Below are 278,355 nucleotides of genomic sequence, written 5' to 3'. Positions count from 1 at the left end.
CGTATCGTTGATTGAAATGAGATATTTCACTTATTTTTAAAATCTTAATCTCCCTTTCCCCCTGAATTATTCAAAGAATGCATTCTGTGCCTCCATGCTTATTCTTGCCTTCCTTCTTGTCTCATCTCTTTCTCATAGGGCAAAGGCCAAGATAACTATTGTGCCATTTTGAGTTCCTTGGACATATCATAGGCTTTCAAAACCTCATGCTTTTGCATATGATTTGGCCTCGGCTTGGATGGAATTTGCCACCCCCACCCCTTTCTTGTTGTTTGCTAAATTCTTATCCATCCCAGAAGGTTAGGTCAAATGCAGCATCCACTGTTAAACTTGCCCCGGTCTCCCAAGGCACAGGGAGAGGCAGCATCCATGGTGTTCCCACAATAGTATAGTCAGAGCTCTGAGTTGCCCTCATAACACCCTGAGTTCCTTGAAGGCAGCGACTATCCACTATGGATCCTTTACTTTCTGCCTCTAAACCTCTAACATGTGGATGCCATATAATAGATACTCAATAAATATATTTTGAATGCATGAGAGTCTTCTATCTTCTACAGAAAGAGGCAAAATTACTCATAAATGTACCTAAAATATGGCACTTACAGATTATAAAATGCATAGAAAGGTTGAAAGAAGAAAAAGAAAAAAGAAAAGCAAAGTAAATGATCCAGGGAAGTGCACTACACAGAGGGACTTTTCAACTTTTCCGCATTAGCTGATTTATTTTGACAAAAAGTGCTAGAGCCAGAATTCCATAAAAGCCTTCCCTTTGAGCACTACCATGTTTCATTAACAAACATAATGTGTTATGATATAAAGTTACTTTCTTCCTGCCAGGCAACTCTTCACCATCACTTAGAATCTTAATCACTGGCAAGATTAAGATTCTAAGATTAAAACTTAGAAAACTATATTCCAACCAATCACGGTTCTCAAATTTGTTATATCAACGAAGCTTTAAGAATTCCACCATAACATGAAGTAAAAGATCACTTTTCTCATAAAACACCTATATTTTCATAGACATATGTGTATTTTCCTTACTGTAAAACATAAAGGTATAAAAATTGTCACAGGTTATTAAAACTACTATAAATTGTTTTGCTATGTGTATAAAAATTCTCACGCAATTAATTACATTAAAATTATGCTATTAGGTATAAATTACTTCTGGAGTAACTTAAAATATGAGATAATAAAATTTACAGTATTAGTACTGGAGAAAATTTGATAGCTATGACTAAACTGCAGACGGACTAACTCAAGCTTTACTATCAGCAGTTATTATATTATGATATAATGCCACAGGTGGGTGTCATTGGCTATTTCAGGAGGTGAGAAGAGCTTCGACAGGCTTCTTCCCAGCTCACAGTTGCTAGGAAATAGGTCTTATTCTGAGGTCTGATATTTGATTTATCCCCAAATGTCTGAGTTTAATCCTCTAAATCCCTTCTCCAAAGCATATGAGCTAACTTCTCATTCTTTCACCATTGTGGAAGTCTTTATTTTAAGAAAGTAAATTTATATCACAGAAGTGATTCAATGCAATAAAGATATGACATATAGAGGAGAGATTTCCAAAGGTCCAGCTATATTAAGATCAGAAAATTAGATAAGGGATGAAAAGGTCCCCTTAAATAATTAGCTTATTCCTATCGTGGCATAAGCAGTGATTCTCAAACTTCAGTTGTGTCCTGAAAAATTTTAAAGAAAAAATTCTCAGGAATAACTTATATTTTCTTTTAATAAATATAAGGAAAACTGTGGAATTATTGAAATTGGCATGAAATGTGAACCCAATCCAATTATTGTTCGAATCTACCAAAAAAAACCAATTATCTGAAATTAGTTTTCAATTTTTGCAGACATTGAAAAGGATTTCAACACAAACTTTACCACCAAACCACTGATGGAAGCAAATAAATGCTATATATATCACTCATCCAATATCACTCCGAAGATCATTTGAGCTTGAGTCAAGTTTTCTTACCATTGCTTACGCTTCGTCTTCAATTTGGAAAACCTCGTGTAATAGCATCTTTTGCATATTTAGTCAACTTCTATTTTCATATTAGCCCATTAAGAATGAAAATACTTCCAACTGCCAATTTTAATCCCAAAGAGAAGTTACTTTTGTCTCTTCAACTGAAAGAAAAGAATCCTCCATAAACACAATGGTGGACCACGTGGTCGTTGTCATTTTGTGCTGCTTCTGAAGCAGCTGGCACCCAGCCCAACAAAACAAAAATTAGATGCTCTCATTTTAGGCACCAAATCTGGTTCTAAACACAAGCCCAGAAGCAGGGATGGAGATCAGATTCAGATATAACGTGGCCAGGCATATAATGCAGCATATAATTCTGTTAATTTTTTTAGGTTATCATCAAAGCCAAAAACATTATTTTAAAATGCTGATACAGAACTTACCCATCTCAAAGATCACATCCAAAAAAGATCCAAAAATCCCATTTTGAGAAACACTGAATCCAGTTCCTACAGACTTGCTTATTATGGATTGAACTGTGTTTCCCCAAAACTCATATGTTGGAGTCCTAATCCCCACTACCTCAGAATGTGACCTTATTTGGGGATAAGGTCTTTAGAGAGGCCATCGAGTTAAGATGAGATCATTCAGGTGGGCCCTAATCCAGTATGACTGATGTCCTTATTAAAAGGGGAAATTCAGACACAGAGACAGACACTCCTAGAAGGAAGATGATGTGAATAGATTCAGGGAGGAGACGTTTAGCTACAAGCCACAGAGAGAGATCTGGAACAGATCCTTTCCTCACAGCCCACAGAAGAAACCAACACCTTGATCTTGGAGTTTTAGACTCTAAAACTGTGAGATAATAAAATTCTGTTGTTTAAGCCACCCAGGCTGTGGTTCTTTGTTATAATAGCCCTAGCAAACAAATATGCAAATCCATAAGCAGGCATGGAAATAAAATTCAGTTATAATGAAGTCATCAAGATTACACAGAACATGTTGTAGTTGATTGATTTTTTAGGTTATCATAAAAACAAAACAAAAAAACCCCACTATTTAAATATGCTTGTAGAGACCACACAAATCCCAAACAACACATCTGAGAAAGATCCAAAAATCCCATTTTAAGAACCCCTCAATTAAAGGACTGGATACTCTTTCTCTAGTTCCTATAGATCTACTTAAATCACTCCTAGACACTCTTTAAATCAAGGGGCAGGTGTTCTCAACAGGGTCATTGCCATAAGTACAGGAACTAAATAAAAGTGCCAGAATTTCCTGACTGAATATAGCAAGCAAGACAGATCAAAGTCACCTGGAACAAAAGGTCATGTAACAATGAAGTGCAAGTGGCGTTTACTGACAATGACCAGAGATGTGAGCACAGGGCAGAAATACACTAGTTCCCGTCCAGTAAGGTCCAGCTCAAAGACTCTTCTAGCAATCAATAAGACAAATTAAATACCAGTTTCTACTAGCAGAATTAAAGGCAGCAGATGAATAATCTATGGCAGGTAGGCTCAGCATATGCAGGAGGAGAAAATCCTAGTAACATGTCCCACCTACCAAGAGAACCTCAGATTGCCTCACCCTGACGGTGTGAATATAACTAGCTGCAAAATACCACCCTTTAGCTCTCCAAAAACAAGGTGTCTAACTTTCCAACAACTTCCCAAATACTTCCAATGTCAGGGAAATCTGCCTGAAAAGCCAACTGAGTTAATTTAGAGGGCTTAATAGTTAGAAATAGTTATTTTAAAAATAGCTGTCCTTTAGGAAGTATAAACTATCACCAGCTTTATTAGATGTTTGTCTTGTATCCCATTAATTTCTCGCCATGATGCTATGAAGCCACTGTTGTTATTCCCAGTTTGTGATGAATAAATTGAGAGGTTAAGTCTTAGAGAGATTCAATCAATCATGTCAATTTCCACTATAGATACTAGTGGAAATTAACTACTATGACATATATATGGTGTACTATGCGTTATAGAACAGACACCTTCTTAATTTATAACCACAGCTCTATCTTGTGCCCATTAAATTCAAACCCTTCAGATCAACCCTTGGTCCACTTCCTAGCATTTGATATATGATACATATAAAGTACAACCTCCGTGTCCTGAACTTCCTACTTTTGTCTTATTTTTCTGTACTCATGTGTTTTCCTTTACTCACAGGAAAGGAAAAACACTCCAGCATCTCTAGTTTGTGAAAACACATGCCAACATATTTAGGATCTATATTATGGAAAAGCTAACTTAACAAAAAACTTTTAAAGAAACACTTTATCAGCACTTTTACAAAAGATGAAAATGGACTTTCTTAGGAAGCACATGTGATAACACAGGACTATTGTTTGAAGAACATCACTTGATGAAAACAATAATCCAGAAACAGCAGTGGAAAAGTAGACAATGTGACATGTGAGGGTCATTCTGTGGCCATAACATATATTTCATCTCACATCAAACACCCAAACTATTCCCTTTCACGTTGATGTTCTTTGTATAAGGTCTTAAGCAGAGCACATGAACTTGATAACTGATGAAGTTTTCCAGGATATTTTTTTGAAAGAAAATACTTTGGCTTATGAATATTTCTGCTAAAAATTGGTTCTGTGATCTGAATTGCAGATAATCACTTTAGTTCTCTCATCCTTTTTCCATAGATGAACACAAACAATTTTATCATTTATTTTTCTTAAATTTAGAAGAAAACATCAGATGAGTAATTTGGTGATATTTGGATGGAGATATTTGTTTGGGCAAATCCAGCTGATAAAAACTTAGTATTCCACGTCCTGCAGTGCATGAAATCATTTTTTGAAATAAATTTATATCTTGTCCTTGATTGCCTTAATCTCATAGATAAGGACTCTACAAGCTTTTTGTAGCACTGCTATTTCTAACCCTCCTTAGGTATCTATTCCTAAAGTCATACAGCATTTAGGATACAAGCAATGAATAATTCATTTCAAAGGGTATCATATGCCTTTTTCTGGGTTGAGTATTATACAGAAAATCACTTGTAAATTGCTTTTAGTCTTCCTAACCATGCTCTAAACTATGCAGAAATCTGAATGGTAAAATAGAGCATCGAAGACATACTTCTGGTTTTATTTATTAGCTAAGAGAAAAGTCTTTAACATTTTCATTCTTATACAGAATGCATTTATTGTCTACAAACCTCTTACTAATGTGAAAATGCTCTTTTACTGGCTACAATAATTTTGTCATGAAATTGAACAAAGACAGTAAAGAAAAACCACTGAATTTTTTTCAGCACAGTGTTTTTACAACTTTGTACATTTCCCTTTAAACTCACTAATCATCAGGATCTTGGCAATAAACTTTCGTACTCACACATCAAGAAGAAAATACCTACAACATTGTTTTCCTTTCGGCCTACCTCCCACGTTTATCAGCCCAAGTTACCACCCATGTCAATATGAGTCACATTTCCCTGGACATATATTTTACAATCATTCACCTCAGGATATAATCAGCTTAGATAAGGCCATAAGTTCTTTAGAAAACCAGCCACCACCCATTGTCAGTGGTCAAGTAAATATATTATGTCATAGAATTTTTAAAAAGCATAAGATACAAAAAGCATAAAAGAATAAAATATTCTGTGCATTTTATGGTTATGGCTTGAGGGAAAAAAAAACATGGATTAAGTTGTGATACAGGAAAAAATAAGCAAATAGCTAAGTATATAGTTTCATTCTCTTCAATAATATCTTATCCAATTCCTAATGGAAATATTTAGGTAACAGTCAAACACCTGATAAACATTTAAGGAGTAAAAAAGATGAACAGATGTCTTACATTGCCTTCCTAAGTTAAAAAATTATCTTTGGCTGCTTATTTATTATTTATTTGATGTTCATTTAAAAAACAATGTGCAGCTCCTACTAGTTTTAAATGCTATACTGGACCCTACAGAATTAAAAGTGGAAAAGGCAGACACAAACATTGTATGGGCTACACAGACAAGAAAAGAGGCAATTTCAGCATCATGAAATAGACCTCATTTGGAGGGAGCATGTAGGAAGGGCTGCCACCCGGTAATCCTGACATGAAGTACCGGGGAACCCCCATCCAGAGGTATGAACTTCTAAACGTAAACTGAATGATGACTAGCAGTTAACCCCGTGAGAGGATGAAGGGGTTCATGGGTGGGCTGGGTGGCAAAGAGTGTTGCAGAAAGAGGGAAGGAAAGGAAGGAAGGAAGGAGGGAGGGAAGGAAAGGAAAGAGGGGGATGGGGGGAGGAGGAAGAACACCACTCTGGGACCACTTAGCTCTAAAGCAGTAAAACAGAGTCTGTATTTTACTGCTTTGTTTTCCTGCAACCACAGATTTATATCTGTTCAATGAAGTCCTGATAATCTATATAGGCTTAGAATGCCTTGGTGTTCCCATTTATTCTTCCTTAATTGATCAAGGTTTTCTTGTAATATTTATTACTCTTCCAAAGATGATTTTTAATCTTTGAAATATCCAGACTTTTTTCTTAAGTGTTAAAATATCTAACACAAAGATTTTAAATCTTAATTCTTTAATTATTTTGCTGAAACTTCCATAAGATGAACTACCCATCAAAATATACTTGGAAAAGCTTTGCCTTATCCTAGAATAATTTTAAACTTAAATAATACCCTTTTTTAGAAAATTCTGCCTTTTTACATAATCACTGCATAATATGTAAAGAATTAGAAACAAATTTTACTTCTTAACACTGAAACCAGCCTTCCAATAAGGTTAGTTGTGTTATAGGTGTTATCTAGATTCACTGAGTAAGCTATATATATGGCTTTGGATACATTTTTAAAAGTCTGTTTAAAATAATTTGTTAAAATAATTTCTAACAATAATTGTTAAAATAATTTCTAACAATAAATGGCAATATGGTCTACTATCAGTATTACTATTTAACCTCAAAGGATACTCTCCATTTTAATATATATAAAACTATACTGGGCATTTTATGCTATTAGTGCCTGCATAAGTTTTACAGAAAAAAAAATTCAAAAATACTCAAAAAAAGGGGCTTCCCTGTTGGCACAGTGGTTAAGAATCTGCCTGCCATTGCAGGGGACACAGGTTTGAGCCCTGGCCCAGGAAGATCCCACGTGCCGCGGAGCAGCTAAGTCCGTGTGCCACAACTACTGAGCCTGTGCCCTAGAGCCCTTGAGCCACAACTATTGAGCCCACATGCCACAACTACTGAAGCTTGTGGGCCTAAAGGCTGTGCTCCACAACAAGAGATGCCAGCCCAAAAGAAGCCAGAGCAACACAACCAAGAGTAGCCCCCGCTGGCTGCAACTAGAGAAAGCCTTCGTGCAGCAATGAAGACCCAATGCAGCCAATAAATTAATTAATTAATTTAAAAAAATACTCAAGGGCTTCCTAGGTGGCGCAGTGGTTAAGAATCCGCCTGCCAATGCAGAGGTCACGGGTTCGATCCCAGCTCCAGGAAGATCCCACATGCCGCGGAGCAACTAAGCCCGTGTGCCACAAAAAATAAAAATAAAAAAAAAATAAATAAAAGCAATTTAAAAAAAAAAAAAAAAAGGAGAAGAATGCTAAAAAAAAAAAAAAATACTCAAAAACATTAAAAACACTACATAAAATTTGAAAAATATAGGAGGTAACTCACTCAAAAGCCTTCCACCTTAGTGGAAGAGCTACTGGCATTTTACCTATTGTGAGGTATTAACAAACTGGGTGGAAATGAGGTGTGTAGTATAATCAGGCAAATGCATTGCTGACTGTCTTATTCCTCCCTCTAGCGCTGACACCTTCATCTCTCTTTGGAACCCTCTCTCTGGCTTCCATCCAGGGCTTAATGCCAGGACAGGCAAATTTCTACATGGAACAATTTACCAAATAAGTCCCAGAGTCCCTTACAACCCTTTCATTTGTAGGATGCGTCCTCCTAACACCAGGGACATCTGGGTTAAGTTTCCTTGGAGATAGCACACTTTATACCAGCCTCCCCCTCACCAGCACCACCAAAAAGAAAAAATAAAGAAGATAAGAATCTGCCCTTGTGAAATACAACGTTGAATGACTCTTTTTTTTTTTTTTCTTTTCCGCTGCGCAGCTTGCGGGATCTTAGTTCCCCAACCAGGGGCTGAACCTGGGCCCTCAGCAGTGAAAGTGTGGAGTCCTAACAGCTAGACTGCCAGGGAATTCCTGAATGACTGAGTCTTACTTCAAATATTTCTATCAAATAATTTCACAATGTTGAATGGTCATTGGCTCATCGAGAAATAAAAATTTGCAAAAAAAACACATTTATATAATACTGTAAGATTTAACTCTGTTAAATCTAGCATTTGCTTATACTGAATACTATTATCATCGAAACACACTGGAAAAAACATTTCACCTTTGACATTGAAAGAAGTGGGAGTTTTTTCCTTTGGTATATTTATCATTATTATTTTAATTGCTAGTTATTCTTTTTTTTCAGATACCCAAAACCCCACAGTTATGGGGAAAAAATTAAAAGATTTTAACAGATAGTAATTATGTGAGTGTTTTTTTAGAAAAGTTCTCCCTCAGTAAATATTGTAAGTATTTTCTCAGTGCTCACTGAATGACTCCAAAACAGGTTCTATGGAGAGGCATAGTTAAATCAGTTATTTTTCTCTTGCCTAGTCTACCTTCGGTCCCAACACCATTTTTACTTTTTTGTACAATCTGCTGAAAAGCTACAATTTTAACCCATCTCCTTCTCAGCTCTGCTCTTTGTTTTTATAGGTTTTTGACCCTCTTTTTGCATCCCTCTGCACCCTAAAAATTTCCAGGACATTGAAGAACTAAGTGAGCTCCTGCTCACTTCTCTACCAAATACAAATTAACTTTTTTGGAGTACAATTTGGAAATATCTGTCACAATTTAAAATGTTACCACACAACCTTATTTCTAGGAATTTATCCTATAGAAATACAACACAAAAAGATATATAAAAGAAAAACTTTGAGTATTCATGGTAATAGTTAATGCTTCCAATAAAAAATTGAATTAAGAAATGAAGACATAGCCATACGATGATGTATTCAGTTAAAAACATATGGTGTATTGACTTGAAAACTACCCATAATAAATTGTTGAGTGAAAAGTTACAGATCAGGATATGACTCCATTTACATTATATATATTGTGTGAAGAAATTCCAGAATACGCACCAAACTGAGTGAAAGTAGAAGACTCACTTTCTGCTTTGTTCACTTTTATATCAATTTTTTTTATAAATTAGCAAGTATTTTCTGATACTGAAAACTACCATTAAACTATAGTAATTATGAAATTTGATACTAGCTCAGGAATAGAAAAATAACGTTGTAAGTTATACCTGATCATATATGGAATTAATTATATGATAATGATGGCCTTGAAAAATAAGAAGAAACATGGATTATTCAGTAAATAGCATATTTGATTATCCACAAGAAAAGAAAGTAAACTAAATCACCATTTATTTCTTTATTCTAAAGCAAAACAAGTGATTTCCCAAGTCACCAGAATTTTAAACCTAAAAAATAAATTCATAAAAGTTCTAGATTAAAAGAAAGAAAAATATTCTATGACATTACAAGCATGTCACAAAATCCAGACACACAAAGATGTTAGTATTCATTTTCTAAGATAGGTGAAAAATCAGAGGGCTTTACCTTTATTTGTTAGGTATTTCAATTTTGTCTCATTTTTAACAATAAACATCATGCAAATAATAAATAAATTTTTAAAAAATAAATGGGCTCAGAATGGATACTAGAAGTTTTGCAACATAGTTGTAAGTTTCTATACTTCATGGCACAACTGAATCATGGGAAAGAATACATTGTATATAAATATAAAATATACATTTTTTCCTAAATTGATTTCTTTGCAAGTCTTGTCTTTGGGACAAAATTGTAAATTCCCAGAAGGCAGACATGTGATCTTATTTCTTTCATATAATGGTTCAGATGTGTTCGGTGATATATAGATATAGATATAGATATAGATATAGATATAGATATAGATATATTCATTTCACTTCACTGGTCATTAGGTTATCAACCCTCCATGGTACAACCTGCTATGTTCATGTTTCTCTTTTTTCACTAAATTCAGTTCTATTCACTTGAAGGCGGAAGACCCCTTAACATTCCAATCAGGAGGTTTTTGAGATTTGTAAACACATGATCACATTCTATTTATCTCTCTCACAACCAAAAACAAAAAAACAAAAAAACCCTTTTATTTCCTGACCCAAACCAGCACTTTTTCAGACATCTTTATTTTTCTTTCCATTGCTATCATCAGCACCAGCATTGTCTTCTTTTCTGAGAAGGTCTACTCAGAGTTAAACAAATGCATACTATATGGTGGTAATTGTAAAGAATCACAAGCCTCATGGAGGTGTGGAAGCTGAGCTGCTTCTTTTCTTTGGTTAAGTGGCTCATCTCTGCATACCAACCTTACAGCCTTTAAAAATTCAAAATCTTAACTCTCACAAACTTTTCAATGGATAATTTGGCAATACTTATTTAAAAAAAAACTTTTGAATGCACATAAATTTCTGTGTTTATTTTAAAGAGACAATGTGCTTGTGTTTGTAAAGGAAATTCCTCAAAGAATATACATGAAATCCTTAATTTTGGTAAAACTGAAGTCAAGTGAGATTAGAAAATGCACTAGTTCAGGGAACTTTATTTTTCAACAGCTTATAAAATGTTTATAATTGAAAAAGTTCTGCTTCAGCAAAATTACCAATGTTTGCAAGTCATGTCCTACCCAGTTGTTCATAAATAGGAAAAACTAAATGTCTGTTGTGCCCATTAAACACCTCTAAACCATTATATACTGAAGAAATAAGACCATACATCTACCTTCTGGGAGTCTACAATTGTCTTGGGAAAACAAGGCTTCAAAATAAATCAATTTAGGGAAAAAACTGAGACAGCCTACTGTCAAGTTCTAAGTTGACCGCCATCAAGTGCATATGGTCAAAATGCAAAAACTGGTCATTGCAATTGTCTGAAAGGGAGGGTCAGCATTTGGGGAGCAGTAGATGATGTGATAACACATGATTTATAGGTCCAAAGAAGAGAGAAGAGCGTTCTAGAGGAAGGGTTCCAAAGAGTAGACACCTGGAAGTGGGAGGAATCAGGGTGTATGTGAAGATGGGGGCCGTGGATGGAGGCAATGGCAGGAACAGAACACGGACCTTCAGAAATGAGTCTTAAACATATTTCTAGACAAGATCTTCCTTGGAGAAGGTTTCAAAGGGTAGCTTCATGATTCTAAAATCACTGGTAATTCCTATAGAAAATTGTTCATGATAATTAAATAATGTTATATGAAGAAAATATAACAGTGATACTAATTGGCTGGGAATCTTAACAGTGATGACAGACTTAGAGATGTTTGGCTTGAAAGAAAGGTATGGGGGTGAAGTTTGAGGAGGGGAGAGAGCATGATAAACATTTTGGGAGGGAAGCATGGTGAAGACAAAGTGCCCTAGAGCAGGATTCAGGACTCCTCCTGCCACCTCTGACCTGTGTCCACAAGTGCTCCCTTGGCCATGCTGATGCTCAGTGCAACATCTATAAAATGCCAGGACAAAGAACACAATTTTTAGGATCCACTTGGTTCCTGGACTATATGAACTCTTTTAAGGGTTTTCCATGCAGAAGAATGTAGGTATATTCTGTACAGCTTCAGTGGCATAATTCAGATATTTAGGTGATCAAAACATGGAAAGAGATTTTCACATGATGTGAGTATATTAGGGTTCTTGACTGTAAACACAAAATAATTCTGTTAATGTACATGGGAAAAAAAGATGTATTTAAAAGGAGAACTTACAGCACCTATGGGAAGACCAGAAAACCAAGCTTGTGTGGGAAAACAGAGGAAAGATCTAGAAAAAATTCTTGTCACAGACATAATTCTAAGAAATCTACCAAGGGCACCATTTCCATTGGACTCGGACAAAGATCATACTGGAAACGTACAACAGCAGCCACAAATAGTCTCCAACTTTTTTTGCTACAGTCCTTCAAAAGTCCCAGGCCCAGTGGTGGCATCTGATTGGCTCTGCTCATGCCATGTGCTAATGCTATGGAGTCCAGAGTCTAACAAGAGAGAAACATCCCGTTTCAGCTCAATAGTAGGAGTGAAAGTCTTACCTCTCACCTGCCATGAAATTACTTCCGAACAGTGAGGATGTGTAGCTACTGTTCAGAACAGTGAACGTCCACCCTAATAAGATCTGTCCAAACATTAACGATTGCTTTTGGAGGTTATGGGATGAATGATGGTCCCCCAAAAGATATGCAAATGCCCTACTCCCCAGAACCTATGCGTGTTACCTTATTTGGAAAAGGGTCTTTGAAGATGTTAAGTTAAAGACCTTGAAATGAGGTGTTCATTCTGGATTATCTGGTTGATTCCTGAATCTAATGACAAGTATTCTTTTAAGAAACACACAGGGGAAAAGATCATGTGAAAACAGAGGCAGAGATTGGAAACCAACAGCCCCCAGAAACTACAAGAGGCAAGGAATGATCCTTCCGTATAGTCTCTATAGAAAGTGCAGCCCTGCTGAACACCTTCACCGGCCTCCAGAATCACGTGATGATGAATTACGGTTTTTTTTTAAGCCACTACATTTGTGTAATTTGTTACAGCAGCCCTAGGAAACTAGACAGAGGGAGTGAGCCTCCCATCGCTGTAAATATTTAACAGGTCAGATTCTGTTTCTGAGATCAATATTTTGTAAGCAATTCTTGCTCATAGTAGGAGGCTTCGCTCACTGACATCTCATGTTCTTTTCAACTCTAGGGTTCTGCCCTTCTGGCTTTGACATAGCTATCTCACCAAGATTATAGCCTCATCCTGTTATTTATTGTATCATTTCTGTGCAATTAAGCTTAATGACTAGAATATTAATATTTGTTTATTGATAGAATATTCGAGATTTTATTTCCAAAGTTGTTTATATAACAATTTGATCTATTCCTTCCACTCTCTCTTGCTTTTCTTTTTATGTCTTTTTTTGACACAAAAGGTTGAATCAACTAACATGAAAAAATTAACTGTGCCGATTATGCAGCTGTCATTTTTCATGCTCCTTGGGAATATTTGTTGGAAAAATAAACGGAGTTGGGCCACTACATTTGTTACCAAATCGTTGGAAATTCCCTTATTGCACTTTGAATCACCCTGAGACACACTTATTTTTAGCCATTTTCTTGATGTTGTCATAAATCAGGGTTCATCTCTACACCCGTGTGCTGTGACTCATGTCTCATCTGCATAAATAAATATTGAGAAGTGGTGAGTACACATTTCTCTTGTGTTTTAACAAAAGAACTTAAGTGGGTGACAAGGCATTCTGCACATCTGGAAGTTAAAGTCCATCATACTAAATTTGACCTGATTTTATGTTCTTCTGTTCTTTTTCTAAACTTTTCAAGCTACTGATTACACAGAATTCTTTGGTGGGTTTTCTGGGTATTTTTAATGAATTTAATTTTTTGTATCTCTCTTTAGGATAGTATCTGATAATATTTCATGGATGTACTTTATTTATAGCTGAGCATTACATATTTACACGTTATGGAACATTTGATTGCAGATGTAACCTTATTTGAGTAAATATATTTAAGCCATACAAATATTGGATTTTCTATGTAAAATGAATTGTAATCACCTCTAGGACCAAAGTGGTGCTGTGTGAGAGACCCCTTCGCTTCATTGCAATCTTGTCCCTTCCTGTGCTTAACCCAGCCATTCTCCCGTTATCCTCTCATAATATCCTTCCCTCTCTGACCTATTCAAGGTGCTCACAGTGCAGAGGGAGGGTGAGAGATGTACACAAATAAGTACAACACAGAAAGTGCTGTAGTGACGTTATTAACATGGTATGTGGGAGAACAGGGGAGGGAGAGGCTCATTACGTGTTGAGGGATAAGAGAAGTCCTTCTGGAAAAGACTAGAGGGGCTCTTAACAAACCATGTGGTGGTAAAGCGAGTCTCATAAATCAGAAGTAGAAGAAGCAAAGGCCCAGCCAAGAGAGTGTGTTGAAACAGACTCTGAAAACACCAGCGCAAGGAGGTGATAGGCAACGGGGCTATCAGAGGCTGGATCAGATTTGGATTTTATTATTCAAATAAAGAAGAGTCACTGAAGGCTTTTAAATACAGAAAAGACGTGCTCTCTAGAAAGCTTTGACCATGTGGATATTAAATTGGAGGGAAAAGAACTGAACCCAGGTCATTCTTCTTTTCTTGCAGCAAGTTTGGGAAGTGGTATTCTGGCACGGTGATGGTGAAGGAGAAATTAAGTGGGAGTCACCACGAGGAAAACCAAGGGGCCTTTATTAAACCTGAAAGGTGGGGGAGAAGGACAGCGGGTAAGGCCAACAGATGTCACTTCAGAGTCTTTGTTGCTTCGTAATTTCAGACGTGATCATTCCAAGGAACTGAAGAGCTGCCTATCCTGTTGCTAAAATAATGGGGGAAACCCAAGTTGTTCAAACCAAAACTCCTAAAAATCAAATGACAGCTCTGCTGCCTTTGCTGTGGTATGTAAGCAGGATAAGCAAACCTTCAACCATCTGTTGTTTTCCTAGACTGCTAGAGCAAACTCTAGAACTTACCCTGCTATGCAATCACGTATTGCTTTATTAATTTTTAGTCCAAAGTAAAGAAACTTTATATCATATATATATGTGTGTGTGTGTGTGTGTGTGTGTATGCGCACGTGTGTGTCTGTGAATATGTTGGGGTTGGGGAAGTGTTTAGTGTGAAGTTTAAATTCTGCTTTCCTCAGTAATGACATAAAATGCAGTTGCTGTCTTCCAGCCTAGCCCGGCCCACCCTCCCTATTTACTCTAGAGTTGCCTGTTATTTGCAGCACTTGACGTAACCAGTCCTAAGTGCCTTTTTTTCCAAGGCTGAATGCAGTCTGACCGCTTGGCTTTCACATGTGTGCTCTTCCCAGCACATTTCTCTGCAGTTGTGTGCCTCTTGCTTCCCGTGGAGATGAAGCCTGAGCAGTCTATAATCCTTCATCATATTCACCACTCCCCTGTCGGGTTCTGAAATGTTTGAGTGAGTTTTCTGGTTTGGTTTGGTTTTCCTCTTGTAGCCAGAACCTTTGTGAGACAGCTATTCTTCCTTACTTGTGACAGGGTTTGAAAGAAAAGGAGAGAGAGGTGCATCTGGCATATTTGGAAAGTTCTAGGCCTGTTCCCTGCCAAAAGGAAAATATAAGCTCAAGATGCTTCCTTTGCGAGCAAGACTACTGTGTGGCACAATTATGCTCATAGTGCAACATACTCCCTTCTTTCCCACAAGGAACCTGTGCCTTCCAGAACAATGCAGCATCCCTGCTTGGCAATGTCAGGTCTCAGAATCACAGTTTATATTCTCTATTGCCTTGTGGCAAACAGTAATTTGCAGTCTAGAGGTCGCTTAGTTGGCAGGGAGGACCACTCAGCTAATTCTCAAACTGCATTTGGACAAACAGAACTGTATATTCCTTTGAAGATGGATTTACCCCTTCTTTGAAGGCCTCCCTAGGCTCAAAAGTATAATGGAAAATAACAATTACTTCAGCTCCTTTTCTTGCCCTTGCTCTCATAGATAGGGTCCTACTTTGGGGAAATAATTATCTTAAGCTTTCATCAGCTGTTTAATATCCTGGGAGCCTTTTGGAAACAGAGTGAGGGTAGGAGATGCAGGATTATTGTCTCAGCAGAATGATGTTGTGGGAGTTTTTAGAGCTGCTTGGTCCTAAGAGTCAGGCTAAGGAATCCTCCAGATTCTTCAGAGCTGAAGAGGTAGTTTTGAGAGTAGAACAGGAAAGCAGCACAAGTAGCAGAAGTGCTTTACCAGTAGCAGGAGATAGAAGTTCTAAGCTTGGCTCTGTCAGTAACCAGCTCCAGGACTCAGGACAAACCACAAACATCTGAAAGTACTGACCTTCAGTTTCCTTAAAAAGAAAAACTACACTAAATCAGTAGTTCTCACCTAAGAGAGGTAGAGCATATTATGATCGCCTAGAAGAGAGAGAGAGTGTGTGTGTGTGTATTTGGCACTCATGCTACACCAAGATTATAAGAATGTCAGAGTTCAGGAGGGAGAAAATCAAGAGGCCAGGGATAGATGTCTCCAAAAAGTTTCTGAGATGCTTTTGATACACATCATTCCACCTTCATCCCCACCACTTCCCGACAGAGAATCTCTGGATTAGGTGATATCTAAGATCCTTTTTGTCTTTCACATTATATGACTTTACCTGAAAAAGAAAAAAGAGCTAGAGAAATGTAAATCAAGACAACAAGGTGATACCCATTCACACCTATTAGGCCAAGATCTGGGATACTGACAACACCAAATGCAGGTGAGGATATAAAGTAATGGGAACTCTCATTCATTGCTGGTGGGAATGCAAAATGATACAGCCCTTGGAATAGAGTTTGGCAATTTCTTGCAAAACTAACATACTCTTATCATACACTCCAGCAATAGTGTTCCCTTGGTATTTTCCCAAAGGAATTAAAAACTTATGTTCACACAAAAACCTGCACGTGGATGTTTATGGCAGCCTTATTCATAATTTCCAAAACTTGGAAGCAGCCAAGATGTCCTTCAGTAAATTAATGGATAAACAAATTGGTACATGCAGACAATGGAATATTATTCAGCACTGAAAGGAAATGAGCTACCAAGTCATGAAAAGACGTGTAGGGATCTTAAACACGTATTACTAAGTAAAAGACACCAATCTAAAAAAGCTATATACTGCATGATTCCAATATATATAACATTCTGGAAAAGGCAAAACCATGGAGACAGTAAAAGAGCAATGGTTGCCAGGAGTTGGGAAGGGAGGGATGAACAGGTGGAACACAAAGGATTTTTAGGTCAGTGAAAATACTCCATGTGATACTATAATGAGCAACACATGTCACCATATGTACATTTGTTTAAACACATAGAATGTACAATATAAACTATGGCCTTTGGGTGATGACGATGTGTCAATATAGGTTCATCAATTGTAACAAATGTACCATCTGATGGAGGATGTTGATAATGAGGGAGGCTATGCACGTGTGGGGGCAGGGAACATATGGAAATATCTGTACCTTTCTCTCGAATTTTTTGTGGACCTAAAACTGCTCTAAAAAATAAAGTCAATAAAATAAATAGGGTATCGTGATTAGAACCCACCGAACTACTAAGAAGCATAGGTGATGACTTGTTTCTAAAGCCAGGTAACCTTCATCTTCAGGTAATGCAATTGAGGAAATTATAGGTCTCAATATGAAATACTTTATTATCTAAATGAACTGAGAGAAACTCCACGGGGGCCGGGGAGAGCGGGGGGATGGGGAGAATGAGCCTTACCTTGTAAAAAAAAAAAGCTTTGTATATAAACACAGAGAGATAACTTTTAAGTGGAAAATTAATGACAGCTCAACTGTTAGTAGGACAAGTTGTATATGAGTTTTAGCATTCAATATTTGAAGTGTGTAATTTTATTTTATTTATAAAAATTATTCCATTTATTTATTTATTTATTTATTTATTTATGCTGCACTGCACAGCTTACAGGATCTTAGTTCCCTGACCAGGGATTGAACCTGGGCCCATGACAGTGAAAGCACGGAATTCTAACCACTGGACTGCCACAGAAATCCCTAAAGTGTGTAATTTTAAATAATAGGGGTTTTCTTATTATCATATCAGGTAATTTGGCAAAATGTACACACAAAGACAAACAATTATCTATTAAAGTACTTTAATGATAGTTCTCTGCAGTGATTTCCCTTTAAAAACATCCAATGCATTGTATTAGACCTTCAAATAAGGTAACTTCCCATCTCTTCCTGCTTCCACACTTTCGTTCAGTTCTAGCCCTATTCTAAAAACAAGGATGAGAGACCAGTAAGGATAATATGGAATAATTCTTTGTGATGAACTATGTGATCTTCTAGATTCCTTTTTCTCTTCCCTCACACCAACACAATCTCTCTTCACATATTCATAAAAGAATTGTAAAGTCAAAAAGGGCTCCATTTGAAAACAGAACATCCATATACAAATCCGAACGGGAAACTATTCTTTTAATAAACATTGAGAGCCTGTCTTTTGTCAAGCACTGGACTAGGCATTAGGAATACAGAATTAAGTAATATGTAGCCTTGACACAGAAGATGTATATGTTTTAATAGAAGAAACTGTAAAGTAAATCATCATTTCAGCCATAGGATAAGTGTCTTCAGAGGGTAATATGGAAGTACCTACGAGAGGCTTCTAAATTAGATTTGGACATAAAGAAGAGCTTCGCTGAAGAAGTTATGCTCATACTTTTGAAGAATGTGTAGAAATTAACTAGAGAAGAAAGGAAAAAAGAGAAGAGAATGAAGATAGTTTTAAAGGAAAGAAACAGTATGACCCATTTTTTCCATACTAAATAGATGTGGGAAAAAGGAACAAATAGAGTCAGAGAAAGAGGCCAGTCCCTTCTGAAAGACATATGAAAGCTTTGAGTCTTAGGCTAAGGAATTTGAACTTTATTCATCAAACTATGGAGAGATGCTGAAGGATGTTTGAATAAGTTAATGACATGATTGGGCAAGTATTTTGTAGCAGTTGTTCTAAGAGCATTCTGAATAACAGTTTAAAAGAGAGGCAAGAATTTTAATTGGGTGGTTAATGCAATAACTCCGGAAAAATGGTGAAATGCTAACCTAAAGGGATGATGCTAAGGTAGAAATAAAGCAGCTAAATGAAAACTGTTAAAGAGGTAGAATTCAAAGGACTCCATGACTCATAATGCAAGAGGTGAGGGAGAGGGACAAAGTGGGGATGTCACCCAGGTGTGTTACTTCATCAATGGCTGAGTAGTGGTGCTACTCATTGATTGAGATAGGAAATTAACCAATTTTCTGAAAAAAATTATTGGAGAATATTAGATTTCAGGCTTCTGTAAGGCATCTGAATAGAGAGTCTCAAAACAATTGAATATAGAGATGTGGAGCTTTTTAGAAGATCAGAATTTGCAATTTCATGTGAATATGTATTTTATACTTAGCAAAAAGTTGGGAAGAAAATACATCCTAAGTTTAAAGGAATTACCTCTGTTTGACAGATTTAAAGATGGAGTTTCCTTTTTCCTTAATATATATATTTTTTCAAATTTGTGTTAAGAATATATATTACTTTTATTGTGGATAAACTTCCTTTTAATAATAAAATAGAAACTAATAAGAAAAGGAGAAATGTCAATGTGCTCAAGAGTACCACAGAGCAGTAGAGTAAACTGCTGAGGAAAGTGTCTACTCATTTGATGATATGGAAATCATTTGGGTATTTTACTAGAAGTTCCTTTCCATGGGTAGAGTTGTAAATGAGCTCAGAGGAAGTAGAGATAGTAAGGACAAGTGATGCTTTCAAAAAGCTTGACGTAAAAAGGAAGCGGAAACATGGACAGCAGCTTAAAAAAGAGATGGGTAAGCATGAGAAAGATACTAGTTCAAAGGAATGTCTAAAGTTGGAATTATCTCAGTGTGTTTAAAGCTAACAGGAAAAAGCTAATACAGAATCAAAGTACAAAACAGAGAACGGATGACTACTGGAGCAATACTTCTGAAGAGACAGGAGGACACTGAATTTGAATATCAGGTGAAGGAATAGCCTTAGACCTGAAATAAGAGGAAAGGAGGAAAAGATGGGTAGAAACAGAAATAAAGAAACAAAAATTAAACACATGTGTTAGCATCAATTCTTTTGCAAATCTCATGTGGATAACAGTAAAGCTAATACATAAAAGTATAAAAATCTAAAAGGAATGTAAATATCAGGGATATAATTTTGAAAATTGAAAAGCAGATGGATACGTGGTAGCTGACTTAGCAGACTTGAAAAAATTGGCAGTGGAAAAGCTAAAAAGCAATCCTATGTACATCTCCCCATCTGCAGGAGACTCAGGGATTGGGGGAATCCTCTCGCAGAATGCTAACAGTGTGGGGTATCCCTCTAGGCAAGAGTTTGGAAGGCCCTTCCCAGGGGAATCTGGCCCACCTACAAGAAATAAAAACAAAGATACTGACAGTGGAGATTCTGCAAGAAAATAGGCAGCCAACCTTGTTCTACAGTGAAGCCCGTTATCAAATGCCGCCAAGAGCATAGAATTACCCAGAAAAGACCACTGGGAAACAATCTTGAAATTTAAAATATATCAATAGAAATTGAAAACCCAATAGAAAGATTAGAAGACAAGGTGAAGAAATCTAGAAAAACAGAGACAATTGGAAACAAAAGAAAAAAATAAGAAAATTAGAGAACTATTTAAGCGAGCCAATATCCATATAATGAGTTCCAGAAAGAGAGAATAGGAAAGGAAAACGGAATGAAGAAAATCATTGAATAAGACAAGAAATTTTCCCCAGAGCTGAAAGATGTTTCCAGATCAGAAAAACCCACCAAGTGCCAAATTCAATGAATGAAAATAGAACCACACCAGTAAATTTCATTGGTAAATTAAAAGAAGTGGGAAGGGGGGTGGGTAGGGAGGGGGGATTTTTTTTTTTTCCACAGAGCAAAGGAAAAACAGGTTGCATATGAAGGATTAGGGACTTTAATGGTTTTGGACTTTTCAACAGCAATGTTGGAAACAAAAAGACGTGGAAAACGGCTTCAAAATTCTGAGGAAAAATAATTTCCAGCCAAGAATTCTAAACCTGGCCAAACAATCAACTAAGTGTAAGAATAACAACATTTTCAGACATGCAAGATCTCAAAAAGGTGACAGCTGCAGGGCAGGCGTAATCATCAACAAGCCAGCCTGGAGCAGGTCAGAGGCTCTAAGAAGAGACTTTTCCAAGAAGAGGAAATTAATATTAAGGGTTGCAGGAATCAAGAGGCGATTTACACAACTGGGAAGAGGATCGGGAAAACTGCTGTAGATTATAATTAATCCAAAAAAACACAAAAAAAATATGTGTTTTAATTGCCTCCTATCATCCCTGTGGCGAGGGAGGAATTCCCCGCCTAGGGTTATGGGGTAGCTGAACACATGACACCTAACACAGGGCAGATGAGATCACAGCAGTTTATTAATAACAAATATAGCCTGGGGGAGGAGGACACCACAGCAGGACCACACAGAGGTTGCTCTCGGGAATAGAGGGAACCAGCAGGGGCTTTGGGAGGCAGGCTTTGTAGCATCAAGAGGTTGAGGTGACGCCTGCTTCCTGGGGGAGGATGTGATTGGATTGTGTGAATAATGCCACGTGCTAGCAGGGAACTGACATTCATTACTCAGAGATAGGCAGGAATGCACCTGGTCCTCTTGAAAAGGAGGGTTGCTTGGCTGGGGGATGTTATCCATGGGAGCAGAGTAGGAAAGGGAGACTTATAGACACATCGTTTGGGGCCTTCCTGGTTTCTCCAGATGTCACGGCAGCACATCGTACTGGGTCTTAATTTTAGGCCTTACCCAACAGTGTTCAGGAAAGAAAAAGTAATTATAACACACCTATGGCTTAGCTGTGAATAGTGTTTACATTTTATAATATACAAATAAATATAATCTATAGGAAATGGGGGAAAAAAGAGAAAGCATGGTGTATGTGTTGCAAAGGAGGAGGTCTTGCTGTGTAAAATAGCTAATCCACACCCTGCATTGTAGGAAGTCAACAGAAAGTAGCTAAAACGGACAGATCAGTAAGCGGCAACATATGCATGATATTTAGAAATATGGCTGTAATTGCCCACAGAGTCCACTAAAAGTGGTTGATTCTGGAAAAGAGGAAATTAAGGATAAGAAAGTCAAGAACTGCTGTTTTTTCATACCCATTAGTCTCTTTAAATTACATGCATGAATAACTGAAAAAAATGTAAACATAATTTTTAAAAATTAATGAAGATCAGTCTGTTGTTTACAAGAGAGAAACCTGAAGAATTTATTTGATGCTGAAATGCTGGCTCGAGATAATCCACAGGGATTTGAAGCACGGCTGTCATCCCCCGCTGAGCCCTCTTGGGTAGATTACCCTACCCCTCTTAACATCTGCAGCCTCAACTCTAAAATGGAGCAACAGGGGCTTCCGAGGTGGCGCAGTGGTTAAGAATCTGCCTGCCAATGCAGGGGACACGGGTTCGATCCCTGCTCCAGGAAGATCACACACGCGGCGGAGCAACTAAGCTGGTGCGCCACAACTATTGAGCCTGAGCTTTAGAGCCTGTGAGCCACAACTATTGAGCCCACGTGCTGCAACTACTGAAACCCACGCACCTAGAGCCTGTGCTCCACAACAAGAGAAGCCATGGCAATGAGGAGCCTGCACATCACAACAAAGAGTAGCCCCCATTCACCGCAACTAAAAAGAAAGCCCGCGCACAGCAAAAAAAAGACCCAACACAGCCAATAAAGTAATAAATAAATTAATTAATTTAAAAAAAGATTTTAAAATGGAGCAACAGTAACCTTATCTACCTGATGAAGCTCTGGTGAAGATTAGTTGAGGTGATGCAAATAAAGGATTTGGCACGGTGCCTGGCATATACTAAGCACTAAGCTGATGTCAGCAATTATTCGAAATGATGACTGATTTTCTCAGCTACGTAGAAAACAAAGTCTTCTGCTGAAAAGGATGGGTGAGGTAGTGAGATCGGGAGTCTGAGGAACGAAACGAAAACAGTGAAGAGCTGTTGAGGGAACGGGACTAAAACTGAAAACAATTGCTGTGTGAAAGGAGGGCCCAGCTGAGGTGAGATCAAGAATGTGCAGGGACTGGAAACACAGCCCTGTCGTCCGAGGCAGCCGTGCTAAAGTAGGCACAGAGAAATCAAGGGCTTGGATGGATTAGAGCCTGGAGCTTTGCCGAGCAAAGAGGGTAGGAGACAACAAATAGTGGCAAGAGAGTGATTGAAATGATGGACGGTAGAGTTTAGGCTGGAAATGGAACCTGGCGAAAGTAGAAGAGGCTTGATTGATGGAGCCTGGAGGGTTTTCTGCAGCCAAAGAGGATGATGGGGAGTAAAAAAGGTGGTGTGAACTAGAGGAAAAGACGATCTCCTACTTCAGAAACAAGATCGGAGGGGAAGTTATGGGGCTTTTCCGTTTCATAGCTCCATGATATGGAATATAATATAAGACATGGAAAAAAATGTTTATCTTGTTATATCCTCGCAATAACCTTAGAAAGGAAGGAGGGAAGACAGAGGAGGGATAACTGACATCTGGTGAATACTCCGCAGGTCTGGATTGTCTTAGGCCTGTTACATATTAGTTTTATTTATCTTTCACAACAGTCTTATGAGGTAAATAATAATATTCCCATTTTGTAAATGAGTAAACTGTAGTTCAGAAAAACTGGTTCCAAAGTCAATATAACTTTCATAGCACCCAGATGTGAAGTCAGGCTATTAGTACAGCAACTAGCTGTGGGAATTAGGGAAAGATTTATTTTTCCTCAAATGAACAGGTTGGACAAGATATTCTTTAATACATTTCCAGAAATAACACCCTAAATAACAACGCCTGTGAACATCATTTTTCTCATTGGTCAAGTGGAAGCAACAAACTCTACCTTACCCACCTCAGAGAGTTGTTAGGAAGATCAAATAAGACCAAGTATGTGAAAGTGATTTATAAATTAAGACATAATGTATGATTGACAGTTTAAAATATTGAGAAATACAGGGAGAAAAAGTCATGAAGAAGAAAAATAGGGAGACATTGAAATAATATCTAGTGAACACTGACTCTCCTACTTACAAGCCAGAGAACTTGGGAAGATTATCTAATTGCCCTGTCCTTCAGTTTCCTTATCTGGAAAATAGGGATTAAAAATTGGACTACCTCATAGAGTCCTGAGAGTTAAATGAAGTGATTTATAAAAAGCATTTTTAAGAAGAGTGAAGTGAGTCAGAAAGAGAAAAACAAATATCGTATATTAACACATATATGCGGAATATAGAAAAATGGTACAAATCAACTGGTCTGCAAGGCAGAAAAAGAGACACAGATGTAGAGAACAAACATATGGACACCAAGTGGGGAAAGCTGGGAGGGTTGGGGGGGAAAGAATTGGGAGACTTGGATTGCCATATATACATTACTAATTAAGAAAAAAAATCAAATTGTACACTTTAGATATATGAAGTTTATTGTTTGTTAACTATATCTCAATAAAAGTTCTTAAAAAAAGAAAAAAAAAAGTCCCAGGCATAACGGAAGTGCTAAAAATATTAACTCATCATCATTATTGCTACTACTATTTTCCAGGTGTGGCGTTTATGTATAATAATATATATCATATATATACTAATATATAATATATACATACAATGATTATATAATATATACTAAGAAATATAAATATATATTATACCAAAAATCATACCAGGAAAATATATAATATACTAAATTATAATATATAATATATGTAAATATCATAAAATTATATTATATATATTAATATTTCTTTATATATATTTTATATGGGGGGAGGGAGGGAGGGGCTCTCCAAGGATTAGGAAAAAATTCAAAGGGGAAGTATCAGGAGTCTGAAATTGGAATAAAGACTGAGATTAGGAAAAAATATGAGAAATAAAGACACTCGGTCTGTTGCCAACAGGACTAACAAGTAGAAATAACGAGCAGTCCCCTGTACGTGTGATCTGTGGAGCTCCAGGAAGTCTGTCCGCTCTGCTGCCCACAGTACATCAGTCCTACAGACACATCACTGTGTTATTCATTCTAGAGCCAACCATGTGCTAGCAGTTGTGTTAGGTGCTGCAGAATATGATAGGTTCCTGCCCTTAGGCACTTATTCAACAGTGAAAGAATCAGCTATTTAGACTAATTGCTCCAATACAACATGGAAATTGTAATTTTTTAAAAGGGAGATAGAAATAATTGCTAACATATATTGAATGCTTACTATGGGCAAGGTACTATGCAAGCGCTTTATGTATATTATCTTATTTAACCTACCCAGGAAAGCCAGGATTCCAGCACCAGAGCTGTTCTTGTTAATTACCCTGTGCTGACTTAAAGGATAGAGTCGGGGGTCGTTGCCATCATGGAACTGGGAAGGGCCTGAACTAGGGGAGTTGTGGCAGGAATGAAGAGGAGGAGATGGAGTCAAGTTACATTCATGGAATTAAAACTTACGGGACTTGGCAACTCACTGGGTGTAGTGGGTGAGGAGATACTAGAATCAAAGAAAACTTCCAGACAACTCTGGAGGGACTCTGCCCAGTAACATGATTCTAGAGGGCACAAATATTTAAATGTCTTTAAAAGCTTAAACTTATTTTCAGAATCCCTCGTATACCAGAGACTGCTAGTTTCCTGCTTAATGGCCTTTAAGCTATCTTCTTAACTAAGAGAAACTGTACATTAGTAGGAGCAAAAAATTTTTTCCAGCCTCCCTTCCCAGTAGGGATAGCCAATGAGATGTCAGCAGAATGTATAGGATGTAGCTATGGGGACGGTTTCCTTTGTTCCTCTTCCTTCTTTCCTAGACAAAACATGGGTATGGTGGCTGAAGCTTCAGCAGCCTTTTCTGTGGATGACCTTGAGGATGAGTACTAAGAGCTAAGGATGGAAGAATTAAAAATAGAACAGCCTGGGGCACTAAAGTCATCATGCTACCACCACACCAGCCCTTGGCCACATATATTTGGCTCTGCCTGGAGAGAAAATGTAACCTCTTTCTTGTCTAAGCTATCATTATTTCAGATTTCATTACTAGCAACTAACTGCTATTCTTAACTGATATACCTCCCTTCACCACAAAAGCTAAACACCCATTCTTTCTACCACTGAGCATCTCTAGTCATTTTAGGGAGCTACTTGGACTCAGAGCCACCACCCGTAGTAGTCAAGCAGAAACTGAAACCAGAAACCCAAACTCAAAGACAAAGAGCTCTGCCTACTTCCTCTTTGCTCCTCCCATGTCTGACTTTGCCCAAAAGCCCTCTCTTCTGAAAATCGAATCGAAGCCCTGCTCTCAGTCAGTTTTCTTTCATGTGACCATGTAGATGCCACCAGCTGCTTCTGGAAAGGAAGCAGGGTTGTGCAGAAGATGAAGACTTCAGTTTGGATAAAGTTGAGTTTAAGACGATTTGAGGGACTTCCCTGGTGGCGCAGTGGTTGGGAATCCACCTGCCAATGCAGGGGACACGGGTTCGACTCCTGGTCCTGGACGATCCCGCATGCCACGGAGCAGCTAGGCCCATGAATCATGGCTCCTGAGCCTGCGCTCTGGAGCCTGCAGGCCACAGCTACTGGGTCCACGTGCCACAACTACTGAGACCCGCGTGCCTGGAGCCAGTGCTCCGCAGTGAGAGGCCAGCGCTGCGACAAGGAGTGGCCCCCAGCTCGCCGCAAGTAGAGGAAGCCTGTGTGTAGCAACGAAGACCCAGCACAGCCAATAAATAAATAAATTTAATTAAATAAATAAAATTAAATTTAAAAAAATACTCTTAAAAAAAGGTGATTTGAGGATAGCTAGGTGAAGTGTCTTAATCTGTTTGGGCTTCTGTAACAAAATACCATAAACTGGCTGGCTTATAAACAAGAGAAATTTATTTCTCACTGTTCTGGAGCCTGGGAAGTCCAAAATCAAGATGTCAGATTCAGTGTCTGGTGAGAATCCATTTCCTGGTTCACAGGCAGTGCCTTTTCACTGTAATCTCGCATGGCAGAAGGGAGGGGATCTCTGTAGGGCATCTTTTACAGAGGCAGTAATCCCATTCGTGAAGGTTATGCGCTTAGAACCTAATCACCTCCCAAAGCCCCCACCTCCAAATATCATCATTTTGGGATTAGGATTTCAACATCTGAATTTTAAGAAAACGTAAACATTCAACCCATTGCATGAAGATCTCCCCAATGGAGATGGATGTGAATCTCAATGCCAGGAGAAAGGTGTTGGCTGGAGGTTAGGTGGGTATTTGGAACCACAAACATGGACGGGGTCACTAGGGAGAGTGTTGGAAGGCGAACAGTAGGGGGTGAAAAGAACCCTTGCAGGCACAACCTATAACATGTGGGCAGTGGAGTCCTAAAAGGTGACAGAAAGAGCCCAATTCAGTCAATGAATGAGAACGAGGGAAGAAATGTGCTATGAAGTGCTCGGGAGTAAGAACTGTCAAGAAAGATAGAGTGATTCCCTTGGTGAAGACTTCCTTAGCAGCTATTCCCTGCCTACAATCTTATTTAAATGCAAGCTCTCCTCCCTGAGGGCTGATCTGTGATGCTACCTAGCTTGTTCTGACTGGTAGGCTTTCCTCAAGTAGAGGGAAGGGAGGTGAGGAGCAGCAGAAATCTAAAGACAAGGGTAGTGGAGAAGGAGTGACAGGAAGGTGAGGAGGAAGCAATGAGGTAAGAAGCATCCTCTGCTTCCAACTTCCCACCATAATACTGCAAGGTGACAGAAGCCTCACTCTCTGAGCACAGTGGCCCTGTTTGCCATCTTCCAGCAGCCTGTTGCGTCAACCAGAAAGCCTGCAGCCTTTGCCACCTCTAAAGCCAAGTATTCATTCATCACAGTTACAGTGGAAAAGGTGAGAAAAGCAGATTATAACACAAGACAGAGAGTCTCTGAGGCCACAGCTGGCTATCAAAAAAGTCATATGTCTCTGGTTCTTAAATTTGTAACAGAATGAATATTTAACTTAAATGGATATTTGTCAAAGATTATACATTTTGATACAACTATGACCTGCTAGTCCCATAAGTTAATTTTAGAAGTCTGTTTCAGTAAAAAATTTGGACTATTTAAAAATATATCCTTTAAAGTGGCTAGGAATATTTTCATATCTTTTACTAAAACCACTTTAATAATTACAGAGGAAGCATATCCATGTGTAAAACATGTGACTTTGCCCATTTTTCTTATATAATATGCGTTATAAACACTAAATCTGTCAGGTGCTTGCTGTTTAATGCTGTATCCAGGTATTTGTTCTGTTGACAATTATTTTGATGGCTAAGATCCTTTGTTTTGAATCAGATGGAATATCTGTTTATTACTCCAGAGTCTCATTTGTTTATGTTTTCAATTTCTTTTCCTAAGAGAACTATAGCTATTTCTGTGAGATGCTCAACGTTGAATGACTCTAAGATAAGAAATCAGATAAACTATCCATCTGATAACAGATATCCATCTGTCACATGGGGCTTTTTAAATATATAGTACTGTGTGCAAGAAGGTCGCTGTAAATTCAACTACTTCCTAGAGATGCAAGGAATATTTATGGAAGGCCTTGCAATTATGTTTTAACAACTATGTCTAGTTTTAAAGATTCATTTTCCAACACTCAGATCCTTGATCATTATAATTGCATTCCATATCTCTGAAGAGTGCCAGATTCATAATAGAAGAGGGAGTGTGTCTAGAGGCAGATTCTAACAAACAATGGAAGAGAGCCCAGAAACAATGTCCCTTTCATGCTGCTCACTGAGCCCCACTGCACTGTAATCAGAAGCACCGCAGACCGGTAAGAGGAACTAAAAAGGCCATGAAGGAAGGTTGGCTTGTCAAATGGGATTTTCCTTTTCCATCTAGAGGACATTTATAATTTCTCTTTGTCCAGATTACACAAAGGCCCTCTGCTCTTCTTCCTACATATATTCTACATTTAGAAGAAAATTACTTCACCCTTTAGAATTGCACCCTTGATGTTATAAATCACAGTGACTGAAGAGGAGTCCTGATCCTCTTTGCAAGCTGGGACTAGATTGTATCAGGAAATGTTTCATCACATTCTTTTCCTGTCATTAGAGTCAATTATCATGTATATTTATGCATTCCTTTGCATGAAAGTGCAGTTTGGGTCTGAAAAGAGCCTGTACAAAAGGGCATTTTTAATTAGACAGCCTATGTGTCTCCTGACTCAAAAATGGCTGAGTAAAATTATATGTACCTATACTGGACAAGCTCACAAAAGCAAGTTTCTACCGCTCAGCAGTGCTTACCTAATAGAGCTGATGAGTAGTCAGCTGCATTCCCCGCAACCTCACACATCACCCGCCAAACATCCAGCTGAGCTCAGATCCCACAGATTATTATTGGTAATGATGTTTAAAACAAAAATTGTTTGAGCACAGCACCCTGAGCTTCTAATTTGGCAGTTAGAGCAATCTTGTTGTGACTTGTAAACTTTGCACTTAATTTGCAGGCTATTTAATACATAAATTAGGTGTAGGGCTGAATGCCATGTTGCAGATTTAATGCCTTAAATTGCATCCGGTCTATGATCCAAAATGAGCATTCCTAAATGTCCAGCCAAAAGAAAAGAAAAAATGCTCTTCTCTTGAATTCAGGTGATGAACTCTTTGGCAGATTTCAAAGCTTATGTAGTGTTTAGGGAGAGTTGTTTTATTTTTGTAGGCAAAAATAAATAAGTAAACTCTTCCTTTAAGAAATCTCCAGAACCTTTGGAGAGAGAGCTCAGATACTAATACTGAAACTGAAAATGCCCAGCTCTTGCCAGCCCAACTCTTGCCCTGGCAGCTAGGGCAGAGGCACACAACGGTCCATCCACACAATGGAGCCTCCACCAATTAGATAGACCCACTTCCTTTGAACCAGCAGCTGATGACAAGAAGGGGAAGGAGGCACACAGAAGTGGACGAGGTGGTGAGGGGGCCAGCAGTTGCTGCAGCTACATCTGTTTTCAGAGGCAGCAGTTTTGTACAGGGTCATGTGATGGAGGTAACAGCAATGCAAGCCACAGTATGTGTCCAGCGGTGGCAGTTGTGGGTTTTCACTCTTGGGCAGAAAAACTTCTCTACCAATTTAGATCCAGCCAGGGAGACTTGTGACTTAAGTGACAATAGAGAGATTAACAGAAGAAAAATTTATTACCTGTGGATGTGGGAGTACCCTTTAGAGAGAGTAGCTCTGGGAACAGCTATGGGTAAAAGTTTATGTATAGACTTAATACTAAAGGGGCAGAGGACTTTAGGACATCAATTAAAAATGTCATAGACATTTCGGACTATGTAGAATAGTAAGTGAAGTGTCTCTGTTGATTCACACAAATGCCAAATTTTGTGTAATTTTATGAGCAAAAAACATTTAGCCTGTTACTTAGTTTCTCTCTTATGGATTGCTTCACAATTCTTTCTCAAAAGTTCTTATTATCATACAGCCTGTTGGTTCATCTGCTATTATTTCTTTGCATTTCACAAACTATACTCATTGATGCTGCATGGGAATGTATTTAATTTCCTGCCTGAGTGTCAGCCTGCTGCTCAGGAGCTACTTAGAAAATTTTCTTTCATCTATCTTGTTACTTTCCAGACCAAGAGAGTTGAACCACAGGAATCCGATTTCAATATTGACCACTTACCCCAGTCTAGGATCTCATTATTGGTTAGTTTGTCTTTCTATTTCATCTTGAGAGTGGCTTGTTGGTCTTATTAATAGGATGGTTTTGAATTTTTGGACCCTCATTTGTAATGGCTTTGACTTCTTGTTGTCAGTTTTAGGTCGCATATTTGTAGATTTTGTTTTGTAGACTTAGCCGCAAGTTGACTTACTGTATTGCTATTCAATGTCTGAGAGAACCTTGATAGTTCTGATGGATTATTATTAATATTATTGTAATTTTTTTAGTGGACTCTCTGAGAGTTTGTTGTTTGGCAGCAGAATTGAGACAAGTGTATTAACAACAAAAATCATAAAAGTGGTTCTCCTAGTGTGATCTTCATGCCTCAATACTGTGTCGACTTTCCAAAATGGCAGTCTCTCTGGCATTGTTTTCTAAGTGCGTTTCCATAGTGTCTGCATGTGGCCCACACTGCCATCTGAATGACTGTGTTGAGAACATCTGAGAATGCTATTTTTTGTGAGAAGAGCTTCTTGTAGCGGTAGTAGGAATACAGTCTGAAATCAGCTACCAGGTTTCTAGTTGCATCCTTGCATAATGTTGGCTGAATACACTGAAAATGCTTTTAAGATGTTTTTTAAAATACCTAAAACATCACTAAAGTTCAGACCTGCAGGATTTGTGCTCAGTCTTGCAGCCAGTTGCTTTCTGCTGTGTGTATTTTTGAAATCCATCCAAGAGCATCCCTTCAGGCCGTTCAAATAGTCTACTTTCCCCTGTGTGCAGGGAGGATAGAAGTCAGGCTGATTACATCTCATCTGTCATGCCATCAGCTTATTGACCAAATCAAGCGAACTGCCTAGAATTCCAGCAGAAACTGGAAATGTGCATCTAACGGGAATTAGCTTGAGCAAAGAGACATCTTGGTAAAATGCCTGGAATTGTTAGTGCCATGATATTTGCCTTTTTTGTTGAAAGCAGATGTTCACCACAGCACCCTTCACAGTGAACAGCCAAGCCAGCTTGCCTGACACTACTTTATAGCATAATCTTTGTGGTTTCACTCTCTTGGCATATTCGTCCTGATTTCTATAACAAATAAGTTTTCCCATCTACTCACTATTATTCCTTTGTCTCTTCCTAAGAAATGCAATTATCTTTTTTATTTTCCAAGTTGGATGTATTCTTTCCTCACACACCTTTCCTTAGTCACATAAACTATGCAATTGATTGTGATAATTATTGTGAGCCTAGTTTACACTCCTCAAGCAATTTATATTTTCTTGGCCTATCTACTATAATTTAAAAGAGTTACTTCTTATAGAAAAATAAGAGTCTTCAATGTTCTCTTTGATTTATAGTTGAATATATCATGCACATGAATATCAAAAACTGCCTAATGTCATGGTACTTGAGAAATCACAATGGCTAGTTTTTAGAAAAATATTTTAGGCAACTCTAGATTTACGTTAACTCTGTACAAATACCAGAGTGCCTTCTTTAACTAAGAATTCATAAAGTAATAGACACTTAGAGCTAGATTTTAGAAATTCTCTAAATAATGATTTTCAGATTAAAGTACAAGGAATTCTGCAGAGGTTTCACTGGGTGGGAGGGGAAAGGAGTTAGAAGAACAAAGCTCAGACTCTCTACCACTCCCCAAAATACACACACACACACCACTCAGAGACACAAACGCTCCCACTTCAAATAGAGCAGATCTGCTGTATTGGACTTCTGTGTTTAACACCTATATAAAAGGGTCACCTGCTATGTAAACATCAGCATAAAAGTTCTGATTATTGGGGTGCAATCTCCTCATTGTTTTGAAAAGATAAAAAAGGCCCAAATGGCTTAAGTAGTTTAACCAAGGCATTGGTTCTTGTCTCCTGGCAAGTAACTTCTCTACTCACCTTACTTTCATTTTGTCTTCTTCTTGTTTGTTTATAAAATATATGCTTAAGGTTTTTAAACTTACAGTTATTTTGATTTTTATATTTAAATTTTATGTTTAATATATAAAAGTAATATATTTAAGTATTTAATTTACAATTATAGCTATAAACAGAGGCAGTTTGAGTTTTATGACATAACTGGAAATCTCTTCATCACTTCCCTTGAGCACCTAAAACTATTACTGTGAACTATGCTCAAAAGGCATATTTATGTATCCTAGTGCTGACCTCACCAAAATTACAGTGTATTTTTCTCATTTTACATACAGATCATAGAACTGTAAAATACAGGACAAAGAAAAATGATATGCAAAAGTAACAGAGTTTCATTCTGCTTTTCAAAGCAATTTACTGTGCTTCTTTGGCCATTATGCAGAGTATATCCACATGCTGCTCAAGTCTGCTAATAAAATATATTTGACAGTCCTAAAAAAGGTTAAGAATTTCAGAAGTATTTATGGTATGCACTTAAGAAGGTTTTCTGGAGCTGTTAAGGATAGCACCAAAAAGGATTAGAAATCTCACTATTCTATCTAAAAGGATAGGTTTACCTTACATAAATAATTTCAAAACTGTTTTTTTCTTGACAATTTAGTGGAAAATACTTGCCGGTAGAAGTAAAGATGGCCTTGAAGTTCCCCAGGAGGTGATTAGGACCTTGAGACTATCAATTTAGCCAGGTATCTATTGTGACTTCAGACAAACTATTCTCTCTGTTTTCTTCATTTAGAAAGCAATGTTAGCTAATCTCATAAGATTTCTGTGAAAAAAATATTATAAATGATAGTAGAAACCTTTATAAAATGAGAAGCAAAGGAGTCCTGTTGACTATGAAATTTTAATCATGACCACTATAATGACATTCATGGGTGATTATGACCAAATAAAGAAAGAGACAGTATTTAACTAAGAAAAAGGAAGAAAGAAATATATATCCTCTACATTTTGAAAATGCATTTTCCAGAATAAGCAGTATGTATATGTACACACTCATACACATTTGTATACATATAAATTTATACATACACGTACACACAAGCTTTGTAACCCGACAGACATTAGTTTCAAACTTAGTTCTATCACTTACAAGCTACAAGACCCTAATCAAGTTACTGAAGCTCTTTCAGCCTCTCTTTTATAAATGAAGTTTATAAAAATCACTCAATTGTTGTATAGGTTAGGTAAAACTGGATGGGAAATTTTATATAATGCATCTGGCACATAGTAAACACCCTGCTTTCCTAAACACACCAAAATAAATGTAACATTATATGTTAGTAAGTTTTCAGATCTTGCAGAAGTCCTCAGTTCTAAAATTGCAGCCAGTTCCTCTGAAGGTCTTGTGCAAGCTTAGCTTTTAGAGACATGATGATATTTTGATACAAATCTTGACTTTGATATAATTGTTTTTTCTGCATATGTTTTGCCTTAATGCAGACTCATATAAATGGGCTACATGAAAATCAGGGATAACAATTTACCTATAAGCAGATCTGCTCCAAGAAGACCATGTTTGCACAAACTGCAATTCATAATACATATTTGTAATATCATGAATAAATGAATCTGATGGCATGAATAGTTTCCTATGAACCAAAGTTAAATGAAGAAGTATCACAGTTTATTCATTTTTTCTTGTTATAATTGTCACTAATGTCTCTTAAAATAGCAGTCTTTCACATAAAAAACTCTACCCTCTACTCATCAATCCTCTCTCCCATCTTCCATTGAAGTGTGGTCTCTCTTGTGCGGCAGTGACTTCTATCTTCCCTTGCTGAATTTTTTTTGCTCTCGTTTCTGTGTGTTTACACTATTTTAACATTAAAAAAAATCTATACTTGTAAAAGGCCATTAAATCAAAACATAGAACTTTTGGGGTGGAGTAGAATGGATACATTTAATTGGGAATAATGAATCATTCATTTGATTTGAAAAAATGTTTAGGATTTTGAACCTCTCTATCATTAAATCTTATATGCAGACCACGCTGAAAAATGCTATGTAAAGTAAGGCTAACAGGCCCGGAGTCTTATCTCTCTGTTCCTACCTCATCTGTCTACTTCACCATCAACACCACCACTGCCACAATCAAAGTGGCTCCGTGGAGCATTCTTCAAAACCTGTGAAAATTATCTCTTTACAATCTGTCTGGGAAAAGGATGACTTCTGCTTCTGGAAGCAAGAAGCATTCTGCATGAGGGATTGCTGAGCTCACAATGAAGAGATGTGAACAGGTAATATATAAAAATGAATATCCAAATGACTAATAAGAAAACAAAAGATGTTCATTAATCTTCAGTTATTAGGAGAATGCAAATTTTAAAAGTACACAGGGATTTCACTACATCCACATCAGAATGGCCAAAATAAAGTAAGAGAAACCTCCGAAAAGCTCCCCAAACTCCCCAAAGCAAAAGGAAATTGGAACAGTCAGTGGTAGACAAAAAGAGAGCCAATGGTAATCTGAGAGCAGGTCAGGAGCTGAGTCCTGGGCTTGCAGCAAGGTAGGAAAGCTGAAAACATGACTGATGAGACCATGGAAATTGACAGGGGTCTAGATAATATTTAACTAGAAAAAAGAGAGACAGAAATATATATCTTGTACATTCTGAGACCGTTTTCTAGAAAAGTCAAAATGCATAGTGCTCACTGAATCTTAGCAAAAACAAACAAAAGTCCTTTCTGGAGAAAACCATCCTCTCTATATAGACTCCCAAGTTACCCTGGATTAAAATCAACCAACAGGAGTTTACAATCAAAGATCAACAAATACATGTGGGGAAAAAATCACCTTGAAGACAGCAGAAACAGCAAATTTAAAGTCTTCAGAATCATTTTTATTGTTTTGATCCAGAAGAATGAGCAAGACAAAAACTACTAGACATACTGGAAAAGGACTCCAAAAGGAATATTAAAAATAAAAAAATAAAATGTCAAATTCAAAGCTCAATGGATGGATTGAAGAGCAGACAGATGAACTGAGATCAGTGGACTGGGGGTGAAAAAAGCTTATGAAATAACAAGAATGAAAACAAGTGAGTCACAGAGACAGATGATATGAAAAAAGGTTAACACATAAAAAGGATAGAATGAGAACGTCTACATACATCTAACTGGATGGATTGAATGAAGGACTAAAGAGAATGAAAGAGAACAATATTTAATATAAATAGTATGGAAATCTCCAATTCACAAGACACAGTGTTTGCCTGTTACAATAAATTAAAAAATAAGCCAACATCTAAAGATTATGGAGCACCAAGAATAAACAGATGAGCTTAAAAGCAATAAAAAAAAATACTGATTTTCCACATAGGAATAATTAGATCCACAACTAACTTCTCATCAGAATACAATGACTTAAGGTCATCAGTATACAGAGAGAAAAAAATTTCAATTGAGAATTGTGTACCCAACAAAATGTCTTTTTAAGAACAAAGGTGATATAGAAAGAACATCTACAAATTAATAATACAACAGCAAACAACCCAATTAAAAATGAAGAGATGTGAAAAGGCAATTCATAAAAGCAAATATCCAAATGACTAATAAGAATACAAAAGATATTCATTAATCTTCAGTTATTAGGAGAATGCAAATTTTAAAACTACACAGGGATTCTACTACATCCATATCAGAATGGCCAAAATTAAAATTAATAAGATAAATAATGCCAAGTGTTGGCAAGAATGGGAAGGCAACTTAAACTCACATCTGTTGCTACTAGCATGTGAATTAGTATAACCACTTTGAAACACTATTTGGCAATGTCTACTAAAACTAAACATATATATAGATATAAACCTATATGTGTAAACATACATATATATATACACACACACATATATACATCCTATTAACCAGCAAGTCCACTACTGAATATATATGCAAAAGAAATGAGAGTTTATGTCCTCTAGAAGATATATAAAAAAGGTTTTAGGAACTTTATTCATAATAGCCAAAAAACTGCAAACTACTCAAATATTTTCTGCCATGGAATCATCTGAGAAATTTATGAAAAGCATTTCATGACTTTTCTCTCTTGTGAATAAAGGCAGTTGCATTTATCTATTGATTCCCATTTCCTAATGATCAAGGGTTGCTACCCTGATATATCAAAGGGTATTAACTACCCTGCCTTCCAGCATGTGCCATGAGTGGTTCCCCACAAACATCCTATAATAAAGAAGACCGAGCCTAGAAAGCAAAAGACCTGTCATGAGATTTAGGAGAGGCACTCTCAGATTACACATATGTGAAGCCAGTGAAAGTTTGCATGGAATTGGTCACCTTGGCTGTGGCTAGAATGAGAAGTGAGACTGAGAGGATCTGCAATGATATACAAGAAGCATCCAATTCAGACACATACCATGTTCATGGACAGAAAGACTCAATATTGTAAATATGTCAATTCTTTCCACACTCAATTCCAATCAAAATCTGAAATTTTCTTTTTGGACTTTGCAAGTCCGTTCTAAAATTATATGGAAAACCAAAGGGTCAACAATAGACTAGACATTTCTAAAGAGGAATAACATATGGGTTACTTGCCTCACCAGTTATCCAGATTTATAAAGCTGACATAATAATGTGGCACTGGCACACAACCAATTGACCACTGGAAGGAAAACCAGTTGCCAGAAATACATCATGCACGTGGATACTTGATATTGACAGATATCAGATATACTGGAGGCTACTGGGGGAAAATGTGAATAAAGTACATTTGGATAATTGGTTATCGCCTTAAAAAAAAAGAAAGAAACTGGATTTCTACCTCAGACCATGTATAAAAATCAATTCTCATTGTATTAAAAACTTAAATGCAAAAGGCTTATTTCCAAATCTTTTAGCAGAAAATAAAGGGGAATATTGTTAGTATCTCAGGATAGAGAAGAGTTTCTTAAAGCAATTAAAGTAATTGATAAAAATCAACTAAATTAATGTTAAGAATGGCTATTAATCAAAATATAACACAAATAAACTGAAAAAAAAATAAGACGCAAATATTTTCAGAGAATTTTTTTAACATGTTAAAACCCTATTAACGTTATACAGCCTTGATTGGAATTAGAGCCAGATAGTAATCCAAAGGCAGTAAAGAAACAGCTCATTACCCAAGAGCAGAACTAGCTGTGTCCTCAGTGTTTCTCAGCACAGGCACTGTTGGCATTCAGGGCCAGACCATTCATTGCTGTATAAGAATATACCATGTGTTGCTAGAGGTTTATCATACTGACTTTCACCTCCTAAATGCAAATAGCTACTATCAGTTACCATGACAACAAAAATGTCTCAATACATTTTAAGTATTGTCAGGAATTGAGCAGTGCCTCCCCTGGTTGAAAATCAATTTGATTCTACCTAGAAAATACATTAAAAAAAAAAAAAAAAAAAAGAACATGAGAGAGAACTGAACCACAGCTGAGGGCTAAGCTTCCAAGTCATGGATAAAATCAGATGTTTTTGCAAAGAGTGAAGGAGTTAACTTCCACAGCTTGCAGGCCTGTCTGAAGATTCGGGAAGAAATTTGAGGGAAGGCCCAATAAAGAATTTTTATTTTCTTTCCTGGGGGCCTTGGAGTACAACCTGGAGATCTCTATCCAGAGGAAAGGATAAGAAACAGATTTTGAGGGAACTGAATCTCCCGTTGGATGATTTCCCCAGACAAAAATCAAGAAAACTTCCACAACCATCTTATAAAGACCATACAGTTTTAAAAGAACTAGGTTTCTTGGCTTATTTATTGGGCCATCAAGGAAGGGATTACTGAGGGGGGAAAATGTTCCATTTCATGGTCAATCAGGGCAGAAAGAAATATAGGAAGAAATAATAAAGTGCCAACTCCCAAAGATGAAATCATGGCAAATCCCTGGGGCTTGAGAAAAATGAAAAGGGCATATAAAATTACAGAGCAGCCAAATGTCTGTCTCAGATAATGGACATAGGGATATCCCTTAATGTGCCCAGACTCTATTCTACTTATCTACGATTTATAGATTAACTTGTGTAATTATTATTTGTTGTACAATAATACTGGGTTCATGTACACTCAGTTTTCAAAGTCTGTAACTCATGTAGGATGATTGTAGGATGATTATATATTCACTTAATAATAAAGGAAACATGAACTAAAAGCATTTAGCTATAAACATTAAATTTACAGGAACATTGGAGATGGCTTTTGCTTACAAAAAGGGCCTATATAGTAACATAAAATAAAATTAATTAAATAATATATTTATCATGTATAATATAATAAATTATTGTTATAATAATATAATAAATTATTGTACATTATATATTATGATAATGTGAACATTAAAAATAACATATAGTATATATAGTAAACATAAATAAGATGAAAAGAATTTGTGTAAGCTAATAGCATTGGTATTCAGCTATATTGCTTTTTAAACCACTGATGATTATCCACGGTTATAATAGTAAAGGTCATCATCAGTCTACTACATCACATGACTGGAGTTTCCAGAGACCCATTCACCTGCATAAAGCCATGTCCATTCATTCATTCATTTATTTATTCAACACCAGCTCTGTCCCTGCCATCTGCCAAGCACTGAAGAAGTAGTTAGGAATCTCTGCCCTCAAAAGGTTATAGCTTAAGAAAGGTAGAGAAACAAAACAACCGTTATAGTTAAAGAAGATCAATTTTTTCATGGGGAACATTGGACAGCTAAATAATGTATATATTATGGGGGTCATGTGGACAGAACAGAAGGCAGTTTAAAAGATCTTCCTAAGGTGACACTGATTTGAATTTTGAAAGATATATGGTGGCTAACTAGGGGGGAGGCATTTGAGAAAACAGAATAGCATATGCAAAGGGCCAAAGATTTAAAATAGTGTAAACCTCAGTAACAGGATAGGGCTGAAGCACTGGATCAGTGTGGGACTAGGGCAGGTTTAGAGTGTCAGGCACCAGCCCCAACAAGAACTTTGATAAGCCTAGACCTCCAATTTAGAACCATTACTGGAAGGCATAGTGATCCACTAAAGGAATTTAAATAAGAAGCTGAAATGCTCTGATTTACACTTTGAAAGATCTTTCTGATGGGGGGATGGAGGGTGGCCTGACTCAGGACAGGGATAACAGAGGGTTTTGTGGTGATCTAGGTGAGAGGTAATGAGGGTTTAAAAGCAGGCAGAGGCAGAGGATCTGAGAGGAAGAGGACTGATTAAAAAGGTATTTAGGAGGCTGACTTCACAGAATTGGTGGCTGATAGAACTGGTGGAGATGGAAGAGAGGCAGGTGTTCTGGATAATTCTACAGGTTCTGGCCTGAGTATCATTTGCCATATTGTTGGGGAACTTTAGGAATGAGAGTAGGGAGTAGAGAAGGTAGTGAGTTCAGCTGGGGAAATGTTGACTTTGAGGAATCCAGGAGACACCCAAATAAGAAGAACATTTCATAGGCAATTAAGTATATGATATCTACACTCAAACATAAGGTCTGTGTTTAGGAGTTGGATGTGTTTCCCTTCAGAAGTAGTAGCTGATGCTAAGTTGAAGAAGAGGGAAAACAGAGAGTGAGAAGAACCTAAGCACAGCATCATGGAGATGACATTTCAAGGACTGAGAGAGGAAGAGCAACTAAAGGAGACTAACAAGAGCATCCAGAGAAGACCAAAAGCAACAAAGAGCCATGTCATAGAGGCCAAGGACAAAAGAACGGCCACAGAGGAGGATAAAGGAGATTACAAAATTGTTCATACGTTGTTCATTGGGCTTATGGATCAGGAGGCCATTGGCCATGCTGGGGACAGCAGTTTAGGTGGAGTGATGGGTTGTAATGTTGAGAAACAGGGGAGAAAGAGTGAGGAGGGGAGAAAATGCAGATTTTGATGAACATAACTCTTCCCAGAAGCTTAGCTATGGAGTCAAGAAGAGACAGTGGCTCCAGGGGCTCAAGAGACGGAAGGAGGGTTCTTGGCCCTATGTTTCTGTACACAACTCACAAATGCACAAGTATGGCACGTGGACACACAAAGAAATATGCCTTCTTTATTTTGTGTTTATTCCACTCAACAGGGTAGAGTGGAATACACTTAATTATCACAAACGTTCTCATTCTCTTACGGCTTAACAGAGTCTCTCCTAATGAGTCCGTCTCTTTCAAGTAAGTGCCCTGTTCTTCACCCAAGAACACCTACGTTAATGACACCATTGGGGGTGTTTAATATGTGTAAGGAACCTTTTCAGACATTTTAGAAAAATTATTTAAACTGTCACAATTACCCATTCTTACTTCAGAAATGAGGAAAATGAGTCATTGGACCAAGGTCAGGCAGCTAATATGTGTTGAAACCACGATTCAAGCTTGTGCACCCTGACTTCAGAGCCTGTGCTTGCAGCCACACTTGCTAACACCATAAAGTTGTCTTGGCATGTGGAGGACTGAGAGAACTGAGCTCCCGGGATCCTTACGGTCTCTGCTCACCCAGTGGTTGGATCTGCTCCCTAGACTGGTGAATGCTGAGGAGCAACGGGTCCCCTCTAATCCTCAAGCTGGCAAGCACTACTAGGTTCTTTTTTTTTTTTTAATTTTGTTTTATTTATTTTTTGGCTGCGTTGGGTCTTCATTTCTGTGTTCCGGCTTTCTCCAATTGTGGCGGGTGGGAGCTGCTCTTCATTGCGGTGCATGGGCTTCTCAGTGCAGTGGCTTCTCTTGTTGCAGAGCACAGGCTCGGGGCGTGCGGGTTTCAGCAGTTGTGGCGCATGGCCTCAGTAGTTGTGGCTCACGGGCTCTAGAGCGCAGGCTTAATAGTTGTGGCACAAGGGCTTTGTTGCTCTGCGGTATGTGGGGTCTTCCTGGGCCAGGGATTGAACCCGCGTCCCCTGCATTGGCAGGCAGATTCTTAACCACTGTGCCACCAGGGAAGTCCCCCTACTAGTTTCTAATGATGGCCTTTGGACATTAAAATTCCCACACACTGTGGTCCATTTCTCCTCTGTTTAGGCTCTCTCAGCATCTCTTTGTCCCTCTCCACAGCATCTAAGAACATCTGAAAGTCCCATGCGTCCCCTACAGGCCTGGGAACTAGGAACTCTGCCTTAGGCACATCCTCCTTCAATTCCTGGGCACTATTTCTTTTACAGCACATGAGCACGGCTGCTAGCTGCCCCCTCCTGCATAATGCCTGCCGTCATTGCCCTGCATTTTCCTCTCATTTTGCTGCTTCAGGCCTCAGATCTAAAGAGAAACAGTCCTCATTTCTCTCTGTCTCCAATTCTGAGTTCCAGCTACACTTTGCGTATAATAATCAGCCAAATTTGTATGTTAATGGGAGCTAAAGGAATTTAGAAAAAGCATATCCTTCTCACCAAAAATGATTGCCTCACTGCACACTCAAGAAATTCAGTCGATCAGTCCTATCTTTGTCCCTGTTCTCTTTTCCTGTGGGGTGAGAGGCCTCATGGCCCAGCTGTACAGGTAGGAGGCTGGAAGGGAACATGATATTAAAGGGGAAATTAAAGTGCATTGGTTTAATATCTTCAAAATATTATCAACAGATATGTGCCTAAAAACCTCCCTTAGGATTATAAACAAGTGTACCTGAACTCCTCCTACTCCCTTCTCCCTAATGCTGTTCTCCCTTTTAGTCTGGGAATTTAATCCTGTATTTGGTCACACACTTGCCTTCTATAATTTTATCATAGCCCTTTTTAATTTTTGCAGTCAGAGTGGGAGAGACTCAAGCTTGTCAACATTTTGAATCTTGAGAAAAAAGATTATTGTAACAAGATTCTTTTATTTAGGGCCGGAGCTGAGCTGGGTGTCTACCTTAATGAGTCATACACAAATGAGAAATTTAATACTACATAAGCAAATATTTTCATTACATAAAGAAGACATATTTTCCTTACAGGAGTTCAGCTTACAGATTTAGAGAGTAATAAAAGAACTACTGGTATTATTTACATCAGCAACACATATTCTAGCTTTAAAAGGTGGCATTGATAATTATTATAAGCCTGACTTCTCTACCTGCTTTAATGATGCTTGCACGAATTATATGCATCTGAGTGCAGTAAGCCCTCAACCAACACGTCTTATTGCTGGTTCTTTTCTTGTAAGTCAGAAAAGCATCGACAAGCCCATACAAATTAACAAGTGAAGCAATAAGACTCTAATAGATGAGCATATAAGAAACATGATAAGACATTTCATACAAGAGGAAAAAACAACTAATACATATATAGGGCAATAGCTTTTTCATACTCAAGAAGAACAAACAGGGAGATCAATGATGTTTGATTAGTGATCATTCAATTAAGAAAAATGTAAGTGATAAAACCTAATTATTATAAAGTTGAATGAAAGTAGGACCCTTATATGTTGTTGGTAGCATTATAAGTCAATATAACAGCTTTAGAAAACAATTTGGAAATAGTCTCTGAGACTATATTAGAGTCAAACACTTGCACCAAGTAATCTCAATCCTGGGAATTTATCTTAACGAAATGATCCAAAATATGAAAAACAATTTGGTCAGATGAATGGATAAAGAAGATGTGGTACATATATACAATGGAATATTAGCCATAAAATGGAATGAAATTGGGACATTTGTAGAGACATGGATGGACCTAGAGACTGTCCTACAGAGTGAAGTGAGTCAGAAAGAAAAAAATAAATATTGTATATTAACACATATATGCAGAATACAGAAAATGGTACAAATCAACCAGTTTGCAAGGCAGAAATAGAGACACAGATAGAGAACAAACATATGGACACCAAGTGGGGAAAGTGGGGAGGGGTTGGGGGGGAATGAACTGGGAGATTGGGATTGTCATTATACATTACTAATAAGAAAAAAAATACCAAATTGTACAATTTAAATATATGCAGTTTATTGTAAGTCAATTGTATCTCAATAAAAGTTCTTAAAGAAAAAAAAAGAAAAACAATTTGGATTATACAATAATAATTTGGAGTTGGCAAACTTTTTCTGTAAAGGTCCAGTTAATAAATATTTTAGGATTTGGAGGCCATACAGTTTCTGTCTTAACTACTCAACACTGCCTTTACAGTGAAAAAACAGCCATAGGTGTTATGTAAATAAGTATGTTTGGCTGTGTTCCAATGAAACTTTATTTACAAAAATGAGTAGTGGACAGGATTTGGCATTTGGCCCAAACCCAGCTTCACAGTGTTGTTTATTAATGGCAAATGAGTGGAAAAATCTAAATAATCTTAACAATTAGAACATAGTTTCATAAAATATGATAACCCCCTTAACGGTTGATTATGTGGCCATTAAGACAACAACAATCATAAAAATTGTAGCAGCACAGGAAATGTTAAGTAAGAAACAGGATCCACAATGATATACACAGCAAGAGTATAAACATAAAATTCTATCCATACAAGGACAAAGGCTGAAAGGGAATACATAGAAATTGCAAATTGTTTGCTATGATGGATGAGATTTGGAGCTTATTATTTTCATCATCGGTATTAAAAATTTACTTGAGGGGTAACACAAGCTTTAAACACTCAGAGCAACACTGCCTTGCTGTCATCACACAGCATCTGCCTTTTGGTGAGAAAAAGTGCTAGGAAAACAAGGCAGAGGCTTTAGACACTTCAGTAGATCTAGGGTGATCATGTGTAGTTTCATAACCGCAGATGAATTCCTAACTCTGGTCCATCATCTTGCAAATTGGCTACAACAGCCGCAAATAATCAGATGAAAAATTTGCATGACTTAAACAAATCCCTTTGCACTACTGGGACCAACTCAAACGGCCTATCAAGCTAACGGTCGATTAAAAGCATGTCATCATAGAGGATGGTGGCCCATATATTTTAGATCTTGTCTTTGTTGTAGCATGCCAGAGGCCTTCCTTAAACAAAATGTCATATTTATCAGCAATTGAGCATAGCTTGAAGGCATAATAAAATCTTTATATGGCTGTATACTACTTAATACTGCTTACTGTGTTTATGCTATCTCCTTTGGTCTACAGAACTCACTGTAAAAGAATATTGGAAAATTTTTACAATTCTTGACTTCTATGGATGCATTAAAAACATATATAACCACTCTATAGTTTGATAGTTAAGAGCAAGAATCTGGATCCAGACAGCCTGGATTCAAATTCCATCTCCTTAACTTACTAGATATATGAACTTAGGCAAATTGATTAACTTCCCTATGCCTCAATTTCCTCATCTATAAAAAGATATAATAGCAAAACCTAGCTCCTAGGGTTGTTGTAAAGATTAAATAAATTACTGATGCAAATTGCTTAGACTATAGTTTAGCATACTCAAGAATACTGAGAACGCTGTATTTGTGAATACTCAGTAATTGTCTACTATTGTTTTGAAAAACTTTATTCCACTAATGTTTTACTTCAAGTCACTACTGTTCATGGAATTTTGTCTTACCACTCTATTCATATTATTTTCTTCTTGGGCAACACATAAAAAATTATGTCAATTTCCTAAACAGACAATGGTTCAATACCACGTCTCACAAATCTTTAGCATTATAAAAAGTGCAATGAAAAAATATCAGATTTACTCTGGTAATAATCTTAATTTCACTCTTCCTCCACAAACACTGCTTTCTATCTAAAAGAAATACTGACAGTCACTTTCCCCCACCCCCAATCTGTCTCCAAGAAACACTGCTAATAAAATTCATCTTAGACTCAGTGGGAGCTACATGGGAGATGGGGTGGGTCCTCTAGGAAGCAGGTGGAAAATGTGCCCTGGGGTTTGTGCTGTCAGACAGAAGCAAGACTCCAACTAAGCAACACAGTGAATGCTGTATTTTTTATTATGTCATAATCAGCATTCATAGGATTTTCAATAGTTGCTGTCAACACCCTGCATCTGCTATCCAAGTGCTGCCAATTGAGCAAGTTCTTAAGGTATCAATCACATTCAGAAAACGACATAGAAGAGTTGAAAAGTAAATAATATACATAAGTGGGTAATAGCATGCTTTATTTGCTGCCATTTTAAATAACAAATATACTTATATTTTCCTACTTATACTAGCATCACCATTTTTACACTTGCCAATATTCCTTTTGTAGTGTAGCACAAAATTGCTTTTCCAACTTTGCCCATCAGTCTTCTAGAGATTTTCCTGCTCACCTGTTAAGTTTAGCCACTCCTCACAAGCCTCCTAACCGAGTTGATGACCAGATTACAGTTTAGAAGTTGTTATAATCTCAGCTGGAAAGTCAATATAAAGAAATTTTATAGAAATTACTTCCAAATATAGTCCAAGATGCAGACATGGTGAAAAAAAAAAAGTTTTGGAATGTTTGTTAACCAAAACATTTGTGGCTTACATAAGAATGTATGCATTGTATGTCTTATTATGTAAGACACGTTCCAAGGAAACATACTCAGGATGCAAATTCCTGAGTCCCGCCCCCACAGATCCTGATTCAGCAAAGGCAGAATGGGGACCAGTAATGTGCATTCTTCTTGAGTATCCCACTGTCTTTTATTGAATGTATCTCTTGCTTCTCTGCCTTTTGGCTAAGATCAAGTGTATTGAATGTATCTCAGACCACACAATGATAAAGACTGTGCTAGACAATCACAGTCTTTCCATACCTCTACCATCACAGAATATTGAGAGTATGAACTTACGTAGTAGTTTGTGTACCTTTGTTGACAGACAAACGATTTTGAATTAGGTTCTAAATGAGGCTTTGCTGGTTAGTGTGTGACCACCAGGTCAAGATACTTGGATTCTCTCATATGTTTTCATCATAGTTTGTTGGTTACTTCCTCAGCATCTCTTGCCCAAGACAGCAACCTGAATTTCCCAGCAATGCAGTTGATGTGGGATTTAATTCTGCCTTTAGCTCCAGGGTTGGAAGTTGGTTGCCTTAAGCCATTTAGCAAATCTGATCCCATTTATCACAGACATTAATTCAAAAGGAGTGACACAAGACTCAAGTCAGGCCAGTTAGGGCCAGGAAAACTCACCTCAGGGATTTTATATGAAATATCAGGAAGAGAGACACTGTTTCCTGGTGGAAATGCCAGGAAGCATGTGGTTAGGAGCTCCAGCTCCTGATTTGGGCCCCAAGCTGGGAAAACAGAACTGAGAACTACAGCCAGGAACCTGAGCCTGATCTTGAGATCTGAGCCCTGGATAAAGTCTCTCTGTCATTTGGAACACTCAGTTCTGTGAGCACCCATATTTCAATTTTCACTTAAGGTTGTTTGAATCAGTTTTGTGTTACATGCAACCCAAAGCATCCTAACTGATGTAACTGTTGCTAAATGTCTTCCTTTCAAAAAATATCTATGATCTTTAAAATTCTTTTAAGTTAAAGATTATATTGATTAAATAAACCAATAATGTCCAGACAATGCTCTACACACAAATTGAACAGAGACCTTACCTTCTGTTAACTTGTAAACTGATTGGGAAATTGGCTACTCTTTGGCACATATTTTGGGAGTAGCTCTTAATTGGCCCAAGTACTGAAAAGATGTGAAATGGGATATAATTTATTATCCTATTGGACACACTAAGAGCCACCAGTAACTGAACTCTTATATTGATATCAACCAAAGGGAGAGTATGATCTAGGTGACGGGTAGATTGGGTAAGATGAAAAGAGGAAGAACTTTAGCAGAGATTAGTCCACTGAACCAGGTGTCACAATGGATCTTAAGGTATTAAAGATGGTCATTTTACTGAAAGGAAATGAGTTATTAGCAGTATATCAAAGGGTTCTTGCAAGAACATAAAATTATTTTTTTCCCAATTCCAAAATATATTTCAGTTCAATTCAACCAAATTCATTGTCATCTCAAAAATACAACATTTAGAAATTATTTTCCTATATCCTAAATCTTCAGATCATGTTCCACATAATATAGGTTTAACATCATGTTTTGGGAAATAATTAAATATATTAAAAATAACATCTGTGTTACCGTATTGCTTTCCAAATTAATATGTTGTTATATGTGGTTATGTGATATATTCTGGCCATCTCTTTTGAATTAATTGGGATTACAAGCCTTCAGCTTTACACTCATCACTACAAAAGAATCTGTCAGATGATATAAAGAGACGGAGTCAGGCATACAGCTAGATCTTACAAAGCTTACATTTTTCACCTCTGTAAATCATAATTTCAGTGTTTGCAACATTTTGAGTTCAGACACCACAGGCAGTAATAACTGGCTTAAATGCCTTCACGGTACAGCTGTTTGCAACAATACCTCCATTCATAACGCTCAAAAAATAAAATGACAGCTACAAGTGCCTTGAAAGAATATATGCTCCTCTTTACATTGTCCTACAGGTTAACCCCCAGGATGCTCTCAGCTGCACACAACAGTAACTGTAAATGAAAGCATTAAGCCCAACGTTATTACACAAGGCTGTGGATAACTACACACATCTCTGTGTGTTCTCAGTGGGGAATCTATGTTTGAATTGCACTGTGAAATCATTCTTTGTGTTCTGGTGAATTTGTTCATATTAGCATTAAAAATTTCAAAATATCTTATCTGGTTGTTGGGCTGACTATAGCCGAAAAGAAAGAAAGCAAGAGAAAGAGAGCTGAAGCAGAATCACACTCAAGTCTCGACAGAAGTGCTGCAGTAGGGACTGCATTAGTAGAGTTGGACATTGACGAAACCCAACTCAAATGGAAAGGGGGAAGGTAGTGACTTTGCAACTGGAAATTGGAAATGGATATATCTTTAAGCAAGAGATGGATCCACAGGTAAAATGTGCTTAGAGAGCTCTGCCTCTCTCCTTCCCCATCCTTCAGAGATGCTTATCTGTACTTATTATATCATAGGCAGGCTCTTCCTGTGTGTGTGTCAGCCAAGATGACATCCCTCGGCCCCAGATGCACATGTGCCCTGCTTAGCAATCACAGTGGAATTAGACATCCTCCACCCATCAAAGCAGTATATCAGTCTCTTTAGAAAAGACACGAATTTATTTTTCTTGAGTAACATGCACATTCCTGAATCAATCCTTGGCACTCCAATAGCTGGGCTTGGCCACACATTTATCCATGAAGTCGGGACAGGCCATTCTGATTGACATCACCACCTGGATCACTAAGAATGGGGGAGGAGTAGAAAGAGGAGGACAGGAAATAATGCTAAGCAGACAAAATCTACAGCTTCCACCAGTCCCTGCAAGTCTTCTGTCCTCCTGATAAAAGTACAGGTCCTAGAGAAAAGATTTTCACAATATGGGAAAGACTGTCCGCAAAAAGGGGATAGATCCTATAGGTTTTTGTAAGTTTTCATTTGTGAAAATTTTTAAACCAATCAGTCAGCAGAGAAAGATTATTTATACCTGAAGCAATGTATGAGTGGTCGTTTATATATAATATTTCCTATGTGGTTGGGGGACATTTGATATTTTAGGAAAATTCTAAAATCATGTGAATAACATGAAGTCTCAAATCTGGAGAATATAATGGGTAAATAGAAAACAAATCAGGTGAATGCTTTACACCCAAAGCTTGGGGGAGAAGGGGAGCTTCAATTAGATTATAATGTGGGAAATAAATTACTTCCCAATGAAATTTTATCACCTGCATTTAGATTCAAAATGAGGAATTTCACATTATATTATTTCTTCAAGTTAAAATAGTCTTTGGATTTAACCGTGAAATTTACAGAACATGGCTTTTCAGTAACAATAGTCACATCTATATCCACCCTGAAAATAGCATAAACATTTAAGTTCAAAACTAAAAGCCATCCCTACCCTTAAAGTGGGTGATTATTCTTATATCCTAGTTTAAAGCTTCTTTGGATAAACAAATATTTCTTAATGTGCTTTCCAAATTCACATGAAGATGGTCAGTGGGAAACCAGTGTGATGTTATTGGGACTAACTCAGTTCCAACTGAGTAGAGTTTAAAAGGGAAATGGTTATTCTTCAAGTGCTTTCTCTAAAGTTTGACAAAACTGTAGATTCAAGAATTTACCCACAGGTTTGAACTTTCCCACTGGACTCTGGTCCTTAGGAAAAGAGCTTTTCTAGCTGGCAAAACAGGTTCTTATTTTTGAGGGGAGAAAAAAAGAAATTCCTGAACCTAAGAACAGTAATTTCCTGCTTACAAAGCAAAGTTTGGATCTATATGTCCTGCCTGCTTTGCAGCCTTTATATCATTGTGGAGAACTTGTCTAGGAGGGGAAGAAATGGTTAGAAATCATAAAAATAACTATGGAAACTGTAAAAGTAAAAAAAAAAAAAAAAGACAACTATAAATTCTATAAACTTAAAGTTGCTATTATCACTCATGCTTATATGAGATAGAAAACAATAGCTGGGTTAAAAATTAAGACCAAAAATATAATTTAGTAAGTTTACTGATCCCAACAGTTTCAGAAACACAAAAATAAAGAGTTTTTGCCAGAATCACCAATCTGGCTATTTCTTCAGTAGGTATCAACCATTAAGATATGGTTTATTGCACAGTCTTTCATATTCACTTCATGAAATCCTTACAGTACTTTTTATTATTTCTAAGATATAACAGAAAACTCTAAGAATATTAGTTCTGTTTCACTATGCATACAAGATAAGGGGACTCACACAATTGCTTTCAACCCTTTGTTTCTTTACTAAAATCCAACTGAAATTGCATGTCATTTCTCTTTTGACTGAAGTTTGTCCCCAATCCATAAATCCCTTCTTGGTAGTTGGTATTATTAATTCATTGAACTTTTCTTACTTTATAACAAAGTTTTTCCTTCTCTCAATTCTCCCAGGTATAGAAGCTTTAAATAACCATGTTTTTAATGCTGTTCTCAGAATGAAATTTACCTAGCATTGCTTTGCAAATAGGCCTTTTTAAATTACTATTTCACATATTTTTATTTAAGTTGAAACAAATCTAGGATTTCATTTGCCATATAATCTCTTCACTATTCTAGAAAACAAGCTGGAAGCCAAGTATCATTCAAAACTCTCAATTTTTTATATGTAATCAATCATTGTTAACTTCTTTAATCTTAGAAGTCTCATCTAACCAAGTATTATTTTAGTTTATATACATTGTTTGCTAGCAAACTATATTAAAATATAACTAGAACAAGATATAAAATTTGTAATGGTTAACAATTACAAATGATATTCCTGAATTACGAAACATTTTGATCTTTGATTTCAACTTATCTGAAGTTTTTAGAGTGGTTAGACCAGGCCATAAAAAGGGTGTAAAAGATGCTATGACTCAGTTTTACTGTGTGAGAGTGGACCCATTCCACCCATGTCATTTAGAGGCCAACTCTATGCTGCCTCAGTAAAAAATTACCTTCTGTGCCTGGGCTATAAGAGATTCCAATCTGTCTGAGCATGTCTAAAAAACTGACAGTATAGGCACAATGATTCAGAAACCTCTTGGGAAAGCTACATCACTTTAGGCCCCATCTTATGGAGTACAAAACAAAGTAGAAAGAGCAATTTGTCTTCCTGGATCCTCTTCACTATCGAACACCACCCAGCTCTGGCACTCTAAAGGATGTCAGTTCTGAAGCCTGGTGGAACAGCTGCCTGGACCTACTGTGCCATCCAAGTAACAGGAAAGACTATGGAGCCTGCTGGAATGGCTGCTAAGAGAAATCCCATCTGGTCTCAATGCCAAAAATCGTTGTATCTCTCCAAAGCAACAGAGAATCATTTTTCTCCTGGCCCCTGTGACCATATAATTGATTAGATTTCCCTACTCTTGTTGGCTGCTAGAAAGCTTAGAGCCAACTTCTGTTTCTGGCACTATTATAGACCAGATATCCTGAAAGACCTTGGCAATAAAGATGACTAAAATGTTGAATTAAGAAAAAAATAGATCTTTAGTTGCATTTCAGAGATGGCACAAAAGAAGACCACAGAGGCCAAAATTAAAGTGAAAGCAGACACCCAGAAGTTAGACAAAGTACCAGTGCCAGCTTTCCCTCTGAGCACTTGTGCTAAGATCTGAAGACCTTGAGTTTCCACCATGACAACTGCATAGGTTGTGGATGGCAGGAGAGAAATACATGGCCAGAATGGGAAAATAAATAGGAAAATATGTCCACATAGTGCTAAGATATCAAAGAGCTACATACTCTCAGTCTTAGGACAAATGGAAAGTAAACCTACCTCAGAAAAATGGACAGCACAGTAATTTGCCTGTCTCAACCTCAGAGCAAAGCAAAAAAAAAAAAGATACCTTGAGAATTTACACCACTGAAGTTCAAATTCACCTGCCTATGTAATATAGAACACTTGGCAGAGAATTTTATTTGAAGTGGTCCAACTGAAGAGTATGTATGCCTGAGATGACTAAAAAAGCAAATGCAAACTCTCTTTGGAGTAACATTATTTCAATCCAGACATTAATGAATTCCCATAGTTAGAAAGAATACAAGCTCCCAGTAAAAACAGTCACAAACAATAAAGGAAACAGTAGAACATAAAATAAAGTCAACCAAGACAACAACAGAAAATAACTACGAAGACCTCAAATATTAGAATTCTTAGATTCATAGTATAACACAGTTATGTTAGTAATCATAAAGAAATAAAAGAGGAACCTGAAAATGAGCCAGAAACATGAAACTATAAAAAACACAAAGTATATTTTTAAAAGAATCAAACAGCAGTTTTAGAAGTTAAAAACTCAATGAACAGAGTAAAGAAAATAGATGCAACTGAAGAGAGAATTGGTAAACTAAAAGATAAATCCAAAGAAATTAACCTGAATTCAGCTAATGGACTGAAAAAGAAAAATATCAAAAAAGAGTTTGAAAGACATGAAGAATAAAGCAAGAAGGTCTACCTTCTTCTATATTTTCAACCAGAGTTCCAAAAAAGAGAGACTAGCTAAAGAAGAAATATTAAAGATAATGACAGAGCACCTTCTAAATGGTGAAACCCATAGACAGAGTGCGCTGTGGCATTTTAGCCCTTGAATCCTTCAGATAGCGCCAAGATGATAAAGGCTAGACTAATTAGAAGTTACCTGTGATAAAGAAGGGGTGGATACTTAACCAGTTGTTGGACTGACCTCAGAGGACCTCCAGGAATTCCAGCAGGGCAGCAGGTATAGATACCATGAGGCAGAAAAGGTTAAGTCTAGTGGCTTCAGAGGAGATGGAATAAAATTATCACAGGAGGTTATTGATTATTACTCTTTAAATACAAATGATGCCTGTTACAGTATATGAAAACTCCATAAAGGTAGCAAACCAAGGTGACATTAGCTGAGTTAATACTTTGTGGATTATGACCTTTACTAATGGAAAGGAAGGAACTGTTATATCTGTATTTCTATATACAGATATAGCAATCCAAAATCCCTTGATTATACCTTCCAAGAAGTCATAAAAATGGAAAGTGGAGAAATGCTTCACATCCTCGCTCTCACTTCTTGGTCTTCTCTTTATGTCTCCCTGAGCCTAAAACTCTCCTTGGAGTTTTCCCTAATAACCACTCCTTCCCAAATGCCCTTCTATTTTTTCCCAGAGCTTTGCATGCCTATCACAGCACTTACTCTACTCTACAGAATTTTAATCTTCTCATAATCTGTTTAACAGTTTGTTCCCTACACTCCTAACTTCAAACTGTACATTCCTACAAAATCAGACCTTAGATTATTAGTCTTTGTATCCTTCAAGTCTGTTAGGATCTAGTTTAATGCCTTGTATATAGTTCAGTATGTTCAACTATATATGAATTGCATACATGTATTCCTAGTTATCACACCCTAATGTGTCAAGACAATGAATCTTTTCTCTTTGGATCATAAATGAAATGTAAAGAGAATTGCATTTAATTGAAAATGAAAGAAAGGGCTAAAGAATAGCATAACACACTGCAGCCAAAAAAATTAAATATGTTTTAACGTTTCCTTATACTTCTCTTTGTATTCTGATTTCAGTGATTCTGCTAAGAATTAATTTTGCTTCCAAAATTGTTGACAAATGTTGAGCAGTCCTTATTTTCCAGACTGCATAAATTTTATAAAACTTTTTCTTTTCAAACTTTCCTCCCCCCGGGACATCCCAGGCCTCCACAGCTGGATATGTTCTCCCTGCATGGAATCAAAGAGCATTAATGCCTCCCTGTCAGCTGGTGCTATCATTCAACACACATATTTTTTATTCCAGATTAACACTACACCAGATTCCTCATTAATTGTAGCGGAAGGTTTTGGAAAACTAGTGCTCTTCTGGTATGTGATGTGGACCCCAAGAACAGAGTTAGAAAAATAGAATAACATGAACATAAAAATTATGATTTCTCCCAAGAGTAAGTCCTAAATTATGCCCTAAGAAAGATGAATAATATAATAAAATGAGGGGTATATTTATTATTTTTAGTAAGTTTTCATTTTGACATCATTTCAAACTTTGAAAAGTTGCGAATAATTTATTAAGTCCAGTGTACACTTTATACAGTTTTACTATGTGTTGTCTTTTCTCTCTCATATATATACACACACTTTCTCTCATATGATTTAGAAAAAATATATATATATTATATAACTTTACTTACAACGAAGAATTTATAAAAATTATATATATATAATTTTTTCTAAATCATAAGAGAGGAAGCTACAGGTATCATGCCCCTTTACCCTTAAATATGTCAGTATGTATTTCTTAAGAACAGAGACATTCTCTTATATAACCATGTGCAATTATTAAAATCAGAAAAATTAACATTTACATTATTATCTAACCTATGATCCAGTTAATCCCAGTAATATCCTTTACAGCTTTTTCCCCCCAAGTCCAGGACCTAAGCCGGGATCATTCGTTGCTTGTGATGGTCATGTCACTTCAGCGTCCTTTAGTCTGGAATAGTTATTCAACCTTTTTTTGTGTTTCACCCTGTTACTTTTTAAGTCTATGGGCTAGTTATTTTGTAAAACATCCTTCAAATTGGGTATGTTTGATGTGTCTTCATGATTATATTCAGGATATGCACTTTCGGCAGATTTGGGAAATAGATCGTATCAGGAGGCATTGGATAGTTTGGCCCATTATTGGCAACATTAACTTTGAAAAGTGTTAATGTTTTCAAACTCTCCTTGGAGTTTTCCCTAATAACCACTCCTTTCCAAATAACTCTTGTATCCTTAGAGTCTGTTAGGATATAGTTAAATAACTACATCAGTAAATCAAGTAGTAATATAACCATAGATTCTTATGAAAGCTTACAAAAAATGAACCAAATATTAAAAATGTGTGACATTCAGAGAGCTAGTATATACTCACACTAACCCCTTTTGATAAATAGGCAGGAAAATAAGTGAGCTATTAAAAACAGAACAAAAGAGAAATTGTTGTGGGAAAATCTGAGCGACAAGGACATTTTACATATTAAGCAAAAGCAAGTTACTAATAGTTTCAGGGATTATGTAGTAAATTGGGAGTCACTTTTTAAAAACTAATTTGAAATCCCCTAGATTCCCTTTCTAGAACATGACTGGTAAATAGATTTATAAATCATAACTGGTTCATGACAATGGAAAATTTGGTATGTCTGGGAAATAAAAGGCATTTCTTTTTAACTTCTCCTTGGTTTAAAAGCTTTTAATTTTAAAACGGTTGCAGGAATATGTCCTTTTGACCATCTTTTACAAAATTATAAAAATGCAAGTAAATATAAAAATATAGGGCTTCCCTGGTGGTGCAGTGGTTAAGAATCTGCCTGCCAATTCAGAGGACACGGGTTCTATCCCTGGGCCGGGAAGATCCCACATGCCGCAGCGCATCTAAGCCTGTGTGCCACAACTACTAAAGCCCGTGCGCCTAGAGCCCGTGCTCCAGACAAGAGAAGCCACTGCCATGAGAAGCTCGCACACCACAACAAAGAGTAGCCTCCGCTCACCACAACTAGAGAAAGCCCATGCACAGCAATGAAGACTCAACCAGTCAATAAATAAATAAATTAAAAAAAAATAACACAGATTTTTGTGTGTATATGTAATATATACACACATATTTCTAATATATACATATATATAAATAGAAAATGTGTTTCTTTGCATTAGTAAAGGTCATAATCCACAAAGCATTAATTCACCTAATGTCACCTTGGTTTGCTACCTTTCCCGACTGATCGAGTTTTCATGTGTAACAGACAGCATTTGGGTTTAAGAGTAATACTCAGAAATCTCCCATGGTAGTTTTATTCCATCCCCGCAACTGGATATAGTACAATGCTATTTAGAGTAAAGTAGATGGGAATTTCAATGCATTACAATGTGCAAACTATAATTTCAGTTCCAATTTTCAGAAATTGTTCTGTTAGAAAAAATAACTTCACTGGAAGCTTCAGCCCTGTACTATTTTTATGCAACTCTCTGAGCATGTAAACTTAAAGACCCAGATTGCACAGATAAGTTATTTTGTATTTGTTTTGTTAAGAACTCAGTTCACTTAGCACTCAAGTGGAGAATGAAGAGTCCTTTTTTTTTTAAGATGATGCTATGATGTCAAGAAGCAAGGCAAGCAGTTAAACTTTTTGCTTTTAGTCTTTATGATTCTCCAAGACTTAAAGACATTAATTTTAATGAGGTTATCTCATGTGTAAGGCATCATTTTAAACTATGGTACAGAATTTTAAGAAAAGGACACACCATCATTTGAACTATTTAATATCACCTCAGGGTTGTGAAATATATTAAATACAGATAATTTTTGGATAATGTCATGCAATATTATAATTCACAAATGACTCAGAGAGAAGACATCTAAAAAACGATTTGTAAAAACAGCATGGGCAAGAAGCTGAGGTGGGGTATAGCTGTCTGAGCTTTGTGTGTGTCCGTAGTTGAGAATCTTCCTAGACTTTAAAATCCCTAGGGAAAGGGATTAAAAAAAAAGCTCTTTTTAGATATTATTGAACAATCTTCCTATCCATTTAAACTTCTGCCATAGGGCCTAAAATATGAAGTTGTTCAAAGGTAAGTAAAGTTTATGACCAAATGAAGAAAACTTCTAATATATTCCTCTTCTTTTCTAACAAGCCTTTTTTGTGTTAACTCCCTTTTGCCCCATTCACTCTGCCGCCTGCACAATTAGGCACTTTCTCTTTTGGTCATCTTTCAACAGCTGAGCTTTCATAAGTGTTTCTTCACAAAGGATTTACAGAGAAACAGTTGAAAGCAGACTTGGCCACAGCCCTGTCTTTATAGCTTCTGGCTCCTGAGAAGATAAGAAAACTTTGCCACTTCTCCTTCATGTCAAATAACTTTATCAGAAGGAAGAAATGAGTGAATTATTCAAAGTCACTTAGTGAATCATTGGCAGAGGAAGCAATATCACTGACTTCTGAACCCTGCGGACCCTCCTCCTGTGGTCCTTCACTTCGCATCCACGAGAGAGACTGTATGGAATGCACAGCAAAAATCATTAACCAGGAGCCAATGATTCCAGTACGAGCTCCTCACAACCTACAATTACGGACAGAAGGTTCTACGGGAGCCCGTAAAAATAATACTGGTTATACTTGAGACCTTCCAAGAGAGTTGGCCATTGTTACTCTTTTATTTTTATCTCTATGGAAAATTCGGGAAGCTGTTTATATGGGGATTGCTGCTAGTTGCCATGTTAACAAATATTGCAACTCCTATGGGTAGGAAGCAAGAGTTTTTTAAAGCAGTTATTTTTTTTTATAAACCGTTCCTTCCGAAATTGAGTTATTTGTAGTGAGGTGGATGGACCTAGAGTCTGTCATACAGAGTGAAGGAAGTCAGAAAGAGAAAAACAACTACTGAATGCTAACGCATATATATGGAATCTAGAAAAATGGTACTGATGAATACCTTGTGGCAGGACAGGACTAGGGACGCAGACACAGAAAAGACTTGAGGACACGAGGCGGGGGGCGGGGAGGCTGGGACGTAGTGAGAGAGTAGCATTGACATATACACACTACCAAATATAAAACAGCTAGCTAGGAGGAAGCTGCTACAGAGCACAGGGAGATCAGCTCAGTGCTTTGTGACGACCTAGAAGGGTGGGATAGGGAGGGTGGAAGGGAGGCTCAAGAGGGAGGGGGATGTGCGGGTATATGTGTACATATATCTGATTCACTTTGTTGTACAGCAGAAACTAAAACAACACTGTAAAGATATTATACTCCAATAAAAAGGTATTTTAAAAAAAACCAGTTCCTCCAGTTATGAACGTTGACCTTTTTCACACAAGTAGCAGAGGCTAATTTGAAAGAAAACGAAATTCCATGCTGCTTGAAGTGAGATGAACTAAATAAGTCTACATCGTTGATGAATGAAAATGTACTATTCTTGGGGTCAGTTATGTTCTTGCGAAGTGTAAATCACTGTGTAGTATTTTCCGTGGGACAGTCCCTCTTTGGGGTGGGGAAAATAACATTGACCTTAAGTGAGCAATGTGGTCCTCACCATCCAATCAATGGCAACACTGTGTGGCTTTGAATCACAGTTTTTTTTAATAACCAGTGTATAGTGTATGTACAAGCCTCACTTTTCTCATCCAAAATGAAAGCAGACATAGAAAAGTAGCAGAAGATGTCAACTGACTACACTCACACAGAGGAAAAAAAGAAAAAAACCCTGAAACCATGAGGGGTTGGCTTTGAAGTGGCTGTTTCTTTTTTTCTTTTTCTTTTTAAGAACTTTTATTGAAATACAGTTAACATACAATAAAAAGCATATATTTAGAGTGTACAATTTGGTATCCCAATCTCCCAGTTCATTCCCCCCCAACCCTCCCCGCTTTCCCCACTTGGTGTCCATGTGTTTGTTCTCTACATCTGTGTCTCTATTCTGCCTTGCAAACCGGTTGATTTGTAACATTTTTCTATATTCCGCATGTATGTGTTAATATACGATATTTGTTTTTCTCTTTCTGACTCATGAAGTGGTTGTTTCTTTTTTTTAATAAATTTATTTGTTTATTTCATTTATGTATTGGCTGCGTTGGGTCCTCGTTGCTGCACACGGGCTTTCTCTAGTTGCTGCGAGCAGGGGCTACTCTTCATTGTGGTGCGCAGGCTCCTCATTGTAGTGGCTTCTCTTGTTGTGGAGCACAGGCCCTAGGCGCGTGGGCTTCAATAGTTGTGGCACATGGGCTCAATAGTTGTGGCTCACGGGCTCTAGAGCACAGGCTCAATAGTTGTGGCATACGGGCTTAGTTGCTCCATGGCATGTGGAATCTTCCCAGAGCAGGGCTCGAACCCATGTCTCCTGCATTGCCAGGCGGATTCTTTACCACTGCACCACCTAGGAAGTCCCAGTGGTTGTTTCTTTATTAACCTATGGGACAACCTGAATCTCTAGCATATCTTAACTAATCCAGGTTCTTGAAAAAAGTGTTGGACGAGATTCAGATACAGCAAGCCCCCTAAGCAGAACATTTCCACAGATGACTTGATTTGCTGGCTTGTGAACCAGACATGAAAAACGTCTCCTGGATAAGCTCCACTGTGGCCTGGTACAAAACACAGTCGCGCTTCTTTCCTCCACCCACGCTCCTGGGTGATACAGCTGAGAAAGAACTGGGATGTGTAAGAAAGAGACTGATTCAACCTCCCGTTGTGAATTTAACCTCTAAGTCAGATTTTGAGAGTGAGGAAAGCAAGGCAGAAGCAAAAGTACCGGGGCAGAATCCAGCCCTTTGCATCGTTTCTCGTCCAGTAACCCCTTCCTAGCAGGTTTGTTTACAACAAAGAAAAATGAGAGGCAACAAAATTATCTACCCTTGAGAGTTGGTTAAAAATGATAGAATGAGCCCACTGACCACTATTCATCAGTTAACAAGAAGAGGTAAGTCATATCAATATGGAAAAATAATCAAGACATTGTTAAGTGGAAAAAGTAAGTTGCAGATTAGGGAGGAAGTATTGAGTCCATTTGTGAAAAATGGACTCAATATATATATATTTTTTTTTTACTCTCTGAAAGAATATGCAGACATAGCTAATTGTTGTCACTCTAGTCCAGAACACTCTCGTCCAGAACCAGAGGCACTGTGGACACTTTGTGCTGGATGATTCTTTGCCGTGAGGGCTGTCCCGTGCATTGCAGAATGTTTTGCAGCAAAACCCTCTGCCCCCTGCCCAAGTTGTGACAACCAATCTGTTTCTGGACATTGCTAAATGTCCCCTGGGAGGCAAAACTGTCCCCCGTTGAGGACCACTGCTCTGAGGAATGAAGCTGGAGGGGAGATTTACTTTTCATCCCTCCTCCTCTGAACCACTGGATTTACTTTTGGTTTTTTGTTTGATTTTACCATGAACATATATTACTTTTATAAGAAAAAAACTAGGGTTTTTGTTTTTGTTTCGGGGATGGGGGGAAGGCAGAAAGTTTCCAGATTCACCTCAGAGCTCATATATAACCTGGACCAAAAAAAAATGAACTATATAACTAATAAAAATACTCCACAAAGTTGTGTTGCCATTTTGATTGATTTAGAAGCTTCATGTCGTACATTTACTCCAAAGACCTTAAGGCTCTGTACAAAAAAATTTTCAGAAAATATATTCTAAACTTTTTAGAGCCAAAAAAAAGAAAAAAAGACAGCAACAGAAACAGCACAGAAAGTGGCAGCCAAAATCAAGCTATTTAATGAATGCAGTCGGCATGGGCATACACGGTTAGGAATTTGTTTTCGGCGGAGTAGAGCCAGCCCTTGGCAAAAGTGTGAGGAATGCGCAACGTCTTCAATATCTTTCCCTCCTCTCCTGACACTGTCCTCAATTATCAATTCATTTATTTATGCAAATATGCAGGAGGATTATACTAGACTCTGAATTCTTTGGGATTTGAGAAGCACCGACAGCTTCAGGATAAATTAATTTATGGTTTTATCTCTACCGGTGACCTATGCACTTGAACATACTACTCAGAGACAGGAACGTTCCCATGGGGCAACTTCAGAGACCAGTGTCTCCTGGCAGGATCTACAGGGGGCACAGAGCTGCTGCCAAGTTATACTACAAAGGCAGCCGCTGGTGAGACGGGGCAAGGCCAGGCTGCTCCTCAGGAAGGGTTGAGGGAAATCCAAGAGGAGAGGGCTGCCATGCTGTTTACTCAGGGAAGAGAAATCCTGAAGGAGAATGTGGAACCTAAAAACTTTTGAAAGAGAAGAGTGACAATGTTTGGTCCAAACTGAGGGGAAAGCAAGCAACACACCAAAGAAGGTGGGGGGAGGGGATGGAGAGGGGATGGGGAGGGGATGGAGGGGGGATGGGGAGGGGATGGAGAGGGGATGGGATGGAGGGGGGATGGAGAGGAGATGGGATGGAGGGGGGATGGGGAGGGGAGGGGATGGAGAGGGGATGGGGAGGGGATGGAGGGGGATGGGATGGAGGGGGGATGGGGAGGGGATGGAGGGGGGATGGGGAGGGGATGGAGGGGGGATGGGGAGGGGAGGGGATGGGGGATGGGATGGAGAGAGGATGGGGAGGGGAGGGGATGGAGGGGGGATGGGGAGGGGAGGGGATGGAGGGGGGATGGGGAGGGGAGGGGATGGTGGGAGGATGGGGAGGGGAGGGGATGGAGAGGGGAGGGGATGGAGAGGGGATGGGATGGAGGGGGGATGGGATGGAGGGGGGATGGGGAGGGGATGGGATGGAGGGGGGATGGGGAGGGGAGGGGATGGAGGGGGAGGGGATGGAGGGGGGATGGGGGAGGGGATGGAGGGGGGATGGGATGGAGGGGGGTTGGGGAGGGGAGGGGCGGGGGAAGAAGCTAGTCAATGACAATACTGAAGATAGTGGGATGACGGGGAAGGGTCTCAGGAAAAGGAAGATGGGGGAAAAAGTGAAAAAGTGCCTGCCCGGTGGTAGACCAGCTAGTAGAAGTTTAGAAAGTGGACTTGGTTAAACCCGGAAACTGTTCCTTAAAGCAAAGGCTATTTGCCTAAAGCACAGAACCAGTGGGAGTTGTAAGGGCGCGGCTGATAAAGTACCATGCCTGAAAGTCAGAGACATGAATAAGTAGGTTCTACTTTTTAAAAAAAAAATAGTATTCGTCTTCTTCAAGTCACCATATTTTAACTTGATGGTGCTTACCCATTATTCAGCCTTTCCTTTCACCAGCCTTCAGCCAAGACTGGAATTGCCATTTCCTGGTCCGTGGGTGGTTAAGATAATGAGGGGTATTCTACGGCTTTGCTTCATTGCTGGCCTCCCTCCCTTTCTGAGGGTGTGGACTCCCTTTGCTCTGCTCCATGAAAGATACTGTCACATAGAACGCTGCCTGTGTGTGGCCCTGGCGCCCCTCCAGTCTGAGCCTTCATAATAACAGCAGCCAGAAAAGGCAGAAAATGGATTATAAACCTCAATGTTAACGTTAGGACTAGCAGTGGCCATGGCGCTGGCACTCTTTTCTTCTGAAACAGAAACAGAAAGAATGAACGTTTGGGACTTCATATGAAATGAGTCATCATTTGCAAAAATTTTTCTTCGTTGTACCTCAAGGCAGTTGCAATGTGGACTTTTGAAAACGCCAGGGTTCTTAATATTTGAAAAATCACAAAATCAAGAACTCTCCATTAAAAAAGTAAACAAGACTCTTTATTTCCTCTCTCATAATCTTATTTACAGCAGTGTTTAAATGGTTTACCTAAAATTGAAGTGTTAAGAATTATGAATTTAGAAACTGGAAGCTTTTATATAAACTACTTATAACAGTGGTGCCTGATCTGAAAGAAATGGAGTTCCTTAAGGCATTTTCAGTATTTCTAAGAGTGAAACAGAAATTGCAAGCTAACTTTCAATAAAGGCTAATTGAAATGTCAGACACCTTTGATTCAGTGTGGAATTATATTAATGTAATGTGGCAATACTGGTTATCTCTTGCTGATCAGAATTTCTGTTACAGAGACAAGGAAGGAGAATGGAGAAAGCAGAGAGGGAGGGAGATGGGAGAGAGATGAGAGGAACAGAACAGGATTTCGTTCTAGACCTGAATCAGTCCTTGTTAAACTGGATGATTTTTAATCTCAACAGGCCTCAGTTTTCTCATCTGTAAATTGGGCATAATGCTATCTTGTGTTCCTGTTAATATTAGGAACAATCCATGTAAGCATTCAGGTTATATAGAGTGGAATCCCCGATATTTCTTGGGTTCCTACAATGTCCTCAACCCTATCCTAGGTGCTTTCTGTGGATTTATTCAAAACAACATCCTGAAGTAGCCACAATTATTATCCCCCTTTTGGGGATGAGGAAGATGAGACACAGAACAGTGTTTAAAAACTTATCTAAGGCCACACAGCTAATGAACTGGTGTCTTAACCAAAGCAATCTGGTTAAGAGTCCATGGCTCTTCATTATAAATCCGTACTCTTAACCACTCTGTATTATTACCTTCCTACGTATTTTGAACCTAATGTGTGATCACTTCTGTTAATACCATTATTCTATGTCATTGTTATTAAAAATGAGAAAAAGAAACTGCTACAAAAACAAAAAAATGTATTGTGTTTAGACAAAATTCTTCAGACCCCAAGATCCATGGTGGTAATAATGATTGGTAATCATTGCTCCATAATGAGGAATTTGACATTTTATGGCCGGTCATTAATTTAGTCACTAGAATGACTCTGATATAAAGCAAACCTTCCATCATTCACTCTTTTTTCCAATCATTCATTCATTCACCAGCTGCATGCCAGGCACTCTATAGTATGCTACTGTTATAACAGATTCAAGTATAGTGTTATTCTGGAGCCACAGTGCACTTATAATACATGATTTTATGCTCATTAAATACAAAATATATTTTTAGATTCCTAAGTGTATGCTCTGATATCACAAATTCTTTTCTTGATCTACTTTGCTCTTTTTTTCTGTGTTACTAATTTGTAATTTATGTTCAACTACATACAAAAAAATGCATTTCTCAAACATATAAAAAGTCACATGCTTCTTCTGAGAAAATTTAATCCAAACTGCATAACTGTAAAACAGAGGAAAAATAACCCCAAGTAATCCTTACATACTATGCATCTTAGTACAAAAAAATATGTAAGGCACATAATAATCCCTCTCCCATGTCCTGATATGCAGTACTTACAAAACCAACTTGTAAAAATAAAAAGCTTCGTCTAACTGCAACCAATGAGAATGCAATTAGCTAAAGTGCATTGTCTGTTCCTGACTGCCCAACAGCAGGTTATTCAGTTTATGGATTAACCATACTCCTGTTCTACCATTTTCTCATCTTATGCTTCCTTGCTTCTCTTCTTTAGTTTTCTACCTGTTCATTAACATGTGAAGATAAGAGGCTCAAAGAACAGAGTTTTGAGTTAGAGCTCAATGAGGCACTTGGATCCCTCATTAGTAGCTCTCGTGGGGCTTTAACCAGGGAAGAGAGACAGTACAATGAGCTACGTTAGGTTTCATGTATCAAAGTAAAATATCCTCCTTCCATAGTTAGGTTGACTGTATATGACATCTTTACCTGGAAACGTTCTTAGAGATCATGAATTCCTACATCCAAACCTTTCAGGTGATAAAACTAGAGCTGAGACAAGGTAGGTGACCTGCTCCAGGCCACCCAGTTAAATAACATCACAGTCAGCATAAGAAACTAGGATTTGCCAGTGCCTCAACCTCTTCTTTTCAATCCTCTCTTCTACTTTTCACGCAGACTCACGTATTCCCAGTGCATTGTATTTTCTTCAGCATTTCATAGTAGTAAGGAATTGGGTGAAATTCAACTACAACAATTCCATTAATAATGACCATACAATTAGCTTATTTGAAAACAGTTTTGATGTGTTCCCACTGGTGGAATAAACCTGTGTTTATCAATCTGCTGTATATCAAGTCCTTCCAAATCACTTTAACAAAGAATATGGATTGAACAGAATGGAAAGCAAAAGTTCACTTTTTCCAAGAGCATTTAGTAAAGAGGTAAACAACTTGAATGTTTTTGAAATGAGATACGCAAAAGAAGAAGGAAGATAGGAAAGAAAAAAGGGAAACAGTGAGAGAGGGAGCAAGAAGATGTCAATGTTATTACTTCAAGGACCTAATAGTTTAATAGTTATCATTGAAAATGATTTTTATTACAGACTCTTGGTGATTGTCAGAAAATCTTACAATGTATACCTATGACCTCTCTGTTTGTAATTTATCTAAAACATATTTTTTAATAAACTGCAAGAGCAAATACCCTAAATTGATACATTTATCAACTACTGTATACACAAATCATCAGCCCCAGAACAAAACTGCTTTCCCAAAGTTTGCCCATTGATTTATTTCTACTTTAAGGGGTAGAGTGTAAATAATTCAATGTTAAAAAATTGTCTGCAAAATTCAAGGAAGTTAAATGATTATAATTTAATGCAATTAGTGTTTAGAACTACATTATCAAACACACTACATTCATGTATTATCTAGGGCTTTGATGGTAATACTTTTCTAAACATTTTGCTTCTTTCATCCTCAGTCTGCCTTTATTTGTTCATTTTAAAATTGGATTATTCAATTCACTTAGATCTATAATTTCTCTAAATTTTTACTTATAAAATCTCTAAACTTGTCTTTAGTTGTCAATTTAACAAACATTTCTTCAAACTTTGTATCACTAAGAATTAAAAGCAATTCTTTTTACATATCTTAAAAATATGAATAAAAATTGGAACAAAAGCTATTTCTTATGGATAATGGTAAATTAATTGTATTTTCTAAAATTAAGTAAATTTGTTTTTTGTTATTTATTAAGCTATGTGAAAACATGCATATAAGCTAGCTAGTCATTTTTAATAAAAAGAAAAATAAGTGGAGAAATGATTATGATAATACTGTAAGTGTTATGATTTTTTTAAATAGAATAAGTGTCTAAATATTTGAATTTAGTCTCTGTAGGCAAAATTTCAAAGAGTGGTATTATTATTATTTTTTGCATTCAATTGTGGTATGCATAAAGGGGGCCAAAAAAAAAAAAAAAGATAAAGTAAGTACTTACCAATCCCCAACCACTCCATAGGGTTTTTACTTGTTTATTTTCACAGTTCTATGAGGTAGCTGTTTTTATTATCGTCATGTTACAGAAGAAGAAACAGGTTTACAAGTTAAACAACTTGCCCCACAGCTCATATTTAATAAGTGGCTGAGGTGAAATTTGAAGCAAGTTCTGGCTCTGAGCTCCTTCCGCAGATAACAGGCACTTTGCCACTTGGCAACACAATACATAAGTTTACTTACAGAGTAACTTTATATAAAATCTATCTAAAAGTTAAAATTCTTCAGACTTGTGTACCCATGCAAGAAAACAGAAAAGGTCATTCTCTGGATAAAGGAAGAAAAAGCTTCTTTTAACTTAAATTGACTAGGTTAGTTGATAAGAATTTCCATATTATTAACTCAGGTGTCCTCTTTGCAACATAGTCTTTAAAATGAAGAACTGGATTGGGGAATGGGATTTTCTGTGCATAATGACTGAAAAATAGTTTGAACTGATCGATTTAATGAAGTAATTTTTTAATTAATTAAATTGAATATTTGGAGTTGTGGTCAAAAATAAATTTGTAATCAATATTTTTCTGATTCTCATAAATAGCTTTCAACTCCACACTCATACTACTGCTGGGTATCCTTCACAATTTTCACCTTTACCAATCATCAAAAATCTCTCCCTCTCTCTCAAAACCTCCATCTTCTTCTGCATTTCTCTATGTTAATTTGTAATCACTTTTTGTAAGTTAGGGGAAACAGCCAATTCTCTATCAAATGCTCTACATATTCGATAACCAACTGTTCTGTACTAAAATAATTAGAAGTCGAGTGGTAAGAGAGAGGAGAGAAGAGGTTACACGTTATGGGGACACAGAGCAGATAACATCAATTTGGCATATAAAGACCGACAAGGAACTTCCAGGGGAATGCCTATCATAGAATTTTTACTGTTTCATGGCTGCAGCAGGATTCCCAACCTTCAGTAAAATCTTCTACACACAAACACACTGTCAAAGAAAAGGGTTTTGATGTAAATTGTTTTAAATGCTGGTGTAAATTGTTTTAAATGGTGGAGGGACCCTGAATGAAACCACTCGTGGAGAGAAGAGCCAGAGAGGAGACGAGAACGGAAATCCAAAGGAATTCTACAAAATCTAAGGGATAGCCTTGCCCTTTCTATCTTCTCTGGGAAAAAAAAGAGTAAACAAATTTCATCTAGATCTTAAGGAGCAAGATGCCCCAAGAGCACTTTGGGGCTACCATTTCTTTCGAGAATAATTCATCCTACAATAAATGAATTACCGAGTCTTTAGAAAAAGCCAAAATAGAACACTAAGAGCTTTGTGTTTTGAGAAGCAAAGATCGTCAAATAATAACAAAAAGGCAAAAGGAGTTATTCTAAATATGTGCGTCACTGGCAACTCCCATTAACAATTCCCGGGAAATAAAAATAGAGTCTGGGTAATAAAATAAAATCGAACCTTTTTTTTTTAGTCCTTCGGGCTTCGTGTAGCGTCACTTTCTCATAGGGGGCCGCGTGCAGAGGCCTGAAAGCGGCCCTTCAGGCCAGCGTTCCGGGTGGGAAACAGCTGCAGCAACACCTCAGCACAGCAGGCCGCGTGCAGAAGCTCCAAGAACAACGCCTGGATTCAAGATGGCGACGCCAGGCGACAGGCCGGAGACGCTGCGCGCGGCACTGCGACCTGGAGCGCGAGCAGTGCGCGCGCGCCTGCGGGAAGAACTCCGCCCTCTCCCAGTTGACCGTGGAGGACCCTATAAAGCAGCCCCGCCCACCACCTTTGGGGGAGAGCGCGGTCTCTCTGGGGAGCCCACACGTCTCCATTCTCTGATCAGAGAATAGAGCTTTCCTTTGCTTCTGAACCAAACTCGGTCTCGTTCTGTGGGCTCAAAGGACACATGAGCAGAAGGACCTTTGCTGGGGACCAGCTCTGGAGGATCGATTAACATATGCTCTGTGTCAAATTGAACCCCTAACAAGACAAACAAAATAATCTTTAGAAAACCGTTTCAGGCTATTTCTTCCTGCTAACCGTTTGGACAAACATTTTTCTCTTTTTTATTTAATACATTTCAAAGTAAAGATTCATTCATAGGACCCGGCTTATTATTTCGAATTTTTCATGTCGATCAGGAAGCTTCATGCTTCATGGTGAATATTCATCTCTTTGCTTTATCTCCACAGCCATTTACTGGCTGTCTTCCTATCACAGACACATATACCTGTTAATTTTTCATCAGAAACTACCTCAGGGCACAAAGTGTAACTGAGACCAGGAGCTGTTAGATTCTCTCTACAAATGACGAGTGAACTGTGGGCCAAGAGGATGGGAAGTGGGGCACAAGAAGGGTCAAATATAACCCACCTCTGTATCACTTAGGTCCACTCAGACTTTGCATTAAAACTACTCTGTCACAGGCTCTTTAAGGTGTAACGTGACCACGATCCCTCCCACAGACCTCATAGAGCAAAAATACAGGAGGGATAGTGAAACAAGTTTCAGTGGCCACCACTTCACCTGATCCCTCTGCCAGCACTCATCCTATATTTCCATCACTCTCGGCTATCACTTCATTAGTTCTCGACTGCTTGCCTGGTGGAGCCACCCAGATCTTCATCTCTAGCAGAGCTGAGTATCTAGTTGCCTTACACTTGTCAGGCATTTATAATTATTGCTGGTCATGCAAACATCAAGACATCTCATAGAGTTCCCTGGGCTTCAGACATACTTCTTCCTGCCTCTGTCATGTAGCGGCAACCCTAACATCTCACGGTAACAAATATGTAACTCTCTTCTTTGCCTGATGATAGTCTATCATAAAATATCCAAAGTGACCAGGCAGTGGTCATAATTTTAAGTTCTGTGGTGTCCTTATTGCATCACCCAGGATAAATGCAACCCTACACCTGCTCCTGGGAACCAAGACCTCTAATCCAATAGAGCTATAAACTGGCAAGGACAGGAACACTAATTCTGCACGTGGGTCTCTGGGAGTGATTCCTGAACCTGTATATTCTGTTAGAAACAAAGTACCGCATACTTTATCCCAAGGACAGCAATCCTGTAAAATGTGTTCTCAAACTGGTGTATTAGATAATTCTTTAATGATCATTTTTTCCCTCTATTAAGCCAACTGCTTCTAGATTATGTTTGTACATGATCCAGGGAATCCCAAGTTCATTTACCCATTGTTGCATTTCCTTGCCAAAAAAAAAATGGGCTCTTTGATCTGAAGCGCTGTTGTGAAAAACCAGTGCTGGCAGATTAAGATTCTGAAAACCCTCAGATGGTGGATCTGGAAGAGGCATTGCCGGCAAAGAAGGCAAACCCATATCCAGAGTTTACATCAATTCTAGTAAAGAAGAAAAATGGTCCCTGACAAAGTAGAGGGTTCAATGTAATCAAACTGCAACAAGTGGCTGGCTGGCATCTTCACAGTCGTCCCAGCATCAGTCACTGCTATCAGCAGTTTGGACACTGAATGGTTGGGCTTTGAGTAGCCAGGTCAGTTTGGGCCAACGCACAGCCTCATGCCAGCCCCTACGGCCTCGCTACCCATAGGCCCACTGCATAACTGGGTGGCCAAGGACAGAGGCTGGTTTACCTACCCTGGATGAGTCACCAGATCCAACTGGTTATGCAAAGCTCTTTATGTTGATGCGCTCTTGTGGGCGTTACATTAAGACACAAAGATCTACACATTTTGTGCCCATCCATCAATATGCCTTTCTCCCAGATGCCCTTATCTACAGTTTTCCAGTTTTTATCCTTTCAGATCCCTGACCAATTAGCCAAGCTATTTACCACTGCCCAGGAGTCCATACACACCCCACAGTTTCATGAAATTTGCATGATCCAGGGCACTGCCTGCGGTCCTGTCCACTGGGAGGAGTTCCCTCCATGACTGCCCTTCGAGGCCCTCCTAGTGGTCCTGTAGGATGGCAGCAGTCCATCTACAGCTAGCACCAAGACACTGAGCCAGGAGGCTCTCTCAGCTCAGGGTCATCCGCTTTCCGTGTCACCGTGCTCTCTCCGTGTTAGCCAGCAACAGCACATGGAGTCCTTCTCGGCATGGAATTTCACCAGCTGCTTCTTCTGCCACCTCTCTCAGGTAGAGGAAATTTGCTGCATGCACAGCATGGCCAGAATAAAAAATTTTTTTTTTAATTTTTGAAACAAATAAATAAAATAATTAGAAGTCAGAGGTGTAAGAGGGAGGAGAGAGGAAGGTCACACACTATGGGGACACAGACCAGGTAACATCAACTTGGCCTATAAAGACCAACAAGGAATTTCCAGGCGAATGCCTTACCATTGAATTTTTGCTCTTTCATTGCTGTAGCAGGATTCCCAAACTTCAGTAAAATCTTCTACACACAAACACATGGTAAAAGAATTTTACAATTCCTGTTTTCAGGTAGAGAAAATTCTCTCCTTTTAAGGGCTCGTGTGATCAGAATAAACCCACCTGGGTGGTCCAGGATAATCTTCCTATTTTAAGGTCTGTAACCTTAATTTCATCTGTAAAATCACTTTTTGCCATGTAACACAACATAGTCACAGGTTCTAGGTACTGGGGAATAGATACCTTGGGCAGGGAGGCCCACACTACCTACCACAGGAACCACTCTAGTGGCTTTGGCTGAGAAGCAGAGTGGGATATGAGGGTGTACTGTAGAGACGGTAAGCGCAGTAACAGAGGCTGGAAGCTCGGGAGTCCCCTGTGATGGCCTGCTTTCCCAATGGGGTGGGAAGCAGGAGCTAGGTTTAGAGGTGCCGGAGGTTTGAATACGTGAAATTAGAGTGGGGAAATGAGTATACTATATGTGTCATTTCCAGGCAAAATGAAGGACGTAGCTGGTGTTTGTGGCCAAGAATTTAAAAAGAGACTAGTCAGCCCAGTGGTTGTTGAGCCTGAGAACAGTCAAATTGAAAAGAGAGGACAAAATGGAAAGAGAGATCGTAAGTTCAATGACTTAATGAAAATGTAGGGAAAGGAAAAGGAAGAAATCCTACTTAGGGAGTAGGTAGCATTTGATAAAAATGAAACACATTTGATAGAAATAAGGAAGTTGCAGGCTCAGGAGAACTAATTTGGTGGTGGGGGTCGGAGACAAGGGGAGTTAATAAATTCAATATTTGCCGGTTTGTGTTTGATGGAGCGGTGGGGCATCTGACAGTCAAGAAGAAATGTAGACTTGAAGATTGAGGGAGTGATGGGGCCCAGACACAGCAAGCGGGAAATCTTTGAGGTCCTGAAAGTTGTAGCTCTGAGAACAGCTACATTTTTTAATCATCTAATCATAGGATTCCTATAGTGGTTATAGAGAATGTTCTATAGATAACATAATTATAAAACATAATGCACTATCCATAGCATCCTGCACACAGTAAGTATTCAGTAAATATTAACTCAATGTTATTTTCATTATTATTATATAATGGCAGTGCTAGAATGCAAACCCAGTTCTTTCTGACTCCAAATGTTTCTCACCTAAATGCTACGTTTAGGTGAAGGATAAACGAGCTATAGAATCCATTTCACATGTATTATCCCTCTTCTGTTTGTCTTTTATTTTATTTTTAACAAAATCTTTGTTTGAAGGGCAACAGACATTCAAGATGTTACTGATAATACCAAAGGGACTAATTAAAATTCCGTAAACTCAATCAATACTCATTATTTATGGATATGTAGATATATTCGTGTAGATGTATGTAATGACATACGCTAACAAGTTGAAATAATCAAATACCATTTCTATTTTGTGCTCTCGTTATAGGCTTTGTTTGGCATGGAAATATTAGCAATGTCTATTTGACATATTCAAGAGTCTCAGATCTCCGTTCCAAAAGGCATTTGAATTTTTTCTCAGGAACCACATGAGGTGCATTAGCAGGCAATGCATTGACTGGAGGGTACATAAAATTGTGCTTTCTGTGGTCTTCTTAAGAAGTGTCATGGGGAGAAAAACATTTTTTTATTTTGCATGTCTCTGGCTAGGTACTAACCACTGAGCAATTATTCATAAAAAGGCATGAAATTGCAAATTTGTGATGCCCAAGCCAGCTGTGACATCACAATTCAAACCACCCTGAGTTTGAGCAGCTTTGGCTCCTTCCCCACAGAGCGCGCCAGCTGGCTCCTATCAAGTCAGCCAGCACCCTTCTCCACGGTCTGCTGCCATTCCACTCGCCAGCCCTTCTCTGCTTCTGCAGAAATGCCTGCCCATCCAGGACTTCATAAACAATCCCGTCAGCTTCTGTGCTCATGTGTCTATTCCCCCAGGCCTGCTAGAGGCAGATGCTTGCCTAATTTCCCTGACATACATCTTTTGGTTTAAAATGGAGGTATTGTTTCAAACTTGCTAATGTATGTGAAACACATGGAGTTCTATACATTTGACAAACAGATTATGGATTGCTTCATCTTGGTAAATTTAAAAACAAATCGTGCTGTGTGTAAGCGCATATGTCTAATTTTTTTTTCCAAATACTAACCTACCTAATGTAATGAATTTCCACTTTTGCCTTAGTTTTTTCTTATAATAATATTAAAAATATCTTACTACACATCCAGCATTTCAGAGCCTGTGTGTGCATAGTTTTCCATAGAGTGTTACCAGGTGATGGGTGGACCTGGGCAGAAGGAAAGCAAGGCCTCTGAGGCAACTCCCTTCTTAAGTGAGTTCTAGAAGATGCTGTCACTCTTTTGTTCACATTTTAGAAACTTCCTTCATTTCACCAGGTCAAGAATTTACACCGTTACACTGTTAACAAGGGAGTCTGTTTCACTGTTTTTATCTGTGAATGATGATGAGGATGGAGGATGTGCTGATATGACAATGAGGAGAGGAAGTTGTCTAAATAAGCAGCCCCATCACTTCGATATTTTAAAATCTCACAATACTAATTTTTTTCTTTCTTAAGAAGTAACATTTCCATTTCCCTGGAGAGTGTGTGTGTGTGTGTGTGTGTGTGTGTGTGTGTGTGTGTGTATGATCCTAACCTCTACTCTTCCAATACTCTCACATTTCTTTATCTCCCAACCCATACAAATATACTTTCCAGATAAAACTAGTCATAAGGATTAAAGTGAAAATGCAAGTTAGAATCCACAATTTTTTACCAAATGCATAATGATTACAACATATATTTATAATGCCTTATGGTTTAAAAGGCAATAAAATATAATACCTTGTTTATGCCTGACAGCCATCCTCTGAGTAGGGCACTATCTTCATTTTTCAGCTGATGAAACTGAAGCTTGTGAGGATAAGAAGGTTGCCCAGCATTACCTACCAGGGATTAAGTAGAACAGTATATAATTGACAATATTTAACCACTTTTGACCTACAGTTTTATTTGGTACAAACTAACAAGTGACAGCTAGAACTCTAGCCCAAAGCTCTTCCTCACATACCCCGATGCCTGGATTGTTAGTCTATGTGATTTTTTAATGCTATAATAATGGAAATGATTAGATCATTTCTGTAAAGCACTTAAAAATAACATTGCTGGCAATTTGTTACCTGCCTCAGCCTTAAGATGAACTTGTTTACGTGGTCATAGTTATGAAGCTTTACACACTCACCAGGATAAGCAGTAAGGGAAAAGGAGGTAAAATATCATAAAAGTTTGTAGGTTTCATAAATGAGATTATATATGATGGAAACAGAAATTTCATGACTTGCTCTTTCATTGGAATAACAACTAAACAATGGGATTTAAGCCATAGAACTGTGAGTGGAATATTTGTAATGTGTAGGAGAGGTAGTTGCTGAGTTTCTAAAAGTTAGGTTTATTAATTCCTGTTATGTGGGTTTTCCAATATCTACCATTTACACTTTTAGAGGTAAACAGTAGTAAAAAAATATAGTTATTTTTACTTAAATTCCTAAGATATGCCATTGCTCTGTGATTGTGTTACTATAGTCCTTGTTTATTCATGCATCAACTTGGAAAACAGGTACATACATACACTGGAAAAAGTGTATAAAAATTTGTAAATGAGGGGTATAACTGTGCTAGGCTCACGAAGTACACTGCCAATGCAGCCTGGGTTATGGTGATAACGGTTCAATTTCAGCTCAAGTTATACCACCACCATTTCCGGAAGACAAGGACAATATCTTTATATAGATGCTGCAAGGTGATGGCTTTAAGTAAAACACTACATCGTAGTAATAGACTATATTATTTCACATGAATAAAAAAGGGAGCACTTATATCTCTTTTAGAATAAACAATTTAAATTATTAGTTGTAACGATGAATAAGGAAGGTAAAACTCAATGGAATTCTAAGATTACTTTTACTCAGTGGAATTCTAAAATCTCATCTCACTGATTTTAAACATTGAAAACAAAGCTAGAAACTAGCTAGGCTATCCTCACTCCCATTTTGCAAAGGACATGGCTGACCACTAGAACACAAACTGAGAGATTTTTATCAGTTTAAAACTTTACTGCATCTCTGAACTCAGTTCCTACCTCCAGCATCCTGCATTATCAACTTCTAACACCATCAAATCTTGTGTCAATTAAATAGATAGTAATGATCAAAAGTGAGTGTTTATGGCTCACTTTCTCTCTTCCTTGCCCTCCTTCCTTGGCCTAAAGACCTAAGGAGAAAGAACTTTGGGAGAAGCCTTCTCTATTTCACAATATTTCAGCAGGACTTCTAAGCATTCCATGAGAACACACACAGGAGCACTAGATGAAATATTAACACTACCCTTACAAATGAATGGTGGACTTGGGGGGAAAATGAGGAAATCTCTGTAGGATCAGAAATGAAGTTAAAACAACAGTCCTAGGAAGTAAATAGGTAATTAAGCCAACAGTTGACCTGGGTGCATCTACCAGTTTCAGATGACCTTGAACTTTGGTTTGATTTCTAAACAGTCTGAGATACCTGCCTAAAACCAGGACCCAGGAAGGCTATAGGATCACTGATAGGGTGAACAGGGGGTAGGCAAAAGCCACTTTGAGAGGCAACAAAAATTGATCCATAAGACAAATTGCAAAGAAACATTATAATACCAATACAAACTATATTTTCTAACCATAATTCAATACAGATAGAGACTTGCAACAGTAACAAAAAGGATTGAAAATCCCAGGCATTTGAAAATTGAGGACTGATACAGTTTCAGCTGAATGACTGCTCCCACTTCACGAGAATAGTTTGCTAAATTCCTTACCTAAATTTTGATTGCCCTAATTAGCCTGTAAATCTGTTATGAAATTACTGTGTGACATGAGCATACCACTGGCTCTGTAAGTTCTAATGATTCTTTATGTGAGACTCATTTGTTTAATACATATGAATATTTTTCAAAGCAAAATGCAAGTTAGTATTTTCAGCCAGGAGTCTTGATGTTTCTAGAAAAGAGAGCAGGAACAACCACCTAACATTAAATAAAAGTGGTTCTATTTCATTCACTCATACATCTTACTCTTCCTGTTATCATAAGTAATTTTCTCCAAGTTATTCATAGAAGTTTCTCTGATGTTCTCTATAAATTGTCTTACCACCACAGACCTTCTTGAAAGATTACAACTGTATATTCTCCTCAACAGACAAGACCCCCACCTTTAAACACTGTAAAAATGAAGTTATTATTTTCTGAAAACATATCCACCTTTTTTCATTTCAACAGTTATTCAGTCACCTAGCTCAGTGAGGTCATTTATATTCATTCATTCATTAGTGCACAAACAGTTCATGATATAAACTATGTGTTGTGTATCTCTAGCCATTAAGGATACAGTGATAAAAAGACACATACAGTCCTAGCTATTATAGAGCTCACTTTGTAGCAAAGACACATTATACACAACATGCATTAAGTATTTAATTAATTAAACATGACATATCTATTCATAAAATTGACATCTTGTCAAGGAAAATTATAGTATAGAAAAATGGCACATGAATTTTATTAAAGCTTGCCAAAAATCTTTATTTACAAAAAACTAACAAATTGCCTTTGTGTAGAAATAACTGAGAGCCTTTCGATTTCATAATATGTAATCACAGAATAAAGCTAGAAACCTTTGCTTGCTTAACACAAATGGAGGAAAGTCTCCCTTTAAAGAATATACATTACTATATCCTTTTGAAATGTATCAGCTAACTTTAAAGATGAAGTGCTGGGAGTAGCAAATGACCCATTCTATTCACTGTGCTCTTGTGACAGTTGTTACATGGTTGTGTAATCCCCCCTACAGAAAACTATGAGGGTTTTCCCTCACCCGCGCCAAGAGAAAGGGCAATTCGTACATACTGGTTATTCAACCATGACCTATTTGTAACGCCTCATTCCCAAGACAGTCAATTCACAGACGTGCCCACTTGGACCCACTTGTTGGAGCCAGTGTTCCAAAACTTGAGGAGGGGAATCCTCTGGGGGCTTATGTAGTAGGGAGGGAGACATAATCTAGACCTTCACGGCACACTGCCTTCCTGCCAAAGCAGAGCGTGGGACGCAGCCCCGTCTGGGGAGGCTGTCTGATGACAGAACATCCTGCGAGCTGCCTCTTCAGCTCCCGGTCACTTCGTGAGAGACACAGAGGTGCATCAAGAGTGGTGGGTATGAACTCTCTATCCTGACTGCAGTGCATCCCTCCCAACATGAGGGAGGGAGATGAAAAATGGTTTGGCTTTTCCACAGCAATATACGCAAATGATTTATCTTAATTATTTTTAGATTGCAATATGTTGCCTCATATGTCAAATGTACATTAAAGAGCAATTAGCTTAAATGTCAGCACTAAACGATTCGCTACTTAGCAATGCAGACACAGAAGCAAAAATAATGAATCCAAGTGTCAGTGTACACCAATCTGAAAAGTTTCAACAGCAATATACTTTTCTTTCTGCTTTGAATTTGAAATAAGACTTTCTGTGTTTAGTCCCACCCAGGAGACAGTAACTACAAAATCAAAACAAAACAAAATCCGAAGGACAGTCACAGGAGTCAATAAACTAAGGCCCATAAGCCAAATCTGGCCTGCCACATGCTTTTGTATATAAAGTTTTATTGGAACACAGCCATGCCAATTCATTTACATATCGTAAATGCTCTCAGGCTATAATGGCAGAGTTGAATAGTTGCAGCAGGAACCATATGGCCTGCAAAACCTAAAATATTTACCATCTGGCCCTTAACAGAAAAAGTTTGCCAACTCCATGTTTATGAAGTGTGCATCTTTCTATAAGGTGTATTCTTGCACAGATGTTCAAGTACTGCATAGGGAGAGGACTCTGGAGATGTGCGTGGAGCCCCCTTGAGTATTCAGCAGAGTACTGACCAAACCACCTGAGATGAGAGTAAAAATCATTAGAAGCATCAGAAGGAGCAGTGTGAGGCCATCACACAGAGGCAGAAATAGTTCCTGTTCCTATCAGCCATACTGGAAAACATCATACTCCGAAGGCATTGGGTAGAACACTCAAAGGGGTGTTACCTTAATAGAAGAAGAAATTTTTTTAATACACTGGATGAAATTAACAACAGAACATCCAGCAGAAGAAAAAATTAGTGAAGAAAAAGAAGCAAAAATGATTGAAAATAAAACCCAAGAAGAAAAAATAATTAAGTGAAAAAGCACCAGTCAACTATGGTACAAAAATCAAAAAGCCGAATATATGTTTCAGTGCAGTCCTTGAAAAAGGGGAAAGGAGGAAACCAAAAATATTTGAAGAGACAATGGCCAAGTATTTTCAAATTTGATTAAAACTATAAAACCACAGAATCAAGAAGTTCAACAAACACCAAGCTCAAGAAACACAAAGAAAACTAAACCAAGGTCATCTATTTTCACTATTTCTAGTCAACATTGAACTGGCAGTCTACCTAGTGCATAATGAAAGAAACAGAAATAAAATGCATCTAGATTGAAAAGGAAGAAGAAAACTGTCCATATTCACAATTGACAAAATTATCTATGTAGAAAATTCAATGGAATCTACAAAAAAGCTACTAAAGCTAATAAATGATTTTAGCAAGGTTGCAAGATGCAAGATCAATATAGAAAAATCAACTTTATTACTACACACTAGTGATGGACAATTGGAAACTAAAATTAGCAAGCAATGCCATTACTAATAGCATCAAAAAGATGAAATACATTGGGATAAATACCTGTACACTGAAAACTACAAAATCCTGCTGAGAGAAGTTAAAGAAAACCTAATAATAAGAGAAAATGTACTGTTTTATGGGTTATAAAAGAATCAATATTGTTAAGATTTGAAGTATCCCCAAATAGAGCTACAGATTTAATATAATCCAGAAAAAAAAAATCCCAGTAGGACTTTTTGTAGAAACTTACAAGCTGAGGCAAAAGTTTATATAGAATTCATAGGACCTAGAATAATCAAAACAACTTTGGGAAAAAAAAAGAAAATTGGAGGGTTTATATTACCTAATATCAAGACATATTAGAAGCAATAATTATCAAGGTACTGTGTTACTGGCATCAAGACAGATAAATAGACCAATGGAACAGAATAGAATACATAGTTTCCCCCCACTGCCAACATCACCCATTGTCTTGTAGCTGTGTGGTAGCAATTTGATTTTGAACTCAAAAAGTAAGGATACTACTTTCTCAATACACTTTGCCTCACCAATAATCCTCGCTTAGCAAACAATTATGAAATAATATTAACTTACTACACATCCTGAAATATTCTAGCCTCTCAACTGATAGAAGACAATTTCAAATTTCAATATTTATAACTCAAGCATACTTCTTAGAAATTTATCATGACATAAAATCTTACATGTAGCAGTATATTAGAAATAAATTCTAAAACTGCTAAAAAATTATAGCTATTTAGGAAAGGGTGGCTTTCTTATGAGGCAACAAGTTAGATAAAGATAATAAGTAGTAAAACACAACTAAACATCCATATGCAAAATAATGAAGTCAGACCCCTACCGCATACCGTATCTATGAATTAACTCAAAATAGACCCAACTTAAATATGAGTTGAAACTATTAAGACACTTAAAAGAAAACATAGATGTAACTATACATGACTTTAGATTTAGCAATGGATCCTTAGATATGACACAAACTCAAGCCTACTTCATAGAAATATTTATCACAATCTAAATGTACTACATGTAGGAAGGTGCTAGAAAGAAATTTGCTGATATTTATAGCTATTTGGTAAAGAAACAGCTCTCTTATGAAGCAAAAAAAGTTTTTTTCTTTCCCTATAATATACTTTTCCTATAAGAAATTAGTAAAGCAATTCAGAACTTTGTACTATATTCTATGACCTTTGAGTTGCTGAAGGTTTCAAACTAGAAGATTAATACCATCCCCTTCTACTTCTCCTTTCTCCAATCCAATCTGCCACATTAGTTGTAGAAAAAAACTAACTATTGAAATTTTGAGTCAAGAAAGTGGCTGTTTCCAAATTATAGGAAGTTTGCAAACCACCCCATGCGTTTGCTCAGTTTATTTAAACAAATGAAATTTTCTAAAACTCAGTTAGCCTTGCCATATTGTCTGTCCTTATGGATCTCCAAACATTTCATTAGCTGAGAATTTTACAAAGGAATAAAAATTGTTTTGTTTCTCTTTTTCACAAGGAAAAAGAAAAAGAGAGAGAGAATGAAAACAGTAATTACCACTCTTTAGGGTTCTTAAGTAGATTCAAAATCTTTTGAAAGACAGCTTCTTTCTCATCCAAGTCTATGCTTACAATCTCTGTCCAGACCCAGAAATATTTACATTATCACAACCTCCTGGAATACAAGGCCTCTGACTGCTGTGGATAGATATCTAAACCCTAGAAATTATTCCATGAGGATGTCTTACCAACTCACAGATTAAATCAAAGATGTCTAATAGACTCCTCAATCTCTTTCACTTTTAGTTTATTCCAAAACTCTTTTAATGCTGAACAGCTTCACTGGACAGGGCTATTTCTGGCAACTGGTCTACTGTTACAGCCTCAGTAGCACCTAAAATACTGCATTGCTCATAATAAATCCTGGATACCTTTATATTAAATAAACATGTGAGTGCACAAACAAGTTTATATGTTTTGTGACACATAGCGATAGAAATAAACACAGAGCTAGAGTAGTATAGATATAATTCTGGAAGTGGAGATGGATTCGGATGTAGACATGAATATAGCTACTACAGCAGATGCTAAATTTACAAACGCTGCAGATACAGATCGCAATTTATATTTGTTCCTTAAATTGGAAGGAAATTTCAAGATCTCAAACTCAACCTTCTATAGTATGTAGGATTCCTTCCTCTGTATCCCTAACTTTGGCTGGAATATGTCCAAAGACAGAGCATGTGTCATTTCAAAACTACTGTTCCTTTGTGGGACAACTGAAAATCATAGAAAGTTAATCATTATAGTTAGGTTGAAAGCTGCTTCATATCTTCTGTCCATTAGCCTTAGATCAATCATCTGAAGCTAAAATGTCTGTTCTTTTATGGGTGGAGGAAGGAAAAGGCAGTCTAGTAGATAAAGTATAAAAAAACAGTATGTTGTGCAGTGAAATAACCACTGGGTAAACTAATGATTAATAGGTTATGAACTAATTTGAGAAGGTGCTTTTCTGAGAATAATGACAAGTAGGATATGTTTCATTAAGCTGGATATGCCACTTTCAGGGCTCAGGATCTCATCTATAAAATAAAGTGATTTAAGTCGTCAAGGGTTATGAGCTCAAACTCTATCAAGAGGCAGAGAGGAAACATCAATGAACAAAAGATAATAGGAAGATTTGGGGACTGTGTTGAACTGAAAAATACTGCTCCTCTAATGACATTCACATTCAATTTAAAAATCATCGTACTGAGAGCTAAACAGACACAACGGCACCACCTGACTCTCAGGCTGCTCATTTTCTCCCTGGAACTAGAGGACTTTTTAATCCACTTATCAGGCTCCTTCCACTTATAACATCTACAGTTTTACGGTTAACTGAGCCCTCACCGTACTGCTCTTCTCTGAGCATCCTGCTGTTTGCAGTTTACCTGCACTTGTGCTGGCTTTTGGAGACATGGTGAAATTTGTATGTTATCTGCTCTTTTTGCTTCTGTGCATTTCACCACTCTGACTCACTTCTAAAGGCATGTTATTCCCATTGCCTAGAAATTCATTCCCACTATCATATAAAAAAACATTGCTGCTTTTCCAAGAATATCTGCGTTTTGACAAGGAGTCCCAGGAAGACTCCACTTAACCCAAAGGTATAAAGTCAGTCATGATAATCCAGGCATGACCCAAGACAGCAGAGCAGGATGAATATTTGGGGGGCAGGATTGTAGATTTCCGTGTCCTGTAAACCCCATTGTGTATGTGGTTTTCCAGATTTTTTAAATTGATACCAAATTAAAAAATGAGACATAAAATTGTCCTGCTGGTCTCAAGCCTATGATTAAGATGTAAGTATCTGTCAAACTGTCTGTGACTATTTTTGTACTTATTAGTTAAAAATAGTTGTGGTGTGCAGAAAACAACACTGGACTTTAGGACATTAAAAGACACAAAGTTCTTCTCTGCCCCTTGGCAGATTGGCCTTTTATAAGACACTTAATTTACTGGATACTAGTTCCCTAATCCACAAAATAGGCTGATGTACATCTTGCTTAATTCATAGAATTGCTGTGAGAATACAAATTGAGATACTGTATCTACTTTGTAAAATATAGCGAATTATTTAATGCAACATATAACTAAAATTAATTTACTTGACCTCTGCTTCTGAGATGTAGTAGGTTAGAGAGGCCAATGCTTTTACTGCAAAAGTAGAAAAAGAGATTTTTTTTTTAATGTTCATAAAAACATCAGAGAGCTGTGAAAACAACAAAGCGTAAACCAACCAAAATTTCAGGAAGGCAGAAATACTGTAAAAGTATCTTGTGATAGTCTGGCATTTGCTGTTCTAGGTTCAGGCTAAGAATAGGATAGGATCAGTCTCAATCAGAAATCATTATCATGGAAAATAGAAACCAGAAAAGCATTTAGCAGTTGGACAATACTAGATGACAAATTGGAAACTTGAGGAGACACAGATACACTGATGTTTTACCTCTCAGGACATTTGTTGAGCTCTGAGGCTATGCAGATGGTTGTGGAGCTAGGCCTAAGCTCCGAAGAGGCAGATGCGATTTCCTGCAGTTTCTTAGGAAGCACACATGCCAGGGGAGAGAATTGCCTAAAGCACATGATCCGTCTCTCCCTTAAGACTTTTGCCATTTCTTGAAGTTGCCTGGGAAAGGTGGCTTGGGAGCTGGACTGGGAAAGTTGAAAGCACAGAGCTAGGTCTCTTGCAGTCATTTAGGATTGACTGAAGAGAGGAATAATTGACAGGCTTTTAATCAAAATATCATAGGACCATATTCGAAGAACAGGAGCACGCAAGATATCATCTGATTTTACTGATGCTGCAACCCACCCAGCCCCAGCCCAAGTCAACCTCTGATTGATTAAAATGATGTTCCCCTTACCCTACATCTGTCTGCCTGCACTTTGGTGGGAGACAAAGTCATAGAGCGTCTCTGGTTCTTTTAATTATAATGTACAGCATAAAATAAAAAATTACTAGATATATAAAAGCCAAGAAAATATGACCACTTATCAACAGGAAAAAATAAAACAATAGATGCAGACTCACAGATTATTTCAATATTAGAGTTGGCAAATACTTTTAAATAATTGTGATAAACTTGTTTTTTAAGGCAGCAATGTACACAATAGAAATGCATAGATATAGATATATATTTTTAATATATAAATTTATTTATTTATTTTTAGCTGTGTTGGGTCTTCATTGCTGTACGCAGGCTTTCTCTAGTTGTGGCAAGCGGGGGCTGCTCTTCACTGTGGTGTGTGGGCTTCTTAGTGTGGTGCCTTCTCTTGTGGAGCACGGGCTCTAGGCTCTTGGGCTTCAGTAGTTGTGGCATGCAGGCTCAGTAGTTGTGGCTTGTGGGCTCCAGAGCGCAGGCTCTGTAGTTGGGCGCACGGGCTTTGTTGCTCTACAGCATGTGGGGTCTTCCCAGGGCTTGAACCTGTGTCCCCTGCATTGGCAGGCAAATTCTTAACCACTGGGCCACCAGGGAAGTCACTTGAAATACACAGACATATTGACCAAAAAGCATGCACATTGATGTTTATAGCAGCATTGTTCATAATCATTAAAACTGAGAACTACCCAAGAAATAGTAGAATGGATAAATACTACTCATAATAATACGGACGAATCAATGTCAAGCAAAAGAAGTCCGACCCAAAATAGCGCATTCTCTATGACTCGATTTATATAAAGTCAAAAAATGAAAAATAATCTACAATTGAGAAATAAGGAGATAGTGGTTTCCTTAGGAGTGGGAAAAGTGTCTGGAAAGAAACACAAGCAAAACTCCTCAGATGCTGGTGATGTTATATTTCTTGACGTAGGGGATGGATACTACAGTGCAAATTCTGAAACTTCATCAAGCTGTATGTATCCAGAATATGTGTATATTTCTGTGTGCACTATAATAAAGAATTTTTTATAACTGAAAAATACCTAAGTAAATTTACTTATTAAGTTCTACAAAAGTTCCCAAACTGAATATGTATATACAGCCTAATTACTCGGAGAATTTACTTACAACCTAACTATTCTATGTAAAACAAATTCATCAGAAATAACAGCCCAAAGACAACATCAGAGGTCTTTATCTGCCAAAGCCAGCCATTTCTCCAAACCACATTGTCATGGCTTCCTCTTACTTCTTTATTATTTGAAAAAAACTAAAATAAAAACAAAGAAAAGCAAAGAAACTCTCAATTCTTCCTTTCCCAAAAATGTTTTCTTGTGCCAGAGCATTTTGTGTGTATAGTAAGATGTTCCTCTAAAACTCCTACAATTTTAAAGGCTATCCCAGCCCATGGCCAAATGTGTTGCAGAAGATTTAGAAGGTAAACGGCAACACAGAGATGAATTTTTCTCCAAAATATTTTAACTTAGTCATTTTGCCTGGCACTGTAATCCTCAACTAAAAGCCTCTAACTGAACATCAACCATTCATAATACCATGAAAGGCTTCTGTTATCCCACTTGTAGTTGGCTTGATCTGAATCTTCAAGAACTTGTTGCCACTATGTCAGAAATTCCTTGTATCGGGGATATATAATCCTTCACAGGTTCAAAACTTACTTATTCACTTGTATATAACAATGCAGGTAAACCTGAAAAGCTTGCAAACTGCAACAATTTAAATCAATTTTATTATATATATAATCCACTAAAAAGATATAAACAAAAAATTATATTGAAGTGACAGCTATCCTCTAGATATTAACGTGTACTTGTTTTTCCAGAAAATGCTTTATACATTTCAGAAAGCTGTACCGCATCTTTAATTGAAAATATGTCTGTGCTTCCACAAAAACATATACCCAAGAATCTTCTCAGACTTAATGAGTGTATGAGCCCTTTTTCATTACACTGCTCTAAAAGCCATATTTTTTAAGTTGGTAACACTCTGGGTAGAACAAAATGTAAATAAATGGAGGGCTGACTAGACTGCATTGTGTATTGTGGAATCTGTATCCTATTAGCAGGGTCACTGCCAGGATTTTTGTAATTAAAACTCTATTGACCCATCTCTTTTTCTTCCAAAACTGAGAAAGATTATTTACTAGGTCATAAATTGAAAGGTCATCAGATCTAAGACTGTACAAATGAGCAGAGAGTAGCCAGAAAATTCCCTCAGAACAAGCATTTCTGTGATGAGATCAGAAGCAGACAAGCAAGAACAAGTACTGAGGACGTGTTCCATATTTACAGTTCCATCATTAAATAAAAATACTTTTTTACATCCAAATTCAAGTTTGTGTTGAAGACCATCTCTGTAAATATGTAAATATAATAAGCATACCATAGTGGATCACTGTGTAATCTGTGGTGCTTTTTTTCCCCCTCTCATTTAGGAATTGAATGCCAAAATCATAGTGCTTCACTGTAGCTACTACAGGGATAAATCTGTGGACAATACATTCCTTAATCTGTCTCTTATAGCAGGATCATTAGCAGATTTTATAAATAGCAATTGTAGGCTTGTTTACCAATTCCTCTTTTTCCTCTGCACATAAAAGGATCACTTATCTGTATCCTCAATATTAAGGTTTTCAAATATCAGCCTAAAAGTCAAGCCGCATTTGAAGGAAAAGACACGTATTGTAAAAATCTTTCCTTATGTTTCAAAAGTTTGATTTTCCCTTGAGCCGGAAAAATATGCCTAAAATTTATTTTTATTTAATTAAAATTTATAGAAGAGCCCGATGCAAACTCAATGTTGGACATGCAAGGAAAGTACATTTTCAGTTGTGATCAATTGTGATGAACTGAAACCTAGAGATCTATATGGAACTTTCTTTCCCTGTTAGGGTGAAGTAAATTTTCTTTGCTGGTAGCAAAATTATATTTTTAAGTTTAGATTTGTTTCCAAAGGACATTTCCTGGAAGGTGGTCCAACGTGTTTTTTGAATGTTAAAAAGATTACTCACAGTCACTAAATGATCTAACCCTTGCCATTTGCATTTTCCCCAGTTCTACAAATTTTAAAATACAATAAAAAGCAATCTTGATTTAGGTTCTGCCTGATTCATCCAATGACAAAAATTAATCAGAAAATTTAAGACAAATTTTTTGAAATATCAGACTGAAATAAATTGTCTTTTCTCTTTAGAACACATTCATTTGTGCTTGTAAATCATATTTAAAATGTAGTATTTTAAAATCCTTAAGACTGTGGGACTATCTTTGCAAGGAATGATTATACGATCTAATAAGCTGTTATAACAAAAGTTAATAGTAAGCAAATGTAGGATATATTGAACATATTTATTTTTAATTTCAGACAATGGAACAATGTTTACAGCTTCTTTAAAGTGAGTTGCCAACTTTAAATGAATTGTGAGGTTTTTGTTGTTATTGTTGTTGCTTGAAGTAACAGGAATACAAGGTCCATGTTTAATGTTACAGTTAATGATTGGTCTTACCCTGACATGAAATCTTTTTTTCCTCTTTCTCTCTTTTCTCTGGTGTTCAACTTTTCTTTGGTTATCAGCTTTGAAGTGTTTGCTTTATGAAACTAAGTAAAAATGAACAAGGCATCCTTCAAGTATTGACCCTCCTTCTGGCAGATTTCTTTTGTTCTACACAGGACAATCCATTCTTATCCTTCATTAATTCTAATAAACACAGACAGGTGGCTGGCCTTCTCAAAGGACTTGTTTTAAAAACATAACAAAATCTGTGTCAACACATATCAAATGAAGCGAAGAATGAAGCTACCTTTTGTTGAACTCAATTAGTGTGTGCAGCCAACCTTGATCATGCAGAAAAAGGGAAAAAAAACAAATTTTCTTCAATAGACAGTAAGATTTGACTTGAATTAGATTAGGGGTCAGCAAACTATGACTCACAGGCCAAATAAGGCCCACAGCTTGTTTTTACAAATAAAGTTTTATTGGAACACAGGCATGTTCATTCATTTACATATCATCCAAGTCTGCTTTCCTTATACAATGGCATAGTTGAGTAGTTATGACAGAGACCAAATGGCTGGCAAAGCCTAAAATATTTACTATTTGGACTTTTACAGAAAAAGTTTGCCAACTTCTGATCCAGACAAATATCTCGATTTTCTACTTCATTTTTACCTTCATAGAAGTAGCCAAAAACATGGGAAAACAACCCTTTGGGCAGCCCAAACTAACGTGGTTTTTGTTGAATTTCTGTGACTATTTTAAGAAGATACAGAAGCAAAGCATTTCAATCAGGACTTATTTTAATATGCAGAAATATCTATTGGACTCCAGTTTTGGTATAGCCTCAAAGAGGATATGAAAACAGTCTCCCTTTAAATTGCATCTTACTCAGTTAAAGGCGTTTGTTGGTTTGATATGTGTGGGTTTTCTCTTTAATTGCTGCAGGGATTTGAATTGCAGGTAAATTAAAATTTAAAATTCTGATCATTTTGCAAGCTTGTCATTATGCATGCTATAGGCAAGTTAGTAGGTTTAGTTATGCCAATGATTGCAAAAAGATATATTATTGCTGCATTATAATGCATAAACAGGTTTTATGTTCTTCTGCATAATATTAGAAACTCAAATTTATGGAGTCACGGAGCTGTGATCATCATCCAGTTTTTAAATAAGGAAGCAACTGGTGATTTATATCACCCGTAAAGAAGTTTCCTTGTCAAGGTGCTTGCTGATCCATGGCATATAATTTGGATAAACGATACAAACCTTTGATAGTGTCATTAGGAATTATTTGCATTTAGGGTTTTTTTTTTTTAAGTGTTTTTCGTTGTTAATCTCAGGTGGCATTTACCTACTCTCAACAAATTTTGGTGGCTCAGAAAATCCATTTCAACAATTTTTACATCAGAACTTTTGAAATTAAAGTGTGTGTATGAAAATCTAGGCATTGTGCAGCAACAGCTGTTATACATCGTAATAAAATGACACACCAGAAGTCACAGGTCTACTAATGAAAAAACACAACATCTATGAAAAAGTCTTGCCAAAAAAAAAAAAAAGAAAAAATATATAACCTGGATCTGGTCTAGCCTCTAGATACAATTACCAATCTACAGGAAATGCAAAGCGTAAAGGAACGTGTTAAATCACACTACGGGGCTGCAACTCCGAAGCTCTAGACTGGGCGAAACTCTGTAGGATAATGACCCAGTGTCTTAACCAAATAAGTTTCAAGGAAAAATAGATGAAATGGAAACTACAGACTAATAAAGACAATCATATTAGGCAATTGCAATGTATTTACCTTATTTGGGTCCAGACTCAAACAATTAAAAATCTATTTTTGACATTGAAGAAATAATTACAAATTTGAGCCATGGCTAGATATATCATGAAAGAATTATTGTTCATTTGTAAGTGCTATAATGGTATCATGGTTATGTTTTTCTTTTTTCCAAAGACTCCTCATTATTAGAGACACATGCTGAAATTTAGAGGATGAAATAGAGATGATGTTTAGGATTTGCTTCAAAATGACAGTAAATAATAAAAAATAGTTTAAAATGGAGAAAAATTAAATTTTTAAATTTAAAAAACAAGAAAGACGGTAAGATGAAACAAGATTGTGATGAGATAATAAATGTTGATACTGGATGATGGGTACATTGGGGTTTATTATGCTGTGTCTACTTCGTATATATTTAAAATTCCCACACTAAAAAGTTAAAAATATATGTAGGATACGATATAAAATAAGATACCTCTTTATGACTAATTTTATTAATTCTTGGTGATAAATAAAAGTAAAAGATACAAGTGGTTTGTTTAGGTATAGGATTAATTCTGGTACCAGCTTATACAAAATATGATTCACATCTGGTTAACAGTAATAAATAGAGATTTAAAAAAAGAAAAACACCTAAATAGCTCTGTTTAATGAAGTTTGAGAAATGTAGGTGTGTGTGTGTGTTCAGCATGATTTATGTTCTGTTCTTAAAACTCAAAATCCTTCACTCAATTCTGCATAAATCTTATTCCGATAACACTTACTCTGGGTCTACTATGTGTTAGGCAGTTTAGCTTCAGGTCTGTGGCACCGAGTTCCCTGTCTTCCTTCTCCATTTCTTCCTGGGGAGAAGTAGAATTTCTCTGCTGGAGACTGATGCAGGAAACATCCGCAGAGAATGCTAGTGTAGTTCTATGCCTCACACCCCACACTTCTGTTTTCTTCTCAAACCTACCAAACTTGTATCCCCACTCCTCTCAGGCTGCTTGTTAAATCTCACCTCCTATGTGAAGCTCACTGTCCTCTCCCCCAGTAAAGATTTCCGGGAATGCTACTGCATACACCTGCAGGCTACACTGAATCGATAAGGAACACACATACACTCATAAGAAATATGTTGGCATCGATAATTCAGTTCAGAGCTAATGAAAGTCAACTAGACTGAAGAGGTGGGTTTTTTAATTCTTTCAGAACATTTGTATTATGACAGATTTGACACATATAAGAGTAAACAGAGGTCTTTCCACCGTGCTCTAAAACCTCATTAGCAAGGATATAGTTCTTATGCCTTTCTTCTTCCAATTTTTTTTCCCTTCTGTGGGCATAACTTTTGGACTTTTCTACTAATCTTCTTGGCTGTAACTTTTATTGTATAAGTTTTAAATGTTTTTCTAGAAAATAAAACCATATGAGTTAATAAAAACGAAATCTAAATTTCTGCGTCAGAGCAATCAGCAGCTGGGTATCCATCTGCTGCTCTCCATCACCTCTGACACCAGCAGAGTCTCAGCCCTTATTACCTCTTGCCTAGACGTTTGCAGTGGTTTCTGAAGTATGTCTTCCTACCTGTGGTAATTCTCGACCCTAAGCCATCCTCCCCAGTGCTACTGGAGTGATTGATATTTTCCCAGCTTAGAATCTGTCATTGTGTCTCCATCACTTACAGTGGTACCTCTGCTCACAGCTACTCAGCCTCATCTCTCATCATCCCTCTTCCAGACTCCCCTTGCTATGTATCCTCTCTTCCACCTAAGCCTGCCCCAAGGATGCCATGCTGTTTCTCACCTCCCAGAAGGCCCAGATCACTCTCTCTCCCTGGAATACGACACACATACACAAACACGCACACACACTGCACTCTGCAAGCATACAGGGTCAGCTTCATAAACACATAGTAATCCTTTAATTCCTAGCTTAGAAATAACATCCTCTAGTCCAGGAAATCTTTACTGTCATCCACACACCATCACTTCCTATACTGTTGATATATCACACTACATAGTAATTTATTTGGTAAATGTCAGCCTGCTATTTCATAAGCTCCTTTAATTCCAGCAACTGTATTTACTTCTATATCTCAGGCCCCCAGTCTGGCATGTGGTACACAATAAACCTTCAGCAAGTGTTTGTTGAATGAACAAACGAATAATTTGAATGCTGTAGTCTAGCTAGTAAATCCCTGGCTAATATCTTCTGGAATAATTCAGTCAATTATCTGATAAATGTTTAGCATTTTGTGTAAGACACTGTGCCAGGCACTGTTGCAGTTTACAAAACTGGACGAAGTATAGTCAAGTCTCTGTGTTTTGCAACAGAAGAGATATATATGTCACTGGATTCAAAACACAAAGCACAAAACCCTGCAGGTCCCATAAAAAATAAAAGCACATTTTTTTTGCAAATTAGTGGAGGAATAGCAAGGAGATACAAACTCTTTAGTGAGATGGCAAGGATTTAATTAAATAAATTGTTCAAAAGTATTTGGATAATGTTCATATTTTTGAATGAACCTTTTACTACCTTTTTAGCTACTGTACAAAAACATGTTTCTTATAGCTTAGAAATACAAAACTGAAAAACAGTAATGATATTGTAGCCTAACTGCCTTATTTTACAAAGAAAAAAAGCATAACTAGGGCTTCCCTGGTGGTGCAGTGGTTAAGAATCCGCCTGCCAATGCAGGGGACACAGGTTCGAGCCCTGGGCAAGGAGGATTCCACATGCCGCGGAGCAACTAAGCCCGTGCGCCACAACTACTGAGCCTGTGCTCTAGAGCCCGCAAGCCACAACTAATGAAGCTCATGTGCCTAGAGCCCGTGCTCCTCAACAAGAGAAGCCACTGCAATGAGAAGCCTGTGCACCATAACAAAGAGTAGCCCCTACTCACCGCAACTAGAGAAAGCCCATGCACAGCAATGAAGACCCAACGCAGCCAAATAAATAAATAAATTTATATTAAAAAAAAAAACTAGATCTCAGGGCTTCTTTTTCCATTCTACAACTCTTTCCACAATGATAAACTGCCTTGGATTTTAAAAATTAACTCTATTATATATTGCTGCTTGATTTGTGGTAACTCAAGACACAGACCTTAAAATGTAGATAGAAAAAAAAATTAAAACACAAAATTTTGTTTGTTTCTAGGACTCTACAGAATTATTTTAAATTTATTTCAAAATTTGCTTCTCTGTATTGCTACCTTTTAAGTATTATTTATAGAAAAGAATTAAGATGATTACAAGATTATATGAGGGTGAGACAAAAATTATCCCCACTCTGGGTGTAGAATTCACAGAAGTTTTAGTATAATTGGAGTGCAGATAATTTTGACTCACTTTCTAATATAACTTAATCCTACAATAAAATAACTTTAAAGTTATTTGAAGTATAAATAATATGATGTTTTCATTGTTTCTTTATGGACATTTAAGCATTTAGTGAATTATTGACTCATATTGACAGGAAATAATGTATGATTTTATATAATACAAATTTGTATAGTTTGTATTAGTAGATAAAAGTGATATAAACAGAATTCCTTTAATCATTCAAAGATTTTATTCAGTGCCTTTCATGTATAAGGCATAGTGGTATCTAAATAAACTAATCTTTTTATCTTTTAATACCTATGCCAGAATTGAGATTAGATAGATCTGCCTGTCATATTTAGGAATTTTACATTTGAAAACAACATTTTTTACCCAGACTTTATAAATTCGTTCTATTTTGTTCCTATCAGAGTCTTCTTCCATAACTAGCATTTGGCAAAACTGTGTATTGTACCTGTTTTATTGTGCATTACACGAAACAGCTAGGTGAAGAAAAGATCTAACAACACCTTAATGGAACATCTGGGACTAAAAATCATCGTTTATCTTTCTGCAGATGGTTAGCTATACCAGGCGATCTTCTTCTGATAAAAACTGTAGAGAAAAACATATCCTCAATTCATCATAAACCACAACTCAAAACTAAACTTGTGATGCAATCCTTCAACTCCTATTCAGATAATTATTTAAAAATTGGAAGAACATGTTAAAAATATCTCAAGTTTGTGGCTTGAGTCACATTCAGGCTCAAGCAACAGCATTTGTAAATCACACCTTGAGATGAGATGAGATGAAATGAGAACCACAAGACAAAACAAATCTCTCATAGGCTTCTTCCCTTGGAGTTTGGCCCAAGTGGTGACTCCCTGCAGGGTGAGTATGAAAGCACTAAAGCCATGATGCATGACTGGGTGTATGGAGGGTAAATACTGGATAAAAGATAATGGTCAAGTGGAAACTTGACAAGTTATCACCTATTTGATGTGAAAAATCATCTGTCATATCTTTGAAAGCATTTCTAACCTCTGTTGCCAAGTGTGTTCCCTTTCAGAGAAACCTGGGAGTAAATATCACAATTCAGTTATAGGTTTTGTCTACAGTTTTGCTTGCCAGACTTTGAATTTCATAGATCAATAAAATTTCAAGTATGAATGTGGGGATTAATGTAGTGTTATCAACCATTAAAAGCTTTTGTTAGGTAAGAACTTTTTTTAAAAAAAGGAAAAATCATTATAATGAGAATCACATCTCAAAAAAAAAAATTTCTAACCAAAATGGTAGGAAGGGCACAATATCAGAATAAAGAAAAAGTTTTGAAGATTAAAAAAAAAAAAAACTTGATTTAAAATCAACCATATTGTACCAATTTTTCTGACTTCAGGAAAGACTGGTGAAGTCTTCAACACATTAAGTGCAGATCTTCCTTGACTTACAGTGGGGTTACATCCTAACAGACCCACCATAAGTTGAAAATATTGTAAGTCAGAAATGCATTTAACACACCTAATCTACCGAACGTCATAGCTTAGCTTGGCCTACGTTAAATGTGCTCAAAAGACTTCCATGATCTTCCATTGAGCAAAATTATCTAACACAAAGCCTATTTTATAATAAAGTACAGAATATCTCATGTAATTTATTGAATACTGCACTGAAAGTGAAAAGCAGACTGGTTGTCCATACAGAATGGCTGTTACTATATCAGTTGTTTACCCCTGTGACCGAGCGGCTGCCTGGGTGCCACAGCAACTGCAGTCACCCAACATCATGATAGAGGGTGGTACTGGCCATCACTGTTGGGGGAGTGATAAAAATTCAAAATCTGAAGAAAAGTTTCTACCGTGTGTATTACTTTTACACCATCGTAAAGTCGAAAAATTGTAAGATGAACCATCCTAAGTCAGGATGGTTAGGAACCACTGAAGGAAGGGAGGAGAGACCAAAAGGATTCAAGGAATTTAACAGAATGCCAAAGTATGCCAATAATATCTTATTTTTGAAACACTTATTCTCTAGAATTAAAAGCTAGTTTCTTATTCACAGGTCTCCCCACTGGCACTGTAGGTAGTACAACTAGCTCACTGGGCTCTAATGAAACCCCCCTCACACTTCAAGTCTTAAAGGAACTGTAGAAATGCCTGAGCATATTGTAGTACTTATGCTAAAGCGTTGCTCATTTTCTTGGCGAATAGTAAAACAGGACCTGAGATATTTGGGTCTTACTAATGCTGTAGCTTTCTTTGAAGGGCACCTAGGAAAGACTTGTTAAATGGGCTTCCTAAGGTATATTCGAGAAGAAAACTGTTGACTCTGTGTACCACTGGACTGCAGAGCATCAGGACTCTTCTTCCGGGTTCAACCAGCTGATGTTTTTCAGCACCTACAATGTCACTTGAGAAGCAAGTGCCAGCACCTTGGCACTGTTGATACCAAGATGAGTCCTGACGTACAGGTGACTCAGAGCCAGATATATACACTAGAGTCATAGAGACTCAGAGTGATTTAAAAAAAAGAAAAAAAGAAAAGAGAAAGCATGATTCCGGCTATTCCTTAACAATACTGCAAACTAGTAGAGAAGCTGATCCTTCGGATTTTAGTCCCAAAATTATCTTAAAGTTGGTTGTTGCTGCAGTTTCCCTAAACCATCTTATTGGCTGATAGGAAGAACAATCACAATTGTTACCCTGTGTGAAAAACAATACACCCAAGGAAAAAAATGTTGATGGTATAGCATGATTGAAAAGTCTTTGGACTATATAGATAATACTCCTTTTGTATTGTGTTTTTCTAAATTTTGCAAGTTTCTCTCCCTTATTATAGCAGTTTTTAGTACAGGTTCGGGAAGTAGTATGATGTGAATGGAGTCGTCAAGATGTCAAAATAAGGACCGTGAACACAGCCAAATGGCCTCAAAGAATAATATGAACAAGGTACCACTAAAAATGTACAGGTCATATCACATACACGTAGTCATACGTTGCATATGAAAGAGCAAATCTTATGCTATTGTTAGTAAATTATTGATAGCTAATTCAATAAATAATTCTTGAGTTTCAGAGAGCCATCATGTATAAACGTTCAGGATGTGTTAGTGAGAGATCTGCCTTCACCTCACAACACTTCTGAGTTAATGGTGGTGGCTATTACATTCCACAGATAATGTGACTGTCCCGAGAACACTTTGGCAGAAATAGTACCATTTAACTTAGCACACTTTTTGTCCTTCACACATCCTCTGTTAAGAAATAAATTATTGCGCTAAAGAAAGGAGTTTGAGATATTAAATTAACAGATATAAGCTAAGCACTTCAGTTGCAAATGCCATCTTTGGAGCTATATCCTTTATAAATTGTTATTGGAAGTTCTGAAAAATCAATTTTAACCTCGTACAGGAACTAAAAGCAAAATAATCGTGATGTGTGTGGAGACAGAAAGGGACCATAAGCCAAAGAACAGAAAAATGTGGACTTTAGAGGGTAAAACCAATAAATCCTAGATACATTGGTCCAATTTTAATAGTAAATCAGCTTTTGATTATTTTATACTCTACGTACTTTTCTACCATTATTAAAACAATAAATAATACCCAAGAAGAGAAGCAAAACTTTTTGTCTTAAAAAAAATCCAATTTTATTAAGAGAAAAAATCTTTTCATTTTGGAAATGCAGGCAACTATTTGGCCCAAATGAACATACAGTGTTTGATGCTTGCAATTCACTCAGTCTTCAAAGAAGAATTTAGTTATTTTATGAGAAATGAATATCCCATTGGCCCTCCCTTATTTTTCTAAAGACAGACCATATGTTGAAGTCATATTGTGAGTTGAAGATTGAATTTAGTCAGGCAAACCTGCACTCACATCTTTGAACCTCAGCTTCTTCACCCAAATAATTACAGCAATGATCCCCACTTCATAGAGCTGATCTGAAGATTATATGAGATAATGTATTTGAATGTTATCACATATTAAGCATTCAAAGGGACCAATAGTAGTAGTGACAGTAGGAAGAGTTGTAATGTCAAAGTACATGAAACAGAACAAGGGAATGTAATTGAATTAAATACATATGGCATGAGGCATGATTCATCATTCTCACAAGTGGATGGTGTTGCCAATGGGATTCAAATAGTCTGTGCAGAAAGACATCCTGCAACACATCCTCATTAGGGATGCCCTTACTAATAGGATAGAAATAGCTGAAGTCGGCTGACCAAAGCATCTTCTCCCTTTGAGAGTGATTAGCTGGCTCTACCATCATCTGCTTCTCTTACTTTCATTTTTCTAGTCCTCCAACATCCTTGCTACTCTTCCCTTAAACATGCTGATACCCTCAACAGAGTTATAGTCTCACGGACCCAGAAGTCATTCTCCTTTCTCCCTGTAATAGGAGATGATCAATTAAGGAATTAATCTTACAGTTTAACTTCCTAGAGTTCAAGCTTTTTCTCCATTTCTAGTTGCAAGGGGGACGCCACCAACAATAGTCAAACAAGATATCTACAAAATACGATCATTTTCACTTTTCACATTTTTGATATTAGTGTAATATGAAATCAACCCAGTTTAAATGTGTTAGGTTAAACCTAGGATTTGACATGTCTGGACATCTGGAAGATTAGTCAGGTCAATCTAGCAGAGGTTGGTTGAAATATACTCCCTTTCAAGGGAAGGTTCCTTGAAATATACTCATCTTAAGGGAAGACAGATTTAAAATACACACATTTAGTGAAAGCATCGCAGAGTGGATTGTAGAGTTGATTCTGAGCACAAGGTACTTTTGGTCACTTACATGTTCTTTGGTACAAGTTCAACCATACTTAAGTTCCAGGAAAAGGAGCTGCAATATAACAGTGAATAAAACCCAAAAGACCCATTTATTACAATCCCAGCAGTATTTTTAAGAATAAAAGCTCTACTAGACAGTGTTACTCTATCATCTCTGCAAGAGTGTAGCTTAATTTGGAGTGTCAGAGCTATGAACTCAGAGAACTGAGTCGGGTGGCTGAACCACCACTGCCAGGAAGTCCAGGAGAGCCTTTCAGGCAGAGGCCCCTCAGGCAGGTCCCCTTAGCAGAATTAATCGCAACACAGAGAAAGAAAAGAGTTAAAACAGCCTATTGTATTTCCCCATAGAGCATCCCAAAGGAATCTCAAAACTCTGGGGGTAGAATCTGAGCTGGTTGCGATAATCCTAAGGGAAGCCTAGGGAGTCAGTGAAACTCTGTCTTGTTTCTGCTCTAGGAACCTTGTTTTTACATCCAGGCAGTTGTGAAAGAGGTAAGTATAGATTCTATTAACATTATTTCAAATCATTTCAGCCATTAAACTCAGCTTTTAAAAATTATTCTCTGGTCTTTCATTATATCTTGGACATAGAGGAGGAATCTCCTGAAAATTCTATCAAGGAGGAATATTTTACAGTCCAACCAACAACCCAAGCTAAAAGATTAGAACACAGTTCTCCATTCTCTCAAACTACCATTTTTGTATATATTATTAAACTGGGTGGTAGTTGTAAAGAACATGGACACTGGAAATAAAATGCATGGGTTCAAATGCCAGCTGAAACTCTTACAGCCATGTAGCCCCGAACACATTCTTTATCTTCCTGTGTCTCACTGTCTTCACTGTCCTAAATAAAGGTAATAATTACAAGTACTTTCTGGTGCTGCTGTGAGAATTAAAAGTGTTGTTTTCTGTTTGTTTGTTTGTTTGTTCATTTTATTTATTTATTTATTATTTTTGGGGGGTTACACCAAGTTCAATCATCTGTTTTTATACACATATTCCCGTATTCCTTCCCTCCCTCGACTCCCCCCCACCCTCCCCGTCCCAGTCCTCTAAGGCATCATCCATCCTCGAGTTGAACTCCCTTTATTATACAGCAACTCCCACTGGCTATCTATTTTACAGCTGGTAGTATATATATGTCTATGCTACTCTCTCACTTCATCTCAGCTTCCCCTTCATCCCCCACCCCCCACAAACCTCAAGTTCTCCAGTCCATTCTCTGCATCTGCGTCCTTGTCCTTGTCTTGTCACTGAGTCCATCAGTACCATTTTTAGATTCCGTATATATGAGTTAACATACAATATTTGTCTTTCTCTTTCTGACTTACTTTACTCTGTATGACAGACTCTAGGTCTATCCACCTCATTACATATAGCTCCATCTCATTCCTTTTTATGGCTGAGTAATATTCCATTGTATATATGTGCCACATCTTCTTTATCCATTCATTTGTTGATGGGCATTTAGGTTGCTTCCATGTCCTGGCTATTGTACATAGTGGTGCAATGAACATTATGGTACATGTTTCTTTTGGGATTATGGTTTTCTTTGGGTATATGCCCAGGAGTGGGGTTACTGGATCATATGGTACTTCTATTTTTAGTTTCTTAAGGAACCTGCAAACTGTTTTCCATAGTGACTGTACCAACTTACATTCCCACCAACAGTGCAGGAGAGTTCCCTTTTCTCCACACCCTCTCCAACATTTGTTGTTTCCAGATTTTGTGATGATGGCCATGCTGATCCGTGTGAGGTGATACCTCATTGTGGCTTTGACTTGCATTTCTCTGATGATTAGTGATGTTGAGCATCTTTTCATGTATTTGCTGCCCATCTGTACGTCTTCTTTGGAGAAATGTCTATTTAGGTCTTCTGCCCATTTGTGGATTGGGTTATTTGCTTTTTTGGTATTAAGCTGCATGAGCTGCTTGTATATTTTGGAGGTTAATCCTTTGTCCGTTGTTTCGTAGGCAACTATTTTTTCCCATTCTGAGGGTTGCCTTCTTGTCTTGTTTATGGATTCTTTTGCTGTGCAAAAGCTTTTAAGTTTCATGAGGTCCCATTTGTTTATTCTTGATTTTATTTCCATGATTCTAGGAGGTGGGTCAAAAAGGATCTTGCTTTGATGGATGTCATAGAGTGTTCTGCCTATGTTTTCCTCTAGGAGTTTTATAGTGTCTGGCCTTACATTGAGGTCTTTAATCCATTTGGAGTTTATTTTTGCATATGGTGTTAGGAAGTGTTCTAATCTCATTCTTTTACATGTAGCTGTCCAATTTTCCCAGCACCACTTACTGAAGAGGCTGTCTCTTTTCCATTGTATATTCATGCCTCCTTTGTCAAAGATAAGGTGCCCATATGTGTTTGGGCTTACTTCTGAGTTCTCTATTCTATTCCATTGATCATCCTTTCTGTTTTTGTGCCAGTACCATACTGTCTTGATCACTATGGCCTTGTAGTATAGTTTGAAGTCAGGAAGCCTGATTCCACCAACTCCATTAAAAGTGTTAATATGTTTAAAGTACTTAGAAAAATGCCAGGCACCTATTTAAATTTAGCTGAATAAAAATTAGTTAAGGGAATTCCCTGGTGGTCCAGTGGTTAGGACTTCGTGCTCTCACTTCCAGGGCCTGGTTTGATCCCTGGCCAGGGAACTAAAATCCCACAAGCTGCGTGGTACGGCCAAAACACACACACACACACACACACACACACACACACCTGCCAAAAATTTATCTTGGTAATCTCTAACAATGAAGACATTTAAAAAAAATACTTAATTAATAAATGACTAAATGTATATTCACCCCACAAATATATATTGAGTGCACATATGAGCATAAGAGTCACTTCTGAAACTGGGGACATGGGAAAGAATGAAACATACAAAACTGCCTTCTTCAAGAAGTTTATATTTTAAGTGCTCTCTAAACCCGCAATCAATAGCTCAATACTCCACTGTATCGTAATTAAATACTTCCAAATCATCAGGCATTCAGGGTTCACAATTTCTCATGTTCCAAATAGTACTACTAATAATCAAAATTTTGCCCACATTTTGAATACTTGTTTTAGAATGTATATCTAGAAGTTGAAATACTGGGTCAAAAATGTCCAACATTATACTTTAAGGGCTATATGCCTGGTTCTTCAAAATTATTCAGTTAGCACCTGTAAAATGTAAATACATATAAATGTACCTCAAGACATAGTAAAGTTTAATGAAAACATGGTTCAGCCACTTTGGAAATCTGATAAAATGATGAGTGCTACCATTCTGATTATGACTGTGTTGGTAATAAATTTAGGCTTTGGAAAAATATAAAAACTTTAGACCTATATTAAGATAATATAGTTTGGTTATATTCTATCCGACGAATAGCTCTGCAAAGCAAAATCTTCTTTAGAATGTGGATTTCATCCAGAAGCTATGAACTTGTTTCAAGTACAGAAAAATCTGTGAATTTTTACCATTCAGATATACCTAAAAGCTTCAAGAAATCATGTTTTGAAGCATGAATGGCTGATACCAAGATAATTTTCAGTGTCTTATTCAATAACCAGCAACAGCTTACATTGTGAAATACCATACATTCATGGTTGGAAAACCAATAGTATTAAATCATGCTGAAATAGAGTCATCTGAGCAATTATTTCCTACTTGGAGTAGGTTGTCACCTCATTTTCTTGAACTTTTATAGGACAATTTTGATAAGTATAGTTTTATTTTAAAGTATATCTATTTACTATCAAATCCAAAAAAAATTCATTTGAAGACTATTTCTGTTTGCAACTCTATAGTGTGAAGGCATAGTCCATTGTTTTATCTGATATCCCTGATTTTAGAGGCAGTGAGTTTGCTCTCCAGAAGAACACATGCCTCCATTTGGGGAGGACAATGAAAACTGTGGAATCTTTGTGTTTCCTTGGTTAAGAACTCAGAACTAAATTTAGGACTTAACTGCTACAATGAACAAACCCTACACCTGATGTATCTATTTCTTTTTGTTTAGCTAAACTAAGTTCTTTTGGTTTCTTTTTTAATTGTCCTGCTTTTTCAATATTCAAAGCAGTGTCAAATCTGTGTTGGAAGACACTGAGCTCAGAAGTCATACATAAATAGATTATGTTAAAACCAATTAAAATTCTTCCCCCAATTCACAAATCAGTGACGGGTTCTTGGGCAACATTCCCAGTCCCACCAGGATACAAATTCAGCTAAACATGACATGAGAAAGGGTCTGAGAACCATTTTACCACCAGGTATAGAAAAAATGGTAAACTAGCTTTAGTGTGCAACTACACAGTAGAAAATGCTTGGGGAAGGAATTAATCTCTGCATATGAATATAACTTGAATTCAAGAATTACTGTCAAAAAAAAAAAAAGTTCAATCTAAACCAGTGATTGTTCCCATTGAACTGGTCATTTGAAAAGGAAAGTAATACCCCAGGTTGGCTAGGTTACAGGAATTTTCATATACCTCTGATGACAGCATCAATTGGTACAACCCTTCAAAAGGCAGCATGGCTAGTGGTTAGCAACAAGAGTGTGAAGTCAGGAAGACCTAAATCTCAGTTCTGCTTTTCTTACTCACTGGTTGTGTGACCTTGGCCAATTTTTTAAGACCCTTAAGCCTCTTTTTTTTTTATCATCTTTAAGATGGGTATAGTGATAAAATTAAATTAGTCATGTTGTAGTGAAGATTGAAATACGGTGCCTAGCACACTGTGTTTGATTTATGTGTTTGATTTCATTATGATTCTTACTTCTTAATATTGAGATTTGGCAATACAAACAAAGCCTTTAAATTAAACATTAGCTTCTGATCCTGAAATTCCACTTTTTGGAATTCAGTCTAAAGAAATAACTAAGGCCACCCACAATGTTTTAGTTGCCAGGGTATCTCAGAATCCCAGAGTCATAAATCTCAACATCGGTTGCATATGTGTGTTGAGTCTTGAAACTAGAGCAAGAAGGTGAAAACTGAGTCTATAGTGACTCCAGGTTTTATCTGATGATAATTAACCTTTTCATGGTTCTTTCAAAGTGAAATAAAGAATTAAAATTTTTGAGTATTGTATGAGAATGATGCTATCTGAAACAGCAGTTTTGAAATTTAGGGGGAAAATTGAGAAAGAATCTTCAATTTGAAAGTTTCCCCGAAGCTTTAAGTTTGGGATTTTTTTCACATCTCCTGTGAAGAAATGCTTTTAGCTGACAATAGCTAATTAATAACAAGATTAGCTCCAGGGCAGTGTTTACTTGATATGATTCCCTAAACCCCCTGCATTAAAATCCACTGGTTTGTTTGTTAAACATGCAGATTCCTGTGTCCGTCCTAGCCTGCTAAATCAGAATCCTGGACAGGGGCTTGAAAATCTGCACATTTTAAAATCACCCAGAGGTTAAACAGGCTGAAACTTTGGTTTCAGTCCCCTTGGAGATGAGGAGCACCAGTCCATCTAAGAGAGGAGTTACAGATCTTCTCCAGTTGAAAGATTCAAGGTCATGGCCTGTCACGGATTATTGGAAAAGACAAACATAGAAATAAATGACTTTTTAAAGGAAAATGGAAGAATACAGTTTTTATTGCACTTTTCTGACTTCAGATCATTTTAAACACTGCCATTTGTTCTCATAAATATTTCTGTACATGTACATTTACAAGATTCTATCGATGGGTTTTTCTTTAAAAGTTTCATCTGTAAAGAATGTACATATACACATTCCATCCTTTGAGGGACACTTTCTTATAAAGTCTTACATCCCTCACAAAAAATAACAGCTGTCCAGCCAAGCTCTGGCGAAGGGTTTCATTTTTTTCTCTCCACTCTCCTCATTGGTATAAGCCTTAAATTTATTGTCACAGATGAATGCAGTTGAAAGATTGGCTTTCAAAAGGCAAATATGGTCCACTTTATGGCAACCACTCTATAGAGCAGAAGGAATTCCCTCTGCATTCTTTCTACATTGTAGATCGTTTCTCATTTAGGTTGTTTGAGATGACTATAAAGAATTTGATCATTCATTTTTAACTTTCATACCATCATTTCAAGCAATTCAATTAAAAAAACAAAGTAAAATCAACACCCTAGTAACCCAGATTATATGGTTATAGACCTATTAACACAAGGCAGGCCCTTTTGCTTTGGGGATTCCCACATACAGTGTCATGGAAATCAGAGTTTAAAGGAAATGACTGATGGATGAAAAAGAAGGAGGTAGCAGTTCCAACTGATATGAAATTTCTTAATTGGCCAAAGATGTATATATGTGTCTGTGTGTTCAGTTCACATATGTTAAATACATATGTGAATGTCTTTGTCTATACAGTAGGATATGCATATATATTATACTACTAGTTATCAGGCATATATGTTAACAGGGAGTCATATTAATGACAAAAGTAAAAATTTACTTTAATGTAAACTGGAGTTTTAGGGGTTTTTTTCTGTATTCCAATATCCAAAATCTGAGTCTAATGTGTGAAATCTGAACGCATGCATTTTTTGTTTATCTTGGTCGACCTGGCACCAGCCAGTCCCACTCATGCCAACCTACCTCCTGTTTTCCCCCCCCACACACATTCACACACACATTCTCCATACATAAAAAGGCAAAGTCTTCTGATATAATCTCTCAGCAACTGAGATTTCCTCTCTTGGCTCTAAGCTGTCATATCTGGATGCCCCGAGGCTGAGATTCCATGTGCTTTTTAAAGGGCTGTAAGTTCTCTACACAGTGTCTTCCTGTCTACCACACAACAGAAGCATGCTTGGTACATGGACAAGTGAGAAATCCTAGCCAGGGGTCAAGGGAATAGAAAGAGGAGAAGGACACCAGGAGAATGTTCTCCTGGCATTTGGGAATCTTGAGGCATAGAGATGGGGGTGGGGGAGCCAGGTTTGAGAAGCAGGGAGGGGACAGTCTATAGGGATAGCTGAAAAATAATAGCCAAGGGGCTTCCTAGGTGGCGCAGTGGTTGAGAATCCGCCTGCCAATGCAGGGGACACGGGTTCGATCCCTGCTCCAGGAACATCCCACATGTCGTGAAGCAACTAAGCCCATGAGCCACAACTATTGAGCCCATGTGCTGAAACTACTGAAGCCCACGTGCCTAGAGCCCATGCTTCGCAACAAGAGAAGCCATGGCAATGAGGAGCCTGCGCACCACAACGAAGAGTAGCCCCCACTCACCGCAACTAAAAAGAAAGCCTGCACACAGCAAAAAAGGCCCAACACAGCCAATAAAATAAATAAATAAATAAATTTATTAAAAAAAAAAATAGCCAAAGCTGGCGGACATGTCCAGAATCTGTAGCACTAACCTCCCAGCGCCTGTATCCAGAGACAATCCTCTTTAGGCAAGTGGAAAGGCTGGGGAGGATTTATCATACGTTGTTTTTTTTTTTAAGATTTTATTTTATTATTTATTTATTTTATTTTATTTTTGGCCGCATTGGGTCTTCATTGCTATGCACGGGCTTTCTCTAGTTGTGGTGAGCAGGGGCTGCTCTTTGTTGCAGTGTGCAGTTTTCTCATTGTGGTGACTTCTCTTGTTGCAGAGCACCAACTCTAGGCGCGCAGGCTTCAGTAGTTGCAGCGTATGGGCTCAGTAGTTGTGGCTCTGGGACTCTACAGCACCAGCTTAGTAGCTGTGGAGCACGGACTTAGTTGCTCTGCAGCATGTGGGATCTTCCCGGCCCAGGAATCGAACCTGTATCCCCTGCATTGGCAGGCAGATGCTTAACCACTGCACCACCAGAGAAGCCCCATCATATGTTCTTACCCAATCTTCCCAGCATTCTTTGAAAAGTTGTTTTCAAAGTCACCACTGTCTCAATAACCTGTAGTTTGTATTTACAAATTTAAAATTAAATGAATCTATTGTTCAGTTTGAAATTTAAAGTGTTTTTAAAGCCTAGAAAATCACACTTTGGCATAAACATATTTTTTACAAAGAGCAAATGACGGTAATTAGAATTTGTCTTATTTTAACTGAGAGAAATTTCGACAGCTAAACACAAAATTGGAGCTGAAATAGGAGTAAGGAAGCCAGTGGAGGTAAGGAAATAGAATGGGCAGGCCGCAGGCATCTGACACAGTCTCCACTCTCCCAAGGACCCGCCTATCGCTCTATGGATGGAATTGAAGATGTGTAGATGCACTTTTGGTATCTAATATTCTACATGGGTGGGAACCAGCTGTGTTGGCCTGCACTCTGCCCGGCTTTGCCTAGGTGTGGCAGATTCCTCTACCCTGCTGGGTCAGTAGTGCCTATGAATTCAGGAAATCTCCTGCAACAGCATTCGCATTTCTGCACATAGAACAACATGCTATTACATTATTCATTTGAAAACCCTATCTCACATCTCTCATCACCCTTTGAAGTTGCTTTCTCAACTTATCTTCGTTCCTCCAGCCACCGCCTTTACTACTGAATATTTCCTCGGTCCCAAAACAGGAGTTCTGTCTTGGGCTTCTCACTTTGCCCACTCTTCTGGGACCATTTCATCCCTTCCCATGGCTTCCATTATGATCTTTCTATCCAAAGCATCCTGACCTGAGTCTTCTTCTTGGAGCACTCTCCTGAGTTCTAGACCCTAATATCACACTGTGCACTCGACAACCCCTCTTGAATATCCAGCAGACATCTCAAACACCATTGTCAAAGATGGAACTCATTATTGTTTACCCTCCCTTGAAGGCTGCATTCCCCATCTAAGCACACAACACCATCACTGTTTTGCTGGACCAGCAACTTGGGGACCACCCTGGGTTTTTCATTCTCATTCACACAAGTCCCCCTCTCTCCCATACATCACATCAAAACAATCATTTAGTCTGATCATCCTAAAGAATTCTACCATTCTTCATTCCCCTGCTTCCAGCCTAGTCCAGACCAACATCACCTTTTTCCTCTGTTGAGGAAAAATGATGTCTCCATATTCCCTTCCCATTGGAAAAATCCAGAGTACTTTAAAAATGCAAAACTCATGAAGTCAATTCACCATTAAAGTATGTTAATAATTTCCAGGGCTTATGGGTTCAAACCTATAAGTCTTAACGTTGCATCTGCTTGTCTTTCTTGACTTAATACAGAGTTATACTCCTCTCTTTCTACCAGCTTTAGTTTCAACTTATTCTTCTTTACATACTTTAAAGTGCCAAGCTACAACTCATCTCAATGCTGACCTTCATTCCAGGTTTTTCTTTCAGTTTGAACTTGACTTCACCCCAACATTTGCTTTGGTCTGGCCACTTTTTCTTAGTACTAGTAATAGTGCTACTTCTTAAGATTGGTCTGGAACTATATTCAATATCTTGTAATAACCTATAATGAGAAAGAATCTGAAAAAGAATATATATAATGAATATATATATATATATATACACAACAGAATCAACTTGCTATACAGTTGAAACCAACACAACACTGTAATTTAACTATATTTCAATTTTTTTTTTAATGGTTTTCCAAAAAAAGATTGGCCTTCCCCAGCTTTCGAGCTAGGTAGATTCCTGTGGGCAGACACGGCTAGTTTCCTGTGCTGAATTCACTCAACTCATCTTTCATAAGAACACAACCTAGATTGTGTTGTGTGCAGCAATGTGACCAGCTAAAATGCTCACCTTCTGTTTAGAAGTGGTCTTGTGGTCAGTTCTGACCATTAAGAGTTCATCGGAAGTCTCCTAGGGAGGCTTACAAAAAGATTTGTTTAAGAGAAACTCAGTTGACACGTGTCTTTGCCTTTTGCACTTTGCCTTGGTCTTTCCCTCTTCTTTCTGCTTGGACTCATGGGTGATGTCGGGGTACGAGATAAAACCAACATTTTAGGACTATGAGGAAAAAACTTGCATTATGATGGTGGGATGGGAAAATAAATGGAACTTGAGTACTTATGATCTCTCTAGACTCTGATATATCAGGGTGGAAAACCTCTTACTTTTTTAAGCTTAGTGTCTTGCTCATTACTCTCTATCTCATACAATGCCAGACACAATGTAGAAACAATAACTATGGAATGAATAAGTAACGGAGAAGAAACAGCAGTTGCAGCAGTTCCTGAGGGCAGTGGATATGAGCTCCTCCTAGACGAAATCTCTTCAGTCCTTTTTAAAGGTTTAAAATTTGCACAGTTCTGTGGAAACTTAGGTATAAATACCTGGATGTGAGTATCAAGTATTCTCTCACTGATCTTTCATCTGATTTGAAACCCTAAAACCTTGGTTAAAATACAGACGTTATGTGGGTAGGGAAACACGTCATTAATATTAATGCTCAAATCAGTTTATTGGGTCATCTATTTATAATTTGCTTTATTGTAGCTGGGAAGAATAGGACCAGGACCCCAGATAAATGTTCACGGGGAAAAGGAAGTTAATAAGAGATTATAGAAGGGGGTATCAGAATACAGCCTGACTCCTGTACCAATATCTGTGTTGTCCAAAAATAAAGATGTTTTCTTGTTTCATACAGGACAGCTCTCCAAGGATCACTGCGTATCATCTTTTCTCTCATTTATATTTGAAACATTTGCTCCACTAGAGGAATGATAACATTTTTACTAACTGAGATAGAGCTATATAACTACAATAAAAATGCTATGGGATAGTGATTCTGAGTTGTGGTTGGAAGTGATGATGGGAATGAAAATATTCTTTTTGTTGCAATTACCATTCTAAGATACCATCCATGGGAACAACAATGACAGACTGCCGTATAGTAGTTCATTTATACATGCTTAATGTGTGTAATAGTATAGGGCAGAAAAAGCAAAAATAGTAAAATAGTGTCTTCTGAAGGATGCTACTTAGCGTGTGACTTTAAGAAATGATTGAAATTAATTATCACAGTTAATTCTTAACATCTAAGAAAAGAAATGGAATGTTTATTGAACTTCCTTTAAAACACGTCACTGAAAAGGTAGACAAGTAACAAGGAGACAGAATACAGAGAGAAAAGAAACAGGCAGAGAGTTTTCTAGTTCTTGGATTCTGAGTCTTAAATATTCTAAATATGTAAAGAATAAAGAATATTTTTTGCCAATGGCAAAAAAGTACAATATAATAATGAAAAATAAATCAGAATGCTGACAGCTGACACATTATCACTTTAGGTGTTATATGTGAGCCAAAGCAAATAAAATATAGGTTAATTGGGATTACAGTTTTTGAACGTACTTCTGTTTGGCTTTAATAAATGAAGAGTCTCTGTATTCAGATACTTAAATTAGAATGATAGGCTATTTCTTTTTTATTTGCTTTTTTTAATGAAAGAAATTTCACTAATGTTCTTCATTTCCTGAAGAGCTACAGCAGTTATCTTACCATGTTAAACACTGTGGTCTGGGACTCAAAAAAAAAAAAAAGACATGTAGAAAAGTAAACCTTTCTTAACAATCGAAGTGCCATTAGTAGGAAAAGGGACAGGCTTCGACAAGACAGGCTAGGTATGGCATGTGTCTTCCTTTTGGAGGAAAATAAACTATTTGGATTGATTAAAGAAAGAGATTGAAATGTATTGAAAGACAAATGGAAGACCAAATAAAAATGTGATAAACACTTGTCCTTTGTTTGGCAAGACAAACTTTTTATCTTCCACAGGGGAAAATGTAGCTCAAAATCTAGCCCCAGCAAGCCACGGTAGGTGTTAAAGATTGCTGAAAAGCAAACTTCAGGAAAAACCTCCCCACGCTCTGCCCCTGAAAATGCCTGAAGAGAGTAAAAAGCCCTGGGGCCTGGCTAGCAGATGTGTGACCACATTCTCATTACAGGAAAGACAAGAGAAGAAAGAGTCTCTCTAAAATTTGTTTGCAAAATGATATTTCTATCTCACCATCCTAAATATGCATGGTTTACATTGACTTCAAAGGAGGATCTCTAGAGCCAAAGATAACACCGATTGATTGAGTCATTCACGATTTAGCAACTGATAAATTGCCTTCAAATGCATTGCAATGGCTTAGGCCCACTGTAAGGTTTATCTAGATGGGCATAGAATTTGAAGAGGCTAATTCAGGAAACATGACAGTCTAAGAAATGCCTTTTTTTTTTTTAAACAGAAACTCCAATGAAAGATTGATGATGTATGCATTGCAAGTTTCTGATTCTAGCAAGAGAGCACAGGTTCCCCTGTTGTCACTCTGAGTCAGTCACCTCAGAGAGACATTGTACACACATCCAGGCACTGCAGGGAATAAAAAAGATTTGACCAGATGAATGTTGTTTTCTCCACCTCCTCAAACTTTTCCCCAGGCCTGTACTTGGCACAAAGGGAGGGATCCGGGATGCCCTTATTGGGTGTGAAGCCTCATCTGCAGTTGGCACCGCAGGCACAAACTTTCTCTTTGACCATAAGCACGGTCAGAAAGGAAACCAAAATAAGGCGGGGCAGCAGTCCTGGGGTAGAAAGGCGGCTGAAGTCCTTTCTCCTCCCTTCCCTGCATCATCTTCCCCCAGGAGACCCACAGGCAAGTGAAAAGATTAGGTCCTGGGGTTTTAGGCTGGGCTAAATCCTAAACAATGATGCAAAGTACAGTAGAAGTGTCATAATTACTAGGCTAGCCTATGAGGCATTTCCTGCCTCCTTGAGCCACAGTTGGTCATTCCCTGATAATTACTGCCTCAGGACTTTAGATCTACTTTTATTGCAACACTTAATGAGTTGACGTAAAATGATTTATTTATACGTCCATCTCTTCGCTGCCCTATGGCCTGTTAAATTATGAGTCCTCCAAAGCGCAACTAATGTCTTATAGGTCGTGTCTCCTCTCTCCCAGCCCATCCTTCTGTCCCTCTGTCCCTCTGTCCCCAAACCTGCAAGTGTCGAGCACCTGTCTGGCACTCACTAGGCAGTAGAAAAACATTTCCTTGTTGACAAATAAATGACCAACTTGCAGATCTGAGCCAACACAGTAAATGGAGAAAAGTTTCCAAATAGATATCAAAAATGACCCTGTCACCTTTTCGTCCCCAAGTATTGCAATATATTAACTTCAAAGTCAGAAAATAAAGGAACTTGTAATAAAAAAATATGGAATATTTCACAGGCATCTGTGTACATATGTATGCATTTTCCTCCAGGTATAATGTAATTTTGAGTCTCAATATGCCAATAGCATTCTTCTGAACAAAATGAAATATTATACTTCTGTTCGTGAAATAATTTCCCACTGGATATTTGAGCAGATTAATACACTGTGAAATGTGTATGTAAAGGCAGGTCTAAACCAGGAGCAAACATTGCATCTGAGATTCAGGATGTAGTACGTGCAGCTAGGGAGCAAACAAACAAACAAGTCAGAAAAAAAGGAAGGTCTTCAAGTCTAGTAAATGAAGAAAGAGGGACTCACAGGTGGTTTAAGGCTAAATCATGCTCCTCCAAGGAAGTGGGTGCCTGAGTGTTTTGTTTTGTCACTTTGCTTGGAACAAGGGAGACTTACTCTCAGCACTGCTTAGGGAAACCGCTGTTCCTCACCTCGACCCTTCCAAAACCAGGTATAACCTCCATCTGGGGACTAGCGGCTTAGAGAAACATGATAGAAAAGGGGTGTCGGGGCTTCCTAGGTGGCGCAGTGGTTAAGAATCCGCCTGCCAATGCAGAGGTCACGGGTTCGATCCCAGCTCCAGGAAGATCCCACATGCCGCGGAGCAACTAAGCCCGTGTGCCAAAAAAAAAAAAAAAACAAAAAAAAAAAACAAAAAAAAAGAAAAGGGGTGTCGCTCAAAGGAGAAGCCAGAATATCAGGGACATGAACGTAAGCTGGGCTGGGGTAGGGGTGGGAAGAGTGAGCCTGAGGAGGGATGGGCTCCCAGTGCCCAGGAAGGGGTGGGTATGATGTGCCCACAGTGGTCCAGATGTATACAAAAGCAAGACCCAAAACTGCCTGCTAAGTGGACTGCAGCATCGCCGTTGTATTATTTTCTGTAACCTCCTCTCATTTTAATTTTAACAACTGTTATGTCAACATACATCAAACTTTACTTTTGAAATCTGTTGCAAAGTCACCTCTTTTGGAACCATTGGGGAAGGAAAGCAAACATCCATCTGCTCTTTCCTAACTGGGTTTTTGGTGCTGCTAATCTGAAGAAGGAATTAGAGAACAGCATCCTAACAGCGATTCACAGAGGAGATGCCAGAGAATCCCAACCTGGCAGAGAAAACTAGAGGAACTCTTGTGGAGCACTGGTGGCCCCACAGATGGGATTTTTATAAGCAACAGTCCTAATGGGTACATGAAAGACAGTCTACGGGTATCTCCTTTAATTTTCTTTGTGTCCATCAGGGAAGAAAGACTGAGATGGGGTAAGGGGTGAACAAGGGGTGTGGCGATTCCTGGTCCCATGACGTTGGAGAGATTTAATTGTAAATCAATAGCCATTCATCTAGCCTGAGTTTCAAGTGTTAAATACAGTTCATTTTTTTAGAAAAATAGTCAAAATTCTAAGTTTCTTATAATCACATATGCCCATTTGGACAAAAATACATCTTTTTCTCATTTTGGGATACATGAATTTATAAATCGTTTGCTTGAAATAAATCTATTAGAGAAACAATTAGAGAGAAAGCACTCAGTCTTTGATGGTATGGTTCTGGCATTTAATTTTCAAGCCCCTTAGCAGAGATCAGATGCCGTGTTTCTTCTAGTTTGTCTAACTCTTATTCATCCCTAGAGAAGGTTAATGACTATATTTTTATATGCCAATTTGCCTCCTGCTGAAAATCGTCTTCTAATCCTCTCTAAAAATTCTCTTACTCTAATCAACCTCTGGAGGAATTTATTGTCTGAACAGAGGTGTTCTTGTTTTGATTTACACAAATCACTGTGCAATGTCAACAAATGCTTGGCTGATAACTTGCCTCGCACAAATTTGCCTGGAAATAATAAATACCATCTACCTAACGTTCCAAAGGAATTGACACATCTTGTGGTGGCATTTCCACCTGCATTTCATCTTTGTTCTTTTTTAAAGACAAGGAAAATCATTTCATTCTACGTGTGTACCTGAAGTATTTTAGGTACTTTAATATTTGAAAGATAGCACACTTGTGTCCACTTTGTTCTCCCTTATTCTGAAGATGAACGTGTAGTCATTTTGAATCCTAAACAGTGTAAATACCTGGACTATCAAACAAAAAATAAAATTTCTTATAACTCTGTTTCATTACAATCAGTTGTTTGGTATTATACAGACAGGCCATTTGAATGTTTTACCTGAATTTTCTGTTATTTTAATTCTAGGGTGGTGTTGTTGTTGCTGTTCAATAAATACTTATTAAGCAAGTTCTGTGTTCAAGTTTGCTCTGGTAATTATTTCAGGAGAGAAGAAAAAAAAAAAAAAACACCTTATTCCTATTTCTCAAAAGCTCAAAATACATTTGGATCCATCTTTAACACGTGGCTTTCAGGGTTGCTCTGGGCATCACCCGTTGTCCAGAGACCAAAAATCTCCTCTTAAAGAAGTTAGGTGGAACCAAAGACCTCACTTCCATTCGCATTGCTTTGATGTGTCCTGTGGCCACACTTCCTTGCTAGGGGCTTGGAAAAAGTAATCCCTTGCTGGACAGTTACAACCTGGCTACAATTCTATTTCTAAGGAAGAAGATGAGAACAGATGTGGGTGGTGAACTAAACATTCTGGCCACAAGCGTCTTTAAAAAGAAACTCTTAATTGTGGCTGGTGCTTCAGAACACACTCTTCTAAACAAGATTATAGAAATGGCTTTGCTCTTGAGGAAATCTCTCCCAGTTGTAAAGAAATAAGCCTAGAGAAGAGGATTAAATGAGAAGTTTATTTCTTACTGGCTGAACTCTAGATAACTCCCCCCTGTTTGGAAGGACAGATAAAAGCCCAATAGATTTTAGATGCTTATTAATTATTTACATAAGTAACACTTACTATCCCTCATTTATGTGATCTGAAAATTCTCTGGGTGCAATTAATTAAAAATGAGATCAAAGCTACATATTCCCTTTGATGTCCTATTTATACAATTTATTTCTGTCAGAAGAAAATAATCACAATGTCATGTGCTGTGTGAATATATGCGAGCTTTTTCTGACATTGTTGTTTTGAATTTCTTAGCTTTTCCTCCTGAAGGATATGTTCTGTGATGTGACATCTTGTCTATTCTCACTGCTTCCTTTTATACATACAGACTTGGTGGTCCTTCTAACTATTTAAGTGTTCTAGCTTATTTCTACTTTATTGACATAACTTTTCAGACTTTGCTTAAAGCTCTCAGATCTTGAGTCTATTCTTAGGTAAATAGCACAGTTAAGGATATAGTGGTAATACTTGTTAATGTGCTTAAATTGTAATCCTAATGATTATTATCTATAATCACTGCCTATATCATGTCTTGGAATTTTGATAGGAAGAAGTTGCACATTTAAAAAGCTATTTAGACATATTACTGGCTATTTGGAAACAGTTATTTCTAATTCAAACAGTTGCCTACCAAACAGTTAATAACCTATCAAATGTTCTGAAAATAACCAACTGTGAGTTGTCAACAAAACTGTTCTCTTTTAGTACATCTGCATAAAATTGAATTTTGGCCTGGCCCTGCCAAGAGATAGTTGTATCATTTGAGTCAAGTCTCTTACTTTTTTCTGAGTTCCTGGTACATCCTAACAAATGGATATAGTACCTTCTCTGCCTCATCAGGTGGTTAGAAATTAAAAAAAAAAAAAATCTAGGTAGTTTCAAAGGCAAAATCATAGGCATCGTTACTCCTCAAAATGATTTTGATTTGCTGATAGATCTAAAGAGTAGCAAGAATTAACAGAAGAGTTAACAGCAAGAGATCACACCAATAATTGCTGGTAAAAATTCTCATTTCAATCTAAGGATTAGGAAAATCATATTGACATTTTTTTCCCTATAAGGCAGAGAATAGAATATTTCAATATTAGTAAGAAACAGGATTCAAGAGGAAAAAATTTTTTTTCTAAAACCATCACTAATTTTATTTTGGCCTTTTTTTCATTAGCAATCAGATAAGATTTGAAATCTTCATTAAATCAATTAAAATTGATTTTGAAATAGGATGCTACACAGAAAAGAATATAAGGACAACATTCGTTAGTTGTTAGTTAGATACAGGCTGTGTTGCGGCAATGAAGAGACCCCAGATATAGTAGTTTAAATAAAATAGTTTATTTCTTACACAAATAATAGTCTAGATATAGGCAGACAATCCAGCCTGGCAAGACAGCTGAGCTTATGAACTCATTCAGGGATTCATGTTTCTTCCATCTTGTTGCTCTACCATCACTTAGGGCAGCAATTCTCAAACTTTTTGTTCTCAAAATTGCTTTACACTTTTGAAAAATTACTCAGGACTCCAAAGAGCTTTTGTTAGTATATACGATATCTACCAGCATTTATCATATTCAAAGTGAAAACTGAGAAACGAGTTTAACTCATTAACTCCTCATTAACTAAGAAAGGTTCTTTTAAAAAATAACCTTATATAGGTTTTCAATTTCTACCATAATAAATTACCACAAATGTAGGGGCTTAAGATAATACGACATTGTTTTTCATGACTCTGGAAGTCCAAAGTCTAAAATCAAGGTCTTGGCAGGGCAGCATTTCTTCTGGAGGCTTCAGAAAAGAATCCTTTTTCTTGCCTTTTGCAGCTTCCAGAGGCTGCCTGCATTACGTGGATTATAGCCTCTTCCTCAGTCTTCTAAGTATATCACTCCAGTCTCCAGTTCCTTCATTACATCTCCTTGCTCTGCTTCTAACACTTCTGCCTCCCTCTTGTAAGGATCCTAGTGTTTGCCTTGTGCCCACCCATTTAGTCCACAACATCTCCCCATCTCAAGATTCTTAATATCTGCAAAGTCCCTTTTGCCCTATAAAGTAACATATTTATAGATTCTGGCCACTAGAATGTGGCTATCTTTGGGGGGCCATTATTCAGCCTACCACAAAAAATAAAGCCATTAAGTTTAACATAAATAACCCTATCTTCCAAAACTCAAACTAAAGTTTAGCCCGAAGGGTGACATTGTTTTACATTTTTGCAAATCTCTTCATTGACTTGATAAGTAGAAGACAGCTGGATTCTCATAACTCCTTCTGCACTCAGTCTGTTCTTATGTGTTATTTTGGTTGAAGTATAAGAAGAAAATTCATCTTCACACAGTCACATATTTGTAAAAAGGAGGAGTATTTTAAATGACTACTTAGATAATTGTGGATATGCTTATTTCACACTCTACCACAACTTGACAAGTGGTAATTTTTTAAAGGTTGGTTGCAATGTAGAATCTGAAACAATTTTAATGAAGTTTTCATATTCTGTCACTTGAAAATCCACATGATACTTTGAATGATCTTGTAACATCATACCTTCATTATTTGGAAAATACTGACCTACTAGATTGTGCCTATCCTTTGACTTTTAGAACATTTTATGATACAATATTCAAAAACATTTATTATATCGCCACTAATCTCATTAGAAAAGTCCTTAAACCTTGGGAAGCTATTAAGCTCCCAGTGGAAGACACAAGTTTTCCAATTCTAATTTTTTTCTTTAAATTTTGAATTTTATCTCTAGCAACAAACACTGCCAGTTGTTTTCCTTGAAGCAACAGGCTTCCTTCCTTCATTTTCAAGAAAATGTCTGCCAAGTACCCAAGTCAGAATAACCATGGTTTGTCTGTGAGTTGCTTCTTCAAGTAAAAATGGTGCGACATTTAAAAAAATAATAAATGAATAGTTCAGTTCAATTCAAACAGTAGCACAAGTGCTTCTCTTCAGGACAAGCACTCTACCTCAGTGTGCACAAGTGTTACATGCATATTCTCAGTTCTTTACACATGCTATTAAAAAGTTGTTTAACAATATTGACCATTGTTACTGCTTCATCAAGGATACTTTTAAATGAAACTGGCATTTTTCTTCTGTGAGAGTGTAGCAGGAAGCAGACAAGGACCATTCGTTTTGTTTTTTTTGTTTTGTTTTGTTTTTTAATTTATTATTTTTTTGGGGGTACACCAAGTTCAATCATCTGTTTTTATACACATATTCCTGTATTCCCTCCCTCCCTCGACTCCCCCCCACCCTCCCCGTCCCAGTCCTCTAAGGCATCATCCATCCTCGAGTTGAACTCCCTTTGTTATACAACAACTTCCCACTGGCTATCTCTTTTACAGTTGGTAGTATATATATGTCTGTGCTATTCTCTCGCTTCGTATCAGCTTCCCCTTCATCCCCCGCCCCCCACAAACCTCGAGTTCTCCAGTCCATTCTCTGCATCTGCATCCTTGTTCTTGTCTTGTCACTGAGTTCATCAGTACCATTTTTAGATTCCGTATATGTGAGTTAACATATTTGTCTTTCTCTTTCTGACTTACTTTACTCTGTATGACAGACTCTAGGTCTATCCACCTCATTACATATAGCTCCATCTCATCCCTTTTTATAGCTGAGTAATATTCCATTGTATATATGTGCCACATCTTCTTTATCCATTCATCTGTTGATGGGCATTTAGGTTGCTTCCATGTCCTGGCTATTGTAAATAGTGGTGCAATGAACATTATGGTACATGTTTCTTTTGGGATTATGGTTTTCTCTGGGTATATGCCCAGGAGTGGGGTTACTGGATCATATGGTACTTCTATTTGTAGTTTTTTAAGGAACCTCCAAATTGTTTTCCATAGTGGCTGTACCAACTTACATTCCCACCAACAGTGCAGGAGAGTTCCCTTTTCTCCACACCCTCTCCAACATTTGTTGTTTCCAGATTTTGTGATGATGGCCATTCTGATTGGTGTGAGGTGATACCTCATTGTGGCTTTGACTTGCATTTCTCTGATGATTAGTGATTTTGAGCATCTTTTCATGTATTTGCTGCCCATCTGTATGTCTTCTTTGGAGAAATGTCTATTTAGGTCTTCTGCCCATTTGTGGATTGGGTTATTTGCTTTTTTGGTATTAAGCTGCATGAGCTGCTTGTATATTTTGGAGGTTAATCCTTTGTCCGTTGTTTTGTAGGCAACTATTTTTTCCCATTCTGAGGGTTGCCTTCTAGTCTTGTTTATGGATTCTTTCGCTGTGCAAAAGCTTTTAAGTTTCATGAGGTCCCATTTGTTTATTCTTGATTTTATTTCCATGATTCTAGGAGGTGGGTCAAAAAGGATCTTGCTTTGATGGATGTCATAGAGTGTTCTGCCTATGTTTTCCTCTAGGAGTTTTATCGTGTCTGGCCTTACATGTAGGTCTTTAATCCATTTGGAGTTTATTTTTGTGTATGGTGTTAGGAAGTGTTCTAATTTCATTCCTTTACATGTAGCTGTCCAATTTTCCCAGCACCACTTACTGAAGAGGCTGTCTTTTTTCCATTGTATATTCATGCGTCTTTTGTCAAAGATAAGGTGCCCATATGTGTTTGGGCTTACTTCTGAGTTCTCTATTCTATTCCATTGGTCTTCCTTTCTCTTTTTGTGCCAGTACCATACTGTCTTGATCCCTATGGCCTAGACAAGGACCACTTGTTTTTACTACCACTTTGATTCACACTAAGGCGCTGGCATTTCTACCTATCTTTGCTTTAGCATCATCAGTGCCAAAGTCAACTCAGTGAATAAGGCAAAAAACAAACAAACAAGCAAACAAACAAAAAAACCACTTTAGTGTTATTATTGAAATAGCTTTCACAATGCAGACCCACTGAAGTTGTCTCTGGGATCCCTGGGGGTCTAGGGACAGCAGATTCAGAACAACTGCCTTAGGGCATGACCTTTGCCTGCCTCTGAGTCAGTGCCACACTCACAATGCAGCTTTCAGGAAGGAAGAGCAGAAGTGGAGGGCAAGTGATTTCCTCTCATAGAAGTGATAGCGCAGTGATGCACATTGCTTCTGTTCACATTCCATCAGCGGGCACTTAGTCACATGGCCAAACCGGGCTGCTGGGGAGGATGGGAAATGTGGCCTCCAGCTAAGCAACCCTGTGTTTAGCAAAAACTGGATCACTATTACAGGGAGAACCCTATTAAGAAGACAAGGAAGTTTCTGCCACATGAATCCCATCAAATTGTATTGTTATGTACTTAGCTTCTTACATATTCATTTTTGCTCATGCGTATCTTTTTTAAAAACAGGTTTTGTAAGTAATTCATTTTGGGAGTTGGGTTTTCCTGACAAATATCCTTTAAAATGGGGTAAATATGAGATTGAAAATCGTAATATTAGTACCATTGAGGCATTCTTAGAGCTAGGACAAGTTCTGAACAGTGATCCTGCGGTAGAAATAAGAAGATAATAGGGGTTGGGGAGCATACTTTTCTGTAGATGGAACAGGGCTGAAATAAATATCAGGATAATTTTAAAGAAAAAATAATAAAATGTCTATATATTTGTTCCTTATCCCATCCCCTCATTCAAGACAGAAGCCTTCACCATGATGGAAGAAGCATGAGTCTTTAGACAAGGGAGAGAAAGGAACTTCCACTAAACCAGTCCCTCGTGCTGAAAAGGTTGGGGACAGCTGTTTTAGATCATACCTGTTAGCCCACCCAGCATCTCTCCCCATGGGGTGGGGGTAGGGATGAGAATCAAGACAGCGGCCAGTTAAGAAAGGAACATGTAAGAAGGGATCTTGCCAAGTCTCGGGGAACACGATCTGGTCTCTGAGAAGGTAAATGCTAGTGTTCCTGTCACTTACTTACCAGGGGTGTGTGTGCTTTTCAAGGTGGCCAGGGAGGTGGCCTCAGGCGACCTTATTTAACCAATCTTATCAATCCCCCAGGCCAGCGCTCTGCCTTTAGCCAATGTAAACAGAGAAAATATCCACCACCTGTTCAATAATTTCCGCACAATGTGAACTTTTGGGGACAAAGATGAATTTCTTCTCAATTGCTTGGTGAGTCTGTGAATTGATCAGTGAGAGACTGAACACTGATTATGTAGGAGAAACGGGGTTTTTAATGAACTTGAAGGCAGGGTTTTGAGGCCATTTTCCATTAGGTCTCCCATCAGGGGCCGAGTGCAAGGGCAAGGAGAGGGCGCAAATGAAGTCCTGTCATTCCTTGGGCGGAGGGATGCTGAAGTCGCAGGGATGCTGAGGCGCGGCCGCGCTGGAGCCCCACAGCTGCCAGAAGCCCGCCTCAAAGGAAGACGGAACTTGAGGGAGACAAAGCGCTAACTAGACCGTGATGCTGCCGAAAACAAACGCGATTAGTCTGGGTTAGCCCTGACAATCTACAGGATGAATAAACAAACCAGGGAGTTCATGTTGTCATTCACACTAATCATTAATAACAGAATAAAGTGATTGCATCTCGTGTGTGACATTTAAAAAAAAAATCTGCACCAGCTACATGAAAGCTCAAAGATATTTTCTCTTTCTAAAAGGAAAAAAGAAAAAAGCTTACAAGAGAGGGGAAAATGGCTATTCCTCTTGACTTCCATGTGATGACACAGAACAGAGCACAGACCACACATAAACACCGGCGACCCCAGCTCATCTTTGCAGCCCCTGCATTCGCAGAGTTTGCAGATGCAGCGACCACCACCAACCACTGCTGGGAACCCCTCAGGTATCCACATGTGCTGGCAGCTGGCCATACTCGGGATGATTGGAGTACTGGGTAATAAGAGGACATTTGGCACTTACAGTTTTAACCATTGAGCCTTTCTTAAAAATCTTGATGCATGCCACAATAGCCAAGGCATAGCTAATTTGTCTTAAGTCATGGGTGCAATAATGATATTATTTATTATTCCATAATTCAGTAAATAAAAATAAACAGATTGTACAATCAGAGTTTATGAAAGCAGAAATGGGAGACCAGAGCATATTAGGAAAGCATAAATACCTTAGAAGTGGTTACTACTTATATTTTTCTGCAAAGGTTTAAGGGGGGGTCATATTTCATAGTAATTACAAATCTCCACGTTGATTTATCTTTTTCTAGTATCACCCTTTCTCCTTCTACTTTATTTGGAGAATACATGTGGCCTGTTTGAAAACATTACAATTAAATGAAGGATCCTTCCTTTCTGCCCAGGTTGAAAATTTTCAAACTTTTTTCCCATTGTTTGCTTTAAACGGAACTCTCATTTAGGTGGAAAACTAAAGATTAAGATTCAAAAACAATTCTAAACCTTCCAGACACTCATTGAGTTGTAATAATTATCTTTGGGTTGTTTTTGTTTTTGTTTTTTTCTCCTGAACAGTTACATTCTCTGGAAATGTGAATCCTACAATTTCTTTCCATTCTCCTTCTCACAGGTGTTCATTTCTCTGATTAGAGATCAAAATGCTTATTTTGTTCAGCCCATTGCTGTCAAATTATTGGTACTCAGGAGATTATTATTCACAAGTCATGCAGAGAGAGTACTTCATTTTTACCATACTTAAAATGAAAATCACACAGTTTAAATGAAATTTTCATCATGATTAGTGATTAAGTCAACATGGAATTATTTTGGATTTCAAATTTTTTTCTTTTCTTTGGAAATGCATTACTATCTGTAGCTATCGTATGAAAATTTGCGAGGCAGTTGAAATCACAGTCAGACATCTCACTTCCTAGTGACAGCCAAAGGAGTCCACACTATTTCTGGGTCTCCCAGACTCCTTGAAGGAAAGCTCCACCAAGTTTAGGTCTGTAGAATTGCCCACTGCTACACCCCCACTTGGAAAGTAGTAAGCACCCAATTAATGTTGCCCATTACTATTATAATGATAATGATTAAATAATTAAAATCCAGATACTATCCCATTTCTTCAAGGCCCAAAGCTAGGAAGCTTGCTGTCTTAGCCAGCTTGGGCTTCCATATCAAAATACCGTAGACTGAAAGGCTTAAACAACAGACATTTCTTTCTCATGGTTCCAGAGGCTGGGAAGTCCAAGATCAAAGTGCTGGCAGATTCAGTTCCTGCTGAGGATCCCCTTCCTGGCTTGCAGATGGCCACCTTCTCACTGTGTCCTCACAAGGTGGGAAGAGAGAGCAAGGGGAAGGAAGTTCTCTGGTGTCTCTTCCTATAAGGGCACTATTTCCCTCATGAGGGCCCCACCTGCAGGACCTCAACTAAACCTAATTACCTTCCAAAGGCTCTCTCTCCAAACAGTTTCACATTGGGGGTTAGGGCTTTACACATGAATGGGAAGGTGGTGCATCATTCAGTTAATAGCATTCAGCTCCTGACCCCCCAAATTCATATCTTTCTCGTATGCAAAATACATTTAATCTATCCCAACAGCCTCAAAAGCTTCAACTTAACAAGCATCAATTCTAAAGCCAAAGGTTCACAATCTCATTTAAATATCTGAATCAGCAACGGGTGAGACTTGAAATATGACAGAACCTGAGGCCAAATTCCTCTCCAGCTGCGAACCTGTAAAACCAGATGTGCGTTCCAAAATACATTGATGGGCTAGGCATAGGATAGACATTCCCATTCCAAAAGGGGCAAATAGGAACAGAAGGTGACAGATCCCAAATAAACCCAAAACTTAGCAAAGCAAATTCCATAACCTCTTAAGGCTCAAGAATAATCCTCTTTGGTTCCATGTTTACCCTCTGGGTCCACTGGAGTAGTAGTGTCCCCCCCCCCCAGAGTGACACTGAGGCAGCTTGGGATGAGATACATGCTCCCTCGTCTCCAAGGCGCCTGCTCCCGTGTCTCTCTGAGAAGGCCCCTCCCCTGAGGCACTGGGCAGGGGCAACACGACCACAGTCAAAATCCAGGCTGACATGTAGCATTTTGTACCATACTCTGATTCTCTTTAAAGTAGGCTCTGTTCTATCTATAATGCCCTAAACTTAAACAGTGGGAATTTCAGGCTCACCTGTAAGTAGAAGGTACACTTTGGCAAAGGTTCCAAATGTGAGGGAATAATCAGAAAGGGCAGATGTTGGTGATCCACTGTGATCTGTGGGTCTCACGCAGCATCTGGTGGCCCTCTGTTAGATAAAGATGTGCAAATGTCTGTCTCAAACTTGGCTCAGTCATTGGAGACAAGATTTACCTCCTTTGTTTTCCATGACCTGAAACATCTGACTGCTTCATGCTTTCAATTCTCTACCTGACCATGAATATACCCGGGGATACTGTTCGTCTCTCAGGCAGCACACATCAAACATTTTTAATCCCTTTCTTTGACATACACCATGGACCTCATGAATAATTAAGTTATGACTCATAATTGGCCAGTTTTTCTCTGCTTTCTTGCTTTGCAGACTTCAAAGGACTTTAATACAGGTAGAAGGTGAGGCTGGTGGTAAAAATCAACCTAAATTATCTTCTCCCTCAATATATGTTTTTGCTAAGGAGAAGTTCATTCTTCAGCCATGATGAGAGAAAGCCAAATCTTCAGCTTCAAAGCTTTCAAGTCTTGAACAAATCCCTGCTCACTTCAACCCATAATTCTGAATTCCACCTGCAACTACTCACTCATCTGAGTCAGTCTGTGTGCAGTTACTTAAACCGTCACTAACCAAAGCGGAATCCTCCTACTGAGCAAAACGGTGCAAGTGGAGACCAGATTTTCCAAGGCCAAAACACGTGTTTCGACAGCAGCAGTACAGTGTGTGAGTATGTAAGGAAATGGAGTCAGGGCAGTGGATGATAAAATCGCAGTTCATGCTCCTTACTAACTATTTTGTTTAATGGCTTGGTTTTCATGGCAAAAAGCTAAGTGAAAGTAGTCATTAGAATAAGTCCTCAGCACATCGTTTCCCTTAAAAAAAAGTCAAGTGAAAAAAAAAAAAAAGTCAAGTGAAATACTGAATTGAATCCAGTTACAGTGGATACTAAAACAAAACATACTTGAGAAATGTGCTGCAGACATTCATTTAGTATTAATTATGACATATTTGGCCTTCAATCGGTCACGTTCAGTATATAATTATTTTCTGAGACTTTTGGATTTGATTTAACTTCTCGGATTTAGTTACTTTAATCCGTTGTTCTTAATAAGAGAAAAAAAAATGTGTTCGGTGCCCATGAATAGGATTAAATTAACTTTCCTGCAAATCCATGTTGGCCTTGGGCCCCTGGGTCACACCTTGGTAGAGATCCCTGAAGGGACTGACGTTGGCACTTGGTTGCCAGGGAACTGTTCTTGGCCTCCACCAAAGGCGCAACAAAGAATCTGGTACCTTTCTAGACAAGTTTAAGATTAACACAGGCCTCGTGCACATCCCTTATGAGTAAACAATTAGTACCTTCCCGGTGGGATTGTCGTGCTGATTACATGTCATGCAGATTAAATGAGTTCATTCACAGAGAGTGCTCAGAACAGTGCCTGGCACCTGGGAAGCATTCAGCCAATGACAGTGATTATTTGGTTAATATTGTGGCTGCTGCTGTTATTGCCTCAGCTCATGAATGTACATAACTTGTGGTCTTTTTGATAGGACAGAGCTGGGCGTGTCACATCCCATTCATTCGCCATTCATTCTGAATTTTCCAAGAAAATCGAGCCTAAATTCTCAACTCGATTCCACTATCTCCCCCAAAATAATTCAGTTTGTCAAATCACCTATTCCAATGTTTACTAAATTTATATTCAGTCATCTTATTAGTCAGGAGATCCCATTTTCCCACCCACGCTTTCCCAACACCCAAATATGAAATACTTTTTCATACCAGCAGATAGGCGAAGCTTCCATTTCACAAGCAGGCTTTGTGCATGATACTTGAGTATCTCTGATTCCCTTTCACTTTAATATTCAAATTAAATTACATATTGCTGAGCTCAGAGTGTTTCCAGGAACCACAGTTTAATAGCAGCAGAGAACTGACTCGCTGGGCTTAAGGGGTGATTGAGTGGGAATAGTAAGGGGGTAACAGGTGAATAAAAAATCATAGAAAGAGACTTCCCTGGTGGTCCAGTGATTAAGACTCCACACTTCCATTACAAGGGGGCTCGAGTTCCACCCCTGATTGGGGAACCAAGATCCTGCAGGCTGCTTAGCACAGCCAAAGAAAAAAAAAAAAATCATGGTAAAGGCTAAAGGTCCACAGACAAGTTTGTAATCTTCCAGGGTGTTCAAACATTAGACCTGGACAAGCGTGTTGGTTGAACAGGAGTGAACAGGTGCTGAGGTATAAAAACAGGATTAAATTAAGGCTCAGTATAATATGAAGAGTCTTATTTGGTCATCTATTCTCTAGGGACAAAATGGGCAGAAGAGGCATCCCTTCCATTACTTTCTCAGGGAGAGGACAATTGTGTCCAGAGGGCAATTTGAGCTAATCAGCCCACAAGAGTCAACAGAAATAATGGCTTCTGAACACGTTTCCTTCAACTAAGTCCCATGAGCCAGTCCCACAGCCCCACTGGGTGGGTGACTAACAGGAAGTGAGGGAGTGGTTCTCTCTCTGCCCTGGTGGAGTGTAAACCCAGGCTTGGAAAGCACAGGCAGGGCTTGCTGCAACTTGTTCTAGAATTGGTTCCTAAGAACAAAGGATTTACCTCGATGTCTTTATCCCCTTCGCTGTACTAAATTCCTCACTAACTGAAGCAAACTGCATCCAGCCCCCCACAAATGTTGGAACCACTTGGTAGATAGTCCAGCAGCAGCACGTGTGTTGTGAGAAGGTTCTTTTGTCAATACATTTTAGAGACCCAGTTAACATCCATGCGATGGGCAAATAACAATCCGGTACTAATCCCAAGAATACTTTTGGTTTCTAATATCTTCCGGCTTTCATCATCTATAAAAATTTTTCATCCCTATAAAAATTTAATATCAGTGTGCTGGAGAAGGAAATTTATTTACATAAAAATAAGTGAAATGCAAGTTGTAGGTATTTGTATGCTACTTCCTTCAAAGCAGAAAGTAAAAATAAATGATACACATCTAAAAACACCCATGTAGTAAAGAAGAGCACACCCCAGCCTACAGAACCGGGGGTGATCCAGAACCAGAAGGTGACTGCCACTTCTGATCCCATCCCACAGCAAAGAAGATGTGGAACAAGATGCCTGGCAAGGCCCAAGAGCAGAGTGACGGGCCTTGGAAAGACTGAGCGTGAACCTTTGGCGAACGGATTGAATCTGCACTAGGAAGAGGTACCAGTTAAAGAGTAACAGTACCTTAAACTCGAATTTCTAACCTCGATGAGATCTAACTGTGGTTAGTACATCTCCAGTTTTGCATGTCAATAAACTGGAGGTGGGGAGATGGAGTGATTTCCTTAAAGTCACATAGATGGTACATACAGGAAATGAGATCTGAGCTCAGGCCTGACAGTCTGAAAAGTCATGCTCTTTCCAACATACCATGTTACTGAACATAAGATATGGCTTCTCTGGTGATCAAACTCAGCTTCCTGTAGGTTGCAGACATTCTATTCATATATCCTTCATCCCATATTTTATGATACTCATTAAGTTTAGTAAACTTGAACAAGGATTGCAAGGAAATTTTTTTATTGATTGTTGTAAATAAAAGGGTCTGTAGTGCTTATCTTGTTTGTTGGCCAACTACAAATAAATTCTCATTGATTTGCAAATTTAATGCCATGTTCTAGAAAAAATATGAAAATATGATTATTTTTTGTTTTTCCACCTTGTTGTCTCTGTCCCTATTCCTAAGTGTTCTTGCAGGATGGCACCAGGCGAGGGTTAGGGTTACGATGATAAGTCAACCACAGGAATATCTCCGATGACACATTAGCTGAGTTGGCCATGGCTTCTTAACACCCTTCTCTCGGCAGCTCCAAGTGTGGAGCTGGACTGGGACAGGAAGGGCACCAAAGGACCACCAGGGATTTCAAGTGAGGAAGCAGCCAGCCTCCTTTTCAAGCAGTAAGCTTTCAGAGCCTCAGTGATGGGATTAGGGAATTGGAACCTTAGCAATGCAGCAATGTTTTTTTAAACACTATGCCCATCTGTTGGCCTCATGGGCGGGGAGCTGCACTAGGGCCTGAGTATCAACATCCTAATGTCGAGGGGTTGTGAAATTGTGCTATTATGACAAGATGTCTTCAGGGCAGTAATTAACAGAGTAGGGAATTTCAACCCAAATATTATAGCTTCTTTAAAACTATGCTCATCTGCTAGCCTTATGTGCTCAGTTGAGCTTGAGTCCTGAAAGCAGCAGAAAAAAAAAATCACAAAACATAATGTTTTTTCAAAGAGATTTTTTAGGGTGTTAGAGTGGTGAAGAAGGAGGGTGTCATTCACAATTAATAAAGGAAGTAAGCAGAACTATTATCAGAAGTAAGGTTATAGGTTTGGAGAGCACTGGTTTAATGGGACACAATTAGCAAAGTTTATATTTTTGTTATTGCTGTGGCCTCATCTTCCCTTTCTCCCCCTCACCTCATTCCTTTCCAGCCTTCCCCAAAATTTGCGAAGCAACTTTGTTTTCCTCATGTAATGTAGTAATGTGGATAAGCTTTATACCACTACTTCTTGTGGCCAAGGTGACAGAAAGTTCCAACAAAATATCAAAAGTGTAGAATCTAGCTATGTTATGTAGCTATCCTTCTGGTCTTTTTTTCCCGCTATATCTGTACATCTAGATTTGGGGTGGAGGGGATGTTCCCATAATTGAGATCATACTGAAAGCATGTATTAAGTACCTATGCAAGGAACTAAGGATATAAAGATAAATGACACTGTCACAGTCCTAGTGATGAACCACATAAAAGTTAAATACACCATTTCAGCCCAGGGTGACAAGGCTACAGTTCAGGAGGGCTCAGAGTACCGTAAATGACAGAGCTACTGAGCCCAGGATAAACAACAACTCAGGGAAGACTTCCTAGAAGAGGTGTCACCTAAACTGAAGGATGAGTAATTGATTAGGTAACAAAGGGTCAAGAGGTATTCCAGGTAGAAGGGACAAGTTGATCATAGGGTAACTGCTAACTGACAGCTGTTCTGAATGGTTGGAGACTCCAAGAGTAAGCAGAGGCCAGTTTAGGGAGAACCTAGAAAGCAGTGTGAAATTTGGATTTGAGAGAACACACCAGAGTCTGGGAAACCAGTCAGGAGACTCGAATTAGTCCAGTGGAGCGAAGACAAAGAGAAGGGAATGAAATCCAAAGTATTTGGTGGTTAGGTTAAAACTGGGCATGATTGTTGCTTACCTGTAGGAATTGCGGGGGAGTTATCTAGATTGCCGTGAAGGAGGTGATAACGGTCTACTTAATTTAGGCAAAATAGGACAGACAAGGAGTTTGTCTGGATGCAGTGAGGGGAGGCGAAAGCTGAGTTCAGTTTTCTGCATTTCCTATTTAATGTATAATGTGTGCAGGGCCAGTAGAAATGCAGCCCAAGTTCAGAAAGAGGGATAGAGATGCAAATGTAGGATTTATTTGCATGTAAGTGAAAACCTTGAGAGCGGAGGAAGTGATCCAAAGAGAGTGTACACGAAGTGAGAAGAGTTGCAGACGATGAACCCTAGACCTCATGCCTCAGCAGCCCCCACAGTGTCAAATACTGTGGCCAACATGGTGAAGGGACTCACTAAACACCTGTTCAGCCGTAAATGAAGATGTACCCACACTCAAAGCACAATAGATAACGTATGCATCAACCTTTCCTAAAAGCTTATTCCCAGTGTGCTGACTGATTACATAAGTCCTTCCTTCATTCACCAGATCTTTATAAAGTTCTCTAAGGCAGGTACCAGTTTAAGACACTGTGAGTGAGGGCATGAATGTAATGGTTGTTAGGATATTGAAATATTTCTGTACCAGATGATATAGGACGGTGGTTCTCAGCTTCCAAGGAGACATGTGACAATGTCTGAAGACATTTCTAATTGTCACAACTAAGGGGGCAGGGATAATGGAACCCAATGGAGAGAAGCCAGAGATATAGCTGAGTATCCTACAATGAATGCAAAAGACAGCTCCCAATGACAAGGAATTATTGGTCCCCAAGCACCAGTAGTGCCAAGGTTGAGATGCCCTGGTATATATATAGTCACTACTATGAGTCCTTTGGGAGCTTCCTCATCCCTCCTCTGCCTCTCTTTTTGTTCGTCCCCTTCCTCCCCCCTTCTCAAGATCCAGCAGCAAAGGGGTTAATATCTGCCCCCAAAGAGGCCTGCAGGACTTTGTTCAACTTTATGGTTCCCTTCTGTTTTGACTGGCCAATGTCCTATCCTTATCAGTTGTTAGATATTTGGAATATTTTATGAATGTTTATAAAATATGGTCTTTCTCATCTAAGTTTACCTGAATCGTCTCAATGATGATATTAACTGAAATTATTTCCTTTAAGAAAAATCATGCCTTTTACTAATTAATAGGCATCACCTGAAAAACGAAGATCTGATACACTAAGCTCTTTGTGAAGGGTTGGGAAAATATAAATTAGTGTTACATGATGGTAAAAGGCAGAGATAATGACATGCTTATTGCTAACATAAAGGAAAATCTGGACAAACTCTGAGAAGTTTAAAGGAAACAACCTGAACTTAAATTGTTTTAAGTATATGAAGGTAAAAAGATTTAAATATAGCAGGTGATAATAGGAAAGAGACTTCCCTTAAGCTGTTGTTGAACCAATAACAGTTTTCCACCCTTAAACTTCTATTTAAATTTTATTAACTGTGTAGTACAAATACCATCTGGCTAAGCTGTGCAACATTTGAAAAGTTTTAATATAAACACTTCTGAAAATGAAATATCCCAAGGAAATTACATAGCAAAGGAAGTCTGTTTTGAGTATGTTGCTGCTTTCAGAACATGTTCACATATTCTGAATTGATTTCTGGCTGATTACTAAAGATAAACATAAAATATTAATCAGCCACCTATAGTGTTGCTTTGTATTCAACGCTACTGGGAATTAAACAACTGAATTATGCCTATTAATATGAACTATAAATTAGAAGAACAATTTTGTAAAGACATAATTTTCATGGTCATACAATTTAAAACAGGGCAGCATGCTTTTTAATTTACCCGCCCTCAAAGTTCCCCTTCATTTCACCAGAACATTCAGACCTACAGAGATAACGTTAACATGAAAGTTTTCCCCAAAGGATGTCGGGGATTTTTAGCCAGCAAGGTCAGTATTATAACTATAAGCTGCCTAAATAATGCATAAATGAGTGCTGCCTCCAAAGTACACTTCTATTTCTTTCATTACATTATTTTTAGCAGGAAGACACTATTCCCCCACAAAACTGGGTTTGTCCATTTTCCACATAAAATTTAAACCAGTTTACATGAAAATGTCATCAAGAATTGATATTAAAAATTAAGTGAGACAACATAATCAAAGTGCTTTGAAAAGTATAAAGTGAAAAAACAGGTTTCTTTACTCTCATTGTCACTGTGGACATCAAATCTTTAGAACAAGACAGGTCTAGTTTTGCACAAGAAAATCCACAAAGAACCAAATCTCTATTGCCTTTAAAATAGTAACCTGATTTATTGCCACTTGAAATCTCACCTGTCCAAGTGGCCTTAACCTTGGCTACTTTTTTCCTAAAGGAGCATGTCATCATGTTAACTTTAATTCAATATTTACTTTCTGAGTGCCTCGATTATATGCAAGGTCCTGTTATGTAGCATAAATAGCTTGGCATTTTGAACTTTCTCATGGATTCCAGGATGTTGATTACAAGGCCAAAATGCAGTGGGTGTGGTCTAACAGGGCAATGACCCTGGAAATCAGGTAGATAACAAGCTCTATTTCAGGACACCTAGACAGGAACTGACCCCAATCCTATCCAGGTAGTTTTTGAACAAGACTAAAGATTCAAATTCATTTGTAACAAAGAGGTCCATAGTGAATGCTCACTAAATACTTGTTAAATGAATAAATCTGGTCTTCTAAAATTTAGAGACCTTTCGCTTATTTTACAAGACTTAGACATAACAGATACTGGCGATTCATTTAATTCCCTTGAAATTATAGGAAACTCACTTTCACACATATACACACACAAATCCAGTTGGAAAGGAATCTATTTTACAGAAATGCTCTTATTATATTTTTAAAATGATAGTTTGTATTGAGATGCAAAATTTTTATAATTGTTAGACATATCAAACTTCTCTAATATTTCAGAGTTTCCGATGATTTCAAATGTCTAAATTCATTGCGCCTCAACTAATAATAGTAAACACCAGCACACATAGGAAAAGTCAATGACTGGATATTTCCATGAGAATGAAAATTGGGTCACACCTAAACTTTCATTGTTCAACATCTATTGAGAATTGACTTAGATTATTTATTGTCTCTATTCTCAGTTCCTGCATCTGTCGAGTGTGAATAATAAAACTTCCTACGTCATAAGGCTGTTATTAGGAATAAATGAAATCGTGCAGGCAAAGGAATAAGAACATTTTTTAAATTCATAGACAAATAGAATTTTACAGCTGGAAGGACATCAGACATCTATTTTTTTTTTCTGTTTAGAAATAAAAAGAAAATTGAACCACAGAGGGAATAACTTGAAGTAAGTCACATGTCTCGCCAGTGAAAGATCCAAAATCAAAACCTGGTCTCAGGACATCCAGCTCAGTGCTAGTTCCATAGCATCTCATGAGCTAAACTAACTTGGAAATAATTAATAGTGAATGTTGTGTCATAAAACCATGAAGTTCTACCCTCAAGCTAGCCACTCATCAAGAAACATATCTTATTTTGGTTTGTAATGCAAGCCCTCAACAGCAACTAATTTGATTTATTTTCTGGATTAGTTGCCATAGATGCTTTGCAAAATGCTTTTCCACAGGCTTTTTCATGGAAATAGAAGCTAAATATTAATACCCATTAATCTCTTTCTTAGATCAGAGAAGGAATTTTAATAGAACTACCAGCTATAACATCAAGCAGGTGCTTCTGCATCCTGAGTTCTTTTGCACTGTCTGCTCATCACTGAGACTGTGAACCCTTGAGAATCATCCGCTGACCAATGCTGAGGGTGCGGCCACTGGGGGTGGGAGAGCACGTGGGAACAGTGGTGGTTGGGGGAGGCAGGGGCTGCATTGTTCCAGCCTCTGTACACTTGCCCCTCCTTCATTCCAAGGTCCTTTCTACCTAAATGATTCCCAAAGCTGTCTCATTCACCAGAACCTATGGGAGGTTGTATGTTTGTTTAAAAAGAACTTGTGCATGTATTTTCATTTTTTAACCTTTTATTGTAGATTTTCAAATATACACAAAAGTATAATGAAAGCCACATATTCCCATCCAACTTCAACAAGCCAGCGACATGTTGTCCCTACTTTCTCATCTGTTCCTCCCCACTTTTTAACCCTCTTCTGGATTTTTAAAAGCAAATCCCAGTCATCATATGTTTTCATCCATATATGCTTCAGTATATCCAACAGACAAAGACTTAAAAAAAAAAATCACACTTAACAAAATTAGCCACAAATCTTGAATATCATCTAACACCCAGTTTATGTTCAATTTTACTAAATTTTCTGTAAAATGTATTTCAAACTTGGATTGTTTGAATCACAATCCAAACAGGATCCTAGAACTGTATTTTGTTGATGTGTTTTCCAAGCCTCTTTAAATATTTACTGTTTTTGTGCCTCACTCTCATTTTTTCTATGCTATTTGCTGAAAAATGGGTTCTTTTGTCTTTTGGAATTTCCCTTATTCTGAATTTAGCAGATTGCATCTTCAAGATATCAGTTTCTATGTTCTTTTATCCCTCATATTTCCTGTAAACTCACAGATCAAGATGCTTAATTAGATTCAGGTTCAATTTTCAAGGCATGAATACTTCACAGTAGGTATTTAGTGTCTGGTTGCCTGTTCCACTTTAATGATAAGATTGATCAGTGGGTTCTGGTATCACCAGGCTGCTCCATCCCTTAGAAAGTTTCCCCCTTAAACTTGTATCTAATGGTTTTAAGAGCTTTGTTTATCACTGCCTAGACCCACTATTTTATTAACGTTTGGATAATAAACATTCTCAAATTCTATCATTCCTTCTGCATTTTATTTATTTTCAGTTTTATTGAAATATAATTGACGTACAAATTGTATACGTTTAAAATGTATTGCATGATGACCTGACCTACACATATTGTGAAATAATCACCACAATACATTTAGTTAACATCCATTTCCACATATAATTACAGAAAAAAATTTTGTTTCCTTGTGATGAGAACTTTTAGGATCTCCTCTCTAAGCAGCTTTCAAATATACCATAGAGCAGTGTTAACTACACTCACCGTGCTGGACATAACATCCCCAGTCCTTATTTATCTTGTAACTGGAAGGTTGTCCCTTTTGACCCCCTTCACCCAACTCCCCCAGCCCCCACCCCTGCCTCTGGCAACCACAATTAATTTCTGAACCATCAGTATTCATTCATGAAGTTTTATCTTACATATTTGTTGTGTTGTCATCCACTGCACTCGTTATTCTTTTTTTGCTCCTGCAATTACCATGGTTTTGGCCAATAGGTGCTCTCAAATTGGCAGTTGTGTCTATTCGACAAGACCCAAGTTGGCAGCCTCCTTCCTTTCTGGCACAACAAGTGGGCCCAGATTGTGTTCTCTGCCGCCTGCACTGCACACTTGGTGCAGAAGCCCCAGGTATGTGCCTCCCAGGATTTGCTTGGCCAGAGTTTTTGGCTTCGTGCTATTGAAGACCCTGCAAGAAGGCCAGACTGGCACCAAGCACAGCCACAGAGAGGCTTCAGTTAAGAGAGGCTGGTTACGTTTCATCACCACCTGGGGGTGGAGGCCAGTCATGATAGCGCTGGCCCTTGCTGGGCTCACTGCACAGCTGCTCCCTGTCCTCTACGTCACCGCTGGCACCACCCCACGGCACCTCATCTCATGGCTCAGACTGTGTCTCTGCCATCCCACCTGGACTTTTTAGGTCATCACCGAAGTGCACCTGCTCACGCAGCGAGCCTCGGGGCTGCAGGCTGCAGACAGAGCTGCCAGGACTTGCCCCTGCTCACCAGTGTGCCTCACATGCTGTGGCTCTGTTACCCAGACTGCCTGATGGGGCTCAGTTGGAGGACCAGGCACCAAGGCTGACTTTGACCAGTGAGAGAAGGAAGAAGGGAAGGAGCTGGCCAATTCTTTAGCCTTCCTTCTCGCTGATGTGGTTCCAAGAGGCAATGGCTCCACATGGCCTCTCAGAACAAAGCCCTCGTGACCAGGCAACCGGCTGTGTTTCCTGGTAGAATGGCAGCAACTGGTGGTACATTGTCTTGTATTTGCTATTTTTCTTTTCTGCTTCTTTTCCCTTTTATCTTCATTCTGGCTTTCCTGGTTGCAGCACACATACACACACACATCAATAAAAAGCTAGCATTTAAGTTTTAATCATAAAAATATATTAATATTCTAATAAATGCCAGCAAAACATTAATTTTCAAATGAACACACAGCTATCTTTAAAAGAAAACCTATAAAATGTTATCATTTCAACAATTTCAGTTTGAAAGACACCAGTTTCGAAGTCAGCATCCTCCTAAGCTTTGCTTTTCCATACCCTACACCTTGAATAGAAGAGTTACGATATTTTTAAGGCTAACATACCCAGGGAACACAAACATTATAAGCATAGCTACAAGGAAATCTACAAATTCCAACTCCCAAATGAAGCTCAAAATCCAGGGCTCAGTAGGCTTAACTTGATATTTGTGCAGCTTTCCTTTTAACACTCACATAATTTTATAACAGTTGTGTAAATCAATATATATACAATGCTCTGACTTTATCTACTGTTTTTAGTACTTGCTTACCTCTTTATAAGGTAGACAGAATGCAAGATATCCAGCAGTGAGTGGCAAATCTAGACGAGAAACTCTCAGCTGGTGGAAGTTTGGAGGACTGAGGTCTCATGAAGATAACAGTAATTGTAGAAAGCTTTTAAATGAATGAATGAATGAGTGAAGGAATGAATTTTCTGCCTCATATTTGGAAAATTCAGATTTACTAGGAACTGAGGCAAAGCCTGGAAAATTGTGCTTTTCAGAAGCTCTCCAGATTATTCTGACGCACCGTAGAGTTTTTAAGGAGACACTATACTTTTGCCTTCCTCCTGAAGGGAAAGGAAGGAAGTTGGTAAAGTTTTGAAACAATCACACCCACCCCAATTATCCTCTTTTCTTGTCTCCAGTAAACAAACAAACAAACAAAAACCAGAGGAAACTGGCCTTTGTGTGTAACCTCTGAGAGCCTATCCAAGCATTTTTACTGAATTCAAATCAAAATCAAATTTTCCAGCCAAGTAAGTGAATCTCATTCAAGAGAAAGGAAATACCTGGTATGTATGTTTATTGACACTGCATGGCTTGATATCTGTGTCCATGTTTAAAATAGAAGACTGAACCACTTGTTTCTATTGTTTATTTTTTATTTATTTTTTATTTTTTTGGCCGCACCGTGTGGCATAGGGGACCTTAGTTCCCCAAACAGGGATCGAACCCATGCCCCTTGCAGTGGAAGCGAGTCTTAACCGCTGGACCACCAGGGAAGTCCCTATTGTTTTGTTTTTATAACCTGTGAGAATCTCAGAATCCCGGCCTCACTCATCTTCCACACACCTAAAGCTGCTGGACGCCATGAGCTGTCACAACCCATTGTTAATGGAAGCTCCTTCCTTTAAAAGATATGCTTTATTGTGCTGTGAACAGCTCCAGTCATAAAGGAAAGTGTACAGACTAGTACATCCACATCCCCATCATCTAGCCTTGTCCAGTCTTGACATCTATTCCTCATTCTATGAAGAAACAAAACTTCACAGATACAGGTTCCTCACTCCTCACCAATCTCATTCTTTTCACTCCCCTCTGACATGTAGCCATTCTTCTGAATTTAAAATTTATTATTTCATTCAGATTTTAACAGTTTCACAATGTATATGTCCATGAGTAATATAGAAGAATATTTGGCATTTTCTAAAATTTGTGTAAATTGTATTATACTGCATGTAGCCTGCTGCAGTCAGCATTTTTACCCTCGTTGTTTTTAAGATTTATATATTGACATAGATGGTGTTTGTTCATTCAATTTAACTGCTATATTTTATCCCACTATCTGAATATTCCACAAGCTATTCATTTATTCTTTTTAATGAATATTTAGATCATTTCCAAATGTTACTATTTAAACAACGTCACACTGAGCTGATATGCATTAGTCAGCTTTTGCTGGGATAACAAACAAAGCCCAAATCTCAAAGGCTTACAACACAAAACATATTTCTCTCAGTGGGACTGTGGTTTGGGCTACAGCTCTATTCTAAGACTGGAGCATGAGAAAGCAGAGAGAAAAAAGAGAGTAAGACAGCGTGGGGTTTCTGTGTTGTCTCTGAGTATTACGCATTTCCTTTCTTCCTCTTCCAGCCAGACCAAGAGCAGCCTCACATCACCTGGGGACCTGATAGAAATGCAGATTCTCAGGCCTCAACCCAGATCTACTGAATCCCACACTCTGAAGGTGGGGTCCAGCTCTTAGTGGCTCTGACACCTGATAAATTTGAGATCCACCAGCATAGAAGAATAACAGGTTTACAGTGGTTAACATCCTAGGACAAGTAAAGGGAGGATACATGTGCTCCTTAAGGTAGGTAACTGGATATTTATTAAACAGTGGGTTTCTCTTACATTACGGAGGTACATTATAAAGTATTGCAAATTATATAAACTGAGGAACATGAAGAGCAACCAAGAGATGCTACACTATTTATTGACATATTTATAAACAATCCTGACTGATGTAATAACTGACTATATTGCTGTTGATTTAGAGGAAGATTCTACTTTGATTTATGTTTTTGTTTTATTGTCACTGACCTTTGTGTGATCCCATTTTGTGAGGAAGTGCTTTGGATCAGAGTACTACAATATTGGTCTCTAAATAAATACTTCTACCGGAGTTCATTTTCTGGCTAATTTGCATCCAAATGGCCCTATCTGAAACACTGATAACAGGGCTAAAGATAGTTTAAAGACCAAAATCTTTGGAAGAAAGCTTATTAGAGTTAGACTTGAATTATGCTAGGAGATCAAATTTCCTATATAACAATTTTCTAATCTAAATATTTTAAAGATATAAAGCAGACTTTTAGAGTATTGCTCCAATAAATAGAATCTGAATATCTTTTACATCAGTTAATAGATAACAAACATATTTTTTAAAAGGGACAAAGTTGAAACCTATACTTGAGGACTTGCTAAGTTTCAGACTTTGTTAGATTCTTACACGTGTTATTTCAATGACCTATTGAGGAAATATTATTAAAACATTTTTAGATTAGAAAACTGAGGCTCCAAGCTCTTAAGTAACGAATAGCAGCCTAATCTAGGTCTGTCTGACTGCAAATCCCATGAACTTTTCATTGTATCGCTGTATGCTTCAGCAAAACAATCTTTCCATAAACTTTCTACACATGAATACTACATAGATGCATTGAAAAAGAAGTCTCTGCGCATGCAAAGTGCAATATAAACTTAGCCATGCAAGGGGCAGATCTGAGCCTAAAATAAAGTCAATTGGCAGGTAATTTCATAGAACGCATAAAAACACTCACCACGTTTTAAAGTGGGTATTTCAAAGTAGCTTTCTACATTCGACTATGTAATGTCGTCCAAAAATGAATTAGTGCCGCATGCCAAGATAATGGTCAGAGTGACACGATTAGTTGGGAAAAAGCTGCTTCATGAACAGAGCAAGTATTTGTGGCCTTCTCCTGGATGCGGTGCCTGCTTTGTTCCTTCTCAAGAAGCATCAGGATCAGAGTCACTATGTCCTAGGAATGCAGCCTGTGTGGGGCAGCAAAGTAAAGGTGATACTCAGTGGTCTAAACACTGTGGTATTAATAATAAGACTCTTGCTCCTCTTTGAAACCTTCTCAAAGCTGGTTGTGAAGCTACTTAAGCTTTACAGAATCAAGGTTTAAAATAACATGCAGCACCAAAGAGAAGTTGAATTCCATATAGTGGAATTCAAAAGCTAACATTTTATCCATTTCAGAAGAACCTTAAACTTAACAAAGAAAGAATTTAGTGCATCCTGAAGATTTTCAGAAATGGGTTGATTTGAATTGGTAAAGCCCACTGTTAGCTCTCTTCACAGAATCACTTACTATATTTAAAACATGCACTAAAATAAAACCATTATTCATAAATAACCATTCAACTGGAAGTATCTGGTCTTAAAGGGAATCCAGAATATGTTCCCATTGCTAAACCTGTGCAAAATACATTTACACAGTCTAAAGGCAAATTATGTATATTTTTACTTCAACAGGACATCTCAGAACTAGCACATTTCTAGGGAAATGGATCTTTAGCTACCTATCCTATATTTCAGACAAAATTTATTGCTTTATCTCCTTGCCGCCTCATTGGAGTGAGTATAAATAAGACCAGGGATGACCAAAATACAAATTCAAAAAAGGAAAGCCCAAAACAAACAGAGGTAAGCCAGTCATTTAGGCTTCTGTAGTCAAAGTATTGAACTCATTTCCAGAACCTTTCATTTCACACCCAAGCAAATGTGATAGCGGGGAGTCCTTGCCCAACGAAGCACAAGCAATGGCTGACTATTTAATCAAAACACACTGTACATCAGAGTCATTAAGAGACTTGATAAAGGAGACTTCCTTAAAAAAAAAAAATCAAGAAATGTTAAAAGTGAACAAATAGTAATTTTTATTAAACTAAAGATTAAGCAATGCATTTTTGCTAGGTACTATGTTCTATGCAGTAATCATTAAATATCGAAGCGTAAGAAGACAATTCCTGGAAGCTGACCGGGTGATGGTGGTAGCAGTCTTGGAATATAATGCTATAAATAATTTATGAGGTCATGACAAAACTGTAGTTTTTCATAGGATCATTTTTAGTTCTTATCTGAGATGTAGAGAACTTTAGAGAACTATTCCTTGAGCTCTTATAACATTCTCCCAAACACGGTGATGTCATCCACTTACAACGCTGGCTTATCACGTCTCAACAAAGCACTGAAAGTAATAGGAGTAGATGAGATCCTCTCAAGGACCCCCTCAAAAGGTAAATTCTGTTGGAAGATAAGTAGCATTTCTTTCCCCACTGTCACAGTGTTGGGTTTGGTAATAACCAAGCCACAAAATTAACATAGGAAACCCTATTTCCCCAATAAGCTACCAAGTTCTTTCTTGAACTCAAGCTGCTAGACCCTGGTCTACCTTTGCCCTGTTATTGCGACTAGAGCAATTATCACACGCTGAATTTTTTTTTCTCTCACTACCAAATTTAGAAAAAGTATGGGCTGTAGAATTAGACGATGATCCGATTAACACAAATCTCTTCAATAGGATCACTCAGTTCATTAATCTCCAGTAAAGTAATCTATTTAGGACATTGTTAAAATAGCCTTGAGTCACTTAATGACATGGTATAATGATCCTCTGAGACTCGCCCCACATTAAATTCATCTAGAGGAAAATTCTTCCCCCTACTTTTTAAGCTTCCCTTCTAACTTCTTCTAACTCTACACTGTGGGAGAATTCCATAAGTCTCAGTCATCCAAACTCAGATTGTGCTATTTCCTAACGTGATGTCAGAAAATGAGACAAGAACTTGTAATTTGCGTTACCTGTCTCTGGTACCTTCACCTCTCCCTCAACTTGCATTTGTACTTAGGGCTGCTAAATAAAAGACATGGATTGGAAGATGGCTAATACCTTTCACTTGCCCCTCTACCCTTCTACACTCTCTTTGCCCCAGAGACTGAGTCACGGGAATGACACCAAGGCCTCCCTTGCTCTCTGGTTCCCATGGGGTGCTCAGGTGGGAATAGAGGGAGGGAGGCTACTGAAGTCAGGACATTTATCCCCCTGATTCCCTCCCTGTGCAGTTACCTTGGAATAGCTGCATCCTTCACTGATATGTCACTACTTTCTCAAAGTGGCCAAATCTGACTCTTTCTTCCTGGGTTCTAATAAGCCTTTCCTTTCTCCCTTCAGGCTGTGTTTTATTACAAAGCTGTAGTAGTCAAAGCAGTATGGCATTGCATAAAACAGACCATAAAAACAGACACATAGGGCAACAGAACAGAATAGAGAGCCCAAAAATAAACCCAAGCATATGGGGTCAACTAATTTTCGACAAGAGCACCAGGAATACACAATAGACAAAAGAGAATCTCTCCAATAAATGGTGCTGTGAAAACTGGATAACCACACACACAAAAATGAAATTGAACTCTTATTTTACACAATACACAAAAATCAACTCAAAATGGAGGAAAGTCTTAAACAAAAGTCTTACTAAAACAGGTAAAAGTCCTAGAAGAAAACAGGGAAAAGTTCCTTGACATCGATATTGGCAATGAATTTTTGGCTATGACACCAAAAACACAGACAACAAAAGTGAAAATAAACAAGGACTATATCAAACTAAAAAGTTTCCACTCATCAAAGGTAATAGTCAACAAAATGAAAAGGCAAAATACAAAATGGGAGAAAATATTTGCCAACCATATATCTGATAAGGGGTTAATATCCAAAACATATAAGGAACTCATACAACTCAATAGCAAAATAATAATAATCCAATGAAAAAAATGGACAGACTTGAATAGACATTTTTTTTTCCCAAAGAGGACATACAGATGGCCAACAGATACATGAAAAAATGCTCAGCACTACTAATCATCAGGGAAATGCAAATCAAAACTGCAATGAGATATCACCTCACGCTTGTTAGGAGGGCTATTACCAAAAAGACAAAAGATAACAAATATTGGTGAGAATGTGGAGAGAAGGGAATCCATGTACACTGTTGATAGGAATGTCAATTGGTAGAGTCATTATGAAAAACAGTACGGAAGTTCCTCAAAAAATTAAAAATAGAACGACCATATGATCCAGCAATCCTTCTCCTGAGTATATTTTCAAAGGGAATGAAATCAGTACCTAACCCATGTCCATTACAGCATTATTCACCATAGCCAAGGTATGAAAACTAAGTGGATAAAGAAATTGTGGTACATCTAACGGAATATTTCTCAGCCTTTAGAAAGAAGGAGATCCTGCCATTTGTAACAAATGGATGAACCTGGAGGACATTATGCTAAGCTAAATAAGGCTGGCACAGAAAGAAAAATACTGCATGATCTCATACGTGGTCTAGAAAAGTCGAAATTATGGAAGCAGAGAGTAGAATGATGGTTACCAGGAGTGGGGAGGTGGGGGAAATGGGGAGATATTCATCAAGGGAGGTAAAGGTCAAAGTTTTAGTTAAGTAGGATGAATAAGTTCTAGAGAACTTATGTACAGCATGGTGTCTACAGTGAATAATATACTGTATTGTGTACTGGATCCTAGGAGGTGCTCTCACCAGACACACAAAAAAAGATAATTACTCTGTGAGGACATGAAGATGTTAATTAGCTTGACTGTAGTAATCATTTTACTATGTATGTGCATATCAAAACATCATGTGGTACATGGTAAGGAGCTACAATTTTTCTTTAAACATAAAATATTACCTTCAGGAGGCTGCACTAGCCATTGTGAGTTCTTTTTGCTCATGGTTTGCACACGCTAACACTTATAGAATCACCTGAAGGGCTTCTTGAAGCAGATTACCAGCCCACCTCGAGTTCCGGAACCAGTAAGCCTTCTGCTGGTCTGAGACGGCACTTTGAGAATCACTGCTCTATACTGACACCTTTGTTTACAGAGAATATAGGCAAATAGTGTAGGGTAATAGCTGCCAGGAAACCACTCCTAGGATTGCCAACAGCTGGTTTGAGAGAGATAATTAATAGGCCTGCTTGTATCAGTTAGGGTCCCAACTGGAAACAGATGGCACGCTTCAAATAGGATAACTGCCCACAGCCAAGAAGTGAATGTGCAAACCTTGTTGGGCCCTGGGGCTTTGCAGTGAAGACCTAAGCATCCATGTACAAGACTGAACTCTGCCCACCTTCACACACACGCATTTAGAACAGCTGACATACGTTCAGGTTGCAAAGTTACATCCATCTGCATGCTAGCAGCAAGGCCCGAGGAGGTATCTTAGTGTCACTCTGAAACTTTTTCTTTTCCCTAAGAGCACCTGGCAGCCTTGCCCTCTTCATGCCAAGTCATCTTCGCTCAAAGCATGACTCTCAGGACTTTAAGCATCTGGGGAAGCTTTGGCGAAGGATCAGACTTTCACCTGAACAGTCTTATCTCCCTTCCCCTAATCAACGGCCCATTTCTCTTCTACCTACTATGACAGCTCTTCTCACTTCAACATATATGCAGAGGGTTATTTTATTTCTTTCCACTTCTGCACGTGAGGTTACATCCACTCTTGCTACCCTGATCTCTTCAGATACCTGTCGAAAGGATATTCAACAGACACGATGACAGCTTTAGGTTACAAATGCTCTCATGTGGCCCTAATTATTATAGCATTCTTCTTTGTTTTGTTTTGATATAAAGTATTTTTAATAGTAATATATTAGAAAAAGAACTTTTGTAACATATTTTTAGTTAATAAGCACAAAATGAATACAATCAACTGGGGACCCATTTGCCATCTCAGGACCAGAATATTCCTGTATCAGCATATGTCTCCCTATCCCATCACCAGCATCCTCTCCCCAAGTAACCACTATCCCTTTCTAAAAAATGAATGTTACATCTTAGGTATATTGCCATAAGCAACATACTGTTTAGCTTTGCTGGACTTTGAGCAAATGTTCTGCAATTTCTATTTCTTATACCATGTTATATTTCTAAAAATCACTCAGGGGAACTCCCTAGCGGTCCAGTGGTTAGGACTCTGTGCTTCCACTGCAGGGGTCACAGGTTTGATCCCTGGTAGGGGAACTAAGATCCCACATGCTGCCTTGAGTGAGCTCATTCATATTGTTACGTGTAACAATGGTACATTCACTTTCCCTGTGCAAATTTATAGTGTGAGGATGATGCAATTTATTTATTCATTCCCTCGTTGCTGGACATTTGTGTGTTTTCTAGTTTTTGTTTTTAATGAACGAAGTGGGTGTGAATTTTCTTATAGGTATCTCCTGTTCTACACGTTTCTGAGTCCCTCTAGGGTGTACTAAACCAAGTCTCAGAATTGCTTGATACATACAGATTCACTTTCACAAGGTAATACCCAATTGTTTTCCAAAGTAGTTACACCAATTTACAACCTTGCCAGTGTGGCATAAGAGTTCTTGTTGAGCCACATCTTTACCACCTCTGATATGATCGGGATCAGACGTGTTAATTTTTGCCAGTACGGTTTGTGTTTAGGGTATTACACTGAGGTTTTACTTTTGTTTGTCTAATAACTAATGAAAGTATCTCTTCTTATGTACTGTATCAGTTTCTTGGGGGCTGCTGGAACAAATTACCACACACTGGGTGGCTTGAAACAAAAAAAATATTTTCTCTTACAGTCCTGGAAACCAGAAGTCCAAAATCAAATTGTGCTCCTTCTGAAACCTCTCAGGAAGAATCCTTCTTTGCATCTTCTGATTTCTGGTGATAAAGGCATTCTTTGGCTGGTGGCTGCATGGACTCCAGTCTCTGCCTTTGCCTTCACATGGCCTGTTGGCTCTGCGTGTCTCTCACCTGAATGACTCTCATAAGATTGCTTGTCTTGGATTTAGGGCCTCCCTGAATAATCCAGGATGATCTTATTTCAAGATTCTTAATTTAATTACATCTGCAAAGACCCTTTTTTCCAAAAACATCAAATTCACAGGTTTTAAAGATTAGGACAATGGACATTTAAGGATTAGGACATTTAAGGATTAGGACATGGGGTGGGGCCCAATTTAACCCATTACAAAAATAATCACCATTCATACTTCCTCTTCCTGAAACACAGGTTCATGGGCTCTTTTTTTTTCCATTTTTCTATTTACACTTTCCTATTTTCTTCTATTGAGTCTTTTTCTTATTGATTTGTAGAACTTCTTTACATTAAAGATATTCATTTTTGGTCAATTATATCTGTTAAATGAGTATTCTCCCAGTCTGTGGCTTATATTTTCACTTTTTAAAATAGTGTCTTTTGATAAGCAAAGGTTCTTAATTTTTGTGTAACTGAAATTGTCATTCTTTTCTTTCATGGTTAGAACATTTGTCTTATGTAGTAAATCCTTCCATAGCCCCAGATAAATTATTTTTTTATATTTTCTTCTAAATATTTTAACCATTGGGGGACTTCCCTGGCAGTCCAGTGGTTAAGACTCCATGCTCCCACTGCAGAGGGCATGGGTTCGATCCCTCGTTGGGGAACTAAACTCCCATATGCCACACGGCAAGGCCAAAAAACCCCAAAAAACCAAAAAAGAAAAACCATTGGCTTTACAGCTTTATACCTTTCATTTATCAAGAGAAAACTTTTATGTATAGTATGAGATAAGGATCCACTTTTACTTTTTTTCCGTGAGTGGGGGATAACCAATTCCCCTTCACCCTGTTTTGATCAACGTCTGGAGCCACGACAGTTATCTTATGATAATGTGACCGCAAGCTTGGGGATGAAAGACATAATCTGACATGACAGAGGAATTTATGATACTGCCGACATTTAAGTGACGATCAGCTGCATTGCAGAACACAATTCAACATATATCATTTAGAAAGAATAAGAAAATCCAAATCAACCTCCTACTCTACTAACAGCATAGTATCCATGACATCCTACAACCTTAACTGATACAATTTTTTATACACTGAAGTCTGTCCTTAGCCAGGTTTAACTATCATTGCAAGTAACTTAGAGTAGTTGTTTTTGCATCTGGGGTTACATATTTACCAAATAACATCACCAAGTAAAGTGGTGGCAAGAAACACCCGGGTTATTAACTCTCTCTCACCTGCCAGGTGGATGAATCACCAGGGCCCTGTGTAGTCTGGGTGACTGCAGGCGCAGTTGGTTCATTGCAGGCCCCTTCAATCAATCATGCAAATTAGCCAATTGTGTGCGACAGTCAATTGAATCCACAATTTCATGTCTAATAAATTTCACACGTACAGACAAAAGTAAATCTGAGGGCTCAGGAAATTCAGTTTCACAAAATAATTGCCCTTTTTTACACAAGGAAGGAAATAATTGCTTAATTTAATTCAATCCATAATCTCCAGCTCTCATAAATAACGTCTTACTCTAGAAAAGTCACAATTGGAGAGGAAAACACGATCCTGATTTTTATGTACTATGTTCTTTTTGACTCTGTTTTGGAGTAGTCATTTGTGGGTTTAGAAACCCATACCCATTCTGTCCAAAATGGTACCATTAGCCACCCAGGACTATTTACACTTAAATGAATTAAAATAAAGCAAAACAAAACAAAACAAAACATTCTGTTCCTCGTTTTGCACTTAACTACATGTCAGGCACTCAATAGCACCATACAGGACAGCATAGACAGAACACCTCCATCTTCACATAAAGTTCTTATGTCTAGTGCTTTTCTAGACACATTGTTCCACTCTATTCACATGGTTCTAAATTCATGTCGTACTTTAAGGTTTGCCAAATGTTTTGTGATCCATGCTTTTACTGAGTCCTCACTCTTTTATTGGTAGAAAGGCATTATTCCAAGTGTCTTTATCTACTGTTGAGTAACAAATCTCCCCAAAACTTAGCAGCTTAAAATAACATTTATTATCTCACAGAGTTTCTGAGGGTGGGGATTCTGGGAGCAGCTCTGGCTGGTTGATCTGGCTCAGGGTCCCTCAGGAGGCTGCAATCAGATACGTGCTGGAGCTGCAGTCAGCTGAAGGCTTGCAGAGGCCTCACTTGGGTGGCTGTCCGAAGAAGACTTCAGTTCCTTTTTCATGTGGGCTTTTGACTTGCCCCGGAGCAAATAATGAGAGAGAGACAGAGACAGAAAGAGAGGGAGAGGAAGGAAGGGAGATTATTGTCTTTTATAACCTAATCTCAGAGGTGACATATCACCACTTCTGGCTTATCCTACAGTTACACAGACCCTGGTTGGTAAGATATGGGAGGAGGTCACACAAAGGTGTGAATGTCAGGAATTGGCGAGATCATGGGGCCTATCTTAGAATTCAGCCAATCACTTCGCTATTTATGAAGCTCAGTAATTTGCCAAGCTCACACAGCCAGTAACCATTAGAGAACATTAGAGGCAGAACAAGCTCCAAATCCTCTGACCTTTAACTCCTTTCTTCCACAGCACCCTGCTTTCACCCATCTATGTGTTACCTCAACCTCCTTAAACAGTTTGGTTTTTTGTATAAACAACAACTCAGACTAATACTATTCACCTGCAAATAGTACAGCTGAGGTTCAGGGACCTCAGATGCGTGATTATTAACACTGGTTCCTCTTTGCTTTCTCAGGAAAAAAACAATTACAGGAGAGTAGAAAGACAGAAAGAGCCTGCTACTGGCAAGCATTCTCTCCTTGACCAAACTCTAGCCAGGCTCCTTGAAGTCCCCTGACCTTGATCTTGGTGTCCATCGTTACCCGGCCTGCATCGCCCAATTGTAGCAGGAATCCTGTTCAGTTGGTTCAGCCAGAATCCCCCACCCAGGATATCTGACAAATTTCCTTTTCTCTCACCATCCCCCAGGTAGTATCTGATCACCCTGGCCTGCCTTCAGCAAGAATCCTGTCAGGTCGGTTTGGTCAGAAGCCCCTTTTGTCCCTGATGTTCTCTTGTTAGTAATTTTCTATCCATTGACCCCCACCTTGCTCTTTGTATAAATCCCCACTTTTCCTTGCTGCATTCGAAGTTGTCTCTCTTTCCTGCTGCAAAAATGCCATCTCTGTAGACCCTACACTTATTATAATGGTCCTGATTAAAATCTATCTCAGTATTTAACAAGTGTCATGAATAATTTTTTCCAATGCTACTCCAGAATAAACATCAAGTGGGAAGGAAGAAATAAGAGGAAGATTCCCTTGTTCCTTCTCTCTCCTACACCTAACCACACAGAAGGGGCTTTTTACAAATTGTTGCTCAGGAAAGGGCCAGAGGCAAACTATCTTCCTTCCTAAACAGACAAAACAACAAAGCTGACTTACACAGCACCTTAGCTTCAACCATAGCCCATCTTAATTTAAAAAAATTTTAATAATTCTATTTCAAATAAAGGGCAAAGTCTAGAAAAAGTGGGCCATGGTGAATATAAACTGACTTTACATTTTGGCTTGGCATTTAATATTGGCAATGAGAGGCACAAGTAGATTCAAATTCGAAATGTCATGGATTTACTGATGGTGGGTACTCCAGCTGACTGCTTTATTCTTTGCTGATTATTTGGAATCAAAGTTTGGTTAACATTCACTGTAGATTCTAAGGAACTATTTCTGGGGGTTCCTTAACAAAGATATTGGAAAATATGCTAGAAATGTTTTTGGATACATGAGAGGAAAGAACAGTAGGGATGAAGAAAAATCTTTTAGTTGAACAAATAAAATTTCAAACTTTTATTTTTGTCATTATGGTAGAAAAATGGGCAGTTTGCAAGACAATCATTCTGCATCTAAAAACTTCTTTTCACCACTAAGGGAAAACTCCAAGAGTCCTTTCATTTTGTCATTTGAGTCAGTCTCAATTCCTATTGACCAATGAGTTGAGGAAGTACATCCATTTATCTTTTCTTTCAAATAATGCCTAGTACATTTAAAGAAGGATGACCTCGCTATGGGAGATGATGTCAGGTACAAGTAAGCCAAATCCTGACAGCTTAAGTAAGATGAAAACGTATGCTCTCCCATACAAAGTAGTGTTGAGTTCAGATGGCCTTCAGAGATAGCTGATTCAACCTCATTGAGAACCCTCATCTGCCTTCCCAGGTTTAGGCCGCATCCTCAGCAAGTAAGACGGTGGTAGCAGTCCCAGGCATGACATCCTGACCAGCCAAAGTCCATAGGGAGACAAAATGTCTCTTGCGAATCTCTCTTTGGAGGGAGGAAATTTTTTTCCAGAGGCTTCCAGTAAACATCTTCTAATATCTTGCTGGCTACAACTGGTCCACATGCTCATTACAAGGGGTGCAGGACTACCATGATGGATTTAAATAGATCATCTGTTAGAGAAAGGATGTTGAGGGACTATCACAATTCTTGTTTCCCAAATGGGATCTTCTTAGGCTTTATATCAGATTAGTTTTTATGACTGAAAAATTCTACCGGGAAAAGGGATAGGATTTTTTTTTTTTTATTGGAGTATAGTTGATTAACAATGTTGTGTTAGTTTCAGGTGTACGGAAAAGTGAATCAGTTATACATATACATATATCCACTTTTTTAAAGATCCTTTCCCCATATATGACATTACAGAGTATTGAGTAGAGTTCCGTGTGCTATACAGTAGGTTCTTACTAGGGGATCTGAATGGTAAAAAAAAAAGTATAGATAGAGGAAAAGCACAAATTAAAGAGAAAAAGGAGAACTGGAGAAACAAAGAAACACTAATGGTTCCAGATGAGAAAAAGGAAATGCAGAGTATAAACTGAAAGGCTGATCATGAAATCCTATGAAATAGTCCTTGTCAGAATTCAGTGAGAATCATTGGTGTGTATTTCTCTGCTGTTCAGACTAAACAAGTTAAAACTCAGACAATGATTTCAAAAAAGAAAAGAAATATGTTTAAGAGTATGTATATCTACCTAGGAAAATAGGTAAGCTAAATGAGACACAATCAGTGGTGCTCTCCCTCTGTGGTTAAAGAACCCACTTTTAAACATTTTTTTTTAATCTAAATTTGGTATAGCTCCTAGAAAGGAACATTCTTCTCCAGCCATCACTTAATCGTTTTTTGTTTTCCTCTTAGGTTGCTTCTTAAATCACAACACTGCTGACAAAGGCCTTGGCTTATAAAGAGTGCAAATGAGGTGTGGATATAAGGAGCTGGTGGATTATATTGATAAGCATGTTGACTGTGAAGATAATCAGCCTTGAGTTTCAGTCCAAAAGGTGACCCAGCAAGAGTCATCTAGTACCTCAACCTCACTGTTTCATCTGGAAAATGGAGGTTGGGTATTAACTGCTAATACCCTATAGAATTTTGTAAGAAATTCATGAGATGATGTATATAAAGAAGCTGGAACAGAGTCTAGGTTATAATTGGCACTAAATCAATGTTACTTATTACTATTGGTTCTACAAAGCCTCATAACTGAGAGGGAGTGGTAGGGTGAGAAACTGGGTAAATTTGAAGAGAATAATGATATTGTGTTCATTACCTACTGTATGTCTCACAACAGGGGAGGCAGTTTGTTTCAGATCACTTTAGAAATGCACCTTTATAAAGGAAAGTGAGACTCCCAAAATTCAGTAATAACCAAGTACATTAGATTTTACGTGGCAAAGACAAGACTCAAACAAGATTTATTGACCTTGAGTCTAATGTTCTTTTTACTGCCTTTATTGAGAAAGTATTTCAACAGTTTCTGCATGATTCATTGCTTACTGTTCAAAAAGGTAGACTTGGAATCCTTCAGTCCCTGAGCTGGGAGAGCATTGCAAATGTGAAACTCATCCAGCAGAACCTGTTCCCAAACCACATGGGGATGTTGATCTTATATTTGTACCGACAGATGGTCCAAACCAGCCTTTTCTACTATATATTTATGCCTGAAATAAAGGTAAACTTTGCCTTTTTTTTTTTTTTTCTTTTCAGTTGTTAGCTATCCACTATCATGCCTCCAAATATTTTCCCAGTTGGCACTGGCATCTGGAATTTCACCATTAGGATAAAATTTCATGATTAAGGTTTAGCTTTAAGAAAGCACTTGTTATAATGCACTTGGAAGGGACCAGGAAAATGAACACATTCATACCCGTAGTTAACCACTACTGATTCTTACCAGATTGACTAGTTGTTCTAACGGCTCCCTTGGCAAGTACAAGCAATTCCAAAGGAGAGCTCTATTTGAATGCAAAGGATAAAATAATTCCAAAGTGTGGAGAGGTGGAGAGAGCTGAATAGTGCCTCACCTTCAAGAAGTGTAGGGGGAAAGGAAGTTTAGGCGATGAGGAAGCAGTGAAAAGGAATAGAGAGGGTGGGATGACAGAAGTCAGTCAGCCTACTTACAATTATTTAGTGCTAGGACTATTCTTTAAAATGTCTTAGAATTCTTTCCTGCTTTAAATTGAGTGATTCCCCCTGGTTTTCATACTTAGCAATGATGGAAAACAATGAAAAGGCCACGTTAAGCCATGTTAGTATCTCTTCATCATCAAACACACCTAACTCATTAAATTTTGAGTCCTTTATAATTTCACTTAGCATATTGCTGGCACCTGATAAATATTTGTGAAATGAGTGAATCTTTCTGTGATTTTTTTTTTAAACTTTGGAAGTGACTCCGTGTTGGATGAATCAAAATGATAATGCTTGATGTAGACTTCCAAAAACAACCGTAGAGTTTGCACCAGTACCGTCCAACAGAACTCTGTCATGATAAATCAGTTCTTTCATTGGCCCTGAACAATATAGCAGCCACTAGTCCCAAGTGGATACTGAGTACTTGAAATGTAGCTAGTGAGACCAAGGAACTGGATTTTAATTTACTTAGCCACTTGTGGCTAGCGGCTATCTATGGTACTGCACTGTGCAGGTCTAGAGGTTTTGTTAAAAGTTTTCTGCCCCCCTCACTTTTCTTTTTTAAGTAGCTATTTCTATTAATACCATCAGTTATTACATATAAGTTCCTCGCATTTGTATATTTTCTTTATCTATTGGAAATAATTTGATTTATCATAACTCTATAAAGATGAGTATAGCAAACCAAATTGACTTGCACAGCAGCATCTGGGGGAATTTATATGTATCATTTATAAAAACTTGTAGCATGAGGTCAATTTCTAATTTCAACTACTGACATACAAGGAGCGAGCCTGTGTAGATGAAATAGTGACGCATGAGAGGTCTGTCCTCTGCACTAACAGGCTGGCCTTTCAAGTCAGTCTGTCCTTTGATTTCCTCCTCCCTCCTCAGGAATCTGGCACCTTCTGGGTGCCCCCGAGTCTGCAGACTCATGGTGCCCTCTTCTCCCTTCCATATCAAAATTATTTGTGATAACCTCCTTTTAACTCTTCCTAATTGTATAGATGAGAAAAGAGACACTTCAAAGAAAGAGGGAGGGTAAGAAAACGACTATTGATGAACTCCTATGTGTTTACCGGGCACTGAATAAGATGCTGGGGAAAAGTGTTGCCTCCCTGGCAAATAAATATTTTTGACTGGAAATACACACGAGTACATTTTTACAATGTGAAACAGATATCATGCCCTTATCACAGAGCAGGAAACTGAAATTTAGAGAAGTTATATGACTTCCTTAAGGCTAAGCACACCCAATGCTCCAACGCAGTCTTCTTTTCCCTTAACTGTTTAACTCCTTGTCATGTTTCCTGTGTCCTAGGGGTTTTGCTCTTTGCCTTTCAAAGCCAACGGCCAGCTAAACTGACCACTAGTTTTACATCAACGGCAGCAAAAGTATTAACAGAATGCGCTCCCAGCACCCAGCCCTTTTCCAGGGAATTTTAATGCCAACCTTCTGGGGATAGTGTCAACTCACAGGAATGGCTCCCTGGGAATTTCACGCTGTTGAGATTTTATTTTGGTACTTCAGCGGCATTAAAAAATATATATATTCCACAGCAGATATTTTTCTGGAGTCTGGACGCTTACATAGGAAGACCCTTTCACTTACAAATTCAACTTCAACAGCGTTTGCATGTATCTCAGTCTATATTACGAGTAGACGATTGATTTCTGTATTGGCCCCTATCACTATGGATGACTTGTGAGAAACATTAGAAATTGGCTCCTCCTCCACGTCTCCCCCCGCCCGCCCCGGATCCTCGTATGCCTCAGAGCACAGTCTAAAAACGTAGACGCTTTGGAGAGGATCTGAACACTAAAATATGGCTCCGTGATTTTCAACACAAAGACCACAAACAGCGCTAGAGCCCAAGAAGTCTTTAAAACAGATCACATCCTGAAGTTGGAGGGCTACAAAGTACAAGTCGTCCAGGCCAGTCTGCAGAGACTGTTCGTGCTTCCGCCCTGCAAAAACCGGGCAGGCGACACGTCGCGACGAATTTCAGCTGCAGAAGAGGAAGAGCATCACCTGCAGTTCGCGGCGTGGGAAACGCGGCCGCAGGGGGCTCGCGAGCAAGCCCGCGGGAGAGGTGCGCGCCGCGGGGCCGCTCGGGTGCCGAGAGCGAGGAACGCCAGCGCGCGGCGGAGCCGGGGAGACGCGGCGGGGCGCAGAGCGGCAGACGCCTCGCCGTCGGGACCGCAGCGGCCGCTGCGGCAGGGGGGAGCCGGCCCGGCCTCCGAGCTCGCCGCCGCTACTGTCCGGGAGGCGGGCCCCGCGGGAGAATCCCGTCCCAGCCGCGGGGCGGGGGGCGAGGCGGGGCGCTGACGTCACCCCCCTCCCCCACCCCCTCCAGGAGGGAGGGAGTGGGGAAAGAGGCAGTGATCCGCCGCAGCTCCCGGCCGCAACTCCTAAACTCGGAGGCTCGTTGCCCGGACAAGTCCTGGAAAACTTGGTTTCTCTCCGGCCCTCGCGCGCTCTCATCTCGCCTCCTTTTGGTGCTCGTCTCCCCCAGGACCGAAGCCTCTGGAGATGCGGCCACCTGGGGGGCGCGGGCGGATCGCACTCTCGCTGGGGACATGCTGAAGATCGGAGGGAAGCAAAGTTGGTACTTAAGACACGGCTTTTAACAGATATCCAAATCGCGTGGGGATTACGGAGCTGCCGGGACTTTAAAGCAGAGGCAGCGAGGACTCGGCTGGACGGGTGAGTTCTTTCTTTAGTTGCAAGCCTTTCTGTATTTAAGTTTAAACGTGAATGAAATTACGTGGGGGTGACTAGTACAGGGAAGCGAGTGCATCCTACCTGCTCTCCGCTCGGCGAGCTGCACGCCCCCCCCCCCCCCGCCCCCGGCTGTGCTTGGCTCGGGAATGAAGGATCAGTATGCGTACGTTTTGGAATTCATAAGATACTTACAGAGCACTGTTCAAAAGAACTTGAAAAGCTATGCTGTTTGTGCAATATTTCGAATGTAACTTATTATAGAAATGGTGCCCAGGGAGGGCGCATCGGGTGCCGCGTGATCTGCAGTGGCGCAGCGCCCTCTAGTCCGGATACCCGGCAAAGCGCGCGCTCCCTGCGGGGTTCCGCGCGGACCGCGAACTTGGACCTGCCGGGCGCTCTTGGGACGTGGACGTGAGGTCCGTCGCGGCCACCCTAGCCTTCACTTACCACCCACTCCGACCCATTCTATATCCGATTTACAAATTCCAGCTTGGGTGGACTGGATGAAGAAGCAGTGTTGGCGGAAAGCTTTTGTTTGTTTGTTTTCGGGAACCCACCCCCATCCCCCTAATTTCCTAGAGCCTTTGGGTGCTGGGTTAGGGAGAATCGACTATTGAGAGGACAAAAGTGTAGCTTGTACTACATTCTTCGTTCATGTGAAGGTAATTAGATGGTAGCAAAAAGGCACCTCTGTTTCGCTCCGTTGGGGCTAAAGGACCAGTAAAAACGTGGCAGCACCGGACTGAAATCTCCATCTCTGGCTCTCGGCTGTTCCTCTGGTGACAAAGTGCAACTTCTTTCAGGCCATTACATTTCTCAGTGGACCTGGCAAATCAGGATTCCCAAACAGATGTTTTAGTCCAAGTAAGCGTTATTATTTATTAATGAATGGTAATTTTCTCCAGGAATTCTTTTGTGCCGTTTAAAAAATCTTGGGATTTTATGTTATGGGATGGTGTCTTTTTACCTTTTACTGGTCTCCCGCCCCAACAAAACTGTTGGCGTTCGTGTGGGATTGTGTTTTGTTTAGAGTTAGAATTCGGCAAGAGGCACACACGAGCTGAGCTTGGAGATCAGGTAACCTACTTTCGAGGTGTTCCATGTATGAAACTGACCTGTAACTTCAGGAGCGCTTTGCGCAGTTATGGCCGTGGCCAGGTGTTTGGGTGATGATGTTTCCCGGGTGTGTGAATTTGTGTGTGTTCTGCATAACGCGCGGGGAATACACCGCATACTCTTAGTGCTACGAAGCAGCACACTCATTCTGCAAGGCATTATTTTTCCTTCCCAGCCATGACCTGCTAGACACTTTCTTTTTCTTTTTTTCCAGTCACCTTCTTTGAGATGGCAAGAGAAGACTGCATTAACTTTGAACTAAGGCAGCTGCCTCTTTAACCCTGGACTCCCTCACCCCATTTGCCTCCTAGTTCCTCCAGCGGCCCCTTCCACCGGTTTCAGGGAAATCATCTCTCTTTGTCCTTACAGGGTTAACGTCTGAGAGCTCCACAAACTTTCCGAGGTCATGTCCACCCTCTTCTCCAGGCTGTTTCCCAGCGCCCGGAGCAGCCCGGGCTGCGCTCAGCCGGCGCCTGGAGCTCTGCCCGCGCTGGGGACGGGCTCACAGCCCCGGGATGCCGGGACCGCGCGTTCCGGCGGCGGGTTGGTGGGGAGTCCCCCGAGTGGGCCGCCTGGACGCCCGGGGTCTCCCCTTATCCCTTAAGGATCTTGTAGTTTCACGTGAGGCTGCGTTCGCAGTTTTGCGCGGTGTGCTTACCGGGTGGGAAAGCGCACGAGGCGGCATCGCTGCCTTTTGTCCCGCGGCCCTGGGAGGCGGGGGTGTCCGCCAGGGGGAAGCCGGCGTTGGGGTTCGCAGCCAGGGCTGCGGGGAGGCTCCGGGGTCTAACTAGCTCTGCACAAAGAGGTCGCGGAGTAAGCGTTTTCACTTTCCCGGGATTTTTTTTTACTGTAGATTGAAGAAGGAAGTAGATTCCGATCTAACTGCATTCCTTTTGAGACCTTTTGGAACGTTTTATTCCACCAAGCAATTGCAGACCTCCAGCCAAGGCATTCAAATGCAGATTTAGGAATTCCCTGAAGGTTCTCGAGAATCTAAAGGGGGAGGCGTGGGAAGCTTTTTCTTTAGCCCTTAGCTGACTCCCCCCCCCCTTTTTTTTTCCTTTTTTTTTTTTTTCCCCCTTTAAGCTAAGCTAATGTTTCCCCTTTCCTAGCAGGGAACATTCCATATTCATTCCCTAAACAAATACGTGTGCTGGCCATAACTAACCTCGGCACTAGAGCGAACCCCAGCCTGTTCCTCGCGGTGTCGCTAGATCATCCTGGGCCCTGGCTGGTCTCCTGGCGGGGAGCTGGCTGCTGCAGCCGCAGGGAGAGCCCCGACCCCTGGCCCCGCGGGTCGGCGGCCCGGCCGCCGGGGAGAGTCGGGGTCGAGTTTCCGCGCGGGAGATACGAGCGCCGGCGCGAGCGGGCGTGGTCGCGGGCGGAGGGATATATCCCGCGCCGGGTGCGTGAGGCTCCGGGTGCGTGTAGGCGCGGGGGCTCTGCCGGGCGGGCGGCCTTCCTTCCCGGGCGGCGCGCGGGCGGCGGGGCGCGCGGAGGGCGAGGGCGGGCCGCCGGTAGCATGCCGCCCTGCAGGCCCAGGGAGACCCGCGGCCGACCCGGACCCCGCTGGGGGGCGCGCTGAGGCGGCGAGGTGCGCGCCCCCGAGAGCGCCGCCGCCGCCGCCGCCGCTTCGGGCCAACTTGGCTGTAAGTTTGAAGGAAACCAGGTGCGGCTTGAGGGCGGTGGGCGAGGGGCGCCGCGGCGCGCTCGGTGCCGAGCCGTCTGTGCCCGCGGGACGGGCAGCCTGCTGCTGCTGCTGCTGCGGGATGGCGGGCTTCCGGCTCGCGGGGAGCTGGCCCCTGACGGTCCAGTCGGGACCGCGCGCCGCGGGCGCTCTGGGGACGAGAGGGAAAGAAAGAGCCCCGCGGGACGGTGGTGGTGCCGAGGCGCCCGCCCGCTTGGAAAGTTCAGGGCGGGCCCTGGATGCGGGTGGGTGGGGAGAGGCGGATGGGCGGGAGCGGGTGATTCGCGACGTGAACGGAATGGTGATTACCAAGCCGGCGGCGGGCGGCGGCGGCCGCCGCACCGGCTCTGGCCCCGGAGCCATTGCTGCAAATCAGAGCGGCGGCCGCGGCGCGGGGCTGCCGGCGGCCGCGGGGCGAGAACTTCCGCCGCGCCCAGAGCTCGGAAACTTCACGCGCGCGCGCAGCTTTCTTCTCTCCCGTAACACGCGTGCCTGCTGGAGACTTAACTGATCTCGCTCGGCGGCTGATTCCTCCGATTTGTGAGGTACACAGCGTAGGTGTGATGAAAGGAGAGGCCAGCTGCCGAGGGATGTGGAATATTGGAAATGGAACCACCAAGTTCTCTTAGATGCTTTGTGCCCTGAAGGAGTGCTGCCCTGAGGTTTGAGTTGTAACTGGTTGAAGGTAGTTGGAATAGGTGAGATTGATACAACTGGGGGCTAAACGTTTGCAGCTGTGCTATCAGTTTGTTTCTGTCTTTGTTGGACGAGAAACTTGTAAGATCTTTTTTTAAAGAAGGAGATTCTGGTTCTTCAGTGCTTTTTCTTTCTCTGAGTGCTTTCCTCCAGGAAGCTAACTTTTTGTTGTCGCTAAGATTGTTTTTTCCCACTGATGTGAATTGTGGGGCTTTGAAAACAAGGACGCAGTTGTATGCATTGGGAAAGTAAACTCATAAATATTTTCTATGCAGAGTTTTTTTTTTTTCTTCCTTCTTCATGTGTCTGAACTATAGTTTCATTAAATAGCTTTTGTTAAGCAACTTTCTGGTGCCTAGTAGAGGAATTTTTTTTTTAAACTGGATATTTACAGTGACTGAAAATAGGAAAAGACTTAAAAGGCAAATGATCTACAGTTAATATTTATATATCTTTCACAAAAGCAGATTCTTAGGGCTTCATACATTCAGAGATAGGTTTCAGTAGTTTAAGAAGGTAGCAGCTCGTGTTAAAACTAGGTGATGGTGATGTTTTTTCTTGTTACTCTTAGAACTGTGGTTATCCAATACATCCCATTACTGCAGTTATTCATAACGTGTTTCTCCAGGTATATAGACTAATTCTAATGTTTGTCTTTGTGTTTTAGGACAGCTCTGGTTCCACAGGTGGAATTATTATCCCCCTTTCTTTGCTGTATATTTAAGCTTTAAGATGGGCATGAAAGTACTTAAAACATTACATAATTTTTAAAAACAGCAATGAATATAACTCAGAGTTATGTCAAACATGGCATTTAACACATTCATTGTAAGGTTTGATTTGAATAAAGTGTGCATTTGTGTACCCATTTCTTGAAAAATGAATCTCTTAAATGAGTCAAATTCTTTGTCACTCTGAAAGGAAGTGAAGTTGTTAGAGGACTTCATAGTCTTTCAGGCCACCTGTATATGTATTCTTTGTATCTTTTACTTAGTCACTAGAGGTACTCCTAGTGGGTTTGCACCATATTAATAGACCATTTAAATCCATGTCATGGGCAGGTGTCAAAAGAGGAATCTAAAAATTATGTGCAAACTAATACTGGTTTCCTTCCCCTGATCCCATGCCTTCCTAGTGTATGTCTTTAGACTTAGCTCTTGAGTCATCTCTGAAGTAGTCATTTTTTTGAATGCTGGAAGTGAAAGGAATGTTACAGATTATTTTAACTCCCTTATCAAGTCTACCGCCACCTGTTTTCCACCCAAGTTTGGCTGATTTTACATAGAATCAGTAAACTAAATCAAATTAGTGCATTATTGTTGCATTGAATGTTGTCTCTGTGGCCTAATTTGTGGCCTGAAGGACATGATTTAATAGCAGGAAGCCACAAGGCTAGGTGTCTCTTTAATCTTTATGAGTGGGAAACTGCAGTAGGTAAGCTTTCTTTTCACCAAATTATATAGTTGATGAAGCCAAACTGTGTCTTTTTGTCTCACCTAATTGTTTAATTTGCAAGTGTTAGTTTGTCCTTAGGCACTGGTGAGGAGTTTTTGAAATGAGCAATGCAGGTAATTCATTTAACTAAGATCAGAAGTGTGCCGTTGTTCTCTTAAGTCTGAGAGGAAGTTTTTAATTTCAAAAGTGTATTCAATCAGATGAGGAATCTGTATGTTTCACATAATAAAGTTTTTTTGAAAGATCATCTTTCTTGTGCTTAAATCCCAGATTTACATGTATTGCCAAAGTTCTTAATTCCAAAAGTTTATTATATATGTGGAGGTAAATCTATAATTAAATGTCTTCTCCAGACCACATATTTAATTATCTTCATAGAATATTCAAGCATAATGCTTCATAATAAGCTCTGCAGTAGGGACACTGATCTAACATTGCCTGTCACCACTTTGGAAGCGTTTTGAGGTGGGTGGTGATCTTTTTCTGAGCGGCTGAGAATTAGAGCCTTCTCCAGGGCACCCATCTGCAGTGTTGTTACTGGCCTAGTGGTTGCATCTGGATTTTCTGTTAAGTTTACAAGGATGGATGAATTATTTTCCCATGCTATCCCTCCTTATCCCCCACCTCCCCCTTCAGTCCTGCCTTCCATTCCCCATTCCTCATCCATCTGTCCATTCATGCACCCAACAACTGTGGATCTCCTCTGTGCCAAACATTGGGCCAGATACAGTGAGCAGTGGTGAACAAAGCAGATTTCGTGCTCTCTAGGAGCTTACAGTCCAGAAGGACAAGGAAACAGTTATCTCCAGTGTGACAAGAGAGATCCATCCGGGTCAGGGTAGTTCATCATAGCACCTTGGTGAGCTAATGATCAGGGGTAGGTGGATATCAGGGTAGGGTGAGGTCTGAGGGAAGAGTCAATCAGGAGGGGATGATTCAGGGAGAGGAAGTATATGTAAAGCAAGTTGTAGAAATCTTAGTTGTGACTTGATTTGTGGTTTGATGGATGATGAGAAAAAAAGACCTAAGCATATCATGATAGCATCTTTTGGATAAGGATTGGTTTATCATCAGTGTTTCTTTAGATCTTCTTTCACATGACTTATGACTTGCCTTTTTTCTTTGTGTATGTAGAACATAGAAAATCTATGACCTGGGCTCACCTTGTCTTTTAAGGACAGAAAGGATAACTTTTACAGGGGTTAAGAAGAGAGGAAAGAAAGAAATGTTGAAGAGAAAGGTGAAAATAACTAAACTGTGTGTGATGAGTGATGGGCAGGAAAAAAATGGTCATGTTTGCATTATCTTTTAGAAGCAAAGGGGTGGAGATGTTCCAGACTTAGAACCCCCACCACTAGGTGGTGTCATTGGCTCAAGACAGCTTGGTTGTTTCAAGAATGTGGGAAGGATACCTTTCTGGTTTGAAATAGGAAGTAATATGGGAGATCATATTAGGAAAGTAGGCAGAGGTCAGATTGTCAAAGATCCCTTTTAAGAAGGATATACTTAATCCAAAGGATAAGGGGAAACACTGAACATCTTAAACTAGGGAGTAATATTCCAAAGAAATTTTAATGAGATTAATTTGATTGCGGTATGTAGGCTAAATAGTGTGGGGGCAAGAAAGTAGGAATATTGAAAGGTGGTTCAGATGCTGTGTTTGAACAAATACAAATATGAATTAAGTGGTAGCAGCAGAAATAGAAGAGGTACAGTTTTGAGAAGCTGAGAAAGAAAACATATCAAGTCCAGGTAGAACTTTTAAGATATGAAGGTTTGACAGTTAAGATAAAAGGTCATAGAAATCCTGAATTTCTGGAGCGTATCTGTGTATAAAGAGAAAGAAAAAGGAGGCAGGGGAAAGAATGTGTATCTTTGGAAGGTGGGAAGCTGTAAAGATTTTAGTTCAATCTCTAGTGTTTCAAATAAAGAAATGCAATCCAAGGACTGACTTCCTTGAACTCACACAGATGGTTAGTGACAGAGCCTGGGCTAGATCACAGGTTTTATGACTTCCAGCTTCTTTTTTATTTAATACCTTAGAGTGCAAACTTGAGTGCTTTGGGAAGTGGTGAAACTCTTCAAGGACATAGGAAAATACTGTGTGTTTTCAGTGGAATAGCTAATATTTTGCTGTGGGAAGTGGGTGAAAATACTCTATAACTTCGGCCTGAAGCTATCTCAGGAGGGATGATCTGTGGCACTTGAAGGAGGTTAGGGTAGAATGCAGGCTTCTACAGTGATCCTTTATGATTAGGGCATAGAGGATGATGTCTTTAAGGATGTATGTAAAAAGAGATGGAAGACAGAAGTTTGTAGTGACAGACTTGAAGGTGAAAGAGTTGGTGTAGCGTATAAAAGGGTATTGAAGAGAATTGGGGAAGTTTAGTGTTGTCTATCCTTTACACATTCTGTATGGATCACATCTTTGTTTTAGGCAGTTTGTGACAGTATGAAGGACACATACTGGGGAGGAGGGTGAGTAGTGTCAAATGGGACATTGTCAGGGAGGCTGAGTATTGAGAAAAGGGCATTAGATTTGACATTAGCCTTTGACACCAGAAGAAGCTGTTTCTGTTGCCTGGGTGGGTCCGGAGAAGATAGAAATCATGTCTTTAGAGGAGAGAGTTCTAAGGAAGTCAAGGTAGCGCTGAGAAACTACTCTTTTTCAAACTCTTTGCTAACATAAAGAGAGAAATAGGGTGTTAGCTTGAAGGAAGTGCAGGTTTGAATGAAGGTTATTTTCAGTGGGCAAGAACCTGTGTATATTTGTAGACTCTGCCAAAGGCACCTGCGGTGGTGAGGGGTCACTTGAGTTTTGAGTGTGAGGGACGATTTAGGGAGGGGCTGCAAAAGAGGCAGAGTTTAATAGCATCAAGGATGTCTTTATTTGTAGCTCAGGTCGCATCTCTTCTGAGATGTGGGAAGAGGAGAGTGGAGGGGAAGAGAACCTTTTTTTTTTATTTTATTTTTTTTATTTATTTATTTTTGGGGGGGTACACCAAGTTCAATCATCTGTTTTTATACACATATCCCCGTATTAAGGGAAGAGAACATTTTAAGGAGAGGAAGTGGAGGAGTTCTACCATGACTTCCATTTACTTACTATACGTGGAACGTTCACTTTCCCGATCCTGTATTTAGTGAAAGGCCTGGATTTGTACCTAAATACTTAAGGGAGCATCATAATTTGACCCATAATAAAAACTGTACTAATTTGGGATTAGAACAGTGGCCAGTGTTACCATCAAAACATTTAAATGATTTCTGTTTGCAGAGAAAAATACATTAGGTGAAATGCTCTGATGTCACAAGAGGGTAAACAGTCTGTTTATCGAGCTTCTCTGTGGCCACAGTTTGCCCTGAAGTGTGGATGAAGAGAAAGTGGTTGGACGGGTGGTTAATAGAGAGTGGTCATATTTCCGTGTGCTGAGCGGGGAGGGACTAGCACAGGGATGCCTAGTCTAGCTGGAAAGGTACACACAGCCTTGTTAGCAGGTCTTGTCTTTTATGTTACAATAAAATGACAACCAGAAACAGTCATCTTCAGACTACCCACAGACAAGTTTTATAGGTTCATGTAGTAGGTAAATTATATAGTAGTGTTTATATGGAAGTTATTTAAAAGTTAGGAAGTCTGTTTAACTTTCTTAGGGGCAAGAAAACGTCCAAAAAATTATTTTGGATTGATTAAATCATGTAAATGATGAAATTTTTAGGTTCTGGAAAAGAATTCTGTGCTGAGAGGGATTGGTAGTGTGTACTGTGGATGTGTGTAGTTTGAAGACTGGTCTCAGTTAAATTGAAATCAGTTGTTGATCATTTGAAGGCAGTATTTAAATTAAGTCATTGCTGGAGTAATCAGACTTCTTGCAGCTCCAATCAAAGCTAACAACATACAGAGTCAGCAGAAGTAGTTAAATGATATATACCAAGCCTGAGCCTGTTGTTTAATTCTGGGTTCATAGTGCCCCCCTCCCCCTTTTTTACTGAAAAAAGTGTTAAGATGGCTTAAAAAGATTTATTATGCACCCAGAAATAAACAAGATCTACCTATTGATTTTTCAGAATGAAAGCTTTTAAAAGTACTGTCTATAGCTATTATAATTTATTAGAAAAATGCAATTTTTTTCCTGTTGTTAATGTCATCTGGAAGCTGTGAATTGGTTATAGCTGAGCAACAAGCAGTTGCTTGTAAGACAAAATACTCTTGACTCCTGTTAAATGATTTTAGAGATCATTAAACACTCATTTAATATACAATATTTTTAAAAAGCAGGAGTCGTTTACATTTCATATTGTCTTCTGACAACTGTGACAATTCTCTTTGAAAACAGAGTCATCTTCCTCCCAATTTAGACATCTCTAGAAAGTATTTTTAAAATGTGACCCTATTCAAACTGAACATTAAGCTCTAAATTTCAGTAATAAGTTCAATTCTAGTGACGCTCTTGCTGATGTGGATAAAAAATAGGAGTATGATGAGGGAAAAACATCAAATTCTTGAATATTTCTGTGTGTTTTTATTATCATATGTGGGATGGAGGGTCCGTTTCCCTCTTGGATAGAGGGCTGGATGGCTAATGGCACGTGTAAGAGTCGTGACTCTGAAGAATAAACGTACAACATTTAATAGAATGTATGCGTCGTGTAGCGTGGTGTCCCACCCAATGCCCTGTGTCTGAAGCATCCGAAGCACTTCTGAGTCTTCAGCTTCAGGTCTAAATATTTGAACTTACAGAGCTGTGTTCTCAGTACGGGGCTATGTTCTGTTGTGTGAAGTCTCTGTGGGCTCAGAAATTGATTGGAACCCTTTACATGGAAGTCATACTGATGAATAAACATGAGCACATGACTATCTGACTTCTACCAGAAAAATGGTCTTTCTCTCTTGTTTATGGATTGTCAGAAATCTGTACTAGAGATATTTAAGCTTTGGACTTGAGGCCCTTTTCCCTAAAGGCTGAACTAAGTAAACATTCTTTGTTTTCACTTTGGAAAATGCACAGCAGAAATCCTGGATTACTGTGAGTTCAAGTAGTGTGATCACCTTCTAAATATCAAAGTGTAGCCTTTGGCTAAAATGGTTTTTGGAATTTAATTTTCATAAGCATAGCACTAGGTGATAATGTACTTTTTAAGATGAAATGGTATTAGTATCTTTTTAGGATTTTGTGTGTGTGTGGATGGTTTTGGTTTTTTGCCCCCCTGCTCTACTGTTTATTTAGCATAGAGTAACAGCCATAATTTTTCAGGCATTTTAAGGTGAAACCTGAGTTCACATTTCTCAGGTAAATTACTGTAAGATTAACAGTATCTCCTATAAAGTGGCGTTTTTTTTTCTGATCAAAAGACTTGCATTTAATAATTTATTCTAATTACAGTGGCATTCTGTTAGCCAAGTTTGCAGAGTAAATTCGGGGTTTTGAGAGGTCTCGGTTATGAATGTAGTCAAAAAAGTTTATTCCAGCTGTGCTGTGTCCCGTAAGAAGAGCCGTGGTGGGTGAGCTGTGAAGGGAGCCAGGTGTTTGGGAATCCAGCTGTGAGAGATGTGGGTGGTGGCAGCGGCTGCAGGTGCCACAGAGTGACCGAGATGCCATGCGGAGGGAACAGCTGCAGTGGTTTGACATGTTGAGCCTTCTCCTTGCACCCTGGGGGTGGAGGGCGTGTCCAGGGCACCAGTGGTGGTGGGAGCAGCATGCCATCAGCCTGTACTGATGGGTCATTTTCAAGGTCTCATGTTAGGCTTCACATATTTGGAAAGATTGGTTTATTTATCTTTGGCATTGTCACACCACTGTTTCTTGCCACTGCCCCAGTGGCTGCTCTGTCTCCCTTGCTGGTTCCTCTCTTCTGTCTTCTAGATCTCAGGGAGCAGCACAGCTCTGTCCGTGGTGATTTTCATTTCTTGTCTCTCTGTGCTCTCTCCATGGGTGATCTGATTCAGTTTTGTGCTTTTAAATATAGCATCTTCCATATTCTAATAACTGTCAAGTCTCTGTTTCCAGGGTGAACCTCTCCCACAGGTCTGAGTGCCCACTCGAAATTGTTACTCAGATAACAGTAGGCATTTCCAGCTTAACTTGTCTAAAGCTGCACCCCCGATCGTAACCGTACTCCCTAAAGTCCATTGCTCCCTCAGCTCAGGCTTCCTTCTCTCGGAACCTTACAGCTCAGTTCTTACTCAGCACACACATCTCCGGAATCTTCTTTGATGCCTCTGTCTTTTTCTCCTCCCACTCTGCCCTCCAATTCATCAGCTGGTCCTGAAGTAGATCCAAAATGTCACCTTCCTCCCACCCCCACCGTGACCCTTTGAGGCTGAGCCACCACAGTCTCTCACCTGTACTGTTGCAGTGTCTTCTAACTGGTCTCCCTCCAGCTTTTGCCCTGGCCACCCTTCCTTCTCTTGTCCACCGTGGTCCCTGAGCAGCCCTTTCACTCGAGCATGTCACTCCCCTGTTCTCATTTTATTTGTAGTAATATCCAAAGTCCTAAAAATCACCCTTCATCCATGAGGCCATACCGATCGAAAGAAATGATAAAGACATAAATAGGAGAGAACAGACAACTCTCCCTCACAGAAGAACTCAAAATGATATATGTAACATAACTCCACCCCTTAAGTGTGGACTGCTCATAGTGACTTCCTTCCAAAGGATACAGTAGGGAAAGGGGGGGAGCGAGTACCCCACTGCGGAGAAACCTGACAAGCGCTGCTTCAACCCAGTGAACAAGGTCAGCATCAGCATCGATGTGATATGGTGAAAATGGCACTTTACCCCATGCTTTTCCTCCCCTCAACGCATAGCCCCAGTCTAATCATGCGAAAAACATCAGACAAATTCCAATTGAGGGACAATCTACGAAATACCTGACCAGTATTTCTCAAAACCGTCAAGGTCATTAAAAACCAGACAAATCAGAGAAACAGTTACAGTCCAGAGGAGCCTAAGAGGATATGATGACTGAATGTAATGTGGTTGTCTTGGCTGGGATCCTGGGACTAGGAAAGGGCATCAGGACTTAGTGAATAACAGTGTATCAGTATTAGTTCATTAGTTGTGACAAATGTACCATAGTAAGGTGAGATGCTAACAGTAGGGGAAACTGTCTTTGTAATTTTTCTGAAAATCTGAAAGTATTTTAAAATGAAAAGCTTATTAAAAAAAAGGATCTCCTTTACTTCTCTCCCCTCATCCACTGTGCCAAGCTGCAGCAGTCTGTCTCTTTGTGGTTTCTCTAACTAGTACTTCTCTACTGGAGGTGACTTTGAGCTTCGGGTTCATTTGCACTGTCTGGAGACATTTTTGGTTGGGGTTCGGGGGGAGAAGAGGCTACAGGCTTTTAGTTGGGTGGAGACCAAGAATAATTCTAAACAATGACTAGGACAGCTCTCTACCCCACACCCACCCCCCTTCCTTGGCCAAGAATTATCAGCCCCAAATGTGAACAGTATTGAGGTTGAGAAACTCATCCTGTTTCGGGGTCTCTCTTTCCCTCCATGTTTCTGACTACTGTTGCCATTTCTTTCTGCTTTGTTTTTCTCCTTAGCATTGATCATCAGCATCTGATAGGCTCTTTGTTTCCTTGTTTGTCTCTCAGCAGGAAATTTATCTTCCATGAAGAATTGTTGGTAGTTTGGTTTACTTTTTTTTTTTTTTTTTTATTTGTTTATTGGCTGTGTTGGGTCTTTATTGCTACACACGGGCTTTCTCTAGCTGCTGCAAGCAGGGGCTACTCTTCATTGTGGTGCGCAGGCTCCTCATTGTAGTGGCTTTTCTTGTTGTGGAGCACGAGCCCTAGGCACATGGGCTTCAGTAGTTGCAGCACATGGGCTCCAATAGTTGCAGCACATGGGCTCAGTAGTTGTGGCTCATGGGCTCTAGAGCACAGGCTCAATAGTTGTGGCGCACAGGCATAGTTGCTCCATGGCATGTGGAATCTTCCCAGGGCAGGGCTCGAACCCATGTCCCCTGCATTGGCAGGCGGATTCTTTACCACTGCTCCACTTAGGAAGTCCCTGGTTTACTTTTGTATTCCCAGAATGTAGAACTATTCCTGACACCTGGTAGGCTCTCATTAAATAGGTGTTCAATGAATCAAATGATGAAAGAAGTGAATTACTGATAAAGATAACATATATATGCTAAAAATTCAAACCATAGAGAAAAGTGAAAATGTAAACATTACCCTTGCTATCTATTCTTCAGAAGTTTCCACTGTTAACAGTTTACTTCTTACCTGTCCAGAATTTTTCAGTTCATTTTTAAGCACATCCATGAACTATGCACGCAATTTATCTCCCCTCCCTTTTTGCAAACCTAAGTGGAAAAACTAAATATATCTGGACATCTTTACATGTCAGTATATATACAGTACTCTCTTTAATGACTATGTAACATTTTATATGTAGAATGAAGCAAAATTATTTTAATTGCTTGCAATAGAATCCTAGTTTAATACTTTGTTGTAAAATGGATACTAGTAACATTATGTTTCCTAAAACAGAAGGTGTTGTGCAACATCATCTTTTTCATGTGTTTTTACATTTTATCCCTGGTTTGTAAATGCCTTAGGACAGGCATATTTACCTTTGAAAACAGTCTTTAACTCCATGTACCTAGCACAGTCTTTCTGCTGGCTGGTTCTCAGTACCTGTAGGTTGAATTCAATCATGAATCAGTTTTCACTTGTTTTAATAAAATTATCAGATTGTTACATAATCCTCAAATTTCCCTGAGTTTTAGGACTGTTGACCAAACTAAGAGATAGTTTTAGGAAAAGATTGCCTCCTTGTTTTGTTTCAATATTAATTGTTGTTCTAGAGGCCAAAAATCTGTCTGATTTCCTGACTTTACCTGCTGAGCAGGCATGGTCACTAAAGAGCAAGCAAGGGTGCCCAACTTGAATGTGATTCAGTATCAGTTAAGCTTCTAATTGCCTTCAGCATATCAGGTTTTTTCTTTTTTTCCCTAATGAAATGACTAATGGGGCAAAGTTGGCGGTCGCTGAGTTAAGATACTGTAAATTAAAGTTGCCATGCTAATTTCCCCTGGCTGTTTGGCCAGCCCTCCAGTCTGCTGTTTCTCTCACCTTGGGGAGCAGTCCCATTTCCTGAATATTCATTTGAGAGGTCCTTGGCAGGGCTGCAGTGCCGTCCTCTTCCGACCATTCTGGGATGTTTGTGAAGCTCCGTTGATTTACGAAGTGAATTATGTTGACATTTAGGGGAGCAGTTGGTCTGAAAGTAATTGCCCTGCTCCCCTGCTAGGCCTCAGTCCACTGGTTCAAGGCACCCCTTTCTCAAATGTTCTCTGCTTCACCCTCGGACCCCACCCCTGCAGTGTCTGCCACCTTGCCGCATTGATTGGGCCCCTCTGTACATGTTCATGTAGATGATGTAGCTTTGTGCATGTGTGTCTTGTGTTCAGGTGACAGGTTGTTCAGTGCCCTGAAAACAATGGACCCTCTGCACACTGGTTGTTGGCAGCAGTGGTGATACGATAGTGATGTTGCCAAGATTTGTGTCCCTGGTTTAGGGAGGGTTCTGTTCAACATCAAGCTCTTGATTTTCCTTTTGTAAACTGACTTTTTGGCTCAGTTTGTTGGTTCAGAAATGACCTCAGTATCAAACTTGATGATATAATTATTTTAATACCTTTAAGTAGTTATAAAGTGCTAAATGAGACAGTAAGCCCTTATATTATGTAGGGAGTGAACTTATTCTTATAAAGAAATAATATAATTTCAGGATAAATTTTGACATTAGATTGCAAGCTGTCATTATGGGAGGTTATATAAAACCACTTTTGAGAGGGTTTTTTTTGGTGGTTCTAAATTAGTTGTCCGAAGCTTCCCATGCTCAGGATGCTATAGTAGCATTAAGTCTGTGAACTTTTGAGCACTTTATTGTGTACAAGTAAATGTAAACAATGTTCACTATCTGCCTTTTTAGCAGTAGCTTATACTTGCCTTGGAGATTGAAGTGCAAAATACAGTTTCGTGGTTACAACTGGCAGACCTTCATCTGATGCTGATTAGGATTCTTTGAATCAATAAAATAAAAAAAAAGACTGTTCTTACACTTAATAATTCTAGAAATATTAGCAGTATTGATACTTATATTGGAAAACCATTGCATTTATTCATATTCTGTATAGATGGAAAATACTTTATTAAAATGTGAGGTCTAAAACAAACCTTAGGAAAAAATGTACACTTTTCGTTTATTTCCCTAAAGTAAGAATTCTTATTTTCTTCTGTTGCAGGTTCCTGAGAGTTAAGCGATGGGGAGGCATTTGGCTTCGCTTCTGCTCCTCCTCCTCCAGCATTTTGGGGACAGTGATGGAAGCCCAGCACTTGAACAGACTCCTGTACAGTTTACACATTTCCAGTACAACGTCACAGTGCATGAAAACTCTGCAGCAAAGACCTATGTTGGGCACCCTGTAAAGATGGGTATTTATATTACAAATCCACAGTGGGAGTTACGGTACAAAATTGTCTCAGGAGACAATGAAAACCTATTCAAAGCTGAAGAGTACATTCTTGGAGACTTTTGCTTTCTGAGAATAAGGACCAAAGGAGGAAATACAGCTATTCTTAACAGAGAAGTGAAAGACCATTACACATTGATAGTCAAAGCAGTTGAAAAAAATACTAATGCTGAAGCACGAACAAAGGTCAGGGTGCAAGTGCTGGATACAAATGACTTGAGACCATTATTCTCACCCACCTCGTACAGTGTTTCCTTACCTGAAAACACAGCCATAAGGACCAGTATTGCCAGAGTCAGTGCCACGGATGCAGACATAGGCACCAATGGAGAGTTTTACTACAGTTTTAAAGACCGAACAGACATGTTTGCTATCCACCCCACCAGTGGCACTGTAGTTTTAACTGGTAGACTTGACTACACAGAGACCAAGCTCTATGAGATGGAAATTCTTGCTGTGGACCGTGGCATGAAATTGTACGGGAGCAGTGGTATCAGTAGCATGGCCAGGCTCACAGTTCATGTAGAGCAGGCCAACGAGTGTGCTCCTGTGATAACAGCAGTGACTCTGTCACCGTCAGAACTGGACAAGGACCCAACATATGCCATCATAACCGTGGATGACTGTGACCAGGGTGCCAATGGGGACGTGGCTTCTTTAAGCATTGTGGCAGGAGACCTCCTTCAGCAGTTTCGAACAGTGAGGACCTCTCCAGGGAGCAAAGAGTATAAACTCAAAGCAGTTGGTGGCATTGATTGGGACAGTCATCCTTTTGGCTACAACCTGACACTACAGGCGAAAGATAAAGGAACTCCTCCCCAGTTCTCTTCTGTAAAAGTAATTCATGTGGCTTCACCACAGTTCAGAGCTGGGCCAGTCAAGTTTGAAAAGGAGGTTTACAGAGCAGAAATAAGTGAATTTGCTCCTTCCAACACACCCGTGGTCATGGTGCAAGCCACACCTAGCTATTCTCATTTGAAGTATGTTTTTAAAAGTACACCTGGCAAAGCTAAATTCAGTTTAAATCACAACACTGGTCTCATTTCCATCTTAGAACCAATTAAAAGACAACAGGCTTCCCATTTTGAACTCGAAGTAACAACAAGTGACAGAAAAGCCTCGACCAAAGTCTTGGTTAAAGTCTTGGGTGCAAATAGCCATCCCCCTGAATTTACCCAGACAGCCTACAAAGCATCTTTTGATGAGAATGTGCCCATTGGTACCACGGTCATGAGTGTGAGTGCTGTAGACCCTGATGAGGGTGAGAACGGGTATGTGACTTACAGCATTGCAAATTTAAATCATGTGCCATTTGTGATTAATCATTTCACCGGTGCCGTGAGTACTTCAGAAAACTTGGACTATGAGCTGATGCCACGGGTTTATACTCTAAGGATTCGAGCATCAGACTGGGGCTTGCCATACCGCCGGGAGGTTGAAATCCTTGCCACGGTTACTCTCAATAACTTGAATGACAACACACCCTTGTTTGAGAAGATAAATTGTGAAGGAACAATTCCCAGGGATCTGGGTGTGGGGGAGCAGATAACTACGGTTTCTGCCATTGACGCTGATGAACTTCAGTTGGTGCAATATCAGATTGAAGCTGGGAATGAACTGGATTTGTTTAGCTTAAATCCCAACTCCGGGGTCTTGTCATTAAAGCAGTCGCTAATGGATGGCTTAGGGGCAAAGGTGTCGTTTCACAGTCTGAGAATTACAGCTACAGATGGAGAGAATTTTGCTACACCGTTATATATCAACATAACCGTGGCTGCCCTTCGCAAGCCAGTGAACTTGCAGTGTGAAGAGACTGGCGTGGCCAAAATGCTGGCGGAGAAACTCCTGCAGGCAAATAAATTACACAGTCAGGGAGAGGTCGAGGATGTTTTCTTTGATTCTCACTCTGTCAATGCTCACACACCACAGTTTAGAAGTACTCTTCCAGCTCGTATTGAGGTAAAGGAAAATCATCCTGTGGGTTCCAGCATAATTTTCACGAATGCTACTGACCTTGACACTGGCTTCAATGGAAAACTGGTCTATGCTATTTCTGGAGGAAATGAGGATAGTTGCTTCATTATTGACATGGAAACAGGAATGCTCAAAATTTTGTCTCCACTTGACCGTGAAACAACAGACAGATACACCCTGAATATTACAGTGTCAGACCTTGGTCTACCACAGAAGGCTGCTTGGTGTCTTCTGGAGATCAGAGTCCTGGACGCCAATGATAATCCACCTGAGTTTTTACAGGAGAGCTATTTTGTCGAAGTGAGTGAAGACAAAGAGATAAACAGTGAAATCATCCAGGTTGAAGCCACAGATAAAGATCTGGGGCCAAATGGACATGTGACGTACTCTATTCTTACAGACACAGATAAATTTTCAATTGACAGCATGACTGGAGTCGTTAAAATCACAAAGCCTTTGGATCGTGAAGAACAGCATGTGCATTACTTAAAGATTGAAGCCAGGGATCAAGCCAGAGAAGAACCCCAGCTGCTTTCCACGGTGCTTCTGAAAGTATCACTAGAGGATGTTAATGACAACCCACCTAAGTTTATCCCCCCTAATTACCGTGTGAAAGTTCGAGAGGACCTTCCAGAAGGAACCATAATCATGTGGTTAGAGGCCTACGATCCTGATTTAGGTCAGTCAAGTCAAGTGAGATACAGTCTTATGGACCACGGAGAAGGAAACTTTGATGTGGATAAGCTCAGTGGAGCAGTTAGAATCATACAGCAGTTGGACTTTGAGAAGAAGCAAGTATACAATCTCACCGTGAGGGCCAAAGACAAAGGGAAGCCCATTTCTCTGTCTTCCACTTGCTACATTGAAGTTGAGGTCATCGATGTGAATGAGAACTTACACCCACCAGTGTTTCCCAGCTTTGTGGAAAAGGGTGTAGTGAAAGAAAACGTCCCTATTGGATCATCAGTGATGAAGGTATCAGCTCATGATGAGGACGCAGGAAGAGATGGCGAGATCCATTATTCCATTCGGGATGGTTCTGGTGTCGGCGTTTTCAAAATAGATGAAGAAACAGGTGTGTTCTTATTACTCTGGTTTCCTCTTCCCTATTTTTTATTATTAATGTTTTTTTTTTAAATTTTCGGCTGGATTGAGTCTTCATTGCTGCACACAGGTCTTCTCTAGTTGTGAGTGGGGGCTACTCTTCAGTGTGGTGTGTGGGTTTCTCATTGTGGTGGCTTCTCCTTGCAGAGCATGGACTGTAGGCGTGCATGTGGGCTTCAGTAGTTGTGGCACATGGGCTTAGTTGCTCCATGGCATGTGGGATCTTCCTGGACCAGGGATCGAACCCATGTCCCCTGCATTGGCAGGATTCTTAACCACTGTGCTATTAGAGAAGCCCTCCCTCTCATTTTTTCTAAAGTAAATATGCCCTGTGCTGGCTCCTTCATAATTCCCCATTGGCCTCCAGTAGGGCTCAATGAGTGTCCATGCTTTTTGTTCTGTTACACGTATCTTTGAATAGTAAGCCATGAGGATGGAACTAGAGGAACCTAATGAGTTAGCAGAAAGTGAGTAGGGAAAAAAATTAGAAAAATTAAAATCATTACCACTGATACTAATCTCCAGGTTTGTTCTGTATATTATTAGAAGCATCATTATGGTTTTGCTGTAACTTTGAGAGGCCGTTCCAGAGTTTTTCCAGCTAGCACGGTTGCAGACTTAGAACCTAGCATGCTATTCAGACATTCATGCACACCTGCAAATTAGGCTGTGCACAGAGAGAAGACCCTGTTCTAAAACTTCCTGATGTGATCTGCTTAGTACTTTCTCCAGGTTTTGTTTGAAAGGCAGGTATAGGCTATAGAATGTCGAATTGAAGGGACCTGGCTTTGAATCGTGGCTCTTTCACTTGTTAATTGGGTGGTCTTGGACTAGTTGATTATCTTCTTAAAACTGACTTTCTCCATCTTTAAGATGGGGACACTGAAAATTATTGTAAGATTTTTGTGGGGATAAAGTGAAATAACACGTTAGTCTATTTAATGACTATTGGAAATGGTAGCAGTGCTCTGATATTCTTCCCCCTAGAATAAGATCCTAAAATTAGAACATCCAGGACAGCCAGTTTATGCTAGAGTTTGTATTTACTGTTTTACATTTTGTGCATATCTCTAATTTAGGTGCTTTTTCACAGACTTTGTAGATATGTCAGTCTCCCCTGATGGGGTATGGACCGTGGTATTAGTTTACTGGGGCAGCCATAACAAAGGTCTACTACAGACTGGGTGGCTTAAACAAGAGAAATTGATTTTCTCACAATTCTGGAGGCTTGAAGTCAAAGATCAAGGTGTTGGCAGAGTAGGTTTCTTCTGAGTCCTCTCTCGGCTTGTAGTTGGCCATCCTCCCCCGTGACATCACATGATCTTCCCTCTGTATGTCTGTGTCCTCATCTCTTCTTATAAGGATACCAGTCATAGGGGACCACCCCCTAACGACCTCATTTTAACTTATCTCTTTTAAGGCCATATCTCCAAGTAGAGTCATGTTTCAAGGTATTGGGGATTTAGGGCTTCAACACATGTATCTTGGTGGACATAGTTCAGCCCAAAACCAGCTTTAAAGACAGGCTCATGTATTTTCTGTCCTGGCATGTAGAAGCTGCTTATTAAATGGTGAAAGATTGAATGAATCAATTCATGATTATTTTTGCTTTGAATGTCCTGCCTTCTGAAAATGCTAGTGGATATAGATGGAAACTGGGTAATCCCAGCACCGATCAGCCATAGATGGGATTCAGTTTGTTTATTAATTTAACTGATGTTTCCTTTATGACTATGCCCATTATAAAAGGGGTATTTTTTTATTACATTAAACTTTTAAGTTTTTATTCAGTAATACCACGAGTAAGTTCTTCAGTTAGTACCCACCCCCATAGCTAATAGGTGTATAGCACCTGAAAAATATAATTGTTGTCCTAGAAATAAGTTATTTTAGAGGCTATACAATTTGTAATGTGTTTTTGTTCATTCAGGGGGTTCTTTTTCTTTTTCTAGTGAATTGTATACCACTAGCACGTGGTATAGATCTGTAGATTACAAGCCACTCATCTAAAATACCTATAATGGTTTCATTCAAGAGAAAATGGCATCACCAACAGCAGTTGGTAATCACCCTCTGAAGAGCAGAATGGATCTTTTTTCTTATCTTACTTTCAGACATGAATTAGTTTTCAGGTACAGTGGCAACAGAGAAAAATACCCAGAATTTAGTAACTGAAGCTAAAACTATGAAGTGTTTTTGTGAATTTCTTAAGGACAATATTTCCTACTTTTTTAAAAAAAAATAATTTATTTATTGGCTGCATTGCGTCTTCGTTGCTGCACCAGGTCTTTCTCTAGTTGCAGTGAGTGGGGGCTACCCATCATTGTGGTGCGCTGGCTCTTCATTGTGGCGGCTTCTCTTGTTGTGGAGCGTGGGCTCTAGGCGCACGGGCTTCAGTAAATGTGGCACACAGGCTCAATAGTTGTGGCTCACAGGCTCAGTTGCTCCTCAGCATGTGGGATCTTCCTGCAGGAGGGATCGAACCTGTGTCCCATACATTGGCAGGTGGATTCTTAACCACTACGCCACCTAGGAAGTCCCTATTTTTTTTTCTTTTCCAAGGTGGGCTTTGAAAGCCTATAAAGAGAACTGTTGTAAAGTTCAGACAGAAAATAGAAACAAAATCTTAATTTACATTTCCTTGATGTCTTAAATTATATGATTGCTGCCTTTTGGGGGTTTTCTTTCAAGTAAAAAGAGTATTTTCATTGTTGCTTTTTAAAGACCTATGTAGAAACTAGTACTTTTCGTCTATAAATTCAAGAGACTGGGATATTCTTACTACCCCGGGGGTGGGGGCGACCAACCAACTGCATGAGGCAGTATTCTGAAATCATTTTTAGTAGTTTTCAAGCTGAATGGCTGTGCCAGACTTTTCCACTGGTAACTTAGAGGGGAGGGGATGAGTCGCGATTATGGGCAGTGGGGTAGGAAAGTGTATGATAAACTGTTATGCATTTGTATAAAGATGGAGATTTAAAAGGTGAGAGAAAAATTGGCAATTTCTAGGTCATCTGTTTCTGTCGTCCTTGCTTTACAGAGGAAAATAGGTAGCATACAGCAGATTTATGTTTAGATGCTTTTTGAAATTGAATAAAGGTCATGTAATAATATGTATACATTGCCATGGGGTACATTGCAAGGTATTTTCTTTTTTGGCAGTAGAATTATCAGCCCAAGTTATTTTACCGAGATCCCTGGCAAGACACTTTGGGTCACAGTGTAGAATTCCTTCATGAAAAGTCAATATGTTTGTGCAGTCGAAATACTAAAATTAGATATGCTAATGTTTTGATTGGGGTTTGCCTCATCGATTTTGAAGGCAGCTTGGAAGTGTGGAGAGGTGCCTGTCAGATGAAGCATCGTAGGGGCAGTTCAGGAACACTAGTGGGCACCCCATAGGACACAGTAGGAAAACTCCGGTGTGCATTGGCGTTGGCCTGGCCCAGTTTAGGTTCATTAGCACCTTTCTAGAACTTCAGTCTCTGCTTCTTGCCCGTTTCTGCCAAGTTCTCGCTTTTTCCTCTTCGTCTCTTTCCTCTCCTCCTTTGACTAAACTTTAAACTATGTAGTGTTGGTATAACCAGGTTTTTGTGGTGGTTTACCTATTTCAACACTGTCACTTATGTGTATCATTCGTATGCTTCTCGTAGAACAGAGGACATATTCAGCTATCTGAATTTAGTTCTTACTATTTTTAAGATCCTCCCTTTTCTTTAAAAAAAAAAAAGAACAATCTGCTTAAATTTGAAACATCCCCTGACAAGTTGTTTTTTTTGGAAATGGAAATTCTATGGACTACCTAAAATATGTAGTCAAACGAACAGCCCTGTCAGCTCTGGCTTTTGTGCATATTTTGCTAATTGGCTTTGCAGGGAGGTAACCGTACTTGCAGTGTGGGGTGACAGTCACTTGACTCATCAGATAATCTCTTCTTTGTCATATGCTTTTCCTGGAGAGGCTTCTGGGTGTTAGTGAACCGTTCTGACAGATCCAAGCCCACATGATTACTTGTCCATTTGAGGGTTGGAAGGGTTGAGTGCTAGGTGAAACATTATTTGGAAAGTCGGTCTTGTTAGCCAATCTCCAGTGCTCTAATTAAGAATCTCCCCTTTTTGTCTCCTTAAAATCTACAGTGAGGATTGTAAAGCAGGTTGAACAGAAATGTTAGTAGAGTACGTATCTTGGAAGCATGTGTAATTTCACATTTAGGTTTTTATTTTCCTGACTTCATACTTCTCAGCGTTCAGCCCATTCTCACTTCCAGTATGCTTCTGGTTGCTCTGTTGTAAGCTTCCGGGTTGAGCAGAGTAGAATCTTGGGGCTTCCTCCTGGAGATTTGTGGAACAAATTCAGCTTCGTGTTCTTCACTGATGAGGAACCATCCAAATTAGTTATTACCTGAGCACCAATGAAACATTGTGGGTTTTTGCTAATTTTTAAAACTGAGGATAGTTTTTAAAACTAGCAAAATGCTTGGCCAGAGATTTTTTGTTGTTGTTAATAGGACCACGTATTGAAGTGGTGTTTAGTTGAGTTCTGTTCCACCTGTGTCTGTATTGTAATGGGATGCTTTTTAGGTATGTTTCCTTTCTGTCTGGTGTACTTTGGGTCAGTTTGGCTGTTAGTGTAATGTAGCCCAGTAAGAGTGTTTTCCCATTCTGACTCTATATGTTTGGGGAGACCATGTTTTTCACTAAGATAAGAGCAAATTTCTGAACTTATTAGTGCTGTGTTACTCTTAGAATCCCAGTCGTGGTTTCAGGATTGAAATTTACGTTTCGGTGAAAAAACTTGGAATGAATTAATATGGAAGTACAGCTGTTGCAACAAGATAAATCACTGTTCATGAAATATGGGAGGGAGAATAAGGACTACATTTTTCTTAGAGAACCCGGCTACATTCTCATTACAGCGGGGCGTTATTGCGCCATTCCTGAATCACCTGTTGGGAGACAGGCTCCTGGCCTGCCTTAGGGGACACAGGAGGAACATGTTTGTGTAGCAGGAACAGAGGGAATTCCAGTCCAGGCTAATCTGATTGTTGACTTCAGTGAGAGGGAAAATGTTTCTGGGGATTCTGTCTGGTTTGGCAGAACTCTGAGTATTTTGATTATTATTTTAATTATTCACTCAAGTTTAAAAAAAACCTTTTCCCAACTTAAAGTAGGATATTCTTCGTACAGCCAGGGACCTTTGTTTTTCCCTAGGGCCACTTCTCTCAAGACAGAAAGTAGAACGTAGAGGAAGGTTATTAATGGGCTCAAGCATCATGACCAAAAGTTCATACGAGTGGCTGAGAGCTGGGCGGCCGTTGGAAGTGTGGTCTGGTGTGGTGGGACCAGTTACCCATTTCGGAGCAGGGTCTAGAATTCCTTGCAGCAAGAACCTAAATAGATACTCGTGGGAGGCCCGTTAGGGAGTGAAGAAATTTGCTGGTGAAAGAGCTTTTGTGTTGCCATCTCCTCCCTTAAGTGGCCGCAGCTGCTATCCTGTTCTTTCGTTTTGTTCTCCGAAGAAAGTTGAAGAGAAAAGAAACTGATTTCCTAGCCAACAGTGAGATTGAAAATCAGGCTGTGGCAGAAATTACGTTATGATAATATACTGTTGCTGTATTTGGGAGTAAAAAAACCTGTGAATCTGAGTCAGGGCAGGAGGGCATAGTAATAATTTCTACTGGGGAAAGGATCCTCCTTTGAAGCAGGACTTTAAGGTGAAAATAGGATCTTATTAGAAATCTTAAGGAAATTCCATTTTGTTTTAAGAGGAAACAGAGGATCAGCTTTTCTTCAGTTATTTGTATGATATTTAATAAGTTGATGCTTTAAGTACTGAGTGAACATGGTTGGAGGACGGGTCGGGATATAAAGCCCTGTGACCTGTGATTCCGGGTGGTACTGTGTTGTTTACAAGCAGCATGTGGTGAAGGTGTGCAGTGCCCTGATGTAACCTAAATGATGTGTAAGGCCAGAACCTGGGGGGCGTGGGGTGGAGACAACTTGAAGTATGCTCTCTGGCTGCATGCTTTCAGTGATGACAGTAGTGATGCGGGGTGTCATTGTAATAATAAACCACAGATACTTATTGAGAGTCACAACCAGTGTGTTCTAAGCACTCTACATGTATTAGTTTATTTAATCCTCACAACTACTAGGCAGTTACTGTTATCCCTGTGTTACTGATGAGGAAACACTCACAGGTTAAATAACTTGCCTGAGACTACTTGAGTTCTTAGTGGCAGAACTGGGGAGCCTGTGCATGCAAACATTGCATTGGACCGCCACTCAGGGGTGATCTTGAGATGCTCTAAGGGAGCCCATTTAGAAACTACTAGTTGAGTGGGATTCTAGATTGGGCTGGACGCTTCAATCCTAACTTTGAGGCTTGGTCTTGAAGGAGTATTGACACTAAGAATCTTCTTCCTTCATTTTTTCCTCAGAATGACATATTGCTCTTTGGCATTTTTAGTAGAACAGGATTTTAGCATTACAAAGTGGTGGCATTTAAACAATTTAAGATTATTGCCCTGAAGTGATTAGTAGCGGGTGTACCATTGCTGTGTATAGATAGTAGTGAGCTTTGCTATCTAGTGGAGATGCACAGGTGTCTCACCTGTGTTTTCAGTTGTGAAAGTATGACCTTCTCATGAATAAAAATACTGCCTGTTTGAGCTGTACTGGATGTTAATTGAAGCCTCTTCTTGGGGAAACATTGTTTTAGGGTCCTGGCTGACCTTTTTTTTTTTTTTTTTTTTTGAGCTCTTTATTGGAATATAATTGCTTTACACTCTTGTACCAGCTTTTGAGGTACACCAAAGTGAATCAGCTGTATTTATACATATATCCCCATATCCCCTCCCTCCTGCGACTCCCTCCCACCCTCCCTGTCCTGGCCCTCTAAGGCATCGCCCCCCCATCCCCCCAACCCTGTGTCCTCCAGTCCATTCTCTGCATCTGCATCCTTATTCTTGCCCTGTCACTGGGTTCATCAGTACCATTTGTTTAGATTCCGTATATATGAGTTAGCATACGGTATTTTTCTCTTTCTGGTTTACTTTACTCTGTATGACAGTCTCTAGGTCTTTCCATGTCATTACATATAGCTCAGTTTCATTCCTTTTTATGGCTGAGTAATATTCCATTGTATATATGTGCCACATCTTCTTTATCCATTCATCTGTTGAAGAGCATTTAGGTTGCTTCCATGTCCTGGCTATTGTAAATAGTGCTGCAATGAACATTATGGTACATGTTTCTTTTTGGATTATGGTTTTCTCTGGGTATAAGCCCAGTAGTGGGATTACTGGATCATATGGTAGTTCTACTTTTAATTTTTTAAGGAACCTCCAAACTTTTCCATAGTGGCTGTACCAACTTACATTCCCAGCAACAGTGCAGGAGGGTTCCCTTTTCTCCACACCCTCTCCAACATTTATTGTCTCTAGATTTTTTGATGATGGCCATTCTGACTGGTGTGAGGTGATACCTCATTGTGGCTTTGACTTGCATTTCTCTAATGATTAGTGATGTTGAGCATCTTTTCATGTGTTTGTTGGCCATCTGCATGTCTTCTTTGCTGGCTAACCTTTAAAACCAATTTAATGCGTACAGTAGCTGAAGCTGGCTTAACCCGCACTTCCTCTTTGATGGAGTTCCTTGTAGTCAGTGTCACCTTGAGTTATTCTCCTTGGTGCCTTGGCCTCAGCCATTGTCCTCGCCACCATGTGGTATGTGGCACGAAAGCCTTAGTGAACCTGTTCTCCTTCTCAGCCCTCTTGGCAGGGAACCATCTTTATGTTCTAAGAGTGTTGAAGAGTTGAGTGTTCATACCTTGAGAGCAGCCTATGTGTATAGAGATCTAATTCCCTGTTAACCTCTAGTGTGTTCTTTCTGTAGTGCCTGCCTTGCCCAATTATGAAAATTGAGTAGATCTTAAAACTTAAGTTGTTGTCCATGTTGGATTTTTTCCTTAACCATTTCGTTCCTGTTGTTTTGACTTTGCGGATTGTTTTAGTTCATAAGCCTGGGTTTGCCGAGTTTTTATTATCTATTAATTTGTATTTTGTGTACTCCTTTACTTTGCAGCTACCTTCATGACACTTAGTTTTTTAAAAAGCAAACCATGTTGCTGTAAATAGTGCATTCTCACCATACAGGACACAGTGCCACGAAACAGTCTTTCATGTCTTTGTTACTGGGAATAAATGGGCTTGGAAAGATTGCTATTCAAGCGCACATGGCTGTACCTGTTGAATTGGCAGTTATCCAGTTTAACAGCAGCAATAAAAGTCGAGGAAACTATTCACATATATACCTCAAGGGCCAGTCTTATCAATTAACCTGCCTTGGCAATTGAAGTATGCCATCTCCCTCAGAATATCTGCTATCATATTGAACCTGTTTCATTGCTAGGCCTCCAAGTAGCTGAGTAAACTGACCTGTTGAAAGAGATTCTGTAGAGGTGTTTATTTACTTTATACTGGGGAAAGTCTACCAAATGTGGTCTTTTTAATTTTAGCCTAGTTGGTTTTTCCTTTTCCTTTTTTTTTTTTTTTAATAAAAGTTACCCAACTATTGCTGTAGTTTCCTAAGACTTCTTTCTAATTTGTGCTGGTTTAGCCATATTATGGTCTTACCTTATTTTCTTCCTCTTAATCACCATCAGTATGTAACTGTAATTCACATTTATTGAGTGCTTACTGTGTACTAGGCCTATTTTAAGCTCTATTTTATTGTCTCATTAGATCATCACAATAATTCACGAGTAGAAATAGATGGTAATATACTCTGTTCATTGAATTTTGAAATAATTATATACATATATATTTTTAGATTAGTGTCAAAGAAATTGATGTGTTTAAGGTGTGACACATTGAGGGTACTCTGGTGATACAGAGATGGTTCTTGAGCAGAGGCGTTCCATCCCTCATGGAGTTCTCCTTAAAGCCTTTAGTGTCCCTATTACATGAAGTCCGAGCTCTTCAGCATAGCCTGCGGTTCGCTGGTAAGCTTGCCTCCCTCCTCCAGGGTCCTTTGCCTGTGCTTCCTCACCAGCTCCTGTTCATCCTTGTCCTTTAGCCAGATGGGGCCAGTCCCTTCCCCATCAGCCTCTCACCCCTCTGGGCCCCATTATTTCCTATCTTCTTGCCTTTGGGTAACACACTGACCCCTTGACTGGCTCTTATTTTCTCCAACTCTGCTTAATAAATCTTTCTTGACAAGCTTTCTTTTTCATATGGAGCTGATTCTTTTGTTGTATGCTGTGTGTGTTTGTTTTTTTTTTTTTCCACATTATTGTAAGTATCATTCTAGTGTAATTGTTTATTTACAGTCCTCAGTTGTCAGCTGCTTGTGTGGGTATATTCTAAATGTTTTACTACTGGGTTCATGTAACAGGCACTCAGTAAATATTTGTTAGGTTGGCCTAATAAGCTGCTGCTGCCTCTCCTGAGAAGCCTTTCTTGAGGCCAAGTCGTTAGTCTGCTTCTGTTTGTTCCCTGTTCTGTACATGTCTGACTCAGGGTTGTTTTTTTTTTTGTTTATTGGTCTTTTTGGTGTATGCCTCCCAGAACTCAAGGACAGAAAACAGTCTTACTCATTTTTCTGTCCACTCCTAAGCATGGTGGCTAACATAGCAGTGCATAGCCTTTGTTCCACAAACAGACTGATAGTAGCATATGATAATGGTAGCCTTGAAAGTGGTGTGAGGCCTTTCTCCTGCTGCCCTCCCGGGTACCTGTATCCAGATGTTCAAAACAGTGGGTCTTCATGTTTTCATAACCACAAAAGCTTTTGAGAATCTGTTGAAAGCTCTCAGAGATTCAGCAATTTGCTTACAATACCCAGGGGCTCATGAAATGCTAACTCTATTCATGGACCCTCAATGCCCTTGGACCCCTGCTTTTAAGTCCCTCTCTTCTAGAGGTTTCTGGGCAGCCAGTCCTCACAAGTTCTCATAAGGGAGGACCAGAGATGCAAGGAGATCAGTGATAACAGTGGTGACAGCGGTAATGACAGGCATGTATATAATGCTCTATAGCCGGTAAGTATTTCTGCATACATTATATGGCACTTAGTCTAATATGTGCTTATACAGTGGCTTTTATTTCTGCTTTATAAATGAAGTAGGTAAACCTTTACAATGGACAAATAGAAATCACTTTTCTATATATTTGTCCCTGTGCATAAAATGATTCAAGAGAATCCATCATCCAAGGCTATTTCCAAGTGAAGTAATAACCTGTAGTTCTTTACAAACCTGTATCTTCAGATAGCCCTGTCTCCCCATTAAGGTGTGCAAGATAAATGATTATAATAAAATAATAATATGTCCAGCTTTAAGGTAAGCAGCCCTCTAGGCCAGGATTTGATCTTTAGTATTGCTAGCTTACCATGGAAATCCTCCATAGCTTAAACTACTAGTATGCCTTTATTAAGGTAAAATAATGTGAGAAAGTGCAGACTTCTAGTTTTGAATTTACCTTTCTTGACAGACTGGATTTTTATTTAAATGGTCTTAAAAATCAGAGCATTTGGGATTTAGTAACCTGTGTTAGTTTTGCAGATAGTCCCCTATTCAGTACGAAAGAAAAGATTTGGTGAATAATGCCTATTTTTAAGGCTACTGTTTATTGTAAAAAAGAGCATTAAATAACTTTGCAGTGAAAGATGAAATAAATGTGTATGTGGCAACGTTTTCTCATCTGTGATTTACAGATATTGAGATTCGTATCACTTCCAGTCAGTATGTTGTGTCAGTTTTTGTGAACAGTGATTTTGGAATCGTTCATGAAGTAATATGTTTTCTTTATCACAAGTTGAAGACATTTTGTTGAAAATAGTTTTTGGAAAAGGACTTTAAATTTGAATTAACTTTTAAAGTATTTTAAAGCATTTCGGCCATAAGTTCTTAGTTAAAAGATTTTCTAAGATCCATTTGCTTTTTGCTCTTTTTTTTCTTTTCTTTTTCTTTTTTTTGTCTTGGCTGCATCTCCCATGGCTAGTTCCCAGACTAGGGATTGAACCCAGGCCATGGCAAGGCAGTGAAAGCACCAAATCCTAACCACTAGACCACTAGGGAACTCCCAGCTTTTAGCTCTTTATTAACTTACCTGTTTTACTTACCTGTTTAGTCTTAAAGCTGCTTGGCACACAGCTGGTAGTCAGTAAATACTTGTTCAGTGATGGCCATCTTTTAATAAAGCCAATAAATGTTTGTCACATGATGTTGTTCTTCTTTTGATTTGTTCCTCAGCTGAAGGTGTTTACATTTTTAAATGAAAAAAAGATGAGTTTGCTATGTAAAAACCAGCTTAATTCACTGGTTGAGGCATCAGAATGGAAATCCGTTATTTTTAAAGGGTAGATCTAAACAGTCTTTTTAAAGTATTTTTTTTAGTAGAGTGATGACTTCATATAGAAGATGAAAGCTGATTAGGAAAGCATGAACATGGATAATATCCATGTTTGGTTTTAATTAGCTCAGTGTCGTTGGTTTTAGAAAGAAGTCAAACTAAGTATCGCATTTACAGAATATAAAGTTTTATAATTTAAGGTCCATGAATTTTTAAATAATGTGTTTTACATAGAGTGTATATTAAGAATTATTCTAGCATATTAAAATCTACTTTTGTCATTTTACTTCCCACCATAGGAGCTGTATGAGGGCGGGGACTTTGCATTGTTCCTGCCACACATACACAAATTAAATTAGTGAAATTGATTTTAATAATACATTTTACTTAATCTAACGTATATTTCAGCATGTAATCAACATAAAAGAGTGTTAATGAGACCTCTTACATTTTGTGTTCACATGAAGTCTTGAATTGATGTGTATTTTGCACTTACAACACATCTCCATGTGGACTGGCCCCACTTCCAGTGCCCGTCACAGCAGCACAGTTTGAGAGATTTGTGTAGAGTTCAACTACTTTAAAGAATATGCGTCATCAGTACCATTTTTTTTTTTTGTTTTTTTTTGTTTTTTTAGATTCCATGTATATGAGTTAGCATACAGATGAACCCAGTGACAGGGCAAGAATAAGGATGCAGATGCAGAGAATGGACTGGAGGACACGGGGTTGGGGAGTGGGGTGCGAAGGGGAAGCTGGGACGAAGTGAAGAGAGTAGCATAGACATATATACACTACCAACTGTAAGATAGATAGCTAGTGGGAAGCTGCTGTATAACAAAGGGAGATCAACTTGATGATGGGTGATGCCTTAGAGGGCCAGGACAGGGAGGGTGGGAGGGAGTCGCAGGAGGGAGGAGATATGGGGATATATGTATAAATACAGCTGATTCACTTTGGTGTACCTCAAAAGCTGGTACAAGAGTGTAAAGCAATTATATTCCAATAAAGAGCTAAAAAAAAAGAAAGAATATATGTCAATTCAAAGCAAGGCCCAGTCACCCAGTGAGGTGATGGCTCCATGTCTATTCCTTGGTGATTGGTTGGTGCACCCTTGTTGGAAAGGGGTGGTGGGAAGGGTTAAGTAGTTCTGCAGGATGAGTTTGTTGTTGTATGGGAGCAGATACTCTCTTGGGATGGTATTCAGTGAGGATGTTGAAAACCCATTATGCTGGTGTTGCAGAAATTTTTTTTGTCCAAGATGCTGATGGCCTAGATCCTGGCATGTAAAAATATTACAGTGAGGCAGTTCTCGTGATGTTAGGCTAGTGTCAAAGCTGGTCGGAAACTCATTTTGCAATCATTTGACTTGGGCTGTCTCTTGCTTTGTGTTAATGGATGTAGGAAAACAATCTAACAGTTTATTTCAAATTAGAACTTTGTTTTCAATTAAAAATTGTCTCATGATAGCTTTTGTAAAATTCTGAGTGAGTCATGTGTCCTTTTTTCTTCATGATAAACATCTCTTATTAAACTAGTCCCGTTCACATTGCTTTTTGGGTGCATATTTGGGGTTGGTAGCATAATTCGAGTTTGATTTGACCTTTGATGCCTAAATCTTTCTTATGTGAATGTATATGATGTCGTAAGACGGTATTTTGCAGAGTGATTTTCCAAAAGATGTGATCAGACCAGGTCTCATTTCCAAGTGAAGTGAAACCTGTAGTATTTAACAGACAGGTTCCTATGGGTTTTGCGAAGCTGTAACCTTTGTAATTCAAAACCTATATTTTTCATACTTCTCTTTGGCACTAAGGGCAATGGTGAAAAGTAGTTCTGTAAACTTGCTCTTGTGTTGCTTCGGTTTTAATTCTTTTCAGAGTTAAGAAGTTCACACTTTCAGATTATGGGATTTTCTGTGTAAACTTTGGGTTGTGCACACTGAGATGACTTTTTACTGTCATATTCTAGTAATGACACTCTTCATGGCATTTGAGCAGACAAGCCGTTAAAACCTGCTATTCTATACCTGCTGCCACTGCTGCCCTGGTATGTCACAGATCTACCTCTTTCCTTTGGGGCTTCAACAATTTCACATCAAAAGTTGTGAATGAAGCTTAAGTAAATATGTTTATTTTGTACTGGCTGCTGGCTGGGAATCTCCTGAAGCAGCTGGAGTGGTTTTTGTTTTTTTTTTTTAACCCCTGCCGGGTGAACCATCACTGTGACAGGTAAATAGCATTCCTCAATGAAGCTTGGACTCTCCTCCCGCCCCCCTTCAGGACTTGTAGAATGTAGGGATTGTCTTGCTCCGAGCCCTATTGATTGGGTCACAGCCTGGTCTGTGGAAAACAGAGTTGCCCTGGGGCCACCTCACTGCAGGGAATTTGCTAAAGCCCGTGTGAAAGGGCCACATGGGGTCTCCAGATTACCTTATGAACAGGAATCAGTTCAGGGAGCAGAGTCCTTATTAAGGACCTATTAACTTCTTCAGGCTTCTCCTTGGATTGAAAAGCACTTGGGAACGAAGGAATAATGAAAGGAAATTGTTGCCAAAGCCACTGAAGGTGCATCTTGCCCCGTCTCTGGGGGTGCATCCGTTCATTTGCAAATTTATTTCCTGCTTGGGGCTTCTGTTAACTTTAGAAGTCCCCTTTTAAGGTCTTGAAAGGGGAGTTTGAAAATGATTACATAACATTGATTCTTTTCTTTGAAGAGTTGACTCTCCATAGCATTTGGTCAAAGTTCGCAGGAAACTACTTGCATTTTTAAAATGAGCTTTATTTTCCAATTAAAAAAAGCAGTGTATAACTATTGTAGAGCTCTGGGAAAATGTAGGCTATTATAAAGAAGGAAAAAAACTTCTTAAAGTTCTACTGCCTAGAGCACCACTGAAATTTTTTCCTAACTTGTACACACACACACACTCTCTGTACAACTCCAAGTGCTAGATTTTTTTAAAAAAATAAGTGTATACTGTACATATTGCTTTTGACTTCCTTTCAATATACATATTTATGGCCTTTTGTGATTTTTAAATATTCTTAGAGAACATGATTCTTGGTAATATAGTATGCCATCACAGAGGTTAATTGTAATATGTATAACAGTACTCAGCTTTTGAACACAAATTATTTCCTTGTATGTATACTGTTTCTTTGTTGCCTTAGCATAAATTCCAGGAAGTGGAATTCCTAGGTCAAAGGAAATAAAAATTTTAGATGCTTTTTGATAAGAAACAAACATTTTTATCCAGAAACAAAAGCGTCATCGGCAGTTTAAGGGAATTCATCTCTCTTGCTGCCACTGACTATCTAGATTTAAAAACAAAACCCAAAAAGGTGCCAGTATTGTTAGTGAAAAAACTTCATTCAGGGAACTGTGATAATTGAAATGGTGCTTGTTAATCTTGTGACTGTACTTCTGGTTATGAGTTTGAAAATTCTAATTTTTATCAACCAACTTTTTGAGACTGTAGTCTTTAATTTAGCTTTTTTAGAGCTTTGTCCCCAGTGGCATCTTAATGCTTCTTCTTTTTTTTTTTAATGTATGTCTCCTATGTGCTAGATAGAGGTTCTGTGGGAAAAAATAACTCTAAAATGGGAGTTTACTTTTTATTTCACTTGGTTAGATACTGTTTACTGTAAAGAAGCATATGTTTAGTCTAATGTTAGCTGCCGTGAGGCTTTTCAAATAAAAAAATGTGATTTTACTATTAAAAGCAAGAATACGAGTTCTTCCTTCCGTAAGTGGTCCTTGTAAATTAATTCACTATTCCACACCCATAGTTTATATATACTCAGCAGCATAGTGATTGAATTAAAGCAAATGATCTTATTCATGGGATGATTTGAGAACAGATCATCCAAGATCTGTTATCAGGCAATAGGCAATTCTTTGACAGGAATTAACTCAGATTAAGTACCTGGGAGAGACTGTGACGCTGATAAAAGACACAGGTTTCTATTCAAAGAGAATTGTGTGAAGAATAGTTTTTTAAAAAACCAAAGTGATAAAGTTTTAAGATAATAACTTAGGCAGTAGGTCTAAGAATTAAATATTAAAATTAGATTTGTAATCAAGGCAGAGTGCTGCATTTAAACAGATTAGACCCAGATATTACAAGGTTAATACATTGATTTAAATATGCTGAGGTGATTTTCTTGAGCCCTAGGAAAAAAGAACACTCATTTGGAAATTCACAAATATTTTATTTTTTGCTAGCTTCCTATTATATACTTATAATTGCAGTAACTCATAAAAAGTGCATTTTAGAGTCTAATTTATCAATAAATGATAAAGATGGGAGGAAGTATGCAGGAAAAAAATCGCTACATGGTGTTTTCAGAATTTGGGTAGAGAGGAAAATTCACAGTTAATTATGGTGCACAGACTTTGTGCCTTACGCAGCAGCGTGGGGGCCTCATTCTGAAGGCGACAGTGCTGAATGGATGCATCTTTAATCACCTGGAAGTAAAAATTCCATTATTTTTCTAAACCAGACACTAGCTGTCTGTTTTAATGGAACAGTTGGTTGATTACAGTTCTTTGGGGCTTTATTTCTCAACGCTTATTACTTCCTGTACAGATTTGAATTCTGGCTTCAGGGATTGTCGTTAAGTGAGTCTCAGAGTCAAAGAATTTGGGATCTGAGGTTGATTAATTTACTTAAGTTTTTTTGTAATATTACAATCTGACTGTTTCACTAGGGGAAGTAGATTTCCTTACAACAGATTCCCACAGCCTGGGTGCTTCAAAATGGACTCTTAACTACAAATACAGAAGCAAAACTTGGATAAGCTACCAAGAGATCTACCGAGTGGACCAGAGAATTCAGGGTCTGCCAGTGTTTTCTTTTTTTATTAGAGAGAATAGTGCTTCTTACCTAATTTGATGGAAATAAAATAGTCTGTGGTAAAAGTTAACAAGAAGTCTCCACTGCTTTTTGAGTAACCATATGTGTGTTGGCTTTATGGAAAGCAGATTTCTGTTACAATCTCAGAATCCCAGGTATAGAAAGTCTTATACAGGCTAATGTTACTGGCTTGAAAGTTACTAGCTAAATGCCTCCGACAGGTAAAGAAAGAAAGCCCTGAAGTGAATGAAAAGTAAATGAAAAGTAAACTGGAGTAAAAAAAAAATGTTGACTGAATAATTCTTACCTAAGGAATAGCTAAAGGCACTAAAGCAATCCCAGGCCACTGTTTGCTGATTGCAAAATCTGCTGTAATTTTAAGAAAATCTTAATGAAGATTTTTTTGCTTTGAAAAAGGAAATTGTAGGCCTTCATGTATCTCATGTTTTTACTAAAAAATAGGGACGTTTGGCCTCATGGTTAACTCCCTCTCTTGCGGTGGTTAATGCTGTCTATTTGCAGCCCCGTATTCTAGCAGCTCTTTGAATTTTATTTAAGGACACAGACCGAAATGCTTCATTACAGCTTATTCATTCATGAAATGTCAGCTTGTTCTTCCTTTCCCTGTGAGAAAAGTTCATGTGTCTGCCTCTGCCTGTTTGGAATGCTTTGTTTGATCTGAGGGTAATGCCCTTGGACTGCCCTTCCTGTGATGAAAGTAAGGTGAGGTGAATCAAAGTCAAGCCAGATAAGACAGGAATGTGCTTCTCGGTGACTTTTCCGTCATTTCTGGCTTTGAGACTCCGGCTCTATACTTACCTTTCTTGCCCAAGGGATTAGGACACTGGTTGACTTTCATCCTCTTAGATACAGTATTTCATGTACAAATGGGGCTGGCTGCTGAATTCCTGAAATTCATAACTTGACTTTGGACATAAAAGAAGTTGCCAAAAATAACAAGAGATTGACATTTTCATTTAGTCAAAACTGAACTCAGAATAGTAAATGAAAACCGCACCTCTTTTATTTAGTATGGTACTCTATCCAAAGGTTACCTTTTTTGTTTACTTTGTTAAGTTTTTGTTTAGTTTTATTACTGTATACAAATTATTTGTCTGAAAGCGCTTCACTGTGCTGCTGTTAATACTAGGAGGGTAAAGGGACCTGTGTTTTTTTTATTTTTCCAGTTGCCCCCCCAGAGTTAATGATTAAACCTGTGGTCATTCACTTGTGAAAGAGTGTTGATTGCTTTGGAAAATGGTTGGTAATTATTTAAAGTTTCGTAAAGAAGTTTCTTAGTGATTTCATTTTGTTGAAAGTGGGCCAAATGTCAGTTCCACTTTCTGTGCCTTGAAATGTTCAGGTGTGGAAGGCAGGCACATTCTTCTAGGTGGGAAGCACAGTTCCCAGTAGGTCCTGAGTCTTGTATGGGAGCCAACAGGAAATTTGCAAAAGTACTTTTTCTCACTTTCACAGCCACAGGCCTGGCCTTCTGAAAGCACTCATTTCATGGTGTCAAGCACAGAAGCACTACCTGCTCTGTGCAATGGAACGTCAGTCTGGGATTGGATATAGTACATCTGCAAGGGAGATTCAGTCTAGATCTTTTTTTAAAAAATGTGTAATTTAAAGAGTCTTTCAGAAGTTTATTTTTTCAAAAAAGATAATGTAGCTTATTACCATCAAATACATAGTTCATAGTGACCTGATTGAGTGGGTTGGTGGTGAGGCTCCTCTGCAATAAAGAATTTCTTATAGATTTAATATTCTTAAATATAAACATCAGAAGTTCTAGCTTATTTTCTTGAGTAGGTGAGCATCTATCTAAAATAAAGTTCTATCCCAACTGTTAATTTGCATGTTCAGTTATTTGCGTGAGTCACATAATCATATGTGTTGGCTCAGTGGAATTAGTAAAGTAGTAATTTTATTGTGCTATAACTCTTGAAAACAACTGGAAAACTCGGTTTTATTAAGCTTAATATGCACTATCTTGTGATTTTATTTTTTTAATTTTCCTTGAAGATTTTGGAAGTCCCTGTGGCAGTTGAACCATTTTCAGATTTTCAGAGGGATCTCTGACCCCTAAAAGGATTCATAACTCCAGAAGATGAGTAGGGAGAATGAAAACTGAACAGTAAGCCCTGCTAATCCTGGATGGATCTTTGACCTTAGGGAGAAGAACCAGGTGCTTGGACCATCCTAGAAAGAATGCTTTGAGGAGATTGTGGGGAAATGAGAATGTGGGGCAGGGGAAGGGAGTAGAACATACATTAGTGCTCCCAAATCCTGCGTAGGTCCCTGAAGGATGAGGACTTTGGAGAAATCATCCATGTCCGTCAAAGGTGAATATTTGGGAGAATTTCACTGAGGCACCATTCAGAGGATGAAAAAAGGCCTCCGTGGCGAGTTTCTTCCTTCTTTCCTTCTCTGATTCACTAATTGTTGATATACACCATTTATTGACAGTCCCCTACCTACTGGAACCCATTCCTGGTGCTGTGGATTCTGCATTGTACAAGATACACAGCACTGTGGTCTTCTGGAGTTGTCATTTTGAGAGAGAAGACAGTGGATAAACAAGTCAATCGATAAGAAGATAAACATGCTTTCAGCTTAGCGGTGCTGTGGGGAAAATAAACAGCGCAGTGTGATGGTGGTTTTCAGCAGGGTGTAGACGGTCTTCTTTAGATGGAGTGAACAGGGAAGGACTTCTAAGGAGGAGACAAGAGCGGGACTTGAACGACAGGAATGGAGAACCAGCCATCTGAAGACCACTTTTGATCAGAGGGAATAGCAGCCCCGAAATACAAACAAGCTTGTGTGACTGGAGGACTGCGATGTGGGGGTTAGAGAGCAGGGGCCAGGTCTCCTGGAAGCTGGTGGTTGGTGACTGGAGGTGACTGGTGGGGATGCAGAGCAGTCTAGCCCAGGGAAGGGCACAGTCCTGTCTTACCCACAGAGAGGTCTAGCTTCCCTGCACTCCCAGTCTTGTGCAGATGCTCCTTCTTTCCTACTGCTGACTGCCCTGCTCTCCTGAAAGTCCCACTGTGAATTTTTATCCCAGTCCTAGCTTTACACCTGGTTCCTTGGGGACCTCTGTCATAGGTGGTGATCACTGGTGACAAGGAGAAAAAGAAGGTAAATGCTCCTTTTGGCTTTGATGGTTTGCCAAGCCAATTTTCTTCTTTGGTAATAGACTTTCTCTTGGATATCAACCCTTGAAATAAAATTGCTGTTTTAACTACTTTTTAAAAAATCATTAAAAGTAAGTTGTTTTCTCTGAGAAGCGAGTTTTTAATTTCAGAAAAGTTTTTCTTTGTGCTTGTACATTATAAAAAGTCTTGAATTAGAGACAGTTACAATTGTTAGCAGTTTAGAAGGTATAGTAATGATATTTTGAAAAGAATCTTCAGGGATATATACTTCATCTTCTTGTACCCAGGTCTAAGATAAGGAAATCGCTAATGTCCCTTATTTCCATATGGTGCTAATAATTTTGTACCTTCGGTGACAAAGGGATTAACTATAATAGAGGTATACAGTTTAGTCTTTAAATTTCTTTTAGTAATCATGGTATATTCTAGGAATGACTTCGATTGAACTTGGTTAGTTTTAACTTGTAAATCTTTAATAACTTCTCGAAATTTGATGAAACTGGATCAAAATTTGATGCATATAAATGGGGAAGGCGATAATATCTGGGGCAGAGATGGACATAATAGTCTGTCTTTACTCCAGAGATTTCTAATTTGATTTTTTCCTAGTTTTGATTATCATGTCTTTTTCGAAATAAGGGTTTATAGTGTGTCCTAAAAGTAGCTCTGTACTTCACTGGGGTTTTGGACAAGAGTTTATAACAGATCTCAGTGACCACTTTAGCAGTCTGGATGCGTGCTGTGCACATTTAACATATTTTTTTATACTGTCAGTTGAAACAGCTTGTTTATGTGTCTCTGTGGAAAGGGTGGGCACAGTGGTCTGTTTCTTTTGCTCTGAAGCATTCCATTCAGAGCGCACAGTGTGGTTTAGTCACTCACCTGGTTTTTAAGTGATTCTAATAGTTCTGCTTGAAACACTTATTTCATCATAATGTGGTTTCTGTTAGCCAGTTTTCTCTAGAGTAATAGTAGCATCCTTGTAAAGTACAAGTTTAGAAATTAAGGTGTCATACCCCTTTAAGAATCTTTCTGAATCTTGGCTTTGCTTTAGCTTCTCAAGCATCAAAATAGACTTAGTAGTAGTAATTACCTTTACTTTTAAACACTGATCACTTAATCCTTGAAACACATCTATCCTTCCCATTTTATACATGAGGAAACTGAGGCATTGACAATAATAAGTCACCATAAGTTACACATTTATTAAAATGCAGGATTGGGACAATTAACAAGAACACTAAGAATTTAATAGAGAAACAGATTTGCTTCATTCATTTGATCAAAAGTAAAGAAAAATGCTGCTTGGGAGTAGCTAGGAATGGGGCAGGGGGCTGGATGGGAGTGTTTATACAGGGATTTTTATTTGCTTCAACTGGTATTCATTTCACGTAAAACACACCTTCCTTTTGCATAGCTAAATTGCATGTGGGTCTTAGGTTTTATTTTAAGAAAAATAAATAGTTGCACTTTTCTGTGTTTAGAATCTGTTTTCTAGACGCCTAAATAGACCTTAGAAAAAGGAAAACTTGCTCTTCTCCCAGCCCGATGCCTTCTAGGACTCTGGAGACAACTGTCTCTTTTGGAAAGAGCTGTGTTTATACAGTAACCAATGTCATACTTGACTGTAGCAGAGGAATCTCATTCCATTCCTTCTTTAGCAAGGGAGAGCGTTAAGGAGTTTGGCATGAGGCGTAGTCCTTTCAACTGACATTTGAATCTTTGAATAGTGCCTTGTCTTCTCCATGCTGGAGCACACTTTCTATACAAGTGTTTCAGGCAGTTGTTACTCTGCTTATGGAAACCTAGAAGTCACTTTTAAAGGTTGCTTTTACATTTCTGAAATTTCTCAAGTTCTGCTGATACACTTTGGATTAATCCTTTATACATGTGGGCTTAAGGAATTATTTTTATGCGACACACATACTTCTTTGTAGAAAAATTAGAAAATGTGAACACAGAGAAAAAATTCACTTATCCCTATAATCCACCATTTTTAGTGTGTATATACATCTTCTCCCTATCTTTTCTCACAAAATGAAATTAATCTTATAATTTATTTTCAAAAATCACATAATTATATGTTGCATCCTGAAATTCAGTCAGGGACTCATACCCTAAAAAAGGACTTATTTGACATTTGTGCAAGAGATAAAATAATGGAAAATAAGTATTCAAGAAACTAGTCGTTCAGATACTGTGTTGCCCTTCTCAAAAAGGCAATGTGAGGGAATAAGTTACTATTTTATTTATCTTTCCTGTAATACCTTGTTTTATTCTTCTTGGTTTCTTTAGCACTTAGTACCAGGCCTGGCAAATAGTAGGAACCATATGTTTGTTGAATGAATGAAAGAAGGTATAAATCAATAATACCAGGTTCCAGATTAATTTCTAGCAAGATCCAAGCCACTATAAACATCATTAAATCCTTTTTGATGAAGCAGATATTATAGGATACAGTTTTTTAAAAATCTGTTATTTAAGTATTGGGGACTAAAAAGTCACTAAGATTTCTTTTCCAAAAGGGGGTTTTCCTTAATATCAGTTTTTATCTGATACAAACTTCTACAATTGAATTTTAAGAGTTAGAACTCAGAATCTACCACTCAATATTTTACAGGGATATTCAGTATTATATAATCCCTTATGACTGTTATGCTTCATTTAATATAAATTTAGTCTCATTTTTATGTAACAAGATGATATGATAAATATACCTACTTCCTGACTATAGAACAGTGTGGATTTTTTTATATCCTTTTTCCTTTTTTATCCTAAACTTGGATAAAAATCCAGTCACATGGGGTTCTTGAACTTTGTATAGAGATCTGTTTGGCCCACATTTAGTTGGGTTTATACTTTAATTCATGTAATTCCTCCCACAATGGGCAAGTGCTGGTCGATTTTCTTGATGTGTTGATTTTTTTTTTTCCGATCGGTAGTGATAGATTTGTGAAAATCATCTACCCAGGCTTATAAGGAAAGAGCCAGGGCTTGAGAGTTAGATGTGCCTGTTGAATCACAGCTCTGCCACCCCATAAGAACAGGAAAAGCAGAAGGGAACACCCTGGTGGTTATGAGTTTCAGCTGTGGACTAGTCGGCCAGGTTTTGGATTCTCGCTTCTCTCCTGCAACTAGCTGTGTAACTTAAGGCACATCACTTAACTTTTGAGGCTTACACAAGTAGTAAATGTGAGTGCTTAGATGGCTAAGTGGTAAGGAAATTCATTAATTCATTGATTAATCTGTTACTATGATGGTGATGAGTAAATGACCTTAGACCAGTGGCTTTTCGGCTCTAACCCCCTGCATCGCATATGGAAAGTGAGGAGAGACCACTGAGCTCACACAGTAACTGTGAGGGTTCAACACAATGGCCTACATAAAGCACACACTGAGTATGCCTCCAGTAAATATAAGGAGGTGTAAGTTGAAATTGAATAGCTTTTAAAATATGAAACAAACTGCTAGAAGCATTGCCATTGGTATGTGAAATGTGTCCTTTGGATTTTAATGCCTCCAAAGGCTGTCTGGTGTACATAGTTTTATCCACTTAATATGTGTTCCAATGATACTTTTGATACCCATGGGTGATCCTTTTTAAGAGAGCTTATCCAGGAAAGCCCTCATTAACAATATTAATGATTCTGACATGGAAATCAGAACTTGGAATCATTCTCCACAAAGCATAAAAACATGGTTTAGCAGAGCTTGCCGTGGGAATGACTGTTTGCGAAGCTGAAGAAATCCCTGGACTTGAAACATGATGCTTACAATCTGATTATGAACTTAATATGTTTTAGTAAGTTTGCAAGTCAGAAAGCTTCCTCAGCTGATTTTAAAGTTATTGCAACAATTTTAATTGAAAGAGTTGATATACATTTTAATTAAAGTGATTTAAATAGGCAATCTAAATAATGAAAAAACAGATTGACAGTTACTACATAAGAAGCTTTCCCTTTAATTGTTAAGTTATGACCTAACTCTATACAATATAATTATAGAATTTTCTAGACCTAAAACCTTTTTGTAAGCAGTTTTTCTTGTTTTTTTTTGTTTGTTTTTTGGTTCTAATTGTAATGTAATTTATTTCATAAAGGTGTACTTTGGTCTGGCACTGTAAGTAGTTTCATATATAAATACCTTTGAATATTAAATTGTTGAAGCTGTCAGAATATCCGTTTTATCCATTAACTCAGATTAAATGAAACAGATGAAATTATGTGTATCTAAGATATAAAGGAGAGATAAAGCAAGAAGATTATACTAGCAAAACTTTTAAAGGACTATTGGTACTTAAGTTTCATTTGGCTTTTTATTGTATGCATTTTAAATATGACTTAAAATTCATGGTTATAGAAATTTACAGTTAAAAATATTTTAGTTCATTGGGCTGATTTTCTTTATTGTCCCTCCATCACTTTGTTTATTCTAGACTTTTTTTTTTTTTCCAGGCATATAATTGTGTGTTTGTGTGGTTTTTAATTTTGGAACAGAACTAAAGAAAACCAAGATTGTACTCCATACAGTTTTATAAAGATTATATTTGGGTCAATTTGTATATTGTTGACATTGTTCCTTGTAATTAACAGACCTGTTTTTTAATGCTGTGTGATATGTAAATTAACCAAGTCCCCTTTTTGTCCTGATGCTGTGGCACGTGCTTCATGTTTTAATGGCACAGAACAGCAAGGCTTTTGTAGCATCAAATCCTTTACCCAGATCTCCAAGTGCTGGGAAAACAACAAAGCCAATTTTTCCCATCTGATCACTCCATTTTTACCCTCTGTTGAAGCTGGACTTCCTCTGGAAACAGCAGGCTGTGCTCAGTTGCTCTCATGCTTTTCTCCCTGTTCCACCAGTAATGAACTAACTGTGTGGCTTTGGGCAGGTGTTGACATGGTTTCCTCATTTGAAATAAGGATGATCTTATTACCTACTTCTTAGAGTTTCTGTAAAGATTAAAAGATTTGAGATATACTTAAAATAGTAGCTGGTATATCATGAGCTCTGTAAAATATATGTATTTGCTGTTGTATAATATTATCACCATCATCATTACCATTTCTCTTGAGTTTGCTGTGTTCCCAATCACAAGTAGCTTCTCACAAAATAACACTCATGGCAAGTTACTGCTTTTGAAGGATTGGGTGATGGTAACAGCCAGTAGCATGTCTTTTACCTGGAGAGATAGTTTTACAGCATGACTTACTCTCTGTTTAGCTGTGAGAGGGCAGAGAGGTACATGCTGAACTGTGCGGTATGCTAGTGTACTGCCTAGTGGTTTGCTTGGCCCATGGGCGATGCTTCTTGGTTGGCTTATTTTATTTTGACCTTTGAAAAAATTATCAAAATATGGGATATTCACCTTATTTGTGTGTTCTCAAGCATTTAAAAATTTAATTATGTATCATTCTCTTTTTTTAAAAGTATTAGAATTTGTTTTTTGCAGAGAATTTTTCTCTGCAAAATAAACCATTAAACATAACTCTATTTTCCTTATGTTTTATAATTACCAACACCAGTAAAATAAATGATATCTTGTATACTTGAGGTGAAAGGAAATGTAAAATTTTTATTTGACTACTGAAAGCATTTTTTCTGTGTCATTTCCTAAGTGGACTGTATAGCCATTTTAGCATCTGAAATGCCCTCAATTTGACAGACTCTTATCTCATTTGTTCCTGTATTTTAGTCAGCAGTAACTACACAGTTTTGGCAACTAATGCAGAAGCAGGCAGGAACATTAAATATTTATATTATATATTTACATTATAATCTACTGTATGTATGTTTCTAAAAGAACTCAAGGGTTTTGATTTATTAGATACTATTGCATGTCAAATTGGTGCAGTCATTTTAAAGAGTGGTGTGATTTCAGAAATCTAACTTTTTATATCAAGAAACTCATTTTATCACTTTTCTTTGCACATTAATGTTATCACAGCAAAACAAAGTAATAAAAAATCTTTCTTACATGTACAGTAAATTTAGAAATTAAAATGAAAACAGATATATAATTGAATTGCTATTTAAATTCTTAGCCCAACATACAAGGTTTTTTTATGGACATACTGGGATCTCCCAAGGTTTTGTGTTAATAGCATTATCAGTCCAAATCTTGTATTTAATGAAAATGAGATTAAGAACAAATTCAAAAAAGTTTTATCACTTAAAGAAGGAAGCAAATTATATATTATGAACTCTGATGGCTATCCTTTGAAAACATTTAGGTAGATTTACAGAAAAATTGAGCATATAGTACAGAGTTCCCATATAGTCCCCCACCCCACACACAGTTTCCCCTGTTATTGTCTATTTGTTATAATTAATGAACCAATATCGATATGTTCTAGTTAACTAAAGCCCATAGTTTACTCAGTTTCTTTGCTTTTTACCTAACGTGCTTTTTCTGGTCCAGGATCCCACATGATCTTTAGTTGTCATGTTTCCTTAGGCTTCTCTTGGCTGAGACTGTTTCTCATACTTACCTTATTCTTTGAAGAATGTCTGTTTTTCAACACATGCTTAACAAGCACCCATTTACCAGGCCCTGAACCAAACAGACAATATATCCAGGCCCTCAAAGGGTTTAGTTTTTAGGAGGGAGCTTATAGTTTACTTTTTAAAGTTAATTTTAAGGAAGAATGTCTTATAGCAGATTACTATTTAATACAATTATAGGATTTCTGATTTTTCCATAATTAGCAGAAAAAAAATGAGTAATCGTTTACAGATTAATTGCAGAAACATAGATATTGTATCTTTATTGTGTAGAAGATATCTCTGTTCTTTTTAAGCCAGTGTTGTTTTTATATTTGGGAAAGCACTTAGTTCCAACAGAGTTATTCTGTTTATGATGAGACTATGGAAATGGAGAAAAGGACAGTCAGTCCCTCACTGTCTTCAGGGAAAATATCAAAAATTATGTTTTAAATTTAAGTTTTTCTTATGATTGACCAAGAAGCTTTTTATACAATTGCTGCTGTAAGCTTGGTTCCAGAAAAGTAAGAAGTGTATGTGACATGGTATATCAGAAGGGAGGGTAGGGTTTACAAATTTATGTTGCCAGATTGTTGCTATTTATAAGTATTTTTGAGTTGGAGTCACTGAAGAATCTGAAATAGCAGGGTTTTGTTGAAAGCTTTGGTACTAGGACTTGAAAGGGGGCCAAGACCTGTTAAACAAAGAAAACAGGAAAATTCCAGGAAGAAAGGTGCTCTGTGGCCATGGAAATTTGAGTCAGTTAAATTATTTTTGGCAGTATAGTGGCCACATATAACTTTATTTCTGACTAAAGATTACTATGTTGAAAGCATCTTTGCCCCACCAATGGCAGTTGGAGGGGGACTGCTGGCCGTTCCTGTCCAAGGCCAGTGTTCAAGCTAACAGGTCATTAGCGAGCAGGGATGGGTAGTGGAAATTAGTTATTCTTGGAAACCTTTACTTACTTTTGGACCACCTACGTGAGCAACTAATACTGTACCCTACAATCTTCGAATAATACCTGTTAAATTACATATATGGACATTAATGAATCCTCTTAGAAAGAAATTTTGCTGGGAGCTGTATTTTCAGCCACATTGGTCAGGTTCTTTTAACAATTACATTGCATTATGTTTTTCTTTCAGTCCAGTTTTTCCACTGTATGCACATTTAAAATCAGTTTCCATAGTGACATCTGGTGGTAGTTTTGAAATCCTAGAGAGCATGTTTGGAATGATAAATATTTTTATTTAATAGCTCCAGATTTCCAGCTTCTTTCATATTTTTCCAGCCCTATTAACAATTTTCCCTGAAAATGTCTTTATTGTATTCTTGAGATTGGAAAGCTAGGCATTTTTTGCTTCCATCATGTTTCATTAAAGTCAAGAAATGATCTCTTATAACATTGCCGGGTGGTGCATATATAGCAGGCTTGTCTAAACCTGCCTTCTTCTGTGCTCAGAATATACAGCGTAGAATCACACAGTAGCATCCTTACCTTGTCTGCTGCTTGTGCACTATCACCTCTTGACAAGAAAAGTGTCATTTCCACCTTAGCCATCTCACTGGCTTTTTCTCATACAGCTTTGACTGATACCCTTCTGTCTGGCTGGAGGGAGCCCTGTGGCAGCCCTGGGCTATCGCTTCCTTCCCTCTTACAGCCGGGGCTTACAGATCATCTAGTTGGTTGCCTGCTATTGTTGCTCTCCTAGAAAGTGGAAAGGGGAAATAAAAAATAGGAGCAGAGATGGCAGAGAAAGAAAGGGAGCTGAGAGAGCGGAAGATATTTGAAGACAGGAGGGAAAGCACAGGAAGTTACCATATGGATGTATATATGTGCTGAATAAGATGCAGTATTATTGTGGGTATATGTTAAAGAGAAATATCTTTAAAACCAGAGTTTAAGTGTTTATACTTTTTGTTGGTTCCTTAGAGAACTGTTTCAGGAAAAGAGAATTTATAAACCCAGTGTGCAAAAAAGGAGTTACTGAAAGTTAGTTGGTAGAAGATCATGGATTTAGAGAAATGGGAGTGGGATGCAGTTCTGAGAATGAATGCAGTAGGTTGATTCACTTCCAGTGATACCTAGGAGTCTTTAGTTGTTGTTTTCCTGTGTTAAAGGTACTAATTAGAAGTCTTCTTTTTGAAAATTCGTTTCTTTTTAATAGATGAAGGTAACTGGAGTTACAGAAGAAATCCATCTATACATGCTGGCTGTGGCTCTAGGAAGGACTGGAAAGGAAGGGTGACAAGTGTAGGAATAAGGACTGAACGAATAAACTCTGCTCTGGCCAGACTTCTGGGCAGTTGCTATGTTGGCCACCTCAGAAACCAGGACCCCTGTGAAGAATGATTGGGATTCTGATGAGTCCCTGGTTAAGGAGATGCCTCATTCTGGATTCTAAACTCTCTGCTTGTTTAGCTTCCTATAGTTGGGCAAATCATTTCAGCTTTTCTTAAAAACAAGTGAGTTGTACTTTAGGATTTCTAAAGGGTTGCCAGTCTCCAGCTCTTGGTTTTGAAATGACTAAGGCTGAGATGTACTACTAGTCTGTCTTCCCAGATTATCTAGACTGTTTCTAACTGTTCCTGGACCTGTGGTCAGTTCTTCCTAGATTGAAGATGGAAGCTCAGTGTTGTGCTTTCTGACTGTTGTAAAAGTTTCTGCCTGGGGGTCTCACAGAGGTGTATCTTATGATTGAGTAGACAGATTGAAAAGCAGAACACAAAATCCCTTTGCATAAGTATGGTCTTTTCCCACCTATCTTATGCTTGTAGAACAGTGCTTAGAATTAGAATCTGCGGTTAAAATAGTGCTTAGCCACTAGACCCGGAACCACTGTGAAGCAGAACCCTCGGAATCTTCTCTTCTTTATTGGCCTTTAAATGTGGGGAAGACCCTTATCTCAGCAGTGAAAAACTGCTTGTAGCCTCTCATCTTGGCGCCCCCCCCCCCCCCCCGCCATGGTCGCCAGCACCCTTGCTGCTGCGGAGTGTGTGACAGTGGGTCTGTGGCTAATGATGGCAGTGTAGCCTGTTGGTGAAGAGCCTGAGTTCTGGAATCAGACTGATTCAGATCTCCATTCCACCACTAAACCGTTGACTGGTCGTGGCTGTGTTTCTGCTCACTTTAAGGCTTGGGCCATTTGCTTACTTTAGCTAAGCATCCGTCTCCTCATTTGTGAAGCTGGAGTGAAAATCATGCAATCCCTGTGTTCTTTAAATGTTTTAATGCATGTAAAGCACCTAATGAAGTCCTTGACATACAGTAAATCTTGTACTGTTAAATTATTATTTGTAAATACGATAAATTTACGTGTGTTATTATTTGAGCATTTTGGTTAGTAGAGGTTATTCAGTATGCCTTCCTTTCTCTTTGACAGTTAAAAATTCACTTTATTTCTGAGAATAGGTTAATCTTGAGATCAGGTAAGGCTTTGAGTGGTTTCAGTGGCTGAGCCAAAACCTTCTTTGTAATTTTATAACTCTATCTCTTACTAGTTGACTTAAAAAGAAATGTGCCCTAGTTTGGGTCCCATTTGAGGACTTTTCTGTACCAACTGTAGTTAATACATCCATTCATTTTTGTTCATTCATTTAATAAATAATTATTGGGCTTTGGGTAATGTTCTGGGTAAACTGGTATTTGAGAAGGATGTGGTCTCTGCTCCTGTGGAGCTTATAATGTGGCAAGAGAATTTATATTTTTAGCATCCTGGTTGTCTTGTCATTTACTTAAGGTGATTAAAAGAAACTGAAGGATTTCAGGATACAGGAGACCATGTTTGTCCATTCATTTCTTTGGATTGGTTTGAGACTTAAATAAGTTAATATCTGTAAAGTGCCCCATATAGTGCCTGGTACCTAATACGAATAATGACAAATACTTTTCTAACTGATATTACGTGCCAAGTGCTATATTCTAATCATTATATGCGTATTAGTTCATTTAATCAACCTAGGAACATACTACCATTATTCCATTTTATAGAAAAGGAAATCAAGGCACGTAGAGGTTAGACAATTTGCTTAAGATAGCATAGCGGTAAGTGACACAGAAGTCTTCCGTAAGTCAGAGTTGTCATTTAGGCTGACACTTTCTCAAAGTGACAGTTTGTTTTTGTTGTTGTTGACATGCTACTTCATGCTTTTCTTTTCCTCTAGGGGTCATAGAGACTTCAGATCGACTGGACCGAGAGTCGACCTCCCATTACTGGCTAACAGTGTACGCAGCCGATCAGGGCGTCGTGCCCCTGTCCTCCTTTGTAGAGGTCTACATAGAGGTGGAGGATGTGAATGACAATGCACCACAGACGTTGGAGCCTGTTTATTATCCGGAAATAATGGAAAACTCTCCCAAGGATGTGTCTGTGGTCCAGATTGAGGCATTTGATCCAGATTCTAGCTCTGATGACAAGCTGACATACAAAATTACAAGTGGAAATCCACAAGGATTTTTTTCAATAAATCTTAAAACAGGTATGTGTTAATATTATTACGTATGAAATATTCATGCTTATATTCTCTTGATATGGGGAAATTTAAGAATTAAATTTCTTTATTTGCCACTTTTTTTAGTTTTTGATGTCATTTTCCTTTTGAGTTATTCAAGACAAGCCTTTATTCACTGATTAAAATTTAGCCCCAATTTTTTTTTCCTTTGAATTTGCTTTTATGAAACTGTTTTGCTCACTAGTAGTTTCACTGGCAGGTTAAAAAGCAAATATTGCAGTTTCATTGATAGTTCCTAAATTAGTGATACATTTTAAACTTAACTGCAAATTCTACTGCTGCTAAATTTTCCAAACTCTACTTTTTATGAAAAATATCGAGTGTATTTCACAATTCACAGCAATTTTTTTTTAATGTTTTGGAATTTTTCCATAGAGCAGTGCTGTGTCTCTTCAGGCCGTAGAGGATCAGGATTAAATAATTTCAAATTGGAAACAGTTACTTTCTTGAACTCCTACCTCAAGTTTTCCTTCTGTTTTCTCTTCTGAATGTCTGACACCCTGTTTCTAAGCAGGTAGCTCCTTGACTCCAAAATCCTTATAAACTTCAGATTTTTGTTCTTTTACATTTGACAGTGCATCTGCCTTTTTCTTAAGTCTTGGTTCTCTTTTTTATTATTTCACACACACAAAGTTCAACATAGCTATCATTTCTGTAGTGGAAAGTTGGCTATCATTTATGTGTGAAAACTTTACAGTTGGAAGGTTGCAGTCTGATTTCTTGATCAGAGTTAAAACAAGAACCACCACATGACACTGAGAGGACAGTTTATTTGTAGTAAAATAAAACTTCTCATGAAGTAGATCACTGGCCTTTGAACCCAGATTTTTTGGTGATTCGATACTTTTTCATAGAGTCTAGTTACGGATTCTGAAGAGGTAGATTTATAGTTTACATGCCTCTATCATGGCTTTGCTCATTATGTCTTATTCTAAGGGAGCTCTTCCTTATCTTCAGGGAGTAGAAATCCCCTTCAGCAGTCCACAGCTAGCTCCCAGACTCCTGGATGGGTAGCACATGCATCCTGCTGATAGGACAGCAGGAGAAAAGTCATGAGGACTACAAAGAGGTTTTATTTTTTTGTGAGTTGAAGGCAGATAGTAGTGGAAAATAACTATAGTTAGCACTCAGGGATATTTGTTGTGAAGTATGTAATAACCTATGTGTTTAGTAGAGAAATCTGATCATTCCACAAATCACCTAAAGTCTCTAAAGATGGAGAAATAACCGTGTTTTAGCATGGGCATTATAAAAGCATATAGTAAATACAGCCTCAGTGTTATTGGGGGCCAGATTGTGAAAGCTGGTGAAAGACAGCCTGGTAGAGGGCAGTTCCCATGGCATGCTGACCCATCACATCACCTGGGGGCCCTAAATCATGTTAATTATTAATGGCAGAGTGAGAAAATCACTGGGCTGGAAATCAAGAGATGTGGGCAATAGTGAGGCTCTCCCTCTGGAATACTGGAGAAAACTGGCTTGCAGGTCCTCACATTTTGTGGTTAGTGATAAGCATTTTTGCTGGCCCGTTAAGGTTCATGCGTGTGTGCAGAGCACTCAACATCCCTTCCTGGGAAGATGCCGCAGCCTCTCCCACTTGCTTGTGTGCTCTGTTAACTCTACATGGGATAGGCAAGGTCTTAGTAGCTTGATACATGTATGCCTCTCCTTTGGATAAACAAATATGACAAAATAAAATGCATCTACTTACTCCTTAGTGGTAAAGAGAAATTTAGGACGCCGGTGATTATCGCAGCATCCAGCAGACCGCAGAAAGCCTGAATTCATTGGCATTCACATCGCTTGTTTACACATCAGGTGTTTACCGAGCTTCTGCAGTGTATCCAGCATGTTAAGAGATGCTTTGAGAGTTTGTAGTCTGTGTGTGTGAAATAGCAAAGAGAACCAGGCAGGTGTGGGATGTGTGCCCAGGCGCTAATCAGCGCTTCCAGAAGAAGTGGGGAACTGATGATGACTGATATGGTGGTGTGGTTAGGAGGATGAGGCCCCTTGGGAAAGTTAGTGTGCGGATTCTGGAAGTAGTAAAGTGGGTGGATGGAGAAGAGGTAGGGGATGTTCTTCATGCTGGGACAATTCGAAGGAGTGGTGAGGCCAAGAGATATAGTTAGATGAGTATGTGAGAGAATGGCTGTGCTTGGTGGAAAAGCGTGACTACCAGAAGAAAGGTTAAAGGAAAAGATTAATATTCATGTTATTTTTATAAATAATGACCTATTTTGGAGAGTCTGCATGCAATCCCTTGGAATGTTTTGTATAAACTTAAATCAGATGACCTCACTAAGTCCTTCTAGAGAGGAGGAAAGGTTCCCCAGAATCTTTCTCTCCTTTTGTCATAGTATGACACAGTTGAAAAAAGCAGAACAAAAATCCTTTCCAGGGCTGGGTTTGATAATCTGAATTGGGGATTCTCAATGACAAGTTTGGATGAACATCTTTAGATGTATTTTGTGTTCTAGTCAATGTTTTTTGTGCCAGGAACTGCCTTTCTGCATCTCAGATGGTTCTTGTTATGTTGTTTATAAATGGGGTGGCGGGTGGCAGGGTGTTTCCTTTTACAGAGGGTACAAGCAAAAGAGACTTGATCCATTTTCCTTTTCTAAGGCACACATTTTTTGTTTGATTATGTTCAGTATCAGGGTAAGTTTGCTTTTAACAAAAATTGTGCGGTTGCCTGAGGTCGGAGAGAGACAAGAGCATAGGGTGTTGGGTTGTGTGAGCCCTGACAGCCCAGTTTGTGCAGACACATGCGTCACAGCTTCCTTTGCAGAGTGTCAAGGACAGAGAAGGAGGAGGGCCCCAAACAATGGGGACCAGTGTGCGCTCACAGGCTTCATTCTCCACGAAGAACCAAAGCAAACTGGAACTGCCCCAGCAAAGTGTCTTTTCAGTCTTTGTTATCAGTTTGAACTTTTGAGGCCTGATATGTAACTTAAAATTGGCATATAATTTTCAAGTGTTCATTTTGGGCTTGTGTGTGCTTTAGAAAAGGCCACAGTTTCATTCCCTTATCTCTGTGCTGGTATTTTCCAAGTTTTGGACACAAAGCAAGTATTGCTCTTTATTTTAAAAAAATTTTGTTGAAGTGTAACTGACATACAATAAATTGCACATAGTTAAAGCCTGCAACTTAATGAGTTTTGACATAGCTATCCAGCTCTGAAACCATCACCACAGTCAAGCAATGAACCTACCCATCGCTCTCCAAAGTTTCCCCATCCCTCTCTGTATCCCCTCCCTCCTGCTGCTCTCTGTCCCCATCCCCAGGCAACCACTGATCTTTCGGTGACAGTATGTTAGCTTGCGTTCCCTAAAACTTTCTGTAATTAGACTCATAGAGTGTATACATTTGTTTTTTGGTAAAGGTTCTTGCTCTCAGTGTATTTACTTTGAGATTCATGCATGTTGTAGTGAGTATCAGAGCCCACTGAAATGATTCATACCAGCCAATTCTAAGCTTGCTTGTGCTGCGTGACCGTGTCCTTTCTGTGGAAATCACAGGAAAGGCTCTGGCCCCTGCTTTCTCCTTGTTCCTTCCACCTCCTGACTGACCACAGTGCAGCCTCGTGTGGCCCTGTGTGGTGTGCATGGCATGCCCCTTGCTCTCAGATGTTGTGAATGATAAACTGTCTTTTCAGTGACAGTGGTCTCCTGATCTGGTGGCTTTACCATTCTTGAATAACAATAAAACCTACGTTTTAAAACACTTTGAGGCAGCTACTGTTTGTCGTTTCTTTTACTCATATACAAACAAGAATACGTTATTTTTTTTCTTGTCTTTTAACGTGGGTAGTAGCATATTGTACACAGTGATAAACATCTTGGGTTTTTTTCCTTAACAGTATTAGTAGTAATAGAGGCTGTGCCTTAGAGAAATTACTTTATTATAGTTATTGATGGACTTGCCACAGTATCATAAGAATATAGGTACATATCCATGTACCTTTCACCACCCATTTCACTGATCCACCTATTTTATACTGTCTGGTAAATTTTTTTTTTTTTTAATCTTCTCATTCATTGAGGTAGATCTTCCTGTTTGGGAACAAATACACAGAGACATTTTTTATGGTTAAAAATAAATTCATCAGAAATGTGTATTAAGTAGAGGCATCCTTTTTGAATTTATGAGTGTTTCTGGATGTGATTTCTGCGTGTAATGTACAATTTTCTTAGCTTCTCTGTTTTTTTGTGTTAAGGAATTTCTGAATTATATGATGGTTGCTTTTTAGGTTAATTTTCTTTCTAGTGATATTTTCAGACCAAAAAGCACAAAGCTTCTAAAGAATACTAAGTGTTTAAAGTTAGTTCTATTAACCGTGTACTGCAAGGATCATTAAATGTTTTCTGTGAAGGCCAGGAACGAAATATTTTAGGCTCTGCAGGCCATACAGTCTCTGTCGCAACCACTCAACCCTGTCACTATAGAGCGAAAGCAGCCCGAGACAGCATGGAATGAATGAGTATGGCTGTGTGCCAATAAAACTTTATTTATGAGCATTGTAATTTGAATTTCATACGCTTCATGTGTCACAGTATATTTGTCTTTTGGGTTTTTTTCTGATTATTTAAAAATGTAAAAGCCATTCTTAGCTTGTAAGACATACAAAATCAGGTTGGCAGTAGTTTTCTGACCCCTGATATGTTGATGTATTTACTAGTTGGGCTGTTTGAATTATTGATTTATTTCTGAGGCGGGAGACTATTTGACAGTCCTGAACTAAAAATTAAGTTTATTTTCCGTTGCCCTAAGCAGTGAATACTTTAAAAAAAGATGAAATCTGTGTTTTGCTTCTCCAGGTTATTAAAATTATTCTTTAAAGAATAGCAGTAGTATATTAGTTACCTAAGTTGAAGTCTCAGAAGAGATTTAGCAAATTGATGATAGACTATTATTCAGATCTCCTCTACCTTGAGAAATAACTATTTCTCATTAGAAGATAAAATATTTCCAGGTTTTGAGATTTTCACACTTCTTTGTGCTGTTATATCCTGTTACAAATATTGCAGAGCTTGAAATTCCAGCTCTCACAGTCAGTGATGTGTATATTTATCAAATCTTTACCATGTTCTCCATTTTTTTAAAATCCCTCACTCTGAGTTGAGATGTTCATGCTTAAGTTAACTAAATTACAGCTTCATATGCTTTGCAGAGGACAGCTTTATACAGTGGGCTGTTTTTCATTCGTTTACATGTAGGATAAAGTAATGTAGGATTATTTTATGTTCAATGTAAGAAATGTTCTTTATTGCATATAGGGTGATATATATGTATGTGTATATATATATAAAATACATACATACATATACATGTACTAATCCCTAAAGCATGGGAAAGTCATAAAATGCTATAATAGATATTAGGTATACTGGGTAACCATCCATGTTCTAGTCTAGTATCACATTGCAGCTATTTTTTTCTCAAAGTAAGTGGCATTTTACTGTTGCTGGAACGGAGGCTGAACAAAGTGCAATAGGAAATAGCTATAGCTGCAAACAACTTCCAAGGGTTTCCGGTAACATTTGATAGCTGCACAGGAAGGAAATGAAGGGCCAGTCACTTTACAATGGCAGGAATTCATTTAAAAAAAAAATTTACTTATTTGTAGTCTTTTCCCAAATATATGCAAATATTAGGGAAGACGCTAGAGATCTTTCTTACCTGTTCCTCCTGCTTATTTTTTATTTTACAGTGAAGTATGTTATCCTTAAAGTCGAAAAGAAGTCAGATTTTATGCACTGCTTTTTCTGCACATGTTGAAATAGATGATATGCTTTTTCTCCCCAAATCTGTTAACTTTGATCCTTAGGATAAATTCTTATAAGAGGTATTCTGTTTTTTTATATATTACTGAATATCATTTGCTAAAATTATTTTAAGTACCAGTATTTTAAGATTTTGCATTTAAGTGCCTAAGTGAAATTAGCCCTTTTTTGTCAACATGATGTTAACTTTATAAAATGGGTTGGGTTTCTTTCCTTCCCTGTCTCTGCTATATCTGACACTTATAGGAGTGTTGAAGGCAATTCCAAGTAAATTGCATTTGGTTTTTGATCTTATGTTTATCTCATGTTTCAGTGTCATCCATTTTCAATGAAAAACAGCTAGTTAAGATAGAATTAAAACCAGAAGAGAAGTCTTGAGATTTCAGGATGCAAATTCTTGTGTGACTTTAGACTGGTCATTTGATTCATTCTTTTAGGGTTTTCCATGGGATTCTGAAAGTTTGAACTTAATGAGTTCTGAGGGCCCTTCCAGCCTTGACAGTCTATGAATAGAATTCCATTTTTGGCTCCAAGCCTAATCCTGCCGGCACCAGGACTGCAGTGACAAACAATAGCTGTTCAGATGGCGGCAGCTGCCCAGAGAGCTCCAGACAGGCTGTAGTTAAATGCAGTCTTAAAACACCACCTAAATAAAGACAGCACAGCGCTGCAGAGGCTCGCTGAGCTCATGGTCCAGAGCTCCAAGGGGATGGATGTTGAGTGGTAACTGTAGGAAAAATTGCAAGTTCACTCTTGGCCTATAAGGCAATCTGTATTTTTAGGTGGGAGCTGACGGGTAGCAGTGCCCACCTCCCTGCCCACCTTTCCAGGTCTCCTCTGCCTTTTCACTGCGGTACCCATCTTGCCTGTTTTGTGGGTGTTCAGTCGTGGCTCAGGATAGAACCAAGCATGATACGGAGTGTGTGGTTACTGCTTAATACTTATGTTCCAGTTGACTGATTTTAAAAATTAGCAAAATTCATATGATTTCCATTTCATCTGTTGGAAGAGGAGGCTTAGAAGTTTGCACAGGAAAACACTGTCCTTAGTCTAGTTTCTGTCCCTTCCCCTCCTGTGGTGTCCTCTATCTATCCACTGTCCAGACCTCCAGACTTTAGCTGTGCTCTTTGTAAATTGCAGTAAACAGACTTGTTCTGAGAACACTTTCACTTTGTTAAAGCTGGTTGAGTACAGATCTGTAGACTAGAATGTCCCATGGAAAAGTATTGGTCATGTGCTACATGTAAAGCAGTGTCTCCTGCTTTCCTGTCTCACTGTGCTTTGCTTGCTTTAATACTTTATTTAAAAATTAAAATAATTAAGTTATTACTAATAATTACTAATATATTGCCTCCTTTATTTTCCATACATTTGATTAGTCCCTGTAGTTCTGTGATAGCTTAACAAACTCAAAGCAGGCTGTATTTCAATAGTACACCATGGAAATTAAAAAAAAAATTATTCAGGCATCTGAAGTTTAAAATACATATCCCATAAATTTCTAAAACATTTTTGTGTAACTTCTTACCTCTTATATCTTCTGTATTTATTTTATCTAGTTTATGATAATTTTTCTTGATAGTAGGCATTTTATTTATTTATTTATTTATTTATTTATTTATTTATTTATTTCTAAGCCAGAGGTCATTATGGGTAAAATGGAAAGGATTGTGTTGGCAAATATAGGGTGAGCACAGATAAATTATTCTGACTAAAGAGACTGTTGGATTGAGCAAGTTATTCTTGAAAACTATTTTTTTTCATTATTGTCATTGTACACTGAGGCCCATATTGCTTGTTGAATGAACTCTTAAAAGAACAGAGAGCAATTGTTTAGGTTTCTTCAGAATAGAAGGGTCTTTTCTATCTTGGTCATTAAGTTGAAACAACTTTCTAATTGTGACTTTGTATTTTATAGACATTAAACTAGTATTTATACTTATTGTTCATCAGGTTACTAAAAGACATTTAGGCAATTTTTACTTCATTATTATGGAGGAGGAAAGAATATGAGAAATAATATATTAAAAATACAACTGATGTGCAATTCGTGGCATATTTTATGTATTATTTAAAAATAAGACTTAGTTCATTTGTGGTTCTCAGCCAGACGTGTTCAAGAGGTCCTCCCAGAGCTGAGACAGCCTGTTTCCCTTCCTGTTGAGGAAAAGCATACAATTAACTTGGATTATTTGGAGCATTTGGCACTTTGCTAACCCAAGTCATCTTCAGGCAGACATTGTTCTTAATCCTCTGTGTTTTAATTTGTCTTGTATATAGAATGATACCCTGTATAAACTCATAAGACATTTCAAATAAGACAATAAAAAAACATAGAAAATAAGATGAGTAGTTATCTTTAGATTATGGAATTATTTGCTATTATTACCTAATTCTTCTTTTTTTGGTATTTTTTCTGTACTTTTGTTTGCTATTCAAATAAAAATGTGTATTAATTTTCTAAGGCTGCTGTAACATATTTCCTCACATTGGGTAGCAAAAATAAAAGAAAGAAAAGAAATGTGTTCTCTCACTGTTCTAGAGGCCATACGTTCAAGATCAAAGTGTTGGCAGGGCCACAATCTCTTCAGGGTCTCTAACAGAGAGTCCTCTGGTGGCTCCTGGCATTTCTTGGCTTGTGGCAGCATGACTCCAGTCTCTGCCCCCACTTACCCTACATCTGGGTATTTCAGATCTCTCTCTCTCTCTCTGTTTTTCTCTTAAAAGGATACTTAATGATTTTAGGGTCCATCATAAATTTAGGGTGATCTCATCTTGAGATCTTGAGAGGCTGTTTTTCCAAATAAGGTCCTAGACGCAAGTTTCGGGTTGGGTGTATCTTTTGGGGACAGGCCACCATTCAACATACTAACAAAAGGCATTTCCAAAAAGAAGGGAAATGCTGTTAAATGGAAACTGATACAGCCATTTAGATAATTTTCTTTTATGTTAGAAAGACTGCATTTCACTTACGTCCTAGTAGGATTTAGTGATTTGAGTCAGTAGTGCAGATTTGTCATGAAAATTCTGGGAGATGTTTTAGGCTTTAATAAGTAACTTCAGAGCAGTTGGAATCTTCACGTGGACTCTCATCACCATTTCTTTGAAGTTATGTTTCTGCAGTGTTAATTATGGTTCTTAAGTACTGTTTCTCTCTCCTAAATCCGTAGTTGTGTTACATTTTTTCTATATCTAAAATGGTGTTTTTGAGAAATGGATAATATACTTTGTTCCAGAATATGGCCAGTGGTGCTAATTATTTACAATGACTGAAAGCAATTCTGTGTTTAGGAAATTATTAAAATATGAGGGCATGCGTTCTTTTCCAATTTTTGTAAGCTCTTGGCCCTGAGGTGGTTGGCATGGGATGGATTGCCACATCACCTGGAAACCTCTGAAATTGAACTGGGTCCTCACGGATAGAGCTCCTGATGTAGTGGCTGTGATGTGGGGGTGGGAAGGAAGTGGGTTTAGCTGTCACTCCTTGTGATTCTGGTGCTCAGCTCTGGTTGAAAATGGCTGTAGCCACAGAGACTTCTAAACACTTTCTTTGGTAAGAATGCAATTCTAGTTCCAGTCGTGCTGCTGGCTCTGACCTTCAGGTATTAATTTAACATTCTTGGACCATATTTCCTTGTTTTTTTTAAGTTCAGGATTTGGGCTAGAAGATGTTAAAAGACCTTCTGGCTCTAGCAAACTTAGTTTTTACAGTGAGAGGGCACTTTAGAATGTATGATACATTTCATTAAAATTTTGTTTCAGAAACATTGCAGAAGTTGTAAAACGTGTGCCACTGTAATATTTCTAAGAAGTTTTATTTTTTTATATACATGGCCAGATGTTTTAGAGTTTTTAAAAAATCATTTGAGACTTTCCAGCTTGAGATTACTGTTCAGCCAATAAATATTTCTGTATACTTTCATGCTGACCTTTAAAATATTTTAGTGTTTAAATTTCTTTAAATAATATACTCGTTAATATAGTAGTGTATAACATAAAAAGTGAAGGTGCCCTCCTCTTTTCCTTTCTCCTTTGGCCCACCTGTTCCCAGGAGTAACTACAAGTAATAGTTTGGAATTTAACCTTTTATGAAGGTGTGTTCACATATTGCATGTCATATGTCTATGTATATATAGTCTTTTGGGGGTTTATAGCTCTTGTCTAAAGGTTGCTTGAGCAATACGTTTTACAGTGTACTCACTGGGGTGTTACAGGTGTTTTATTGTAATGGTCTTTGGTGTTGCTGATTATTAAAGCATATTGAGTGTCCTGGGAGCAAGCCCTGCTAAAGTAAGGCTTGAACATAGAAAGGTAGAAATGGAGTTTCCACGTCATGGTAGTAACAACTACTGAAGAAAGAAGAAATTACAGTGTCCACACTGAAGACAACCAAGACTTAAACTAAATACTCCCTTTACCACCAACTGTGCCACCATTAAAATTCTTAAACTTAGTGAAAAAATTGAATATATTCATGTGTTTCAGAAAAATCAGTTGGGAAAACAGTTGAAAATAATATGCCTGAAGGGCATGCCTACAGTCAAGGGTTAGTCAGAATAGGGCTGTGGTTAATAAAACGTGAAAAAGATACAGAGGTATAAGGGCTACTTCCTTAAGGAAATTGTGTGCCTTCGAGGACAAGGGTGTTGTCTTGACTTTTATGTGTGTGTCTCAGAGGGGCATATTGGAAGAAGACGTTCTATAAAATAAGTTGAATAGCATAGAGATAGTACAGACTGAACAAGTGAGTGATTTTGAGCTAGTAATCTTTGACATCATTACTGCTTATAAACATACATTTCATTAATTTTCAGTTTTAGCAAGAGATCACCAAAAGCAAAAATATAAATTGGTGAAATAATGATTCTTTAAAAGTCATTGTTAAAACACAGAGGCTCTTGATTTTTAGGCATTCAGATGAATCTGTAAACTGATAACAGCAAACCAGGCTTCCTTATCACCCTCTGCGCCCAGTGAGGAGATCAGTAAGAGGGAGGGGCTGGGAGGAGGGGGCTTTATGGAGAAGTACAACATGTCAAAATCTTGGAAATTTTTGCTTTTTTCACTGTTTAGAGTTAAGACAGATGCTTACAAAATTTGGATTTTGATAAATATATTTGCTATTGAAATACTGCTTCAAATTTTAACCACAGAAAAAGATTCTGACTCTAGTGGATGTTAAAGTTTGGGGTTTTGACATATATAATTTGAAAATGGAGACTCTCCAAAGGAGTAGAGATGATTTATGACTATTTAAATTACTTAATATAAAAATTCAGTGTTTCAGTCACAGTAGCCACATTTCCAGTGCTCGGTGGCCACGTATGCTGGGGGCTGCCACATCAGATAGGGCAAGTTGTAGAACTTGTCCATCATCGCAGAAAGTTCTGTGGGACAGTGCTTCTCTGGAACATACGTTTCTGTAGTTCATGCATTACTGTAAAATAAACAAAAGGATAAAAAGGCCAAAGTAGTTGCAGGGGTTAGAGGAAAATCATCAGAGTAATGGGAAGTAGTAATTAGGTGAGCAGACTTTTGTTTTCTTCCTTGATCTTTCCCCTTCCTCTGTTTATTTTTGAGTAGTATAATTGGAAAATGATTCAAAGTAAATTTCCTGCCAAGCAAGGTGAACACATGACCACACAGCTTTTTTTTAGAGCCAGGACCTTTTCTTTCACAGTCTTGGTTCTTCAAAAAATCCTACTGCAGATGGCAAGTTATTTTCTCTCTCAGTGCAGTTGGACCTTAATCCTATTCAGAAATCCTTTATTTTTCTCCAGCTGCCATCTAGTTGCATTCGTAGTGCTGATATTTCAAACCCTTTCATCCAGAACCAAAGCCTTCTGTCCCTCCTTGGCTTCTCTCATTCTTAACGTCGCTTTCAGACTCCGATGCCCTGTGTTTACTGAACTCCCATCTCACCCCTTTGCTCGATGATGTTGAGTAAGCAACTTAATCTGTGAGCCTGTAAAAATATTAATTGATTTATTATGGTACAGGTATTGCCATATATATATATATATGGATTGACAATACCTGGGCATTTAGTAAGGCAAATAACAATTAGAGATGAGCTCATTTGAGGCATTAGTTGACTTTTGCTTTAGAGCAAACCATCCCAACACTCAGTGACTTAAAGCAACTACCATCATTTAGTTGAGAATTCTGCTGGGCACTCTGGTCTTGTCCAGGCTTGGCTGCTCTCTCATGTAGTGGTGGTCTCACTTGGCTGGAGGCTGACTTGTCCTGGGTGGCCTCACTTGCGTATTGGCTGGTGGGTTGGTTGTCTTTTGGAACAACAGAGCTGATCAGACTACATGTATTCCTCATCCAGCCAAGTTCAAACTTCCTTGGAATACAGAGCCTTCAGCAAGGACCTGTGCTTATCTCTATATGGACCCTACATTCTTGTCTACCTCATTGTTTCTTGAAATCAAGACTGTCTTAATCATCTTTGCATTCTGAGTGGACAGCACAAAATAGTCAAATGAATACATAAATACAGTTCTGCCTATGTGGACTATCTCATTGTCTTCACCTACTAACCCTGTAAGTTTACCTTTATGTACCACCTACTTTGTGAGGTCCGTCTGATCTCTTGAACTTTGGGAAGTGGTTTTGGGAGATGTTTTTTTGGTTTTGATTTATAAGAAATGTCAAAGATTAAAATCTTATATTAAAGCATTATAGTTAATCTAATATTCTCTCTTAAATGGAGTCTTCTCTAAGTGCTAAAGTGACATGGAAAAACTGTGAATAGTTTTTTAACGATGTTCATAAAAACAGGAAAGTTTGGTTTCTTAGTTCTGCATACATTTATGGGTAAACTTGTACTTGCGAATTGGTGAAAAGAAATCGTATTTGCTCTCTCAGCCCACTTACATTTATAATGGTATTGGTCCACGGAATGGGTTGTTATTTTAGGACAAGGAAAAGTTTTTGTCTTTTCATTTCTATTTTTAATTTAACAGCTCGGGAGAAAAGAAAGATAAAACACAGAGTTACAAGAGGCAGCACTTGCATATGCTTTCTTCTGCCTTCGCCCACTCTGTTTTATTCTCTAACTTGCTTTTTTGGACCTATTAGATGACTAATGATTAACTATTGCTGGTTTTCTTTTTTCTTAAATTTCATGTAAGTCACAGTTGGGAGTTTTTGGAGAGTTGAAATACCATAATGTGGTAAATTATGCAGTGTGGTGTGATGGGGAGGCGGGAAGAACCCCAAAACCTCTCATCTGGGCCTCAGGAAAATGAAATTCTAATCCTGGCTTTGAACAGTGACTTACTGGTAAATTGGAACAATTTAATTTCTCTTTGGCTCAGGTAACTGAGTTTGATCATCTTAAAGATTTCTCTCCATTTCTGAAATAGTGTACTGTTTCTATTAAGTATAGCTCCTTCTGGGATTTAGTAATAAACATTACAGGTGAGCACCAGTACTTAAAATGAAAGAAATGGATATACTTATTAGATGTTTAATACCTACAGGGTTAATAACATGTATATGGAAAAGGTATACTTTGGATTCATCTTTGAAAATAGGTGTTTGTCAGGCAGGTAAGGTGGAAGGATCAGCAGGATGGAGATGTGCAAAATTACAGAGGCGAAAATGGGTGTGAAATACATCGTGAATTTTAGAGCTGAATTGGTGTGGCTGGAGCATGGGGTGCTTGGATAGCATTTCCATCGTGTTCCTCTCCCAGTGCAGTGATTGCACCTCCAGAGAGCATCCACGGTTTTCCTGTTATGTTCTTGCTTCATTAGGACATTTTGTTTTCTCTTCAGGGTTCATTTTGTATGGAAATTCCATAAGGAGTACTCATTTTTCCCCTTCTCTTAGGGGCTGCGCCACCTCATAGTACCCCCATAGGACGTATGTGCACTGCCCCTCCCTGGTGATGGTGTTAGGGACCAGAAAGCTGTGACACTTGTGATAGGAATCCTTTGGTACAAGTGTGCAAATCTAGAAAGAGAGGGGGTTTTTTTTTTTTTTTTTTCCAGTCTGAAATATGTGTTCATGAGTGATTTAAATTGCAGTAGCTTTTAAATTGTGGCTCGTGGCTACTGCATTGGTTAGTTCACATCTGGATCTTTATCTTCCCTCGTGGTGATAGTTACCTGTTACAGACACTCTGTTAGCCTGTGGAACAGTCTCCTCGTAAAAGAAATTCCTTTGCTGGTCTGCTTCCTGCCTCCCACTTGATCTTCTCTTCCAAGCTTCTCTGAAGTACTTGGAGGCAGGACTTCCTCCTTAAACTTCTCTGCCCGTGGCCTCTGGGACTCCTGCTTCTCTTCCAGCCTTTGCCTTGTAGGCTTCCTCATGGCTTTCTAAACACTCATGGCCCCTACTTTAATAGGATTGGCCCACCCTTTACTATTTGGTAGGCCTACCATTCACCATTCTTCATGCTCTCTGTACTTGGGGTATAACTAAGTCTGTCTCTGCCTCTGGCAACTTCCCTGCACTTCACATCTGTGCCTCTAAATGTCTGTTGGACGCCACCATCACCTGGACCGCCTGTCTCAATGCCTGACACATCCTACCTGTAAATACATGTTAAATGGTTTTCTGTTAGCTCCTATATAAGCTATAAGTTTGTATTGTTTCCACATTTAGTGTAGTTTATGCGCCTCTCTTACTCCAATACATATTTTAAATTCTGTTCCTTTATGGTTTTAAGAAATTCACGTGTTCACACATTTAAGTGTTTCTTTAGGGTAATAGAGATATAACAATATAATCAAAATATACAGGAAAGGCAGAGTCTCATGGGCTGTGAAGGATTAAAAAAACAGAGAGAGACTTCTAAATGAGTGACTGTAGTGCCATGGGATGATGTTACAGTAGAGCAAATGAAAGCGCTTGGGAAACCCGGCAGCAGGACCCCAGGCTAGCCTTGTCATGGGAGGCCTTGGAAGTGATATTTAAGCTGAGGGGTGGAGGAGTGGGTAGGAGTAGCTGAGCAAAAAAAAAAAAAAAAGATAAAAAAGGAACGTTAAAATTCATTGCATTTGAATGGACTTAATATTCCATTTGAGTTAGAATTAATTCTAAGTATAGAGAGCATGCAAATCATTCCAAATCTAGGAGATGGTCAGATTGCTTTTTGTCTTTATATTGAATTGATAATATGGATGTAAGTCTGTCCTTCTTAGTCTGGTGTGCTATAAGGAAACTGTAAAGTGAGGAATTGTATTTGCTAACAGGTATTTATTTATTTGCTACATACACTTATTTGCTAACAGCTAGCCCTGCAGTGAATGATCGTGTTCTACCCAGCAGAACCCTGTTTTGCTGTGAACATGCCAAGTGGTGTGGCCTCTTGTGATGGTACCATTAACAGCAAGTTTTTGATGGGTACATGAGGACAATTAGATGGAACTAATCACAGTGATTTCCTGTCATTCTTGAACTACTTAAAACTACAATCGGAAAGGGTGATAAACTTTTGATAGGAAAAAAAAAGGATTAACTTTAAAAGGTTTTCCCTAATGAAAATCAAGCTTGTGCCACAGTAAGCCACATTTTCACACCATTAAGCATTGTGAAGCATTTTCCTTGAACCTCTTTTAATCTATGAGTATGGTTTTGGGAAAACCCCAGATTCTAGCTTACAAGCTAGTCTTTTGTTGTCCCTAATAAAAAGAGAGCATTGCTTCATTGAATTGTGGGGATGATAATATTGATGTAGATTCTTAGTGACTAAGGGGAAAAAAAGACTTTGAATTAAATGAAAACACAAATCTTTCGTTTACAAATTTAGAGAACATTTTGAATAGCCTTTAATTGGTAGTTTTGTGAAATTAGTTAGGATAATAGGAGAAAATCAATTAGAATGATAAAATCTGTTCTTAAATATGAATTATTAGATATTTCTCTGTGGGAAACCCCAGAAAGCTGGGCAGGAGAAGGCTTGGTCCTAGCAGTGATTTGCCACTAAAGGCCTTACCTGATCTCCATATCTGATGTCAGAACCACTCAGTTTGCACCTGTCCATTATCAACATAGGTTGCAGAGGTTATTTTAGTGGTTGGGGGATTTTTTAATTTCTGTGAAGTATAAGAATATATTTCATCAATTTTAATGGCCTTCTAAGTTCCAGCATATGTTGGCAGTTTAGCAGACAGGTATGGAAGCTCTCGGGAGAGATTTAAACCATAGCTATTCTAGTTTGGTCGAAAAATCAGAGAAATAAAGAACAGGGAGTTTCTTTGAGGATTATTTCTTCTTTTGGGGGAAATTAAATGATTGTTATTTAAGCAGAATTACCTGGGAAATCACACTACTTTTTATAACAGTTCTTTATTTTTGAGGGTAGATGACCCAAAGGTAATAAATCATAGTCAACATTATGTTTTCCAATGGTCCTTTTTAATATAGTTACAGAAGTTTTTTCTATCAATTAATCATCTCTGCAGCAGTCACAGCAGATACGGATGAGGTTGAAATCCTGGGTAACTTCATCTCACTTTTTATAAATCTTTTTTGACAAAATATATGTTGAAACTATTAAACAAATTTTTAAAATGTAACTGATTTGAGTTTTTCCACTTTCTTAATACTTCTGTCATTTATCTAATGTTTTTTAAGAATCATTAAGATGAGAAAGTATAAAGTATGTTGTTTGTGAAGATAATTAACTGTACCTGGGTTAATAATTTTTTTCATCTTGAGAATAAATTAGGCATTTGCTCAAACTTCTGCACTCAGTGTGTGGTTTCAATTACAGTATTTTGTAATTGACTTTGTGAGGATTCATGAACTGTGCTCATTTTATAGGCCTCATCACAACTACATCAAGAAAACTAGACCGTGAGCAGCAAGATGAACACATATTAGAAGTAAGCATTTCTTTACTTTTAATAATTTTAAAAATAATATAATCACAAATGTCATGGGCAAGAGCGGTCTTACTCATAGTAACTCGTAATTCACAGCTGCTGCTGCTTTGTTATGTTAGCTTATGATCACTAATAAAAGAATAAAATGTGAATGTAGTTCAGGTCTCCTTTACACCCCCTTCTATCCCCCCAAAATAAAGAGATGCCACAACGTCCAGAGCAGCAGGTTACAAATGGTGGCATCCCGCTGTGGGCCCCTCACCCTGGTTAGAACCGCGCTGCACACCTGGTAATTGTCTGCCTCACCCCACAGCCCTCTCTTCTCAGTGAATGTCAGAAACGGAATTGGAAGCAGGCGTAAGATACTTAGGACTTTGAAGAAATGATATTAAGCTATTGATGGGAAATAAGATTAGTTTGTTTACATATAGTGTATGTTTTTCTGTAGTCCTTTTGTGGTAATTTATTTGAGGGCCAGTGTTGGCATTGATTTCACCATCTTAAAGATGAGAGGTTTTTTTAGTCACATGTTAAAAGCTGTGTTACTGGCTGCAGGTTATGGAAGCCAAACTTAGGAACAATTTGATGATGAATGCTACCAAAGCATAGTACTTCATTGTATTTCTCTTTAATTTTTCTTTTTTCCTAAAGATCATATGAAAACTGATCAAAAGGAAATATTTTGAGAGGTTAAAATTAAAATAATTTTGTTTTATTTTGACAGTTTGGGAAGGTAAATCATGGACTTTAATTAAAGCAGCAACTTTACTTAAATACTCTTGACAAGTACCATGAGGATACATTCATTCACACTTCTATAAACAGAATTTGCACCTGCCAAGCTTCAAAAAGAACATAGTTTCACAGAAAACTTCTGTCTACTTTAATGTTTTTAGTATTTCATTAATTAATTTGGGAGGATGTGGATGAGGGAAGAATAACTAGGGTCATTCCTTTCAACATATACACTGAAGTAAAAATGGACATTTGGTTTGAGGGTGAAGTTGCTTCTTATGCATTCAGAAACATTCATCAGTGTAATCTTCAAGAATCTCAGATCTTCATTCCTAAACTGAATACATGAATAATCAACTTAGAATGAAAGTTATTTTACATTTTTTTTTTTACTGAAAATCTTATTTAATAAGTTGGTCTTAAATTTAAATCCTTATGTCCACCCTACCAAATGTGGAAAACTTCTGAACGAGAAAAGAGAGAGCCAAACAGAATAAAATGATGATTGCTTGTATTAAAAGACCTGCTGCTTAACATGTGTTTTAATTGGATGATTTAACTTATTGACGAAGCTTAAAGATGACAGTTTTTAAGTACAGTATGAGAAGATTTTATTTTTAAGCTTATACAAGAGGACTCTTTAAATATTTAAAAGCAAAATCTTCATGTATCTCTTGCTTCACTTGAAAATACTGAGTTTTTGAGAGCTTCACATTTTGGTGGCTTTCACATCACAGTTAGGGTGTATGAGGAAGAGGGGTGATGGGTAAGGAGAGAGCAAGGGCTCAGAGCCGGTTCTCTCCTAGCCCCTGCCCCCTCCGAGTCCCTGCGTGAAAATGGAGAGGTTGTCCTGCTTCCTCACAGGGCTGTGGTCGGAGTGAGAGGAATCAGTATGTGTCACAGTGCTGTGTGAACTGCGGAGCTTTATACAAAAGCTGATTATCATGAGGAAGAAGACATTCATTTTTTATACAGTATATTTTAAAAACATTTCTTGATGTTCCCTTTAAAAAAAATACAACAGGTTACTGTGACAGACAATGGTAGCCCCCCCAGGTCAACCACTGCAAGAGTAATTGTGAAGATCCTTGACGAAAACGACAACAAACCTCAGTTCCTACAGAAGTTCTACAAAATCAGACTCCCAGAGCGGGAAAAACCAGAACGGGAAAGAAACGCCAAGCGTGAGCCTTTATATCGTGTTATAGCTACAGACAAAGATGAAGGTCCCAACGCAGAAATCTCCTACAGCATCGAAGAGGGGAATGAGCATGGCAAGTTTTTTATTGAGCCGAAAACTGGAGTGGTTTTGTCCAAGAAGTTTTCTGGAGCTGGAGAATATGATATTCTTTCGGTGAGTGAAGATCTAGTCTTTGAATTTCTTATATACTTCGACTATTAATCTAGTCTGTGTCTCTTCTCACATAACTTCCTCTCTATTCAGTAAATGGCCTCAGTGCTGTACCTAACAGTAGGACGTATGGGTTTGCTTTTCTCTTTTTTAGCTGCCATTCCCGTTATTTATGTTGCGTATGGAATGAAGAGATTGCTGTTTTTATCAGGCATTAAACACATGGAATATACAGCACAAATATTAAATGTTTGGAATTGGTTCAGTTTCAGACCAAACCAATCCATGCTTCAGTTATGGGATGCAGCTTTTCATTTGCTGTTTTTACCCCCTCTGCCCATATTTTATAGATTAAGGCAGTTGATAATGGTCGCCCCCAAAAGTCATCAACCACTCGACTCCATATTGAATGGATCTCCAAACCCAAACCGTCCCTGGAACCAATTTCATTTGAAGAATCATTTTTTACCTTTACTGTAATGGAAAGTGACCCAGTTGCCCACATGATTGGAGTAATAGCTGTTGAGCCTCCAGGCGTACCTCTTTGGTTTGACATCACAGGTAAGCACGCATGATAGTTTTCATTGTCCTTGTGTAGGTCACACCAAGGGGAACCTGTCTCTGGTTTTCTGATTTTTGTGCACATCTCAGAATTTAAAATTGAGAGTAAGACCTATAAGTGGAGAATTTGTTTTAAACTGCAGTATTTTGCTTGCAAAATTTTTCACTATATCCAACATATGTTAAACATGTTTAAAATAGGCACTCTTTATGTACCTTATTAATATAAAAATAAGGTTTTTAAAAGTGCACCAAAGAGATACTGTGAAATCTAAATGTTTGGTCCAAAAGCACAGCTTCTTAATTTTTCCTTCTTGATACATAACATATGGCACGTGACTATTTTCAGTGAATAGGATTTGAATGTTTAAAATAACTGTGCCTACGTGATTGTCACATGTCAGTATTTTATAGGGAATATGCTTAAGTTTTTAATTTATGAGTTATAAACAGTAGTGTCAACTATGGCTTTTTAAGTTTGATTTACCTCGCTTTCAGTAGGAAGCAGCCTTCACTAGATTAAATCACCCTGTTGTAAAAGTTATATGCTTAAGTCAGTTCTTTTTTTTTTCTGTCATTTAATTTAGCTAGACATAGACTGTAATACAACATACTTAAAATAATTTCGCATTAGACTTTGACATCTTAGTTTTTTAATTCTTATTTCTTCACAGTATTTTAACTACAAGGATATTTAAAATCAGAAGTACGTATTCAGGTTCTCTCTGATTGGAACCCAATATCTCTTTTCCCTCTTCACCCCGAGCCCTCCTGTCCCAGTTGCTGTCTCAGCAGGTTGAAGCCTTAGCAACCACGGGGCACAGGGGTTCAGGCTGTACCACCTTGAATTTTCTCTCTAGACAGCTGGGCTCTTTCCGAACTTTGGTCTTTGTATGAAATTGTTGATGTTATCAACACCTGTGAAACCATTACAGTTTAGTTTTAAATGAACAAAAAAGATTCTTTTCATGGTTAACTGCAGTCAGAAGAGTTTGTTTGCTCTCCGTTAACTGCTGTTGCATTTCCAGACGAGCAGGCTGCCCTGCGCAGCCTCTCACCTCACGTGTAAACGGGCTGCCTCTGGAACCACTCCGACTGATCGCTCTCCTTGTTCTGTGCTTGCCTTCCATGCTTGCTTCTTCTTGGCTGTGCCAGGAGACACACTTGCTAGAGAAGTGTTTTACATCTTTCAGATGACTTGTGACCTGAACTGTACAGCAGAAGGTATCTGCTGAGATCACATAATTTGCCTCAGATTATGAGATCTAAAGAAAAGCATCCATTTTTCAAACTTTTTTCTTTCCAGCGACCACCTTTCATTGCTTTTTCTTTTCGTAGCGGGCCCACAGTCACCCATTCCAATTGCCAGCATTCTCACGTTCCATACATATCTAGACCCTTATTTTTAGATTTAACTAAAGACTGTCTTATGTGTGTGCTATTTTACTTTTTGGTTGGATTTAGTAATAGAACTGCATCGTGACATTTAGACTTTATTTTCATTCCATTCCATTCCATTTCATTGATATAAGTATCTCAAGTTCAATGGCTTTGAAAAGAGAGTTTTATCTGAAATATGATAGGGAATGCATTTGGATAATGTTAGTAGAAAGCTTTGCTTCGTTAAGTTTTGTGTATGACAGAATGGCAAAAATGTTCAAATAGTGTATAGTAAGAGTTAGGAATAACTGCTGTTAACTACCACTGTTTTTTTTCAGAGTTAACATTTTTTAAGCTCTTTATTGAAATATAATTGCTTTACACTGTTGTGCCAGTTTTTGCTGTACAGCAAAGTGAATCAGCTGTATTTATACATACATCCTCATATCCCCTTTCTCCCGCCACTCCTTCCCACCTAACATTTATTTCTAATAGTTATTTTATTAGAGCAATATGCTCAAATTGTCACAATTTTTTTTTAGTAAATTTTTAAATGGCCAACTTTTTGGTTACTAAATGATGTGATATGCAGCTACTGAGATAAAATTAAAGAGATATTCAGAACCCTTAAAAAAACAAACTGAAAGTAATTCATTGGTAGTGTTAGAAATGTTTTTGTTGTTGTTTCAGAGTTGCTTTCTTGCTTCCTCTCACTGAGCAGCTTCCGCAACAGTCATGGCTCAGCTTTTTTTTTTTTTTTTTTTAAGTAAGCCAGCATGGTCTTCCCAGTTGGTCCTTCTTTTCTAGTCTTTCAGAATAAAAGCTCCTTGGAATCACTTTGATCAACATATCAGAAGCTTTTCTTTCTTTCCTCCTTTTTTTTTTTTAAACTGCCATGAAAAATTAGAAAGCCACAAAATAAATGACAAATTTTCATCCTGTGATCTGTTTTTACTTTTCTGTTTGTCCTAACTTAAACTAGGTGGCAACTATGACAGTCACTTTGATGTGGACAAGGGCACTGGAACCATCATTATTGCCAAACCTCTTGATGCAGAACAGAAATCAAACTATAACCTCACGGTCGAGGCTACAGATGGAACCACCACTGTACTTACTCAGGTAGGCAGATTGCTGACGGTACCGTGTTCTGATCTGAGGGTCCACAGGCAGTCTGAACAACTGATTCTGCCCTCTGAGGTTCTCAGATCAGAAGTTACTGTGTTTTTATAGTTCATGCACATGTATACACCAAGGATTTTTATTTAGGGAATAAAAATTCGCTGTAAATCCTGATTTAGGTTTTGAATGTAAGTAACCAGTTTTGAAGATTTTGAAAGAAGACTTAAAAAAATTATGCCGTCAGAATCTTGTATTTTTATACTCATTATGAATTGTATTAATGTAAAGTATATCACTGTCAAGGATAATTTGTCCAAGTCATTTGCATTAAAACTGGTTAAAGTGATTAATTATCTTTCCTTTTTTGGGTTTTTTACCCCCCTTGACTACCTTAGGCTGTATAAAATAACTGTTAAAACTGTTCTGGTAATTCCTTTAAACATCTTTATTTGTTCCTATCTGATGATTAAGACAAGGTCCAATTACTGGCATTTTAAATTTAAATGTCAGAACCCTATAAATTACATTTAAATTCTTTTTTATTAATTCTCTTTGATTCACAGTGGGGGCTGTTTGAGAAGTTGTTAACATACTTGCTATGTGCCAGGTATTGTTCTAGAAGCTGAATAGTAGGAACAAAATCCTGCCCTCTTGGAGTTTACATTAGAATGCTAAAGCTAAAGGCGCTTGTATAATTGGCTGTATGTGAAAAGTAAAAGGAAGAAATTACATATTGGAGGATAAAATGCTCTGAATTCCAATTTCCTACCTTTAGATTATACTATTTTTAAATCTTAAGACAGATCATCTGCTAAATCATTTAGTTGCATTGAAGAATAAAAATTATAGTCTATGATGTCTTTTCAATTAATGAATGAATAGATAATTTAAAGTCAGTTGTGAAATGACCTTATCTCTTTCTCTAAATGCTTGTGATTTTTAGTGTATTTAAAATTGATGTATGAATCATGCTCTGGGTCATTTTGAGATTGTCATGTAAAAGTGCCAGCACAGTATTAAAATTTCAGTCTTGTCGGTAACTGTTCTCTTTGCAGAAACTAGACTTTAGAGCATGAAAATGAGAATAAAAGCATCAAGAATTGTAATAAATTTAACAGGGTAATTCTGAAAGGTTAAAGAGTATAACTGTATGTAGATCAGTTCAAGTAACTGACTAACCAGAAGTCTAGCAAAGGAAACTTAATAAGCAGTAGAAGTGACCCTCTGTGCCAAGCCTTTTCATTACTGAAGATGATAGATATATCTACCTGTAGCATTTATCACTTAGCACATAACTGCCGGTAACTGTAGTTTTCCTTAGTATAGTTGAGAGCTTAGTATGAAATATGGTGACTAAAATTCCCATAAAACCCAGTAAATATATTCTAGTCTTCTTTTCTTAGGAACATGGAATTTCTTCAGTTTCAGTGATTCGGGTGTACTTCTGTAACTTATTTTGAGTCATTTTCAGAGGGTCTTGATAATATCCTAGTGAATTGCTGCCAGGGATAAGTAGTCAGAGTGTCAGCGGTCCAGAGCCCAGGCTGACCTATCCTAGGTGTGGGTCATAAGGGAACAGTCAGTAATTAGGTTTTGATTCCCAGCCTGGGGCTGAGAACAGGGAGATAGGAATCTGAGTGGGATCAGAGCAGCAAATACCAGCTGAAGAGGGACACAGAGATCAGAACGGGCTGACAAGGCCCTGGGACACAGCAGGTAGATTCCTGCTTGTAGGTGAAACTCAGGAACCGACAGAACAGGTTTTGCTGCATCAAGGTCAGTAGCAGCAGGTGTCAGATCTGAGGTTTGGAGAGAGTCATTGTAGGTTAAGCCAGGGTGCATCGTCGCACAGGTGGGCAGTGGAGGGTCGTGGTGTAACCGCCAGCGCTCTGTTGAAACTGCTTCTCTCTTTGCTTTCCTGTCCTGCTGTTTCCACTGAGGATGCTGACTGGTATTAAATCAAGTCATTTTGCTAAAACTTACTGTTATCTCAAGGTAACTTACCAAATCCAGTTCACCTTTTTTCCTTTCTTTGAAACAGCATTGCTTTCATGTTTTCTTTCATTTCTCTGGAGTAGCAGCATTGCATGCTCTGGAGCAGGCTGTTTGGTTTGAATTAGGGCTCTGCCTCTTATTCCTGTGTGTGTGGCTGTGAACCTCTGTGCTTCCATTTCTCCTCTGGAAAATGACACAGTGACTTCATCCCCTTAGGGCATTTCTGAGGGCGAACGGAGATGACACTCGGGTGTCTGCTCTTCAGGCCCTCAGGCCTGTCCCCAGTGAACCAGTGCACATCTGCACTAGTTTGGGCTCCTGTCCCCCTACTTGGCACGGAGTCACCTTCCTGTCTCCATCACTGTCCCTGCGGTTCATCCTGCACTGCCTGCTACCAGGATGGTCTGCCTGAGTGGGAGGAGGACGGAAGGTGATTTGCTCCCATCAGACAGTTAAGAGGACACAGGCCAGACAGTTCTCAGACTCTGCTCAGGAGGCAGGCTCTGCTCCTGGACCTCACTTTCTCCCTGCTCCTTTACTGTGTCACCCCTGGTTGCAAATCCTCCTCTGCAGTCTCTAAGAGACAGGATGTTGCATTCCACCCTTGCCTTTGAGCTTTTCCGAGCTTTTCCTCCTACCCCAATGTACGTTCATCTGCCAACCTAATACCTGTGCAAGCAGAGCCTGTCTCCTGCCTGAACGCATCCTCAGTGGCCCAGACCATCTCTGGACTCCTGAAGACTTCCTTGATGATGCAAGAAACCTGTATGTGCAAGGCGTTGCCCATTGAGGTTGAAAGCTGCAGAGGGCAGGGGTATCCACGTTTCCTTTCCACCCTGCCTGGGATATATGTATCAGTTGAACTGGCACTGGTTTGTCAAAAAGGGGTGTTCTTACTTCAGCTGTTCCTATTTAGGTGGGATCAGATGATCTTGGAGCAGGATTAAACTATGTCTGCCCAGAACTCATTCCCTGAGAACATAAATTTTAAATGTATAGCGGAAATGAATATATGGTGATTTAATTCTAGAAATTATCTTTGTAGCCTTCACTTCTGGATCATCATTGACCTTTCAGAGTGAGACATCTGTAGTTTTAAATGTTTACGTAACTGACATAAAACCTTTCTGTGATTTGGTGTATGCATTTAGTGTTCATAGAGTTTGATGCTACAGATCCACCACTGAGGTTTCAGTGTTCTAGGAGAGCAGTGGTATCACCTTCATGGAAGGGCCTCTGGTCCCTGCGCCTGCCCCAGTGTGGTTAACACCCCCACGAGGTCCTGGGACTTTGGCCTCCTGTGCCCTTCGGACTAGTGAGGTTTGTTCTGTATGAGCTAGCGAAGCTCGGGTTTATAACTGTGACCATCTTTTATAATAGTAGTGATTTCCACTATGCCTTATCCACACGTGTCTTTTCAGTCTGAAGATTAATCTTCTTACTGTCAATATAATTTTTTTAAGTTTAGCTTGGGACTGAGTTTTTAAACATCTGCTTTTTTTTCCTTTAAGGTTTTTATTCTGTGTTGACATACTTAAGAGACTCTTCTTTCTCTGATGTATTTAAATTGCTTTTAAGAAATAAATGTATTTACTATCTATGTGTAGTTTTGTGATCACAAAAAAATAAAGATTTTAAAGCACATTTCCAGTTTTCCTTTTTATTCATAGTATCTATCGGTAGGGATTTGGCATCTCAGAGATTAGAACAAGAACTTTAGATACTGTGACCATTAAGTAGCACACTCACCTCAGCAGCTTGATAGTTACAGATGCAAATCTGATACAGGAAATCAGTATTCTGTGAATGCTGGTAGAGTACATTCTTTATCTTTACATGAGAAATCTAGAAATACACCTTCTGTGGAGACCTGAGAGAAGTTAAGCCTGCATTTCAGAAAGAAATGTGTTATGTTTGTGTGTGTTACATTTTTCTCTCAAAAATTAATCTCAGGAATTTAGAAAGGTTTTTATTTATATAGGTAATATGTCAATGAAAAATTTAAAAGATGTTGCAGATTTTGGTTGCTTTTATTTCTCATGTTTGAGTTTCATTTTGTTCAAAAATTAGTTTTTTTCAACGTGCATCTGATTTTTTTCCCCTGATTCTTTAAATACTGAAACATCGTAATTAGGAATGTTGTTACATGAGTCATTTTGTCATTACAGGTATTTATCAAAGTAATAGACACAAATGACCATCGTCCTCAGTTTTCTACATCAAAATATGAAGTTGTTATTCCTGAAGACACAGTGCCAGAGACAGAAATTTTGCAAATCAGTGCTGTGGATAAGGATGAAAAAAACAAATTAATCTACACTCTGCAGAGCAGCATTGATCCACTGAGTCTCAAGAAATTTCGTCTTGATCCTGCAACGGGCTCTCTCTATACGTCAGAAAAACTTGATCATGAAGCCATTCACCAGCATGTTCTCACAGTCATGGTAGGGCTTTCTGCTTATTCTTCTGCCACCGTTTGGTTCCTGCAGGGTTGCATGTGATTGAGAGTGATCTTTCATCGATTTTAAGAAAATCCTTAGGATTGATAATATGCTGATTCTTTTAGGTACGAGATCAGGATGTCCCTGTGAAGCGCAACTTTGCAAGGATTGTTGTTAATGTCAGCGACACCAATGACCACGCGCCCTGGTTCACGAGCTCCTCCTACGAAGGGAGGGTTTACGAATCAGCAGCTGTCGGCTCAGTTGTGTTGCAGGTTACAGCCTTGGACAAGGACAAAGGGAAAAATGCTGAAGTGTTGTACTCTATCGAATCAGGTATTTTTGGAGCACTGCATAGATTTATAACTTTTGCACTTGTTAGAAAGTATATTTCTTCTTTTCTAAAATTAGTTCTAGATGTTGAAACATTTCTGTGTATCACTGTAAAAACTGCTTAAATTGATTATTAGTTACCATTTCACATGTTAGGAGAAAGAGAAAAAAAATTTAACTTTTAACTCATTAGAAAGCAAAGAGAGAGTCCCAACTACGTTTGGGTAATGTTCTTGGAGATTCATAATATTAGCATAAGTCAAGGCTCTGAGAAGTCCTGCAGTAAAGAAAACTTTATTTGACCCATTCAGGATTTCCAGAATGGTTTTAACCACACAATCGTTTTCCTCCATAAACTGTGAAGTACTCTTAGGATAAGGCTGGCCGAGTGATTTAACGTTTTTCTTTTAGTCAGTGTTTTCTCTCGGGCAGAGCAGGAAACTCCACGACGGAGTGCTGACTCATCCAGTTCTAACTGGGTCACGTCTCATAAAGGGTGTCGTGCCTCTCCTACCCCTTCCAAGGTTTCGCTTTTCTGCTACTTTACCCCCTCGCATCTCTCACAGTTGTATTTTCATTCATGGAATTGGGTTGTTGCAGTAGGTCCCAGGGTTGGGACAAGAGCTTGAAGAAATGTTGAAACGGCTAAGGGACCTGCTGCAGTTGGGCAGGAGACAGCAAAGCAGGGAGACCAGCTGGAACTGTGGGCCTGGACGACTCTCTATGCGATAGGGCGAGAGACCCAGAGCCTTGTGGTGATTCCAAGAGGAAGGATCACCAGGAAGCGGTCGTGGCAGAGCCAAGTGTTGTTCCATGTCCTATTTGATGCTGCTCTTCACCTACTCATTTCCTTATTCCATGACTCTCGCTTTATGCACCAGGTGCTCTGCTAGGAGCGTTCACACTCATGCTTGATGATAAGGGGTTACCACAAAGGGATGTTCTTGCAAAAGAATTCTGCCCCTGATTAAAACAGGGATCTGCTTTAGAGCATGTGATTTATTCAGTCAGAAGTCACCTAGCTTTGGGACTTGCCCGACTTCTGCCAAATATTATGAGTAAGTGATTAAATATCGAGAACACAGCTTCCATTTTTCCACCTTTCTCAGTGCCATTGTTAGGACAAAGGTTATACTCTCTTGCATTCTTTCTCTATAATGATTTTAAAATACTGAGATCTTCCACTTAACTTGATTTTTTTTTTTTGATAAATCCATCCCTCTGCTTGTTTAAAAATTATGTATCTTTTCTAGGCATTAGAATTGATAGAGGTATAATTAACTGTAGATCATATAATCCAAAGCTGAGCAAATAAAGAGTACTTTTTTGAAATACAATGCTTAATCAAGATGTTTTATGTGGTTAAACTGTTTTTTTTCTTAATATATTTGAAGTTTCATTTATTTCCGTGAAAATGATCAACCTTGGGCCATTCCTTACAAAGAACACCTCATACACTGCCCGAGGTTGCAGTGTTAAAATGTATTGTAGTGTAATTAGTGCCTTGAATAGAGATGATTTTTCCACTGGTTTAGATATTTAACCATTAAAAAAAAACAGTGCATTCCATTTGTGCATGCCTGAGCACTTCAATAAAATAATTTTCTCTTAGACAAACTGACTGGGTTTGTGTAGGAGAAAATGTTAAACTTTCCCTTAGCTTTCACATAATTTTCAACAACTGGGTGTCTAAAATATGATTGTTGGTGTCTGACTGAAGGCATGTGCATTCTTTAAATGCTTGTAATGACTGGTGGGATTAGTAATTCGGTATTCCAAGAATGGAACTGTATCTCCACTCAGAGAATAGATTATACCAAGGGCCTATTCTGATATAAAATTTGGACTTTAAAGAAGATAATTTTATAGATCTGGTAATGTAAAAACATGCTGTACAACTTACTTTATAGGAAACGACTACCATTAAAATACAATAGAATTGTGTGTGTTTATATCTGTTGAACAGTAGGAACTAGAAAATGGTCACACAGCCTTCATTCAACAGTGTATTCATGTTCACCTGCTTCTGGCTTGTGTCATATTACATTTAATAAAGTTCAAAAGAGTAGTTTTAAATTCAGGCCTTAACACCGCATGTTTAATTAGCAGCAATTTATTGAGCAAAAGGTTTGGTCTGATTAGGAGTCTTTAGGGAAAAAGGAATTAATTAAAGAATGTTTTCAGTAACAATAGAGTTATGTGTTTAGAGACACATCAGTACTATACTCTGGGCTATAGTTTTTTGTTTTTTTTTTTAAAGTAGATGACTGTTACTTCAAAACTGTTATAACCCCTCTGAAAATAGAAGACACTCAGTAAATATACTTATTCACTAGAATTGGTTTTCTTCCCCAAACTTAGGTAAAATGCAGTTGAAGCTTTACAGTGCTTGCCGTACTGTCGGGCAGACAGCATCCCCGGCATGTCCACCGTGGGAAGAGGCAGGTCCTTTGTGCAGCTTTGTGACGTGCCCTTTGGGGTGAATGTGTGTAATACAGTCGTAACTGATGAGCACACATTTGCATGTTTGTCCAAATAACTGCCTTGTTCATATAGAAAGAACGACTTACAACTATTTAGAAATCACCAATATCTCCCCTAAAGTGAACGACTAAAGTTCCAACCCAGTACAAACTTTTATCACTGCCCTATTAATTTGTTCACTAATGCCATATGTGTATTTCAATATTTGGTGCATGTGGCTATTACTAGGTCAGACAAGGACACATTCAAGCCGCTCAGCAGCCCTCAGTGTTTTTCCACATAAATATGATGTTGCTTTCCCAGCTGCAAATCTGATGGTTTCTCCCATAGTATATGTATATGTAGGGTCCATATACTAAATAATTAGCTGCATTCCTATTTAACCTCCTTGCTATCATTGACAAGCTCAGAGCTATTTTTATCACAGTCAAGATACTGTAAGTAATAAAGAATGTTTTGCATTTCACATTGCTAATAAAAATTTTTTATTAGAAATTTCCAGTTAGTCAATGACACATTCCTTTTGCTGATACTTTTAAATGAAGTGCTGCATCTCACAAATGGTTGTTGGTAGTGACTGAAGTATAGTATAAATGCAGGAAAACAAAACCAAATAGAAATTTAAATATAGTACTTTAATGAATGTGTTAATTTTTTTCAAGCTGCCGATCAACCTGTTTGGTATTTAATTCATTTTCTTTCCATACATGTGTAAAAGTTGTTTCATTCAGTAAATATTTGCTGAGTGTCTCCTGTGTGTCAGGCATTTTTCTAGGCACAGGTGATAAAATAATGAACAAAAACAAGCCATGCTTAAGTGGAGCTTGCATTCTAGTGGGAGAACACATAAGAGCAAAGTGGCAATACATGCTATAAAGAACAGGGATAGAAACAGCCATGCCGAATGGGGAGGTCAAGGAAGGCCTCACCATCATATTCTCTAAGAAGGAGGCATTTGGGCAAAACCTGAGTGAGTGAATGAACGAATGAATGAACAAATGAATGCAGGCATGGGGGGGCAGTGAGAATAGCTGGGGGAAGACTGTTCCAGGAGAGGACCCACCAAACCCAGTGACTCTGAGGTGGCTCTGTGCTCACCTGATTGAGGAGCCTGTTCAGTGTGGATAAAATCCACTCCATCCTCCATGTGAGGCCTTGTGTGTTTGAAGCTTTAAGTTTTCACTGTACAAAATAAAAGAGAAATGCGTATAGATGAATGACTATAAAATATGGTAGGTCAGCTGCTTTATTAGTACAGACACAGGAGAGTAAAGGGGCAGGGGGAGCGGGGGATGAAGACAGTTGTCCAGAGGTTTTCACAGTCCCCTGTATGGGTCCAGGCAGACAACCAGTCACGGCTTTGGAAGCAGGGATGATGCACAGGTAGCTGAGAAAGGTCCTTAGAATTCCAATGACTGACTAAAACACAGTGAGAGAGAATTGGGGTCATTGGCTCTCATAAATACAGACAGGCCGGAAATTAGTGTCTGCAGGGCCTGGCAGAGGCAGCATGACCCCGTTCATGGACCAGGGTTGGGCTCAGAGCTTCGTGGCCTGGAGGCATTCTGGGCCTCTGTCCTGTTGTAGGTCGAGGCACGGCCTTGGGGCCTGGATGCAGAGCCAGGAAGACTTAATGAAAACCAGGCTGGGTCTGGCCTCAGAAAGAACTGTCATGGATTTTTGGAAAATTTATTAAAGGAAGGAAATGAAGGCTGTAGAGGAAGTGTTCACTAGTAATGTTGTGGAGAAAGGAGTGTTAAGTTAAGCCCCTGGTTTGCACGTCACACTGAGTAATTCTGGTCTGTGAAGGGCCACACTTGATTGCAAACCTGGAGGAAAACAGAATTTGAGAAAGCAGTTAAGTGGCAAGTCAGCTTCGTTTTGGGTAAGTGTAATAGTTCAATTCTTCCAAGATTTAAAGAAAAATATATTTTATAAAAGGGATTCTTTTTAATCACTGACTACATCATTTCTGTTACTAAGACAGAAACAAGTTATACTTTTTTCCACTGTAAATTCACTCTGATGAAAGAAAGAATTCTCTTTTAACTCCTAACAAATGCTACATTTTCAAGACTAAAGGAGTTATCAGTAGGCATTCTTCTTGCTCTTAAGTTACTTTTCCCTAAAATATGTCAAGTAAGCTTTTAAAGACTCAGGCAGGGAGAACTTCCTGATCTTCTCCCTCAGCAAGTTCTGGGGTGATTCCTCAGACTCTATAAATTCCAGTCTATGACTAAACGATCCCGGACTCTGTTTATAAAACAGGAAAGGGATGAAGGTTCATCGATGGATCGAATCTGAGGCCCCTCACACTGCCTTGATCTACCCAAAAAGAGAGTACAGTGCAGTAAACTCCTGGTTTCCTCAGGAGGAGTTCAGGTGGTACAAAACTAATGGGGTATTGTTGAGTTGCATTTGCAGCTAAAAACATGTACATAATGTAGCTGGAAAAGGTCCAAGAAAAGCAAGTAAAACAATCTATCTTAGAGTTTTCAACCTCAGCACTATTGACATTTTGGACCAAGAAGTTCTGTGTTGTGGGGCCCACTAGATGTCAGGAGCACACTCTCCCCAAAAGTAACGGTCACCAAAAATGTGTCCAGGCATGGTTGAATGTCCCTCTGGGCAAAATCGCCTCCAGTTGAGAACCACTCACCTAGAAGTTAAAGTGACCTGAAAAAAATTCAGGGAGTATTATTGAAATCTTGAAAACCTATAAAGTGGGGCAGAGTACACACAGGCTTATTCATCAGTTCCCCAAATGCCTAAAATAAGCACCAACTCTCTTGAAGTTTGTTAAATTTAATTGAAGTCTTCCTTTTCATAGTGAGTAAGCTTCTTGAGAATTTGTAAGTCATAAACAAATATATTCCAGAGGGGTTTTGAGAACTCTTGGAAATGATTAACTTAACTGCTTTATGGAAGGAGAGCCAGATCCTTCTGCAGCACGTTCCCGGTTCAACCAGAGAGAGTGAGTTTTGGCTTTAGGTACAGAGTGGTATTGCTTCTGTTTCTTTTCGTAATTTATAGACAAAACTCAGAAAAGTTTGCCTCAGTCTGAGTGGATAAAAGAGAAACAAATTGAAAAATGAGACAAGTTGAGTGAAACAAGTTCCCTTCAAATGTTGACAGGTGCTTGTACTTCTCTTTAACATGCTCTTTTCTCTCCTCCCAGGAAACATTGGAAATTCTTTTACAATTGATCCCATCTTGGGCTCTATAAAAACTGCCAAAGAATTAGATCGAAGTAACCAAGTGGAATATGACTTAATGGTAAAAGCTACAGATAAAGGCAGCCCACCAATGAGTGAGATCACTTCTGTGCAGATCTTTGTCACCATTGCTGACAACGCCTCTCCCAAGTTTACATCAAAAGAATATTCTGTTGAAATTAGTGAAACTATCAGCATTGGGAGTTTCGTCGGGATGGTTACAGCCCATAGTCAGTCATCAGTGATATATGAGATAAAAGATGGAAATATAGCTGACGCCTTTGATATTAATCCACATTCTGGAAGTATCATCACTCAGAAAGCTTTGGATTTTGAAACTTTGCCCATTTATACATTGACAGTACAAGGAACTAACATGGCTGGTTTGTCTACGAATACAACCGTTCTAGTGCATCTACAGGATGAAAATGACAACTTGCCAGTTTTTATGCAGGCAGAATATACAGGGCTCATTAGTGAATCAGCTTCAATTAACAGTGTGGTCCTAACAGACAGAAATGTCCCGTTAGTTATTCGAGCCACTGATGCTGACAAGGAATCAAATGCTTTGCTCGTTTATCACATTGTTGAACCATCTATACACAAATATTTCACTATTGATTCCAGCACTGGTGCTATTCATACAGTACTAAGCTTGGACTATGAAGAAACAAGTACTTTTCACTTTACTGTACAAGTTCATGACATGGGAACACCACGTTTATTTGCTGAATATGCAGCCAATGTGACTATCCATGTAATTGACATTAATGACTGCCCTCCTGTGTTCTCCACATCATTATATGAAGCATCTCTTTTGTTGCCAACATACAAAGGAGTCAAAGTCATCACAGTAAATGCTACAGATGCTGATTCAAGCGCGTTCTCACAGTTAATGTACTCCATCACAGAAGGCAACATCGGGGAGAAGTTTTTAATGGACCACAAGACTGGTACTATAACTGTACAAAACACAACTCAGTTGAGGAGCCGCTATGAGTTAACTATCAGAGCTTCTGATGGCAGATTTGCAAGCTTTACCTCTGTGAAAATTAACGTGAAAGAAAGCAAGGAAAGTCAGCTGAAGTTCACTGAAGATTTCTACTCTGCAGTAGTGAAAGAGAATTCCACTGAAGCCAGAACGTTAGCTGTCATAACTGCTATCGGGAATCCAATCAACGAGCCCCTGTTTTATCATATCCTCAACCCAGATCGCAGATTCAAAATCAGCCGCACGTCAGGAGTTCTGTCAACCACTGGCATACCATTTGATCGTGAGCAGCAGGAGACCTTTGACGTGGTAGTGGAAGTGACGCAAGAACGCAAGCCTTCCGCAGTGGCCCACGTTGTTGTGAAAGTCATCGTGGAAGACCAGAATGATAACGCACCGGTGTTTGTCAACCTGCCTTACTACGCTGTTGTTAAAGTGGATACCGCCGTGGGCCATGTTATTCGCTCCGTGACTGCCATCGACAGAGACGGGGGCAAGAACGGGCAAGTGCATTACTACCTCAAGGAGCACCACGAACACTTCCAGATTGGAGCCTCGGGGGAAATTTCACTGAAAAAGCAATTTGAACCTGACACCTTAAATAAAGAATATCTCGTCACAGTGGTTGCAAAAGATGGAGGAAACCCAGCTTTTTCGGCCGAAGTCATAGTTCCCATCACCGTTATGAACAAAGCCATGCCTGTGTTTGAAAAACCTTTCTACAGCGCCGAGATTCCAGAGAACATCCAGATGCACAGCCCCGTTGTCCACATACAAGCCAACAGTCCAGAGGGCTTGAAAGTGTTCTACAGCATCACAGACGGCGATCCTTTCAGCCAGTTTACGATTAACTTCAACACTGGAGTTATCAATGTCATAGCGCCTCTGGACTTTGAGTCCCACCCGGCATATAAACTGAGCATCCGAGCAACTGACTCCCTGACCGGTACTCACGCTGAGGTTTTTGTGGACATAATCGTGGAAGACATCAATGACAACCCTCCCGTGTTTGCCCAGCAGTCCTATGCCGCCACCCTGTCCGAAGCATCTGTAATTGGAACGTTCGTGGTTCAAGTCAGAGCAACAGATTCTGACTCAGAACCAAACAGAGGGATTTCTTACCATATGTTTGGGAATCACAGCAAGAGTCATGATCATTTTCACATAGACAGCAGCACGGGCCTCATTTCACTAGTCAGGACTTTGGATTATGAGCATTTCCAACAGCACAAGATTTTTGTAAGGGCTGTTGATGGTGGCATGCCTCCTCTGAGCAGCGATGTCGTTGTCACAGTGGATGTCACCGACCTCAACGATCACCCACCACTATTTGACCAACAGATTTATGAAGCCAGAATTAGCGAGCACGCTGCTCACGGGCATTTTGTGACCTGTGTAAAAGCCTATGATGCAGACAGTTCAGACATAGACAAGCTGGAATATTCCATTCTGTCTGGCAACGATCATAAGAATTTTGTCATCGACAGCAAGACGGGCATCATCACGCTTTCAAACCTGCGCCGGCACACCCTGAAGCCATCGTACACCCTTCAGGTTTCTGTGTCTGACGGAGTGTTCAGGAGCTCAGCTCAGGTTCACGTAACTGTGATTGGAGGCAATTTGCACAGTCCCATTTTTCTTCAGAACGAATATGAAGTGGAGCTCGCTGAAAATGCTCCCGTGCACACCCTGGTGACCGAGGTTAAAGCAACAGATGGGGATTCAGGTATTTACGGCCACATTACCTACCATATTGTAAATGACTTTGCCAAAGACAGGTTTTACACAAATGAGAGAGGACAGATCTTTACTTTAGAAAAACTTGACCGAGAAACCCCATCGGAGAAAGTAATCCCAGTTCGTTTCATGGCCAAGGATGCTGGCGGTAAAGTCGCGTTCTGCACCATTAACGTCATCCTTACAGATGACAATGATAATGCACCACAGTTTCGAGCAACCAGGTTCGAGGTGAACATCGGATCCAGTGCTCCCAAAGGGACATCGGTCATCAAAGTCCTCGCCAGCGACGCCGATGAGGGATCCAATGCTGACGTCACCTATGCCATCGAAGCCGATTCTGAAAGCGTTAAAGAGAATTTGGAAATTAACAGACTGTCTGGCATAATTACTACAAGAGAAAGCTTAATTGGCTTAGAAAACGAGGTCTTCACTTTCTTTGTCAGAGCTGTGGATAATGGGTCTCCGCCCAAAGAATCTGTTGTTCCCGTCTATGTTAAAGTACTTCCACCAGAAATGCAGCTTCCAAGATTTTCAGAACCATTTTACACCTATACAGTTTCAGAAGACGTGCCTATTGGAACAGAAATAGATCTCATTCGAGCAGAACATAGTGGGACTGTCCTTTATAGCCTAGTCAAAGGGAATACTCCTGAGAGCAATAGGGATGAGTTCTTTGTGATTGACAGACAGAGTGGGAGACTGAAACTCGAGAAGAGTCTGGACCACGAGGCAACTAAGTGGTACCAGTTTTCCGTACTTGCCAGGTGCACTCATGATGACTATGAGGTGGTGGCTTCTGTGGATGTTAGTATCCAGGTGAAAGATGCAAATGATAACAGCCCTGTCTTGGAGTCTAGTCCATATGAGGCATTTATTGTTGAAAACCTGCCAGGGGGAAGCAGAGTCATCCAGGTCAGGGCGTCTGATCTAGATTCAGGAACCAACGGCCAAGTTATGTATAGTCTAGATCAGTCACAAGGTGTGGAAGTCATCGAAGCTTTCACCATTAACATGGAAACAGGCTGGATTACAACCCTAAAGGAACTTGACCATGAAAAGAGAGACAGTTACCAGATTAAGGTGGTTGCATCAGATCATGGTGAAAAGGTTCAGCTCTCTTCCACAGCCATCGTGGATGTTACTGTCACTGATGTCAACGATAGTCCCCCACGGTTCACGGCAGAGATTTATAAAGGGACTGTTAGTGAAGATGATCCACCGGGGGGCGTAATTGCCATCCTCAGTACCATGGATGCTGATTCTGAAGAGATCAACAGACAAGTTACATATTACATAACAGGTAACACATTTAAACTGAATGGTTTAATTTAAAATTAAATGGTATTAGAAGTATAAATTCTGAGATGCATATTTTATGGAAATTGGGAGTTAAAGGAATGATTTTAGTATATATAAGTAGAAATAACATGTTAAGCTGTGTTTCAAGTTCTTTGCCTGAGCAAAGCTAGTAGTTCTTTCATAGACTGATTTTGATTTTTATGATTCATTCTGTCGAACTTTATACAGTGTATAAAAAAGATATTATAATTTTAAAAACCTATAGTTTCAGTATAGACAAAAGGGTTATTGATGGTCTTTAAATTTTATTTGGCTGAATGCTGTGTTTAAATACACATTTTAGTGCTGCTTTCTTTGGTTTTTTTGAGGGTTTTGGGTGGGAGATTTGGCGAATGAGAAAGCTAATAAAACAAATTTAAATGTAATTACTTGTTTTTAAACTTAATTCTATTAAATCGTAGTATTATATGTTTTTTGTACAATTTATTTCTCCTGTTACTTATTCCACTTTTTATTTCCACAAATTTGACTGTCATCTCCTTGCATTGATTTAATAGGAGGGGATCCTTTGGGGCAGTTTGCTATTGAAAATATGCAGAATGAATGGAAGGTCTATGTGAAGAAACCTCTAGATAGAGAGAAAAGGGACAATTATCTTCTGACTATCACAGCAACTGATGGGACCTTCTCATCAAAAGCTATAGTTGAAGTCAAAGTCCTTGATGCAAATGACAACAGTCCTGTTTGTGAAAAGGTAGGCTACTGTTTCTTTAAGTCTGTATATTACAGGCTCAGATTTCTTTCTTAAACCTTTCAGTAGGACTGTCACTTGGTACTGTGGAGTAATTCAAATGTGTTTCATGTTGTAATCTCTTAGTGTTTAAGCAAGGTGAGAGTTAAATGGGGCAAGAGTTGGATTAGCTTCAGAACTACTTTTGGAGAATGCTAAATACCTTAAAAACCTCACTCAAAAATACTGTGAATTATGGACAGAACAATTGTATTTAACGCTAAGCATTGCTCTGTTATGTTTTCATGAAGGAATTCCCTTCATTTGGGGGTGAGATTGTTTGAGGGGGGAGTATCAGGTCCAGCATTCTTGATGTGAAGCTCTGTTCTGCTCTAACAGACAGTATTTGGGGCCTTTGCTCTTGTACATGCTAGAGGAACCCAGAGGTGAAGCATGTGGCTTCCGCACCTGTGGAACCTACCATTTAACATGAGGACAGAATGCACACCGAGGAAGAGCTGCCCCACCCGAGGTTGCTCAGTGAGGGCAGGAGTGGTCGCCAGAGCTGGAGCATGAGGAAGAGCTCAGCCTTTGGGGGGTGACGATGAGATCACCAGGAGTGGAAATGGAAGGGCCATGGGGTCGGAGGGTAAACTGGGTGAGGGGGGCTGTGGAGGGCGTTCCCGGGAGCTGGGACTCCATGAATCCTTCCTTAGGCGAAAGGTGGAGATGACGTGCTCCAGGCGTTCCTGAGAGAAGCTGAGTCTGGGAGCATCGTGTCCATTTAGCTGAGGAAGCGTGAAAGCGGGGATAACAGGGAGTAGACAGAGGCGCAGGAACGGGAGGATGAAAGATGCTGCAAAGGGAAACTGGTGGTGCTTGGTTTCCCTTTGCATGGCCATGGTAGCGCGGCATGTGTGTTAACTCAAGATTGGCTTTATGTTTCCTAGAGGAGTGATTGGGAGAAAAACCAAAGATGAGCCTGGAGTGGGAATTGGTTATAGAGGAAGCATGTGGAGTTGCATTTCAGATTTGTTCAGTTTAAGGTCTTAGGACATTGAGTTGAATGTGGTTTTTTAGACGTTTAGAGTTGGCGAGATGGAGGGTGGGTATGTGAACTTGGCAGTTTCTGTGGATAACCAATAACTGCATTCATTTGGGAGGATACCAACAAGGAGGGGAAGGAGCAGAGACGGTATCCCCCTAGGGAGGAAGGAGGCAGGAGCAAGGAATGGAAGGAAGAGAACGCAGATGTCAGCGCGGTGTTGTTGACAGCGAAGAGGGGAGAATTTTTAGGAGGCAGGACAGCAAGCAGAAGGGTGACGGAGATGAAAAGAGGGCTGAGAGTGAAACAGACCATTGGGTTCTGTGACTGGCTTGGAGACAGTGGTCTTAGTGCAGTGATGTGGCTGGACGCTTGATTGCAGGAGATTGAAGGCTGTGTGTTAACAAGGAGATAGCTTTGGCCAGTGAAGAAAGTTGGGAGAAAAGGGAAGAAGAGTGTGTTAGTAAGGGGAGGGCTGGGTGGAGGGGCAGATGCTTTGGAAGCATGAGATGTGTGTGGCTGTGCAGAGGAGAGCTGTTCTCAAGGAAGTGGATACAAAGTATTCAGTCGGGAGGAAAGTGGGACTTCTGAGGATGAGGAGTTCTTTTCAGTCCATGTTTTTGGTGACAGTGTTTTATGGAAGGAGGATTGTGTGTCTGTGTGTGTGTGTGTACCTTATAGAAACTAAATGTGTGTGTTTTGTTGTTTTTCAACACTTTTCCTGTCACCTTTGGGATTAATAAAATTAGGACACTTGATCATTTGAAATCATCAGTATTGCAAAATATCCTGTTTCATGAGTCACAGTTCACCTAAAATTGAGCTCACATTAAGAAAATAAATTTCACAACGTCTTATCTGTTTGTCTTATGCTTTGGTTTGTGGCACAGGTTTCTAAATAGTTGGAACTGGAAACAGCCGTTCAGTGTGTTTGAGAGTCAGGTCAGATCTGGAGAGAGACGGGATGGAGCAGGGCAGTAGAAGAGCCCTGGCCTGAGCATCGCTCCCCCACCCCACCCCCCATGGCCTTGGGTAATCTTTGTTTTCTCCCATGACAGGAGGATGGCTTCTCTGCCAACTGCAGTCACTTGGTTATGTGTTAAGAGTGATTGCAAGCAATAAATTCCTGTTTTGGAAATTAGGCATAATATATCAGGCTTTTATTCTCTCCAGTTTTTAGGTAAAAATGGAGTGTTATGTATATTTTCTCATAAGAATTTAAATTAAATATGAAACCAAATCAAAGGCATAAAGTATTCAGAATACTGTAGGTTAAATGTCGGGTTAGACTCTTTCAGCATTTGGGATTGTTAACTGTTATATGAATCCTCTTTGTCTTAAATGTTCTGTAAGAAAAACAGTTTTGAAAACTCCTTGGGTTTTAGTTTTAGTCATTTGCCATGTGTTCTGTGACCAAAGTTAAACAATTTCTTTTCTGTTACTCCCTTGGCAGTCATGTTAACTTTTCATGTTTTATGTTAACAGTATTGTTTAAAATCTTTGTAGACTTTATATTCTGACACGATTCCAGAAGATGCCTTTCCTGGGAAGTTGATCATGCAGGTCTCTGCTGCAGATGCAGATATCCGTTCCAATGCTGAAATTACTTACACGTTATTTGGTCCAGGTGCAGAAAAATTCAAACTAAATCCAGACACAGGTAAAGGTGGAGTTTGGGGCAAAACTAATTGTGTTTCAACAAAGTCACATATGCAGGTGCTTTTGAATCACACAGAAAATTTGAAATTACAGCTTGTGCTTGCAAATTTTACTCTCCTTCTACAAAAATAGCATCTTTTAGAAATGTAAAGAGCAATTCAATGTGCAGAATTTGGGGTGAGATAAAAAATTAACAGCAACCGTATCACCAGCTTGAACTGAGGATTTAAAATTTATGTTTTCTATATCACCTTCTTTTAAAAAAAATTCAGAAATTAAAGTCTATCTCAAACTTTCTGCTTTATCCATTTTACATATAGTTTGTTTTCTTGAATTTGTGACCATAAATTTATAATTCAGCATATTCATTAAAATGATTAATGGTATTTTACTTGTCTTTTAACCTCTGAGAGTGTTTTTCAATTTGTATGTTGTTAAAATTGGAAATCAAGGAACAGTTTTCTATTAAGCTCCCCCCAAATTAATTATAAACATATGAATCTAATTTTTGAGTCATTTTGAGAGTATTTTGAATTTGGTAAATTGGCAGCTATTTTGCTTTCTGATGTTGTATATAATGCAAGAGACCCTGGCCTGGAGACCGTTATGGCTTAGAGCTAGCACTTGTCAGGGTCTGAAAACTTCCACCTGAGAGGGCTCCCATGGCTGTTGACTCTGTCACTGATAAAATCGTTCTCAAAAGGAAGGCTGTTATTCAGATTTTATAAACGTAAGAGAAGAGGGGAAGAAAGAAGATGTGCTCTTGCAGTCACATCTTAAATTTCTGGTGAGCCCATTTATTTTTGTTTGTTTTTAGGTGAACTGAAAACATTAGTCCCCCTTGATCGCGAGGAGCAAGCAACTTACAATCTTCTGGTCAAGGCCACAGATGGAGGGGGAAGATTCTGTCAAGCTCATATCGTTCTCACGTTAGAGGATGTGAACGATAACGCCCCAGAGTTCTCTGCTGATCCTTATACCATCACCGTATTTGAAAACACAGAGCCTGGCACACTTCTGACCAGGGTGCAGGCCATGGATGCAGATGCAGGTATCATCCAGATGATGTTTTTACCTTCAAACTGTGCACTGTGGCTGGAGGAGCCTATTTTAAAACATATTCCTCTTTCAGCCCCTTTAATGTACCCTCCCTCATGTGTGTTGAATAACTCACCCTTGTTGTGTTAGCATTAAAAATGGAATGAAATCTTCAGAATAATGAACTCGTTTTTAATGAATATCTGAAGTCTCAAAATTGTGCCCAGTGAGCTTACTGTTGTCAAGTGTCTGTGGTACCCATAAAATTCTGATTAGAGATGAGATAAACTGATCTTTATGTCCCACTGAATTAATTAGTGAAGTGTTATTTTTTGTGAATAAAGCATTAGTGACAAAGAGGTTTAGTATGATAGGAACATAACAGAAGCAGACAATACATTGTTATAGTTTTACAGACCTTTCAAATTTGTTATGGAGAAACAAAGACTCTAGGATATATGTTCATAGCATTTTGATGGCAGAGAATAAAAATAACTTTTTCAGTCATTCTAATACTGAAGAATTAGAAGAATATGAAAATGTTACTTTTCAAATAAATCTTTGTCACTGAAGCCAAATAATAAATAGACTTCAATTTTAAAAATCTTCTGGGTATTAGAGCATAAGTTCCTATATAACGTAGTCTTAAAAAACCCAATGACTATGAAATTGCATTTGTTTTAACTCAGCAAATTGCTTAAAGTTTACATTTTTAAGGTCATAGTCATACGAATTTTAAAATAATGTATATTAGCATTTTCCCTTTTTCATAGGTTTGCTAGATTTAAAAAAATAATAATTTGTTTACATTTCTTGAAATAAAATATTCTGACATGATGTCATGTCTTGACAGGACTGAATCGGAAGATATCCTACTCACTGATTAACTCTGCTGATGGGCAGTTCTCCATTAATGAATTGTCTGGAATCATTCAGTTAGAAAAGCCTTTGGATAGAGAACTACAGGCAGTATACACTCTAACTCTGAAAGCTGTAGATCACGGATTGCCAAGAAGGTTAACAGCTACTGGCACTGTTGTTGTATCCATTTTGGATATAAATGACAACCCACCCGTGTTTGAATACCGTGAATATGGTGCCACAGTGTCTGAGGATGTTCTCATTGGAACAGAAGTTCTTCAAGTGTACGCAGCAAGTAGGGACATTGAAGCAAATGCAGAAATCACCTACTCGATAATAAGTGGAAATGAACATGGAAAATTCAGCATAGATTCTAAAACAGGTAACCTACTGTGCGAACAAGAGGAAGCCCTTTATTCTGCCAAAAAAGGCTAGGTTGCTCAGCACCTTACCTGATAAAAAGACAGCTCATACATTGTCAATAGATACTCTAAAAAGAGAGAATTGAAGTTTTCTTCGTGTTGTTATCTTAAATGGTATTCAGAGTGCTTAAGAAGACTTAAACTATGGTTCTGCATAATAAAATACATTTTTGGCCTATCATAACTATAAGCAAATTAACTTCAAATAGAAAATTAAAGCATCATACTCTAGTAATTTAATAAAGATGTAAGATGCCGTAAATCAGTAAAGATAAAAGAGTGGAAGATAGAAGATTTTGCAGAATGGCTCCTTTTCATGCCCCATGTGGATCTCATGTGATGTAGCTTCCCAGGTGAAACAGCAGTTTCGACCTCTTTGATCTTAGTTTCAATAGGGGGCATCTGATAACTCATTAGATTGATCTCTTCATTATGCTGCTTATGTTCAGCCGTCCAAGTACTTGGACTGAGTCACTTACTGAGTGGCTACCAACAAGGTCAAAAGTCATCGACACTGTTGACTCTGGCTGCATAAATACTTTTGTAGACTTGTTAATCTGTCTTCTAAGATAGCTATAAGTAGATTGCTCTGTAAAAAAAGTGCTCCATTCGAACTGTATTTAAATTGTATGTGACTATTTCAGATGAAGAGTAGGTGTGTGATGATGCTATTTCAAAATATATTTTTAGCACAAATCATAAAATTGTTATGTTTAGGGCTCTTTAAGTAGGATAGATTATAAGAAAGTAAAAAGGAAAGATGTTAAAGGAATTATTAAATCAAAAAGGGATTTTTTTTAAATGATGGGCTATAAATAGATTTATTCTAGATATTTTTTAAAAGGATGTACATTTCTGTAAAAGGAAAATTATGAGAAGGAAAAGGAAGTGAAAAGCCAAAGAATAGAATGTTTATGTTTTCTATTTCATTAGAGTAAAATCTGTAGTAAACTATCATTTAAAAGAGCTGAGAAATGTAATCGTTTTTATAGCAGGGGGATATAAGGATTACTGACTAGGAAAGCAATTCAGATATCACAAAGAGTATTAGGAAAGTAATTAAGAGAAATAAATAAGGTTCCCAGGATGCGCAAATTCATGTTTTAATTGTTGAATTAAGAAATTAGAAAACATACATAAATGGTAAGTAAACTATTGAACTGAAGATTTTATTCATTGGAGGAGACAGTGGTGGCATTTTAAAGCACTGGAAATAATTTTGATTTTCTGTTCAGGGGCCATATTTATCATTGAGAATCTGGACTATGAAAGCTCTCATGAGTATTACCTGACTGTGGAAGCCACTGATGGGGGCACACCTTCGTTAAGTGATGTTGCAACTGTGAACATCAATGTAACAGACATCAATGACAACACCCCAGTGTTCAGCCAAGACACCTACACAGCAGTGATCAGTGAAGACGCTGTGCTGGAACAGTCTGTCATTACAGTGCGTATCTTTCCCCCTACGGTTTTCTTCTGGGTCTTTGCAGGAATTTTTAGTGAGATTGATGCAGTTTTTGTAGAGGCCTTACTTGAAAATATTGGTAATTTGAAGATCGGGAAATGTCTTTTGCTAGCCCATTCAGTTACTGGCTCTATTATAAATGATTGCCTTAACACAGCTAGTGGTCGATATCAGAAATCTGCTTAATAGACTTCTGTCCCTCCCCCATCTCTGTGTGATGTTCTCTAGGTTATGGCAGATGATGCTGATGGACCTTCGAACAGCCACATCCACTATTCAATTATAGATGGCAATCAGGGAAGTCCATTTACCATCGACCCTGCCAGGGGAGAAGTGAAAGTGACCAAGCTTCTAGACCGGGAAACAGTAAGTGGAAAAATCTGACTTAAATTGTTTACAGATTATCAGATCAGTAGATGGAAATGCCTTGTATTCACCTCTGCCGACATTTTGGGAAGTGTCGAAAGGGTGGAACCAGCCTTGTTCTCAGGAGGTGACAAGTAAGATATAAATACTTGATAAGTAGTTTTAGTATGAAGATCTCCAGAATATGTGATGTGTTTCATACGATTATGAAGTTTGCTTAATAAAAGTTTGTATTCAGGACAAAATTACTGTTGGCACCAGTGTTTTGAGATGCTTCATAGAGCTAGAAGCTTGGTTTTAAATAGCAGAGATTTGGGAAACCATGGTGTTGAGAAGAGGGAATTCTCTGTGAGGAGCTGTGGGGAAGAGGATGGAGAAAGGAAGACTTGGGGTGTATTTAGGTGATTTTATTCAGTTGTGTTGGAGTAGAGTGATCTTACAAACAGGTGAGGGAGAAAAGATACAAGTGTTTTAGGAACAGATTGCGGGCCACAGACAAACCAGGATCGTAGGTTCAGGCTGGGGCTGCAGGCATTAGGTGGTTACTAATGTTTGTGAGCTCGGGTGTAACAGCACAGGAGACGATTTCTGAAGACCAGTCCTACAGCAGGTCTAAGTGTTGTTCAGAGGGGAGAACCAGTGACAGTCAGTCACGAGAGCCTGAATTAGGAAAGTAGCGGTGACAAGACAAACTTTGTAGAGGAAAAACTAGGATTCACAGAGCTTAGCTGTGCCCCACCATGGAAAGCAGAGGTGGCAGGTGACTTGTGTTTCAGTCTTGCTGTGACTGGGTGGCGCCATGAAAGATGAGCAGGAGGTCACAGGGCATAAACTCAGCACTGGGAGAGGTGCCTGAATGTGCTTTTCAATATGCTGATTTGTAGAAGAAAGTGGCATATTCGAGTAAAAGTATTCAGCCAGTATTTGGAGATTTTAGTCCAACTTGAGACTTGGAAGCTGGAAATACAGATAGGGCACATGCCTCTGAAGATGATTATAGAAATGATCTAAGGTATTGAGATAAATGTGAGCAAATGAAGAGAGAGGCAAGCCCTCCCTCCTTTTATCCATCCTCCATCCATCCATCCACCCACCCATCCACCCACTTACTCATCTGCTGTCACAGGTAGGAGGGGAGCTGCCTCAGAAGTAATGAAGTGAAGGAGAAGTAAAGGAGCCTTGGTGTGGGGAATTAGAAGGGCATTGATGACAATAAAGACTAATTTCAGAGGATTAGTAGGCACATCCAACGTTAGAGGAATTCGGGGAGATAGTGCTGAAATATTTCATTAAAGTCTCCATTCTTTAACTCTTTTTCTGACCTGTATTTTTGAGTGGGGACTTTCCAGGAGATTGGGAAGCATGACTGTTATGCTTAGGATTGCAGTACTGCTGGGCAGAACAAAAGTGAGGATTTTTGACTGAAACACTTCTCAGATCCTTTAGTATACTCATGTCCATTATGAGGTAGTGAAAGAGAGTTTCCGAAGCCACATCGCCCTCTTTTTGCTGGAGCAGCTTGCAGGACTGATGCTCTGCAGCACATCCTCTGGGGTTTAGCCAGCTTCCTGTCCTCTTCACCACTCATTCTGGAAGAGAGAGCTTAAAAGGAACTGTCCTGGAAGAGAGGCCACCTCACTGAATTCACCTTCTTTTGGAGGAAGTCACGACGAAAGGATCTTGGGAGATTTAGACAGTTGACTACAATCCAAGAGTGACATGAGCTGGAGAGTCCTGAGTGTTGAGAATGAGCGAGCCCTCCAGGGCAGGAGACAGCTTGCTGTCTGCCGGCCTCTGGCTCAGAGTCACACTGGGGCCGGAGGCAAGGTCGCCTTCCCTGCCACTAGTAAAGCAATAGCCTTAACACATGTGAACGTTTTTTCTCATCATTTGTATTACTTTCTGTCTTAATTTCTGTTGATAGATCTGCACGTTTGCAAAGTTAGAACACTTTACTGGAACAAGCACTGTTTTGAGAAGCACTGGGGAGTCTCATCACTGTTAGTACCTTTTTCTGTTGAGCAGATATATTCCCTTCTGCCGAGCTGGTTGCAGATGGCTTGTTTGTAGGTTAGGGAGTCGCCGGCCTGCAGGGCACCGGGGACGGCAGTCGCGCAGATCTGCCCCTCCAGGTGGTCAGAAGCACACCTCAGGCTGAACCCCGCTCTTTGGCCTTGTGGAAATGGACATGCTTGTCTTTGTCTTTTCCCCGAAAAGATTTCAGGTTACACGCTCACCGTACAGGCCTCAGACAACGGCAGTCCACCCAGAGTCACCACGACCACCGTGAACATCGACGTGTCTGATGTCAACGACAACGCTCCCGTCTTCTCCAGGGGAAACTACAGCCTGATCATCCAGGTGATCCTGGGCGGAAGGCTCGTTGAACGCATCCCTGTTGAAATGGGCTCTTTCGTTGGCCTCAGTTGTTTGTTTGAAATATCCTTTTCTCAAAAGACTGCTTTTGAGAAAAATGGGAAGAGGGACATTACAGGGGTCTCCATCAATACTAAAAGATGACCATTTCCACCATGTTTTCATCTCTTCTTTTTGTGCTTTGGTTGTTAAGATGTTCTCACTAGCTTGATTCTTAGCCTTATCTTCTGCCCTTGCATTTCATCCTTGCCCCTCCTGCCCTTCCTCCTCCCTCCCACTCCTCCTCCAAACACTCCTTCCTCAACTCTACCTTCTCCTCCCCCCCACACCTTTCTTCTCACACATCCCCTCCCCTCCTTCCCCACCCCCTTCTGTCTCCCCTCCTTCCCATCACCACTGCCCCCTCTTCTCTCTCCTCCTTCCAAGTGGAGCAGCAACATCTTTGCTTTCTGTAAATTTCACATTATAGAAAACTTGCATGTGAGATGAGGTTTTGTTCAAAGTTGTGTGGTTCTGTTATTCTTTGCAGGAAAATAAGCCAGTGGGGTTCAGCGTGCTGCAGCTGGCAGTGACAGACAGGGACTCCTCCCACAACGGCCCCCCCTTCTTCTTCAGCATCGTGAGTGGAAACGAGGAGGGGGCGTTTGAAGTTAACCAGCAGGGAGCCCTCCTGACAGCAGCTGCCATAAATAGAAAAGTGAAAGATCATTACTTACTGCACGTTAAGGTATTAAAATCTTTTTTTTTATGATTTTATTGTGGACTCGTGGAGAAGAGCTGCTTTGGTGGTTATCTATCTTCTCGTGTGTAAACAGCTTACATTTCACGAGAAGACAAAACTGAATTAGAATTGCAGTCTTTTTTTGGTTTTTTGTCAGACCTTCATCTTTATCCCACAGCACTATGTGGGGGCTTATTTATTTATTTGGTTACTTTATCGCAGATGCTGGTGGAGCTAAATTTCAACATGAATTAGTGAAAGGGCTAGAAAGACGTATTCATCCTGTCCCTTGGTAGTGCTTCTCATGTGGAGAATTAAGTATCTAACAATTGGTAATATTTTAGAACTTGAACAATGTCAATATATTTTTGTTAAGTTGTAAACAATGACATAAACGAAGGTGATTTTTTTTTTCCCTTTTCCCATAGGTGGCAGATAATGGAAAGCCTCCGTTGTCATCTTTGACATACGTTGACATTAGGGTCATTGAAGAGAGCATCTATCCTCCTGCGATTTTGCCGCTGGAGATTTTCATTACTGCTTTTGGAGAGGAGTACTCGGGTGGTGTCATTGGGAAGATCCACGCAACAGACCAAGATGTGTATGACACGTTAACCTATAGCCTCGATCCCCAAATGGACAACCTCTTCTCTGTCTCCAGCACGGGGGGCAAGCTGATAGCCCACAAGAAGCTGGACGTAGGGCAGTACCTCCTCAACGTCAGCGTGACGGACGGGAAATTTACCACCACGGCTGACATCACGGTGCACATCAGACAAGTGACCCAGGAGATGCTGAACCAGACCATTGCCATCCGCTTTGCCAACCTCACCCCGGAAGAGTTTGTTGGTGACTATTGGCGCAACTTCCAGCGAGCTTTGCGGAACATCCTGGGCGTGAGGAGGAACGACATTCAGGTCGTCAGCCTGCAGCCCTCCGAACCTCATCCACATCTGGACGTCTTGCTTTTTGTAGAGAAATCAGGTAGCGCCCAGGTCTCAACAAAACAACTTCTGCACAAGATTAATTCCTCCGTGACGGATATCGAGGAGATCATTGGTGTGAGAATATTGGATGTGTTCCGGAAGCTCTGTGCCGGGCTGGACTGCCCCTGGAAATTCTGTGACGAAAGGGTGTCCGTGGATGAAAGTGTGATGTCAACACATAGCACAGCCAGGCTGAGCTTTGTGACCCCGCGGCACCACAGGACAGCTGTGTGTCTCTGCAGAGGTAACACACATATGCATGTGGAAGTGGGCGGTGCACGTTATCTCATGTGCAGCCTTTGAAGGCTTCACATTAAAGATCGTTTTCTTGAAATTCCTATTAATTAGCTCTCCTTTCTCCCCTCTTTTTAATTTTTTTTAAATTTTTTTTTATTTTTAAAAACAAAGAGGGAAAATGCCCACTTGTCCATCATGGATGTGAAGACAGTCCGTGCCCTGAAGGATCCGAATGTGTCACTGATCCCAGAGAGGAGACATACAGCTGTGTCTGTCCAGGTGGCACGTTTGGTCAGTGTCCAGGTAAGAGGTTCAATAACACGAGTACTCTTATTTAAAAAAAGTAACTTTCAGAGCTTCTTATTTTCTTCTTTGTTGGAGTTGAAAAGTATTGTAAAGTAGGTTTATTATAGCAAGTCAGACATCGAGGTGAGTAAAGAATGAAGTAGTAGCTTTTCCCTCCTCTTGAACTCCTCCTGAGTTCATGGTTCCTCTTTCTCTGTCATCAGAGCTCATGTAAACACAGAGTCCCATCTGTACAGATTTATTGTCCTTTTCCTCTCACATCCTCTTTTTTTCTTTTTTTTTTTAAGAAACTAAGGTGTGATTATATCTGACATAGGCCTCTTTTCCTCTGCTTGACAGGATATTATGAGCATCCTTGTTAATAGCTGTACAGCATTTTGTCGCATGGCTGTACCATCATTTATTCAACACGGTCCTTATGTGTAGAGATTCAGGTTATGTTCTCTTATGTTATAAGAAGAATCCTAATACATGTATCCTTACATATTGGTGCTTTCATTTCTGTATAGCAGATTGTAAAACTAGGACTTACCTATGTGAAAGATGAACTACACTTTTAGTTTTTAAATATACCATTATGTTAGTTTCCCAAAAAGTTGTACCAATTCCTGTTTCTTCCAATCATGTGTGAAGGTCTGGTTCCCCATTCTTTTGCTAATATTGAATTGTTTTCAATTAAAAAACAAATCCCCCCATCTAATGGGCATGAAATGATATCTGATTATTTTAGCTGCCATTTCTCTGGCTACTTGTGAAGATTGTCTTCCACTTGTTCATTGCCTGTTGCGCTTATTCTCTGTGACTGGCCTGTTCGTATTGTTTGCTTGACTGACTGGATTATCTGTTTCTTATTTTTAATGTGTGGAGCCCTTTGTGTGTTTTGGGCAGTAACATCTGCATTCCGCTGTGTGTATGTTATTGGTCTTTTGATTTGTTTAATTTTTATTTTGTCACTTCTGCATAATTTTTACAAAACAATTTTCACCTCTGGATTGACATTATTTTCATCATTTTTGTAGAATGGGAACTGTTTTATGTCTTGCTTGAGAAGGTTTCCCAAACCACCTTGAGGCTATGTATTTTCCTAAATTGTTTTCTAATAATTTTATAATGGATATTTCATATTTAGATCTTTTATTATCTTAGAATTCATTTCCCTGTGATACAGTGGTCTTATTCTCTACAAATGGAGATCGAGTTAGGCTGTGCTGTTTATTAAACAAATAGACATTTCCCATTGAATCAAATTTTATAATGTTATAATCTTAGATCCAAAACTTGAATTAGTCAGAGTGGGGGTAGGGGGACACACTTATAAAAATATGCTTAAACTGGAATCTGATTTATTTTTTCCTCTTTGTGATTCACAGGGAGCTCATCTGTAACATTTACTGGAAACAGCTTTGTGAAATATCGTCTAACGGAAAATGAAAACAAGTTAGAGATGAAACTGACCATGAGACTGCGAACGTACTCCGCACATGCGGTTGTCATGTATGCTCGAGGGACTGACTACAGCATCTTGGAGGTGAGCGTTTGTGCATATTTGTACCTCAGATTATGAGAGACTTTAAAAGTATAAGTTCATTTTATGATCGGATTGCCCATTTTTTAAAAGAATAAAATGAGCAAAATGGAATGGTTGAGTTCTTCATTTAAATGGTTCATTGATAGCTACACATAAATTGTGTGGGATGAAAAGCTCTTATTGCTCTGCAATGACACAGACGTTTCCTTCTGTTTTTTACAAACATTTTAAGGTACCTGTGACCATTACGTTCAAACTCTTCAAATAATAAGTGATATTACACCTTTTTATTATTATAAAGAGTTTATAGAAAGGTCCTACGTATGCTCGAAGTCATAGTGTACCTTTTTTTTTTTTTTAAGCATGATTCATTTTTGACTTTTGATAAAACCTGATGCTATTTTTGGTTGTTCAGTTAACAGTTTATCGTTAGTCACTTATGCATGCCTTTAGAATATGCAGTTGGCACTTGATATCCCTGAAAGGTCCATTTTTATTATGTGTACAATGACCAAACGAGCATGTGTTCTGTAGAACTTAAACGCGAGGCCTTACTTTCTGTCTTCAGTCACCAAACATGCCCCTCCTTTAGATGCTTGACCCGAGACCGTGTGTGAAGCCTCATGAGAGTAACGTGAGTTGTGTCTGTCGTAGATCCACAACGGAAGGCTGCAATACAAATTCGACTGTGGCAGTGGCCCGGGCATCGTCTCTGTCCAGAGCATTCAGGTCAACGATGGGCTGTGGCACGCAGTGTCTCTTGAAGTGAATGGAAACTATGCCAGGCTGGTTCTAGACCAAGTCCACACTGCGTCAGGCACAGCCCCGGGGACGCTGAAGACCCTCAACCTAGATAGCCATGTGTTTTTCGGTGGCCACATCCGCCAGCAGGGCTCACGGCATGGAAGGAGCCCCCAGGTTAGCAGTGGTTTCAGAGGTTGTATGGACTCCATTTATCTGAATGGGCAGGAGCTCCCTTTAAATAACAAACCAAGGAGCTACGCACACATTGAAGAATCGGTGGACGTGTCTCCTGGGTGCTTGCTGACAGCTACGGAAGACTGCTCGAGCAGCCCTTGCCAGAATGGAGGCATCTGCCATCCCTCACCCACTGGAGGTGAGCTTCACAAGTGAACATTTTTTAAATGTTACATGTGTATGCGCTTGAGGGGAAGTTCCCCCTGTATTTCTGCTCTTCCTCTTTTTATTCGGTCAGTTTGGTCGGATTCTGTAGCCAGCATGGGATCTGAGCAGCATGTGTGATGCTCGGGCACAGAGTGCATCCTGGCAGCAGCTGGGGGAACAGGTTCTCTCCCGCTGAGCTGTGGCTGCACTGCGTCGAGTTTCCAGACATGTCTCATTCTGCACCAGTGGCAGCAGGAAACCACAGCTGACCCTGAACTCCTCTCTGGCCACACGGACACCCCCTCCTCACCCTGGGGGCGGGGGGTAGAATTGGTTCCACGTAGTTCTCTTGAGGCCGCCTTTTACCCGATGGCCCAGCAAGGGGACTGCTAGTCTCGCTCGCTCTAGATGGGAGTAGGAGTGTGATTTTCCAGAAGGCCTCAGACCCCTCATAAAGTGTGACGAACTAGAGCTCATTATGAGTTCTCTCTTCAGTTCTTTGTGTTTTGGTGATACCAGCAGTGGATGACTTTTTACCCAGAGGGAATGGGAATTTTGCTAAGTTTTACAGGTCTTGGAGAGCTAAATCTTCACCTAAACTTCACTTAGAAGTAAAACTTCTATACTAAGACTTATTTTTTGAGTTACTGAATGATAGGACTTTTTGTTCCCATTTGCTGGTTTAGGTTATTACTGCAAATGCAGTGCCTTGTACATAGGGACCTACTGTGAGGTGAGCGTCAACCCATGTTCCTCCAACCCCTGCCTGTACGGTGGCACCTGCATCGTGGACAACGGAGACTTCGTTTGTCAGTGTAGAGGACTGTATGCTGGTCAGAGGTAGGTAGAGTTTTCTTAGCTTTCATAATTAATTTTAGCATTAGCATTTTTAATGTAATCATGTGTGTGAAATGTCTACATTTGTTACTGTTTTGCTATATTTGTTTGTAGTAGAAGTATTAGGTTTATGCTTATTTTTTCCTTGTTCTTTAGGTGCCAGCTTAGTCCCTACTGCAAAGATGAACCCTGTAAGAATGGTGGAACGTGTTTTGACAGTTTGGATGGTGCTGTCTGTCAGTGTGACTCAGGTTTTAGGGGAGAAAGGTAACTGGCTTCTTTCAAGATTTGTATTTGCACCTCTCTGTAGGGTCACAGTGATTAGCAGATGCAACAAAACTTCATTAATTTGGACTGTGTTGCTTCAGAATTTGAATTCAGAGCTCATAATGGCTCCTTGTATAATCTCTCTTCAGTCTTTAAAATAAAAAAAATATTGAGCAAATGAATACAATATTATAATGCTTGAAATATTATATGCTTTGAATATATAATGCTTCTATACTTTAAAAATATTACTTATAAACAAAGAATGTATGGGTACTTGCAGGAAATAACTGTAGAATGAGTAAGATTGTTGTATTTTTTAGAGCAGATGCCCATGGAGTTGTTACCTATCTGTGAGAGTGATGGCACTTTTTCATCATTTATGTAGCATCTAAAATCTTTTTGAACTCTCTCAGTATCTTTTGTGAGCCTTCCATAGTACTTAGAGGTGATAATTATTTTCCAGATGAAAAAAATGAGGCACTAAGGCGCCTGTTGACCTTGAAAGAAGTGGCTTTTAGATTCAGATGCCATTTCACCTGAGTTTTTAAACTGAATCGGGAAAAAGCCTTAGTCAGTGCTTGTTACTTGTAAGTGCCTGGTGCTGTACATCTAGAAAAACCTTCACCATCATATCAGTCTTGTTAGAAGTCTTGAAGCATGACCTGCTTACAGAGATTTACAAAAGGTTTTGCTGTAGTAGTGGTTGTGGTCTTGAATTTTGCCATCAGTCACATGGTTCTCATTCGTAAATCTACTTTAATTCTAGACAATACTCAGTATATTTGACAAGGGACTTCCTAGGTGGCACAGTGGTTGGGAGTCTGCCTGCCAGTGCAGGGGACACAGGTTCAAGCCCTGCTCCAGGAGGATCCCACGTGCCATGAAGCGGCTAGGCCCTTGTGCCACAACTGTTGAGCCAGTGTGCCACAACTATTGAAGCCCTCTTGCCTAGAGCCCATGCTTCACAAGAGAAGCCGCCCAAATGAGGAGCCTGTGCACCACAATGACGAGTAGCCCCCACTCACAGCAACTAGAGAAAGCCTGTGTGCAGCAACAAAGACCCAACACAGCCAATAAATTAAATAAATAAATAAATTTATTAAAAATATATATATTTGACAAAAATGTCTCAGTAATCAAAATTTTAATGCCAGGTGACAATCAGGGATGGTAAGTAGATACATTTTGTTAGAGGAGGAAGGGTTGCAAGTAGCAGGTGAATCTGCACGGGTGCAGAATGATGCCTGTTTGGGAAGAGGGGGTGGGGACTTGCATGTGGACAATTCTGTAAGGGTGAGGCGCTGAGGAACATTTTCAACAGGAAGAAATATAAAATTGGAAAACATTGAGTTTTCTAGCCTTTGACATGCTTTATGAAACTGTCATGTTCCCAAACAGGAACATTTTCTGAGAAATTTAATCTAGCCTCTTAGAATACATTTATCAACGTGCACATTTTACATTTCTGGATCAGAAATAGAGACCAACTTATGTTTAGCCTGTGAGTTTGATTTAGTGATCTGTTGAATCCTTAGAAAAATGACAGTTAAACATGAACTTGACATGTTTATCTCCCAAATGTACAGAGTATGGAATCAAATGATTCATGACCCGGTGAAAGGTGTTTTGTGTAGTTATTGTTGTCAATAGTGTATTTTTTGGTGGTTATATGTTTGGTGGTGTTTTGGGTGGATTTTATTAAAGGAAGGATTAGCCTTTAGTCTCTAAGAGTTATAGGCCTGGCACATTCTGACTCATGCCGCAAAGGCCTTTCCTCAAACTGGGCTGTCTCGGCAGGTGTCAGAGTGACATCGATGAGTGTACTGGCAACCCCTGCCGGAACGGGGCCCTTTGTGAGAACACGCACGGCTCCTACCACTGCAACTGCAGCCACGAGTACAGAGGGAAGCACTGTGAGGACGCGGCCCCCAACCAGTACGTGTCGACGCCCTGGAACATCGGCCTGGCTGAGGGCATTGGCATCGTTGTCTTCATAGCAGGCATCTTTTTCCTGGTACTGCTGTTTGTCTTCTGCCGCAAGGTGATTCGTCGGAAGAAGAAACACCAGCCAGAACCTGAGGACAAACACTTGGGACCCAGCGCAGCTTTCTTGCAGAGACCATATTTTGATTCAAAGCTAAATAAGAACATTTACTCCGACGTACCACCCCAGGTGCCTGTCCGTCCCATCTCCTACACTCCAAGCATTCCAAGTGACTCTAGAAACAACCTTGACCGGAACTCCTTCGAAGGGTCAGCTATACCCGAGCACCCAGAGTTCAGCACCTTTAACCCCGAGTCCGTACACGGACACCGGAAGGCCGTGGCGGTGTGCAGTGTGGCCCCAAACCTGCCTCCCCCACCACCTTCAAACTCTCCTTCTGACAGTGACTCGATCCAGAAGCCTAACTGGGACTTCGACTATGACAGTAAGAACGACTTTTTAAATCTTGATGTAATGTCGCTGAATGGTGGACAGTGAGATGACAAGTTCTGCCAGAGCTTCTGTGGTTTGAGTCAGAGTGTGGACTCTTTGTTAGTGATGAATGTGCTCAGACTCTGTAGGGCTCTGGGACGATCGGAAAGCTTTGCCTGGTGGCCTGGCCCTGGCTGAGCACCGTGGCTGTGATGTTATTTTAATGTAGGAATTGAATTGTCATGTTCCAGCTAACCTGGAAAGATCATTTCATTTTTGTGATTGATGTGGGTTCTCAACTATAATTTGGAGGGATTTTGATGACAAAAAAATTAGGTGGGCATTTGCATGACAGGATTTTTTTTCTAACGTGACCAGAGGAAAGTGACAGTGTTTAGTGGCCTGATGTATATTTGACACTTTAAAAAGCTGTAATTATATTAAAATTTTAATTCCCTGAGTTGTCTAGTGGTATCCATAGGCAGGTTTAGTGAGAATTTCTATTCTGTGAGCCTGCAAGCTGTATTTGTAGGTTTTTGGTTTTGTTTTTCAGATGTTTCTGGTTTTTTTCTTTCAATGTTTTTTTTTTTTTAAAGCTCTTTATTGGAATATAATTGCTTTACACTCTTGTACCAGCTTATGAGGTATACTGAACTGAGTCAGCTGTATTTATACATATATCCCCATATGCCCTCCCTCCCACAACTTCCTCCCACCCTCCCTGTCTTGGCCCTCTAAGGCATCACCCATCATCAAGTTGATCTTACTTTGTTATACAGTAACTTGCCACTCACTATCTGTTTTACAGTTGGTAGTGTATATATGTCTATGCTACTCTCTCACTTCGTCCCAGCTTCCCCTTCACCCCCCGTCCCCCCAACCCCGTGTCCTCCAGTCCATTTTCTGCATCTGCATCCTTATTCTTGCCCTGTCACTGGGTTCATCAATACCATTTTTTTTTTTTTTAGATTCTGTATATATGAGTTAGCATACAATATTTGTTTTTCTCTTTCTGGCTTACTTCACTCTGTATGACAGACTCTAGGTCTATCCACCTCATTACATATAGCTCCATTTCATTCCTTTTTATGGCTGAGTAATATTTCATTGTATATATGTGCCACATCTTCTTTATCTGTTCATCTGTTGATGGACCTTTAGGTTGCTTTCATGTCCTGGCTATTGTAAATAGTGCTGCAGTGAACATTATGGTACATGTTTCTTTTTGGATTATGGTTTTCTCTGGGTATAAGCCCAGGAGTGGGATTACTGGATCATATGGTAGTTCTATTTTTAGTTTTTTAAGGACCCTCCAAACTGTTTTCCATAGTGGCTGTACCAACTTACATTCCCAGCAACAGTGCAGGAGAGTTCCCTTTTCTCCACACCCTCTCCAACATTTATTATTTCTAGATGTTTTGATGATGGCCATTCTGACCAGTGTGAGGTGATACCTCATTGTGGCTTTGACTTGTATTTCTCTGATGATTAGTGATGTTGAGCATCTTTTCATGTGTTTGTTGGCCATCTGTATGTCTTCTTTGGAGAAATGTCTGTTTAGGTCTTCTGCTCATTTGTGGATTGGGTTATTTGCTTTTTTGGTATTAAGCTGCATGAGCTACTTGTATATTTTGGAGATTAATCCTTTGTCCATTGCTTCATTGGTGAGTATTTTTTCCCATTCTGAGGGTTGCCTTGTCTTGTTTATGGTTTCTTTCACTGTGCAAAAGCTTTTAAGTTTCATGAGGTCCCATTTGTTTATTCTTGATTTTATTTCCATGATTCTAGGAGGTGGGTCCAAAAGGATCTTGCTTTGATGGATGTCATAGAGTGTTCTGCCTATGTTTTCCTCTAGGAGTTTTATAGTGTCTGGCCTTACATGTAGGTCTTTAATCCATTTGGAGTTTCTTTTTGTGTATGGTGTTAGGAAGTGTTCTAATTTCATTCTTTCACATGTTGCTGTCCAATTTTCCCAGCACCACTTATTGAAGAGGCTTTTTTCCGTTGTATATTCTTGCCTCCTTTGTCAAAGATAAGCTGCCCATATGTGCTTGGGTTTACCTCTGAGTTCTCTATTCTGTTCCATTGATCTTCCTTTCTGTTTTGGTGCCAGTACCATACTGTCTTGATCACTGTGGCCTTGTAGTACAGTTTGAAGTCAGGAAGCTTAATTCTACCTACTCCATTTTTCCTTCTCAAGATTGCTTTGGCTATTTGAGGTCTTTTGTGTTTCCATGCAAATCGTAAGATTTCTTGTTCTAGTTCTGTGAAAAATGCCATTGCTAATTTGATCGGGATTCCATTGAATCTGTAAATTGCTTTGGGTAGTACAGTCGTTTTCACAATGTTGATTCTTCCAATCCAAAAACATGGTATGACTCTCCATCTGTTTGTATTGTCTTTGATTTCTTTCATCAGTGTCTTATAGTTTTCTGCATATAGTTCTTTTGCCTTCTTAGGCAGGTTTATTCCTAGATATTTTCTTTTTGTTGCAGTGGTAAATGGGAGAGTTTCCTTAATTTCTCTTTTGCTCTTTCGTTGTTAGTGTATAGGAATGCAAGAGATTTCTGTGCATTACTTTTGTATCCTGCTACTTTACTAAACTCATCAATTAGTGCTAGCAGTTTCTGGTAGCATCTTTAGGGTTTTCTATGTATAATATCATGTCTTCTGCAAAGAGTGACAATTTTACTTCTTTTCCAATTTGGATTCCTTTTATTTCATTTTCTTCTCTGATTGCTGTGGCTAAAACTTCCAAAACTATGTTGAATAATAATGGTGAGAGTGGGCACCCTTGTCTTGTTCCTGTTCTTAGAGGGAATTCTTTCAGTTTTTCACCATTGAGAACGATGTTGGCTTTCGGTTTCTCATATATGGCTTTTATTATATTGAGGTAATTTCCTTCTATGCCCATTTTCTGGAGAGCTTTTATCATAAATGGATGTTGAATTTTGTCAAAAGCTTTTTCCACATCTGTTGAGATTATCATATGTTTTTTATCCTTCAATCTGTTGATATGATGTATCACATTGATTGATTTGCATATATTGAAGAATCCTTGCATCCCAGGGATAAACCTCACTTGATCATGGTGTATGATTTTTTTAATGTGCTGTTGGATTCTGTTAGCTAGTATTTTGTTGAGCATTTTTGCCTCTATATTCATCAGTGATATTGGCCTATAATTTTCTTTTTTTGTGACATCTTTGCCTGGTTTTGGTATCAGGGTGATGGTGGCCTCATAGAACGAGTTTGGGAGTGTTCCGCCTTCTGCAATATTTTGGAAGAATTTGAGAAGGCTAGGTGTTAGCTCTTCTAAATGTTTGATAGAGTTTGCCTGTGAATCCATCTGGCCCTGGGCTTTTGTTTGTTGGGATATTTTTAATCACAGTCTCAATTTCCGTACTTGTGATTGGTCTGTTCATTTGTTCTATTTCTTCCTGGTTAAGTCTTGGAAGATTGTACTTTTCTAAGAATTTATCCATTTCTTCCAGGTTATCCAATTTATTGGCATATAGTTGCTTATAGTAGTCTCTCATGATCTTTTGTATTTCTGAGGAGTCAGTTGTAACTTCTCCTTTTTCATTTCTAATTCTGTTGATTTGTGTCTTCTCCCTTTTTTCCTGATGAATCTGGCTAATGGTTTATCAATTTTGTTTATCTTCTCAAAGAACCAGCTTTTAGTTTCATTGATCTTTGCTTTTGTTTCCTTCATTTCTTTTTCATTTATTTCTGATCTGATCTTTATGATTTCTTTCCTTCTGCTCACTTTGGGGTTTCTTTGTTCTTCTTTCTCTAATTGTTTTAGGTGTAAGTTTAGTTTGTTTATTCTATATTTTTCTTGTTTCTTGAGATAGGATTTTATTGCTATAAACTTCCCTCTTAGAACTGCTTTTGCTGCTTCCCATAGGTTTTGGGTTGTTGTGTTTTCATTGTCATTTGTTTCTAGATATTTTTTGATTTCCTCTTTTATTTCTTTAGTGATTTATTGGTTGTTTAATAGCGTATTGTTTAGCCTCCATGTGGTTGTATTTTTTATAGTTTTTTTCCTGTGATTGATATCTAGTCTCATAGCTTTGTGGTCAGAGAAGATGCTTGATATGATTTCAATTTTCCTGAATTTACCAAGGCTTGATTTGTGACCCAAGATGTGACCTATCCTGGAAAATGTTCCATGTGCAGTTGAGAAGAAAATGTATTCTGTCGTTTTGGGATGGAATGTCCTATAAATATCAATTAATTCGACATGGTCTAATGTGTCATTTAAAGCTTGTGTGTCCTTATTTATTTTCTGTTTGGATGATCTGTCCATTGATGTAAGTGGGGTGTTAAAGTCTCCTACTATTATTGTGTTACTGTCAATTTCCGCATTTATGGCTGTTAGCATTTGCTTTATGTATTGAGGTGCTCCTGTGTTGGGTGCATAGATATTTACAATTGTTATATGTCCTTCTTGGATGAATTCCTTGATCATTATGTAGTGTCCTTCCTTGTCTCTTGTAATAGTCTTTACTTTAAAGTCTAATTTGTCTGATATGAATATTGCTACTCCAGCTTTCTTTTGACTTCCATTTGCATGGAATATCTTTTTCCATCCCTTTACTTTCAGTCTGTATGTGTGCCTTGGTCTGAAGTGGGTTTCTTGTAGGCAGCATATAGAAGGGTCTTGTTTTTGTATCCATTCAGCCATTCTGTGTCTTTTGGTTGGAGCATTTAATCCATTTACATTTAAGGTGATTATTGACCTGTGTGTTCCTATTACCATTTTCTTAATTGTTTTGGGTTTGTTTTTGTAGGTCTTTTCCTTCCCTTGTGTTTTCTACTTAGAAAAGTTCCTTTAGCAATTGTTGTAAGGCTGGTTTGGTGGTGCTGAATTCTCTTAACTTTTGCTTGTCTGTAAGTAAGCTTTTGATTTCTCTGTCAAATCTGAATGAGATTCTTGCTGGGCAGAGTATTCTTGGCTGTAGGTTTTTCTTTTTCAGGACTTTCAGTATATCCTGCCATTCCCTTCTGGCCTGCAGAGATTCTGCAGAGAGATCAGCTGTTATCCTTATGGGTTTTCCCTTATATGTTATTTGCTGCTTTTCTCTTGCTGCTTTTAATATTTTTTCTTTGTGTTTAATTGTGGTTAGTTTGATTAATATGTGTCTTGGTGTATTTCTCCTTGGGTTTCTCCTTATTCTGTATGGGACTCTCTGCACTTCTTGGACTTGATTAATTATTTCCTTTCCCATGTTGGGAAAGTTTTCCACCATAACCTCTTCAGATGTTTTCTCAGATCCTTTCTTTTTTTCTTCTTCTGGGATGCCTATGATTCAAATGTTGGTGCACTTAATGTTGTCACCAAGGTCTCTGAGACTGTCTTCCAATTCTTTTTATTCTTTTTTCTCTTTGCTGCTCTGTGGCATTTATTTCCCCCATTCTGTCTTCCAACTCACTTATTCTTTCTTCTGCCTCAGTTATTCTGCTGTTTATACCATCTAGAGTATTTTTAATTTCGGTTATTTTGTTGTCCATTACTCTTTGTTTGCTCTTTAGTTCATCTGAGTCCTTATTAACTGTTTCTTGTATTTTCTGTATTTTGTTATTGAGATTTTGGATCATCTTTACTATCATTACTCTGAATTCTTTTTCAGGCAGTTTTCCTCTTTCCTCTTCATTTATGTGGTCTTGTGGGTTTTCTTCCTGCTTCTTTGGCTGCATGGTGTTTCTTTGTTTTCTCATTTTGTCTAATTTATAGGATTTGCTGTCTCCTTTCCCTATGCTGTCTAGTAATAATTCCTCTTGTTTCTGCCCTCTGCCCCTTGTGGTAGGGTTTGTCTGGTGTCTTGTGTAGGCTTCCTGGTAGGGGGTGTGGTGTCTGCTTTCTGGTGTGTGGCTCTGTGTCTTTTAGCTCTGATGAGCATGGCCATGTCAGGTGGTGTGTTTTAGGGTATCTGGGAGGTTACCATGGCTTTAGGTAGTCTGTGTGCTGATGGGTGGGTTTGTGTTCCTGTCTTGTTTGTAGTTTGGTGTGAGGTGTCTAGCACTGGCAGTTGCAGACAGTCGGATGAAGCCAAGTCTTAGCCTCTGATACAGGGCTCTGTGAGAGTTCTCTGCAGTTAATCTTCCCTGTGTCTGAGGACTCCCTAGTAGTCTAGCATCCTGGGTTCAGTGCTCCCTCCCCAGAACCTCCCACTTGACTTCTGATGGAGTAGTTCAGACTTCAGAGGTTGCTTGTCCTGGCAATAAAGGGGTTTAAAGAAGACTGTCCAAGCCCCAGACTAATGGCAGAGTGTTGAATCAAACAAATACTAAGTCAAGGAAACACATACATGTATAAGACACACAAATACTGAATCCAGTAGAACATAAGGCACTAGAAAGACCTGACAGAAGAACCCCCGTATGCCATCAGACAATAAAGAGAAAACCAACAGAAATTCAAAACCAAAAAAAAAAAAAAAAAAACCACACAAACACAAATCCAGGGAGATTTTGAAAGCTAGGATCAAATATAATAAAGAGCAAGAGTACCACCAGACAGACTGAAGATTCTCAGAATGAAATCAGACAATTATACTTAGAACTAAGATAAAGACAAAACCTAATAATAAAAACCAAAGCAGTGTGTCATCTGGAGAATAAAGCAAGGAAACAGAGCAGACTGATAGTATTGCTTATGAGTATATTAAGATAAAATAAACTACAAAAGGATAGAAGACAGGGCAACAGAAGCGCGTAGTGTAACTGGAAATATGAAAAGAAAAAGAGGAAAATAGAAATGTATAAAAGATAGAGATGAAAAGAAGGTAGGAGAGAGACAGTCAGCACTATGAAAAACTTAGCTAGAAATAGAAATATATAAAAAGGCTAAAAATAAAAATAGAATAAAAAACAATGAAAAAATATGTTATAAAACATGTAGATCCCTTAGGACTAAGATTGTAATTAATAAAATAAAATAAATAAAATAAAATAGAATAGAAACTAGAACTGACCCCAGAATGAGCCAGATCAATAGAATTAATAATAATATTTCTGTTTCCTTGGGGTCTCAGCTGTAAGTGTCCTACCCGCCTTGGGCTTTTTGTATTACTCTGTGACCAGCAGCAGAGCTTCCTTTATTGTTCATCTGTAAGCGCTGCTGTGTGGGGAGAGAGAGGGTACAGTAGTGGCTCCTTCCCCTGGGAGTGAGTGAGCAGTGGTGCCCTGCCTGGGTCATGGTGGCTTGGGCAGCTCAGGCCAAGAGCACGACTCCAACCGTGGCTTCACCCCCCTGCTACGACTCTGCCAGGGTGCCCTGCCTGGGTCACGGCAGCTCAGTTGGCCATGGCGGTGCCTGTTGCAGAGGGACACTGGCGGCTCAGATGCAAACAGAATGTTTCCAGAGCTGGGCCACTCTGCGTGCTTTTGGCTCTCGGCCGCAGGCACTCTCGGCCAGCCCCGCCCGGGGGCCTTTGTTACCCCTGAGTGCGTTAGCCAGGCCCAGAGGGGTCCTGCCTTTGTCCATCACAGGCGCAGAGAGAGAGAGAGAGGCTACACCCGCAGCTCCTCCCCCTGCTTGTGAGTCAGCAGTATGAAGCTGCCGCCATGGCCACACAGCTTTGCACTGCGGATTTCTTCCCTCCTGTCCTCTCAGTCCATCTCCCCGCTGCCAGCAATGTTTCTCACCCTGAACCAGTTCTCCAGTTCCCACCTTCCAGCTCCCAGACCCCCTGTTCAGCTGTGAACCAACATCTTCGTCCGGACACGCTGAGCCATGGCGCAGGCCCTCCGTGTGTTTCTCACTCTTTCCCATCTGCCACAGCTCAGCTGCTTCACCCTCTTTGAACAGTCCCAAATGCCTCCCTTCTGACCCAGGGAAATTCCCCATTGGAGAAGGACTTTCCCCGTCAGATAAGGGACATTTTGCTGAATTCGGCAAGCTCCCCTCTGTTTCAGATCCCCCCGCCCTAGGGTGTGGGACCTGTCCCTTTCCTTTCTTCTCCTCCTCTTTCTCCTTTTTTTTAATTTCCCTCTGTCCTACCCAGTTATGTCAGGATCTTTGAAGTCCTTTCTGGTATCCGAGGTTGTTTGCTGGTGTCCAGCTGGTTCTCTGTGGGAATTATTGCATCTTTTTGGTGTATTCCTGATGCATCTGTGGAGAGTGATGCATTCCACGTCCTTCTACTTAGCCACCATGTTTCTTCTCTGTGGTGTTGTTCTTTTATTAAATAAATCCCAGGCAGTCTGTGGGTCCCATTGCTCTGTGTCAGGATACAGCAGGGAATGAAACAGTCTCTGCCTGCATGGAGTGTAACCATTTTGTCTGCCCTCTTCTCCTTTAGCTAAAGTAGTGGATCTTGATCCCTGTCTCTCCAAAAAACCACTGGAGGAGAAGCCCTCTCATCCGTACAGCGCCCGGGAAAGCCTGTCTGAAGTGCAGTCCCTGAGCTCCTTCCAGTCGGAGTCGTGTGATGACAACGGTGAGTAAACACACGTGTGCGATGCTCCGGTCCCCTGCTTACCATCTGCAGCCCCGCTCCCATGATGCAGCACAGGAATGTAGACACACCCAGTGCCCCTGGTTTGGTTTCAAACTTTCTTCACGTTTCACTTTGGACCACAGTTAGACAGTGCCTTGGACAGCCTTGCATGAACCTGCACTGGGGAAAATGTCTAAAATGTTCTTAATGCTTAGGTGTTGGAATTGTAGCAACTGGTCAGTAATAAGGAAGAAAATATAATAATTGAAAGATAATGTCTATCTGTTCAGTTAATTTCACATTGACCTTTCTTCCGTAACAGTGAATATTATAGAAGTTATGTGGATTTTTTAGAAACCCTTGTAACAGCTTCCTTGAGCACACCCCGTGCCCACATGCTCACACCCCCACAGCCCTGGGAGGAGATGCAGTAGTCTGAAACGTGCAGCCTCAGCAGCACCTGTGGTGTTACAAGGTCTTATTTGTTTCTTCCCCCGACTCCCCTGCGGCCTCAGCTCCCATTTGGATCAGAGCGTACTGACTGAGAGCACAGTTTAAGAGATTGCTAGTAAGTTTGATTATATTTCTAATGAAGAAGGTTTGACGGTGGGATCTTTGATGCCAGTGTTGTTTTTCTGAGGGTAAATCACATTGATAACCAGCTTTCCCATATTAGCACATACCAGTAGAGAAAACTGTCAGTGTTAAAAACACAAAAAAGTGAGGTTTCAGTGGAAATTTTTCATGTGAGAATTAGTAAGTTTGACTGTAATTTTTTTGCATAAAAATGCCATGTGTAATTCAGATATTCTATTGGTGGAAGGAAATAACTCACTAGTTATTTGATTGTTTGTAAATCCAGAGTAGATAGTCCATGATATACTGCAGAGACCTTTTCCAAACTAAGGATGCCCATAGTATGTTCCATTCATTCCTCAGTCATTTCAAGCATGTTATGTATGATATCCAGGTACATCTGTGTTTATTATTTGGTGATGAAGTATATGGACATAGCTCTGCTTATTAAACCAACAACAAAGGAGAATTCTTTCTTTCATTAGGTTTAATTCTAGAACATTGGAGTTACCAATTTGTGTTATAATTTATATCTTTGTCCTTAAATGCTCTTCATAAATCTCAGAATTTTGTCAGTATTTTCTTTTTTTTCCTAGTTTTTTTTTTTTTCACTGAAGCATCATTCTTCTTAATACTTTAAATAGTTTTAATACACTATGGTCAAATTAGTTATGAAAATTAATTGCCAGATAATACAATGTGAGAAAAAATATAGTCTGTATTAAAAGTGTATTTAGGGCTTCCTAGGTGGCGCAGTGATTAAGAATCCGCCTGCCAATGCAGGGGACACGGGTTCGATCCCTGCTCCAGCAGCATCCCACATGCCGCGGAGCAACTAAGCCCATGCGCCACAACTATTGAGCCTGCGCTTTAGAGCCCGTGAGCCACAGCTACTGAGCCCATGTGCTGCAACTACTGAAGTCCACGCGCCTAGAGCCTGTGCTCCGCAACAAGAGAAGCCAACAATGAGGAGCCCGCACACCACAACGAAGAGTAGCCCCCACTCACCGCAACTGAAGAAAGCCTGCGCACAGCAAAAAAAAAGACCCAACAAACCAATAAAATAGATTAATTAATTAATTTTTAAAAAAGTGTATTTAAATTATACTTTTAGTTTTTAAGGCTGCTGTAATAGGTTACATGGTGGCTTAAGACAAGATAAATTTGTTCCAGTTCTGTAGTTTAGAAATCTGATGCTTGTCTCAGTGGGTGAAAATTACAATGTCAGCAGGGCTGTCTCCTTTCTGGAGACTCCAGGGGAGAACCCCTTTCCTGGACCTTTCTAGCTTCTGGGGGCTGCCTGCATTCCTGGGCCCCTGACTTACTCCTCCATCCCTCAAAGACAGCAACGTTGCACTTCCTGGCCCTTCTGCTGTAGGCGTAGGTCCCTCTAGCCACAGCTGGGAAAGTCGCTCCCTTTTTAAGAACCCTTGTGACTACACTGGGCCTACACAGATAGTCGAGGAAAATCTCTTCCTCTCAGGATCTTTAATCACTTTAGCAAAGTCCTTTTTGCCAAGAATGGTAACTATTCACAGGTTCCCAGGGTTAGGACGTGGACATCTTCAAGGGCCATCCTCTGCCTATTATATACATACTTATTTATCTTGGCATAGATGCTTTAAATCAATTTGATACACAAATGAAAGGGAATTTACACAGGAAACAGCCAGGCAGACAGTCTGCATTTCTCTGCTGGTATGTTAGCTCACCAGCTGTTAACTCTACAAAAAGACAAGAAAATTGGGGGGAATACATAGAACTGAGGCAAAGCCGTTTTTGTATTTATATTGCATATTTTACCTTATTATGTAGCTTTTGATTGTTTTTCCTGGGAACAATGTGTGAATTTATTAAATGGACCCAGAAAATTGGGTTAGCAAGTATTTGACTCTTTGAATATGAAATCTTTTGCCCATGGGATGTTAAAATAAGGATTGTTTTGTCATGACTTGATTCATAATTATAATTGTGAAACAAATTTATGGCTAAAAATTTTTTTCCTAAATTACAGTGTAATGTGGTTACTCTGTTCCTTTGATTAATAACAACAAATATATATAGCTTGATTAGAAAAATCTCTGAGACATATAAGGAACATAATGCAAGCGTTATACATTCATAATTATATAGCTATGTTAAACTATTCACATTTTTAAACTATGGGGTACAAATTATATAATACAAAGAAATCCTATTTAATGCACTGTTTCCTGACTAACTGAAGATTTTCCTAATTTACTCCTTTTGTACCTTTTTACAAGCTTCCATAGTGACTGTAATACGCCTTGTCAATGCTGTAGTTGACATGGTAACTAAAGAAGGTATAGTTGTGTGTGTGCTCTGTGTTTGTGTTCACAGTGACTGTCCCTGGAGTTGTGTGCTTTTGCCTATTGTAGTGTTGTACAAAGTCCTTATGTTATGGTTCTCAGGAGCTTGAATACTTTTATTTTGTGCAGGTGTGTACATTCATAATCCAGATACATTGCAAAATATTGTTATATGTGTATGTTATATATGTCTGTAGTCTTGTTACGTTGTGCTGTTCATGGTGAGTTTACCCAGATGCCAGACATTGCCTGAGGGTCTTGACAGCTGCCTTTACATGGCACAAAATTAAGAAGTTAGAAGTAATTCTAGCTAAAAAAATTTTAATATTAATTTTAATTGATTAATTAGAAATTCTCTTCATATGAATAGGAATAAAACTAGATAACACACAGCTGTTATAATTACCTATAACTGACTCTTCCCTTTTGGATTTCCTCTGAGGTATGGTCAAGGAAAATTATAGAACATGATAGAAGGTATATATTTATATTTGGTTGAGTGAAAATTACTCAGCTACTTCCTTTTAATAGGAAACTTTATCTGGTCAAAATTATAAGAAATACCTGCTTTAAATTAAATTAAGTTAGCCCTTTATTAGTGCACTGAAATACAAATAATCACATGCAAACTGCACAGTCATTTTCAAACTGTAAATCACATCACCGTAGCGCTTGTGAAAACCCTAGCCTCAGCACCAAGGTTTCTGACTGAGTAGGTATGGGTGGGGCCCTGAGAATTTGCATTTCCAACAAACCCCCAGTTAATGCTGATGTCACTGGTCTAAGGATCACACTTTGAGAGCTACTGGCATAGACCACCAGAGCTTAGGTACATAGAGCTTAGGGCATCCTTTTTGCTAAGACATACATGTTGCCAAGATTTAGGTGAGACAAGGATGGTTTCAAGCCAAGCTTGATGGGTGGGGCAGGGGTGAGGTTTCCATGTTTACTAATTACAGTTACTGAGGAGCCTTATGCTTCTTTTGCTAAGAAGTACTGTGTCTTTGCTTGGTGAGTCAGAAGGTGATCTATATTTTGTCTACTGAATTTTAGTTTTCCCATGATGAAATTCTGATATTTTAAATATTGACAGAGTTTAAAAGAAGCAAAATTTGAATGGTTCTTTCATTGCAATCTCTTTCATTGAAAATATTTTTTTGGTGTATTAAATATAAATTGAGTTTAAAATTGAAAGCTAGTATAAACTTAAGAAATATTGAGTGCTTATTTAGTAACAAAAATTGTCAATCCTCTTTTTAAAAAGGAACTACCACATTTTTAGCAGACTTTAGAATAATTCTATAGATACATGTTAGCTAAATACTGGCTTTTTCATGTTTTAGAATCACCACAGTTTTTTCAGTTTCTGATTTAAATTCCTAGAAGAAAACCATCAATCAAATCTTATTTGTTCCAAATTACCCTATCACAAGGGTTTTCAAGAACATCATGGAATGCACAGAAAGCATTGACCTTGTTTAGAAAATCACTAATCACTATGATTTCTACTTCCACAATAACAGTTAGTGCTTGACCTACATTATCTGATTTAATCCTCAAAATAACTAAGATAAGAGCCTGAAGCTTAGCCAGGGTAAGCAACCTGCCCAGGGTCATGTGATTCACATGGACTCTCTGCTGCATGCTGGAAATTGCCTGCAAAATGAGGACCCTGCAAGAGCGAGTGTCAGGACAGGTTTGGGTGGGCTCAGGGTTAAGGGCAGCTAATGGTGTCTCCAAGGAAAGGTGGACAGCGTAAGTATAAAATCGTATTCAAAATGGGCAAGGTTTGGAGAGGTTTTCTCTTAGCTGTTCATAAGTATCTAAATGCCTTCGTGGCTTCTCAGCATTTCGTGGCAGGTGAAGGCCCTGTTGTGCTGTGAAGTGTGCGTCTCTCGTGTGGCTGCATCTTACATGTTAGCATTATCGCCTAAGCGACCTGATGTTACCGAGCCTTAGAAAAAAATGATTGTGTAGTCTTTCTCAGTAACATGAGGGTGTCATTTAAATTCCTTATCCATTTACATTTTATTAGAGCCTATAGACTTTCAGTTTCTCCTAACAAAATTCTGTGTTTTCAGGATTAGCTTATCAGAAACAAGGGAGAGAAGGTAGAGAATCCTGAGTTTCCCAGCAGAGTCCTAGTTCATCATCACTCGTCTTTTCCCTCCACTCCCACGAGCCGTTTTATTTGTGCTACACAAATTTCTCACCATTTGGAATTTTCATAGATAATGCCTTAGAGGCATGGTACATGGCTGACTGGGCCTTTGTACACAGTTTATATTGTGTTATGTACTTATCATTATTGCCTTTTCAGCCGTCTTTCTCTTTTAATTACAAATGTTTTCTTTTCTCTCTACTCTGCAACCAAAAGAGTCTTTGGCTGCTCCTGACCTCAGCAAATCAAGAGGTGACTTATGCATGCCAGTTGTTCATTGATATTCACTAAAACAAATGGCAGAGACCTGACCCAGTGCTGACTTGCTTCACCTGTTTGCGCAGTAACCAGTGCATAGTCGTTTGCGCCCTGCATTCTAAACACCACTGCCTCACCTTCGCCCGTCTGCCAAAGGATTTCAAAAATCCTGGGTGGGGGGGACCCCACTCCCAAATTGGGAGGGTTTTTTAATAATTATATACTTTTATAATATATACTTGAAAATGATCCTTAGTCCTTTTTAAAGTAACAAAAATTGTAGTTTATCAAAACTTGTTATGTTTTTCAGTGTTTCATTGCATTTTGTTTAATTTGGAGGCATGCTTTGATATGTCACTATTAATATAGTTCATTGTTTTTCTTCGGGCTAATGAAAAATAGTATAATTTTTAATATTAAACTTATGACATTATTATAGAGGAAATTTTTTTAAATTTTAGCATGCTGAAGATTACTTTTATTATTTTAAAGACTCGCATTAATTAGTATTTTTTTTTAATGACAAGTAGTGCAGATCAAGTGACATTTGATAATTTACTAGAGACTTCTTTCTGAAAGGACAAAATTCTTTACTGATGTCCTAAGACTGAACTAATACTCTTCTTCCTAAAAAGCAGTGGGTTCCAAATTACAAAAGGATGATTGGAATCATTTGAAGAAAAGTGCATGTAATCTAGATGCTAGCATACTGCTTCTGTTAAAACTTCTCTCTTTTTGAGTGTTAGGTACTTACATGAAACTATAAGTCCATGTTTTAGGAGCAGAGCCTACTTCATAGAGGTTCTCAAAAGTGGTTCGGGATGGGAGGATGTCTTCAAAGCAGAGACCAAGGGTTTCCAAAATGCTCATCCTCTGTGCGTGGGAATGCCTTTGCACCTGTGTGTTGTATACACTGAGCCCTTTCTCCATGGCACACGTGCTTTAGAGGAAAACACATTGAAATCTGTTTTCTTTTCTACCAAGGGTATCATTGGGATACATCAGATTGGATGCCAAGTGTTCCTCTGCCAGATATACAAGAATTCCCCAATTATGAGGTGATTGATGAGCAGACACCCCTGTACTCAGCAGATCCGAACGCCATCGACACAGACTATTACCCCGGAGGCTACGACATTGAGAGTGATTTTCCACCCCCACCAGAGGACTTCCCTGCGCCTGACGAGCTGCCACCCTTACCTCCAGAATTCAGTGACCAGTTTGAATCCATACACCCTCCCAGAGACATGCCTGCTGCAGGGAGCCTGGGCTCTTCGTCAAGAAGCCGGCAGAGGTTCAACTTGAATCAGTATCTCCCCAATTTCTATCCCGTGGATATGTCTGAACCTCAAAAAGCAGGCCCTGGTGAGAACAGTGCTCGCAGAGAACCCTACGCCCCTTACCCTCCAGGGTATCAAAGGAACTTTGAAGCCCCCACTGTAGAAAACATGCCCATGTCCGTGTACGCCTCCACTGCTTCCTGCTCTGACGTGTCCGCGTGCTGTGAAGCCGAGTCTGAGGTCATGATGAGTGACTATGAGAGTGGAGACGACAGCAACTTCGAAGAGGTGACGATCCCTCCACTCGATTCGCAACAGCATACGGAGGTCTGACTCTCAGACTCCCCCCGAAGTGCCTGAACCTTAATGAACCTAGAGATTCTGTCCGTGATCTCCTGCATTGTTCTTTGCAGCAGTGCTTAAGCGCTTTTTTCAGTGAGCTGAACTGGGCATGGCTGCACTGAATCCCGCACCTCGTGACCTGTTATCCATTTCCAGTGTCCTAACCTTCTGTCATTGGGTGAGGTTTACATCGGCTGTGCCATTTCTGAGCATCTTTTCGTATTTACATTTGTCTGTGTTAAAATAATGAAACGAAAATCAGTCCTACTATCTTGTTAGCATGATTCATGTATTTATATAGATTTGATTATTTTAATTTTCCTGTCTTTTTTTTTGTAAATTTGGTGTACAGATTTGATTTTTTCATAATTTTAACTAGATTTTCAAGATACTTTGTGCGTTTGTTTTTGACTGAGTTTTGGTGGTGTTAGTGTCATTACCTAGCACCCTGATTTCTTAATATAACCAGGGTTTCACTTTATGTCCTTTTCCACTGAAGTATGACATTTCATTAATACATTTCAGTATAGTCATTCATTTCTATCTGTACATAGGATGAGGACACATTTCCTACATGGACATGTCTTAAATAAATGCATTGCTGTATTTTAGAATTATAAAGATTTTTCATTATTGGAAAGTGTAATGCAGACTGTTTAGAACCAAAACCACCATGACACAGTTTTTATAGTGTCTGTATATTTGTGATGCAATGGTCTTGTAAAGGTTTTTACTGAAAACTACCATTAGCCAGTCTTTCTTACTGACAATAAATTATTAATAAAATACTTTAGGTTTACTGCCTGTTTTTCCTCCATATATATACTCCTATACAGGATTTGGTTAATGCATTGAGAAAGAAGGGTGGGTGGATGGATGGATAGAAAGATGGATATAGCTTTTTTGGCTTAAGTATGAAAAGTCTCTTTGCAGTTGCCAAAACCAGACTGTACTTACAGATATTGCCACTAGGTGGCAGTATATGGCTACATGATACTGCTCAAAACTATGGCTTTAGAGGCAATCAGCACTCTTCTATGTAATATTTTCTAACTAAAATTCAAGAAAATTTTTCTTATGCATTTTTTATTTTATTGCTATTTATTGGCCATAATTTCAGTGCATCTATGGTTTTAACCTGAGATTTATATCAAAAACAGCATTTTATGAAGCATTTTATCTGTCTGTTGTCAAAGAACACATCATACTTTTATAGGATTTAACATGAAACTCAGAAGCTATCTTCCATGTGTATTTATAGTCAAAATCATCCCTCCATCCCACAAATATTTGTTCAGGACGGACCATGTGCCAACCACTACGATATGAATGACACAGCATCAAGCATTCTTATAACTTTGCAAAGACAGTTTTCCTTTAGGTAGAATGCCTTCATTATTTTATTAAATGATATATATACATAGTTTAAACATCAAAGAGAGCTAAAATACATGTAACCCAAAACAGCAAACTCATGCATTCTGCTATAACCACTTACAACTCTTTAAGCCTTTTTTCTCATTTTTCCTTTCAAATTTTTAAGTGTATATGTTATTACTTCTTGAGTCACTAATGTTAGGAATTGCAGAAGATTTTGTAACCTATCAAACCTCCATTTGTTATCCTCCCCTTAGTTACAGCTTGCTTTTTGGCTTAATTCATACACAGTTTCATTGTTTTGTGATGTAAATATTCACCACAGAGAAAGTAGTATATGGTGTATTCCCATTTACTTTGCAACTTTTAATTGCCTTAATTTTTCTTTTCCTTATTTTTTAAAACTTGTGACTATTTTATTAGTTTATTCCAAAAAATCTTTTTGGTCACCTACTGTGTATTCCATATGGACAAAAATTCTCTGTCTTGGATTTTACATGCGGGGAGAGGGCGGCAGGGTGAGATGGTGAATCAATAAAATGTTATATAGCAGTGAATGGAGTGATGAGTACTCAGGAGAAGAATTGGTACTGGGGAAGGAAAGTGATGGGGTGGGTAGGGGATGTGAGGTGACGGCGGAAGACCTCAATGGCAAGCTGGCATTTGAATAAACACCTGAAGTCGATAAGGGAGAATGATGGCATGGGACCACCTGGGGCACCAGCATTCCTGGTGCAGAAGAGCTAGTATAAAGCCCCAAGGTTAGAAGACTGGAGAAAAGAGGGGAAACAAGTGTGGCCTCTCATGGATTTATGAAGTGCCCCTCAGGACATGGTCAAAACTAGTAAACGACCCTTCCTGATATCTATTGGTTTTTTACTTTAAGAATCTATTTTTCCAGTGGAGGGACCTTCCATTTCCTGCTTGGGAAATACTGTTGCTCTTATTTTAAAGGTGATTCTGGGATGATTTCTTATTGATAGAATAGTTCAAACTGTTTAATGTTTTAGGACACCGACATAAAAGCATTATAGGAGATTGAAACGTGCTTATTGCACTTGGTTAATAAACTGCAAGGCTGGGGAAGACACCTGCTTCCCTTCTCCGCTGCCTATCAGCATTTCTCCTTCTGGAGATGATGCAGAACCAGCTCTGCTAGGGCACCATCCCACCAAGCACAGAGTATCAGCACACTGCCCTTTCCAGAGCTTTCATGGGGACACTGGTTATACACAGTTTATTTCTATTCAGATCATCACCAGGCGACATGGGAAGGGCTGTTGGTCTTTTCATTTTATCATTCGTCTGCATAAAAAGAGAGTCTTTTGAAATGTTTTATATCTTTTGATTTAAAAAAAACATTAAAAACCTATATTGTGTTCCCAATCATGTAGTTTATAGGCACATAGAGTAGAAATTAAATGATCACTTCAGACATATTTTCTTAAGATTTCTGGAATGTAATCAATCCAACATTTAAAAATTGCCATTCTATAAATCCTATTTATTTATTTATTTATTTATTTATATTTTTTGGTTTAAAACAGTAAAAGTTTTTTTAAAAAGTACAGGATTATTATCCTATCGCCTGGAAACAAATCCAGTATCATTTTGTGTGTATAGTCTGATTTTATTTTCTGAGCATGCTACCTAAGATTGATTTACAAACTTGGTAACTTGTGTCCAATTTTGCCCCCCTGCTTTTCCCACTTTAACAATATAAATGATCCTTTTTAGAAAATGCCTTCTTAAAGAGATGCATAATGCTTCACAGTATGGATTTGTAAGCTATCTTGCTACTTTTAAGATGTTTATGATTTTTCACAGCAATCCCAACATTAATGTCTTTTTTTAAATCCAATATTAATGTCTTTGTATATTCATTTTTGTTCCTCTTCAGGACAGATTTCTAGATATATGGACTCTTTGTTTTCAAAATATTGCATATAACAAAATTCTAGGACTTCCCTGGCAGTCCAGTGGTTAAGACTCCCAGCTTCCAATGCAGGGGGCACAGGTTCAATCCCTGGTCAGGGAACTAAGGTCCCACATGCTGCATGGCATGGCCAAAAGAAAAAAAAAAATAAAACAATGCTAAACAAGCAAACAACAAAAAAAATTCTGGACCTAAGACAGCTAAACAGGTGGAAAATTTTTATGGGCATTTTTACATTTCCTTCCTATTGACTTACTGCTCTACTGTGATATTTCTACAGTGCTTTTCCCCTGCATTTTCCACATCACGGCACATGCAGAAGATGATGTTTTCATGGTGCAGTGACATGAGGGACTAGGTTGCTCTAAACCAGGGGTCCCAGCTGTGTATTACGATGCCCCAGGCTCCTCCCAATCGCCCAGAGAGCTTGGAGAGTCAGCATCTCAGTTCAAGAAAGCCCTGGTCTAGGGAAATCTGGATAATCCTGCTCTTTTTTCTCTGCCTGTGAATTTATTTCTAGGAAAAATAAAATCTAGCCAAGAACCTATCATCTTCATAAAATTAGCGTTAATTTCCATTCAGTATTCAGGCATTCCGTATAAATGTAACATTTAGGCTTAAAGCTATCAGACCTGGAAAAATATCCCAACGCCCCACCCAGTACCACCAGCCTTTTTTCAGGTGATGGGTTCTGAACCCCTCAGCCACCATCCCCACTTTCACCAGCCTACTGAGGCTGGTAACTTTCTGAAGGTCAATGTGGGCTGTTCTTCCTCTTTTGCAGACTGGCATTCATTCTGGGAACTTTGTGGTTGCTCTTCATCTACAGCATTGAGGTTCAATTTCAATTAGTGCACCAGCTGAGAGAGAGAGTTGTTTGTCAGAATTTAATTTCCTCACCAGCAGTTTACTGCCTCTACTGCAAACAAAATGAGCCACTTGAAAAGAATGACAAGTAATTTTTTTTCCCCAAGAAAACCTCTGCTTCTGTGAACATTTAGGTAATTAATGCACTTGTCACTGTGCTGTTGGAAAGCGTGACCAGAGAAGGGGCTCCATTTTCAGATGAGGCTGGACATAGATGAGAAAGAAAATGCATAACATTTGAATAAAAAAAAATGTCATGGGACCAAATATATCTTGGACAGAGCTCAGACCTTGTGCAGGGTCTGCAAGGAAGAGATGAGAAGTATGAACCAGATTCCAAACCAGAGCCCTTATCCAGTTATCTTAAGGGGTAAAATGAAAGTCTCAAAATGTCTCATGACTATGGCTTCCATTCATTTTGATGTTTATGGATATTACCTAACAGTTTTAGGATGAGGGGAGAATATAAGAAAAGGAACAAATAATCTACCCAGAGGGCGTGTCAACCCCCTCATGTCTGCCAAAGACTTAGAAGCACGGTTCCATTTCTTTGCCAAATTTGAAATGTTAACCCACCCGCAAATTAGGATTACAGACGGACATTTTAAAATGATGCTCTCGTCTTGTGATTTAAATTTTTACCTTAAATGGGTATATTTCCCTTCTTTCAAAAATAAGCATACTTTTTTTTAAAATTGGGATATGGTGGCTTTATAATGTTAGTTTCTGCAATACAGCGAAGGGAATCAGCTGTATGTAAGCATATATCCCCTTCCTCTTGGACCTCCCTCCCACCCGCCCCACCCCCTATCCCACCCATCTACGTCATCACAGAGCGCGGAGCTGAGCTTCCTGCGCTATATGGCCGGTTCCCAAATAGATGGTTTAAGTTAGAATGGACAAAATAAAGCTTTATTCATAAACCTTATTAACAACATGAATTCCCTTAATTAAACTGAATGTTCAAAATGCAGAAATGTTCTCCAACTAAAAGCATATACTGGACTGAGATAGTTTTTAATAATAAATTCTGAGTTTTTATTTTAATAATAAAAATGCTGAGTTTTTGCTTCTAATGGGGAGCGTCACCAAATTTTAAAAATACCCTCAAGTCTTCCATATAATGTCTATGCCGTGGTTTTGAATGACTCATGCTTCTGGAGACTGTCTCACACTGAATGACAAGGCCAGATTTGTTCTTTACTAAAATAATAACAGCAAAAAACCTGTTGAGTCTACGCACCAGGCTTTCTTCTGTGAGCTTAGGGATATAAGCCTTCCAACTATGATGTGGGGAGTATCTATTATCATTCTCCCCCTTTTATATGAGAGAAGCTGAGACATTTGTCCATGATGACAAAGCTGGCACGTGGGAAAGCCCCCTTCTACTTTGGGACCCCACCCTCCTTACCAAGACCTCCTGTTGCACCTAGCAGAAGCCCTCTTCACTCAGGTGGGATGTTCTGTGACTGGATTGGACAGGCATCCGTGCCCCTGCTTGGGTAGCTGTGCAACCTTCAGGTTCAGTTCATTTCATAGATCAAAGTTCAGTGCTTCTCTGCTTTTTAAAGGAGGGCTGCTTTATAAACCAAAGGACCCTCAGGGCACACTCTCAAGCTCCCGCACTTTCAGGCATCAGTGGCTTTGAGCCATAGACCTGAGTCCAAAATTGTGCCCTGTCACTGAGGCTGTATGATGTTGAACCAACTTCTTAGCTTCTACTTAGTTCCTTCAACTAAGGACGTGCAACTAATACCCCACAGGCGTGGTGTGGAATCAGTACAAACAGCCCGAGTGAGAGCTCCTCACATTCCAAGACTTCTGCACTTAGTAACTCTCTGAATCCGTCCCGTGACCCTCCTTATTATCCTCATTTTCCAAATCAGGAAACTGAGGCACAGACAAGATAACTTTCTGATGGCCAGTGTTAAGACAAGTTCAAAGCCGCTATTCTGGCCTCAAAGCTTCTTCCCACAGACCTCCTTTCTGAACAGCCTCTCCAGAAGTGAACCCAAGAGCAAAAGGGCAAAACCCCTGACACTGGCAGTTTGGGCACAAAGTAGATGTTCAAGAGATGCTTTATTATTGGTGTTACTGTTTCCTCCCTCGCTCCCTTCTCAATCTTCAAATATGCATTTTAATAGTTTACTATGTTAAAAATGTATCCCTTACATTTTTAAACATCCCTTAAGTGACCTTACAGGACATGCTATAATTCAAAGAAGTTTCCTGAACTACTAGTTTAGATCACTGGACTGATTGACTCTAATGCAGAAGCACTTTGGTTGAGTCCTTGTTGTTTTCCACCAACTTAGTCCACTGAACCCTGGAGATCCTATACGATGCACATGCAATGAAGTCTCAAGATGCCACTTCTGCTGTTCATTATTCAAAGCTTATCTCTGAGTATCTACTCTAGTCAATGAACGTCAGAAGCATTATCTTTGCCATCCGGTAAAGAGTGAGCAAGATCAAGTCCCCACTCTTTCGGAGGAATAAAACGAGAACCTCCAGGGTCAAGTTCACAGCTTCCTACATTGTTCCCCTTCCTTTTCCCACCTGCCTCATTCAACAAAATAAAAATACTACTCTCCATTTCATCTTGGCCCAAGTACTGGTGCTCCCAAGGTCCAGGTGCCCCTCCTCACTCTGCCTTTTGTCTGGTTTGTTCATTAATTCATTCATTCTTTGATTCACTCAGTTCAATTTGTCTTGTGGGTTGCATTAACATATATTAACTTAATCTCTACCCTTTGCACATAAAAGTGAACCATGCTTGCTTATGAGCAGTCAGGGCCTTTGACGGAGAAACAAATATTTCAGGGTGGTCCAGGGTCGCGTGCTATGAAGCAACACGTTTAATAAAAACTGAACTGTGACGCTTCGCGCTCTTTTCTCCCCGCTCCTGCAAAGCTCTAGTATACGTTAGTGCTGAAATAACAGTTACATACGTGGAGTAACAGAGTAGATCAAAATCAGAGCTGTCTCCTCATGACTTACGAGTTTTCTGTATGTTAACTTGAGACTCACGCAGCACGATTCTGATTCAGTCCTGTGTGTCTGGAGCACCTCGGCAGTGACTGTGATGGGGACATGGGGATAATTATTTGTAAGTAATTTGCAGTTAGAGGTGTAACAACAAACCCAACTTTTCCCCTCATGGGTTTCAGATGCTCTGATTCCTTCACGAAAAGGGGATGCGAACACAGAACGAAACCTCTTATGCTCTGTCAGCATGTATAATGGGGACAAGGCTGATGCACCCCCAGCTTGGAATGTTAATGCAGCCAAAGAGGTGGGAAGGGAAACGGTGTTCTCTGGGAACTCTGCCTGCGTCCCTGTGAAATCATGGTAATCTGTTAAAGCGTTTGCATGTGGTGGGTCCCATGTATTGCGTGCCCTTCCCCGGAACACACACACACACACACACACACACACACACACACACACACACACTGCCATTTCATCTCTCTGTGTGTGGTAAAACCTCTTATTTACACAGTCGTACTTCCTGCGTTATTCAAGTTCTGACTTACTGAAATTTTTCAGACGTGCTTGGTAAATATTTAGCATGAAATCACTCTTGGAATGCAGGCCCGGGGCCTAATACAAGCTGGAAGAGCCCCTGTGGAGAAACATGATTCCTATTTACATCAAATGGACTGAAATCTCTAACTAAGGGTTTAAGAGGAGGTCTTAGCCCTGCCAGAGAGGAATTCAGGGCTTGCATCCAACGTTACAATGAGGAAGAATCACGCCGATTGACTCCTTGACAAGTGTCTGTTGTTTTAAGCTGTAGGAAAATTCTTCATGACTATAGGTCATGGGGATATTTGCATGTGTGTGTGTTTATTCTCCACTCTGTCACTGTGTTCAAGTACAACAGGCAATATTCATATTGATATTGAAACAGAGCAGGACCCTATGGTCCTTTTCCCCCCCACCCCCCCAACCATGTCCTCAGCCTGCCTTTTGTCCATGGAAAAACTTTAGCCAAAGAATACGTTTAATCAGAGAAGTGAGAAAATGCAGAAACAAAGGAAGACAGTCCAGCAAGACAAAGTAATCATAGTTTAGGCATTAAGCATAGTCAAGGACTGTTAATTCCTCTTCAAGGGCTATAAGATAATATTCTGAGCCACATCCTTTGAGCTGTTTTGTAGATACCGAAACCCTCACCAGGTGGACAAAGTTAACTACACGATGACCAGAGGGTAGCCGTGACATAAGTTGCCACAATTCCGAGAGCTGGCCTCAAAGAAATGGGAGTAAACCATTCCTGGAACTGCACTGGGACTGCAGACTGTACTTAAAACAGTCAAGATGATGCTGGTCAGACCACTGCACAGCTAATTTCAAGACGACTGTCAGAGCTGACTGTGCTGTTTCTGCATGTAGCCGCCTCCCTCCACCAACAAAAGCTCTTGCACGGATTGTCAGTGCAGGGAGTCCACCTTTGGACAGGAGTACCCCATCCCTCTAGCCCCCCCCCCCCCCACTTTTGCTGGCCTCCAAAATAAAGCAACCATTCCTTTCCACCACCCTTGCCTCTTATTGGCTTTTGAGCGGCAAAGAGCCAGACTCTCCGCTTTCCGTTACAGTTTTTGGCTTCCCATGTGGGGCTATAGCGGCTCCTGCACTCTCGCGACACCTGGCTCCCCGGCGTTTCCCCAGGCAGAGCCCCGCCATGACAACACACCTGGATGGCTGCGAGGAACCCGCTGCTCGTGGCTCACTGGCCCCGAGAGGGGGATTTGGGGGACATTCCGAGCAGCTGCCGAAACCATTTGTTTCGGGGATCCTCCCTGTTTCTCCCCTGCTCAGTACTGGCTGCCAACGTAGGCTTTTCCTTGGTGGAACGGAAACATGCATCTGGATGAGCTGACAAGCTCCAAGCCTGGGTAAGCCCACCAAGTGTGCACCCGGGCTAACGTCTCTTTTGAGCATGAAGTGCTGTTTGGGTATTTTACCAATTGTCGGATGTCTGTCTGATGTCGAGGACCGTTTGTGTCAGGGAGGTATTTGTTTGGGACTCCGTATGGGTCTTCCTCTTGGCGGATTTGTGACAGTTCTGTCTTCTGGGGGGTGAGTATATATTCCATTTGTGTGACTGGCACCTTTGTTGTCTTTTATAAAATGGGAAATTCAGGTTCAATTCATTAGAAAAATTTTAGCTATGAGACTATGACTAAAGAAAAAGAAAGACAATTTTTTTAAACAATATATGTCAACAGCATTCTTTAGACTCTGGAAAAAAATGGTTGATGAAACTCTTTTGAAATTCCA

The 278,355-nt window shown here is 39.0% G+C and overlaps 1 protein-coding gene across 3 annotated transcripts; it reads left to right on the top strand.

Annotated features, from left to right (window-relative positions):
• The first annotated feature begins 149,606 nt into the window (after positions 1 to 149,606).
• Positions 149,607 to 269,677, top strand: FAT1 (FAT atypical cadherin 1). Of its 3 annotated transcripts, XR_009047659.1 has the most exons (29): positions 149,607 to 149,916; positions 165,160 to 168,436; positions 198,482 to 198,796; positions 215,396 to 215,457; positions 217,217 to 217,546; positions 217,894 to 218,104; positions 220,467 to 220,606; positions 224,770 to 225,045; positions 225,168 to 225,378; positions 231,038 to 235,105; positions 235,662 to 235,858; positions 238,386 to 238,539; positions 239,356 to 239,589; positions 240,430 to 240,819; positions 242,095 to 242,309; positions 242,556 to 242,693; positions 244,911 to 245,054; positions 245,599 to 245,796; positions 246,219 to 247,020; positions 247,185 to 247,316; positions 248,690 to 248,847; positions 249,502 to 249,964; positions 250,659 to 250,812; positions 250,966 to 251,076; positions 252,877 to 253,508; positions 261,805 to 261,942; positions 262,458 to 262,510; positions 267,226 to 267,261; positions 268,252 to 268,313. XR_009047659.1 is itself a non-coding variant. In XM_057696333.1 (28 exons), exons 2-28 carry the CDS (start codon positions 165,178 to 165,180, stop codon positions 268,878 to 268,880), a joined length of 13,797 nt encoding a protein of 4,598 aa, XP_057552316.1. In that variant the 5' UTR covers positions 149,608 to 149,916; positions 165,160 to 165,177; the 3' UTR covers positions 268,881 to 269,677. The 3 variants fall into 3 exon arrangements, 2 of the variants coding, with proteins under 2 accessions (XP_057552316.1, XP_057552317.1); XM_057696333.1 differs by lacking the exon at positions 262,458 to 262,510 and having other exon boundaries at positions 149,608 to 149,916; positions 268,252 to 269,677; XM_057696334.1 differs by lacking the exons at positions 262,458 to 262,510; positions 267,226 to 267,261 and having other exon boundaries at positions 149,608 to 149,916; positions 268,252 to 269,677.
• The last annotated feature ends 8,678 nt before the right edge of the window (positions 269,678 to 278,355 follow it).

Source organism: Hippopotamus amphibius, chromosome 10 (genome assembly GCF_030028045.1).
Source record: "Hippopotamus amphibius kiboko isolate mHipAmp2 chromosome 10, mHipAmp2.hap2, whole genome shotgun sequence".
Lineage (NCBI taxonomy): Eukaryota > Metazoa > Chordata > Mammalia > Artiodactyla > Hippopotamidae > Hippopotamus > Hippopotamus amphibius.
The sequence above is the reverse complement of the archived record's forward strand: the minus strand, read 5'-3'. Positions and strand labels throughout refer to the sequence as shown.

Coding starts and splice junctions, on each gene's coding strand:
- FAT1 (XM_057696333.1), top strand. CDS start 165,178: ATGGGGAGGCATTTGGCTTCGCTTCTGCTCCTCCTCCTCCAGCATTTT. Junction 247,317..248,689: donor CACGTTTGGTCAGTGTCCAG/GTAAGAGGTTCA, acceptor TGTGATTCACAG/GGAGCTCATCTGTAACATTT. Junction 251,077..252,876: donor TCAGGTTTTAGGGGAGAAAG/GTAACTGGCTTC, acceptor CTGTCTCGGCAG/GTGTCAGAGTGACATCGATG.